A 236,563-nucleotide genomic window follows, 5' to 3' on the forward strand; every position below is an offset into this window, starting at 1 on the left:
GAACAGGATAACTTACTCAAAGATGGAGCCTCCTCCCTTAATATAAACTTGCCCTCCTGAACCAAACAAAGTTTTGTAGCTTCTGCTTCAAATGTCCCAGCTCAGCTCATAGACATTACATTGGGAAGATGATGTCAATCATATACTTTTTTCTCTTGTACTACTGATACTACAGTTTTTTTGTTATTGTTGTTGTCTTTTTTGTTGTTGTTGTTTTAGTCCATGGGAAATGTATATCATGAAACTTCTTTGTTTTTAATTTAATTCTAGAAAGAGTACAAACCAATGCTGTGAGGAACCAGTGCAGCTCACCAGGTTGAGCAGGCAACTCCTGTACCATACTACCACTGCAGATGCTTGGATTCAAATCTGCCCTGAGACCATTTGCTGCACATCTTTCCAGTCTTCATTACAATGTCCTAACTCAATAAAGGCTAAATAGCCCAAAATAAAAAAGAAACATCTGTGTTTCTGTCAAAAATTTTGGATCACTGCAAAAGAAAACAATGTAGAATCAAGGTCCCATCTTCAGCTTTCTTACTAAAACCCCTTATGTACTGCTACAGTATTGTGGACACAACAGCCATAAACTGGCCCACACCATGTATTGAAGAACTCATCGTTATTTGCTACTAAGCCATGTGTTATTCCAGTTACCAATGCTGATGTCTCATCACACCTGACTGTGCTGTGCAATGTGCAGAAGCACTGTGCTAATGCTGTCGATTTTCTCCTCTCTGTCCCTGAGCCTTGTTCTGCCAGAGGTCTCTTCCTGTTAAAAGGGAGTTCTTCCTCCCTACTGTCACCAAATGTTGCACATAGGGGATCTTGTTATGATACTGTCTTAATACAGTCTTTAATATAAAATATAAAGGATCTTAATACAGCTGTATGAATAAATTTCAGTTAAAGTGAATTAGTTTGCAGCAAGCTTCAAAAGAAAATTAGAGGAACTGCAGATTTTGACACTTCTGTGTTGGCTTCATTTTTTCAGCATTTGCTGGCCCACAAAGGTATTTTACCTACATGCAAATACTGGAAAAGAAGTACCTGTGAATATATATTATTACCATTACAAACTGTGCTAAAAGGGTCCCTTTTTTTAGAGAGTTTTTTGGAAAGTGTAGCAGAGCCATATTATTGCTTCCTTCAAGCACATTGTTGTGTGCTGGGAATCAGGTCAGCCAGCAGCTTGCTCAGCACGTTGTCACAGGAAGATACTGAAAAATGCAACTTAAAACTTTAAGACTAATAGTCAGTCATATTTTAGCTCTGTTTAGTGGCATTAAACCCTAGGAAAAAATTCTAATCCTTAACACGAAGAGTTGTCTTTGCCAAGTTGCCTCTGACTTTGTCTCCCAGTCACTTCATGGGTTGGTGCCAGATTTGGTCACTTAAAACAGGTAGCTGCTACTGCCAGAGACAAGGCAGTGCAGAGAAAAATGGCTTTTTCCAGTCTGTAGTTAGGGCATTGGTAAAATTGTCACTTTTGCAATTATTTTTTTTATTTTAATTCATTTTTTTCTAGTCACATACCCAGCATAGTAACCCCAAAAGACTGATATGAACATGGACATATGAACATGAACTCAGGATGATTGAACACTTTTTATCTGGCCCTGCACCTCCACTTACTCTTTCAGCTCACTTTGGTGGGAATTTAACTTGTTTTATGAATTCAGAGCAGTTGGGAATAAAAAAATGAGCTCAGTGTTATTCTCCGTTTTACAGCTTTACTGCCTCAAGCCTGACAGTCACCACAAGGAAAAATTGGGAGAAAAAAAAAAATGAAGCCAGATATTTGCACATTTGTTCTTTTTTTTGTTTTAACCGTGCTGTTGCCGTTACAGGTTTAGCGCATTTAGCGTGTATAAAAATTAATGCTGCTCATTTTCATAGAATTTTTTTCACAGGTAGAGGAAAATTAAAATGTTAATACTGTTACCTTTCAAAAGACCTTCTTTGCATGAAATACAAGTATAAACTCAGCGGGCTCTGGTGATAGACAGACATTTGGAGGATTTGAATAATGTCTCAGTTTCTTCACGTGCTTTATGTCAAGCTGAAGCTTTGCTCATTTTCCCACTTAGTAGTCACTCTGTGTAAACTAGTATTAGACATGCTTTGGAGTGTCCTATATTTAGAAAGCATCTTTCTAAATTCCCAATTCACACAGCAATAATTCGTTCAATTAAACAGATTGTTTGAGAGCACGGGCATGGCTAATCAAAACACCAAATATAATCAATTGAGCATATTTATTAATTTTTGAGGCTCTGCCAATCACAACCTTGCAAGTTTTATTTAATATATGACATGATTATTATTCGAAATACTTCTACAGTATGTGAAGTGAAAAAGTGAAGACCTCTCATTGGATTTCATACTCCTACAGTTTTCTTCATATATAACCAGCCAGGGACAGCACACTTGCTTCCTGTGTTGCATCAGAGTTGTGGCTAAAATCTAATGAGAGCACTGGAGCAGATCTGCCTCTGCAGGCTGTTTGGAGCAATAACAGCTTCTGAAAATTCATGAGGAAGTTGCTTTTGAAACAAAAGATTATTCAGTGCTTTGGCGATATATTGGTTACAGTCCAAGTGATGTTTTTAAGGTTATAACTGAAAGCTCTGAGACTTGTCTTATCACAAATCATGCAAATAAACATTCATGTAAATTTAGTTTTTTGTTTTTTGTTTTTTTTTCATTAAGCATCAAAATCCACAGAGAATACAAACAGAGCCTTTCGTACGCTGCAACACTGTTTCAGTTTTTTTCAGGCTTGCATACGCTGAGCTTATGATCATGATGGAGACTTGACTAAGTGTGGAGTCCCCAGTTACTACTAACAAGATACATTTAAAAAGAAAGGCTGCAAAACAAATGAGAAAATGTAAATTCTTCTAAATGCACTTAGTAGCATTTCCCTCCCTGAGCTTTCTAGATTTTCCCATGGCCTTACTGAGGTGAGATCAGGACTTCAGTCATACGTTAATAATAGATTGTGCTTGGAAAGTAATTTGCATGATACTACGTGGTTCACCACTTATTATTAAGTGAGCACAAGTTAATATGATGACCTAAGTAAAATCCATGATCCAGTCACTAAAGAATACTGTGTAGGAAAGGTTCAAAGTTCTGGGAAATAACATGAATTTAGAATATTTTACCAGATTCATTATGTATAGATGTACAGTGCTGTGCAAAAGTTACCTCTCAGTTCTTTGTATTTGGTTAGGAAAATGGGAAATAGGTGTCACACTTTATTGAAGCATGTGCAAATATACATGGAAATACAGCATATGAGGCACAAACAGATTTTGTACAATTCTAGTGAGTTTGAAAGACAATATTTGGTGTGACCACCTTTATTCAACCTGAAGTCTCTGAGGCAGCTTTCTTGTCATTTCTTTAAGTACTCTTCAGGAATAGTTCTGCAGGCTTCTTGAAGGACAACCAGAGCTCTTCTTTGCCTTTTGTTCTGTTCTCTGTCAACATGATCCCACACGGCTTCAGTAATGTTGAGGTCCAGGCTCTGGGGAGGCCAGTTCATGACTGATAGTGTTACACTGTGTGTTTCCATCCAGGTATGATTTTACTGCACTGGCAGTGTGTTTGAGATCATTGACATGCTGACAGTTAAATGCTGGATTTTTTGCTATTTGTTAAGGACATGACTTCCAGATACTTTTTATCTGCTGTAGATAAGTTTTTTAGGCCTACCACTTCTTCTTTTTTCCTCAACTCATCTAGTTTCCTCATATTTTTTAAGGACACACTGCACACGGTGCAGAGATAAGGCTAATAGCTCTTTGGGAATCACCTTGTTGGTATGCTGGCATTTTTTTTTGTAGTATCAGATAAAGAAATGGAAACAAATTACGTGTTTTTGTGACAGGTTGTTAGTAACAAAGTGCCTAAAAATACCATTTAAAATTAGTTCTTTGTTAAGTTGTCTGTTACGTGCAGATACAACAATGCTTCATCCCTTGATTTAGGTGCTATTTTTTATGCTTGAATGATTGATTGAATGAATGAATGAATGAATGAATGAACATTCCTCTGAAAATGGTCAGTTACAAGGACTGGACTGAAAATGAGATGTAAAAGCAGCCGATGTCCCTCCAAAAAACTGGAGAACTATTGCTCAAGTCTGGCTCCTTGGGAGCAAAATATAAAGAAATGAATTGTGACTCAAGAGTTTTATACAGTACTGCATACGTGTATGAAAATTATTCACCTTTCACTGGTCATTAGCAGAGCTCCTTACTTTATTTTATGAAAGTATTCACAGTTATCACTTAACCATTTGACCATAAATATGAATGGTGACAAACTGCTATAGGAAGGCATTCATTGTGTAAGAAAGTTATTATTTATGCTCGCATAATGTGACCAGAAGTGACAGTCCATGTAAATGTATAATAATGTTTAGGCACACTTTCAAAACAGCCACATTTTAAAAATGCCGGCTGAGTTTGAAACCCTGCTGTTCAGTCGTATGGAAATAAGCACAGTCTGCATTTCTGAACAGCTGCCTGACAGCGTGGCAGCTCCAACTCTGCTCTAATGTTTGTTTCATGACGGGAGGTCAATGTTTTTTTTTTTTTTTCTTCACTCAAACAACTCAGCTAACTGTAAGAACTGAGGGAGAAACAGTTATCTCAGCTCTCACAGTCATTTCAAATATGCAGTGTATTCTGTATGTAATCATTTATCAGGTTAACTGGTTTGAGTTCGTTGAAGGTGGCTACATAAATTATGATTGAAGAAAAGCTGTTGGTCTCATCATGCGCAGAAGGCTGAATGTTCACCTCTTATATAATACCAAATATCCACTGTGTTTGGGCCGCACAAGCGGGGGAGTTGGAAGTAATCTGCAATGCTCCATAAGATATTCTGATGCACTTATCACATCCTTGAAGTCTTATCTACAACAGAAAGCAGTATTTGGAAAACAATTTTCTGCACAACTATACTATAGGATGCACTTCAAACAGCTTTTTTTTTTTTTTTTTTTCCTTTCAACTGGAGAGTTTGTGGAATCTTGGAAGGGAAAAGTTGGAAATTTTAAGAAAAGCCTTCAGCCTCTGCTTTTCCAGGATTCCTATCCATCCCTGCCCTGGAAGCTATTCCTCCAAATGTGAATAAGACGCCATTTCTGTTTTCTTACACAACATGCCCCCTTCTGTTGTGTGAGCCAACACTCCCCCGTGTGTTTGCATTACTTTAACCTGACAATCTGACACTGGGATTTCCTACAAGCAAGCGTAGTGTGTGGGCTGCTTTGTTGAGCGGAGATGTGCAGGGTCATGTGTGGATGCGTGGGAAGCAAATGTACAGTATATGGTTCTAAGTATAGTCCCTGATGCACATGATGAAGTGAAGGATGAAGTGGTGGTGAGTTAAATTAGAAAGAAACATTCCGCTTACAAACATGTCTGCATGTCTTTCAACAGCATTTCTTTTCTTTAATCTTGGAATCTGGGTTCCTCATAAGAAGGCAATCCAGTGCAAAAAAGAAAAAAGGCCTGGGACAGTTTGTGTGATCTGTCCATGCCATCTAGTGGAGAATGACTGCGGCCCACAGAACTGAGGAGCCAGCTTGAAACCTCTTTCCTATAATGTTCCCTACAGTGTTTTATAATAACAAGGACCTGTTCTTTTTTGACAAGTGTTTTTAAACTTATGTTTCATTGCATCCCGTTACTAAACTAGCAATGCAAATGAAGACATCCTCCGTGTATAAAAATCGTAAACTAGGAATTCACCGGGAAAATTACGAGGAGGCCTTGAAGGCAACATTTACCATGACAACGGTACACAGAGCCAGCGGGGCGGTTCATGCACAGCATTATAAGACGGTAAGTTAACGTTATCATAAATACTAATAAAGAAGTGTTTAAAACTGTCTTCTGTGGCAGCCTGACCTTTGTTTATAATCCGGGGAACTCGCTTAATTTATTCATTTGTGGTTTAGCAGCATTTGCCTACTGCCTGTGTAGTTGAAGGGCGCTTAAACTTTCCTGAAGTCTATGGGAAAAATCCCGCAGCAGCAAAGATGAGCTGTTATTTTGGGGCAAAGCTGGAAAATTTTTCAACCGTTGTGGTCAAATTGGACTGAAAAAACAAAACAAACAAACAAAAAACAGCCAAATAAAAAAAATAAGTTTTTTTGTTTTTTGTTTTTAAAGCAGATTAAGGCGAAATTTAGAATGTCCGCACTGAGGTTTACTACCTGTGTTGGCCTTATTAATACCTGTTCTTGTCTCCGCTTCAAGGTTTGCTATAGTAGTAATTTTGTGGCACTTCAGATCCAATGTTTATTTACCTGGATTATCTTTGTAAAATGGAAGCCGACATCAGAAGATTTCTAATCTCCTTTAGTTCAACTTTGGTGAGTTTGTGGGATTTGTAGCCTCAGTTTCCTGTTCGTAGCTGACAGGAGTGGCAGCCCAGTGTGGTCTTCTGCGACTGCAGCCCGTCTGCTTCAAAGTCTGACGTGTTGTGCGTTCAGAGATGCTCTTCTGCGTACTTTGGGTGTAACGAGTGGTTGTTTGAGTTACTGTTGCCTTTCTCTCAATTCAAAGCAGTCTAGCCATTCTCCTCTGACCTCTGGGTGAAAATGCCAGAGGTCAGAGGAGATTGGCTACGGTAGTTTCTATTTTTCAGACCAAACTCTCTGTAAAGTCTAGAGAGGGTTATGTGTGAAAATCCCAACAGATCAGCAGTTTTCTTCCTCATTCTGATGCTCAGTTTGAACTTCAGCAGGTCATCCTGACCAGGTCTACATGCCTGAATTTCTGCCATGTGATTGGCTGATTAGATATTTGCATCAGCAAGCAGTTGAACAGGTGTACCTAATGATGTGGCTGCTAAGAGTAGTTTCCAAAAGAGGGAGACATCAAAGAACCCCAAATTGATATTTATGAGAGAACTTCCAGGGAGAAAAGTAATTTAAAGAATTTATTTGGCAAATTAAACAGCTGTATACAGAAAAACCAGAACAATATTCTTTAACTATTCATCTAAATCAAAAGCTCTAAACATGCGTGCCCCCACCCACATACAGGTGTTTTCACTTTTGTTTGATTGGGCCTCTTCTCATAGCCTTTATATTTGTATTATTATTGTATTATAATAATACTATTATTATTGTATTATTATTATTTGTATTATTACACAGAGCCTGAAGACATTGCAGAGATTACAGCATTTTTCCACCCAAAATAGATCCAATTAGCATGAAAAAAATACCCACAGTGCCTTTAATGATAGTAAATACATTTTAAACATGAAATTGTCCATGTTATAATGTACATGTTATGGCTTAGGAAAGAATGTTTAAGCCTAAAAATGAAGCCTTAACATCAGTGGTTTGGTTCCTGGCTTGTAGGAATAGCCAGGACACTCCTGTGGCCTTTAAGATTTTAAATGTTCCTTTCTGTTTCACCTCAAATAACTTTGTTTTCCTCCCCCAACCCGCAGCCACATTCAGAGCTAAGCTAGTTCAGCCCCTGATGTCAGAAGCAACTCAGAAATGTCATCACCACAGCCTAGTAAGCTTCTTTTATAACATCACGCTTCACGCACAACAGAGTGAGTACTGTCAGCGCCTGATGATTGATATGTACTACTATTACTGATGTGTTTTCATCAGAGAGGACAGAGATTTCTTCAGGCAGCCTTGCTGTTTCAGAGATGGTTAGCGCTGCCAGATCACAAAAAACAGGTACAGCAGGCAGCGTGACAGATTTGGACAATAGAAAGAAATAACAGAAAAGTTGTAACTTGTGCTGTTTTTAATTGTTTATTCCAATATGTGTAGGGATGAGGAGGAAGAGAGGGACTCAGCTGAGCCCATTCAAAGTGCCAGACGGCAACAGCATTTTTCTACTGAGCGTAAACGAAAGAGAGGATCGAAAAGAGGTCGGTGTGCGCGCTTGAGCACATTTATGTACGTCTAAATGGCAGATTTTCTCTCCACTGCATTCTGCTTGCATGGCAGCATTTTGCTAAAACTGAAGAATGGATCTTTGTTGTCTTAAAGTCATGCTGCTGTTCGTTCTTTGTGCTCAGGAGATGCGTAAATTCCTGGCTCTGCCAATTGATGAGAAGACAACCCACACTGCAAGAATGATGGCCAAGCTGAAGAATGAGCTGGTGGGAGAACTGGAGGAGGAGGGGGAGAATGAGAAGATGAAGAATCTAAAACAAATCAAGAGTAAGACAGCTCTCCCTAAGCAAACCTCCGGCAGAGCTGCGCTGAAGATGGCTACGATGAAACGACGTAAGTGGGAGAGGAGTAGAGAAGTCAAACTATATCAGATCAGATATGATCGATTTCATGTGTTGTTTTCTTGCTCTGTCCCCAGAAAATGTAACAAAAGACAATAAGCATGCTTTGATCTCCCTGGAACGGCAGAAAGCAGTGTTGGAGGTAAATGATTTGAGGTTGCTAATATCTTAAAAGGCATGGAGCCATGAAAACAATCGAGCCCCGTAGTCACATTGTCGCTGTAGTGTAGCTGTGATGCTTTTTTTTGCTTTCTGTCTCCTATTAAAGCAGGATAACCATCATCTAAGCTCACCTTGTGACCTAAAGCAAGGCCCGTTTTCCCACTATATTAAATTAAAGTCTTCTTGTGCATAACCATCACTGACTGGATCACATCTGTTCTAGTTACATTAGACTGCTCCTGTGATGTAACGTTGTAGATCCAACTGATCGAGGGTGCACAAGAGGAAGCTTATTACCCATCAGATAAAGTCAAAATTAATCCAGAAGAGGTCACGATATCCTGATGTTTAGCTCTTCATTTGGGTCAGGCCTACTGTTCTCTCCTCACCTGGTGAATGTCCACATCATTTAGACTCAGCACCTCTGGTTTTTAAAGCAGTTTTTCTCTGGAAAGGTCCGAGTCTGAAGCCAAAGTTGGGAAAATGGTGATTATATAGTTAAACAGAGCCTGTTTATTTTCCATGACATTTATAAAAGTGAAATGTAGCATTTGGCCCAACCAGGAGGACTGCAGCTACACTTATTATACACTTATCTGTATAATCCTTTTGAATATGTATATATGTTTAATATATATATATATATATATTTATGTGTATATGCTTTTGAATGTTTACCATGCGTTAGAACAAGCAGATGAGTCCTGTTAAAAGTAATGATTCATCTCTACTCTTTTACTAAAGCCAAACTGTTCAGTGCATGGATTTGTGAAGTTATCCCAGGTACACTACATTCTAAAAAGTATTCACTCGTCTGCCTTCACTTGAACTTGAGTGACATCCTGTTCTTAATCCATAGAGTTTAATATGATGTTGGCCCACCCTTTGCAGCTATAACAGCTTCATCTCTTCTGGGAAGGCTTTCTACAAGGTTTAGGAGTGTTTATGGGAATTTTTGACCATTCTTCCAGAAGCACATTTGTGAGGTCAGACACTGATGTTGGATGAGAATGCCTGGCTCACAGTCTCCACTCTAATTCATCCCAAAGGTGTTCTATCAGGTTGAGGTCAGGACTCTGTGCAGCCCAGTCAAGTTCTTCCACACCAAACTGGCTCATCCATGTCTTTATGGACCTGCTTTGTGCCCTGGTGTGCAGTCATGTTGGAACAGGAAGGGACCATCCCCAAACTGTTCCCACAAAGTTGGGAGCATGAAATTGTCCAAAATGTCTTGATATGCTGAAGCGTTAAGAGTTTCTTTCACGGGAACTAGGGGGTCGAGCCCAGCTCCTGAAAAACACCCCCACACCATAATCACCCCCCTCCCTCAAACTTTACACTTGGCACAGTGCAGTCAGACAAGTACCGTTCTGGCAACCACCAAACCCAGACTTGCCCATCAGATTTCCAGACAGAGAAGCATGATTCATCACTCCAGAGAACAAGTCTCCACTGCTCTAGAGTCCAGTGGTGACATGCTTTACACAACTGCATCCAATGCTTTGGATTGCACTTGGTGATGTAATGTTTGGATGGAAACCATGGAAACCCATTCCATGAAGATGTCATGCACTGTTCTTGAGCAAATTTGAAGGCCAGTTGGTGACCTCTGTGCACTATGCTCCTCAGCATCCGCTGACTCCACTCTATGATTTTCATGGCCTACCACTTCATGGCTGCATTCCTTTCATTCCCAATTGCTTTCACTTTGTACACATAATACCAATAATAGTTGACTGTGTAATATTTAGTAGCGAGGAAATTTCCCGACTGGACTTGTTACAGATGGCATCCTGTCACAGTACCACACTGGAATTCACGGAGCTCCTGAGAGCGACCCATTCTTTCACAAATGTTTGTAGAAGCAGTCTGCATGGCTAGGTGCTTGGTTTATACACCTGTGGCCATGGAAGTGACTGGAACACCTGAATTCAATGATTTAGATGGGTGAGTGAATACCTTTGGCAATATAGTGTAGCAGACACATCAGACCTTATATGGGATACTTTTGCCATGAGTGGCAAAAGTATCCCATATAAGGGAAAATAATAAAATAAAATAATAAAAGTTTGCTGATGCTTTTGCACTAATTATGCAAAATTCAAGGTGGATCCTTTTTTTTTATTGTTAAGCGGTGATTTAAAAAACTGTGGGCAGTGAGGCATGAACTTTTTTCAGCTTATCAAGTCAGGTGCACCAGTGAGTCAAATGTGGCCCACAGAAAATTGTGAGCGTGGGCCAGACTTGGGCCAAACATTCATTGCTGTCAGGGGCTGTTCAGCAACAGATTCTTCAAAAGTCAAACTAAAGAAGAATCAGGAAATCAGACCAGGAATATTAAAATAATACATGTTCTTCTCATACTTGTTTCCTCAGTTATCTGTGATGTCAAAGCGGGCAGAGATTTTGAGGATGGACGAGGCCACTGCAAAAGAGGAGAGGCTGCTGAAACAGCTTGAGAAGACCATTGAGAGAGACAACCTCAAATTTGAAGAATTTCTCAGGGAGAATGAGAAGAAGTCTGTGGAGGCCAGAACACTGTAAGAGGCACACAGATATAAAATAGGTGCTGCCTTGTTAGTGTCTCTACAAATTAAATTTAAAATGACATTTTCAGGAAATTGTGCTTCAGTCGTGAATTACCACTGGATGCAGACGAGGTTGATATTGGTGTTGATCAATATAAATCGTGTTGACTGATGCCGACATTTATATCAAAAAAAGTGTCAAGAAGAGCTTTAAAATAAGTCAGCTATTGTTTATTATTATTATTATTACCTCCGCCAAGGAGGTTATGTTTTTGGTCACGTTGGTTTGTCTGTTTGTTTGTTTGTCAGCAGGATTACTCCAAAAGTGGTTGGAAATGACAAGAGGAAGAAGTGATTAAATTTTGGTGGTGATCCGGATCATGATCTGGATCTAGGAATTTTTTTAAGGATTCTTCACTATTGCGGGATAGGGGGTTATTGTTGTCTGGGAAAGATGAAAGATTATTTCACAGTATTTAGATACACGTATTACAGCGTCAGTGACCCTATGGCCTTGGCAGAGGTTTGTGCTCTCTGAGTGCTTCTAGTAATAATATATGTTTGTTGTTTCGCAGCACATAAAGTGGGAATAAACAACAATATGTAGCAGAACAAAATAAATAATGGCATTGACTGTTATTTTAATTGTCGCGTCACTAACACAAGCTTATTTTTGCCTTACGTGGACAACATTTGCATGATGTTTAAAAGGTTCCTTTGCAGATGGTTGTGTTGTCTTTGCTGTCAGTTTTGAACAGGAGGCCAAGTCTACACAGGAGAAGAACACTGAGATCAGGAGGCTAACTTCTGAAATACTGACCATAAAAAGGTAGCATTCAGATCATCTTGAACAGATTTAAATGTATGTGTGCATTCCCCCTGTTTCAGTCCATTAAACTGTTTATCAGAGGAGCTATAGGTAATGTGACTGCATATTGGTTTTGTGTTGTGTAGATTTGAATGTAGTCTTTCTTCTGCATAGTGAACTTGCCAGGTTTGAAGAAATCCTGGTAGACTACAAGAGTTACAGTGACCTTCTATTCAAGCTGTCTCCACCTGAGTGGCAGGAGGTTCAGAGGTCAAAGGGTTCATCTGGTAAAGACTCAAAGGATGATCAGAACAGGGAGCCTAAAGAGACTGCAATTACGAATGGCAAGTAAAGCCAAGTAAATCACCATAAAACAGATAACAGAGGCCAGGATGGTGGTACTCTGCTTAATGTCCTGATATTGTTTTAAATGATTCTTTAATTTATCAACATGTGCACAGGTGTGCAGAGCAAAGTGTCCAGTCCAGGTAGAGAGCTGCCCTGCATCCAGGAGACCAGGCTGTCCTCACCCCACAGCAACAATCTGTATGGGAGCACCAGCAGTTTCATTTCACACGTGACTCATTATTTTTTATTTTGCTGTAGATCCAGTATTTATCTTGTAGGTGCAAACATTTTGATGTTATGCTGAATGTGGTGTATTAATCTTTCCAAGTGTTAAGCAGAAGGAACCCTCAGTCTGAAAGAACTCATTTTGGCTCCTTCCCCCTCCCTTCAAGCCATCTTTCTCTTGACTGGACACCCTTTATGAAAGTCATTTTTACCTGTTGAAGATAGAATCTTCATCTGTATTTTAGCAGTGAAATAATGCATTCAGACACAGCTTATAAAAGCAAAAGTAAGAATAAAAACCAACCATATTTAAAATCATCTCCAGTATTTCTATAACTTCTCTCTATCCATCCATTTTCTTTCGCTTATCTGGAGCCAGATGCAGGGGCAGCAGCCTAAACAGAGAAACCCAAACCTCCCTCTCCCTAGCCACCTCCTTCAGCTTATCTGGGGAAACACTGAGGCGTTCCCAAGCAAGCCAAGCGATATAATTTCTCCAGCGTGTCCTGGATCTTCTCCAGGGCCTCTTCCCAATAGGACATGCCCTGAACCACCTCAGCTGGCACCTTTTGATGTGGAGGAGTAGCGGCTCTACTCTGAACCCCTTCCATGTGACTGCACTCCTCACCCTATCTCTAAGGGCGAGGAAGCTTATGTCCGCCGCTTGTAACCGTAATCTCATTCTTTTGGTCCTTACCCAAAGCTTGTGACCAGAGGTAAGGTTAGAAACGTGGAGCTGCTAATTCTCATACCTGATGCTTCACACTTGGCTGTGAACCACTCTGTTGTGAGCTGTAGGCCACCACCTGATCAAGCCAACAGGACCACATCGTCTGCAAAAAGCAGAGGTGAAATTCTGAGGCCACCAAGGTGGAAGCATTTTGTCACTTAGCTACGCCTAGAAATTCTGTCCATAAAAGTTATGAACGGAATCCGTGACAAAGGGCAGCCCTGGCAGAGTCCAACACCCACTGGGCCAGCAATGTGGATCAAGTTCTCGCTGCAGTTGTACAGGGACAGTAACAATGGGCCATATACATCATACTCCCGCAGCACCCCCACAGGATACCCTGAGGGATGCAGCTGAATGCCTTCTCCAGGTCCACAAAGCACATGTAGACTGGATGTGGAAACTCTTACACACACTCAAATGTCCATGACAGGATGAAGAGCTGATCCAGCGTTCCAAAACCAGGACAAAAAAATGCATTGTTCCACTTAAATCAGAGGTTCAACTAACAGATGAACTGTCCTTTCCAGCATAAACCTTCACAGGGAGGCTGAGGAATATGATTCCCCCGATAGTTGGAGCACACCCTCCAGTCCCCCTTCTTGAAGATGCTGACCACCACCCCAGTCTGCCAATCCAGAGCCACCGTCTCAGAAACTCAGGAACTGAGGGTGAATCTCATCCACACCAGAGGCCCTGCCACCAAGGAGTTGTTTAACTGCCTCTGTGACCTGGAGGTCCTTGAAGTATTCTTCCAAAGCCCGACAATATCCACAGTTGTAGTCAGCAGTGCCCCACCTGCACTATACACCGTGTGAGAAGAGCACTGCTTTCCCCTCCCGAGTCGCCTGACGGCTTTGCCAGAATTGCTTTGAAGCAGTCTGAAAGTCTTCTTTCACGGCCTCGCCAGATTTCTCCCACTCCCAAGTTTTTGCTTCATTCACCGCCCAAGCCATGTTCCGCTTGGCATGACGGTACCCATCAGCTGCCTCCAAAGTCCCACAGGCTAGCCAATCCTGATAGGGCTCCTTCTTCAGCTTGCTGGCTCCCTTCACCTCCAGTGTCCACCATATGGTTTGGGGATTACCACCATGACAGACACCAACCACCTTGCAGCTGCAGTTTGGTGCAGAAGCCTCAACAATGGAGTTGCGGACTAAGTATCATCAGCCTCCCTCAGATATGCTGTTGAAGTTCTTCCAGAGGTGGAAGTTGAAGATCTCATGGACTGGGACCTCTCCCACGCGTTCCCAGTGTACCCTCACTATATGTTGTATAATATCCCCGACCACCTGATCCAACTGACCACCAGGTGGTGATCAATTGGCAGCTTAGCTCTTCTCTTCACTCATGTGTCCAGAACATATAGCCGGATATCTGATGATACGATTACAAAATCAATCATCAACCTCCAATCTAGGGTGTCCCGGTGCCACATGCACTTATGGACATCCTTATGTTTGAACATGGTGTTTGTTATGGACAAACTGTGGTTTGCATAGAAACCCAATAACAGAACACCACTCAGGTTCAGATCAGGCAGGTCATTCCCCCCAATCAGTGAGACCCATCCAGGTCTCACTGATGTTGCTCAAGTGGCCCCCTCTCACTGAGAGGGGATAGACTGCAACAGAGTTTATCCCCTCTCAAGGAGACTGGTTCCAGAGCCCAGGTTGTGCGTTGACACACACTAGCTCAGGCTCCTTCTCCACCAGAGAGGTGACATTCCACGTCACAATAGCCAGCCTCAATAGCTGGGGATCAAGCTGCCAGGGCCTCCAACACATACTGTATCTGACGCATACGGTCCCTCCTGTAGGTGGTGTGCCTACAGGAGGGTGGGCCCATGCCTCTTTTTGGGCTGTGCCCAGCAGGACCCCACAGGCTAAGGCCCAGCCAACAGGCTCTCTCCCTCAAGCACCATCCCCAGGCCCCACGATAAGGTGGCAATTCACAGAGGGGTATAACTTCTCTCATAAGTCTAAAACTTTTACTTTGTCATTTCAGAGTCACAAATTCTAAATTGGACAGCAACAGCTCAGAATATGAGGTCAGTTTTTCCCAATTGTATATTAAGTTAACTAAAGCAGCAGCTTGAGTATTTATCCTCAGTACTGACAGTGTTCTATCTCGCCCACCTCGATGTAGGATGAGCCAGAGCTGTATTTCACTGATCCCCAGCAGCTGCTGGATCTGATGACAGAGCTGACGGAGCAGAACTTGTCCCTGATTCAGAACTCTACAAGGGTGGAGGAGACACTGGAGGAGCTCAAACACTCCTTGGAGACAACCAGGAAGAAGCAGTAAGCCTGATGTTGTGTGTTGAGTGTTGAGGCTCTGTGAATGAAGGACCTGATATTTTCCCCACTTGCTAATTTTTTTTTTTGCCTGGAATTTCAGACCTCTTATTACACTCAAAGTTTTACAGTTTTATGATTTATTCCAGCCCCCCTTTTCTCACATCCATGCCCTGTTGGTTTCTTTCTGTCTCAAGTGAAAAGGATGAAGAAGAAATTACAGTGCAGATAAATGAAATGAAGAAGAGAATCGAGAAGGAGAGGGCAAGAGGTGCCAAGCTTGAACAGAAGGTTCTTCTCCATGTGTCACTGAATACAGAGGACCAGGTAAGAACACAGAATATTCTGTGTTTGACCAGATTTAAATCTCAAAGCTCTGTGGTTTCAGCTAGCAGAAATCACTTCACTTGCTTACAGGATATGCTGCTGGATGCGCTAAGTGAGAAGGTAGCAGAGGTGTACTGCAGCTGTGTGGATGACAGGATAACCAACCAAACCACTTTGGAGAAGCTGGCCAACATTGAGAAGCGACTTTCTTTACTACTGCAGAGCCTTGAGAGCATCCCTGAAGAAAAACTGGAGTTAATGAAGAAGATCAAGGACAGCGAGAGGAGGACCAGGTACTGTATGTCTCAGTGACTATGTTCTGCTTTCTTGCCCTAAAGCCCTTGGCTATTATTGAATTTTTCACCTCTAAAAAAACATCATGAAATATTGTCAGTAACAGCAGCAAAACTATGAGGCTCTATGGGTAAGAGACACTTTGGAGTTAACTATAAGGAAAAAAAATCAAGAATCTCAATGGTCAAAGTTTAAGTTCTGGATTACACACCAGGTTGTTTGTTTTTTTTTCCCTTGAATTTGCTATTTCCAGTCTTAGCAAAAATTACAGTACAGTGTTACATAAACCCCCTCCCACTCTCCCTACAACATGTTGCAGGGAGCGTGAAGAAAAGCTGAGAGAGCAGAGTGAAAAGCAGAAAGAAAGAATGAGGAGGTACTTGGAGAGATCCCTGGCTGACTCCAAGAAAATCGTGGGTCTTTTGCCTTTGATACTCTTCTCCAAATCTTTTACTTTTTATGACTTAGAACTTTTAAAGAAGAAACTGATTCATTTGCACTCCTTTCATGATTTTCTTTCAGACTGGGAAAAAGCTCATGCCCAGATGTATGCCTGTTGCCCAGAGAGTCAAAGTCAGCAACACGGACAGCGCCCCCGCTGAAGATGAGCTCCATGAATATCTCTTTGGCCCTGAGAACACAGACTGAAAAAGGAAGAGCAAATGGTAAAATGAGTGTAATGTATAAAATAATAATAATAATACACATTATGTGTTATCCCATAAAAGCCACATTCATGACATATTGTATAATCACTAAATCAATATCAGCTAATTGTGGTAAATGACTGGTTGTATAGCTGATTAATATTAGAATTGTCCAAAGTGATATTGTAATTTGGTTTAAGCATCTCCACTTATGGGTGTCTCACTCTTTGTATGGAGGACCAAAAATGTCAAAATGCAAAATAAATGAATGGATGAAATTTATATTCTATGAAATGTATAAAAAAAGATGAGTAGTAAATGTAGGCATTTAAATAAAATATGATACATACTGATATTTCAGTTTTGATTTGGTTCTGCATTTGTTATTTATTGTTGTTTACCATTCCCATTGAGTTTGATATTAACCAACAATAGGCTAAAAATGTAATCTCATGATACACACTGAATGACAGTCCCTGGTCTTTCATAATGAATCAAAAATGTATATAGACATGTAAAAATAAAACATGGAAATAGATTTCTGAAAATAATAGGTGGAATTGCAAATGATAAATCATGAATCTATTTTCTTTGTATAGTTGTCTCAAGGAGAGCAGCACAGTGGCACAGTGGTTAGCACTGCTGCCTCAGTTAGAATACCATCTTGGGAGGCCTGGGTAAGATTCTGCCCGGGCCTCTCTCTCTGTGTGTGGAGCTTGCAGGTTCTCTCCGTGTCTGTGTGGGTTTTCTCCGGGTTTTGTCCTCCCACACTCCAAAGACATGCACTTACTGGGGTTAGGTTAATCGGCCACTCTAAATTGCCCATAGGTGTGAATGAGAGCACAAATGTGAGTATGGATGGTTGGTTGTCTGTTTTTGTGTGTTGGCCCTGCAACAGGCTGGTGACCTGTACAAGGTGTACCCTGCCTCTCGCCCTATGTCAGCTGGGATAGGCTCCAGCCCCCCCACAACCCTGAACAGGATAAGTGGATGGATAGTTGTCACAAGGTGCTTTATTTTGTGAAGTCCAGATGATATTTGAGTGAACCCCACCAATATATATATATATATATATATATATATATATATATATATATATATATATATATATATACACACACACATTTTTTTTAAATAATACTACTTTCCGTGCTTCAAACGATACCTTTTGTCAGAACCTGGTCGCATTTATAAGAACTTCATGTAGAGGACAGTAGGTGGTGGTGTTTCATTTTCATCTGTGCTCTGTCATCAACCGGAGAGGAAGGAGGATGAGGAAGTGGCTGGAGCAGAGGAGTGCGCTTGGAGATGTAGCTACCTACACCAATGCTCCAGCAGCTGTCAGGCGATAGGCAGCTAGATCATAGGAACATTTGACAATGCGATGGGTAACTGCTGGGCCTACTGTGTGGGGCTCTTCAGGAGAGAAGCCAACAGGATCCAGCGAGGAGGCGGGTGAGTCTACTGTGAGCTTTAGCAGCCTGAGCTACCTAGCATGCAAGTATCATCTGAAGCGGCGTTATCTGTTTCCTGCTAACGCTGGCCAACAGTTTGACACCGCAGTCAGTCTGCGAAGACTTGGTCAGCTTCCTAGAGATGTTATTACCACAGGCGTTGTGGCTGTCAACCAGAGATAAAGGCCAGCTAGTAAGCCTTTGGCTGTACGCTCTGTAAACTGCAGTCAGCCAATGCCAGTGGGAATCAAGACCCCACCCCTAGTCTCAAGAGCCTGGACAGGTGGTGTAGTTAAGGGCTAATAATGACAGCAGAGCTGAGAGAGCTTCTGAAGAGCTCCTTGGCAATGAGGTAGACTAACATGTGGACACTTTGGCTCAGTCTGTCTTGAATCTCATGCCTGATGCAGCTGCTGGGATCAGTGACTGGTTTCTTGCCTCGGTTGCAGGCTGTTGTGTCACCCAGCTGAAGTAAATAATTTATGTTTTTTAGTCTGACTTTACCTTGTGCTTTGTTTAGGTCTCTTCCAGCAGCAAGGCTTTCCACACTTTTATTCATAGGTTCATATAATGTAGCTGACAGTAGTACTAATACATATACTTGTAATATTAACAGTACTACACTGGTAGTTTTTTGTCCTACCCTGAAGTGGCATTACAAAGGTGTCTGCAGACATTAGGTCATGCTTTCATGTGAAACTGGCAGTCAGTAAAATGGGGGAAAAAAACAGCTTTTTTCTGATCATTGTAAATCCAAAATCAATGTCACAGCATGGAGGTCACAGCTCTCATCAATAATAATTAATTGATTGATTGGCAGTATTTGATTAAGTGGGGGCCTATCAAGCTTACTGGTTAGTAGGCCACTTAAATAGAAGTTAGAGCTGTGCTTTTCTTGCAGTTTACACGTCTTACTTTACTAGTCATGGCATATTGGTCAGTTTACCAGCTTTGATACACCAGAGGTGTTAAGAGCAAAGCCTGTGAAGGTTTTTTTTGTTTGTTTTTAGCTTTAGTAGGCTACACACTTCATGTTAACACTAGTAAATCTTGTCACTGCATTTTTGTAAGCCATTTTAAAGTCTCTGTGTGTTTGTTTGAATGTGTGTGTGTGTTGTTTTTTTAAATTGATTACACATATCATTTTTATTTAAATGTATGGGGTTTTTTTATTTTATTTTTTTACATATTTTGATTTTATGTCAATTAAATCTTAAGTCTTAGGATTTTAAATCCTAAGTTTAACCTTAAGATATTTGTTGTGTTGTATTTTACTTTGTTGAGCTGTTTTCTATTCTACATATTTAAGCCATTTCTTTCATGTTTGATGTGTTTAACTTTTAGCTACTGTGAGAGCTAATAGTTAAGAAACTTCTACACATGTGGAACAGCATATCTTTTATCTTATTAAATGGCAGGGGTGTCAAATTCATTTCTACTGAGGGCCAAACTGGAAAATAACAATGCCATCAAAGGCAAGATGTACTCAATCATGTGACAAAGAAAGTTTTCACAGGACTCTATGCAGTCCTGTGCAAAACCAAGTACATCCTTACAGATTCCATTGGAATTAAGTGGCTAAGTACTTTAGCAGACAGTGCTAATCAAATGCACTTGATTACTTGATCATCAAGTGTGAGCATCTCTACAAAATCAGAAGTTTTGGCAGTTTGCTGGTCTGGAGCATTCAGGTGTGTGTTAACACAATCCCAGGAATAAAGTCCCTGCAAAATCACCACCAGGTCAGACCGTTCACTGCTCAGAGTAACTGCAAAACTTACAGACTCTGCAGGCCTTGGTTAGCATGTTACATGTTAAAGTTCATGATAGTACAGTTAGAAAAAGACTGAACAAGTATGGCTTGTTTGGAAGGGTTACCAAGAGAGAGCGTCTTCTCTCTAAAAAGAACATGGCAGCACAGCTTAGTTTTGGATCTGAACAAACCACAAGGCTCCTGGAACAATGTCCTTTGGACAGACAAGACCAAAGAGGGAAGGTTTGGCCATAATGCACAGCACCATGTTTCACAACACTTCATACCAGCTGTCAAACATGATGGTCAAGGGGTGATGATTTGGGCTTGTTTTGTAGCCACAGGAAAAAAGCTCAAAACAACCCAGCTTTGCAGTACTGAGTCGAACATGAACTTCTCTGTGTACCAAAGTATTCTAGAGTCAAATGTAAGACCATCTGTCTGACAGCTAAAGCTTGACTGAAATTGCTGCAACGGCCCAGTCAAAGTCCAGACCTCATCCAAATGAAATGCTGTGGCAGGACTTTAAGAGAGCTGTGCACGAGCAAAGACAGCAAACCTAAATGAAGTGAAGCTACTTTGTAAAGAAGAGTGGGCCAAAAGTCTTCCAACACGATGTGAGACCCTGACAAAGTCGTACAGAAAAAGATTACTTGAAATCATTGCTGCTAAAGGCAGTTCTACAAGCTACTGAATCATGGGGTGTACTTCGTTTTTCACAGGAATTTTTCTTTTTCAAAACCAATTTATAACATTTAGTCAAGCAAAATAATAAATGCCTCCAATGGTGTCGTGGTTAACACATTTGCTTAGTAAGTGGAAGGTTGCTGGTCCACTTCCTGCCGAGCAAATACCCTTTGGGGTTGCGTCAGAAAGAGCAATCCGGCTCTGCCAAATCAAACATGTGGAGCTATCCACCGTGTCAGGGGGAAAGCTGAAAGGCAAGCAAAATAATGCATTCTGATTACAGCTGTACACAAACTGTACAGCCAACTCACTACAGCCTGTTTCCTGTTTCACAGCCCTGACAGTGACAGATCAGTATTTATGTGAGATGTCTTCACAATACAAAGTAGTCAAAGACTTTTGATGATATCAGTTTAGGTAAACTGAAATCTCTTCTTCCATGAAACTGAACAGAACAATTTCTAGGCTGCCCCTGGGAATTAAGTGGGTGCATGGCTATGACACTGTGTCCCGTACATGATTTTTCTAGTCATTCACAAGGCTTCACATCGCACAAAGAGTGTTTCAGCAGAGGAGTGTTTAGTTTACACTGGGTCTTTTATTTTGAAAATTTAAATTGAAGAACAGACTTGGTGTGTGTGTGTGTGTGTGTGTGTGTAAAATTTTAGCAATGTGAAGCAGAGATAGGAATGTGAAAACTGCTGAAACTACTTTTGATTATTATGTAAACACCAGTGGTTGGTGGGCGGGCGTCTGGGTGGCGTCCACTCAATAACTCCAGAACCGCGTGGTCTACACTTACCAAACTTCATGGGTAGATAGCTTATGGCCAAAGCAACGTTGGGATTGTATATGGGGTCATTGGAGTCAAGATCAAGGTCACTGTTAAAATAGATAACATAGAAAGACGGTGTCCACTCAATAACTGGGTGACAACAAACAGGGTTAATACAGTGCGACGGGCATAGTTTGCCCCAGTAGATGGTCAACAGGCTCAGTAAAGCAAATCTTCCTCTATGGATTTGGTCTTCACTCTAGCTATAACCCCATGAACACTTTTAACATAACTGACACAATGTTGTAGTTATTTACTTATAATAAATTAGCTCTTATAGGGTGTATATAATATATATGAGGCAGATGGGCCAGTTTAATTATACATAATTTTGTGCTTTTAATTTCAGAAAACAGTTTTCATCAGCAAATCAGTCAGTAATAATGTTGGCAAAGAGATCAATGTTTTCATATCCAGCAGTGGGTATATGTTTGTCTGAAATGGAAATTTTTTTTCACATTGCCTTCATTATTCTTACAGGTCAAAATACTTCCGCAGCAGCACCACAGGGGAGCATTATACAATCGAGGTGTGTGCATTATTTGCCTTTTTTTTTTTTTCTTAATAATGACTGTTTAATGTAATGTTACAAGTCTAATTAAGCTTTTTTAATTTTGCAGTTTGAAAATCTGGTAGAAAGTGATGAGGTAAGTTTCTATTTCAAGAGCTTTCAGTATCTGAATAAGTCTATGAAAAATGCTGCTCTGCTGATTTGGACACAAATCCAACTGTCTTCTAATTAAAACCTGGATTATACTCAAAGTCCCCGGATACTTTTTATGCTCATACTGCCATCAGGCTGTCCCCACTTACCATCCTCAGCTCTGGATAGAAAAAGATGGGATGCGGCCATCCCTGTGATATGGCAGCCTTCCATTTTCTTTCCTCCGGGGGGGATAACTCGATTACTTTCCATGCAGTCCTAGAGTAGCAGGTCTTGAGTCAGTCAGTCATTTCATACTGGATTTCAGAGCTATTTGCTAAAATGTTGTGTATGTTGCATTGCAGGCTGAGAGCCCACAGCCCTGCCCGAGGTAAGAGTCAAATCTTTAAAAAAAAGAAAGCTAATAACCTCTGGCATTAAAAAAACAGAAACAAAAACACAGTAACCTGTGTCCTCTTGTTATTCCACCAGGCCCATCAGTGAAGATGAGATCAAGCACCTCAGAGATCACCGCTATGCTGCAATCTCAGACGAACAGCTCCTGATAGACCAAAAGCTGCAGGCTGAGGTTAGCGCATCTGTCTCTGTCAGATTTAACAGCCCTCATTATTTCATTTTGTGTTTGAACACTTAATTTTGGCTTCTCTTTAATTTGCTGCATTGTTTTTTCTGTTTTTGTAATTTTCTGTTCTGTTTTGTGTGTTTTTGTTATGTTTGTTTCATTTTGTTATTTCTGCTCAGTTAGAGGCACAAGAGGAGAAGTTGAGGCTAGAAGAGGAGGCTAGAAATGCTGCCCAGCGTGAGGCCGCCAGGCTGGCACGTGAACGAAAATTGAAGGAGGTGAGGCAGCACTGAGCGCTCCCTTCTGCCACTTTACCTTACTGCTTGGCTAAAGCAGCTCCTCCTCCTCCTCCTCTAAGCTACTGGCGTCTCTGTGCAGGCGCTTCCCAGGAGTTCAACTCCCCAACTTTCTGTTTTCTAAAGGGGATCTGTGATGCTTATTTCCAGCTCAGTTTTTCTTCTTGGATGGAAATAGAGTAGCTTTGCATAATTCACAGTTCAAAATAATCTGTATTTATCTGTCTGGGCCTTGTGCAGCCCCTCAGTTTATGCACTGTCTGGCTCTCTTCCTCCTCCATTTAAGCCAGTTGTCTTCTTCTTGGTGACCAGTGGGTGGGGCTTCTGTGCTCAGTATAATCATATTAGGGACGCAGACAACACTGGGATCTGTAGTGAGGGTAGAGGGAGCAGGTGGAGGTATGCTGGAGAGAAGAGGAATCAAAGTCAGTAGAAGAAAGACAGAATACATGTTTGGGAATGAGAGGGAGACAGGTGTAACAGTGAAGGTGGAGAAGGTTGAATACCTGGGGTCAACCATCCAAAGCAACAGACAGCGCACAAGACAGGTGAAGAAGAGAGCACAGGCAGGGTGGTGACGAGTGTCAGGGGTGATTTGCGACAGAATGATAGCAGCAAGAGTGAAAGAGAAGGTTTACAAGATGGTAGTGAAACCTGCTATGATGTATGGTTTGGAGACAGTGGCACTGATTAAAAAGACAGGAGGCAGAGCTGAAGATGTTAAGCTCTTCACTGGGAGTGACCAGAATGGGCAAGATTAGAAACGAGGACATTAGAGGAACAGTTAAGATTTGAGACAAAGTTAAAAAGGCAAGGCTGAGATGGTTTGGACATGTGCAGAGGAGGAAGAGTGGATATATTTGACAAAGGATGTAGAAGATGGAGCTGCCAGGCAGGAGGAAACGAGGAAGACCACAGAGAAGATTCATGGATGTAGTGAACTAAGACATGCAGAGGGTTGGTGTGACAGAGGAGGATGCAAGAGGTAGTGTTAGATGGTGGCAGATGATCTGCTGTGGAGACCCCTAAAAGGGAGCAGCTGAAAGAAGAAGAAGTTCTCTATGGTATCATACAAAGCCAAGACTAGAAAAAAAAAAACACTTTGAAACAGAGCATTTAGAGCAGCCTTAAAGATGAACTTTTAGCTCACAGTGATGATCTCAGTATTTGACACCAGGTTCATCTTTCTCTGTTCAGCCTTCATCTTTGTCCTCTGCTCACAGAAGTATATTGTTTGTCTTTGCTTGAGACTCTTGACCAGACATCCCATGGATCATTAACATGTCTTAAAGTCTGATGTTAAAATCAAGGAAATTTAGGTCTTTAAAACATATTAGATTTCCTCCAGCTTTGCTGTGGGTCAGGTATTAAATTTGGAGATGGTATGTTTAAGACATATTTAAAAAAAAAAAAAAAAAAATCATAGACAATAAGTGTAGTTGGCATTTTTTGTCTTTTTGCTATTGCGAACATTTACAAGGGTGAAACACTAGGGGGCACTAAAGTCACAAAATATTGTGTTCATAATCTACTTTTTAGCACAAGTAGCAACCAGATACACTGGAACAGAGAAAGTTGAAAAATGTAAAAAAACTAAAAGTCTGATGTTTTTGCATAGTAGATCTCAACTAAAGTAACATAGCAGCAAGATGACTGAACCTAAAATGACAAAGAACAACAAATAAATGAGCTTCATATAGTTGGTATATGGTAAAATTAAAATTGAAGTATCTCAATGCTTATTCATGTAGGGGGGGGGGGGGCTTGCTGTCGGACTGCAGAAGCTCCGAGCAAAATAAACTAACAGTAGTTTGGTTACTTTACAGTAGAGAGGCAAAGGTGTCCATAGGCATAAAACTGGAGGCGATCTTTATTTCTTAAGTACAAGCAGTGAAATAATTTTTTAGAGAAAGTGGACAAGTACTAGTAATGAAGCAGGACTTTTGGTCACCATTGTGGTTTCAAATGTGCTTTTCTGCTCATGTGATATAAAGAAAAATACCAGGACTGATATTTGTCTGTTGCCACATTCTGCTGCTTCTCTGGTGTTGCTTTTTTTGTTGTTGTTCCTGTTTAAAAAAACTGTCTGCTCACATTTTTCCTTGATAATGCCAAAATTGTTAAATGTTTTCAAACGAATCCGGTCTGTAATTCAATCCTGTGAAAATGATTTTTTTTTTTCGTTGATGTGTGCTGTTTGTGTCAGCAGCTGTCTGCCCAGAGGACACGGGGGAAAGCAGATGGCTCTGGCGGCGAAGGCCAGCAAAGAAAGTGAGCCATTTAAGTTCATTAGACAACGGCGTAGTTGTTGAGCTGAGGACAAATTTGGGTCATGAGACCCTGCAAGAGGATTTAAGTGATGGTGTGTTTATTGAAGAACAATTAGAAAACCAGAACTTGCAGCCTCTGGCAAATCAACTGTTTATTCATTAGCATTTATGGCTGAATTTGCCTGAAAAAGTCTTAAACCGTGTCACTTTTTTTTTTTTTTTTTTTAATTTTAAATAAGTTCTCAGCACACGTGTGGATCTAGTGATGTGCACACTGAATTTGCCAGGCGGTGTGTAGATTGCAGAGCAGATTTTAAAGAGCCGCAAGCTGTCCAGTCTCTGTCGTCAATACCTAACTAATTGACTGTACCATGAAAGCAGAAGAAAACATGAAAGTAGAGCTGGACTGGTGGGATTCCTGTGCTGTGCTATGGGTAAATATCTCAATCTCTTGGGTTTCAGACAAACCTCTGGGGAGGATTTTGACGTCTACCTCCAAAATGTTAAAGCCCAGTCTGAAGCTTTCAGGAGCAACAGTGAGTGAACCGTTTATATAGAATCTACTCGACATTTGTGCCCCTAATGAGTTGTACGTTCAGAGTTTCATCTTCATAAGAGAGCGATCAGATTTACACGTTTTCTGTTTGTTCCCAGGACTTCCGTCTGACACAAATGTGGTGACTCCCAACACAGAGTGCAGCTGGGATTTCACCACCAAGACCCGCTCCACTAATGATGATGGTACGTCACTGGATCTGGAGTGGGACGATGAGGAAGGTAAGAGGTTAGGTCTTTGCTTTACAGGAGTGGCACCGCAGTGCCTGCGACATTCTGACTGAGCTTGTTCAGCCAAGTCTGAAGCCAAAAGTGATTTAACAATTAGTGAAGAGAAAAGAAAGCAGGATATTTGTCCATAATGGAATCAGGATTTTTACTTTACACAAAAGATGTAAAACAACAGTCCTCCTCATGTGTAAGGCTGCAGCCAATGATTGGTGTTACTGTCAATTCATCTGTTTTCTTTGAAATGTTATCAAATGTCTTAGAGCAAAGATGTTCTCAGTGTCATATTGGAACCTGCAAATGTTTGGCATCTTTATTCAAAAATTATCAAAAGAGCGGTATATTGTATTTCTGTCAGTCAGCTAATCAATTATTTGACACATTTTTGCAGATCTAAAAATGGGGGCACATTTGTTTTATTTTTATTTAAATTCCTGATTCATGGATGTTTCCTCTTAATGGTATTACACAGATGAATTGTGACATCGAAAAACATAACTAATATTGTAAAGGTGCTCCCCAAAACGGCTCTGACCCATCAGGGCGTGGGCATTCAGGGGGTGTCCTGTGGTGTCTGACACCAGGATGTTGGCAACGTGTCCTTTGAGTCTTGTAGATTACACAGTGGGGCTCAGATTAGGATTGTTCTGATGCATCTCATGGATGCTAGATTAAAATTTGGGAGTTTGGAGGTCAATGCAGCTTTCTGGTGTGGCTGGGGCCACTGTCATGCTGGAGGTTGCTCCCTTTAGGAAGTGTCTTCTTTGTTGTTTAAACAAATAGACTGTATATACAGATGGATGTAGTTCCTGGCATTAAACTGGGTTTCTTTATAATGGCCAGCATGGAGCAACTGCTCTGGTTTCAAGGACATAAAGTTAATAGAAGTCTATGGGAAACTGACCCTTTGGTTCCCTTATCCGTGACTTGAGTAAACACTTCCTTGATGAGTTTATGGTGTTACAGTGTCATTTTGTAAGTTATGGTCTCCATCAGAGTTAAAAAAAAAAGCAGAACTAAGACGGCTGTAAGTCACTACTGTATGAGAAAGCAGCTTCTCTTGGTTTACCGGTCAGATCGAGCCCTAAGATAGCAATGGTAAAAACACTGAGCTCGAGGCTTCCCAACAAGACCACTAACTGACCACCCCATGATACGATATTATCACAATACTATATTATTGCAATTTTTAACATTTTGTGATATGCTGAGTATTGCAGTAACATATATTGCAAATTACGTCCTCGAAGTTCCACTTTGTCAGTATCTGTTTTATTCAATAAGATAAAGTTATCTCACTTGGTTATTTGGGGCTTTTTTGGGCTGCAAAATAAGATTGTCAGCATACCAACACTGTCACTAAAACCTGCCATAAATGTTGCCAAGGTGGAGTCAGTCTGCTGTCAGTCTGCAATTGAATGGGGTCAAGTTGGCAATTACATGCAATCTGTTTCTGATAATGCAGCAATTAGCTATGATAAATCATCCAAAAAAAAAAAAATCACAAATCTGTTGCTGTCGACACAGAAATTCACATTTAAGTGTTACATTTGCACTCAGCAGCCTTCCTATGACCATGCAAAATCTCAATACTATACCGTATTGATTTTACACTCAGTCACACACTAACCAGTGAAGTCAGTTTATATATAGTCTTTGCCCATAAATATTATATATGTTTTAAGACAACACACTTGTAATATCTAAGTTTTCTCACCATGAGCCTGTCAGGTCACGGCCTGCAGCTGTTTTTGACTTCAGTGACATTGTTACTGCTCTTCTGTTAGAATAAAACCTCATGTCCCTGCATTGTAGGAATCAATCGTGCGCTTCCAGTGTGGGAGAGGTCTCGAACAGAGGAAGACATCTTGCGTGCAGCCCTGAGGCCTGGCGGCAAGCAAATGAACAGCGGGCCGACCTCAGCCTCCGAGGACTCCACCGCACTGGAGTGGGAGAATGATTTTGTGAGCACCCACCCAGAGGACAATGCAGAATTTGAAGGGTTTGTCAATCCCGTCCTAGACACTCCCTCTGAGGACTCCTCGGACTGTGGCCTCAGGTCAGACAACCAAGACAGATAGTGTCCAGCACCAAAGGAGACATTTGTGGCCCTCCTCCTCATGTCAAGGCTCACCAGCTTTTTGCCTCATGAAATGGAAATGTCCTCACGTGCTCTTCATACTCTGTAACGAAACTGTGACGCTGCAGGAATATGTATGTATCTCTGCACTACAGCACAGTGTGGTGAAATTTTTATCAGATACTCATTTTTTCAGTGCCTTCATTTGCTAAACTAGACAACCATTGAATGAATTGTAACTGATCAGTTGTATCATGACCATTTTACACATTGTTCAAAAAGTGCTTTTATCCAATGCACCCAAGTGATCATACACAAACCAATGTATTGCCAACAGTGTCAGGAGTGAAACTTTATTGCATTAGACTGATGCTGCAGCATACTAACTGATGTAATTGGATACATTTCAGTGCTTGTGAGTAAAGTAGTCATACAGAATCATTTATAAAGGTACTTTCAAAATCCCAGTGGGGAAATTTGTGCTAACTATTCAGCAGTAGTGTACAACCACAGAGCAGTGCCTGGGGACCAAGTGCAGTACTGAGGCCAGCACCTCATTCAGCACCTCGGGGTATTCCTGCATGTCTTTATGCATATGGAGAAAACCACAGAAGCACAAAAGCAAATCTAAATTATATTTTAAAAGTCCACACTTACCCCTGCATCTCATCTTTACTTTGATGCATGATCATGAGCTGAATTCCAGTGGAAAGTTGCTGAAGGAAAACTAAACCATCTCTTGGTGAATCACTAAAGTAGGCTGTATGACGCAGCATCTGTGAACACTGCATGTCAGCCGTCAGCGCTCGCCAAAAAAAAAAAAATAGAATGCATTTCACAATATGCGGTCAGTGCATGCTCTCTGACGAGAAAGCTGAGCTCATTGCAGTGACCCAAGGCTAACGTCATAAGGCTCATTTCTTGGAATTGAAGGCCCCAGTTGAAACAGTGTAATATTGGCAGTCAAATAAAAAAATGTCCTCAAGCTGTAACTTTTAATGAGCGTGGATGAGAAATTATTTGAAGCCTGTTCAGGCTTTTACAAGTATCGTGTGACTATTCGCTTTGAACCTTCACCTAAACAGAAGTCTACTAAAGAAGACACTGCTGGATTCTGGGTTTTGTTCAGGAGACGAATCAGTTTGGTAAATATGCATTGAATCTCCTATGAAATCCAAACCTTTTAATGAAATAAGTGCAAATCATGAAAGCAATATTTTGAAATTGAACTAAAAAGCTCAAACCTGCAGATGTGACTCTGTGGTGATCCAGTGCTGCTCTGACTAAGGAATGGGCTGTGTACATTTTTTTTTTTTTTTTTTTTAATTCTTGTGTATTACTTTTTTATATATATATATATCTTAACCTGTCACACGCTGTTGAGCCTAAGTTGGAACACAGCTTTTCACATGAATCAGTTTAATTTGTTTGAATCATTGTACTGGCTGCACCTCCAATGTGTAGATTTTTGTTGAGTCAGATCTTAGGTGATGTTTACTGAAATGAACCCGATCCACCGACTTGCACTACTGTCTAAGTGTGTAGATGAGACACAGGCTAATTTTTCCTTCCTAATACTTGAGTGTGGACTTTAGAAATGATGTTTCTTTTTGTTTTTAATCTCATGTTCTGTTGTGAGTTTAGCATCTCTGACTCGTCACTGTAAATTTCTGTTTAAGAAGAACAAAACTTGATTCCTTGTCACGCTGAGTATAAAGGGAAAAAATAAAATCTAGGGGGAAAAAGCGCCATGCTTCAGGTACGTTAACTGCAGACAAATTGAGTGTGTAAACTGTCATTTTTAAAGTGATCTTGACACTGGCAGAATATTTTAATGTTTGTGGTAAAACATTCCTAAAGTACAAACCAAAGTAGTACTTGAGACGTTAGCTAGGTTAGATTCATTCTCATACTTACAGGAACTTTGTATGATTTAACAATTCAAAAATAATCCTTGTTCGTCTTTATACTGGGCCTTAGTGCTCCCTCACACTTGATCCTCTGTCTGAAACAAGCAGTTTTAGCTCCTCCCCCTTTCAGTCCAATTTCTCATTAAGCACACTTTCTTCTGATTGGCTGACCCTCATAAACAGAAGGTTTGAACAGCAGGTAGGTGGGGCTTCAATGGTCACAGCCAGAGCTGTTTGCCTGAGATGACCATATTAGGGATGTCCACTCCCTGACTTCATACATAACCAGGAGTAAAGAGCAGCCTGGCGCCTCAGCTTGTGGCTCGCAGGGATTACTTGTGCATTATGTTGGCCTCCCTATTTGCAACTTTGGCCATGTTTAATATTGCATCCACCACTGTAACAGTACGTAAGGAAACACATAAAGATCCCTGTTAACTTAGACGTATTTGGGGGCTGAATAGATGTATTATAAGACAGAGTGGGGCTACGTCTCTCTTTTACACTGCACTGTGTAGCCAGTACTATCGGTGGCTTCATTGATACCTAAATTCAACCAGCAAACCTCACTCACTGTACAGAAAATCATTTTATAAAACCTGGTTCCCAGTCCAGAACAAACAACCAATAAACCTCTTCATTTGATGGCAAATGCATTTATATCTCCTTATTGCACAACTGAGTTTTAGATACTTTTTTAAAATTAAAAGTAGATTGAAAAAGAGCCAATGAAAGTAACTGGCTGAAGCATAACTAACATAATGGATGGCAAGAAACTGATGGTAGTGACGGCTTCGCACGGGTCACCGTTCATTCAGCACAGCATGTTTTTTTTTTAAATTCTTGAATGGTTGTTTCCAGCCATCAGCAGGCAGCATTCAGATTTCTTTTTAAAGCTTTAATGTTCCAGGGAACCGCTCTTATTGTCACAGTCATCCTCCATATGACTCACTTTAGGACAGGCTGATGCTATCTAAGATCACCGTGTTTTCTCAAGACTGACAAGTCATATTTACAGCTGCGTGTTTTCAGATGCAGCTGTGATTCAGCTTCCTGTCAGTTCATGAATGTGTTACTCATTGGCCGTTCTGAACATGATGTGGCTGATGTAGGGTTGCTGTTTAAAAAAAAAAAAACCTTTAGTTTAACAGGAAGTGGTGCATTGTGCATTTTTATTGTTGAAGGAGGTGGAAGAGGATTTGTGTCGTTCGCTGGCTGTGACGGACACAATAGGCGGACAGTCAAAGAACAGTGTGACGCAAAAGCATCCAACTCCAACTATGTCAACTCTACATAGTTTTTTAATTCCAAAGTCCAGCTCATCACTCAGATATTGTACAAATGCAAACTACCTGAATACTTATTACTTAACCTGTTCGATCACCTGTCAATCAAAGTGCTTACAGTAACAGCTGACCTCTGGAACTTGCACTGAGTAAACCACACTGATGATGACTTAGTCAAACCTACAGAGGTTTTTATTACTCTAAGAGTTGGAAAGTGTATAAAAATATTCAGTGGAGTAACTTCATGCCTTTTTTTTTTACCAATAACATGAGCGAGTTAATGTAGCAATGATTTATCTTGTGACAGCAGCAACACAAAACTTTCTATTGATAAAGAAAATAGGACCGGCGTATCTGCGATCTCTTGCCTGCTCATGAAATGGATGTATTGTTCTCATACAGCTCCACTTTGTTTTAATTCAATGTTGGACACTACTAGAGTAGCTTTGTATTCACAGTTTCAAAATAATCCTTATTTGACTTGCTGCAGCCCATCAGTTCGTCCACCATCACAAGCCAGTGAAGCCAGTTTAGCTCCCTTTCCCCTCCCTTCAAGCCAGCTTTCTTCTGATTGGCTGCTCCTCGTGAAAAGAAGGTTTGAGGTGGGCGGGGCTTCTGTGCTCACAGCCAGAGTTTAATGCCTTCTGGTGCGCTCAGACCAAAAGCAAAGTGTAGTTTAGCCTTTGTTACTCAGGTGAAGTTGGTTGTGTTGGAAACCTGTAAATATTTGCACCTAATAGCCACAGAGACAAGAAGGAGCACAACTGATAACTCTCAAGTTACAGTGACACATTTTCACAACTTCTGTGTTCTAATAGTTACATGGATTCACTCACTTCTCTCTAGACCAGGGGTGGGCAACTCCAGGCCTCGAGGGCCGGTGTCCTGCATGTTTTAGATGTGTTCCTGATCAAACACACCTGAATCACATATAGAAGTCATTAGCAGGACTCTGGAGAATTTGACTGCATACTGAGGAGGTAATTCAGCCATTTGATTCAGGTGTGTTGGATGAGGGACACATCTAAAACCTGCAGGACACCGGCCCTCGAGGCCTGGACTTGCCCACCCCTGCTCTAGACCCTCTATTTTTCCTCTCTGTCTCAAAGCAGAGTTACACCATACAGCTGCCCTCAAACACCACCAAGAAGTACCACTGACAGCTGGAACAAATGTTTGCAGAAGCAGTCTGCATGCCTAGGTGCTTGGTTTTATACACCTGTGGCCATGGAAAGAACACATCAGATCTCAGTGGGGAAAAAAAAATTCCTGCTGGTTATCGATACTGATGTGGACTGGGTAATGCATTAGGAAGGAAAGGATGCCACATCACTGGATGGAAATGAAAATTATCAACATACAGAAGGCTGAATTAAAAGACACGCCGAAAATCAAAGTTAAAAATGAAGCAGGCTAGTCCACTTTGCTGAAATTTCATTGCAGCAACTCAAAATGGTACTCAGTAATTTGTATGCACCCCCCCCCCCCCCCCAATGTGCTTGTATGCATGCATGACAACATTGGGGCACGCTCCTAATGAGACAACGGATGGCGGGGATCTCCTCCCAGATCTGGACCAGGCCATCTCTGATCTCCTGGACAGTCTGAGGTCCAACCTGGCAGCATCAGCTGAACCGAAACATAATGTCCCAGAGATGTTCTATTTGATTTCATTTAGACAAGTGTGGGGGCCAATCAATGGTATCACTTCCTTCACCATCTGGAAACTCCCTGCATACTCTCGCCACAAGGCTGGGCATTGTCGTGCAACAGGACGAACCCAGGACCCACTGGACCAGCGTAGGCTCTGATGCTGTTGCCTGCCCTGTACAGGTCTGTGTGTACCTCCATGGATGTGCCTCCCCAGACCATCACTGACCCACCACTAGACTGATCATGCTGAACAGGCATAATGTTCTCCATGGCTTCTCCAGACCCTTTCACACCTGTCACATGTACTCAGGGTGAACCTGCTCTAATCTGTGAAAAGCACAGGACACCACCTGCCAACTCTGGTATTCTATGGCAAATGCCAGTCGGGCTCCACAGTGCCGGGCAGCGAGCCAGAATCTCCTCCATGCTCTTGAAACTGTGCTAGGAGACACAGCAAACCTTCTGGCAATGGCACATATTGATGTGCCATCCTGGAGGAGCTGGACTACCTGTACAACCTCTGTAGGGTCCAGGTGTCACATGTGACCATGACCCTAGCCAAATGCAAAATTAGTGAAACAACAGTCAGAAAAGATGAAGATGGGAAAAAATGTCAGCAGCCTCCACCTGTAAAACCATTCTTGTTTTGGGGGTTGTCTCGTTGTTGCCCCTCTAGTGCACCTGTTGTTAAGTTTACTAACACCAAAGCAGCTGAAAATAATTAACAACCACCTCTGCTACTTAAGTGACCACATCAATATCCCAGAAGTTTAAATGACTTAATGCTGTACTCTGATTAAACAGTGTTGCTTTAATTTTTTTTGAGCAGTGTATATATACACACACACACACACACACATTTGAATCTTGTATTTTGAAACACAAGCATATATGTGAGTGTAATTTCCAGACTTGGCTCACGTCACTGTCCACTGTGAATATTTAATTAGACCAATGTAAACTCCAGGCTGCATTGCGGCAACCCTTCGTCAGTGGGGTTGTCACATCCTACTGTTACATTATAAAGATACAATACTTCTACTGGTTACATTTGAACACATCATAACTGCCAGCTGTCAGAAGGGAGACATTTAAAGAGTCCGAACCACTGAAGTGGAAGGAATGTATCATTTTCCTCATGGATTATAGAGTTAATGCATGATAGATTCCTGTAATCTTGTCTGGTGACATGCAGCATGTTGTGATTTGTTTGAGTGCAATCAAGTCAGTAACAGAATAAAGTGGTCCCCAAATCTACTGCTACAGTATTTCCTGTAGCACCTTATATCTTTGATATGACCCATAGACAGGTGACTTGTTGGCCCAGTAAAGGTCACTGATGCTCACTGTTCAATCCTATGAAAAATCTCAGAAGTAGTGATTTTTTTTCTTGGGGGGCATCAGTAAAAGTTTGTAAACTGCATGAAAAGCTGTCACTGAGATTCTGATAAATGGTGGCGGTCTGGTTCAGTCACTTGAACGCTTCCATGTTTAAGCTATCCCAACGGGATGGGAGATGCAGGCATGCAGAGGAAGGAAACGAGGGAATACCGCTTCCTAAAGCAAACCAGGAGGCTCTGCGATATTCTCCATAAGGTAGTCGGCTGCCCGCTAGTGGCAGAACACGCTCACTGCAGTTCATTCGGAGTCCGCAGACTGAATGAAGAATCCGCAGCTTCAACGCTATCCTGTGAGAAAGCAGCGGTTCTTCTGTGGGAATTGTCGTGGAATATTAAGTTCTAGTTTGATAAATTAAAGTTCAAAGTGTTAACAACGCGAGGAGTGGTGAAGTGTCGAACAAGCGACTACAAAGGACAACAATACACAACAAACCGCAGCCCTCCAGACTGAGTGGAGCCAGCAACTTGTGAGACGTTCCAGAGCCGCAGCACGACGACCGTAAGACTTCCAGCTTCAAACACCCAAACATTAACACAACAAAGGGACGTGTTCTGCTGTTATTTCTTACATGTTTAGCTGCTGATCTAATATTTGACTTTGTCTTTTCGGTATTATAGCCGTAAATGTCAAGCTAGAGAAAAGTTGGTTCACTTGGAACAATCTGACCTACACTCGAGAAAAGTGACGTGATTTTTTTTTCCCCCCGAAAAGTAAACAATTGTGTGTTACGCTCTTGGAGTAGTATATTAAACGATGATTGATTATTGCTAATGTAAATGGTTTGTGCTTTTGCCAGTAAGTAACTAAAATCCTCATCAATTGAAACACCAAAGCGGGCACTAGTTTGTCAGGACGGCGGAGGGATATGCACGCCACCTTCCCAGACTATTTCACTCCAGGATCTGGAGGACATAGCATGGAGAAACAGATCGAAGGGTTTCCGAAAACCAGAGAAATTTCTGCAAAAGTTGGGATTACAGCCTAAACGTTTGCAAGAAAAGTCATTATCATGACTCGTACGCATTGTTGAAAGGTACGTGTTTGTTTAACGGCTGAAATAAAAGAATAGACTTGAACTCCACGGAGCTACATCTGCAGGACGCAGAGGCTCGGCTCCCCTCGGAGGGCTGGGCTAACGGCTAACATAGCTTAGCTTCAGTTGTGAGAAGTTCAAAAAGTTTCTGGAATGGAGGAAGAGGAGGAAGGGTGAAGTAACTTTGACTACTGTATAATACTGTGGTTCCTTCTAAGTAATACCTGATGAGAAACGATCATCCTAAACAGTACGTAGATGGTTGTTTTGAGGCGTTTAATTAAAACTAAACAAGATGTGTTGTGTGAAAGTTAGCTAAGCTAGTTAGCAAAATCTCGAGGTTACTGACATCAACTTGCTACATACCAGAGTTGAGTAATCCCAGGAGAATATTGTTATATTGTGACTGTGTGTATTTTCGTGGGGCACATGGAGCAGAACTAAAAGCTATTTTAATGACTGTTGTAGGGGTCTGTGTCTCTCTGAATCCCTTTTCTCTCTTTCGGTGGTGGCGTTGGGGGTGCTCGTTCACTGACTCGTCCTTCCATGTTGTCTGTCCCGTATTACTTCATGTTTGACAAGCACTAAGGATGGACTCCACGCTGTGAAACAAAGCAGTGTTGTCAGGTTTTGCTTTTATTTTTTATTTATTTATTTTTTTTTTTTAAGGGGGTGTTAGACATCGCTTAAACGGGAATGACGGAATTTCTCAGAGTAATCCAGAAGAGGCCAGACTAATGATACGAGCTCATCTATCAGCGATCAGAGGAGCCACCTGTAGTTAGCTTCTGGGCCTCTGTCTCCTTTTTTTGTTTTTTGTTTTTTTGTTTGTTTTTATTTTGTTTTGTTTGTTTTTGCCATGTTTGAACTTTAAAAATATAAAGTTTCAATGCTGGAAAAAGTAGTCAAAATTTTTGGATTTTTTTTTTTATTATTTTTTTTTATTTAAATGCTTGCTTATGACAAAGGGGGGATTCTTGGGACTTCATACCATCTATATATGTAATATAAAATGCGTCTTTGTTTTGTTTTGTGTGTATGTGCAGGAAACATCCCAGTCATACTTAATCAGTTTCACTCAAAATGGTGAATTTATAGTCAGTTATAGTCTTGTAAGAACTCGTGTAATCTTTACTCTGGGTTAACAGTTAATCACTTGTCAAAATGTGATGTTGTAAAGTGTATGGCATGGCCAACATTGGATTTTTTTTTTTTTTTTTAATGGAAAATTAATATTTGCGTGGATGCATTTGTTGCCATTTATCTTACACTGATGGTGTCATTAGTAACATGCCAGTACTGTAAACTACAGATGTATCTGTGATAGGCCAATATCAGCCCATTGATATCTGTCTGGATCTAGTTAAACATACTTTAGTCAAGACTGATTTGACACACACAGTAAGCTATCAGTGTGAACTTTTCATTTGTCATGATCAGCTTTATCTGAAAGATTAGCATTTCAAACCTTATTTAATTCAGTCAACATATCTACAGTTTATCCAGCAGGTTGGTAAATTTGTTGTCTTTGCCAACTAAACCATGGACTGCTGTAACGTGGCCTAGTGAATGCCAGAAAAACTCCCAACATTTACAGTTCGATATTTTTTGTTTGTCATGCTTTAGGATGTTTCTCTCTGCTTTCGTGTGTGTGTTGTGTGTGTGTGTGTGTGTGTGTGTGTGTGTGTGTGTGTGTGTGTGTGTGTGTGGAGAACAATGAGCAGTGGGAGTGGGTGCAGTGCTGTTGGACAGCTGTTTGCTGGAAGGGAGGGATCGGGCAGAGATGGGATGAGGGAGGAAGCAGCTCTTTGTGGTTACATCCTTTTTGACTAAGGCCATTTTCACAGGCCCCCAAACAGCTGCTGCTACTGGCTGCATGTGTTGACCCTGAACCTGCTCTGACTGTATGAAGTGAATTGAAGCGTTATATGTCATAATTGCCTGAAATGCTCAGTATCTCAACAGTAGTGTGTTGACAGTAATTAAAGACATCTTGGTGCAGTACAGCATTAGTGTGGATAATCAGCGTGGTAAGCCTGTGACCCTTAGTTTGACTTTTTTTTTTTTTTTTCCTTTCTCTGTGCACATGCTAAAAAGCATGCCAGCATTTTGTCTTGTCATATTATTTATTTGAAACATAGTTAAGCCATATGCTGATATTTCAGTATGCAAATGTCAGAATTTTTAAAAAGGCCAAATGTCATGTAGATCCTTTACATGCTACTGTAAGAGTTTTGACCTGTCATGGCATAGCTTGTACCACTCAGTTCACTAATCACAGTTTGAGAGTCTGAATGTAGCATCTGTTCTGCTATTTCCTCTGCCAGTGTGATCATTGCAGTTTGTCAGCTTGTCAGCGTGAGTCCACAAAAAGCAGACAGTCTGGAAACTTGAAGAGATGGCATATTTAAAATAAATAAATAAAATAACTCATTAAAGTTTGGAGCAGATCCAAACCACTTTCCTTATCTTGGTGAAATGGGGAATTGAGCCATGAGCACTCTTTGCTGCAGTATTGCTTGTTGTGTGACAAATGATCATGTCAGATGCATTTTAGGCTGATTTTATATTTTTTTTTCTGTTTGTGTTTCCATGTGCATCATTGTCCTCAAGTTTGAGATGGAACACCTTTCACATAACTGATTAATCTAAGCCTCAGAGAGACAGTGGCTCCTCTATGGAACTGTGTCAGATCAAAAATGGGACAAAGGGCTTCTTGGTCATTCTGTGGATTGAGAATAGTGCTTCTGAGTGGGTTGGCATTAAGACTGCTTTGCATCTTTCTTTCTTTCTTTCAAAGCTGTTGAGTGTCACATTAGTTACAAATGTTTAGAAAGGCTTGCTTGTTCTAGATAGAAGTCAATTCAAACTTTCAATGTGTTTTTGATCTTTTGTGTTTTGCAGAAGGGTGGCAGAGGAAACGCTGACTGTATGCTGCTAGAAAGAAGTTAGAGAAGAGTAGTTGGGAGTTCTTGAGAAATGATCACTTCCTTATAAGACGTGTGTCGGACTTGCACCGGTGAGATCTGCTACAGCGTATCAGTTCAACAGAAGTCCTGATTTCAGCTCCTGCAGACTGCACCCCCTTTCTCCATCAGTGGTAGTGACCCAACTCCGGACAGCTTGCTGGAGGGCCCTTCCTGAGCAGCAGCAGCTGCGTCCTGCTTGCTCACTCCTGTCCCTCCCCTGCTTCCTGTCCTTGGTCAGACAAGGCTAAAGTCTCCTCTCCCCTCACCCCACCCCTCATCTGTGTAGGCTTTTCTTACTCACACACTTACATTTCATGCTCAAGCAGCTTCTTTTGTTAATCACACACTCACAGATCGTGTTAGGCTACTAACTGTCTTTGGCGATTGTCCGCCAGCTGACTTTTAACCCCCTTGCTCAGACCTAGAGTGACCATCCAGCACAGAGTACCTCCCTTTTACCTACACTACAGCTTGCAGAATGACCTCCATGTCCAGTTTGTTTTCCTTCACGAGTCCGACAGTCAGACGCCTGCTCGGCTGGAAGCAGGGAGATGAGGAGGAGAAATGGGCTGAAAAGGCAGTGGATGCGCTTGTGAAAAAGTTGAAGAAGAAGAAAGGTGCTATGGAGGACCTGGAGAAAGCGCTGAGCTGCCCTGGGCAGCCCAGCAAGTGTGTTACCATTCCAAGATCACTGGACGGCCGGCTTCAGGTTTCCCACAGGAAGGGTCTTCCTCATGTTATCTACTGCAGAGTGTGGCGTTGGCCAGATCTACAGTCCCACCATGAGCTGAAGCCCCTGGACATTTGCGAGTACCCATTTGGCTCCAAACAGAAGGAGGTCTGCATCAACCCATATCACTACAAGAGAGTGGAGAGCCCTGGTACGTAATTTGTTTCACCTAAATGAAGATGAATGAAGATTAGGTGGTCATTTAAACAGACATGTAATGTTAATGGTTGATGATCTCATTTAGACTAGAAAATTTGCCTCTTGATGTTTACATAATTAAACCTTTGTAATGTGAGACACAGTTATGAGCCAATTAGTTTATTTGCAGTGTTTCTAATATTTCTAGTCTGTTTTTTGTTTGTTTTTTTTAATTTGAATTCAAGACAGATTAAAGCAATTTAGAATTGTGCACATCCCTGAGAGCTCTCAGCAAACTGTAGAGCTGGTAAACAAATCTACAAAGGTCAGGAGGCTGTCATCATCATCATAGGCCTGTTCTGCCCGCCCCCTCCATTTCACAGAAAATCAATATCACTAGCTCTGGGAGTCTTATTAGATTATATGCCTCGGGCATTTCAGATTGGGTGTGGCATCAGAAAGCAGCTTACTAAACGCATAAACCACTCAGACTAAACTCCCAGCACTTTCACATCACTTACCCCCCCCCCCCCCCCCCCCCCCCCCTCCCCTCTCCCACACCCCATCACATACACTCAGGGATAACCCTAAAGGGACAGGCTTTCTGACATTGCAAGGTCTGTATTGACCGGTTCAATGATGCAGATCACTTGTCGGTCAGTCTTGAGCCAGAATTCTGAAAATCAGTAGAGTAATCTCTAGGTAGGGGAAACCTTCAGTCCTTTGTTTTAAAGGTAAAGGGTAAAATGTGAAAGGTGTCTTGCTCTACATATCAAGGTCTAAAATAGCTTTTCAGGAATAATTGTAGATTAATGAAGTTTATTTCAATATGAAGGTTGGAATTCTTTCAGATTTATTTTTGATTAAATTTTACATCTGCTGTCATCAAGAATCCCATTATATCAAAAGATTTTATGTAAATTTTAATTGGCTCTGGACTTTTTCCTACTTTATAAAAATTTGAATAATTTTTAAATAATAGAGAATTCCACAGAAAAATCATGTGTGCGCAGCTATTTTTGGTCAGTTTCCAAAATTGTAAGGAATCACATTTTTGTTCCTTTAATTTTCCACTTCCGTCCAGTGCTTCCTCCTGTCCTGGTACCACGGCACAGCGAGTTCAACCCACAGCACAGCTTGCTGGTACAGTTCCGTAACCTCACCCACAACGAGCCACACATGCCCCTGAACGCCACCTTTCCAGAGTCCTTCCAACAGCCGCACAATGGGGGCGGCAGCAGTGGAGGAGGCGGAGGTGGCGGCGGCTCTTTTTCCATTTCTCCCAACTCTCCGTATCCTCCTTCTCCAGCCAGCTCTGGTACTTATCCAAACTCTCCTGCCAGTTCGGGGCCCTCCAGTCCATTCCAACTCCCAGGTACACCAACTACACTCCTTCACCTGACCCTGGGAAAGATGCCAGACCATTGTTTTTCTGAATTTTCACTGTCATGTAGCCAACAAATGTCTGACTTTTTATAAACACTGGCCTCTCAGGATTTCTGTTTTTGAAGTTGCATAATGCAAGAAGAAAACTTGTTTACAGTTGTATAGAAAAAATAATTTAGCCAGGTGAATCCAGTTTCATCCACTAGCATTGGTGCTTTTAGTCTAGAGACATAGTGAAATTGTTTACAAAAACCTATCCTTACTATTGGTGAGAAGCCCATTTGTGACAACCTTGATCACTGTTATAAAACCAATTTTCAAGGTTTGTAACAGCACTTTAACCAGGTCATGTTACTATAGTCATACTAATCAAGCTACTCCCCTAAATGAGAACAAAGAAAATGCCAGCTAAGCAGTGTCCACCAGAGCCAGGTCTGCTGGTTCCTGTCAAGGCAAACAGCTTTCTGTTTCACTCTTAACTGAGACAGAACATGGATGATGCCACTGAGATGCTCCTTTCTGCCTAGTTGTCTTCTTTTTAAAGTTATATTTTAGAAATGCACTTGACTGCTTGAACGATAATTGTGTTTCAGTGGGTGTCTGGATGTTAATGCTGCACTGTGTGTTGACTCCTGCTCAGTTCAGACCAGATCTGCTGACACATCCAGTGGCTGCAGGCAGTCAGGCAAAAAGGGTTTTTAATGGCAATTTAGGACTTAGCTTATTTGTCTTGCTAAGCTTCGGTCAACATTGTGAATACTCACAAACATCATAAGTCATTGAAATTTCCTTGTTGCAGTTTTAAGTAGATGTTTTGTTTTCTGTGTGCTTCAATAAGGGCCTGAAAAGCTCATATTGCATCTGTTGGGAATGGGTTAGCATGTGGCTTAGCAAATGAAGGATATGTGTAATCTGACACCATTTCCGAGGGTACAGATCTTGTCAGGATTGTTCTAAGGAGTGTGTGTGTGTGTGTGTGTGTGTGTGTGTGTGTGTGTGTGTGTGTGTGTGTGTGTGTGTGTGTGTGAGAGAGCATTTGTCAGCAGCAACAACTGGTCTCATCCTCACTAACTTGTCTCTTAACGTCTCAGCTGACACCCCACCCCCGGCCTACATGCCCCCTGATGAGCAGCTGGGCCAGGAGAGCCAGTCCATGGAAACGAGCAGCAGCCTGGTGCCGCAGAGCATTGCCAGAGGAGGTGCGATGTGCAGTTATTCTGACCGCAGCAAAAATATACAAATACAATAAAGGGTGATCACTGATTAAATTCTAATCAGGCATTCAAGTTTGAATGCTACTTTGAAAAATAGTGGCTGTTGAAAATTGATATCACTTTCAGTTTGAATACCATATTTGCACATTTACAGTGGGAGGACAAACCAGTTGGTTCAGCTCACCTGCAAGTATGCAGTTCCTTTTGCTGTCAACTGGCTGTCAGATTTGTGAACATGCATACAGTTTGATTTTTCTCACATACTTCTATTATACCTGGTTCTAAATTTGTTATAATGGTTAACACATTTGCCTAATATGCAAAAGTTCCCCAGTTTGAGACCAGGAGGAGACTCAAATCTTTAAGAGGGTTACGTCAGGAAGGGGATCCAGCATACAGATTTACCAAATCAAACTTCAGTTCCTTTAGTGACTCATTTAAACTGATAGCATAATTGTTTTACTTTATCACATGACATGAAATTATATTTGAGATGGTTTGATGCCTTAAATCTCATACTGTTGCAGCCCTGCTTAATGTCTTTACGTTGTGTGTAACTGAATACTCCTGGATATGCGAGGCACTAATATTCATGGTCTTATTAAGGAAGATGTTTTAATATCGCTTGGACTATTGACTTTGTCAGTATTTTGCGATCCCTATGTTTTCAGAGTTCACACAATACTGAGATTTAAATGATACTCATAAATCTCTGTGTAACAACATTTTACTGGAGCACAAGTATCAGTACACTTGACGTCTACCAGCAGTAATTGGTTTACGAGGGCTGAAGAGGGGCGTAACTGAGGCTACAGAGATGGACTAAATTAGACCCTCCAGGGAGTGTCATAGAAACCTTAGGTGTTTCTTATGCTTCAAATAACAAAAGAAATGAGGAAGGATTATAGTCTTTAAAAAGAATACATCATAAGCACATGTAAGTGTTTGTATTACTACATGCATTGGCAGGAGTGAGAGGAAAAAAAAATTCTGCTGGCTTTTAATATACAATATTCCATATGTATTTTATTTTTAGTTTGCTGCAAAGTAAATGTAAAACAAAATTTGCAGCGTGTTTGACAATCATGTATCTGCATTCGGATTCAGATTTCTACCCAGACTGTGGTGTAGACTCTGTATATGTTAGGAATGGAAAATACAGTTGGGGTTTTTTTTTATTATTAATATTATTATTATTATTAGACCCACTTGAGGTAATCACATTTTATGCAGTTTAACATGAGTGAGGTTAACAGCTTTGCTATTTAGTTACATTCTTCCTCTTTCACCCTGTTAATGAATAAATCTTGTAGTTTATACAACTGTTCAGTCCTGTGCTGTCTGAATGGATTCTCACTCAGAATGTTTTGCTTTGTAAAAATTAATTTTAATCAGTGTTTGACCTGTGTTCATCTGACCAATTGTTTCCAGATGTGCAGCCAGTGGAGTATCAGGAGCCCAGTCACTGGTGCTCTATTGTCTACTATGAACTTAACAATCGTGTAGGAGAGGCTTACCATGCTTCATCAACCAGTGTGCTCGTGGACGGCTTCACTGACCCCTCAAACAACAAAAACCGCTTCTGCCTCGGACTGCTGTCCAACGTCAACCGCAACTCCACAATCGAGAACACCCGCAGACACATTGGCAAAGGTATGACTAATAATCCCACAGAGTGAGAGGAGGAAACAGTTGTGCTTTAATGTTCTTACAGTTGCATTTGTTTGTTGAACAGGAGTGCACCTGTACTATGTGGGAGGGGAGGTGTACGCAGAATGCCTCAGTGACACCAGCATTTTTGTTCAGAGTCGTAACTGTAATTACCACCATGGCTTCCACCCCACCACTGTGTGCAAGATCCCAAGTGGATGTAGCCTGAAGATTTTCAACAACCAGGAGTTTGCTCAACTTTTGGCTCAGTCGGTTAACCATGGCTTTGAGGCCGTCTATGAGCTTACCAAGATGTGTACCATTAGGATGAGCTTTGTCAAGGTAAGGGCTTCATGGTGAACACAAGTTAAATGAGGATATTCCTCAACATGTTGGTGTTACAGCCCGTGGATTCTCAGTAGTTATTTCTACATTATTTCATGAGTATTCATTAATTGTGGGTCAGACCACGAGCACCTCAAACTTGACTTTTGTTTTAATATGAAGAAAATCTGTCCAGAGATGAAAAAAACTACCAACGTACTTAGTTTCAGTTAGAGTAGGTTTCTCCAGGACTGCATTCTGTCATGACACACACACACACACACACACACACACACACACACACGGTCAAAACGATACCAGCTATGCTTTAGCTTAATTTATCAAGTGCAAACATTGTTAGTCACTGTCATTGTCTAATATGTTGCACTTTTTCATAGGGCTGGGGAGCAGAATATCATCGACAGGATGTCACCAGCACCCCCTGCTGGATCGAGGTGCACCTGCATGGGCCCCTTCAGTGGCTAGATAAAGTGCTAACACAAATGGGGTCTCCCCTCAACCCAATCTCCTCTGTGTCCTAATATTGGACTTTGGAAAGCTTGGGGACCCTTAGAAAAATATAAACCCCACCCCCACCCCACCCCTCAATGATTTATAATTTAAAACTGTCTTAATGGCTGAACTGTTTACACTTACTCTGGGAAGGGACTGGCTGGATATTCAACAACACCCACAGCCAGAATCCAGTTGTTGAAACGGCAAAATGTTGCAAGCAAATACCTGGAGAAAGATGAGAAATGCCCAAGTGGCAGTAACAAGGACACTACTGCTTGACAATATTACAATACCTCCAAGAACTGAGGGCTCTATTGTCAAGCTTGAATCTGACAAATTTTTAATTTTTGCATCAAGTTTTGTTTGACAATTTAACTTTTGTTTCTCTCTATAGTTTTTAACGAAGCAGAACTGTTTCACTACTTTGCCTTGTATCTGACAGACAATAGAAATTTTACGGAACACTTTTTCTTACATTGTTGTCTCAATGTCAGATATTTACAATAAAGATATAGAAACAACTATGTTTACCATTAGACTCAGATATAACAAATGCTTTCTTTTTATAGTCTCTACTGCTAGAATTGAACACTGAGCTACTGCCTTTTAAGAAAGTTATGTATGCCAACCTGATAGTTTTTGATATGGGAGATCAATCACTGAACAAGTTTAACATGCCATAAGCTAACAACATTGTGAATGTTACATCTATTGTAATAGAAGTAGTCATATATGATATAATCAGAAAATGGACACCATCATTATTGATTCTTCTTTGTACTCGTGTTCAAGTAAGAGTGGCTGTATTTTCCATACTTACTGTATTAACAATATTGTGCACTCGTGAATTTTGTGGAGGCATGTTGGATGAGTTTGGTGTGGGTACCAAGGCATTATGTTGATAAATAATTGACCTCCTTTGCTCAGTGAAATAAAGGGGTTATTTGGTAACGTAATAATTTTAGTTTTGTACTTCAAATGTTTTTTGATTTTTGGCTCAGTTGTGTAGAAACCCTAACCTCAGTGTGCAACAAAGTCTCCTGCTCGTGTTGGTAAACAGACTGGCAAAGGCATTTCCTGTGTATTTTTGTTTTATTTTCTTTTTTTTTTTTTTTTTTTTTTAAGTACAGAATATTCTTCCAGTATTTTTTTTTTCTAAAGTCTAGTTTTTATTTTTACTTTGGGTAACCAAGATGTTTTTTTTGTTAACAGTGGTGACTTATTTTTCTGTGCTTCCTTCTGGTTTTGGCAAGTTGTGGACAACAGCATGTAAACACACAGCGGTTTGTTCTGATAATGGAAAAACTGATGACACACCATTCAGGTTTCTCCGCTGAACCGTTCTACTTATGGCTGATTGTTTTCTATGCTCTGATTAGATGTAAGGGTTGTGAAAATATGCCAATCCTGTCACCATGGTAAACTCATAAAGGCACCACAGAAAATAAAGGACAGTGAATTTTAATGACTGAAATATTAAGTACACAAAGCCCACAGCTTATTTCTATTCACAGCAAATCTCCTGTTATACAAGAATAGCATTGTTTTTGGTTTCCACATAATTAAATAAAGCACATTTGTTGTCTGAAATGGAGAAGTCATAAAAGGCAAATTGGTGAAATTCTTTGATGTTTCTGTGTGGAGTATTTTTGTTGCTGCATGCAAGATTTCTTCATTTAATGAGGTGGGTACACTCAGAACCTTCTTATACAGTCTAAGTTAAAGAAGTTAAATTATAAGTTTATTCACAAAGAGTACAACAGGTAACAGCATCATAAGTTTGTCCTGTTCCAGGATCTCGCTGCTGGACGTGAAGCTTAAACTGACGTTTCAGTCAGTCAACTTCCAATTGGTCCACGTTTGTATTTACCGTAAATATCCTAAAAGGTACTTAGCTTAGCAATACAGTACAGCACTACAAACAATACTATGCGACAAAGGGGTTAAACACTAAAATTAAGTCGTGACTAAATACTGTACATAAAGCGTGTCTCTAGCTGCCTTTTAAACCAATTATAGGGCATAAAAACACTAGCACTAGTCGGACACACAAAAATTGCTCTTGCGTCAATATAACTTACCAACCGGATGTGAGGTGGCTTCCAGAGAGCAAGCCAAAGATAAACACGTATACAGGAGAAAAGGGGGGTGAGGATAATAAATATTACAGGGAGGGTGTTGTGAAAGAGCTGAAATGGAGTAGCTGGTGAGAATATACAGTTCTAGTAAGCAGGGATACATCCGTCAAATGAACTAAGGAGAAAGTCTGCCGCAGACATCGAGTGGGTGAGTCCCGCAGAGGAGTGACAGCTGCAACGATAGCAGCTAGCTGGCTAACGCTAGCTAACGCTGGCTAACTAACCCAATTATCTGACAGTCTGTGCAGCAAATAACATTACTAACGCACATAGTTGTAGCTTTAGATATTTGGATAGTGTATAGTTACCTCTTGTTTGTGGTTTTAACTTTTAATATTTCTTGAAAAGCTGACGGGTCAGTCGGCTTTCTGAGACTTCATTGGTCCATTAGCTTTAAAATAAGAAGCTACTTAGCATCTGTATACGTGGTAGTGTTTGATTTTCTGACGGCAGGTGGTAGCTGCTGTTCAGCTACCTTTACTGCAGGTTAATTGTGATAATGATTAACTTCAAAACTTGGGATGCCAAAAGAAGCATCATGGATGATTGGATAAAATGACCTTTTTGCTGTTTAGTTTTCTAACAGCACATCTGTATTTCAAATGTCAAAGCTTTTTGACCACATACTCCTCATGAAGTCTACCTAATATCTTTATTATAAAATAATTTCTCTAGGTAACATGAACATAGCCTAAAGATGCCTCCCCAGCGTGCTCCCATTATTTGCATGCTGCTGTACTGCATTGCTCAGCTTTCACATGCAGCAACGTGTTCTTCATCCGTCCTTCATCTGTTTCCCCTCCAGAGTATCCAAGTCCAAAATGGTGCGAGCAGCCTTAGTGACTGTCACCAGTCTGGCGTTGACTGGGGCGGTTGTGGCACATGCTTACTTCCTCAAACACCAGTTTTACCCGACTGTGGTCTACCTCACTAAGAGCAGTCCCAGCATGGCGGTAAGATTGGGGTGAAAATGAAGTCACGTTTTATTTTTCCGCATAATTTTAATCCTTAAATTTTCCTTTCGGTTCTGGTATCAGGTGTTGTACATTCAAGCATTTGTGCTGGTGTTTCTGCTGGGAAAGTTCATGAGGAAGGTTTTTTTTGGTCAGTTAAGAGCTGCAGAAATGGAGGTAAAGTTACCTTTATGTTCAGTTGATTCATTGTGACATATCTGATTTAGAATTTAATGCACAGTGTTAGTAATACTGCTCAGACTCATTTGTTGATATGCATTTGCATGTTCTTTCCTGGCTACCCTCAGCATCTCATCGAACGCTCGTGGTACGCTGTGACCGAGACGTGCCTGGCTTTCACTGTGTTCAGGGATGATTTCTCCCCTCGCTTCGTCGCCCTCTTCACCCTCCTGCTCTTCCTTAAGTGCTTCCACTGGCTGGCTGAGGACCGGGTGGACTTTGTGAGTGATGAACGAGAAATCGCTTCCTCATCTTACACAGTGCACATAAAACATACTCCACTGCATCCTGTACAGTACATTGCTTAAAGGTAGAAAGGAAGTGTGAGGCAGAGGGTGGAACAGATGGGGTGTGTGGTTAAGGGGGTTTAGCACAGTTAATTTTGTTATTAGAGATTTTAAAGCTGATCATTTTGGTACAAATTAAACGTAAAGAGCCTTTAGGTGTTGTGAACTGCAGAATCGAGAGCAAAGTAGAATACAGATTCAAGTAATAATTTTCAATCTTCTTTTTTCTGTCAGATGGAGCGGAGTCCAAACATATCGTGGGTTTTTCACTTGAGAGTTTTATGTAAGTAGATATTACCAGTGCAGCTGGATTTCATTCATACCACACTGCTGTGCTAGCTCTCCTTTTACCTTTCATTTCTCCTTTTGTGTTTCTCCGTTTGTGACGTAGATCTTTAGCTAAATGAAACTATATGCAAATCTTTCTTATTTGCGCTAGAGGCCAGCTGCTCCAGTTTATGTATAAGCCCTGAACACTAGAGTGGCTAAGACTAACAGACTATACTATACTAACAGTTTTCTGAACACTGCAGGAGAAGCTGTTCTGTTAAAAAGAGACCCATTGCTCACATTCCAGCTCCATATTCTTATTCTCAGACTATACTAGAGTAGCTTTGAATGATACACAGTTCAGAATTTTTATCATATCCTGGCCTTTCTGTAGCCCCATAATTGAACCTCTTTCTCAAACTGTTTTAGCTCCGTCCCCCTCATCCCTAATTCAACTTTCTTATTGGCTGGGTAGAGCTGCTGTGCTTTACAGCCAGAGTTAGCCAGAGCCTTGTGCCTCAGATGCCATAAGGATTTTTACTCTTTGTGACATCATGCAGAGTCAAGAGTTGGGAAAAAAAACTGAATAAATGAATGTTTGGAGCCATCTGAAGTTTGAGCTTTTAGTTCAAAGGAATTATTTATACTTACTCTGAACTCTTTTTTTTTTTTTTAATATGTTGACAGGTGTAATATGTGCTTTCACCATTATAACAGCATATACACTGTATGTGCAAAAGTATTGGGCTGCACCTCTAAATCTTTGAATTATGGTGTTTTAGTCCCATTGCCACAGGTTAGAAAACCAAGCACCTAGCCATCCAGTCTGCCTTTACAGACATTTGTGAAAGAGCTCAGTGGATTAGAGCATGGTACAGTAATAGGATGCCACAGATGCAAGATAACATGACATTTTTTCTCTCCTAGATATTCCACCATCAACTGTAAATGGTATGGTAAATGGCAAAGTGGAAGCCTTTAGGAATCACAGCTCAGCCATGAAGTGGCAGACCACATGAAGGTTGCTGAGTGCTGAGGTGCATAGTGTGTAAAAGTTACCAACATTCTGCTGACTCACTAACTACATAGTTCCAAACCTCCTCTGGTGTTAACATCAGCACAAAAACTGGGAGCATCATGGTATGGGTTTCCGTGGCCAAGCAGCTCCTGTAGGTGTAATGTATAGGCAGCCTACTATGTGACAGAAAATAAGGAAAAGAGTCCCTTTAAATTATTTTTAATGCCCATTATTGACTAAAGCTAATGACTTGTTGTTACAAACTTCTGTAAGTGAATACCAGGCAGTTTGTAGCTCTGTCAGGGTGATAGGTTTCCTGAAGCAAATCCAGCAAACGCTTATCATTTTTCTTTCATCTTTACTAACCTTTGGCAAACCCCAAGCAGAAAAGCTGGTTAGGAAAACACTGATACATGATGCTTTACTTTCTGCAGCTCTCATGGGACTGCTGGGTGTCATGGACTTCCTGTTTGTCAACCATGCCTGTCACAGCATCATCACCCGAGGAGCTTCAGTCCAGCTCGTGTTTGGATTTGAGGTTTGTCGTGCTCGACTGGAGCTGAATTTGAACTGTGTAAACATAAAGTCAGTTTAACACATCTTTGGTTTGGTTGAATCAGATTCCCTTCTCGACCTTTTTTCACATCAGCCATTTTAATATGAAATAGTGGGTAGACACAGGTTCTGTTCAGTTTAGGACCAGAGCTTTAATGAACAGGATCATCAACATCTGTGCTTTCTCTCTGTTTATGTAGTAATGGTTGTTGAGAAATGAGTCTGTTGACTCTGAGGTATTTTTACACTGTTCAGATTTGAACCAAGTGCTGCCAGCCTCTCACTTTCCTTCTGTTGCGCCATGATAGAAATAATAGATCTCTTTACCTGATATATACACACAGCAATAGAAACAAAAGTATGCATTGTTCTTATTTTATGTTCTCTTCAGTATGCCATCCTGCTGACCATGGTCCTGACAACCTTCATCAAGTATATTCTGCACACTATTGACCTGCAGAGTGAAAACCCCTGGGATAACAAGGCTGTCTATATGCTCTACACGGACCTCTTCACAGGTGCTGTGTTCAGTTGAGGTTCAAAATGTGGAATGCTGGAATTATTCTGGAATTATGGCCTTTTTTTCTTGCTGTGGTGGCAGGTATACTGAAATGTTATTTTGGGATGTATTCCAGGTGTGGTCAAAGTGTTCTTGTACATTGCCTTCATGACCATCATGATAAAAGTCCACACTTTCCCTCTGTTTGCAATCCGGCCCATGTATTTGGCTATGAGGTGAGCGACTCTTTTGCTTCTATGTTTGAATTATGATCAGAATCTTAATTTTGTTTTGTTTTTTTAACTGTTGGTCTCTGATGTTGGGTTTTATACACAGCCTTTTTTTTTTTTTAAGGAGTACTTTCTTAAGTCATTTTGAACAAACCTGCATGAGACCCAGTTATTGAATTACAGTGTGTGTGTGTGTGTGTGTGTGTGTGTGTGTGTATATTATATATATATATATATATATATATATATATATATATATATATATATATATATATATATTATATTATATATATATATATATATATATATATATATAATATTATATATTATATATATATACTCTATCTATATAATATATATATATATACGATCTCTCCTATCTATAATCTCTCTCTCTCTCTCTCTATCTCTCTCATCTCACTCTATCTATCTAATCTATCTCATCTCTATCTATATATATCTATCTCTATTATATAAGGTAGAATTACGTTGGACTCATTTGAAAACCTTTAACAGTTTTGGTGTTACCAGGAACAGGGGCGACACCAGAGAGGCAGTGGAAATAACAAAGTCAAGTTACCATGACAATGACCAAATTCCTGCTTGAGTAGTTTTACGTGTCAGGGGTCCAATTATCTTTGTAAAAAATTGGACTATGGGGACTGCAGCCACTAATTTTCAGCCCATTTCCAGTTTTATGCCTATTGCCTCTTAACTGACTACCAGTAACATTCCTACTAATTATTAGAATTGTGCCAAACTGTAATTTCCCCTGAGTGTACAACGAAATAAATTCTGAAAAGAGAGGAAAAATCATGATGCTCTTTTTAAAAGTGAGCTATTATGCTTTCTTTATTTTGCCATATTTATATACTGTTATACTGGCAAATGTTCATATTAAACATGGCCAAAGTTTCAATCCCAAAATAATCCCTGTGAGCAGAAACTCGGGCTTCATGCAGTTTTGTTTTGTTTTGTTTGTTTTTTCCCTACTCTTGGGTCAGTGTCAGTGGGAGCAGTATCCAAGTCAGGGTAGAGGATATGCTCACAGGCACACAGCTCTGGCTGTGAGCACAGCAGCCCCAGCCGCCTGCTGTTCAAAAGTTCTGCTTGTGAGGGGCGGACAAGAAGAAAGTTGGTGTAAAAGGAGGGGAGCATGTTTTAGACAGTGGATGAACTGAGGTGCTGCGCCAAGGCCCAGTATAAGAAAAAAAAAGTATTATTTTAAACTGTGACTCATTCAAAGCTCTAGGGAGAGTACAAAAACAAAAAGTAGAGTCCAAGAATAGAAATTCTCTTTCATCTTTATCTAAACCAATTAGATAACTAGTAAAAAAAAGAGAACTAGACAATCAAATGATCTAATAAAGGAGACTTGCTGCTTTGCCCTCAATTAAAATGTTGTTTCACATTCTAACCTTTATTGCACTACATGATATCACTGAATATTATACATGTGTTCTGATTTTTTTTTTTTTTTTTTTTTTTTTTTGTCTTTGCAGGCAGTTCAAAAAAGCTGTAACAGATGCTGTAATGTCCCGGAGAGCCATCCGCAACATGAATACACTGTATGTACACCTCTGCTTTGTATATGTGAAATCAATCCATCCAACACTTCTTTTCTTTTTTTTCCCCGTATTCACAAAATATTCACTGGAGTCATCAAATTCTCATTTGATGGAAAGGGATGACTACTGTCTGGATGCAAATTAATGTCCATACTTACTATAATAATAAACACAGTAACCTCATCAGAATTGGGAGCTAGAGTTGATGTAGATGTTTAATCTTTAGCTTGGGATATTTGTAAGCAGACAGACAGTATGAGCCAAAATGATGGCATGACTAATGTCCTCCTGCCAGAAACACTGTTCACCTCTCCTTTCTGTCTGCGATCAGATACCCTGATGCTACTCCTGAAGATCTGCAGGCCTCAGACAACGTCTGCATCATCTGTCGAGAGGAAATGGTCACTGGAGCCAAGAAATTACCTTGTAATCACATTTTTCACTCCAGGTAAGTTCTGTGGTAAAAGGTCTGAATCAGCAGGAAAGATTGTAGCCTGTGCAGAAAAACAAACAGATGTCAGCCATGGTCAGCGTTAAACACAACACCTGTATTTAAACAGAAAAAGGGTTGATGTGGCAGATTGAACGTGACTTAAAAGCAGATCCTGTGCTACTGCTTTGTGTTTTAAAGGCTCCCTTTTGTTTTTGTACTCTCCACCTCCCAGCTGCCTGCGCTCTTGGTTCCAGAGGCAGCAGACTTGTCCTACCTGCCGCATGGACGTCCTCCGAGCTACGAATAACAACCAGGCTCCGGCTCCACCCCAAGCACCGCCTCCTGCCCCGGCAGCACCTGCCAACGCCCCTGCGGCCCAGCCACCTAATGGTGAGAGTAAACATAAGACCATGTGATCACAGGCCCCCACTTGCTTTTAGTGGTAGATGAGGGTTACCCACAGCCAAGTTGTCATCAGTGCAGAGCATCTGTAATGTGGGTGCCCTCAGCTTGAAAGGAGCCACTGGATAAAATTAAACTCGAGTGCAAAATTGGATTTAAAGCAACTTATCCAACGTGGCACATGAGAGTTTAAACTGAGAGTTTAGTTTTATTTCACCAAGGCACATTTAGCTTTTTTTTTTTATTGGTACCTTCATACCAATGCTATCAGGGACTGTTCATTGTCTTTACGTACCTAAGTGGCTATAACATTTTATTCGAATGACAGATCTTCTTTCTAGAAAAATTAGTTACCACATGCTTTTCAATTTGGAGTAACTAGTTCAGAAATCTTTGTTCTCTGTGCTAATTACATGGCACTCAGACCTTAGTTGGACCTCTTTCCAGGCTTGGTGAGGAATTCTTTTGTTCTTGTCTTTTCTCCAGTGGCTCCAGGCATGTTACCAGGGTTTCCTCCTGGAATCTTCCCCTTCTGGGGTCCCTTCCCTGCAGTGCCTCCTCCTGCCGCAGCAGCTCCAGCTCCTGGTGCTACTGATGCTCCACAAAGCAGCACAGAGGCAACTCAGACACCTAGTAAGGATACCTCGCACCACCTCCATAACTGCATACAGCTATAGCTGTGTAGCTCCTGAATATGAAATAAAAGAGACACCCCTGGGTGACTGGAATTATATTGCATTTTCTTTTTCTTTTTTTAATCAGATAATGAGTGTGATTATTTGTGGTTATTTCCTCCAGGCACCACCCAGCCCACAGCATCTACTGCAGATGCTGCTGCAGCAGCAGCAGCTCCAGGATCAGCAGTCCCAGGCTTCCCATTCTCTTTCCCCCCTCCTCCCTTCCCTGCTGCACCATGGCTCCCCATGCCACCACCTCCTCCATTTGGTAAGCTTTAGCCGGTCTACAAATGTTGTGGTATATCCTAATAGTCACATTACACTGTTGGCAGAAGATCACCTTATACTTTAACAGCATAAGGTTAAAGTATAAGGTGATCTAAAAAGACAAAGTGATGAAGCAGAGTGTTCATTTTAGAGCTTTTGACTGAGCTGGCTGCTGTTAAAGGATAGCAATAGAAATGAGAAAAAGGTCATACTGATAATATCTTTATGAGCCCTTTTTTACTGCACAAATACATCTTTTCTGTTCCTGATGATCAAAAGTGATAATCATGTTTGAATCTAAACCTTGGGGTTAGGTCAATATTTATTGGTTCATTTCTCACACTAAGGACTCTCAGTGCTGTCAGACCTCTGAGACTGACTGCTTTGTCTTTTGAATGTGTTTTTTCGTTGTTGTATTTTTATTGGATTGGTTCAGTTTTACGAGGCTCAGATGGTGTGAAACATCGTTATTGTGACCGCTCTTAATTTCAAATTAATGGGTAAATTAGTGAAGCAAACTGCATACAGACCCACTCTTACACTGCACTTGTAATATCTTGAATTTAACTGATTGTCTGCAAATGAATCCTAAAGCCCTGGCAGCTCTTAGTGAAGCCCGTTTGTTAGCATGTCAGTGCTGTTTATTGTGCCCTCTCCTTCTCTCCTACAGTGTCCTCAATGCCTCCTCCCCCTCCCTCCCTGTCCCGACTGTCAGAAGAGGAGCTGCGGGAGCTGGAGGCAGAGGGCCGGCGGGGCCTCGAGGCCAGACTCCAGTGTCTCCAAAACATCCACACTTTGCTAGATGCTGCCATGCTCAACATCCACCACTACCTCAGCACCGTCGCCACACTCACGTAATGGACAGATTCTCTTACCTTTGAGGAAATAAATATGAGCTAAATCTGTAACTTTTTATCTCAGTTCAGCGCTTCTAAGAGATGCAGTGATGTGCAAGATTTGCTCCTCTATGCCATTTTCGCAATATAATTGTCCTCATTTGACCGTGCGTGCCACTGCCCTTTTCTCCACAGTCCTCCTCGGACTGAGGGCAGCACTGGAGAAGCCAGTGGGACAAACCAAACTGCCTCGTCTTCTACAGCTGGCAGCAACACTGGGAGTCACAGCACAGAGAAAGACTCATCCGTCTGTAAGAAACTGATCATTTCCTATCAACACTTGAATCATTAATTTAGAAAATATGGTTTTAATAAGTTGGGAATATACTGAACAGTGGAGAGAAGTTAAAACACCCTGAGAATAGGAGATCTTCAGTAACCATGACAATTCTGTTTCCAGCCAATCAGGGGAGTGGAGCCACGGTTTCCTCTCAGCCAGCTGACTCCACTTCTAGTGCTTCAGGGGCTGAAAGAAAAGAGAAGATGGACGAAGGAGCGGAGGACGGAGAGGATGGAGAGCCGAATGCTGCTGAGCTGAGGCGCCGCCGCCTTCGTAAGCTAGAGACGGCAGCATCATCTTCACCCCCCCCTCCTCCAGACAACTGAACCACGCGTCCTGACTCAGACATATCACTCTGGACAAACAGGAACTCTGAGTTGACTTTCAGTTGCTTTGGTTCTCCATTAGCTTTCCTCCACAGGTTCAGATCTCTGTGTTAAGTTGGACTGTCAAAAGATGCTTCTGGGCTGTTTCTCTGTCGGGAAGTGATAGCACCTCTTTTTGTTTGTTTTGATTACACCATCAAGGACTGCTGCAGTAGTAGTGCTGCAGGCGATTGTCAGTTTAATGAGACAGAAGAAGAAATCTCTTTTAAAACCCAGTTGTGGTTGATTGATGTGGGAGAGGTCGTGCCCGGGTTTGCGTAGTTTTACTGTCAGTGACGTCTTTGCTTGAATTTGTTGAATTCATCTGACGTTAGGTCCGGCTCTCAACATTGATATGTTACAGAGGACATGGATCATTAACAGATCCGGTGAGTTCAAATCAAAGGAAACCCAATCAGCTTCCTCTGCTGTCTTTTCATTTACCATGTATCACTCTTCTGTTTCCTGCGTTCTCAACACGTTACCACTGCGGACACTGTAACATACTGATTTATTTGAATGTGTACATACTGTATAAAGAGTTTTAATAGGATGATCTGTACATAATGCAGAATAAACTGACTGAAATGGCAGTGGTGCAGAAGTTGTTTGCAAACTGGTGCCACAGAGGTGGAATGTGTTACAGTAAAACTCATTAACTGTGAGCTGTTGTCTTTAACGAGAGATTGGGGTGTTAAATTAAAACTCACTGCTGACCTAAAATCCCATCACGTCATGAGTGACCACATTTAGCATTTAATTCCAGTATCTTTTAATTGATATACACCGACATAATAGAGATTAATAGAACTACACTTTTTTATGCTTAGTTTGGTTGTGTTAAAATGTTTGAACAAAATCTGACAGAAATTTGCTTTCATGTTTCTAGTGTCTCAGACTCGTACTTTAGCCAGAATTGTTGGGAAAAGCAGGTCACATCTCAGTGCTGCATCTTAGGGTACTCTTATTTGGCATGTTGTAAAACTGCAAACTCTTCTCAGTCATTTATACTTTTTCCACCACATAATCACGAATCAGCTGTAACAGTGACTGACAGTTGTGAACAACACTGATATAGCATGTGTCCAGGGATTAGCCATATGCGCTAGGCATAGACTGTATCCAAAAGATGGACAGCCACCTGCCTAAAGCAGGATATTTGGGATTATCCAGTTACATTTAGGGTTAACCCTGGAGCAGGTTAAACAATCATTTCATTTGTTAAGGGAAAAAAAGCTGTCCAAACTTGGATCAGTGATGAACCTTCCCAGGAGTGGCCAGCTGGCCAAAATTACTCCCAAGAGCACATCGATGACTCAATCCAGGAGGTCACAAAAGAACCCAGACCAACAGGCCTGACTCAGTTAAGGTTAGTGTTCATGATTCAACAATAAGAAAAGAGACTGGGCAAAAACGGCATCCATGAGAGAGCTCCAAGGAGAAAACCATTGCTGACCAAAAAGAATGCACAGGCTCGTCTCACATTTGCCAAAAAAAAGGCATCTTGATGATCCACAAAACTTTTGGGAAAATATTCTGTAGACTGACAAAAATGGAACTATTTGGAAGGTTTGAGTCCAGTTACATCTGGTGTAAAACTAACACATCATTTCATAAAAAGAACATCATACCAACAGTCAAACCATCACACTACCACCACCATGGTAGTGTGATTGGAGCTGTTGGGGCAGTTACGACTTGCTGTAACTGATGGAACCATGAAATTCGCTCTGTACCAGAAAATCCTGAAGGAGAATGTCTGAAGCACACTTGGGTTATACAGGAGGACAATGATCCAAAGCACACCAGCAAGTCCAACTCTGAATGCCTCAAAAAAGAAGGTTTTGGAGTGATCTAGTCAAAGTTTGGACTTCAATCTGATTAAGATGCTTTGGCATGACTTTAAACAGGCCGTTCATGCTTGACAACCCTCCAATGTGGCTGAATTAAAATAACCATGCAAAGAAGAGTGGGCCAAAATAACTACGCAGTGATGTGAAAGACTCGGTGCCAGTTATCACAAACACTTGATTGCAGTTCAAGGGTGGCAAAACCAGTTATTGGTTTTAGGGGGCAATTAATTTTTCACACTAGGCCAAGTAGGTTTGGTTAACTTTTTTCATTTAATAAATAAAATTATCATTTAAAAACTACATTTTTTTTAATCTACTCAGGTTACCGTCTAATATTAAAATTTGTTTGATGATCTGAAACATTTAAGTGTGACAAATATACAAAAAACTAAGAAATCAGGAAGGGAGCAAATATTTTTTTTCACAGCACTGTAGATAGAGCTGTGTTATGATTTATAGTCAGCATTTTTACTGGCTTTCTTTCCTGACTTCAGATAAGCTTAAACCAAATGAATATAGTAGTGCTTTTCCAGTCTTACTGACCAAAAGACTGCAGCAGCTGTGCTGCTTTCTGTCTGTATTACAGTGTATCACAAAAGTGAGTACACCCCTCACCTTTCTGCAGATATTTAAGTATATCTTTTCATGGGACAACACTGACAAAATGACACTTTGACACAATGAAAAGTAGTCTGTGTGCAGCTTATATAACAGTGTAAATTTATTCTTCCCTCAAAATAACTCAATATACAGCCATTAATGTCTAAACCAGCAGCAACAAAAGTGAGTACACCCCTAAGAGACTACACCCATAAATGTCCAAATTGAGCACTGCTTGTCATTTCCCCTCCAAAATGTCATGTGACTCGTTAGTGTTACTAGGTCTCAGGTGTGCATAGAGAGCAGGTGTGTTCAATTTTGTAGTCCAGCTCTCACACTCTCTCATACTGTTCACTGAAAGTTCCAGCATAGCACCTCATGGCAAAGAACTCTCTGAGGATCTTAAAAGACGAATTGTTGCTCTACATGAAGACTGTTATATAAGCTGCACACAGACTACTTTTCATTGTGTCAAAGTGTCATTTTGTCAGTGTTGTCCCATGAAAAGATGTACTTAAATATATGCAGACATGTGAGGGGTGTACTCACTTTTGTGATACACTGCATGTGTTTAGGCGCTTCATGTTTTTATCCTCCTTGATAAAATCAGCCACTTTGCTGCCAGTATGCTTATCCTTAACTGTGATTGGTCAGATGTGAACATGCACGTGTAACTCTGGGTTAACTTAGCAAGCTGATAGCCAGCTTCATGTGACCGCTTATCCTGACTGCAGATGTTAGGATAAGAGAATCCAGATCATGGAAAGATAACCTGGGCATGCTAAACTCGCTATGCAGTACAGGCCCAGACAAGTGCAGAGTGATTGAAAATTGAAAATGTGGCAAACACCCAATGTTTTTTGTGCACTTGATATATGTAATGAAAACCACTCAGAAAGTTTGGGAAATTACAAAGCAGCTGCAGACCCTTAACATAAAGCAAAAGTAATGCAGACGACAGTGAATGTTTTTGGACGGTTCTTTATCATCATTCAACAATAACAAAAGACAAAAAAAGTAGAACTGAATTTCAAAGAGTGGGTCACACGCCTCACTTGATTCTAATCAGTTTTTTTGTAGTAACAGGCCTAAAATGCATAATGCATCTCCCACATGTACTGTATTTCCTGCTTGGCAACAGGCTCGGCAGGTTTCTTCTGATGTTTTTGTATTAGTTTGCAGCCTGCACAGCAACACGCCTGTAACGTGGATACGTCTAAACCACAGGTGAGTGACAGACTATGAGTTAGTTCCTTTGCATAAAAGGCATAAAAGCAGAGTAGCATTTGATTTTCAGCTACAATTAAAGGTAGGACCACAGTTATAAAATAAGTTAAACTCACAGAGAGATGCAATAAAAACCTGAATCAACTTAAAAATGTTAAAATTATACTTATAACTATTTACAAATATGGGAAACAAACCAAACAGCAGACACTGACCTTTAGAAAAGAAAAAAAAAAAAAAACTATACTGGGAGATCACAGATCTGAGATCAGAAAATACAAGTATATTAAATCTGTCAAAAGACATTACTGGTCTTAAAACAGTACTTTGTTACAGACACCAAATTCCAAAAAAGTCAGACTAAATACAAATGATCACGATGTGATCCTGTCTAAAAGAAAAGTTACAGTTCAACTGCACGTTAGTATCAGTCAGCTTATGATTGTAGCATCGTAGACAGGAATGCAAATGAAGCTACATGTGCCGTTTTTTTTAAGGAATGTAAGAGTCTCTCCACATTGTGTGTGAAGGGTAAAAGCTCAGTTTAACCTTCATGAGAGAACAACACTGGCCAGTTAAATCAGGTAGATCTTTTTCTACAGTTTGTTCCCTTTAAACTAGGAAAATAATTTTAAATATAGTCCCTTTAGAAAACTGCAAGGTGCATATTCACTGGTGGTGATTTCCTGAGGTTTTTCAGTGCAAATTTGCTCACACGGGGAGGGACTACCAGCTGTGTGTATGTGTGCATGAGTGTGTGTGTGTGTGTGCGTGTGCTTGTCCTTGAGATGGATGTCAAAGCCACAACAGCTCAGGGTGGGCTGAGAGATGGAGTCAGTTTTGAGGAGTGGAATAGAAAGTGTGGTGCTGGTGATTCTGGTCTGGAAGATTGTTGGCAAATAGGAGCGGAGCGGTCTCTGATCCGTACCAGCTGGAAAAAGCAAGAAAAGCAGGAGATGAGAGCTCTTCCGGTTTTCACACTCTTGAAACCCTGTGATCAGCTTCAAGGTAATGAACTGAGTGTGAGGTGTTTTTGTGGTACCTTATGTTTGAATTTGAACTGTTCGCCCATGGAGCGGGTATGTCCTCATCGCTGCCTTCAGGGTCATCAAAGAAATATGGCCGAGGTAGGACCCTGTTGTTGATGGCCATGATGCTGTTCTGTGAGAACGAGACATAACACTCCTTATGAAGATTCCTGTTATAATAAAGTAGTAAATAATCCTAATAGTCTCAGGTTTCATTATTAGACTTTCAGTTCAGTCCGTGACTTTCAGATCCTCGAGTTACCTCCTGAGCAGGCCGGCGAACTCTGAAGATAAGGATGAGGAGGCCAGTTGGGAGCAGCTCCCATATGAAGAGAATGGCACCAAAGGCCAGGTAGCCCCTGTCGCCGATTTCACTCTCCAAGTCAGCCTTGAAACAAATAAATGCAGGACGTTTTCTTTAGGGGGACTTTTATTGGCCAACGTTGTTAGCTGGTTTAACCCCAGCCTAACATGAAAGTTAAGACCGTCTGTAATATCGGATCCCTACCTGGTCAGAGACATTGTACCAATCATAGTTAAAGGACTCCACCCGATACTTCTGGGACAGAAAGAGGACTGTCAGGTTGTAGCAGGCTCTGCTAATAAAAAGGAAGATCACTGCTGCTCCCAGTGCTGCTGTACGCCACACTGGGGTTCCCTGGTTAAGTAAAAAAAATGTTAAAAAATGAACGCTGCTTTTAGTCCATAGTATCAGTCAAATAATGCTGCATCTCAATACTCTGACACTTCCAGGTTAATCACAGATCTTTTACCATCTGTGTACTCTCCGTGATCCAGGTAATGGTAGTTTTTAGTGCTTGAGTTGAAGGTAACTGGACTTCTTTGTAAGTTCACGTAGGTCACCTCTCATCTGAGAGGCTTCTTCAGTTATAAAAGCTGCTGAAACGTCTTTGTGTACAATATATTGCCAAAATATTCACTCACCCATCCAGATTATTGAATTCAGGTATTCCAATCTCTTCCACAGCCACAGGTGTATAAACCAAGCACCTAGGCATGCAGACTGCTTCTACAAACATTTGTGAAAGAATGGGTCGCTCTCAGGAGCTCAGTGAATTCCAGCGTGGTACTGTGATAGGATGCCACCTGTGCAATAAGTCCAGTCATGAAATTTAACCGCTACTTAATATTCCACAGTCAGGTGTTAGTGGTATATTAAAAAAGTGGAAGCGATTGGGAACGACAGCAACTCAACCATGAATGGTAGGCCACGTAAAAATCACAGAGCGGGGTCAGCAGACGCTGAGGTGTATAGTAAACAGAGGTCACCAACAGAGGTCACAAATGCACTTCTGGAAGAATGGTCAAAAATTCCCATATATACACAGTCCTAAACATTGTGGAAAGCCTTCACAGAAGAGTTGAAGCTGTTATAGCTGCAAAGGGTGGGCCGACATATTAAACCCTGTGGATTAAGTAGAAGTCACTCAAGTTCATATGCGTGTGAAGGCAGATGAGTGAATACTTTTGGCAATATGGTTGGTGTACCTAAAAAGGAGTCCAGCTGCCATCAACTCATCACTTAAAATAATCTGTATACATATATACTCTACCAACTCAAGCTGAGATAACCCTGATAATGTCACAGTGATGTCACTGGGCTGATTTTCTCAGACTGGTCAAAGCTCCTCCACAGCCACAGGAGACGTGACACACCTGTTTTCGCTGGCTGCTCAGGACTAATCATAAGTTTCATCAGTGGAGTACTCCTTTTAGACTTGGGCTGGTTCACTGCTGGATTTTCAGGTGTGGCTCAATACCACTTTTTCATGTTTTGATCCTGATAATGATATTGCACCTTGAGTACACACCAGTCAGATACCATCCTTTTCCCTTTCTTAAACAACAAATTTGTCTGGACACACATCAGCTGGCATCTGCAGCTCAGACAACAAGCATCAATCTGTGCTTTTTTATGACACAGTAGGAGTTTTCTTTGGACATACAAACCAGTGATGTGAAGCCAATAGAGAGTGTAAGATTAGCATATCCCTATTTTCAACTCGGGGGAACAATGCTTGACGCACCTTGCTGATTAGGTGGATGCTGGCAGAACGCGAGTGTCGGGTCAGGAGAGACAGAGAAACAGCCAGCAGCACCGCTTCCAGGATGAAGAGCAAGTCATTGACCACGACTCGAACCAGGACTAGATTCCAGGTTCGCTCTCCCCTCTCGCCATCGCTGGTTCGTTCCCCAAGAGCCGCACACACCAAGTTGACACAAAGGAAGATGGTGCTCAGTCCACCATACAAACACCGCGATGCCCAGCTGAAGAAGGCACGGAGGGAGTGACATGTGAATCAGTGGGAACAGTTAGTGTCTAAAAAAGGGTTCATAACAATAACCGAATGAAGCACTTTTCCAGATTTAGCACAAATAATGTAAAACTTACAGTCCTTTGTCCACTTGTCTCACTTTCACTAACACCTGTGGTACAGAAACAGAAAGAGACCTGAGTTAACAAAGACACAAAGAGCTCTTGATGCTTTTAAGGTTTAAAGGTGACTCATTCTGCATTTACTTTTATCTTTCATATATATGACGCTCCAAGTTTCAAATTATGAGGTCAGTATACTCACACTCACCCATTCATATGAATGGGTAAGTGTGTCCAAATGTTTGACTGGTACTGTAAGTAAAAGCTCAAGTTGCATCCTGCTCTAAACACTAAAGGCTTGATTATAATCTGGTGCGGACACATAACACAGCCGAGCAGTCATTCCTGTTATACTTCTAGTTAATCTGTGGCGCATGCGTAGTTGGTGCATTGTAATATAAAGTCTCCACAAACGAGTTTGTGCGGACCCTTGCGCTCTTGGCTTTGTACGCTGAAGGTGAGCGTATGACTTAATATGGCCATACGTCCTCCCCCACCTACCTGTTGTTCAAACCTTCTGTTTATAAATCAATCAGAAGAACGTTGCCTTAAAGGGAGAGCAGCTAAAACAGCTTGTTTCAAACCAGAGGAACTGAACAGCTGCACCAAGGCCCGGTGTTATTTTGAATTTTGAATCATGCAAAGCTGCTCTAGTAGAAACCAAGAATTAAAAAGTGGAAATGAACATAAAAGATCAACTTTAAGGGGATCTTGTGCTTTCCTCTGAGTAGTTTTATCATCATGGCTGCATCAGACCAGTTCCTTTTGGATTTTTGATGTCAGTTTCTATCAATGTTTTTCTAATTTACACAAGATTTGTAAGAATAATTCTCCCCTTTAGCCTTACCTGAGTGAAATAGAGGTTAATGAGGTTGAGAGTGAAAAACTGCAGGCACACAGGGAAGCAATAAAGGAGCCAAAACACTGCAACGGGTAGGTGGTTGGCTTCCAGAGCATTATAGAAGTAAAAGGAGAACAAGGTGGTGCGAAGGGCAGCCCACAGCAGGCAGAGGTACAGAAAGCCACTCTGGTAACTCCATCGCTTGTGTCCATAGATGTAGAGAAGCCACAGCTGTACGTACACCACCACGAAGAGGCTGGCGTACAAAGTGGTGTAGAGGATAGTAAAACCTAACTGGACCGAGGGGGCAACAGCTGGATCCAGGGGGATCGGCGAAGGCGGAGTGGAGGAGTTGGGAGGAGTGGGGGTTGTGTCTTGAGCTTCCATTGAAGTACTGATGGGATTAAACAACTGTCATCATCATGATCATCATCATCAGAGAACCTCAGCTTATCTTCTTCGTCTCGTGGGATTAGATGAGTGACCTGAATGAAGAAACTAGAGGTTATGAAGAGAAGCCTGGGAACAAAATGGGCAGTGCAGGGGTGGGGGGTGGAGGGGCAACCTCTTGATAACACCAGTATGATAAGAGGACATATTCTCAGAGTAACCACTGTCTGTCTTGATCATATCCTTTTCAGACTGCAAGACAGTGACCTAAAATAACCTCCAGCCTTTGTAAGGTCTGTTTGATCAAGGAGAGTGATAAGAGTGCTGTGTGATGCCCTCAGCAATCACAATTACCTCAGCTGAGTTGAAGGCAAGTTTACAATTGCTGTGGTTCTTACACAAATCACTCTGTGGTTTGGAAAGTGATAAATAAATAAATAAATAATGCAAACACCATCAATCAGTAGGTATGTTCATACCTTTGAGCCCTCTCTCTTACATTATATATCTATATATTAAAAAAAAAAAAATCAGTCGTGTAGCTGTTATTAATTATGACAGTAGCACAGACAATGGTTAACAAAACAAATGAGAAATGCAGTTTTTCTCTTCGTAACACAGTAACAGCAACATTATTCTGTCACACTCCCCGGCAACTTCCACAATATATTGCAAAAATACTGCCTGTGCTTTTATTGCACTGTAAAAGCAGACACCTTCTGCACTCAGTAAGCCAGCTCGTTAGCCTCTCGGATTTTCTTGAGGTTACTTTGAGCTTTGCAGGCGCATAAACAACCGGCTGTTCCGCTCAGGGTCTCTAACCGCAGCCGGGCTAACTGAAAATAACTGTCAGCAAGCGCTAATATGACGCGTTTGTACTGCTGCCTCCCGCCGTCTGCGTCCTCACTGGAACCATGAAACATGTATAGTGTCAGCATTAAATTAATACCAGTAAAACTGGACCTTACCTTTTGCGAGCACGAACATCCAGGATGCGTAGCCGAACAGCAATCCCTCTTTGTTTCCGCATGTGTGACGTAAGAAAAGTGTTGTGGGCGCGGCCTCTGGTTTGAGTTCAACCACCAATCAGCGAAGACAGGAAATCGCGGTTTGTTCAATTTGTTGTTTACGTATCTCGTGGAGGTAGGTGCATTCAAAACCAATTTCAAGATTAAAAGGTTTAAAGATAAAGAAAGTTGTTTTTAATAAATGCGAGTTTCTCCAACTCACAGCTTTTAACAGGTTGCCGCGTTGCTCTCGTCGGGACTCCGGGACAGACGCCCCGCTGTATACGCTCCGCCGCGTCCGTTAAGCCTCGCAAAGCTGCTGCATTCATTATTAAAAGTGCTCCAAGATGCCCGTGGTACTGCGATCCAGAAAGTCCCTCCACCCCAGTGAGGTGAGAGAGGTAGAGTTACTCGTGTCATTACCGGTATCAGGGAAGAGAAGGTCCAGGCGGAGGCTGGGGAGACCTACGACTTACGAGGTGGGGATTTCTATTACTCAGCCTTTCCTTTCCGCCTCCTCTTCCTCCGCTGCTGCAAACTTCACAGTGGGCCACGTAGCTCGCTCTCCAGCGTCAACGGCGGAGACGTTAGTTGGTTAATCCGAGAAATATACTTAAGGGAGGATTATAAAGAGACCGTAGCGCTTTCAGGTGCCGCACCTTTTACTGCTGTAGCATTTTTACCGCAGTAAGTATTTGCTTAACCGGCTAGCATTGCTTTAGCTAACCTGAAACTGCACCGCGTGTGAGCCCAAAACTTATTAAAGGTGCTTATCATGGTAAGTTTATTTTACTAGCTGAGAATGTTTATATATTGAAAATAACCAAGAACCGCTCGGCATTCATATTCTGTCCTTTTTTCTGTCATTGGCACGGTTAACATACTTCATGCAGAATGCATACAGCATCTAGTGCTTTAGTACACCGCTGCTCCCGTGTTGTTAACGGACGTTTTTACCGGTATCCACTGTAGGACTCAGACGAGTCAGACTCTGAGTCTGTCCAGCGTCAGGAGATGGAGAGACATGAGGCTGACCTGGAGGAGGAAGCTGCCGAGGAGGCAGATCAGAAGGTAGGCTATAATTCACCCCCCAACACCCCTCTTTCTTTCAGCTTCTGATGTTGTTCTGTGCAGGCAGGGAGGGAAAAAGCCACCTACGAGCCCCGCTGGGTGTGGCAGAGCTCTTATTTACACAGCCCTGCATTATAAATATACTGCTTTTGTGAGTGTGTCATTGCAGCTGCATGCAACCGTTACCAGAAAATATTGGCAGGCCAGTGCGGAAATGTGTTAACCTCCTTTACCCTGCTGGCAGAGAACCAAGCTATGGCTTATTTACTAATAAACATCAGATGAAAAAGTATAAATTAATACTTGTGGTCAAATATACTGGTTTATTTTGATTTTAATTTCTGTCACAGAATATAAAAGTAGAACATTTCTTTAAAAGGTCATTTTAAAACATGAAACTTTTATATAGGAATGCAACACTGTTTCCTAAATAGTTGAGATAATGTCAAAATGTAAATCAAAGTAAAAATGCAATCATGAAAATTATACCAAGGGCACATACTGAATGTTGAAACTAACAAAAAAAAAAAAAAGTTTCCCTTTTGGAAAATACAGGTATTGGTCATAAAATTAGAATATCATGAAGAAGTTGATGTATTTCAGTAATTCCATTCAAAAAGTGAAACTTGTATATTATATTAATTTATTACACACAGACTGATATATTTCAAATGTTTATTTCTTTTAATTTTGATGATTATAACTGACAACTAATGAAAACCCCAAATTCAGTGTCTCATAAAACTAGAATATTGTGAAAAGGTTCAATATTGAAGACGCCTGGTGCCACACTCTAATCAGCTAATTAACTCAAAACACCTGCAAAGGCCTTTAAATGGTCTCAGTCTAGTTCTGTAGGCTACACAATCAAGGGGAAGACTGCTGACTTGACAGTTGTCCAAAAGATGACCTTTGACACCTTGTACAAGGCAGGCAAGACACACAAGGTCATTGCTAAAGAGGCTGGCTGTTCAGAGCTCTGTGTCCAAGCACATTAATAGAGCGGCGAAGGGAAGGAAAAGATGTGGTAGAAAAAAGTGTACAAGCAATAGGGATAACTGCACCCTGGAGAGGACTGTGGAACAAATACATTCAAAAATGTGGGTGGAGATTCACAGAGAGTGGACTGCAGCTGGAGTCAGTGCTTCAAGAACCACCACACACAGACGTATGCAGACCTGGGTTTCAGCTGTCGCAGTCCTCGTGTCAAGCCACTCTTGAACAAGAGACGGCGTCAGAAGCGTCTCCCCTGGGCTAAAGACAGAAAGGACTGGACTGCTGCTGAGTGCTCCAAAGTTATGTCCTCTGATCAAAGTCAATTTTGCATTTCCTTTGGAAATCAAGGTCCCAGAGTCTGGAGGAAGCGAGGAGAGGCACAGAATCCATGTTGCTTGAGGTCCAGTGTAAAGTTTCCACAGTCAGTGGTGGTTTGGGGTGCCATGTCATCTGCTGGTGTTGGTCCACTGTTTTCTGAGGCCCAAGGTCAACGCAGCCGTCTACCAGGAAGTTTTAGAACGCTTCATGCTTCCTGCTGCTGACCAACTTTATGGAGATGCAGATTTCATTTTCCAACAGGACTTGGCAGCTGCACACAGTGCCAAAGCTTTAAGGACTATGGTATCCCTGTTCTTAATTGGCCAGCAAACTCACCTGACCTTAACCCCATAGAAAATCTGGGTATTGGGGTATTGTGAAGAGGAAGATGTGATACGCCAGACCCAACAATTCAGGCCACTATCAGAGCAACCTGGGCTCTCATAACACCTGAGCAGTGCCACATACTGATCGACTCCATGCCACGCCGCATTGCTGCAGTAATCCAGGCAAAAGGAGCCCCACCTAAGTACTGAGTGCTGTACATGCTCATACTTTTCTTGTTCATACTTTTCAGTTGGCCAACATTTCTAAAAATCCTTTTTTTTTGCACTGGTCTTAAGTAATATTCTAACTTTCTGACATACTGAATTTGGGGTTTTCATTAGTTGTCAGTTATAATCATCAAAATTAAAAGAAACAAACATTTGAAATATATCAGTCTGTGTGTAATGAATGAATATAATATACAAGTTTCACTTTTTGAATGGAATCACTGAAATAAATCAACTTTTTCATGATATTCTAATTTTATGACCAGCACCTGTATGTGCTTATTTTGGATTTGGTGTCAGGTGGAACAGTGGTTAGCAGTGTCCCTTCACAGCAAGAGGGTCCTGGGTTAGAATTTGTCTCCAGAAGCTGAAGCCTTTCTGTGTGGCAGTTTGCATGTTTTGCGTGGGTTCTCTGAATACTCAGACATGTATGTTAGGTTAATTGGAGATTCCAAATTGGCTGCAGGTGCGAATGTGAGCATGAATGATTGTCTGTCTCTTGTGCGGGCTATGTCACAGACTGGTGACCTATCCAGGCTGTACCTTGCCTCTCCCCCTATCAACTGGTCTCTTTCTTGTTAACCAAAGAGACCAGTTGCTGTGTGTTTAATAATGAAATGTTCTTCCAATATTGCTTGTTATACAGTTACTGTGGTTAACAGTTAGAGTTCTGTTTGTTTCATAATATGCCAATTTTCTTAAAGGTGACATTGATTATTTACAGCCAGGCCAGTTTAGCACCAAGACTCTCTTAGTCCACGGGAGTGCTCGTGTAATGCATGAAGAATGTGGTTTGGTATTGTCTTGCTTTAATAAGTAAGGATCTTGCAGAAAAGAAAAAACATGTCTGAATAGCAGCATTTGGCTAAATAAAAAAGAGTGTGTGTGTATATATATATATATATATATATATATAAAAATTATTCAGCATGCATGATATACTTACTCTGTGGTGCCACAGCGTTTGTTATCTCCAAACAGAATTCAAATTTCACTGGCCACACCACAGGACAGGTTCCCCAGTTGGTTCAGAGAAGGACATGCTTCTGACTCATTCAGTAGATGCACCAGTTGAGTTCTGGGGAGGCTGTTCCTGAGCAGTTTTTGCAGTGCTAAGAGGATGCGTTTGGTTTCCAACAGTATATCACAGTAACATTCATGTGTAAGAAATTAGAAACATTCTGTCTCAGAGTTATGCTGAAAGCTAATTCGTGGATTTATCACTTCTAGGCTGGACTATTGTAATTCATTATTATCAGGCTGTCATAAGAACTCCCTGAAAAGCCTTCAGCTGATCCAGGCACCAGGCTCCCTGTTAAATCCAGAATTGAATTTAAAATTCTTCTCCTCACATGCAAGATCTTGAATAATCAAGCCCCATTTTATCTTAAAGACCTCATAGTACCATATCACCCCAATAGAGCACTTTGCTCTCTGACTGCTGGCTTACTTGTGGTTCCTTGGGTATTTAAAAGTAGAGGCAGAACCTTCAGTTTTTAGGCCCCTCTTCTGTGGAACCAGCTCCCTGTTAGGATTCGGGAGACACACGCCTCTCTACTTTCAAGATTAGACATACAACTTTCCTTTTTGATCAAGCTTATAGTTAGGGCTGGATCAGGTGACCCTGAACCCTCCCATAGTAAGGTCTTTAGTAAGCTACTTTGGGGGGGGGGTTCCCATGATGCACTGAGTGTTTCTTCTTCATTCACCTCTTTTCACTCTGTGTTTATGCACCACACTGCATTTAATCACTAGTTACTATTTATCTCTGGCTCTCTTCCGTAGCATATCTTTTGTCTTGTCTCCCTCCCCTCTGCCCCAACCGGTTGTGGCAGATGGCTGCCCCTCCCTGAGCCTGGTTGTCTGCATTATTGTAGGGTTTTACCTTATAATATAAAGCACCTTGAAGCGACTGTTTATGATTTGGCACTATATAAATAAAATTAAATTGAAATTGAATTGAATAAATGCAAGGACCCAGTGTTTCCCAGCAGATTGTTCCCATTGTAATGACATGATACATTAAAATCAGTGCAGTGATTTTTAATCTTGTGGCTGATGGGTGTAATATGAAATTAGTTTGGAAATGCAGGTACATGCAATACATCTTGCTGGAAATTAATGTAGCATCCAAAAGGTGTGACCAGTAGACTGGTCACACCTTTTGGAATGCTGAGTTATCAGTGTATTTATGAAAATGAGCATGCAGAGGTGGAGTAGAGCAAGGTGAATGTTGAGCACTGACTGCCATCAGAATATGAAGTCAAATGATTCTGCAGTCATGTGCATAAACAAATATTGACAGTCAACAGGAGCCGTGCAGCAGTCTGGAGAGCTGTTTTAAAAAGGTGTGGCTAATCAGTGAGGAAGCTTTGATGTTCACAGGAATCAAAGGCAAGGAGCAGGAAGATTTGTGGACACTAAAACTGGAAATGTCTCTGTGTATCACTGCTAGCTTTTATGTAGCCTTAGGTGTTATGATTAAATTAGTGTATGCCACGAGGCCTGGTTCAAATGTGTGTGTGCTTCATAGACAGATTACAGAGACTTTAAACATGTATTTCATCTTCCTCAGGGCCTGAAGGATTGTAGTGTTGTGCTGGACCGTCTCCACGCTGATGACAAGAGTTTGAAAAAAGACCTCGAAGAGAAAGAAGACATGAACCGCAAAGGTGGGAAACCAGTCTCCAGAATCCCAACTTTCCAGAAACGACCCGCTGGCGCCGGTCAGAACATTGAGCTGCCTGTTCCCAAAAAAGATACTCCAGTCCATGTAGCTCAGCCTCCTGAGAAACTTGGAAGTGTGGAAGCTTCAAAATCCAAACTACCTGATGTCAGAGAAACAGTGCTTCCCTCGCTATTGGTCCGCACACCCAAAATTGGTTTTGAGGCCCCTTCTGCATTCGGCAGGCCAGAACTAGCTGCTGCAACAGCTCATGGCCCTCTGATTGCTGCCCGACCTGGGCATTCCCCTCTTCTGACTGCAAGTCCCAGGCCTGCTCTCAGATCAGAGCAAGACAAGAACGAAACCTCAGAAACCGTCCCAGATGGCTCTGTAGGCCCTCTTCCACATGAGAGCTTCCCCAGCAAGACGTTCCAGGAGGAAACAGCAGAGACGTATGATGCTGCAGTTAAAGACAGGATTCCCCTCACTCTGTCTGAACACACCAAAGACCAGTCTGCAGAGATCTCTCATGAATCTGAAGACAGTCAAGTGGAGGCTATTATGGATGAAGAGCCTCCGTGGGAGACAGAGGCGCTGAACACAGCTGGTTTAAAGGATAGTATATCTTCATCAGAAGCTGAATGTGAGGATGATTTGGCTGGTGAAAGATCAGAGTACGTGAAGGAGCATCATGAGCCGCTGATAAGCCTGTCGAAGTTTCCAAAGCTCGAAGAGGAAAAAGCGAATATTGCTGAGTCAGCCTCTACTGTAGCACCAAAGACGCCTGCTAAAGCAAGAGCAACCAAGTCAGCCAAGGTGAGTTATGTCACTGTTTGTGACTGAGTGGCACACTGGCACCTGTTTTCTTGATGGTCTCAGCTGACTCATATACATGTTATATGTGTACCTTTTTAAAAGAATTCCACCACTCCCTGCAGTAGCAGCTTTGGTATGCATCACAGTCCTAAGCTGTGCTAAAGCTGTGAGAGTGGTTTAACCTTCTGGTGTGTAAATTCTGTCCTTATCATTTTGTAGAGGTCTGGATGCCCCAGTTGTACCGCCTTCTGCTTCCTGACCACCACCTTGCTGCTTCTCGGAGGGTTCTCTCAGCATGTGTGGCACTATGGGCTTCCCACGTCCTTGTCCCAGCTCACGGCTCAGCTGGAGTTGCACTGGCTGGAGGGCTTTGGATTAGTACCAAAGCCCTGTAGCACTGACTGTCGGTAAATGATATCAACAATTTTATATCTTTCTGACTTGTTTGGTTCTTTGAGTTATTTATGAAAAAAAAGAAAAAAGAATTTGCGATATTCATCTGTAAGGATTCAATAACTCATGTGCTGCTGAATGTGGTCTCTGTTGTTCAGAGCGCATCTGGTGGAAAGCATCCCTGTCGGTCTCTACCTGTCTTCCCCCTCCTCGAGACAGAGCATCACAGACAGCTGGCTGCACCTGCTGGACAAAGCCAACAGCTCAGTCCATATCGCCGCTTTTTATTTCACACTGCGGGGCGATGATTTGGGGTTGCATGAACCCTTGGACTCTGAGGTGAGCACAACCAGCAGCACACTCAGGTCTCATGAGGCAGTACATCAGGTGGTTGTACCTGAAGCTTTAAGCCATTAAGTTAATGGCCTCTACATGGTTCTCAGGGAAGAAAGGTCTTCGAGCACCTGATGAAACTTGAATCCAGAGGTGTAAAACTCCAAGTTGCCGTCAATGCCCCCCAGGATTCAACTCGAGACACAGCCGACCTGGCTGCGACAGGTGAGGATGTCACATTTGTGTTTTAGAATAGGACGCGTAAGGAATCTCTGGATTAATTTTCCATGTGTACGTTGCAGGTGCCGAGCTCAGAGAGGTGGATCTTAAAGCTGTAACTGGAGGCATTGTCCACACCAAGCTGTGGGTGGTTGACCAAAAGCACCTCTATCTGGGTAGTGCTAACATGGACTGGCGCTCTCTAAGTCAGGTATGACAGAAATGGGAAAACTCTGAAACTAAATATATCCTCACAGATGCCCTTCTGTCTTTAGTCAGGCACTTAGCAGTAATAATGTTTAGCAAGAAGTCTCCACATTTTTAAGTGGAACACAGAGATAGATAACTCCCAGCTTAAAATATATTACTTTCCAGTACACTGATGTCTCATTCCATTAATAAGAATAAGAATAACTTTATTGATCCCAGAGGGAAATTGATTTTCTGTATCTCTCTGTTTTAAAACAGAGAGAGGAGTCTTCCAGTACTGATTTTTTTGTTCCATAAAGATGTTATAAAGTGGGTGATCAGAATTGTTCAGGATGGTGTCCAATGTCTTTAGTGTGCATTTTTCCACCACCTCTTCCAGTGTATCCATTCTGTTTCCAGTAGTTTGTCCAGTCTCCTTGCATCCTTTTTTCTGATGCTGCCTCCAGGAGACTGCAGCAGAGAACATCACCACAGACTGATAGAACATCTTCAGCATTTTACTGCAGATGTCATGAGAGCTTAGTTTTCTTTAACAAAAAGGGATGCTCTGCCCCTTTTTTGTATAGTTCATCTGCATCCAGGGACCAGTCTAGTTTATCTCGGTGTAAACTCAGCAAAGCAAGCAACCTGTCTGTCAGTGTCCATACTGGTCCCATCTGTTTCCAGCAGCACATTCCAATCTGTGCATTCAAAGCAGTCCCTCAGAGCCTCAGTAGCATCAGGTGTTCATTTCTTGACTGTGAGTTTAGTTGCAGGTTGTCTCTGCACACAGGGTTTGTAACATGTCTGCAAAAAACAAACAAACTGTGGTCTGATCTGCCAAGTGGTGGTAAGACAGTAGCTCTTGGCGTACAGCTGATCAAGGGTTTTATTTTCTCTGGTAGGACAGTCAACAAATTGTGTGAATCCAATCACGTGTGCGGAGAGAGAATCATGATTCCTAGCAACAGTTTCATGGAAAACGTTACATGGAACTTCAGCTGTTGCTTTGGGTGGAGTGTACACAAGTATTGTTACGATATGACTGAATTCTCTTGGTACATAATATCATAGCAGCTGATAATAATTCAATATCAGGACAACACGTCTTCTCCTTGACAGTGACATGCAGGATTACATCATCTCTGGTTCACAAACAAAGCCAGACCCCCACCTTTTTTCTTGCCACTGGCTTTTGCATCTCTGTCTGACCGCATGAGGGTGAAACCAGGTTGATCCACATCAGAGTCTGAGATGTTTTGGTTCAACCATGTTTCAGTAAAACACATGAGACTGCACACATGGTATACTTTCAGAGTCCTCGCCAATATCTCCAGCTTATCATTTTTGTTGGGCAGAGTTGACATTTCCCATAATAATTGTTGGCAAAAAGGACTTTTATCTCCACTTCCAAGCCTTCATCTTTGCACCAACACGACAACCATGAAAATGCCTCTTTATCTCAGCTGGAATATTTCAATGGGGAAAATAAAAAAAGCTCTTCTCTTGAGTAAACGCTTGATGAAAACAAAAAATTTTAAAAAAGGAAATCAGAGCTACCAGACTTTGCTACCAGTTGAAGCGCATGTTCTAGAATTGTAATAAGTCATAATAGCTTGGGCTATTAGAAGAAAACTGGGAGAGGTGCTAAAAGATGAGCTTATTGTTAGGTTTTATTCTTCTGTGCAGGTTCATTTTTGAAAGTTTGAATATAAAATATGTGCACATGATAAATTTTCCTTTACAACACATTGTGCATACTAATGCAGTCCTAATTGTGGCTATGCTGTAGCGGAAGTAAAGCAGTCTGAATACTCTTTTTGAACAAAGGTGAAGGAGGTGGGTCTGTCAGTGGAGGACTGCAGCTGTCTGGCTCAGGATGCCTTTCGGATCTTTGGAGTGTACTGGAGCATTGGTGGTGTGAAAAATGGTTCCCTGCCTCCATACTGGCCCGCTCGCCTCTCTGCCCTGTCCAGCTCCCAGAACCCCCTGCATCTGAAGTTCAATGGCATCCCTGCTCGTGTCTACCTCTCTGTAAGTGACTCCGTAACCTTTCAGCAGGAATTCCTTTTGGAATCTGCTTTCATTTTAAATGAGGCTTGTAGCGTTGATGGCTATGCATTTTATAGGCACAGGCAGATACTGTATGTAAATGCCCGCTGACAAGCTGATTTATTCCCACCACTGAACATATGGACAGTCCAGGGCTTTACTGCAGTTGTTTGGTTGTTATTTGTTTGAAGTTTTTCTGACTTTAGTGTTTTATTCAGCAAGAGAAACACGTGTTAAAATCAGCATCTTGGTTCGTTGTCCTTCTGTATTGTGAAGTGCCACAGCTAAAATAACAATTTGTATGTTTGTCTGAAAATATATGGCCCTAACTGTATTTATACCATTCCAATCTAGATAAGGACATTCATTGTTCAGCTGTTACAGGCTCCTCTTCCTTGATCCTCATTGCTTCTGCCGTGTCTGTTTTTTGCAGAGTGCCCCTCCACAAATCTCAGCTCGTGGCCGCTCTGACGACCTTTCCACTATTCTGTCTGTCATCAACGACGCTCAGAAGTTCATTTACATCTCTGTCATGGACTACCTTCCACTGTCTCAGTTCACAGAGCCACTCCGGTACACTCCACTCTCTCAGCTGCACTGTTCAAGTCCTTTTATCACATGCAGATAAATTCTTTGTACAAGAAATGATTAGACGCTACTGTATTATGCTGGGTGGACTGGCCCGTGATTGGCTGACAAAGCAGCCTCTTTTATTAAGATGGTGTGCGTTGTGCTGACTGGTGATGTTCTGTTTGAAATATTGGACACTTGGCTGACTCTGAGAGAGCATTTCAGGGGAAAATATTGCTTTCCTGCTTCTTCCCTGCACTGCTCTTTTGTCTCCTGGAAGCTGAAGAGCTCTTAAATTTGTCCTGGTCTCCCATTCTCAGGTTCTGGCCCACCATTGACTCGGCCCTGCGCGCTGCAGCGTGCACCAGAGGGGTGCAGGTCCGACTGATGGTCAGCTGCTGGCAGCATTCGTATCCTGACATGTTCATCTTCCTGCAATCACTGCAGGTGCTCAGCAGACCTCCGCTGACGTGTGACATTGATGTGGTATGTTTGGAGATTTGATTTTCTTTTCACGGCTACTCACTGATGATGTGACGGATTCTAAAGCGCTGCTTTTGTTTGTTTTTTTATCTGTTTGTAGAAAATCTTTACAGTGCCTTCAACAGCAGAGCAGAAGAAGATTCCATATGCACGAGTCAATCATGCCAAATACATGGTTACAGACAGAGTGGTCTATATAGGTATGCTGCCAACACTGGCTACATTTTTAAAGACTCTTGGATCCTTTGAATTGTGAAAGGGGAAACATAACAGGCTAGGGTGTCTGGCTTTTAGAATTTGGCAGATAATGTCTTTAAAGTGGGCCGGTTATGCTCCTTTTTAGCTCCATATATTTGTTCTTGGACTCTGTGGAGTAGCGTTGCACGATTTAGTTCAAAATAATTTCTTATACTTAGCCTTGGTGCAGCCCCTCGTCCTCTGACTCCAACTGTTTTAGCTCCTCTCCATTTAGAGCAGTCCTCCCTTTAAGCCAAACAGATATACCCAGAGCTGGGTACCTGAAATGACACTATTAGGGATGTCCCAGCTTCATGACATCATAAGAGTAGGGAAAAAAAAAAACTATATGACACTATGTGAACCTGAATATCCGTTTTAAACTTATATATCAGAAAACGTATGACAGAAAATATAGAAAAGCATAATAGGTCCCCTTTAACCATTTTACTACCACAGGGGTCAAGTCCACCAGTGACCCCTGTGGTAATAGATTACCTTTCACTACCACAGGGATCACCGGTGACCCCTGTGGTAAAAGGGTTAATAAGTGCAGACTGTAGCTCTCACCAAAAAAAAAAAATCAGTGCTTTCAATTCTCCAGCAGTCCAACTAGTTAAACTGTTCTTGATGTTCACAGGGACGTCCAACTGGTCAGAAAACTACTTCACTTTTACCGCTGGTGTGGGTTTGGTGGTGAACCAGACGGGCTCTGCAGTTGATCCCGGCCAGCAGACTCTACAGCGCCAGGCAGAGGACCTCTTCCTCAGAGACTGGGAGTCTGAGTATGCCACCACACTCTCTGTTGATGATGTGGACGTGTGTCCGCGTCACTGAGGGAATCAATAAAGAGCGCTGCATTAAGATGAGCAGCGTGCTTGCTTGTTTTTCCCACTTGAAGTTCATTGCACCTATGCAGAATCCGCTTGCTGTTTGTTTTTACTGCTGTTTACCGACTGGCTGCCTTTTTTCTGTATATAATTGATTTTCAGAGGTTTTTTTTTTTTAAATATTCTGCAATGTTTTTACAATTTTCTCATCAGCTGAGGTGCCGGGGAACTCCATCTGTATGTTTATTTTATTTCATTATGTATGTTTTCCTTGAAAATGTTGGTGCCAAACTTGAACGATCTCCAAAGAAGCGCATCAGCTGCTAATGAAACCCTCTGAGATATCAGAGCTGCCGTTCCTGTAAATACTGAGTTTTCCATTTTTAGCAGTTTGAATGTGTGGAAGAGGATCACTCGCTCCGATGAGAGCGAGCACATTTTGTTTTCCTTTGCTGGTTTTACTGTATTGTCTTTCCCATTTCCGTCTGTTGTGTGTTTGCCTTCCTCCTTCTGGATGAAACAAATGATTTCACCTGGTTCCTGAGAAAAGCATTTCAGTATAAATAAAATGTGCTTCCTAACTGGTGGCCTTTAAGACCTTTTTGAGTTATTTGTCTTCTTTTTTTGTGGATCATTTTTCTTACAGAATATGAACTTTTACAACAGAAAAACTTTTTAATACATTTATTAACATGTTATTTTATAAACAAAGATCAAAGGTCAGTGCAGCAGTGATATTCCAACTCATTCCAGACTTTAATTCATCAACAAATAATTATTTTATTATAGTGATGACTGTGAAATTTTGCTGCCACAAAATTATAATGGTGAACTCAACTTCAAAATAGTTAAAGGGGACCTATTACACTTTTTGTTTTAGGATGCTCATATTAAAAAGTTTCAAATAATTAGCTTGGCATATGTACTAGCTGTCACTTTGAGCTAAAAGGCTTCAGACTGCTTTAAACCCTCTGTGTCAGAGCACATATTCCTAATGTAGTCATATTAGGCTTCTTCAGGATTCCTTGAATGCCATTTCTTTCTTATGATGTCTCGGTCTCAGGCACACAATATCTGGCTGCGTACCAAAGCTCTACCCACCAGCTACTTTTAGTTTGTGAGGGGCAGCCAATCAGAAGAAAGCTGGCTTAAACTTATTTCACTGGATGAACTAAGGAGCAGCACCAACAACCTGTTTAAGATAAATACGTTTGTTTTTTTTTAACCTGAGAATAACACAAACAGACTATAGTAGAGTCCAAAGTTCATAATAGGTCCCCTTCAAAATGTAAAATTTTTTACAAGACCAGGACTTTAACAGGTGCTGTGAATCTGCAGAGTGCTGCCTTAAGCTCAGTGCTAGAAAGGAAAACTCTTCTACATACTGGGACTAAAGTAGCCATTTAAAATCAAAGCCCACAAAGACTTAGATGATGCATTCATAAATAATCTATCTACGGTCTAACTTCATATTTATGTGCCTTCATCTTCACATTTAGGAATTTTTTCTCTTGCAGTAAGCCCTCATCTTTACACATCTAACAAAATAATGGAATAAAACACCCACAGCCTGTGTTAGAAATAAAAGATTTGTTCTAAAGCCAAGATTTTTATTCCCCTTGTGCCATAATGAAAATCATTTTGTGACAAATGCTGCATTTCCAGCTTTAGCTCTCTGCACCAGGTTAGTGTCACTTGCTGTGTGAGACAGCACACCTGCTAGCTGCCAGCTTTAGAAAAGCATCCTTTTCCCACCTACCCATCCAGCTGCGTATCTGCTCAAATATCACAAATGAGAGATGGTGGATGAAGCAGCAAGGATGGGTGCAGATTCTTTTGCACAAACTGATCATTACAGCCATACAAGTCCATTCATATCCATGGGCAGAAGAAGCTTGAAGTTGGGGCCTCCTGTTCTCATTCCATGGAGAGCTGCACACTGTCTGATTGGCCCTGTTGTTGCTGCTGCTGCTGCTGTTGCTGTTGTTCAAACTTCCTGGCTAGAAGGTGAGACAGGAGACAGCCGGAGGGTTTGTTTAAGCGACTTAACACTGACCTATGAATAATTCATGCATAAAAAAAGATACCTAACTCAAGGGACGAACCAGTGTTCTGCCAATGCATAAGAGACAACTTAGTAAAGAACCAGTTTTAAATGGCATCTTTAGGTATCTTTGTTACTAGTAGCCTGTCACAAAAAAAAAGAAAAAAAGCTGATCCATTTACTATCTACCAAACATTCACTTTCAAGTTCGTTAGTCTTGTACAAACTCTGTTTTTTGTTTGTCTGTTTTGCTTTATATACTGTATTTCCACTCATGTTTGCACGTTTCAACATCCTGTCGCACTTATTTCCCATTTTCCTAGCAAAAATAAAAGGAAATGAGGAGTGGCTCATGACTTTTGCTCAGTACTGTAAATCCAGAGCAGCCCACATGCGGGCTTTGCTTTCTCTCCGGAGCTAATCTCGTTTCATCCTCACCCAGAGAGTACATCTCCAGCTGCTGCCTCAGGCGGACCTTCTGCAGGCTGTCGTAGAAGTTGGGCTCCGGGCTGGTACCCGCAGTAGGAGGCAGAGCGAAGATGCGCATGATCTTCCTCTTATTTCTGAAGCGTACATAAACAAACAGCGTCAGTTTGTGCCCATTTTCCGCATACGATTAAGAGAACATGAGCACTAAGCATACAGTAACACGCTACGTTTGAAGGATTTGACACTAAACTAATTATTTTCTTTAATTATTTGCGTGTGACTTGAGCCACACAGCGGTGTGTTCTAATCTCGGTAACAGAGTGAGGAGTAGATACACAGTGTCCTTACTTTCTGGCGTACATGAGCAGGCCGAAGCTGACCAGGATCACCAGCAGGTAGACATTAGTGGCCTCGTTCCACGCTTCGTGCACCGAGTAGTCTATAGAGTCGGGCTCGTTCCCTAAAACCCCGGGAGCACCCATGAAAATTGCGTAAACTACCACCAAACTATGCGTATAAACATCTAATTACAAACCAAAGTCCCATAAATTAGCTTCGTTAACGGACACTTCCTTGCTAGTCAACGGTATAGTGTAAACACTATTACGTCACATCCGCTCTGTTCTTCTTTGTTGTGATTTTTTTCCCCGCTCCTGCGCATACTGCTGCCCCCTACAGTCCCAAATCTCAACCAACTCAACTGCTTGTTGTTGTTGTTTGTTTTTTCTGTTATTTGTTCTTGTGTGTTTTAATTGAATACCTCAGTTTTAAAAACCGTAGGTCAATTATCCTCATTATACTTAAAGTATAATGAATTGACAATGCTCAAAGACTCAGCTCCATACTCAGCATATCCATCCATCCATTCTCTTCCGCTTATCATTTTCAGGGTTGCGGCGGGGTTGGGAGTATATATGTAGGCATATTAATCGAGGGATGCAGAATGACTAAAACCCAAAGACGATTATTAGCAGCAGCTGTGACAGAAAAAGGGAATACACAAGTGCACAAAGACTATTGCATAAGATCATAAAGATGGACTTTAGCCTTAGCTTAACCTGCAGAGGGGTTAAAGGTTTAGTGGCTGTGGCTCAGGTAGTAGAGCAGGTCATCTGATAATTGGAAGGTTGGTGGTTTGATCCCTGGCTGTTCCATTCTGCATGCCAAAGTATCCTTGGGCAAGATGCTGAAGTTGCTCTCTGATGCGTGTGAATGTTAGACAGAAAGCACTTAGGTTTAGAAAAAAGTGCTTGGGTGAATGAAGACCTGTTATATAATGTGCATTGAGTGTTCAGGTATAAGAACCAGTCCATTCAAGTTTATTTATATATATATATATATATATATATATATATATATATACACATATATATACACACACACACACAGGGGTTGGACAATGAAACTGAAACAGCTGTCAGTTTAGTGTGGGAGGTTTCATGGCTAAATTGGACCAGCCTGGTGGCCAATCTTCATTAATTGCACATTGCACCAGTAAGAGCAGAGTGTGAAGGTTCAATTAGCAGGGTAAGAGCACAGTTTTGCTCAAAATATTGCAATGCACACAACATTATGGGTGACATACCAGAGTTCAAAAGAGGACAAATTGTTGGTGCATGTCTTGCTGGCACATTTGTGACCAAGACAGCAAGTCTTTCTGATGTATCAAGAGCCACGGTATCCAGGGTAATGTCAGCATACCACCAAGAAGGACGAACCACATCCAACAGGATTAACTGTGGACGCAAGAGGAAGCTGTCTGAAAGGGATGTTCGGGTGCTAACCCGGATTGTATCCAAAAAACATAAAACCCAAATCACGGCAGAATTAAATGTGCACCTCAACTCTCCTGTTTCCACCAAAACTGTCCATCGGGAGCTCCACAGGGTCAATATACACGGCCGGGCTGCTATAGCCAAACCTTTGGTCACTCGTGCCAATGCCAAACGTCGGTTTCAATGGTGCAAGGAGCGCAAATCTTGGGCTGTGGACAATGTGAAACATGTATTGTTCTCTGATGAGTCCACCTTTACTGTTTTCCCCACATCCGGGAGAGTTACGGTGTGGAGAAGCCCCAAAGAAGCGTACCACCCAGACTGTTGCATGCCCAGAGTGAAGCATGGGGGTGGATCAGTGATGGTTTGGGCTGCCATATCATGGCATTCCCTTGGCCCAATACTTGTGCAATTGGCCCAACTGCAATTTCCCCATTTGTGGGACTAATAAAGGCATTCTTGATTCTTGATTCTTGTGCTAGATGGGCGCGTCACTGCCACGGACTACCAAACCATTCTGGAGGACCATGTGCATCCAATGGTTCAAACATTGTATCCTGAAGGCGGTGCCGTGTATCAGGATGACAATGCACCAATACACACAGCAAGACTGGTGAAAGATTGGTTTGATGAACATGAAAGTGAAGTTGAATATCTCCCATGGCCTGCACAGTCACCAGATCTAAATATTATTGAGCCACTTTGGGGTGTTTTGGAGGAGCGAGTCAGGAAACGTTTTCCTCCACCAGCATCACGTCGTGACCTGGCCACTATCCTGCAAGAAGAATGGCTTAAAATCCCTCTGACCACTGTGCAGGACTTGTATATGTCATTCCCAAGACGAATTGACGCTGTATTGGCCGCAAAAGGAGGCCCTACACCATACTAATAAATTATTGTGGTCTAAAACCAGGTGTTTCAGTTTCATTGTCCAATCCCTGTATGTGTATATGTGTGTGTGTGTGTATATATATATATATATATATATATATATATATATATATATATATATATATATATATATATATATATAAAATCAAAATTTCAGACATCCTCTCAGCATTAGTGTCTGCCTCACATTTGGTATGTTGGAAATTGCACATGCACCTCAGAAGTGAACAGACACCTGCTCTTGGTAAAACGATGTCCAAACCACCAGGCTGAATACTTGACATTCAGCATATTGTTTAGAAAAAACAAAACAGAAATCATTAAAGTTTTATATTTGTGGATTTTATGACCCTTCTTTTAGACTCCAAATCATGTGACACTTGGGTGGGTTGTGTTTAAATGGTGAGTGGAGCTTTAAGTTTGGACAGTGCATTAGCATTATGTAAGGATATGTGCAGAGCTGCTGCAACAGTCAAACTGCTCTTGCATTTGTGTGACAGTGTGTATAGTAGGGATTATCCTTCTTGTCGTCATTACACAACAGTTTGTGTGCAGTCACGACACACTGAAACCAGGTTGGAGAAAAGGATTTCTACTCTGCAGCTCTGGCTCACACTAAAGTGGAGCTGTATAAAAAAAAAAAAAAATCACGGAGGTCTGACCTGTTTGAGTTGTGAACAGTTACTAGCAGCTGACTGACTGACAAATGCCAGATGGGCAAAATACAAGTGTAATACATCAGGTGTTTGCAAGTATTCATACTTTAACATCACTGCACAGGTGACTTCTACTCAGGTGACTTTTAAACTTTGTCATCTTGTAGTCTATCAAGTCAAAAATAATCACACATGTAGAAAAACCTTTAGGATGCAACACTTAATGTTTATTTCCCAAGTTCACAAGGTACAGGAACCACTGAGTGGACTTGCACAGTCTCCCTGCAGCCCTTCCTGTCACTCAGCAACAAGGCCAGGCAACACTGCTTTCATAATCCTCTGTAAGGAGTTAATGCATGTAACACCACTGTTTGTTTTTACCTCAATAACACTGCAGTGGGATTCCCTTTCAAAACATCCTTTGTACACAGACCCAGCTTTTATAAAAGTATGTTTAACACCGTGCATTTTCAGCACTTTACGGCATCTTACCTGCAGACGTCTCTGTTGCATCACACTTATTTTTTTTCAAAATTATGTCATTTTTCAAAATAGAGTTTTACTAATTAATTGCTACAGAATACACAAAGCTGTTCCCCCCCCCAACATAACTGCTGTAAATAATTATTTTATACACTAGACTGAAACAAGAGCTACAGCTCAGTCCACATGAAGTATTAGAAACGACAGTCAGCTCTGAGGCCAATAACTGTAGTGGTTCATCACGTTACAGCCGAGAAGCTGTGGAAAAAAAGTGTTTCCTAAAGTTAAAAAGAAAAGAAAAAAAAACCAAAACAAAACAAGAAAAACACCACAAAAAAAACCCACAAAGAAAGAAAGTGAGCAAATAAGAAAACATCACGGCAGCTCCGCAGAAAGCTGTCCTGTTTCATCAGCACTTTGTTGTGGATCTGAATCATCTTCAGAGCCAAGTGAGCCCATCTCTGGAAACTGAGCTGATGATTCAAATAAGAAGCTGAAGTATAGAAGTGTATAGTGCCGAAAGCCACTGAGCAAAGTGTGATCTTTAAAAACCTATAAAACGTCCACAATGCTCAAATCACTGAAACCTATGATGGGGCGTCAAATCATTCAAGCAGGAGTTCAAGACAAAAAAAAAAAAAAAAAAAAAAGACCAAATACAAGTGATGAAAACACAACTGAACACATCAAAATATGATTCAAAATATTAGAAGGAAACGCATTTAAGCTACAATGACCGGTTAGTTTGCTATGTTCATCATTTATATACACACCCAAAAGAAAAAAAAACAAAAAAAAACAAAAAACCCTTAAACCTTTATCACCAAGAAAATTTTGAAAACAAGCAGTAAATATGATGGTATTGATCGCTTATTTACAACACACATAAGCTATTTTAACAAGTGTCTGCAAACAGTGATGCAAGTTGTTAGTTACTGGTCCACACAGGGATTCAGTGTGGGTGACGAGTGAAACATGCAGTGTTTCAGTGCTCCCTCTAAGCCTTAAAAGTGAAATGGGACCACAAAGCTCAGCAGAGAGGAGGACAGACCAGCTCGCGCCAGGTATCACACTGACATCATCGTTTTCTCCTGAAGTTAACACAATCAGCTTATCGATGTGCAGTTTCAGTATGAGTGTGACTATATTTACAGTAAACTTACAGTCACGTTGAAGTGCCCAGATTATCGAAGGGTTTCTCTGTATCCTTTAGCCTGTTATCTGTCTTGGTGTGCATGTAGAATGTAAGCAAACTTAGGAAGCCCAAAGTCCACAAAAAATTTAGATACTCTGTCACAGAGACGCTGCTGCTCGGTTTACAGTCCAAGCTTTACTCCAGTTACATATCTGGTTCACTATGTAATGCCAAACTTTCCATCCACCCATTTTCTTACACTTATCCTTTTCAGGGTCACAGGGGGGCTAGAGCCTATCAGAGTCATAGGGTGAGAAGTGGGGTACACCCTGGACAGGTCGCCAGCCTGTCGACCTTCAGTCTAAATGGTAATGTGAGAAATGCCACAGGGGGCGCCTTAAAGAGTCAGGATCTAAAAACAGCATTTCAGAGGGTGAGAGGTGCTGCTGTATGAGGAAAATCGTGTTTTTGAACATTAAAGCTTTTTCTAGTTGAAAATCAAACTAAAATTAGGAGTCTGTAAAAGACTACAGTGTGAGCACTTTAAATTTGATGAGGCTAATTCATCCTGCAGATTATCAAATCACTGCCAAACCATCAGCTTGTACCTAGTTCCCTCTGTGGTGGTATAAGCAATAAAGCCTTTGCCATCTCTCCCAGTGACACAGAATGTAACCAAACTCCGCCTCCCTCGTCTGATCTGTCCTTCTGTCTGTGGCGGTTATATTAGTAGTAATGAACATATGCTCTTACAGCATCTATAAGCAAACCTCTTATTAACTGCATTAAGATGCCATAAACATCATTAGTAGTGTGTATTCATTTGTATCAGCAAACTTCTACGGGGCTGCAGCATTAGCCTCTGGCTGTTAGCAGGCTAGACTGAAGCTATTAAAGCATTAGCAGCGTTTTATCATTACTACCTTTGACTGGAGCAGCAGTGATTGCAGCACGTAGCAATTTACACACTGGCAAGTCACACGAGTATAAGCAAACAATATGTCAAGCTAAGTTAAACGCTGCAAGAAGCTATTACTGGCCATCGCACTGCCCTCACAAAAAGCATTCTAAGCATATTAGCATATGCAGAGCTAACGCATGCGGTGATGTGGATTAGCGCAGTCTATAAGCTCTATGCTAGTTGCTAGGTGGAGTGAAAGCAGGCGTAGAGGGAGCACTGATTGATTCACTGGTGTCACATCAGTATGTCCAGGTCGTCTCCGTGATCGTCCTCCTCAGTCACCCGTAGCGACAGCACCTCCTCATTCAGAAACAGGCCGCTCAGCCGCTCCTTGCGGGCCTGCCGCTGCTCTTTGAGCTGTCGCTTGCGGAGGGCTTTCTGCTGAAGCTTCCGCTGCTTCGAACGTTTCTGGAAGAGACCGTACGTAAGGAGAGAGCGCTTAGTAATGATACTCTGAAAAAAATCTGCCTCCGAGTCCACGGTTTGGTCTATATCTATATCTGACCAGACGGCACCAGTGTGGCAGCATTTTGCTGAACCACGCAGTCGAGTTTAAACTTTGCAGCAGTTTGCATTTCACAGCTCAACAACCAACAATATAATCAAGTACCAGTGAGCCAAACTGTGGTAGGACATTCTGACAACTGTTGTGTTTAACACTAAGTGTGAACATCCAGCTGCTGCTTCACCAGCTCCAGCATCTGTCAGCTACAAGCAGACTGAGCTGGATGTGAAGCCTCCTCTCTCACATATGCCAAAAAAAGGGCTCAAGATCTGTTGTTATGATTGCAGTTTAAAATAAAAAAAGGTTCAGTTATTTAATATGCTACAAATAACTGTATAATTCAATTAGTCTGAAAAGGCTCAAGTGTACTCCATACACAGTGGCAGATATACTTAATCTAGAGATAAAGCTCATTCCGGTCCTCCTCACCCTACCCTTTCACTTCTGGGCAGTGTGAGAATCTCTAAGGCAGGGGTGGGCAATTCATTTTTCAAAGGGGCCATATGAGAAACAGGGACTGTTGTGGAGGGCTGCATCAATAAGCCTATAAAGAGATCAAATTAATATTAACCAGAATTGTGTTCAGTTTATCTGCATAGTCCTCCACAACAGCCCCAGTTTCTCACGTAGCCCCTTGGGAAAATTAATTGCCCACCTCTAATCTATGGTCACAATAATTTTCACACAGTTTGTCTCCTCTGCTGCCATACTGTGTGTGTGAGGGGTGGAGCACTGCATGCAGCACAGCAGGAGAGGCAGACAGGGGAAAGAGAAATGGTGCCTAGAGCTGATAACAATGTGGTAGCCTATTATAAGAACAAGAAAGGCTTCCAAACAAGTGTTCATTTGTGGGAAACTCTCACTCAGTTCCAAGGGCAGAGAAGGTGTAACACTTATTAACACATTGCCAAATGTTCTTCTGTAGAGAATAAGAAAAATAAAAACTGCAACTGTTGACCCCCGTGTCAGAGATATTTTAGGTAATACTACTTTACAGCGCAATACTGACCACGAAAATAGAGCGTTTCCATTTTCACATACACACGCTCATCTTTCTTACTTTAGAGTCTCGTATGCGTTCCGCAGCACTGGAAAGATTGCCATCGCTGTGAGCTCTGCTAATGTTGGCTACACTGCTCCCACTACAGGCGGAGGCTGTACCCCCTGGAACACAAGACGGAGACACTGTGAGAAACATTAAGTTCAAAAAGCAACTGAAGGTAAGCTGAGCAATTTTATCTTGTCAAAACTGAAACTTTCTGTTACTGTTTAAACAACTGGAGCCGGAAATAACATCACTGCAGACTCCTCTGGTGGTGCTATGTTACTGTCCATCCAGGCAGCATCTTACCTGCTACAGAGTTGGAAGCTGTAGACCCAGTAGAGGAGCTGGCAGAGCTGACCATGCTGGCATTACTGCTGCTGGCTCCACTGACACCGCCTGTACTGGCGCTGCTGTGGCTGCTCCTCTTCCAGCCCTCCCTGATGCTACTGGCTCGTTGTCTGGGGCTGTGCTCCCTGATGTAGTTACGCACCTGATGACATCACACAGATCCATTAAAGAGAAGTTTCTGAACAACTCTCCACAGCACTGCTCCTCAATATGCAACAACTACAAAGATAACAGTTGCCGCTTACCTGTTTGAGCTTCTCATCAGTGAGGCAGTTGAGCTCGATGATGAACTCGCTGTCAGTGGGAGAGATCTGAGCACAGGGATCAATGATCTTGATGATATCGAGCTGCTCTCTCAGGCCCATCTCAGTGCTGACCTTCCGGCTCAGGTACTCAATGTACTCTACCTAGAAGTGGAAAACACACAGAAGTTTAATTGCATGTACAGCAAAATTTATTACGGGTAAGAAAAGAAAATAAGACCCCCCACGACACACACACACAAAAAAACCCCAAAAACAGAACAAAATAACAAAAACAAAACAAAAGAAACACATGGCTAAGTAGCTTTACTGCTGGTAATTCTGAGCACTCTGCACAGAAAGATGTTTTGTTTACTTGTTCATCGTTGGTCATGGCACTCCAAGGCAGTTCATCCAGGTTGCGATGAGGGTGGGGCTTTGGCTTCCTCTTGGAAAACAAACACGGTGAACTTGGCACACTTGGAATTATGTCAGAGAGAACATCACTGCCACTGGCAATGTCACTTCCTGGTAACTGGAAAACAGCAATGGAAACAATTACATTAGGAAACAACAACAAAGCATTCTTTAGAAACACCATTATCCAGTCCCACAGATAAAGGAACCAAGTGACTAACAGTACCTATTAAACATAAACACTTAGTATTTAAAAAAAAAAAAAAAAAAATCAGACCAGTTAACAACCTACCTGCCACTCAAATTCACTGTCAGACCAGTCCCAATATGTGCTGATAGAGGAGGAGACGTCGCTGCAAACGCTGCCTTCAGGAAACAAATCCAGTGATGTTAGTTCTTGGTCATCCAGAAGAGAGTAGCAGTCATCCTGATCCCCCACAGACACAGAGGAAAAGAGCTCCTCGCTGCACTCTGAGCTGGCAACACTGGTCCCACAGGAAGTAAGGTTCCACCTGGGGAGAACAGAGAAAGGATGACAAAATACAATTTACAAGTGATTTCTGGAAGTTTTTCTCTTTCTAAGTATACAAAAGGAAAGTATGCTTAAGCACAGATGTAGGATTTGGGGAGGATTACAGAACATTTGGACTTTTTCTGTGCCTTCAAATTAAGAGAATAAAATACTGCTACTACACATTTTTGAATCTCTGGCATCTTAGAGCCAGTGCTATGTGATAATTAAATAATCTTGCAGTTTCAAGCCGTGGATTCAGAAATGGCCAATGACCTGTCTAATGTATAACGGCAAGAAATTCCACTATTTGGGAGCCACCACAGCAAAAGCCCCACCCCCATCCACAGTCCTGTCCCCTTGCTGCTCATTTCTCCCTGGGTCAGTGCTAAGCAGAGCATCAAATGCCAAATGTAATACTGTGGACTGTCAGCAGCAAAATGCAATCTGCCCAACAAAAGTCACAGTGAACCTGTAGGCTCGATTTAAACTGTTTCAGCACTTAAGCTGCTGTCAGATAGCTCTTGGGTTAAGGAACTGAATCTGCTGTCTTGGTCAAACACTTCAAATAAGAATGTCACCACAGGAATAGGACAACCATATTGGCACCTAGCATGGCTAACGTTCTTATTAGCTTTGATCATATGGACACAGGTCAGAGCTCTGGGAAAATATAATCCTAAGGGATAACTATGAACTGTGTAACCTTTAAGGGACAATTTACAGCCTAACAGAGAAGCACTGGGCGTGTGTTAGTCTCTGCTTCAGCGCAGCTTAACTAGGCTGCCTTTCTGCTAGCTGTTTATATCAATTTGATTCTCTCCTACTCTCTACACTCAATCTGCATTTTGAGCCAAATTCACAATAAATCTGTTCTTGTGTACATACTATAAAATATACATTCTCGGGACATGTGACACAAACACTGACATGATTATAGGTAGTTTTTGATCAGCAACTGTAGATCAACAATTATGTTGCATAACTCTGGAATACTAACACAGTACAGATATATTTATTTGCAACCTTCACCCTGGATATTTTACTACAAAAAATTGTTCCATTTTGAATAAATGTGCAATTATTAAAATAAAGAAAATTATCTTGGAAAATCCCTTCTGAAAATCAGCTTACCGCACAAACAGTTGACATGCACATACAAATACACACTCACTCTGTACTTGCCTGTTACTGTGAAAGCGGTGCAGAGGATCCGTCCTGTGACACGATGATAGCTGACAGCCAAAATCGCTGACATCCAGGGTTCCCACATCACTCAGGTTGGCTCTTTGGGAGAGGAGAGGGAAAGGCTCCTCCGGGGCCAAAAACTTCTCATACAGAGATTCAGACATGGCAAATCTGTACCTGAAATTAAGGAGGAGAGTAATAAATAGGCAAGACTATTTTTCAACACACCTTTCTACAGGTTTAAATAAATACCTATGGTGTGTGTATAATTTCCAAGATTATTATACTGGACTGTACAGTCTATACATGTGTTAACCTTAATAAGGTTTGAACACAAAAGCTGATGCTTCTGTTTACACAACAAACAAGATGCTGGCCAAAAGCCCAAAGTTAAAACACTTCTTTGCTATATGGTTTACAGGAGAAAAAAAAAAATCTGTGTTCCACAAAAAATACAGGGACACACAAATGTTTGAACACATCAGGCAAGATAGAGACCATGTTTGCAATTTTTAGGCCAATTTTACAGATATTTAGTTTATGACCAGTGTTGTGCAAAAGTCTTGAGACAGCCATCATTTCTTTATATTCTGCCAAGGAAAATGGAAAATAGGTGCAGCGATTTACTGAAACATATGCAAACAAGAGCATCGCCTGTCGCACTGTATTAACCCTGTTTGTTGTCACATGAAAAACTTCACATAATAGTATGCGAAGTTTGGTAAGGGTAGGCTACACTTACCACACTTTATACACCGGTATAGCAGAACAATTAAACCACAAGTTGAAGGAAAACGATTTTCTGCACTTTTGTTCGTCTTTGTTGAGATGCTAAATAAGTCGCACACAGTCACTGACAGCGAAAATCTGCAGTCATCCAAACACCACTAAGCAGTAATATCTACCATGTGACTTCAACTACTAAAAGTAGTTAGGCCATCTACTATGATTGTTTATATTCGTCATGCGTGTTAAACACGCAGCTCCTAATTGTAGGCTGTTATTTGGCATCGGTTCGACGCAGAGCAACTCAACGACACATGTTAAAAGTCAGTGCACACACACTTATAAAGGCTTTAATGAAGCTGGCTGCATGTTTGAGTACCACTTACATAAACAGCATCGTGTTTGGAAAACGCAAACATAAACCTCTGACATCACAAGCTAACATCCTTAGCTCGTCGCTAATCCTCCGAAACATCCACGTAGCGTTTACCAACATACAAAACGACCGTAAACTTACGTTTTCCAACATGTGACATGTGTAAACGGTATATGAATCAGGCTAAGCTATAATTAGGAAGCTATCAATATTAAAAGCCCACCTTTTAGTCGTTCAAAAAGAGACTACTCCTGCCACCTCCATTTGCAAATCCTTTTTCTCTTAAACGACGAGCTCTCATCGCGAGACTCCACGGAACGAGAGTCATGTGACATGAAGGCGGAAGCTGTGGCATAAACACAAAGCTAGCAGCACAAACGTCTCTCTGACATAAATTTATTGTCTTTCTATCTGTTATTTCTGCATGTTAGTAAACACTAAGACATGTCTTCCAGCCATATAAAGGACTCTAGCTTTCTGGGAGGCAGAATACCACCGGAAGTCGAATCACTGTCAAAAAACTTGAAGGATGTGGACCAAGAGCTGTTCCGAAAAATACTGAAAGGTAAATAACACAGAACCCTGTTCTGTGGGAAGAGCTCAGTATTCGTAATATAGCATGTCTATTCAAATACATAGACATAAAACTGAAGTTTAGTGTGGACACAGGACCAATAACTGTGTGCAGGAGACTGGTGACCTCGGCGTCCCGGGGTGTCGCGATAGGATACTTCTGTAGACATTCAGACCAGGTGTTGGCAGTTGAAGCCAGTGCGTAAGTGAATTTAACGTGCCTGTGAATGATTCCCTGTGCAGCTGTGGTCGGTGCCCTGGAGGGAAAGGACTGCACAGAGGTGATGAAGTCCATAGCAGAGAGCAGTGTCATCCCGCAGGAGAAGCTCTGTCACATCGTAGCTGGGATGCACAGATTGCTGTCTGAGGCCATCCGCATCCCCACAGCGATACTTAAACAGGAGGTGAGCTTATGTTAAACCACTGGGAGTGATATATCCTTAAACATTCAGCCTAACTAACGTCTCCATTCTTCTTCTGTTGTGCCTAACGGGGGCATTGATTAGACCTTTAAGGATGATCTGAGGGACCTAAGGTGAGAGAAATTATCATTTCCCCACACCTCTCACTGTTTTCATTCATTATTATTCCTCCTTATAACTGATCCTGCTTTCCTCCCAGATCCTGAAATGGTTATCTTTATGTTTTTTCATTAGAATACCAGAAGACTTCATCACAGATTTTTCCAGTGTGGTTTTTGGAAATCGGTATGTTGATCAAAATGTATACATTTGACATTTACACCCCCCCCCCCCAAAAAAAAAACAAAAAACAAAAAAACAAAAAAAAAACCCCAAAGCATCTATCCATTCTCTTCCGCTTATCCGGGGCCGGGTCGCGGGGGCAGGAGCCTAAGCAGAGAAGCCCAGGCTTCCCTCTCCCCAGCCACCTCCTCCAACTCATCCGGAGGGACCCCAAGGCGTTCCCAGGCCAGCCGAGAGATATAATCTCTCCAGCGTGTCCTGGGTCTACCACGGGGCCTCCTCCCGGTGGGACATGCCCGGAACACCTCACCCAAGAGGCGGCCAGGAGGCATCCTAATCAGATGGCCGAGCCACTGGCTCCTTTCGATGTGGAGGAGCAGCGGCTCTACTCTGAGCCCCTCCCGGATGGCTGCACTCCTCACCTTATCTCTAAGGGAGAGGCCAGCCACCCTTCAAAGGAAACTCATTTCTGCCGCTTGTATTCGCGATCTTATTCTTTCGGTTCCAAAGCAAAATAAACAAACCTACAAAGGCATGTCCAGAATCTGTATATCAAAGCAGTGCTACACTCAGGTACTGGTTTCTGTGCTGTTTGTGTTCTCAGCCGTGCAGCTCTAGAAGCGACCGCCTCTCAGAATGATCCTCATCTTCCCACACTACAAGAACTGAAATGGAGAGTGGATGTTGCCATTTCTACAAGGTAAGATACTGATGGCCAGAAGGATTGCCAATGCTGTTTACATCTGTAAGCTGTCCAAAGAATCTATATTAAATTGTAACTACTGCTAACATAGTGTTTTAAAGCTTTCCCGGAACAATATCTCTTCAAACTATAGTATATCAGTCCAGAGATCTTCTGAGCCATCATCTCTTGCTTGCAATACAGAAATAGCTCAGGAAGAAGCTTTTAGTGAAAGATTACCAAAAAACAAAATACTACTGCACCCATTTTGAATTCTTAGTTTTCAAAATGGTTAAGGAGTGTAATTTTAGACTTTATGTAATACTGAAGTCTTTGTCCTTTTGTATCTAAACAGCTCTTTAGCCCGAGCCCTGCAGCCTTCTGTTCTCATGCAGATGAAACTTTCAGATGGGAGGTTTCACCGCTTTGAGGTATTTAAACAAGTTACTTGTTCCTGATTGTACGCACATTACATCCTCAGTTTAGTTTTTTAATGCTTCTATTTTGCTACCAGTACCAAAGTATAGATTAACAGGCCAAATTTTGTACATAAAACCACAGTTTAGCATTTTTTGCCCCAACCAGCAATGCAATGCCTTTAAAATGCATGTAAATGTTTCTATACTAGTAAATCTGCAACAGAATGGCTGAAAAATAAAAGAATCAAGGTGTTGCAATGACCCAGTCAGAGTCCAGACCTCAACCTGATTGAAATGCTGTGACGAGACCTTAAGAGAGCTGCACGTAAACGAATGCCTGCAAACCTCAGTGAATTGAAGCAATGCTGTAAAGAAGAATGGGCCAAAATCCTAACAATGTGATAAAGTCAGACTGTTATTACTTCAGGTTATTGCTCCTAAAGGTGATTCTACAAGCTACTGAATCATGGGATGTATTTAGTTTTACAAGGCACTGCAGAGAGCCCTGTGAAACCTTTTGTCTCTTAATGATTTCAGTGAGAGAGGATATCCTTAATATGGTCATCTCAGCTACACGGTTCTGGCTGTGCGCACGGGAGCCCCATCCACCTGCTGCTGAAACCTTGTGTATCAGAGGGGCAGCCAGCCAGAAGATTATTGGCTTAAAGAGAGGGTGGCCTGAAAGGGGAGCACTAATTACTGAAGACGAGACCAGGGAAGTAGAACTAAATACAAAATAGAAGAGACTAGAGACTTTCAAAGTAAGACAGGAAGTAACAAACACAGAGACCAGGACTAAGACACGTGAACTTGACAGAGACAGAAGATGAACAATATGGAGGAGAGACTTAACGCAGGGAACATCAAGGATAAAATACAGAGACAAAGAAAGAAACCAGGAATCACAATACAAAGATGTCTCAAAACCCAGGGACCATGACGAGTAGAGTTCATGTATAAAACTATTACCTGGAAATCAGCTTAGAAGCTCCCCTTTAATGATTTTCTTTTTAAAAACCTGTAAATATCGTATGGATTAGTTGTACTGATGATAGTTGTCCACTGTAGTAGTTATTCGTGGATTATCATAGCCTGAGTGTTAAACAAGTGGGTTGTAAGCTAGTAGGTTAATCCATCCAGTGGGCTAATGTAGGTCTGTTTCAGTTGTTGCGTAATAAGATTAAAGAGGAAGTAACATTTATTAACTGCAGTCTAACCTACAACCCATCCTTGACCAAGTGCCCTTGATACATTTTGAGTGCTGGTTCCATGTTAATCAGCATGTTTGTCCTTGTTACAAATGTTGTGTTGTTAGATACAGGAGAACTGTTGTGTTTGTATTTTGTATTATTTTGTTTTTTTTAATCAGTTCACACGAAGTTATTACATAAAACTACAGTAGAAATAAGTCTGATCTCCTTTCATAGAACTGTAAAAGTGTGACTTTTGAAATTTAAAAATAAAATTATAAGAGTTGTATTTTATAGTAGCCTCACTGCCACTGTACAATGCAATAATACATCTTATTCAGCAGGGGGCGCCATGCTCCAAAAACTCTTTTCAAAGTAGACTACCAATGCGGACGGATGGAAGCAGGGACAAGGACACCTATGACGGATGTGCCGTGTACTCAGTGCAGCGGTTACATAATCAGATTACAGCAGAATTAGAAGATTAGCAGCAACAATATTCGATGTGCAGATTCTCTCGATAGATGTACTTCATCTCCACCTGTCATGCGCTTCTCAGGAAGTGAAGAGAAGATAAATAACAAACAGAAGAGATGGCTTCTTCCTCCTTCAGCCCTCTCTTTTAATTAGCACTTGTTTCTTCTTCCAGTGCAGCTGCAAACAGATGGTGACTCACACACAGCTTGAAACTTTAACATAGGGATGACAAGGACAGAAAATAGGAAGGCAGCAAATGAAACTCTGGGCTTAAGTATTAGTTTACAACACAGTGTTTTTGAAAGGAGTCTATCTACACCATGTAGGTAGAAATCTGTGTTCTTAAGAGCTCTTAGAGTTAACATATTTTTTTTTAATATTAGAGGCACACCCAGTAAACAGCTGTGGAAGCTGGTGTGGTTATATGTTGTGGGTGTGCCACATGATCTGTTGTCTTTTCCAGGTACCTGTGTCTAAATTCCAGGAGCTTCGCTACAACGTTGCTTTGATTCTCAAAGAGATGAACGATTTGGAGAAGAGGAGCATTCTCAAGATCCAAAACTGATGTGCCATCCAGAGCTGGTGCTTAAGCCGACTGTCATCTCTGCTCAGATTTTGACTCAGTGAAGTTTTTGTACATTTTTCATTTGATGTTATGTGAGAAAATTATCTGCTCATCATGACTTTATGCTCTGATGGTGTTGGCATCCAACATATTTGAGGGCAAAAAGACAGGCACTTCACCTCCTACTGTGTGTTTAAAAGCAAATGGAGAAGGTCAGACTGTAGGTTTTTTTTTTTCTTGATGTGCATTAAATTTCTGTCACATTTTAAACACCTGCAATTCCACACAAAATACAAATAAAGTGGCCACATTCATCGGTGTCACGTGACACACCTTCTTTGAAACAGAACTTTTTGTTCTCTTGCCACTGGGATCCTATTTGACAAGAGGCAGAACAAATGATTTACAAGTCTTTTGGTTTATCCTCCAAACATTGTAAAAAGTAGCTTCCTTTTAACTAAATGTTTGTCGTATGTGTTTGTTTTCCAAAAGAGCTTTGAATTTTTTTTTTTGTCTCTGTTGAACCACATTTCTGTAATAAAATCTGTCCATTATTATATTTGCAAGGAGTGTTTGATTTGTTCAGATTCAGATGTGCCACAGAGGGAAGGGTTAGATGATAACAGGTCACTGTAGCCCCAAATGCTTAAAGTATTTAAATCCAAAAAACCATCTAATGGGTTCTTGTAAAATCTTTTTGTTTATTAAATTGATGTTCTTTTTGATGAACTTTTTTGTTAAATAAACACCACTCTGTATAATTTCTTTTGACTTACATTCATGTTGAAACAACAGAAATAAGTGTGACATGATCAGATTAATTAGTGCTTATGGTGAGGGAATAACAGGATAGCATCAATGTGAAAGTATGTGCGCAATCATTAAGACTGCACCAAGTATGATTGAGAAAGAGAAGTAAAAGTGAAGACTAGCTGATTCCTAGTTGTGAACGTTAGTCTGCACTTGTCTGTGAAGTTTGCAGCACTCAGCAAATCATACAGATGCAGACTAAAATATTATGCATGTTGTCCCATATGAAGTTGCTCTGGCTTTATAAGCTTCTCGAGTTTTGTCATTTAACTTCATACTAGATTAGCAAAGGTATGAGCTGCAGGCTTGATCGGGATCACAGTGTTAGCGCAACAAAGTTCAGCAGATACTCTGCTCAGTGTAAAAGTACAGACCTACAAAGTGAACATCACAATGTGATCCTTATTTAAAGACTAAGTAACAAAGAAAATTTGTTTTATAATGTACTATTTTTAAGTTGTGATAAACTGATCCCACTGGAGCGCTTAATGAAAACTTCATCTTCCTGCGTGTGTCTGCATCATTTTCACTGGAAGTCCTGATGGGTTCCCCTGTACTTCTTGCCTCTGCTATCCCTGCTGGATCTCATCCAGTCTATGAAATAGAAAGCAGACAAAGTTGCATGGTGGCAAATATGCTGAGTGGTGGAATGTGTGAAGATTATATTGGTGCTGGCTAAATAAATAAATAATTTTGAATGCACTCTGAGCCAGTACTGAAAATGAAATTCACATTGTTTCCTCTGAATGTCTTCTCTCAGATTCATCAACACATTATAACTCCATACAGACACTTGCAGCCTGTGGAATGAATTCATGAATAACTCACAGGGAGAAGATGAACTCTTAAACAAGTCTCTTAAAAGTGAATCTAATGTGTTTTTCCTTATTTATTTTTTTCCATATATGTATATACTGTTAAAATGGTGGATGCTCATATTGAAACAAAGTTTCAAATAATGATGTCAACATGTCCACAAGTAATCCCTGTGAGCTGAAAGCTGAGGCTTCAGACTGCTTTAAACACTCAGACTGAGACAATTTCTTAATCTTGGGTCTGTATGATGTCAGTGGGGGAAGATATCCCTAATATGCTAATGTCAGCCCCATCAAGCTGTTGTATTCAAACCTTCTGTTTTTGCGGAGCTGCCAATCAGAAGAGAGTTAGCTCAAACTGTAAGGAGCTAAAGCGGCTTATTTCAGACAGTGGATGAACTGAGGGGCCTTCACTGTGATTCATGCATAGCTGCTCTAGAATAAAAATGTGGAGCTGGTGGTGACCTTCCTGTGAAGAGCAGGTCACAGGAAGATCACATGGAAGGAAAATTTTGTGCCATCATACAAAAAAAAAAATATATATATATATATATATATATATATATATATATATATATATATATATATATATATATATATATATATATATATTTGTAGCAGGAGGTTGTGGGTTTGAATCCTGACCAGGGCGTACTTCCAGTAAGGGTCCCCAGGCAACCTCTGAGTACCTGCAGAGAGTAAGGCAAGTCCTGAAGAGTCAGCTGAATGGGAAGAACAAGTTCCGGGCTATCAACACCTATGCCCTGCCAGTTGTCAGATACCCTGCTGGGATAATAAGCTGGCCAAAGGAGGAGATGGAAGCCACTGATGTTAAGACAAGAAAGCCCCTTACCATGCATGGAGGGTTTCACCCCCAAATCCAGCACCCTGAGACTGTACACTAAGTGGGAGGAAGGTGGCCGAGGACTAGTGAGTGTCAGAACCACTATCCTAGATGAAACAACGAAGATCCATGAATACTTCAGGAAGATGGCCACAAAGGATCATGTGCTTAGTGAGTACCTCAGGCAGCAGAAACCCGAGAAAGAAGAGGAGGAAGAACAGGAACCATCATGGAAGCACAGGCCTCTGCAGGGCATGTACCACCGGCAGATAGAAGAAGTGGCTGATATAGAGAAATCCTACCAATGGCTGGACAAGGCTGGACTGACAGACAGCACAGAGGCACTAATCATGGCAGCACAAGAGCAAGCTCTAAGTACAAGATCAATAGAGGCTGGAGTGTACCACACCAGGCAATACCCCAGGTGCAGGCTGTGCAGAGATGCCCCTGAGACAATCCAGCACATAACAACAGGGTGCAAGATGCTAGCAGGCAGGGCATACATGGAACATCATAACCAAATGGCCGGCATAGTATACAGGAACATCTGTGCCGAGTATGACCTGGAAGTCCAGAGGTCAAAATGGGACACGCCCCCCAAGGGTGGCTGAGAACAACACAGCTAAGATCCTATGGGACTTCCAGATGCAGACAGACAAACTTGTGGTGGCTAACCAACCGGACATCGTAGTGGTGGACAAACAAAGGAAGAAGTTTGTGATGATAGACGTTGCAATACCAAGTGACGGGAACATCAGGAAGAAGGAACACGAGAAGCTTGACAAATACCAAGGGCTCAGAGAGGAGCTGGAAAGGATGTGGAAGATGAAGGTAGCAGTGGTCCCCGTGGTAATCGGAACACTCGGGGCAGTGACCCCCAAACTGCGAGAGTGGCTCCAGCAGATTCCTGGAACAACATCCGAGATCTCTGTCCAGAAGAGGGCAATCCTGGGAACAGCTAAGATACTGCTCCCAGGCCTCTGGTAGAGGACCCGAGCTTGGAGGGCAAAATAGACCACCCATAGGGGCGAGCTGGGATTTTTATATATATATATATATATATCCACACAGAGCATACTAATACTATACAGATTTTTGTGTAGTACTTTGATGTGAAAGCTGGGAATAGTCTTTATAACATGGCAGTTCCATCAGCCCCATCTGACTTTCCTACAGATAAAAGGCTGCATTTTAAAAAAAATATATGTGATCTTTGTAGACCAGATTCTATCTTTAACCAACAAACAGACCAACTAAAAACTCATTTCCTTTGTTTGCAAAAACATTAAAAAACTATTTCGCAAAGAAGCCAAAAAGTTATTTTCATGGTCGCAAGTCTCAGTACATCAAACACCTGAACCTCATATTTTTAAGTTCAAATCAGATTAAAGACATTTGTTACAAATGGTCCTGTCATGCCTATCATTAGGCTGCGTTTATGCATTCTTTCCTAAATGAGCGGATACCTTATAAACAAATGAACTGTGACTGCTTTAGAAACTCAAAGTGCAGGCTTGGCAGCCATCACACAAATATCCATCTATCTCTCCAACCAAGTAAGATGTTTAAAAGTCTGGAGAGGTGAGTTAGAGGAGAACTGTGCAACATCCAGACAGTCTGTGCCAGACTTAATTATTGACCTATTTAGAAGCACACAATGATATTTCAAGGTGTCAAGGGGCAAGAGAATCTTTGTCTATTGTGTGTGTGTGTCAGGGCAAGTCAGCGTATGTTCATGTGCTTGCATAATATTCTGCCGGTGTCCTCATTTGCATATATGTCAGAACGTCTGATTCTACATGTGTGTCAGTCTGTCTGTGTCTGCTGCGGTGCGCTGCGGCCGATGTCGGTCTGCACTTCTGTCTGTGTGCAGGATTGAGTTCACAGGCTAGACTGGCCGACCTATATTGCCAGCAACCGCTACTACTGAGATCGCCACCGACTGACTGGCTCGCCTCTAATCCCCACTCACATACTCTAAACTCCTTTTAGCAAACAGGTTTTATTTCAGTTCTACAGGAAATACTGCTTATAGGCTTCAGGTGAGGTTAATAATATCATGTAGGCTAATATCCAAACCATACGGAGGGCAATCCCTTAACCACAGTCTTTAAACTCTAACCTTAATCTACTTCTAATTCTAGCCATAAGGATAACTTTGAACACCACCCACACTGGTCTTGGTTACAGGATGATGGTAAATGCCCCTGAGTCGACTGAAATAGCCAAAGCTGTGTTTTATTCCTCCATCAGAAGTTGTATATTCTGTCTTTAACAGCAAACTTAAATAACGTTACAACCATGCAGTGCACCTGCAGTCAGAAAAAACCTCTAGTAAACCTAACGCACTCTTTTTAGATGCATACGGTGTAATATGATCAACAGCTGTTAACAGTGTAATCAGTACAGTAGGTAACAGAATACACTATGATACGAAAACGCTTTAAGGTGCCACTCAGCCTCATTTTTTTGTCCTTATGCAAACACTTTTATGCAACAATCACTGGCTGATCTTCAAAGCTCTGGTGAGCTGTCACGGTTATCAAACCAACCCATCTTGGCCATGTCACAGTCTGAGTCATGCTTTTATGGCTTGTGTTGTAATCTGAAGGGCAAAACAAAAGGTGACAGCCTTCAGTGGTTGTAAGAATAATTAAAACCATTGTAATAAATAGAGCACTGTGAGCTCCATATCTGTGCCGACAGTCAAACTGCTCCTAAGCAAAAGCATTCAATCCCCAGCCCCCCCGAGAGCCACACATAGGAGGAGTAATGTAAAGCCTTCATATTCCTCAGACTGCCAGAACTCTTTGCATAGAGTCAAATTACTCCAACTCATTAATAACAGAAGTAACGCACATCCTGATTTTACAATAGCATATTATGCAAATAACACATATCAGCAAATAAAAACACTGTAAACAGTTGCCTAAGAAATTGGATACACCTATCAAACAATGCTCAACAAAGAGTCAAGTCAGAGGGCACACAAGGAGTCCAATTTCCAGTCTGCACAGAGCACGATCAAGTTTGAGATAAGAGAATTTAGAAGAGGACATGGAATTACAACTTGGTAGAGCTTCAAATAAAATCTTCAATGGAAACAGTTTCAGTGGAAAATAGTCAGTTGATTCTTTACAGCCCCTCACTCGCTCCAGAACGGACCCCAGACAAACAAATGCATGCTGGAGAAAATGTGGTGAGCAGTCTGCAAACCATATTGGAAGTGCACTCCTCTGGATAATGTTCGGAGGGAGATAGAAAGCAATAGTACAGAGATGGCTTTAAAAAGACCCCCCCCCCCAACTCTCAACATATAGAGGTGAGTACTTTTTTATTTAGAGACTTTTTTAGTTAGAGACGAGACAATTCCCTGATGGTTACCTTGGTTAGAAGTCACTGGAACTGTTTATAGGTGGAAACCTTCTTATCTTATCAGCTGTTCATGGTGGCAGCTTAAAAGTAATAAGATGAGTAATTGCAACCACTGAAATCACGCTGTAAAGAGGTTGTGATATTATCCTGGTGTGTGCTATCTTTTGTCCTTTGCTTTATATTTTGGATGTTTTTTCCTCTTTTATTGTTCTGTTTGTTAACTGGCAGAAAAAAAAAACTGGATTTGTGGCAGTTCTTTTATTTGTGATAACTGGAAAATGTGTATTTCATTATTTTTTATTGTTGGTTGGGGTTCAGTCAACAGCATGGAGATCCTCCTGGTCAAATGAGACTGATTACATGTACCACTAAATTGTGTCATTCTTTGGGAACCCTGCAGCTTTGACCGCTGTTTACAAGAAACCTGCATGCAGGTCAGACAGACTCCCGCCCCATGCCCCAGCACTGAAACTGTTACATGGCAGATTGTTTTGTAATAGTTTTCCAAACTCGTCCAATGAGAACAGCTGGCCGGCATCACGTGACACAACTTTTACATAACAGTTTTTTTTCTCCTTGCCATGCTCCATTGAGAATAATATCGGTCCTTTCTGGACTAGGGCATGAACGTGCAGAGTTGTCAGTCGTTTCCAGCAGAGGAGACAGACCTGAATGGCAGCTGGGGTACAGACATGCACCGCATGGATGAGGTGATGCACTTCAGACAACCTGCTCTGCATGGGGACGGAGAGTGAGAGCATGCTGCATCTCGCGGCACAGGCTTTCCAATCGAAAAACTTCGACCTGGCGGCGGATATCTACGAGTGCCAGCTGGCGTGTCTTGGAGAACCAGAGAGCCGACAGGAGGTGATGGTAAAGCGGGCTGACGCGCTAGCGTTCGGGGGTAAATTCACGGAAGCTTTCGATGTGTACCGGCAAGCCTCGGAGATAGAGAGGCTGAGACCGTCTCACCTGGACAACCTCATAGAGTACCTGTCTGGTACTATCCGGAGGCAAGACTGGGGTGAGAGGCAGCGGGGCAGCCCGTGCAGGGGAGAGGAGGCAGGTGCGGCGGCTTTATGCCCGGGAGTGGGTGCCACAGGTTGCGGGTATGAAGACTTGTCCTGCCGGATATGCCTGAGCTTTTTGTTCGAGCCTGTGACTCTGACGTGCGGACACTGCTTTTGTAAAAAGTGTCTGGAGAGGGAGAGGAAAGAGAAGGAGCGACCGGTTGTGTGCAAGGAGTGCAAGGACATCTCCAGAGTGAACGACGTCCAAACTTACAGGGTCAATGTGGTCCTCAGCAACCTGCTGGCCAAGTGGTTCCCCACCCTGTACCAGGCCGGCCAGCTGAGGCGGGAGGGCAACGCGTTGTACGCCGAGAAGAAGGTGGAAGCTGCGTTGGAGAAATATAACCAAGCAATACTCATGGGTAGGACACCGAAGTACTTCCTCTTATTTTTATAATAAGCAAAAAGGGAGTGTGTATGTGTGTGTGGCTACTGTAGCCTACTTTTGGAACTTTGTTCGTAATACCATAACAGCGTGTCAGTTGTCTTTATATGAAAGCACAGTAAAATAATAAGGTCGAGTTGTTAGACATTTATTGGTGTCATAAGTGTGTCATATACAGTGTGGTAGTGACACAGTAGCTGAGTGCCTCTCTGCTGGCATCTAAGCGTTACATCGCCATGTGTTGGATAACAGGGTTATGTGGGCTGGGCTAGTGGACCAAACATTGCGTAAGCACGTAATGCTCCTCCCCCAGCTCCCTCATTGTGTAACGTCAAACAATGGATCAGGCAAATGTAGGTCAAGGGTATCAGTGCGGGTCACCACTGGGTACACTGGTGTTATTTTTAATTGGGCAGAGGTTGTGTGGTGATAAAATAGGTGAACTGTGACCTTCAGACAGGGACTATGAGCTGTGAAATCTGCCCCAATATGAATTTTGCAGAATTTTTAATTTGAATAACATTGACTTAATAAATGATAAAAGATATGTGTTTCTTTGCTCTTTTCTGTTTTATCAAATTAATATCAGTGATGGACACAGTGATTAAACTATAATAGAGAAGTTTCCTCTGGCACAGGCAGTGTCTTGAATACTTGGCCTGTCCTCATTTAACTCTACAGCAGTGTGCAGCTGCAGCTCAGTCACTTAATAGGCTGGTTGTGTAAGTTTGGAGCTGCGTGTTTCACCTTTGCAAAGTGTGCCATATTTTCCATTGCTGACTATTTGATAGCTGACATGCATACTGTTTTGCATTGCATAAGGACCGAACATTTCTGACTGTGGGTTCCCACTTGTAGAGTGTTTATCTCAAAGCGGCAGCACTGGAGCTGCTCCCACAGTGATAGACTGGGCTTTATCCTGGGCTGTTTTCATGATATCATTCAAGGTGATTCTACATGTTTCCTAGAGGTGTTCTGATTGGTCAAAACAGAATTTCACTGAGTAAAGATTTTGTGTAAGAAAGTGAGGTTTTGAATTGTCATAGTTGCAGAACCAAATTGAACATCTCTCTATCCTTTATGATATATTCACTTATCTGTGTTCCAGTAGCCCACTTACCATCAGATTGTGCCGGTTCCCCAACATCTGGTGCAGGCCTTGTTAATGTGAGCCAGCTTGACTCTGTATTACTCATATCCAAAGTTAGGCAGGTAGCGTTAGGATCCCTACTGGATGTAGGCCACAGCCAGGTTCAAACCCCACTCTCCCATGTGGGGAACCAAGGGCTGAGAGAAGAGCTAGAGAGGCTGTGGAAGGTGGAAAGCCAAAACCTTTTTGGTGGGTGTCTACATTTTTTAATATACAGGAAAAATCCTGCATGCAGGCATACAATTAGTGGGGTTAGGTAAATTGATGATTCTAAAGTGCCCATAAGTGTGAATGTTAGTGCGAATGGTTATCTGTCTTTTTGTGTTGGCTCTGCGACCAGCTGGCAACCTGTCCAGGGTGGACCCTGCCTCTCACCCTGTGGCAGCTGGGATAGCCCCCCATCCCATGACCCTGAATTTGATAAGTGGAAGAAAATGCATGGATGGATGGATGCCTTTAAAAATGTCTTCTGACTAGCATAGTATTTGCCACACACACTCTGTGTGTGTGTATGTGTATGTGTGTGTGTTTGGGGGGGTATTTATACATCATTATTTAAAAGGAGTGGGGGGGGGGGGGGGGGGGGCATCCATTTCTACTGGTAAAAATAATCCATTTCCCACAGGGTTGACCTCTGGTTTTAGGGTTATAATTTCAGAGTAATGTTGGCTTTATATGAGGGTCAAACATAAAGTTGCATTTAGGCATGCTGCAGTTAAACTTGAGTAAAGTCTCCAAAGATTTAATGCAAGTCTGTACAATGGCCTCGGAGTTATAATTAGAACGGGGGTGTGTGGTATGTATCTTTGTGTGTGTGTGTGCATTTATGTGTGATAAGGCTGCCTGCAGTTAACCACAATGCTAATCAGTCTTCCTTCTGTCCTGCTTGTGCAGATATTGGGCCTGATACCTGTGCAGTTACAGCCCTCAGTTTGACTCATTTTGCCTTGTTTGGGGCTCTTCCTGTGCACCCATTTCTGCTTTTAGTTCTGTAAGCTATTTACTGCCTGTGCCCGTAGTGAAGCTGGGAAAATATTTCCTTCTGATTCCCATAAGGCTATCTGTGACATTTGCATAAGTTTCTCAAGTTATGAAACCTAGAATCTGGGTGACCTTGATAGTACTGCATGGTTTTGTAAGGCAGCAGTTTTTTTTTTTTTTTCTTTTTTCATAACACGTTTTGTAACGTGAAATCGGACCCATTTTAAACATTCCCTCTGTGTTATAACGTGAGTATTTAACATACCAGCAAATCCAGATATTTGAAAAGGGAAAAGATAGTGGCCATTAATTTTTTTTTAATTCCACAGAAAGCTGCAAAACATTTGCTTGTATATACAGGGGTTAGGACTTTTACAGGGAAGATAGTATTTTAATAATAAATAAATAGTTCAAGTCTTTTTATTAAACAAGAAATTCCACAAAATTTGCTGTGATTAGTTGCTCAAATATTTCCATGTTCTACCTCAGTATAAATGAAAACCTGTAGACAAGGAGTCTGAAGATGCCACATGGACATTTTTCATTTTTTCATTCTTTGGCATTTTTTTTTTGACAAGTACTTACCAATGTAAAAAATATTGACTGTTTATTCAATAAGTCTTCCCATATTTCATATTAACAGAATAATTGGTGTATAAAATGTTTGAAAATAAACAAAATATCCAGACTTCAGTTGTCCAAGACTATATCTTAAAAGATTCAAAAGTCCACAAATATTCTACCTGTAAATGTATTTATCAGCAGGTCAATATTATCAGCTGATATTAGTTATATGCCCATCTATCGGTACAGCTTTTAAAAGAAGATTAAAAAGTAAAGAAGGGGCAGAAGAAACAGCCTTCAACCATATTATGAGCGTTGATGTTCCACAGATTGTCCACCAGAGGTCACTCTGTATTTTCCCTGTTGGCAAGCAATAACAACCAGTTAATCATAAACGAATAAATAAATAACTACACATAACAAATGTTATGTTGTCATTTATGTTTCCTGTGTCTGAAAGAAAAAAATATCGGCTGATATATCGGAATAACATTATTTATTTTATCATTGATTGATAGTCCTATTAAGTGATCTGTTCATTAAATGATAGAAAAGAAGTGTGCATGTGTATACACACACACACACACACACACACACACACACACACACACACAAGTGACAAATAGTTGACAAACAGTGGAAAATAAAGTATCTCTACAACTAACGGTCCCTCTGGTTCTTCTCTCCAGCACCCACAGACCACATACTGTTTAGTAACCGCTCTCAGATCCACTCGAGTCTGAAACAACATGAAAAGGCTCTGAGGGACGCTGAGATGGCCTGCAGACTGATGCCTCACTGGTCCAAGGTACAGCAGAGAAACTGCAGTTTTTAGTTCATTATATTAAACACATACGCTCCTGTATTAGCTAAGTAAATGTGATAAGCTACCATTTGGGATATGAATTAACAGATTGTATCTTTCTTCTTCATACAGGGTCACGTTCGTAAGGCCCAGGCGCTGGTGTCATTGGGCAGGACTGAGGAGGCTCTAAGAGAGTACCTAGTGTGTCTGTCCATAGAGCCTGACTGCAGACTCGCTAAGACTGAGGCTCACAAGGTAAATATGACAGCTGTTATCTTTTGACCTACCCAATGTAACACTGCACTTAATGTTTTACTGAAAAAGTGTGCATTTGCAGTACCATCAAATGAATTACATCATTGCTTATTTTCTTCTCTCAGCTCTTGAGTGATCTCCTGGCTCCAGTCAAAGATCAGGTCCCTGAACACATCTCTGACTACTCCAATATACTGTCTTCCAGAACATACATCAAAAACAGTATCAAAGCTTCCTTCCAGGTATGAGATGTTCCACCTCTGGCAGTCAGCCAATCTAAATCAAATAAAGTCCACATAAGGCTTCTCTTTACTTCTTTTTCTCATCTTCTCTGCATCTTTTTCTGTTCCAGAACCTCACTCCCAGATCGCTGTCTTCAGAGTCCTGTCTTGCCAAAGCTCTCCCTGCACCTGAGCGGTCACCAAAGGGGAGTCAAAGCAAAAGCCAGGGAAGGACAGAGGTCCAGGGGCTCGACCAGTTCTTCCTCACCAAACGTAAACGGAGGAGTTCAGAGGAGGAGGTGAAGGAGGAGCTTCAAGAGAAGAATGACAATCACAAGAGATCCAAATCTGGTGAGCTTACAACTATGCACAATCATACACTCCCTATTAGCAACTTCAGTGTTGTATTTACTGTCAATTACCTCTCCATTTAGAGCCAACAGAGGGGCCTGATTCTTCGAGTTCTGTGGCCGATGACCTCTTTGACCCTGCAGATCTGGATTGTCCTCTATGTATGAGGTAAGAGCAATTTGATTTACAGCTTGGTTTACACAACTGACAACTCATGCAGGCTGTGAAGGGCCAGACTGCACACACTAAATCTTACAATATAAATCAGGCGTTTTATTGCTGTTGTAGTGTAGCTTGCACTTCTTTTTTCAATGTTTGTGTGTTTCCATCTAGACTGTTCTATGAGCCTGTGACGACACCGTGCGGTCACACTTTCTGTCTTCAGTGTCTGGAGCGATGCCTGGACCACAATCCTAAATGTCCCCTGTGTAAAGAGGATATGTCTGAGGTATGTGGCGCAATAATACAATAAACTGTTCAAACTAACGTTCCACGAGGCATCATTCAATAAGGCCTAAAGCATTAATTCCCAACCACGGGTACAACTAACCTTCTGCAGTAGCCAGAGGCTGTGGGGAAAGATTAGATTAACTAATGTGAAGAAAAAACCTGAAATTGTATTTTAGGAGAAGGTTTAAGCAAACGTTAAACCAATTAAAACCAGATAAGCAATAACCAATAAGGTAAAAAGCTTATTAAAAGTATTGCTAGCAGTTAAAGTTTGCTAAAAGTTATTATGTTGATTTTCTTCTTTTTTTTTTAACAGCAGGTATAAAGAAAAATTACTCGCTACATGTAAAATGGTTTTAAGTGAATCCTGAGTTACTAGATTCGGAGCCCACCCCATTAATGAATGTAACTTGTTGTAAAAGTGTTGAGTCTTATAATGATATTGAAATATGTGTTTGGTTCATGTCATGGCTGACTTTTGGTCCCATAATAATATCAGTATCTGGGCTGATTTAGCATATTTGGTTTGTGTGTCCCCTGAATCCAGGCAGACTAACACAATGTTGTGGGACAAATATACACACAGACACACAGTCTCTGTCATTCTGCTGCTGGTAACATATTCACTGTGTCTGTCTCTAGTACCTGGTCCAGAGGAAATACTGTAAGACAGTAATAATGGAGAACCTGATATCGAAGTATCTTCCCTCTGAGCTCATGGAAAGACAGAAAATCCACCTGGAGGAGATGGCTGAGCTCTCAAAGTAAGTTTGTATGTCCCGCTCGTTTCTTCTGTCTGATCAGGTTCTGCATTTATTTCTGTCTAGTTTCCCCCAGAAAAAACTTTTGATGGATTATAGCTCGTGTCTGACATTAACACTGAGAATATTCTCCGCTGTTTGACCCACTGACCTAAAAATAGATGGCACACACGTCTGACACAGTGACCTCTTAGAGTACGTCATTCAGGCATCAAGTTCCACTTTCCTGCAGGCCAATGCAGACCTGTATTTCCAGTAAATACATTTATTCACTCTCACAGTAGCCAGTGTCTTTTACATTTGGCCTAAAGGTCAGCTGCAGTTTTAGTAGGAACTTGTAAGGAAGTGAAAAGATTTCCATTCATTGGTTCAATTACAAATGGATTTATGTATGAAAGTTTATTTATGGCATTAAAATTTAGGAAAAGACACATTTTCTTCTTAATGAAAATAAACATGTTCTTTTTTTTTTGTGTGTATCTCTTTTTAGTCTTAACAAGAATGTGCCTATATTTGTGTGCACCATGGCCTTCCCCACTGTGCCGTGTCCTCTCCATATCTTCGAGCCCTGCTACCGACTGATGATTCGCCGATGCATGGAGACGGGCACCAACTGCTTCGGCATGTGTCTGGGAGATGACCTCAAAGGGTTGGTACTATAACAGGAGCTGTGTGTACGCAGTTGGTGTCAGATTATGGATCTACAAAATGTAAAATTGCTCCTGATTCTTCCTCTCTCGGCCTCCAGTTTTGCTGACTACGGGTGCCTGTTGGAGATCCGTGATGTGAAGTTCTTCTCCGACGGCCGTTCGGTTGTGGATACAATCGGCAAGCGGAGGTTTAAAGTTGTTCAGCACAGCGAGAGGGATGGATACAACACAGCTGATATAGAGTACCTGGAAGATGCTAAGGTATGAGCTGGGGGGGGGCAGAGGATGACTGTAGGCTTTATAATGCAGGAATAACTAAAACGTGAAGTTGATGCAGAAGTTGGCAATCTTTCTAATGACCAGAAACTCCTGCAACTGTGGATGCAAAACAACCGTATGGATATGTGAAGCAACGGTGAACTTATGCCACCTGGAGAGTTATTTAGAGAAAGATGGTGAGATGCTGCTTGATGTAATATCTCAGAGGTGTTTTTATGTGCAGGTGGAGGGCGTAGCAGAGCGTGAGCTCCAGTCTCTGCATGACGCAGTGTACGAGCAGGCCGTGTACTGGGTCAACTCTCTGAAGGCTGAGCAGAAGGCGCGCATTGAAGGACACTTTGGACCTATGCCTGAGAAAGACTCTGAACTTCAGGTACGTACTCACAGACACTTTTTTCCGCCATTAAGTTTATCTTTTAAATCTTTGTATTTTGGATTTATAGGTTATATTTTCATACAATGTATCTAAAATATCAGAATTTTTCTTCCGCTTTATTTTGCCCTTTCAACGCTCTCACTTATATGTTCTTGCTGTTTGTGTCCCTGCAGGCCAGTCCTAACGGCCCCTCGTGGTGTTGGTGGTTGCTAGCCGTTCTTCCTTTAGAGGGCCGGGCCCAGCTACCTTTCCTCGCCCTCACGTCTCTGAGAGACCGTCTTAGCGGCATCCGCAAGGTGCTGCTCTTTATGTTGCATAACAGGAGCCGGTGACATGCAAAATGCATTAACCGACTTGCCTGCACACACCCTCCCCGAAGCAGCAGTTGACCTGTTGTTCTTCCTTTCTGATGCACAAAGGACTGATGCTGATGCTGTCACACCTTTCCTGTCGTAGCGCTGACATCATCTAAACATCAACAGCAAACTTTAAGTCAAAAAAAGCAAACAACTAAGACGATGTAGAGCTGAATGAATAAATAGACATCCTCCATCATCACATTTGCAGCAAAACATCCTGGCAGACCCACAGACTTCAGCTATGTTCAGACAGAAGGGGAATCTGGCATTTTACAGTTGTCTGTTCAAACTCATCAGAATCATCACACTGTTACAGCTCTGTATTTCATTGATAATGTGCACATGCTGAGTTTACTTTCTGTACAGCAAAAAGCTGCTGTGCTGCGATGTCCTCGTCTGCCCAGGTTGCACTCTCACCTTTCTGGCTTGCAGTTCTCTGCTCTTTGCTGTTTGATCAGAGCGGTTAGACGTCTTTAAAAAGATTTGAGTTTTGCCAAAAAATATGAGCATCTTAAATGTGCTTCCTGTTTGAAAGTAGCCCGCAAAGCAAAGGCAAAGGAAATCCTCCCAAATTAATGAGCTGAAAATGGCAATAATAATTATAATAATTTAACCAATCATGTCTGCATTTTGTTGTCTTTAATTGTACATATGAATATGACAAAAGACCAAACCATAGTATAAATCTGAAAAATTTACCCCTCCTGTGATCGGAATCCCATTCACAGATAATTTACTTTATTTCCTCCATTTACTCAATCGCCACCTTTAGTGTATTTTTCAATAATTAGTTTCACCAGCTATTCTGCCTTTCCTTCCCATCCTTCCTTCCATTATCTTCTTTCTCATTCAAATGAATAACAAGAGAATGAGCTTTTGCAGTGGTGTGCTTTAAGGCTTTTGTTTTTTTGTTTCGTTCACAGTGTTTGTATATTTTGACATTGATTTCCATTATTTATTCATTGTTTTTTATTTATGCATGCAGTGACATTGTTTACATTTCACAAAAAGAGAGATGCCGAGCTGCTGACGTTCCAAAGTGTTTTTTTTTTTTTCTCCGTTCTTCTGACCCCAACTGTGCGCAGCTTTTAACAATCAAAATGTGGCACCAGCATGAACCTGACACACCTGCACCAGGAGGAATCTGTGTTGAAGGCAGGTTGCCCTCCAAACCATCTGTTTTTAGATGATCACCGGTGACCCAAATTGATTTACTGTGTTGACGTTAACACGTTTGGATCCTCATGCTGTGAGAAGCCTCTCTGATGCACAAGCTTCATTCAGCATCATGGAGTCATTACCACCAATATTTGGATTTCTGATGCCATTATCTGCTAAGTTTAATTTATTCAGTATTTATTCTGATTTACTTTGCACTTGCACATCAAGGGAAATGAACAGGGCAGGCAGGCCTCAGTATGCTGCAGTCAGAATAGTAAAGTTCTTGAATGACCACAAAAGAAAGCAAAGGTATCTGGTGTTTGGAATTACCATTTTTTTTTTAAACATGGTCCCTAAAGTGTGATGCAACAAAAGATCTCCATTCATTTGAGGGTGACTGATGTTTTGTAAAGGCCAGTGCCTTCCAGCCACACACTAAGGTGGTGTGGATCTATTTGTATACCATTTAAACCCCTTTTATGGAAATTTATTGCTTCCAAATGAATATTTCACAGCAGCATAAAAGAGAAAGAAAACAAACAAACCTGCGAGCATATTTTCAAGAAAAAAAAATATGTTTTAAAAAAAAAACAAAACCAACATTGAGGCCTTGCTGATGTCTGTGACGTGACTGTTTTACACGGCAAAAGCCGATCTCTGAAAAACACCAGAGATTGCTGAGTTTTGCCTTCATTTGTTTTCTATACATGTGTTTGATTTTTACATGTTTCTGCATCAGTCAGGTTTATTATTCGATGATTTTCTTCACTTACTGGTGTTTTTGTGTCTCTTTATTATTATTATTGTTTTAGAGCACTGGGAAGGTCATGTCAATGCAGCCACACTTACTATATCATAAAAAGCCTAAGCCATGTAATGTTTAAAAAAATAATAAGATGTACTGATAATATGTTGATATGGTATTGATACACTTGACCAGTTTTTCACTGGAGTCAGATTTTTGCAACGTGACGCGAGTCAAACAGCAACATTGGACAATGTACTTTAAATGACATTACAAAATGTTGTGTGTCGACCTTTTATGTTCAGTTCCTACAGGAGAAGGCTGTCTAAACAGATATTCATACAAACAAATATTCTTCCATATTATATGACTGACCCTCTGAGGTTTAGTGATGTTACAAATAGTAGCTAATGAACACTTATGACTGGCGAGCTCAAACGGGACAGTCAGTCACACTATAATCAAGCCTCTAGTGTAAAGGTGTCATACTTAAACCTTTTTACATTTATTAGTATGAAATATTTAAGTAAAGGGAAATTTCACCTAAAAACAAACTACATATTCTATTTCTGGTCAAAGTTAAAACAGCATTTGGAACCAGTGCTTAAAAAAAAAAAGTCACCTCAGCAAAGGCTTTGTTTTGAAAGCTGTGAATTATTTTTCATTTCTGGCAGCAGTTCTAGTGCCTTAAGTTTGAGTTCTTCCATTTTCACTTAAACTGCAGTGGCAACTATGGTAATATATTGTGTAATAAGTTTCTCGTGATAGCATAAATGTTTTTGTAAACCTCATGCTGAACACTGAAGTATCACTTTGCAGTATCACCTCCAACAACTGGTGCATTTAACTTGAAAGAATGCTATCCATTATAATTTGCAATGACTTAAAATTGTGAACAATGAACAGTGGAGGAGCCGGGTCAGACCATCACCCTGGGGTGGTACACTGAGCGTGGCAAATCTCTGTTGGTTAAGCAGTCAGTGTTTTTGGTCTCTCACTGTTATCCTTTAAAAATGTTTCTGTGTAGAAACAACAATCTGCCCCTTCAACAGGCTCCCCCACAGGTGGTGTTGGGGGGTTAGAAGGTCACCAGACCAACTACTGGCTCCCCAACTGACTTTTAACATCTAATAAGATTGAGTGTGAAGTACCACTGTAATTTCTGTCCTATTGTTAAGTGTCCGTCCAGCGTGTGTTAAAACACACATTTTACCAAATTCTGAGCAGACCTGGATTCATATCCCCCCTTTTCACTTTTTATTCACAGCTGACCTGCTGCTAACTTTAACTTTTAGTGCACAAATAGAATATTTGACTCAAGTCTTGCCAAGAAAGTAAATACATTTCCTCAAATAACAAAAATTGTTTTAATGGGACTAACTGGACATTAGCGGACTAAAGTGAACAAGAATACAAAAAAGATAGATTATCGCTGTCATATTTTTAATGCCAGTGAGCCAAAATGTAGTTAAGTGTTATAGTTTTCTTTTCAAAAGCACGCAGCCTGCTCGTGGCAGAGTCACATTAACTACAGCTACTCAAATTCACTGACATTTATGTCATGGTGGGGATTCAATACGCTCAGTCACAAATGAAGTCCAAAAAACAAGATGTTAATTAGGGAACAGCACGTTACAGGTTACATCTGTCTCAAAGTCGGGGGTTGAATTCTTAAAGGTCGAAATGAGTTAAATTGTATCACTTTGATATATTGTAGCAACCCAGTCTTACAACTGTGATCATGGCAGTCAACTCACAAGAACATTTCTTTACTGTTCTTAGTATTGGCTTCACAGAGCACACAGACTCATCCTGTAGAAGAAATTAAAAATTTGATTCATCCAGCTATGCAACAACAACAGGATGAGTGTTTAGTGCTCACTGACATCTTGACCTTTCAGAATTCAAACACGGTTTTTTTTAAGGAAGTGTAACTGACATCCTGTTTGAGCACTTCCAAAAAGGGAGAAAAAATGCTTCCTAATTGTGTCGTTTTCCTATCGGTGTTGTTTCTTCCATGTACATTATTGTGAGAGTTTAATCAGTGGTCTCTTTTTCTTTTTTTTAAAAATCTGTGCTCATCAGTCTTCAGATCATGAAACATGTTCGCTGTATGGATTATGTCACTTCAAAGCTATAATATCAAAGGTTTCTGTGTGATGTATTTGAAAAGTGATCCTAAATGTTTGAACTGCGTTAAGTAGCACTTAATTGGTCTTCCCTAATAGACTGAAAGCTTCTTGGAAAAGTAAATGGCCGATTGAGACTGCTTTTAAACTAAAACAAAGCAGGAAGCAGACAATTGTCTCAGTATCCCTGTCTAACCTGTCTCTTGCTAACCTCAAGAAATTTTCATGCCTGCAAACAGGAAGCACCAAACAAATACATGAACAGACTTCAGTTTCTTCATGGCCTCCTTCTTTCAAAAGTTGCAAAACTAGAACGTCATAACCTCTAAATTTGTCCAGGTGAATTCAAACATGATGAATGTATGTATGACTTGATGCTTCTTTGACATTTTCTGTTCATGTCTGTTACTAATAGTAAAAATTTAGCATGCAATAATTTGCAGAGGTACAGTCTGAGGTACAGCAGCAATTTGTGAATAAACTGAAAGGTTTTGTTCTGGGATTCTGAACAAACCAGAGAGGACAAAGAGTCTGATGTGTTTTTTTTTTTTGGTTTTTTTTGGTGTGTGTGTGATTCTTTGACAGCAGCAATTTAGATTACTTGCTACACCTGTTTTGTCTAAATTACCATACATACCAATTTATTTATAAAGCACCTTAAAAACAACAACAGGGCTGACCAAAGTGCTGTACAACACATCAATCACAGCAACAAGCACAGACATAGGACAGAACAATATAAAAGACACACCAAAAATGAACACAGTATTAAAAAAGTTTAAAAAATGAGGAACTACAAAACAGAAAAATTAACACCAATTCCTACCAACTTCTGGCTTTAACTTCATACAGAATGTAACTTCAAATGTTGGCACTGTGTTGGTAATTTGGAATCTGCACTCATGAACCTGTTAAGCAGCAGAATGAGAAAATGTTAAAATTTTACTTATCAAAATAGAAGCACAGACTTGGACAGGCTGTGCCTCACAGCAGACCATATTTGTCACACAGTTCTATTAAAAAAACTCCAGAAGTCACCAGCAGTGTAAACCCAGTGGAGAGCTCCAATTCAGTGAGTCCAGTTAGCGGAGTTAAAGCCTGCAAAATGGCTGTTAGAAGGATTGTACATCTATATTCTTTATACTGAAGTCAAAAAACAGAATTTCTTGGTTTTTCATAATCATCTGTGTCTCCGTATGTACCCGTTATTTATTTCCGTATTCAAGTAAATGTATTTCTTTTTATAGCCTACTACTTGGCTTAAGCAAAGCCTCTGTGTGCATAAAGTAACTCCCAACCTGATTTTAAAGTTCTTGCTGTTCTTTTGTTCCAAAATTTGATTTTCCAGTGGCAAAATCTGGAATGACACGTGGGAGCCTGCCAGCAGAGCCTGTTCGAAGAGCTGCCTCCTTCAGCCAGTGAGCAGCTCTTTGCATGATATTATGCTGATAGTTTTTAAAAATGTTACAAATAAGATTGAAGATGTGTACTGTCCCTTGGGAACATTGTTAAAAATATGTGGAACCAAAGATCCATCCATGGTAACAATATTTTACAGTTCTTCAGCCATAAATGATTTAGCAGCCAATACACATAATAAAATGCAAACTGAAAAAATGTTGGAATAATGAAAAACACAACTGTGAGGGCCACTGGGCTGGCCTTGTTTTCTTATTGCTGGTGTCTACCTTTTTCAGGTACCTACTGGGTGGAGCCCACCTGCCTGAACCTACGAGAGACTCCTTTTTGATCCTCTTGGAGGCTGCTTGGCTGACAAAGTGTTTTGGTACATTCTCACTCATACATCCTCTATGCATTCAGACATGAGATGCACACTGATGTGCTGACAATCATTCTTTATCTGTTTTCTTTTTTAATTGGAAAATTGATGTTTCCATAAGCTGTAATTGTTCAAATAATATTTTGTTTTGTTTTAGCACAGCAGCAAATTGTACCTTTAAAGTCTTATTCAAATGTAACATTTGTGTAAAGGCTATGGACTAGGGTTTAATATTTTTCCCGAAAATGACATGGATCAAATCCCGGGAAATGAAGAGCCATTTCCCGGGAATCCCGGGAAAAAGTTTATTTATTTTTTTATTTTAATTAGGCCTTCTGTAGCCTGTGTCGGCCTTAACCTATTGTGATATTGTAGAGGTAGCTTTCCAGCTATGTCCTGTTATGCCCAGTAGGGGGTAACGTCGGCTTGATTAACGCAATAAAACCTACATCTCGACATTCGAGTGCTCGAGCTATGCGGTGTTGTATCGTTCCTCAACACTCCCTTAACAAATATAATTCGAATATTCCTGCATTGTACATGGAATTATACCAAGATATTTTACAACTGCTGGTGCAAAACAATACGGTTCATCTCCACAGCATTGATAAAGGCTCAGCCACTTGCGCTGTCGTGGCGACATCTGTTGGGCTATATCTCCACCAGTGGAACGCTGTAATAGTCATTGAAAAGTTAACTACCGTACTACACTATAATATGGCATAACACAGGGCCTTGAGTAATGCACTACGACTTGGTCATTGCCATTCTGGCAACAGCAAATTTATAACACCGTGTCTGAGGGTTAAAGTAGGTTCGCTGTGAATCGTCTATTGAAAAACTGGCCAATCCTTATAGCCTAAAAAAATATACATTTTACTCAACTCCATTTTAAAAGCGAAATATGTTAAAGCAATCTATTTCATGATAATTTCTTCACACATTAGGCCCGTATCCTAATTCATGATTGTTAGTAAGCGGCTGCAAACGAGGAAAAGAAACACTCGAAGTTAAACAGATATTTCTTTATTGTTCAGGGCAGGCATATTTTATAGGCTATATAATGCAATATAACAATATATAATAATATAAAATTATATAATACAAAATACCTTAGGGTAAACACATTGCCTACGATTTCAACAAATTAAAGAGGAAAAAAGCACAACTGTGTAATACCTCTATTAAAACGCTTGAGATGAAGCTGAAGCCTTAAACGGAGGCTGAACATGCCTGAAATGAAGAGTAATGCTTTTCGCATTAAACGAACCCTTCTCTCAACATTTCCTTAAATTTAACATTCTGAAGCTTTCTTTTCTTTCTGAAAGTCAAATCGACGCGCGCGACTTTTTTCCCGGTTTCCCGTCTAACGTTTCCCGGGAAACGGGAAATGGTTCTGATCGCATTTCCCGGGAATCCCGGATCTCGGGATTAAACCCTACTATGGACAGAAAACCTGACTTTTCCATGGAGTGACTCTTAAAACTATTTATCTGAAAATACAGTTTTTTGGAACTTGAGTTTCTTTCCTGATACACACAGTTCTGCATATTTTCAAATATCTGCAACTACCCAAGTGGTTACTCTTTCTGATTTGAAGACTTTGAACTCCAAATGACATTGTGACTTCATAACGGGCATCTGTTTCACACATGCTGTACTATAAGTAACAATTAAGGAGTGAAACGTTGAAGTCATACAACAAGGGTCTTTATCTAAATGGGCATTTTTCCATGCATCCCTTCATGCTGATAGTTTTATGTTAGACTGATACAGCTCTGTTCCTAAATAAACCACTGTAAAACACACATCTGGAAATGCTGGAAGATGCTGATGGTTCTTACACTCTTTGCAGAGTGTAAATGCTGCTTTTACTCATGTTCCCGAGTCCTGATAAATATACTGATGTCCTGCTATGGACAGGATTTAATTCTGGACACTAACTAAGCAAATAATTTCCAATGTAGGCGATGTAGAGTAATAGTCAACATTCAATTCAATACAATTCAATTCACTACAATTCAATTTAATTCAATCCAATTATAATCAGTCAGTTGCTGTGTGACTGACACAACAACAACACAGAGTTCTCAGGAATTTACGGAAAAATCCCATTTTTTTCTTCTTTTTCTTATGTTGAAGTTCAGCAGTGGGTTCCTCACTGGGCAGAGCCTCAGATGAGGAAGGAGGTTCAACAGTGGGTTCCTCACTGGGCAGAGCCTCAGATGAGGAAGGAGGTTCAGCAGTGGGTTCCTCACTGGGCAGAGCCTCAGATGAGGAAGGAGGTTCAGCACTGGGTTCCACACTGAGACGACCCTTACATGAGGAAGGAGGTTCAACAGTGGGTTCCTCACTGAGACGACCCTTACATGAGGAAGGAGGTTCAACAGTGGGTTCCACACTGAGACGACCCTTACATGAGGAAGGAGGTTCAACAGTGGGTTCCTCACTGGGCAGAGCCTCAGATGAGGAAGGAGGTTCAGCAGTGGGTTCCACACTGAGACGACCCTTACATGAGGAAGGAGGTTCAGCAGTGGGTTCCACACTGAGACGACCCTTACATGAGGAAGGAGGTTCAACAGTGGGTTCCACACTGAGACGACCCTTACATGAGGAAGGAGGTTCAACAGTGGGTTCCTCACTGGGCAGAGCCTCAGATGAGGTAGGAGGTTCAGCAGTGGGTTCCTCACTGGGCAGAGCCTCAGATGAGGAAGGAGGTTCAGCAGTGGGTTCCTCACTGGGCAGAGCCTCAGATGAGGAAGGAGGTTCAGCAGTGGGTTCCACACTGGGCAGAGCCTCAGATGAGGAAGGAGGTTCAGCAGTGGGTTCCTCACTGGGCAGAGCCTCAGATGAGGAAGGAGGTTCAGCAGTGGGTTCCTCACTGGGCAGAGCCTCAGACGAGGAAGGAGGTTCAGCAAGGGGTTCCTCACTGGGCAGAGCCTCAGATGAGGAAGGAGGTTCAGCAGTGGGTTCCTCACTGGGCAGAGCCTCAGATGAGGAAGGAGGTTCAGCAGTGGGTTCCTCACTGGGCAGAACCTCAGACGTCGGCAGACTTTGGAAAGGTGTTTCTTTAAAGAGAGTGCAAATGTGTTTCTGTGCTACAACAGCAATTGTACTGAGCAGCTTTGGTGCAACGTTTGAAATGCTGTTCAGAAGAATGTCAAGTGGCATTTGCTCTCTAATTTCTTTCAAGATGGTCTGGACCAGGCCATCTCTGATGGAGCTGGAGAAGATGGCCTGGCTTTCCATTGTTGTGACAGTCTTGGAGACCTTATCCAAAGTTGCCTTTGTAACACTGGTGCAGAGTACACTCAGACTCTTGGATGCCATGTTCAAGAGGGGTTTTGGAGGAAGCTGCCAGAAGCCCTGCAGGACTCGTGGAACCACCTCTATCACCACGTCCTCTGCGGTGAGCAGTCTGGAGGTCTGGGTTTCCTGCTGCATCTCTATGAGCATCTCAATGTACTTTTTGGCCATGCTGAGGAGTTTAGGATTTCTGTAGATTAAGGTTATATGTGTTGTTTTAAAGCCAGAAATAGTGAAACACGGTAGTTGAACTGTTAATGAATGTTTGTCAAGTGGGACTCACTGAAATGTAGGAGGTGTGGCCTTCGGAAATTTCAGGAGCATCTGGGCTTGAAACTCAACATCCCTCATTCTGTTGTTAACATTTACTGCCCACACCTGGAACAAAAACATAGAGAATGCACTTTTGTTTTGAGCTTTTGTGAACATAGTGAAAAAAAACAAAAACAAAACTCCAGATCAATACAAGCCTCATCAGCTTCCTAGTCTTACCAGTTTCAGAAGAGGTTTGGCCTCTTTTTCTTCAAAATCCTCCATTTTAAACTCCCAGAGCCTTGAAAGGAAACAAAACAGGTTTGATGTCAGCATTTACACTTCATTACAAACAGACTTTCAGCTGAGAGCTGGATGCTCTGTAGGTGTCTCAGTAACTCACTGCTCTCTCACTGTCTTTTTGCTCTCCTGCACCAGTAAGTTGCTCATATCTTCAGCAGTGATCTGAGGTGGAATATGATCTTCCTGCTGAAGCCTGAGGAACTCCCTCATCACTGCAATCTAAAAATAAAAGCAGATATTTCATCAAGACCAAACTGTTTTGCAGACTTCAACATATTTGATGTCAGTTTGGGCTTGGATGGATAGTGGATCTTACCTGGGTCTTGTAGCCCTGAAGATGCCAACAAGTGTCCACAGTTGTTTCATAAATGGGTGTGCCAAACAACACCTGACAGAGAAATAAGAAGTTACTCATCATTAGTTCATTTGATTCTCAGTTTCTTAGCTTTTAAAAAATACATCAACCTCTTTAAATGGTTTAAATGCAGTACAAAGAAAAACGCTCTCATACCCTGATGGGTTTGTAGATTCCTCTACTACTTTCCATCGAAATGCCGCTGTTGTGTATCGCAACAGGGGGAAAAAAAACCAGCCAAATATACTCCGAAAACTTTGAGAACTCAAAGACACAAACCAAAACACTCCAAACACGATCGCCTCTCTTCCACAACTGAATTGTTTTTGAGCTCTGAAGCAGAATTCTAGAAGAGTCACCGTGGAAACACTTCATGCAAGTCTCATGTTGTTACATTCAAAATTCTTTATTCATTCTACACTACATTACACTACATTTGATTGATTTATTTCATAAAAATACTTTTATTGTATAAATAAATAAAGTGTAGACTACAGCTGTATTTAGGTCACTAGTGTGAAAAGATGCATAAAAATGGCAGCTGCTCAGCTCCATTTTCTTATTGTAGATGTAAGCATGAGCAGTAAAACAACGGCTTACAAGATCTCATTGAAACACTGGGCCATGGACTGTGGAGGGGAATGATGTATATATCTGAAGCCTGACAGCACCTGCTGTATATGCAGCTTTGGTCATTTGGATAAACTGGATCTTTAAGCAGCCCAGAGGTAGAGACCTCTGTGTATTCTGTCAACCCTAAAGCCCCACAGCACAATAATAATACCTCAAATAATTCATTCTGTAATTACCAGGCTTCCTGTTGCCACATTCATTATGGTAAACACACGTTTATAATGATACCATAATCGTGCAGCACATACAGACTCTAGGCGGGAAACAGGACACATAAACCTCACAAGAAATCTATTTGTGGGTTTAGTTTAGGGATCAGCTTTTTAAACAAAAAAAGTATTGTGCATTTTGCCCGATACCTGGGACAGGAGCCAGCCCCCCTGCAACCCTGAAGTGAAAAAGTGGTTAAGAAAATGTATGAAGATGGTGGCACTGACAAAAAGACAGGAGGCCGATGTTGTGTGTGTAATGCTAAGCACAGAGAACCAGAAAGTGAGCATTGGCATAGCTGTTTAATGAACGCTGCAACACGGCAAAGACCCATACAACAACGGGGCTGTACTTTCTTAGGTACGTCTTTTCCAAATACCCCCAAGCCACCACAGGGTGGCACAGTTTACCCCATAACATCTCGCCTTTTAACACTTTCATTAAACACTTAATATTACTGCGATTACTTTTAACATAACTAGTAAAAGATGCATGCTTATCTGTTACTGTTCCCCTTTCTCATGTCCAATATGACCCCTAACTGGTCATTATCTCAACATCAGGACATATCTGAGATATTAACATTGAAGCAGTGACAACATATATCACTTACTGTTTTTTTTTTTGTTTTTTTTGTAATGTGTGTATGTTTGATTTCACAAGTTCAGTCTTTCTGGGGGCTTGGTGAGCCTGCCACTCCTTGTGTGGCGCACAGGCTGTACTGGAGTCCGTGCTAGGGTCCGTCTTGCATGATCCGTGGGGGGCTGGCGAGTTGTAGAGGGACTCACCGGCCTGCTGATGAGCTCCCGTGGATCCTCCTGAATGGATGAGCTGCTCTCGCTGGACATGCCGTGAGTGGCCGAGTTTTCGGGCCGTGCACTGACCTCAGGTGGAACAAGTTCTGCTGGCCGCAAATCTACTCGTTGCCATCTTTAGCAAGCCCCTCCTCAGTGCTCCTAAACGACTGCAAAGCATGCTGCTCACTCTTCAGGGCTACTGCCTGAACGTGGTCTAGAAACCTGGCCCAGAGATGTACTTGAGTGATACACTGAGCAGAGCCACGACACCCCCTCTCAGTTCGGACCAGCCCTTCATACGGCAGTCGGTTTGCTCAGTAGCTCAACATGCAGAGTTGGAAGCTGAACAGGTAAACCAAGCTGACTACCTCAATGTTACAAGTCAGCGTTTGACCCAAATCAGACAATACACAGAGACGGATGAACACCTTCAGGCCCTAAAATCAGCAGTACTGGAGGGCTGGCCAGACCAGAGAGGTGACACACAGATCGCCATCAGAGAATATTGGGCCTTCAGGGATGAGATTAGTGTGCAGAATGGGGTCCTCTTCAAAAGTGACAGGGCCATCATTCCCAAGAAGCTGCGTCCTGAAATGCTCCGCCGTATCCATTGGAGCCATGTGGGAGCAGAGGCTTGCTACAGGCAGGCTCGGCAGACACTCTTCTGGCCCAACATGCAGGGAGAAATTAAGGCTTTTGTGGGACAATGTGCCACATGCAATGAGTATGCACATGACCAACAAAAAGAGACTATGATGTCGCATCCCCTTGCTAAGCGGCCGTGGCAAATCTTAAGCATGGATTTGTTTAATTATGCAGGGAAGGATTTTCTGCTGATGATAGACCACTACTCAGACTTCTGGGAAATAGAACACCTTACTGACCTATCTGCTGAAACGACAATCAGAAACTGCAAGGCCCAATTTGCCAGGTATGGGCAGCCTGATCGTGTAATCACAGACTGTGGCTCACAGTTCGATTGTGCTCTTTTCAGACAGTTTGCTCGGGACTGGGGATTTGAACACATTACCTCATCCCCACGCCACCCAAAGGCCAATGGTAAGGCCGAATCAGCGGTGAAGATAGCTAAGAACATCTGGAAACGGGCTTCACGAGCAGGTGAGGACCCATGGAGAGCTATCCCACTTCTGACACCATGTTGTGTGCGTAATGCTAAGCACAGAGAACCAGAAAGTGAGCATTGGCATAGCTGTTTAATGAACGCTGCAACACGGCAAAGACCCATACAACAACGGGGCTGTACTTTCTTAGGAAATGTATGAAGATGGTGGCACTGACAAAAAGACAGGAGGCCGAGCTGGAGGTGACAGAGTTTAAGACGTTAAAATCTGTTTAAATCAGTGGGGCAGCTCAGGTTGAGCATTTTGGACACAAATTTGGAGAGGCGAGGCTGAGACGATTTGGACATGTGGACATGAGGAATGATAGTGGATATACTGGACAAAAGATGTTGAATATGGAGCTGCCAGGTGGTCGGAAAAGAGGAAGACCACAAAGAAGATTCAGCAGATAATTACAGACTGTAAATTTTGCATCTGTTATTTGGTTGATGGGAGGAGGTGATGCATGCTGGGTAATGTGAGAGGATGGCTGCCTTTATTTTTCAATAGTAGCTATAAAATGTGCTGCCATGTCTTTCACGGTTGGCATATTTGTGAATTCCTAACACTTTCATTCATTCCACTTCAATTTGAACATATTTCATCTTCAGAAAATTAGGCATGTCTTGGCTGTTTGAGAGCTTACAAACCAGTACACAGTATTTTTTTCACTAGTTTTTCATCTGTATTTTGGTGGCCTCTCTAAAATGGTTAATGTCAATCCCTCACTTAAGTTAAGAGGACTTTGTACAGCCACTGGATTTGATTGAGAGAAGTAAAAACTTACTTTGAGAAAAATGCTCAAATACGCACCTCACATATTGTCATATGTCTTTGTCATAATTCTTATTGGGTGTATACAGAAATCATGGCTCTCTAAGTTTGTTCAACTTTTCTTTTTTCATTTCTGAAGGTTGTTGAAAATGTAGCAGGCAGAAGATGTTCAAGTTTGAAGCAATCACTGGGAGCAGAATAAATGAGGTAACATGTAGAGCTGTCTTCAGTTTGTTTTGTCATAGGCTGTTTACAATACTTTTGTATTAAGCAGTGGTTAAGCAGTGCAAGTGTTCAGATTCTTTATAAGAGCAGTACTAATATCACACTGAAAGTTTTCAGTGCTTTACATTCTGTTTGTAGCATTATTATAGTGTAAGAACAGTAGTAATAGGTAGGTGGCTCTGCACCCCTGTATACCTGCTGCCCTTTCTGCCCCCCACCGCCCCCATGGTGCGTGTTCATGTTCGTGCATGCGTGCGTGTGTTGCCCTCAAATTTGGTGGCACTGCGGGTTCACGGCAAAACGTGTCCTAACATGTCCTACTAAACCTAATTTAATGAAAATAAAATATCTATTACTAACGTGATTTCTAATTAAAGTATTTGTTTAAAATGCAGTGCATACAATCCCAAATCTGTGATGTGTTTGAAACAATCCTTTGTCTCGAAGTTTCCCCTTCTTGTGCTGAGACAGTAGGGTTTGCTTTTAGCGTGTTTCTCTCTATTTCATTGTTACAAACCTGGCTAGTAAGAAAATGGCTTATATGTGGCAGTTTAGTGGTGGATTACTAACGTGATTTTTTTTTTTTATAATGTAGTGCATACAATGAGGAGTAGTACAATGTTTTTCCATGTTAAAACATGGAATGTGGGCCGTGTGATCAGCTGACACTGATTTTTTTGTTGTTGTTTGGATCAGATGAACGTGGAAAAAACTGATGGGAGTGTTCATGTCGGTGTTTATGTGTTAGTTACAGAGTTGTCAGCTATGTTGTGCTGCTCTCTCATTGTTATTATTGTTTTGAGATGTGAATTACACACGTTGTCTGGTGTTAAGGTTTGACCACCGTGACTGTGATGGCTGTAGCAGATAATGGCCACATCTGTCTGATGTGGTGGTTAGCAATACTGGGGCACCACAGGGGACACTTCTATCTCCATTCCTGTTTACCTTGTACACCTCAGATTTCCAGTACAACAGTGAAACATGACACCTGCACAAGTTCTTTGATGACACTGCAATGATAGGATGTATTAAGTGTGGGCAGGAGTCGGACTAAAACGAGCTGGTGAGGAGTTTTGTGGAGTGGTCCAGCAGAAATCACCTCCTTCTCAATTACTTCAAGACAAAAGAGAGGACGGTTGACTTCCGTAGGAATAAAACTGCGGCTAAGCCCATTAACATCCTGGGCGAGGACGTGGAAATGGTGGACAGCTACAGGCACCTGGGCGTTCACCTGAATGACTGGATTGGAGGACTAACAGTGATGCTGTGTATAGGAAGGGGATGAGAAGTACTTTCTAAGGAAGCTCAGATCCTTTAATGTATGCAGAAAGATGTTGGAGATCTTCTACCAGTCTGTGATATCTACTTTGTTGTTGTCTGCTGGGGGAGCAGCATCAGTGCCAGGGATGCCAGCAGGATCAACAAACTGATTCACAAGCCTGGAACCATCAGAGGTCAGAATTTGTTGTTGTTTGAGTCAGTGAGGGACAGGAGGTCACTGAACAAACTGCTCTCTATTATGGACAATCCATCTCACCCACTCCACCCCACACTAATGATGCAGCAGTGTCCCTTCTCCTTCAGACTGATTTAACCTCGCTGCCATAAAGAACGCTTCAGGAAATCACTCCTACCGTTCTCCGTAAAACTGTGTAAGAACTCTTCTTTCTGTGACAGGTGAACACACCTGTCAGGACATTAGATCCCACACACAAACTTTTGTATTATATCCTCTTGCTGCTGTCTTCTGGATTCTTTGTGTACATATTCTGATTTATAGTGTAAACATTATTTATTAATGCAATTTGCTGTACTCTCTTGCACAATGTCAGGCTTAATATAACTCTTCCTTACCTATGGTTTTATATGTTATCTATGTTTGTTTCTATATGTATCGTTTCATTCATTGTTGGCACTCTCACTTTGATGTTTAATAACTGTGTATTGTATTTTTTCTTTCTGCTGTTAAACACAGTAATGGGGTCAAAGTATCTAATATTCAATGGGCAAAAATGAATGAAAGTCAAACAAATTTGCTGTCTTAATGTGGATCTACTTTGGGAAAAGAATGCCAAAAGTAAAGCAAGTATGATACAGAAAACAGTAAGTTAGTGAGGCATGATAAGATAAAACCCATCACCAGTTCATATTGTGTAATGATGAGATTAGATTAGATTGTACTAACGACTGGATTAAATATTTGGTCAGCAAAGTTTTTCCAAAACTAAACTCATTGATGACAATGAAACCTGCTGGAGGGAGAGTGTCTTTGTTACATATATGTTAATATGTTACAGCTGTAATGAAAATGAAGTCATAGAGGACACGGTGTTCATTAAAAAAGTGCCTGTTTTATGGAAAGCTTTTCTGAATTGTTGAAGCACTAAGTTACATTCTCCAAACTAAACTCTCCTAAACTGATTTATTGAATCAAGAAATGCTGAAACAGTCCTTACCTTTTTAGACACAATCATCTTTTTTTTTAAAACTGTTGGTAACATTTTTAAGGGTCTCCATGTTCCTTTTGGCTGAAAATTCCAAACCCATTAAATCCAAAGTTTCCAATAAATCACTGAGATGAACAGATTCCAGTGCAGGCTGTTTATTAGACATCTTAGTTACACAAAACACAGGCAAAGACCAAAACACAGAGAGTAACATAGTTGAGACTGAGAAATACAGAGACAGAGAAAGATGCAGGAACAAAAAGAGTAGAAGGAGAGGAAAGGACTGTAAGTGAGCAAAGTTAAAAAGTAAGAAGGGAGAAGTAAAGTACAAAAGAGTGGAAGAAAGTAATGAGTGAAAAAAGTCAGTAAAATGGGGTGAAAAAAGAAGTAGAAGTCCAGAGTTAAACAGAGTACAAGAAAGCAAAAAGCCCTCCCGGGAGGGAGTGCCTTGGAGCCGTTGCAAAGGTAACAGAGGAAGAGCAAACAAGAGCGCTCCCTCCCAACTTTGCCACTGCCTTTTATTGCCCAAACTCACACCTCCCCCTGCTGTTATCAGGACCAGTGGGCATAGAAGGATGCTCCCAATCCACTATGAACCGTACTAGCTTGATCCTCATGCAATGGCTCCAAGACTGTTCTCCGGGCTGTCAAAACAAACAACTTTCCCACGTGAAAACACCTCCCACCAGAGCACTAACCCGCCCTTCTATCCATATTTTCACTAACTTGAAACACTTTTAGGCCGGTCTTATCTCAATACACAAATTTACTCCCTTATATTATTACAGTAGCTCAGGTGGGACTTCAACTCCCCTTTTCAGGACACACACTCCCTGCTACTTGACCTTCACACTGGCAATACTGTGTCAAAAGTGCACTGTGTACAAAGGTGAGCCTCTAAATATGAATGAGTGCAGTACTAACCAAGGCCCTGGGCTGGGCAGGCCTCAGTCCTTTCCACTCACCTAAAGCATGCAGTGTTCCAGTGCGTGAGTGACAATATAGGTGACAAATAATATATAATGTGACCATTAATTCAGATTAATATATGTACTAATAAATGATATAGTAAAATACCAATATCAGAGTGATAAAAATGTTCAACAAAACCTCTAAACATGTTCTAGGCAGAAGTGAAGCATAGATGTCATTTCTCAAACACTGTGAGGGCACAGAGGGCACAGCCTGCAAGGCTGAGTTGAAGGTTGACACCAACAATGGAAGGAAGCAATGTGAGAGGCAGAGGAGGAAGATGACGAAGAGCAACACCAACAACAGTTCAGACAACATTTGAGCGCCTGTGTCAGATTCTGTTTTTATATGAAATAAAATAGAAGAAAGAGTTTACTCACAACAGCATTTCCTTTCACAGTTTTCTTATGCAACATAAAGCTTGTTTGACTCATTGTGGAAAAAGTTAAACTGTGCACTTTCATCAATAATTGCAGTGTGAGACATGGAAGTCTTATGACATATGCTATCAAACAGCAACATTTACTATATATTTAATATTTTTTACTGTGATTGGAGGAAGTAGGACAACTTGAACAACCCAGTCTCAGCAGATCCTCTTTTTTCATCTTGATGTCAGCAGGTGTCGGCATTTCACTATGGAGATGTAAGGAAAGCTGGGGGGGGACAGGGGTGTGTGTGTGTGTGTGTGTGTGGTGGGGGGGGGGGGGGCATTTTTGTTTTTCCTGTTTGTAATTTTTGTAGAAATTAGACCTATAAAATTGGAAAGACTCGAGTCACGTGTTCTAAATAATTTTTTCTTTTTTTGTTTTTTTTATGTAGTGTGATGAATGCTTCATATTATTATTATTTTGGTTATTTGGATATTGGATTTGGATATTTAGAAAAGGTCTCTGCTAACCTTTAGACGGAGATCTCCTGGTCACTGATAGTGTCTGGAAGTCGGCACTGTCGGCACTTCACTCCTTATTCCCAAGAAACTCAAAAAACACAAATAATAATTTTTAATCAGTTTATTTTCTAGTCTAAGACAAAGTTCCTCAGGCAAATAAATGTGTGATGTAAGGGCAAACATTTACCATGAACGTACTTGAAGCTTCATAAAAACTCATGTCCTTCAGTAGCTAGTGAAACTTTTCTGAAGTGTTGGAATTGGCCACTTAGCTAATAAACTCATACAATGTGAGAATATAATCATGCTGTTTATCAGAGGGAAAGTGTGATTTTTCAGAAACTCACGCCTAGCATCAGCTGGCATGTTAGCTTATAAACAGCTGTTGTTGTTGAGCTGGATCACTGACAGCTGTCCAGAGACAGGAGAGTCTAACCTGCTGACAATAAGTTATTGCAACAATATTGGGAATAAATACATTTTTATGCAAGCTTTCATGTATTAGAGCCCTGACTTCAGCTCAGGATATGAGGTGAGGAGGAAGAGGATAAGGTGGAAATGAGGGAGGAGAGAGCAGGTGTGGAGGAGGAAGATGAAGAGGAGGATGAGAAACATGATGAGAAAGAGATGATGAAAATATACATGTACGAAGGTTAAATGGTCATATATCAAAAGAAAGAGTTATTTGTGAGCTTTAAATTAAAAGTAACTTATAAGGTGTACAACATACGTGACTGGTCTTTAGCCACATTAGTTTAAACAGTGATGTCCAACATGGCGGCTTCCACAAACCGGCACCTACTCCTATGTTTTCCATCCATCCATCCATCCATCCATCCATCCATCCATTTTCTTCCGCTTATCCAGGGCTGGGTCATGGGAGCAGCAGTTGCCTTGGAACTTACGGCCACAGGTGTATAAATCAAGCACTTAGGCATGCAGACTGCTTCCACAAACATTTGTGAAAGAATGGGTCGCTCTCAGGAGCTCAGTGAATTCCAGCGTGGTACCGTGATAGGATGCCACCTGTGCCACAAGTCCAGTCATGAAATTTCTTCATTACTAAATATTCAACAGTCAACTGTTAGCAGTATTATAACAAGGTGGACGTGATTGGGAATGACAGCGACTGAGCCATGAAGTGGTAGGCCATGTGAAATAATGGAGTATAAAGAGCTTAATGGAATTGGTTTTGATGGCCGAGCAGCTGCATCCAAGCCTCACATCACCAAGTGCAATGCAGTGGTGTAAAGCACGCTGCTGCTGGACTCCAGAGCAGCGGAGACGTGTTCTCCGGAGTGACAAAGTGTGTGTGGAGTTGTTTTTCAGGAGTTGGGCTCGGCCCCTTAGTTCCAGTGAAAGGAACCCTTAATGCTTCAGCATACCAAGACATTTTGGACAATTTCATGCTCCCAACTTTGTGGGAACAGTTTCCTGTTCCAACATGACTGCACACCAGTGCATAAAGCAGGTCCATAAAGATACGGATGTGGAAGTTTGGTGTGGAAGAACTTGACCTCAACCCAATAGAAAATGGGATGAATTAGAACAGAGACTGTAGCTCAGGCCTTCTCATCCAAAGTCAGTGTGACCTCACAAATGCACTTCTGGAAGAATGGTCAAAAATTCCCATAAACACACTCCTAAACCATGTGGAAAGCCTTCCCAGAAGAGTTGAAACTATTGTAGCTGCAAAGGGTGGGCCAGCTTCATATTAAACATTATGGATTAACAATGGGATGTCACTCAATTTCATGTGTGTGAAGGCAGAATACTCTTGACAATATATTGTGTGTAATTTATTTATATTAATATTTCATTAAATTGCAACAAACACAATTGAATTAATCATATGTATTATTCTGTGTGTTATAATCTTGTTCTTTTTTCTGTTTTTGTGATATGTGACTAAACTGGTTTTGTTTTTGATGATTTTCCAATACCGATTTTAAAAACTGTCAAGTCAATAAAATGTGTTTGAATTGAATTGTATTGATCTGATACCAAACAACACTTTCAGATGCTGCATCATCAGAAGCTGAGGCTGAACTGGGATACAGCTGCCATGTGGGCAGCTAGAAATGATTTAACAATAAGATAGTATTGATTACTTTTAAGACCTTTCATGGCTACAAGCTACATCCCTGTCCTCTTAGTACTGCATGCACCTATACCTTGGCACTCCTGGACAGAGGTCATTTTTGTCTGTTCTAAACTAAAGGGGCTAGACTATTTGCAGTCAGCTCCCCGAGGCTATGACCTCCCATCAGTGACATCAGTCCATAAGAGGAAGTGCTTGATGTGCGACATGCCACTAACTTTCACCTCAGTGAAGTTAACTTCAGTGCATTCTTCATCCTCTGGGCTTCATTCAAATCATTTTACATCCTTTTCAGATTTTTGGCTTCATTGCTCATAAAGAGGGCGTTTTGGCAAGGAGGTGGTCTGTCATCAGATCATTTGCCTGATCTGCATCACTTTGCTTATTATGTCGATTGTTTTCATGAGGGGCCGGATGGTTCATCAGAATGAATGATGGGACAGTCCTTTCTTCTCTCCTTTCATAAAGGATGCTCCCAGTGTATCCTGTGCTAAAGAAAGTGCTGAAGCTCCTTTCTGTAGTTTTTGGTGAACTGGAACAGCTCTTATTATGCAATTAAGTTGCCTTAATTGCTGTTAGGATTGCTTTTACTACTCAATGGGGTAATATGGATGCAAAAGTAAATTCACTTCAAAAGGAAATAGAAAGGACTGCTATATATGGTAAATTGATCCTAAAAAAAAAATCTGTTTTCAAGATCTATTCTCAAATTGTGAAAGTGTATTTTTTTATATATATTTTTTCTTTTAATTTTCTCCAGAGCTAAAAATAACAACACACCGGAGCCTATCCCAGCTGACATAGTGCGAGAGGCAGGGTACACCCTGCACAGGTCGCCAGCCTGTCGCAGGGCAAACATAGAGAGACAGACAACATCCACACTCACACCTATGGGCAATTTAGAGTTGCCAATGAACCTAACCCCAGTAAGTGCATGTCTTTGGACTGTGGAAAGAAACCGGAGCCCCTGGAGGAAACCCACGCAGACACGGGGAGAACATGTAAACTCCACACAGAGAGAGGGAGAGACCTGGGCCACGGTGGAATCAAACCCACACCTTCTAGATGTTATTACCGTGAGGCAGCAGTGCTAACCACCACGCCACCGCGGTTATTATTTAATATGTATAGTCTCATCTAAAATCAGCCTTCACTGACAGCCACAGCAGAGTTACTATTAATTTAAACCTCCTTTACTCTTTAACATTTAACTAAAACCAAACGACCGGTATGTTCCTGCTGCTGTTTGTGTAAAGCAATTAGAAGAACAAAACAGGGCAGGTTATATCAGGTAGGAAAAACAGGATCAACCCCTCAAAGGCCCTTGTTTTTTCTGAGTGGCAATCTTTTGTTTTATAATTTGTATTTGGAGCACTCTATTCTATGTTGAGCATATAAAGAAACATTTCACATAATGTATGTTTTTACATTAGTACTTCATTTTACACATTTTTTAAAGTAAAATCTGAGGAGTCACTTGGGAGCCAAAAGAGCCAGCTCTTCTTTGGGAGCCGAGCCTAAAGAGCCAGCTCTCTGAAAAGAGCCGGAATTGCCATCACTAGTCAGATGCCCGAGCCACCTCAACTGGCTCCTCTGCATGTGGAGGAACAGCGGCTCTACTCTGAGCCCCTCCCGAATGGCCGCACTCCTCACCCTCTCTCTAAGAGAGAGGCCAGTCACACTGTTCGCAGTCGAATGCCTTCTACAAGTCCACAAAGCACATGTAGACTGGTTGGGCAAACTCCCACGCACATTCGGATATCCTGGAGAGGATAAAGAGCTGGTCCATGTTGAATTTCTAAAATGAAACTCGTGCATTCTTTTAATGAAAATTGCAGGAGGCGCTCAATTCATTTTCAATTGTGTTTATTTTTCCATAAAAAAAGAATGAAGGAAACTTAACAACTAAAAAATATGTAAAACTTAGCAAATAAACAAGGAACTTATCAACTAGAAATATGGAAATTTAACAACTAAAAATATGGAAAACTTAGCAACAAAGAAAGGAAACTTAACAACTAAAAATATGGAAATTTAACAACTAAAATATGGAAAACTTAGCAACAAAGAAAGGAAACATAACAACTAAAAATATGGAAATTTAACAACTAAAATATGGAAAACTTAGCAACTAAACAAGGAACTTAACAACTAGAAATATGGAAATTTCACAACTAAAAATATGCAAAACTTAGCAACTAAACAAGGAACTTAACAACTAGAAATATGGAAATTTAACAACTAAAAATATGCAAAACTTAGCAACTAAACAAGGTACTGTCATAACCCAGGGAGGGCCGGTCTGTGTTTTTGTGTTTGTGAGTCATTGGTTGTCCAGCAGAGATGGAGAGGGGTTTCAGGCGTCTCCACCTCTGGGCAGATACGTGGGCGTGGCTCCACCACACCTGTTATGGATCAAGGCATCAGGTGGAACTACTTAAGCTGCCAGCGGACATTCACTCGTCGCTGGATCATTGACTACTTCCAAGTTAGTGTCGGCTCCTTCGGTGACTTCCTGTCGTGTGTTCCCAGACTTACCTGTTTTTTCGCTTTTCGTCTTCCCCAGATCTCCGTGTCGGCTCCTGCCTTCGCTCCCTGGAAATCCTGCTCTCCGCTCGCCACGCCGTCCCACGCCGTGCCACCGCTGATCCTCGGGACCTTTCCCCCTGCCTGCTCACTCACCTGCCTGGCCTCTCCTCCTCCCCTTGGCCTCTCTGCTCGCCGCTCGCCACCCCATTCCACGCCGTGCCACCGCTGGTTCCAGGATTCACCCGTTCGCTCCCTCATCTGACTGGCCTCCCCTCATCCCCTCGGAGTCTCCCCCCCCACCTCATTCCACATCCACCGCTGCCACCAGCTTTTTTTTCCCACAAATTCCCCGGACCTGCTTCCCTTCACACATTCTCACTACCACTGTAAATAAACTTGCACTCTGCTCTCATCAGTTACCGCCTGTGTGTCTTCTCCTTCTCAGTCGTGACAGAATGATCCAGCCACAATCGGACACCGCGGAGGCTGATCCCATCAGCAGGACTTTGGCCAACCAGGAAGAGACCCTCCAGCGCCATGACCACATGCTTCGCCTGATCACAAGCCAACTTAGTGCTACCACTCAACACCTGGCTGACTTACGAGGTATGTTGGAACCCACTGTGTTATCTGCCATGCCTCGCCAGCCCGATTCATCTGCGCCGCCGCCGGCACCGTCGGTAGTGTCAGCCTCCGCATCCGAAGCCACCGGAACACCAGAGAAAGCCCTGCCCACTCCTGAGGTATTCCATGGTGAGCTAGGGAAGTGTGGAGGATTTCTAACCCAGTGTTCACTAGTTTTCAGACAGCAAAGACTCGCCTACGCTTCAGACTGCGCAAAAATTGGATTTATGGTCAACCTGTTCCGGGGAAGGGCGTTGGAGTGGGGGCACGCTGTTTTACGAGGTAACCCCGACCTGTCTTTCCCCACTTTCCTGTCTCGCTTTAAAGAAGTTTTTGACAAGGGATCCTGCCCTGAGGCTGCGGCTCAGAGATTGGTCAGTCTGCGGCAGGGCAGACAGCGTATGGCGGATTTTTCCGTGGACTTCCGCATTCTCGCTGAGGAAGCCGGCTGGGAGGAGAGAGCGCTCAGAGGAGTATTTTTGAATAGCATTAGTGACGACCTCAAATATGAACTTGCAACCCGCGATTTACCTCTTTCTCTGGAGGCGGTAATTTCACTGTGTATTCGTCTAGACGATCGCCTGAGAGCACGGCGGACCCCGGGCAACTACGACTCCCAGCATGCCTTTCACCGCGCTGCTTCCGGTGACCGGAGAGGATCCCCGGAGGATGACACCAGGCGCACGGCGACTCCTGGTGGCGCGGAGGAGCAACCTATGCAGCTTGGACGGGCCAGATTGTCTGCTTTGGAACGCCGACGGAGATGGGAGGCGGGGGAATGCATGTATTGTGGCAAGATGGGTCACTTCATCGCTTCCTGTCCTGTTCGCCCAAAAGGTCGTGTCCGTCAGTAAAGGTGGGGGTACTGGCGGGCCAACTTAACTCTTGTTCCTCCCTGCTGAGATTCACGGTCCAGGCAAAGCTTGAGCTTCCCTCCGGTTCCCACACGGCGTTGGCATTAATAGATTCTGGGGCTGAGCAAAATCTTATGGATTCCGCCCTCGCCCAGCAGTGGGACGTTCCATCCATAGCCTTGCCCACTCCGCTCCGGGTCTCGGCACTTGACGGCGCTGCTCTCTCTGTTATCACTCACAAGACCCGGCCGCTCTCCCTCACCCTGTCGGGTAACCATTCAGAACATTTGTCATTTTTTCTTTTTGATTCACAACAGACTCCCATCGTCCTTGGCTTTCCGTGGTTACAGTTGCATAACCCCCATATCAATTGGACAACTCGAAGCATCGCAGGGTGGAACGAGCGGTGCCACCAGCATTGTCTCCGGTCCGCCACGCCCTCTGTTAACCGCTCTTCCACGCCCAGGGGGGAGACGAAATCCGATCTGTCTGGGGTGTCCTCAGCCTATCACGATCTGGCTGAGGTGTTCAGTAAGGACCGGGCCGTCTCTTTGCCTCCTCACAGACCCTACGATTGCGCCAGCAATCTCGTGCCTGGGGCTCCCTATCCATCCAGCAGACTCTACAGCCTTTCTCAGCATGAACGGGACGCCATGGAACGGTATATTACCAAAGCCCAGGCAGCTGGCCTCATTCGGCCGTCCACTTCTCCCATGGCCGCTGGATTCTTCTTCGTGTCAAAGAAAGACAAGTCTCTCCGCCCCTGTATTGACTACCGGGGCCTCAATGCTATCACTGTTCGTAATAAGTATCCACTGCCACTCCTCACCTCCGCTTTTGAGCTCCTACAGAGGGCGACCGTCTACACTAAACTGGACCTCCGGAACGCCTATCATCTCGTTCGCATACGAGAAGGAGATGAATGGAAAACAGCTTTCAACACCCATCTCGGTCACTTCGAGTACCTTGTGATGCCCTTCGGGTTGACCAATGCCCCGGCAGTGTTCCAGGCCCTCGTTAACGACGTCCTTAGGGACTTCATTAACCACTTTGTGTTTGTTTACTTAGATGACATCCTGATTTTCTCTCCCTCGTTGCAGGAGCACAGGAAGCACGTTCGGCTGGTGTTGCAGCGGCTGTTGGAGAACCGGTTGTTTGTGAAAGGAGAGAAGTGCGAATTTCACGTTGAGTCTGTCTCCTTTTTGGGTTACATCATTGAAAAGGGGCAAATGAAAGCTGACCCGGTTAAGGTACAGGCGGTTCTGGATTGGCCCGAGCCATCGGATCGGAAACAGCTACAGCGTTTTCTCGGATTCGCTAATTTCTATCGCCGCTTCATTAAGGACTATAGCACCATCACCCATGCTCTTACTTCTCTCACCTCTCCCAAGTTGCCTTTCAGGTGGACCTCGGCTGCGGCTGGTGCTTTCTCCTTTCTGAAGAATCGGTTTGCCTCCGCTCCGGTTCTCATCCAGCCTGACCTGTCCAGGGCCTTCGTGGTGGAGGTGGATGCATCCGACGTGGGAGTGGGGGCAGTCCTTTCTCAACAGGCCACAGGTGGCCTTCGACCCTGTGCTTTTTTTTCCCGTCGCCTCTCGCCAGCTGAGCAGAACTACGACGTGGGGGATCGGGAACTGTTGGCCATCAAGTTGGCTTTGGAGGAATGGCGGCACTGGCTGGAGGGCGCGACCCATCCATTCCTGGTGTGGACGGACCACAAGAATCTGGCATATCTCCGGTCCGCTAAGCGCCTTAATGCGCGACAAGCCAGGTGGGCCTTGTTTTTACTCGGTTCAACTTCACCATCTCCTACAGGCCTGGGTCACGGAATGTGAAGCCCGACGCCTTATCTCGACAATTCTGCTCCTCGGACCACTCTGTCCAGCCGGAGTTTATCGTGCCTCCCTCCTGCGTTGTCGGCACCCTCACCTGGGAGATCGAGTCCGCCGTTCGAGCGGCTCTCCAGGCCGAACCAGACCCTGGCACCGGACCCCCCAATCGCCTCTATGTGCCCTCCCAGGTTTGGGCCCGGGTTCTGCAGTGGGCACATACAGCTAGATTCACCTGTCATCCCGGAGCTAATCGCATGGTCTCCTTTCTCCAGCGCTATTTCTGGTGGCCCACGCTGATCAAGGAGACCCGTGAGTACGTGGCAGCATGCAGTGTCTGTGCACAGAATAAACCATCGTTGTCTTCTCCCTCTGGTCTCCTTAGGCCGCTACCTACTCCCAAGCGACCATGGTCCCACATAGCGCTGGACTTTATCACTGGCCTCCCTCCTTCAGAAGGGAATACCGTTGTCTTGACCATCATAGACCGTTTTTCCAAGGCAGCTCACTTCATCGCCTTGCCCAAGCTTCCTTCCGCCCTGGAAACAGCACAACTCCTGACCAACCATGTCTTCCGACTACATGGAATTCCTGAAGATATAGTGTCCGATCGGGGGCCCCAATTCACATCCCGGGTGTGGAAGGCGTTCTGCGAATCCCTCGGAGCTAAGGTGAGCCTCTCCTCTGGTTACCATCCACAGACCAACGGCCAGACCGAACGTGCCAACCAGGAGTTAGAGGCGGCTTTGCGGTGCGTGGCATCTTCCAATCAGGCCACCTGGAGCTCTCATCTACCTTGGATTGAGTACGCGCACAACTCTCTCTCTTCCACCGCCACGGGCATGTCCCCGTTCGAAGCTGCCCAGGGTTTTCAACCACCTCTTCTTCCTGCCATCGAAGAGGACCTCACCATTCCCTCGGTCCAACATCACCTTCGTCGCTGTCGTCGGGTATGGAAGGCCACCCACGCTGCTCTTCTCCGGACCAAAGAGCGGAACAAGCGGATTGCTGATCGCCACCGGACCCCTGCACCAGACTACCAGCCGGTGTCAGCAGGTATGGCTGTCCACTAAGAATGTTCCAGTACGTGTGGAGTCTCGGAAGCTCGCTCCAACCTTCCTTGGGCCGTTCGAGATTGAGTCTATTGTCAATCCGGTGTCTGTCCGTCTGAAGTTGCCTCGTAACATGCGCATCCACAACGTCTTTCATGTTTCGCAACTCAAACCTGTCTCCTCCAGTCCTTTGTGCCCCCCGTCTGTTTCTCCTCCCCCCGCTCGGATTATTGACGGCCAGCAGGTCTACACTATCCATCGCCTTATGGACGCACGTCGCCGTGGGCGCGGTTACCAGTTTTTGGTGGACTGGGAGGGCTACGGTCCTGAGGAATGGTCCTGGGTGTCCCAGGCTAACATCTTGGAAAAAGGCATGGTGCGGGACTTCCGGAGACGGTGTCCAGAGAAGTTTCGGTCGCCGGGAGGCTCCCGTTGAGGGGGGGGTACTGTCATAACCCAGGGAGGGCCGGTCTGTGTTTTTTTTTTTTTTTTTTTTTTAGCCTGTCATGTCTGGTAGATCTTGCAAGCAGAACTGTGATCTGAATGCGTTGTTGTGCCAGACATATTTGCTATTTCAAGATGAGCTCTATAGGTTCTCAATAGGCTCTTCTTGTTGTTGTTTTAACCCTTTATTTTATTTATCTGAGTTATTTTTCCACATACTATGTAACAGCCAGAGCTGACAGGCTGAAGAAGAGGAAAATAAAGAGAAGAAAAAGGGAGAGAGAAAGGGAGCAAAAAAAAAAAAAAAAAAGGGGAAAGAGCACAAGTCTATTAATCAGATAGTTCATCACTTTAACATATAAAAAAATACTATCAATACTTGCAAAAATAAATTTGTGTGTGAAAAACAAAACTAACAAAGCATGTTACGCACACCAACAATTTTGTTGAGTTGTGATTGAGTGGGCGTTTGTGTCTGTGTCATGTTTGTGTCTGTGTCATGGAACGTACTTACCAATGAGGGCAAAACGCTGCAGCTCCACCCATCAGAAGCCAGAGGCAGGTACGGAAAGCCCCCGGAACCCCAGGCCACCAGCAGCCCACCAAGAGCCAGGAAGACCCCCGGCCACTCAGTCCAAAGACAACCGCACACCTACCCCAGCAGACGGGAGAGGGTGGTCTCAGACGGAGCCCCCCCAGTCGAGGAGCGAGGGCTCCAGGGAACCCAAGGCGATGAGAAGCCAGCCCCCCCCCAGCGGCCAGCCCCCTGCACTGGCCGGCGGCAGGGCTCCCGGGCCCACGGCACCCAAGGACCGCCCGACCCTCCACAGAGCCCCCCCCCACGCCGAAGAAGCCAACGCAGCCCCGCACCGCACCCCCAAGGGGGGCAGGCCAGTACCCACGCCAGAACACCCAGCCCCACCCAGGAACCCCGAGGCACCCCCATCCCAGGGGGGTAGGGGGGAGGAGGCAACCAGCAAGGAGTGGCCAGGAGGCAAGGCACAAGGCCCAGACCCAGGTCCAGCCATACATACAAACCAGGGTTATAATAGTTTTGGATTTTACATTATAGTTTAGTTTTAGTTAGTTTTTACTTTTTTTTCTCTAATTCAGTTAGTTTTAATTAGTTTTCAGAGTGGTTTTGCTCGTTTTTATTAGTTTTTATTTTTGGTTTCATGCTTAGTTTTAGTTAGTTTCAGTTAGTTTCAGTATTAGTTTTAGTATTTTCATACCTAATCAGGTGCAAGATTCAAGGCGCAAAAGTGACTATTGTGTAATGAAAACTTGACAAAAGATACAGTTTAAAGAAATATAGTCAACAACCAACTGTTCACAAGACATGCTAAATGTGTGTAATATTAAGGACACACATGAGCATAACCAGGGAGAAACAAAGAAAAACATGAACTCCCAAACTCAATAAATTCTACAATAAACTCCACAATAAACTTCAGCATCAGTGCAGCAGATTAATAACGCCTACATGTGGTGTTAAACAAAAACAAACTCTTTGAAGGAGTCAAAGCTCAAATCCAGCTGCATCCTGATGTTCTCACCACCTGAAGCTGCTTCTGTTTTGGAGCTAGCTTGGTTAGATGCTCGCTAATTAAACCTGCAGGGTCTTTGCGGCCTCTGTACACAACCTACAGAAGTTGCCGACCTCATGTCCGCATTTATGCTTGTGTAGCTGGATTGTGTGTGTTAATTACCTTGTGGTCGTGTGCAGGTGTTTGTACTCAAAGAACCTCCATACGGGACTCGGCAGACCGCAGCCATTACTTTGCGGACCAGCGCGGTGAGCGCACGCACATGCGCACTCACACAGTTGTCCTGTGGCGCTCCCAGCTTAAACTCGGAGAGCGGAAACAATGATTTCATATCAATCCACAAGGCTTAAAAAACCCCCCAAAAAAACAAGTAAATGAAAGTAAGTTTATCGATTATTTCAGTTAGTTTTAGTTAGTTTTGTAAACTCACAATTCAGTTTTAATTAGTTATCGTTTTTTCCTTTTAATTATAGTTTTTATTTATTTCAGTTAACGACAATGTTTTTTCAATTTCAGTTTTCGTTATTTCGTTCGTTTTCGTTAACTATAATAACCCTGATACAAACACACCCAGACACCCGTGTACACATTTATACACAGATACTCATACATGCCCATACATACTTACCCACACACAGATATGCCATACATACACATTCACTCACCCACCCATACTCACGGAGACGGTGACAAATACACAAAGACACACATTCATCCATAGCTACCCACCCTCTGAAGGCGGGGCAAGTGGAAACCACCCCAGGGCCAACAGCGACCCCAGGACGCCACCAGCCCGGTCCCCAAGGAACCACCCGACCCCTACCCCGGGCGAGACGCAAGAAATCGGGGTGTAAGATGACCCATCCACCCCTCCTCCTCCCCAACTTGTAGGTCTATGTGTTAATGTTTGTGAGTGAATGAGGTGTATAGGGTGCAGTTAAAATTGAGGGGACAGTTATGCCACAAGCGCCAACTGTTGGTCGTCAGCGCTTGCCCACACTGCCCCCCCAAAACCCTCCATGTCTAAAGTGCAAATAAAATTTGGAGACAGACAGTGACGAGGATCCGAGTGGGGCCACCTCAGCGGCCCATCTCATCAACCTCTGAGTAACATGCCTGCCCCAAAGGTCCTATGTGTATCAGGGTGTAAGTGTGTATGTGTTGTGAGTTATAATGACTAAAGTGCAATTAAAACGGAGAGGCAAGTGGTGGTGCAGCTCTCCACGTGGCCTCTCCATCCTACATCTGTGAGTGATGTGTATTCTGTGTGTGTGTGTGTGTGTGTTTGTGTATGGGGAGGGGGAGGAGGGGGGGGCATATGACCAGGAAAAATCCTGGAAGAAGAGAGCCAGCTGGCCGCTGGCTCAATAGGCACCCCGACCTCCCACACCCCAGCACAGGGCAGGGGGAGGTGAGCCCGGGGCCGCGGTGACAGCATCCCGGAGCACTGCAGCACCCGAGGTTGGCGCCCTCGCCCCCACCGCAGAGGGCGGCCCGCTCCTCCTAGATGCCCATTCACTCAACAATAGACACAAACAGGCGACAGGACATACTGGCCTGGGCATGGAAATGCAGTGCCCAGTCCCCCCCAACCACCCCACCGCGGCCCCATCCCCCACCCCACCCCCCTGCAATGCAGGCACCCCAGGGCCCCAAAAGCGTAGACCGGACATCCCGACGTCAGGCCAACCCACCCCACCCGGCGGCGCGGCCGGGACAGCAGAGGCCCCCCCCGCGCCTGGGGGGGCCCACCGGGAGCCGGCGCGGCCCCAGTGCCGGGGCCCCAGACCCCAGCCCCCAAGCCACACAGGGAAGACCAGCCAACCGACCGAGGGCCGGCACCACCCCCCCAAGCACCCCGCCCACACCCCAGGACCGAAGGCAGCACCATCCAAGCCCCCACCACCATCAACCAGGACAGGCACACAGACATCACCAGAAGGTCGCCCCAGGACCCCAGCCTCAGGAGGCTACCAGCTACCCAGGCCCCCGGAGTCCCCCCCCACCCCCCCACAAAGCACATCAGGAGCAGAGCCCGCAGCCCACCACCCCCACTAAGTAATGGAGCTGAGCAGTGGGAACCAAAGAGAGTCAAATTCCTCCAATTTGTTTTTAGAAGAAGCAGACATTCTCTCTAAACTAACATGATCTACTAATAAATTTCTGTACTGAGTAATACATAGTTTATTTTTTGTCTTCCAGTTCATGAGGATCATCTTCTTAGCGATGCACAAGGCAGTAAGAACTATGTGTGATATATTTAACTCCATAATTAATTCACTGACATCACCTAAGATGCATAGTCTGGGGGAAGTTGGGATATGACAGCTAAACCATGTGGATAGATCTTCACAAATCCTCTGCCAAAATCTCTGAACTGGTACACAAGACCACAGAGCGTGTAGATGATTATCCTCTGAATTGCTTGTACAGTGGGTGCATATGTTTGAGTGTGTAAGGCCCATTTGGAACATCCTTTGTCCAGTGTAGTATGTTCTATGGAGAATCTTATATTGTACAAGTTGTATTTGGGGTCTTTTAGTCATTTTGAAGATATTTAAACATATTTCTGTCCATAAATTTTGATCCAGGTTGACAGAAAGATCACGCTCCCATTTTGTAATTGGGAGGGAAACTGAATCATCAGTTTTTATTAATAATTTATATAATTTTGATAACAATTTTGGGGTACAGAGGTTAAGAAATTCTGTTACCCAAGTAGGCATTTCTAGATTCAATTGATTAAGGTTAAATCTTCCCTGTAGGACGGACTTAACTTGTTGATATTCCAGAAATCTACCGTTGCCAATTCTATATTTTGATATAAGTTCTTGGAACGTGATAAAATTTCCATCTTGGATAATATGTTCTAAGTTATTTATACCCTTATCACGCCATAACGGAAAATTCAGCATTTTCTTTTTCTGACAAATATCTGGATTGTTCCAAATGGGTGTTAGTTTACAGGGGATGAGTGAAGACTTAGTTATTTTTAAAAATTCCCACCAGGCTGTCAGAGAGGTATTTATACTAAGGACTTTATAGCAGTTATGATGTTTAATACTGGAACTAATGAAAGGTAAATCTGAGATTTTTATTTTTCCACAAAACGCCTGTTCTAGATCCAGCCATGGGTTGTCTAATGAATTGGATTTGATCCACTTTGAAATATACTGCAATCTACTGCTTAAGAAATAGTAATAAAAGTTTGGTAATTCTAGACCTCCACTGTGTTTTGGCTTTTGTAAAGTTTTTAAGCTTATTCTTGACGGTTTGTTTTTCCATAAAAATTTTGAGATGTTTGAATCTAGTGACTTGAACCAAGGAATAGAAGGTTTATTAGGGATCAATGAAAATAGATAATTAATTTTTGGTAAAACCATCATTTTAATGGCAGCAACTCTCCCCATGAGTGATATAGGTAAACTGTTCCAACGTGTGAGATCATCCTCTATTGTTTTTAATAAGGGGATATGATTTAATCGTACCAAGTCTGAGAGCCTGGCGGAAAAATTTATGCCTAAATATCTAATATTTCCTGACTTTAGTGGGGTCCTAGAGGTTCTCTGGAAATTCCAATTCAGAGGCAAAACTGTTGATTTACTCCAATTGATAGAGTAATCAGATATAGATGAGAACTTATCTATCAGTGTGATAGTCTTCAAAAGAGAGCCTTGTGAATTCCCAAGGAAAAGTAATACATCATCAGCATAAAGGCTAAGTTTATGGTCCATATTTTCAGTTTGAATCCCTTTAATATTTGCATTTTGACGGATTGCTGCTGCTAGCGGCTCAATGAAAATTACAAAAAGAGAGGGAGAGAGTGGGCAGCCCTGCCTAGTGCCCCTCTGCAGACTGAAACTTTGTGAAATGAGATCATTTGTCCTAACACGCGCATTCGGAGAGCTGTGTAGTGTTCTGATCCAGTTTATAAAGGATGAACCGAATCCAAATTTTTGCAGAACTGCTAGTAAGAATTTCCAATTTACCCGATCAAATGCCTTCTCTGCATCTAAAGACACGATTGTCGTCTCTAATTTGTTAATAGAACAATAGTCTATTATATTTATCAGTCGACGTGTATTATTGGCTGAGTGCCGACCCTTGATAAAGCCTGTTTGATCTGGATGTACAATAAATGGAGTAATATTTTCTAATCTTTTGGCAAGGGCTTTGCAAATTATTTTAAGATCTACATTAATGAGAGAGATTGGCCTGTAGCTGGATGGGAGTGTGGGGTCTTTGCCTGGTTTAAGAAGCAGGCTAATGTTAGCAGAGTTTAAGGCTGGAGATAAGATGTGGTCATTCTGAATCTGAGTTACCATTCTGAAAAAAATGGGAGCTAGCTCAGACCAAAATTCTTTATAAAACTCGGCTGGAAAACCATCTGGGCCTGGGGCTTTATTATTTGGGAGATGCTGTAGGGCTTCACTAAGTTCAGACAATGAAAGAGGTAAATCCAGAGCTGCAGCCTGGCTGTCATTTAGTTTTGGTAGATTTATATTATTAAGAAATTCTTCAATTTCAGTATCAGATGGGTTAATCTGTGGTGAATATAAGGCTTCATAGAAGTCTCTGAAAGAGTTATTTATTTGTTGTGGGTCATGAGTAATAATACCAGTCGAGTCTTTAATAGAAAAAATAGCTGTTTTTTCTTTATTCAGTTTTAATTGCTTGGGCAGGAATTTTCCAGATTTATTTCCATGCTCAAAGTTTTCCAAACGCAGCCTCTGCAACATAAATTGTGTCCTTTTATCAATTATTTCATTTAGCTCCAGTTTCAGTTTCCTCAGGCTGATAATTGTATGTTCTTGTGGTGAAGCGGCATAAGCAGTTTCTAAAGATTTAATTTTTTGTTCTAATTCTAACACAAGTGCTTTTTCTTTATTTTTCCTATGCGAGCAGTAAGATATTATTTTGCCCCGCATTACTGCCTTTCCTGCTTCCCAAAGAACACATGGTGATATTCCTGGAATATCATTATATTCTAAGTATGCTGACCATTCCTTTTTGAAATAATTAATAAAATCTTCTTCTTTAAGTAGTCTGTGTTTTTGTGTTTGTGAGTCGTTGGTTGTCCAGCAGAGATGGAGAGGGGTTTCAGGCGTCTCCACCTCTGGGCAGATACGTGGGCGTGGCTCCACCACACCTGTGATGGATCAAGGCATCAGGTGGAACTACTTAAGCTGCCAGCGGACATTCACTCGTCGCTGGATCATTGACTACTTCCAAGTTAGTGTCGGCTCCTTCGGTGACTTCCTGTCGTGTGTTCCCAGACTTACCTGTTTTTTCGCTTTTCGTCTTCCCCAGATCTCCGTGTCGGCTCCTGCCTTCGCTCCCTGGAAATCCTGCTCTCCGCTCGCCACGCCGTCCCACGCCGTGCCACCGCTGATCCTCGGGACCTTTCCCCCTGCCTGCTCACTCACCTGCCTGGCCTCTCCTCCTCCCCTTGGCCTCTCTGCTCGCCGCTCGCCACCCCATTCCACGCCGTGCCACCGCTGGTTCCAGGATTCACCCGTTCGCTCCCTCATCTGACTGGCCTCCCCTCATCCCCTCGGAGTCCCCCCCCCCCCCCCCCCCCCACCTCATTCCACATCCACCGCTGCCACCAGCTTTTTTTTCCCACAAATTCCCTGGACCTGCTTCCCTTCACACATTCTCACTACCACTGTAAATAAACTTGCACTCTGCTCTCATCAGTTACCGCCTGTGTGTCTTCTCCTTCTCAGTCGTGACAGGAACTTAACAACTAGAAATATTGAAATTTAACAACTAGAAATATGGAAACTTAACAACTAAAAATATGGAAATTTAACAATGAAAATTTATGTAATAGGCTGGAGTGGAGGTACAATAAACATAAAGATAGAATAGAGAGAAAGGAGTCAAGAATAGCAGGGATCTGTCTTCAGGAAACATAGCTAACACCAAAGAAACTTGTATAGTGCAGAGAGATTGTGGAAAGTAGTTGAAGTTGAATTGACTTTCCTTTAGAAAGCCAAAAGCCATAAGTGACTAAAGTCTAGAGTAGAGAAAGTCTACTTCAGTCTGGCTCAGAAATGATAAGAGATCTTCTTCAGGGTTGCTGAACAAGGTGGCCGTGGGTTCAACTGGTGCAGCCTCAGAGGATGGTAATGTGGATAGAAAGGCATCCACAAGAGTACTGGAGCTGATCTCATGCTCAGTGCAGCAGTCAGAGGGAAGAAAGAAAGGCTCCTGAGTCTGCATGGCAGGAAGGCAGGCATCAAGGTCTTCATGGAGAGACAATAGTTCTACTCCTGTCTTGCTGAGTGAGGTTGCCTCACTTTCAGGTTCAATGGGTTCAGCAGAGGCAGCCGATGATGTAGATGAAGGGGCTGAGCTCAAACCCATTGCAGGAGTCTCAGTGATGTAGGAAGGACTCCTGAGCTGCTGTGGCGGGGAGGAAGCCTGAGAAGCAGGGAGGTTCTGATTTTCTTGTGGCACGTGGAGCGTGCCACACACAGACACACTGGCCTGTTGAATCTCCTGCACAGGTGTCGGTGCAGATGCTGCAACACAAACAAAAATGCAGTGAGTCTTCTGAGACTTTTAAATACACTTCCAAGACAAAATTTTGATTCCTAAACCTGCAGTAAAAAGCATTTAATGGAAATATTGAATAAATTGACATTTGATATGAAAGTCACAGTGACTTCAGGTCTTCTGGACATCAGGCGGTTCTGGTAGTAAAATTTAGTGTTCTGAACATCTGTAATAACCCTGACCTTCACCTGAAGGTCTGAGTGAGCAGGTTTCTCTTGTTTTAATTTGAATGTTCAGTAGTATTCAAACTGCTCAACAAGTTTCAGTAAGGCTTACAAATATTTCACAAATATATTGTCATCTGTTGCAATGCACAGAATTTACTGTCTTTGATCTGATCCAGTGAGATTCCATTTTTGACTGGTTTTCATCACATTTCACATGAAAAAAAAAAATCACTGAAATCTTCTCTTACCTGTGCTGCAGGCGGACCTTCGGATTCTCCTCCTCTTTTTGCCCTGAAAACAAACACATTAGACATGTGAGCCATGAGCTGATTCAAACTGTGCAGTGACAGTGCTTCAATGCAGTGATGTGGACATGTGTGACTTGTATGCTTTCACTTTGGACTTACGTAGTTGTCTTTGCTGGACCACTGTGGATGTTGTTGGGTGTGGAGCAGCCTTTCCTCCTCTGCCTGCTCGTAATATTTTGCCTGTTGGGCCTTTGACAGCGACTTCCACTGTGGACAGAAGAACACACTGTCAGCATCCACACTGCTACTACACATATCTACAGGACAGCTGGTACACATGCACAACCATGAGCATCAAACATTAACGGATGCATAAATCTATGCAGAGTTACACACTTACCCTCTCTCCCACGACGGCATTCACTGCTGCACTTGCACTGTTGGTCAGTTCAGCCTTGACCTTTGGCCTCTGCTCCTTCAAAAACAGCATGAAGGCATTGGGTGGCTTCTTCACATACACCCGGTCCTCATCATCCTGATGCTCATGACGCTTCCTCTTTCTACAGGAGTAAAACACAGAGTAAGAGCAGAAGTTACCACTGTGTACAACTGTGAAGAAAGTATTTTAAAAACACAAGTAACGCTGTAAAGCTGAATCTAAGCTCCATTAAAGGAGGCTGATTACAATAATTCATGCAGGCATCTGCAGATAAATGACAGATACTGCAAATCATGATCCAGTCCCACTCAAAAAAAGTCTGAAAGCAGCAGAGCAAACTTACTTTGAAGAGGGTGTGTTGATTGGAGGAGCGGAAGTGGCAAAATCACACACTAACACACCGTTCCTAAACAGATACAGAGAGACAGATATGAGATAATGATGATACAGATGTTCAGCAGCTGTGTTTACGTGTGTGTTTTACTTACAGTACTCCGATAGGACGCAGGTACGGGGTCATGGAATCAGGAATCTGGAGGACACTGGAACACTGGAAACACAAAGCACAGAACAGGTGATGAGACAAGCTGCAATAGTATCATTTATCCACAAGGTGGCAGAATTTATCCTCTCTTTAAGACTTAAACACTGAAACTGAACATGTGAGATGAAAACACATCTGGAGGATTGAAATATGCAGGCGAATAACCATAATGTGCCTGAATGTCTGTGCTGAGGCTCACAGAGGTCAGTAATATGTGGAAGAGCACAGTGTGAGAACAGGAGCTTACTGGGTTTGAAGGAGCAGAAGGAGGAACAGCGGCTGCTGTGAGGACGCCGTTTGCAGGCCACTGATTCAGCAGGTTCTGTGGAGGGAAGGAGAAAGTTCAAAATCCATATTCCTGACACTAAGTACAGCATTTCAAAGACCACATGATGAACACCACAGAAACAAGCAGCCTGTGCAGAGAGACTGAACCTTTGGTAATCTAATCCTCACCAGATTCAGAGAAGATTGCATGAACAACACAAAGTACAGAGATCAGTGGGAGGAGAACATCTGCATAAAACTACATTCGTCTATAGTTTTTATTGTTCTTGAAAGCTTCACTTTGCTCTCCTGAATTATTCCTTCTGAATTGTGACTCACTGGCAGTGATTACATTTAATGATCAGCAAAGCTTCACACCACAGTTATACACCAGTAAAATACAAGGAAGGTGACAGCAGACTTTTTTCTTTTATCCGGCCTGAAGCATCCAACACTTTTAAATACCTCTATCAATAAAACTCTAATCACACCTGTCTCTACCTCTGCATGTCTTACCTGTCCCTGGCTAACTGTCCCTGGCTGAGTGCTTAGGTGAGCTGGCACCATGGTGAAGGGAGCAGCCATTGGGGGAACTTGCTGCTCAGTTACTGGAGGGCCTACTCCCAGGATGGTCCAACCACCAAATCCTCCAGGCAGACTGACTGCTGCTGGCTGAGGTGGCCCAGCAGGGGAAGAAGGTGCAGGTGGAGGATTTGGTGATTGCTCCAACAGGTTGAGTAAAATATCCTCGAGGTTGGAGTGACACCCTTCCCTCTCCATCCACTCCACATGCTGTTCAATTTCTTGTCTGATGTGCATCTTAGCAACAGGGGGGGGGACTCTGTGCTGTTTGTGTAGAAAAATACAGTCTGTCTGGGATCCTGTGGCACACATTCATAGGATGTTTTGATCCTCTTAAAATGGGACTGACATCTTGTACATCACACAGACTAAACTACAGACTAGTATTATGTAGGAACGAGGTGCTCGATCACACAACATCTCAGTGACTCAAACTGAACTTTCTACACTTTGTGTTCAGGTTGAAGGACACAGCAAACAGCCAGCCACAAGATTTTGGGTTAATATTTATGCACAAACACAAATTGTGGCTTAAACAAGTCGTGTATTATTTAGAAGTTCCACTGTATTAAACCAAAATGACCTTAAACCATCCATGTAAGTACTTACCAGAGATGTTCAGTGAAAATTTCTTCTTTCTTGTAAAGATTTGTTTGAAAAATGTTGGCGTCTGGTGCTCCAAGAAGTTTGTGCTCACACAGTGAAGTTCATTGGAGAAATGAATCTTGTCAGTTTAAAGATTCTGTGTTTACGTTTCAGGTTCTAGAACACTGCAGAGCAGCTATGGTAACATCACTTCTGAACATTCCATTCCACTCCTGTCTGTTTCCAGCATCTCCTCATCCACTATCTTCATCATGGCCGGATCAACCACCTACTATAATAAAGCCTATTTATTTCAAATGCGTAATCCTCAGGTTTATGTATTTACTATTATTAAAGTATAATTAAATTAGATTAATAATAACAAGTGTATTTATTTCAAAGAGATAAAGTACATTGCTTGAATTGCATAATAATCAGGTTACAAAATAAATAGTATATATTTCATTGAATTACATGTCATTTATGCTTAAGTAATAAACCAAATTAAAATAAATCACATTAATGCAATTCCTTTCCATGCAGTACAATCTTAATGATGCATAAGAACAGTCAGACCACCTTGTTGATTCAACAGCTTTATTAACATTAAACATTAAAGACATGAAATTACACCATCTGAAGCACTTTGTGTAGATTAAATATCTTTTAAACACATAACTAGCAACTAACTAGTTATGATCTCTTTCTAAACATGGCCTCTTTTAAAATGTCCATCAGGGGCAACAAAATTACTTCAACTTATAATATCAGTTATCACTGAGGTTGAAATATTAAAAAATACCAAGGAACTGTCTTTTCAAATAAAAATGAAAATGCCTTTATACTCATGGCACAGTAAAGTTTAACCTAAAAAAAACACATTTCAGCACACAAGCCTTCATCAGGGACTGAAACAGAGTCCATGAACACACTGGATCTTTTCTAGTGGTGTTACAACAATAGCAAGCTTCCACCTACAGTAGGGTGCACCCTGAATAGGAAGGATGTTCAAAAAACAGGCAGATGCAAAACAATAAAAGGGTAACAATACCAAGCCAAAAAATGATCTGTTTCAATATTCAAATTCAGTCCAGATAAGATAAGAAAAACAGAGCAGCATCAACCGACAGCATGAATGAATCTTCAAAATGGAAAAATTATTTAATAATGGAATTATGGGAATTGATTTTATTCAGAAGATATTTACATTAATTTTACATGTTCCTGGCATGTTTTCATCTATGCTGGCCCATACATTTGTGTTGTATCTGGTGATTAGCAGCCAGCTAATCAGATGGTGAATTGCTCTGTTGCCACTGTGTAGAGTGCGGCGGCATGTACATCTTGCTTACATGCATTGCAGCTCCATGGAGTCCTGTGCTGTGGTCTACCACACACATTCAAATTCAAATCACCTTATTGTAACCAATAAAATTTACATAATAGGCTGGAGTGGAGGTACAATACACATAAAGATTCGATGCTTTTTCCTGATATGTAAAAGTTCCCAGTTACCTGTCCAATCTGTGGCAATCATCAGCCACAGTCCTCTCATCCTGTTACTCCTTCCAATAATTTTCCCTCATATGAAACTCTTAATTTCAGTGACTTTCTCATGTAATGAATACATACACATCCTACATGAAAACTTTCTAACAGGAGAAACCTCATTAAAATCTCGTTTTTTTTTAAAGATTGAACCAGTGGCAAAGAGTGACTGTCATGGTTCCCTGGACCAACTCTCTCTCTCTGTGCGTGTGTGTGTGTGTGTGTGTGTGTGTGTGTGTGTGTGTGTACAGAGTCCAGAGGCGGGATCAGATGATTGGTCTCCGCCCCCTGTAATTGCACACCTGTGGTCCTTTACTCACCTGTTATGCTGATTAAGATCCTGGCAATAAAAGATGGAAACTGCCGTCAAGCCAGTGCCAGATTGTAGCGTCACCAGTGGTAATACTAAGCTCTGCTCCCTCTACAAACCTTCACCCACTCAGATTGTTGTTGCTTCCACTGCAAAGCTGCAGGCCCGGATCGCATCAGTCCCAGTATCTCTTCAACCTGAGTGTGGTGCAGGAAAAGGTACTGTGCTATATCATGTTTAGTGCCGGTACCAATGAAAGTCACTCCTTCTGGCCTTAATGATTTCAGGCCAGTTGCCTTGACATTGCATGTCATGAAGGTGCTGGAGAGACTGGTCCTGGCCTGGCTAAGCTTGCAGGTACAGTAAAACATGCTCTCGACCCTCTTCAGGTTACTTACCAGCTTCGTGTTGGGGTGGATGATGCAGTTAGTTACCTGTTGCAGCGTGCTCACTCTCACCTGGATAGTGCTAGTGGCAATAGTGGTGAGAATCATGTTTTTTTCTTTCTTTCTAGTGCCTTTAATACCATCCAAAAACCACTGCTGCTCAGGATGGGTGTCACCACTTCTGCTGTCTCCTGGATTGCTGACTATCTATCAGAGAGGCTTCAGTTTGTACAGCTGGGGGGGGACTCCGTCTGATGTGGTGGTTAACAATACTGGGGCACCACAGGGGACAGTTCTATCTCCATTCCTGTTTACCTTGTACACCTCAGATTTCCAGTACAACAGTGAAACATGACACCTGGCTGGTGCTGGAGGCAGGTGTGCAGAGGAGATGGAGGTAATCTTGGTTATGGTGGATGGTTGTTTTGTTGCATGCAGATTGAGAATCCTTTCTTGCTGACGGATGAAGTCCCGCACAGTCTTGATGTTAATTTTAGGGAGAGGAATGCCTGCTTTACTGACAACTGGATCTTCCATCAGAATTTGGTGCTGGATTCGCTCGTAGGCCTTTAAAATCGAGTTTTTCTCAGGACTGATGCGAGAGCCCTGAGGTGAGTGCAACCACAAAAGTTTAACCAGAGTGTACATTAAACTGTTGTTCTGAGCACTGATGTCATGTTGTGCTGGTGCATAATGTTTGGCCATCTTTACCTTCTGTATTAGAGCAGCATCAATGAGGTCATCCCTTTTTACTGTGGCAACAGAGGGTGTTTCCCCAGTGGTTCCCGTATAGCTGCTTAAACTTTTGTGGCTTTTTGTCATGCTCCTCCACTGTATTCCAGGCTTTGAGGACCTTGTTCCTCTGCTCCGTGGTAAGTGATAGCTTGTCCTCTATATGGCCAATCTCCACAAGCACAGCAAGACATCCTCAGCAATGACGTTCAATGCAGAGAATTGCAGAATGTTATCTTCCCCCATATGAGAGCCTGATGTCAGTCAGTTCTGAGCAACCCAGTTCAAGACTGGAAACTGTGCTAGAAACAACTGCACACCTGCCTCAGCTGAGACCACACTGTTGGCTGAACCTGGCCTCCATTTGATTTCAACTACAAACCTGTAAGGCTTTGTGGTTGTATATACAAGGTTCTGATTTTACTGAGACCATCAATCTGACTACAAACACAAAAACCAGCTCAAGAAGTTAAATGCCTCCCTATGGATCCCGCTACACTTCCTGTTTTTGTTTTAAATTTTTAAATGGGGTGGAACAGGAAGAGAGAACAGCAGCAGCAGCAACAGGGGGGAAAAAGTCAGGAATAAAAAAAAAAAAAAAAAATCAGAAATAAATACCAAACTACATGAAAACTGGCTAAAAATTCTAATCTTAATTATGAAGACGTCTCCTTCCATAAACATTAAGAGACATGGCTGAACCATAATATGGCTGCCATACTGAAACACAACCAAAATTATGATTAATTCTACTGGAAGTAAAGAACAATGTCTCACACATCCTTTAAGATCAACTCTGCAAAGTAAAAGGGTTAGTTTTGAGGTGAAAACACAACCAGGCTGAAAAAAAAGAGGAAGGAATCCTGATATCACCGAGTCCAGGAAATAAAAATGCCATTCTTAGACATTAAATATGTGCATGCTGGAGTTTTCCTGTGAGAGTTTTCCCACAATAAAAATATTCCACGTCTGAGGCAAAAATAAACACAAAAATTTTTATCCTTTGTTCTTTACTGCACATTTTATGTACAACACAAATTCTCAAAAGGCAATACAAAGTGAATATCGCAGTATATCTGCATATACTTACTGATACAGAGAAACACTTTCCTTTAGTGATACATCCTGCAGCAAACCCAACGCTAAGTGACTAAGTAGCTTGATACTTATTTATGGTTCATTTACAATGGAATATGATTCATGATTGACAACATTCTGCAACATAGTGATGCATTAAAAAGCATTTCAAACAGAAGACCGTGAACCCAGTGACAGTTCTTATTCTTTATCAGCTTTTTGGAGATGTCAGATTTCTGTCGGACACTTGCAGTTAATCAAAATATCAAAAGAATTCAAAAATATCAAAAGTGAAAATTAAAAAATATAATTTACATGGACAGCCTGAAACACATGGGGGCACTCTAACACGACAAACATGAGTGTCTGTGGAGCTGATTGAATGTGCTTCTCTAAAAGCACCGAAACTGGAGTCTGAGGAAAATCCTGGATGTAGCATTCTACTCAAACATGAGTATGTGTACCTGCCTTGTAACACACACACACACACACACACACACACACACACACACACACACACACACACACACACACACACACACACACTTTTAAGATAGACCAGAAGATTTATTCTGTTTCTTTAGAAGTCTTTTTTTTTTATATAAAATAACATCTTGGCGTTCCCTTTCCTGAAATGTTTAGTGATATGAAGCGCATTCATCCGAGTTAAAGTTAAAATGTACTTTTGTGAGCCTGCAGGCAACATTCTCTCATTCAGGCACCTCCTCACAAACTACAAATGCTCGGGGAAAAAGAAAGAATCCTCTTCAAGTAAGAGGTGTCAACTTTCAGGGTCCTACCCTGTCATTTAGAAAACAAAGAAAAAGAGTAAAAGAGAACCTGTCCTCAGCTATGGAGCTGGACATTTTACACCAATGTAAAGTCTGAAGCCAGAATAAGATGATATCTGTGTGCAAACGGGTTCTGCTCCATCCAGACCCTTTCAGATCAGACCGACCAGGGCATGGATTCAGACAACCAGACCTTACCTAAAGTCTGGCCTGTCACTGGACTATCTGGGGCATCTCGCTCCAGGCTTTGGCCTTCTTCTTGGCCAGCGCCATCCAGGGGGGTTCATCCTGGGCCAAAGCTGGGGGAGGCAGGTTTCGCTGGGAGGATGCGGTCTGTCCAGAAACCCCTGGTGCTCTCAAACTGGGCTTTTCTGAGGTGGTCCTCGAAAATGGAGAGCAGGTGACTGGGAGTGGAGTTTTAGAGGGAGATGGTGGAGTAACAGGAGATTTTGGAGTGTCGGAGGTTGACAGGGATCTCTGGAGTGGGTGAGGTTGTGGTGGATACTTTGCTTGGGGTGGGGGGACGTAGGGTTTGGGGGAAATAGGGCAGGGGAGGGGATGGGATTTTAAAGGCTGAGGTGGCACTGGAGTTGGAGGAGAGAAAGGCCTTCTGGCCTCCTTGTCTGGAGACACCGATGGTTTAGTCATCTCCAAATGACTCACTACAAGAAAAAAAAATCATACACACACACACACACACACACACACACACACACACACACACACACACACACACACACGTCAAAGAAACAATAAAACCCTAGGTAAGACTTTGAGGGAACATTATGTGAGTCTAAATATTTTCCAACTGTGCAAAAAACATCTTCAATACAAAACAAATTTGAAGCTCTTGTGCAGAACCACTTTTCTCCTAACACCATCTGCATGAGTGCACAGTGCTGCACATGAGCCTGAGAATTGTGCCCAGTGCTTTCTGCACGATTTATCCTACACTGCACTGAATCCTGAGCAAATATTCTGTTTTCCTGCTTTTGCTAGCCCTACTCTTCTATATTCATTTGGGATTATTTGTGAATTTCTGCTAAAATGTTATGTTTAGTTAACAAACATCTTCTACCACAAAGTACTTCGAGTGGGGTTATTATAATTTTTTTGTTGTAGTACCAGAAGTTGACCAGATGAGGGCATTAGTGTCTAGTGAAATGGCACAGAGAAAAGACCTGAAGTCCCCACAGAAGTCCGAATCTTGAGCTGAAAAATTTTACAACCAAATGTTGTTTCAACTCAACCAAAGAAAGCTTGGCTGTGACTGATGATGCGTTTTGACCATTCAACACACTTTTTTTTTTTATAGAGCTCTGTGTGTGTGTGTGTGTGTGTGTGTGGGTTGATCCTTGCCTTTGGATTCAGCTGTTTTGGTGCCTTGCTCCTTGCTTGCAGCTGAGCTGACATATGCTGGAAGTGAAGACTTTCTCTCTTGTTCCTCCTAAAAGAACAGCGGTAGAACGGTCACATGTAGATCATGCTGTGAGAAAGTTGTGGCAGTGATTTACTGTACACGTGTGCATCCTGTTCTTGTATTTTTTTTTGGCATACTGGGGAATCGAAAGAACCACAGCTATTACTATATGCTGAACAACTGTGTTTGCATGCCATGTGACACACCTAAAGCTCCACCAGAGCCACAAAACGCTGCGCACACACACATAAGAGTACCTTCTTGACAGTAATCTCCTCCAGAGAGTTTTCTTTATAGATCTTCTGTTTCTGTTTGGCCACAGAAATCCAGCTGGGAGGAACAGAGCCAGCAGAAACACCACGGCCTGCAGCTGGGTCTGAATGAATAACACAGCAGACACACTGTTACACCACAGGCTGCATCACAAGCGGCTTTCTTACACGTTTCAAGTTTAGGGATTGTTACACTTGAGCAGATTTATACAGAAAAGCTGTACAATCGCACATATGATCACTTCTATCTCCATATTTCTACACTTGGATGACCACATGAGGGATGTCTTCAGCATTTGAAGCAGTCTGAAGCCTGAGTTTTTGATTGTACATAGACTGACCTCATTATTTAAAACTATGGCCATATTTAATACGAGCATCCACCACAGACACAGAAACATAGGAAAATCAGAATCATTCATCTTTAAATAAAGGGCCAGCATGTGATATGTGAATGTGGATACACACCTGATACACGCTTCAGTTTCCCTCCACTGTCTCCATGCACCTCAGGTTTCTTAGGCAGGGCAGGTTTGTTGCTGACTGGCGGACAAATGGAGGGCTTAACGCTGACTGGCTGAGGGGAGTCATCTTTGGAGCTGGTTGGCTGAGTTTGTGACTCAACAGGAGGCTGAAGGACAATAAATAATACATTCACATTAACCGCATTATGTTTCAGAACTTCAGACTGTCGCAGAAACCCTTAAAAATCAGCTCATCTGCACTGCCTTTAATCACCTCTGTGTTTTCCTCCTCTGAGCTGAAGCGCAGCAGAGCTGACGTCTTCCTCAGCCGAACTCCGAAAGGATTTTCTGGATTTCCTTCTGCAATCACTGAGCTCTCTGCAGGTGGGAGGTTGGGGAAAAGATTGGTTGGTGATTTATTTAAACTCCAACAGCAATTTCACCTCCTGTGATGCAGATTAGGACACTTAAGCCGTTTTCACACATGCACTGCAGCCCTGAACATTTCTAGCCGTTATCCAGCAAAGCTGCATGTGAGTGCGCAAATATCCAGCCTTTGTGATGGGCCTAGACAGCAGTGCCAATACTAGTCCAGTAAATTCAGCCTCACTCAAACACAACCAAAGCGGACTATCTCCTATTGAGTGCTACATGTGAAAAAGGGCAACTGCAGATCTGGTTCTGATGCTGTTGGAGGTTTGTGTGTGAAAACGTCTTCATAATCTACCGTTCAACACGTTTAGCACGCTTACCTTCTGTGCTCGCACTAGTTGAGATCTTGGGTGTAACCGGGGCCGGTGTGACACCACTTTGTGGTTTGGCAGTTGAGCTCCCTGCATTTCTCACTCTAATGGGGCTCAACACCAACTCAACCTTTGGTGAAGTTGCTGGTTCTGCTTTCATAACCGAATCTTCAGTTGCAGCCTCCAGCTCCTCGCCACAGGGTGGGGCGACAGCAGAAGAGGAAGAGACTGAGGCAGGTGGGGAAGGAGGAGGGTTCAGACTTTGCGATCTCTGCCAGGCGGGGGCGATGGTGAAGCGGACTTTACTCTGATCGGTACTGCAGGGCGGCTGGTTAACCTTTTCCTCGATAGATGCAGGAGGTGTAGCTTCTTGACCTAGGTTGGACTGTTTTTCTTCTCCCACAGCATCAGCTTCCTCTTTATCTACAGATGTGGACTCTATATCATATGAAGGTGCCTCAGTAGCACTTTGACTGAGATCTGCAGCAGCTGGAGGCAGTTGGAATAAAGATGTGGCTTTCTCTGAGCTGGGAGAGACTAGATTTATATGTATGGTAGTTGTGCTGGTCTTACTGGGAGTGCTGGCCTCGCTTTCTTGTGACTGGGGCTCGTGAGGTGGAAGAGACAAAGGAGGAGGCTTGGAGGAAATATCATCTTGTTCTGTGGCTTGACTTGGATCCTTTTCCACCTGTTTTGTGTCTGAATGAGGGGTTACTTCTACACTCTCCTGCTCCAGCTCCTGTTCACTTTGATCTGCATCACTTTGGCTTGCTTCCACATTTTCCTCTTGGTCAGATTTTTGTTCCACAATGTTGAGGTCTACACCTTCCTCTATTATCTCTTCGCCCTCTTCAGTCTTATCTCCAGAGTTCTGGTTGAAATGTTCTTGTTCTGTGGTGAGCACTTGATCAGCCATCTCTGTAGGGATTTGATCATCATTTGTGTGTTTTACAGTGTGGACACTGTCATCTTCAAGCACCACGCCTTCATCTGCCTCGTGCACTGGTGCCTGAACTTCTTCACCTTGGGTATCAGGAAGCATCTCGGGCATCTCTTCTGCACCATCGTCCTCTCCCTCCATTGCTTCCTCTGCCTCCTCCACTCCTGTCCTTTCAGTCGCCTCCACTTCCACTTCCTCATCTTCTTCCCTCTTCTCCCACCCTACCTCCTCCACATCTGGCTTCTTCTCCAGCTCTATCGCCTCCTCCTCTCCATCACTCTCCTCATCTTCTTCTTCTACACTGTCACCTGCCTGGCTGATAGTTTGGCTTGAAAGCACATTGCTTTCTTCCTCGGTCTTGACTTCCACTGCCTGCTCGTCTGCTTCCTCCTCATCCTGGAAAGTGGAAGAAAAAGGGGAGCGAGAATGTGACTAAATGGCATGAAAGAGATTTAAGAAAACTTTTAGAATGTTCAAGCTATTTTCTTGTTCTAGAGAAGTTTAGGATAAGTCAGGAAGTCACAAGGCCTTTTGTGTTCCCCACAAAATCAATTCATGTCAAATAATTTTTAAAAACTACATACATCAGATCGAATAAATCTCTCCACAACTGGATCTTCCTCATCGTCCTCTGTTTCTTCTTCTCCTCCACCTTTTATTTCTTCTTTAGCAGCCACTTCTCCTCCTTCTTCTTCCTGCCAGAAAGAAGTATTAACCTGCTCCTCTTCCATTGTGGTCTGATCTGACAGCATGGAGCATGAGGGAGCAGCCTGAGAACTGAGAGACTCATCCTCCTCTTCCTCCATCTCTTCTCCTTCTTCCATCTCAGCCTCTTCTTTTTCCTTTTCTTCTGCCTCATCCTCCTTCATCTCCAGGACGACACCCTCAGTTTTCACGTCCAGCGAGGAAGACATGAGGGGCTCCTTCAAAGAGCTCAGCACCTCCTGTAAGAAGGAGTTCTCCTCCTCCCTGTGTTCCTGGACTCCATCTTCTTCACCTTCTGATGCAGAGTGACTTACATCCTTATTCTCCTCTGCACCAGAGGCAATGCTTATGTCTGTCAGCCCAGCAGGTGGCTCTGGTGTGGCCCTAGAAGCAGAAATCAAGAGATAAGATTAACAGGAGGTAAAAAAAAAAACAAACAAATCAAGCGACACTGCTGGGAGGAGAAAACCAAGAGGAAATAATATCTAATCACCTGGGACTATCCAGAGAGGAGGTGCTCGAGCTGAGCTTGGAGGAGGGCAGGGGCTGGGTGTCTGAGTCTTCTTCCTCTGAGTGACTCGGCTCAGGAGGACAGGAAGTGTCCGGGCCCTGAGAAACATCCTGCTCTGCTTCTGACTCGTCCTCTCCCTCCTCCCACTCTTCCTTCTCTCCCAGCAGGGATTCTTCGGAATGTTGTGGTTGCTCTTCCTCCTCACTCTCCTCCTCCTCCTCTTCTTCTTCACTCTCAACTTTTGGTTTCAGCAGATCATCAGTCGCATCTGAATCACAGATAAAACCACAGGTCTCACGCAACAAACTTATACAATACAGGTGCAATAAGTTTACGGCAGCAAATATAAAAAGCAACTAAGATGTTTACATTGTAACTTAATTATTCATTTGTGAATTAACTGAAAAAAAATATTGAGTGCACTTATAAACACATCACACTTGTTATGTAATATGATGTGGATTCTATTTTGAACTGGTGCCTAGATTTGATGATTAAATCATGTTTTCACACTTTCATACTGGCAGGATTCCCCTGGCTACTATTTGAAGTTTCTCAAAAACATACAAATTAATATTTGCCTGGTTTTCAGTTATTCTTTCCACTATATTTTCTTATTATAAAATCTGGACATTGTTAAATTACTACAGTTACACTGCAAGTTTTAACATTTCACTATCATTATAGAAATAGTCACTGGTAAACTGGTTAAGTATGTGTCTGTCTACTTTTACATTTGACACGTGATCACCTTTTAACCCACAAGAATTGTTTGAAATAACTTTTAAAATTATATATATAAAATGTGGCCGTACATTTTGCACACTCCAGTGGAATATAACCTTGTTATTTGATTAAACACTTTCATTTTAATATTGGCATTCACAGGCTTCCATACGTGCAGACTAAAGGCTTTGTGCTCACACCTTCTGCCTTCTGCAGGTCTTGCTGCTGTGCAGTTTCTGCTTCTGGTATGGAGGTTGTCAGCAGCTCCTCCACCACAGAGTCGCTCCCCGCTTTCCCCTCGGGCCGCTGCACAGAAACGAGTCATTTGTGATGACATCAGCATCATGATTTGCCACTCGAGAGGCCATGGTTATGCATCAGCTGAGCAGTTCTTTAACTAGAAAATAGAGACTGTAGCCACACAAGTACCACTATGAAGTGGTACGAGAGGTCATAACCACATTGCTCATATTTAGCTTGGTAACTGAATATGTTCATAGAAGCACTCAGTGTGAGGACAACGCTGACAGTGGCTTTTGTGAGGAAACAGCAGCTGTAGTAGCATAATCGTGATAAAATGTATTACAGCAACAGCGGTCATGAATCTTGTAAAGATTATGGTTATTTTTACACAGCTAGCGTATTTATTTTGCACTGGTAATGTTAGTTCTATATGCTCATTGTGACTTCTGCTTACAAGTTTGAAAAACTCAGAAGGACAAAAGCCAGTACAAATAATATGAGCTGAACCATTCTTCCTCCCGTACTCGTTTGCACTCGCTTTCAGTTTAACCTCCATATAAAAGGTTTTTAGATAATCTGGAGAAACTATTGACTAATCGCTTTGTTTGTCCCACTGCTTGTGTTTCTTTCTTAACGGTCAGGCGATTACCTTGTTGGGTCCAATTTTATCACAAAACACAGAATCTATACAATAGGACCCACACCGTGCTAAGCCATAAAGATCGATTTAAAGTAATGGGAGTATTAGTGTGTATTCGTAGTCGTGCTTTTTGACTTACACTGGCAGGTCTCCTCTTGGCTTTTTGTCTCAGGGCCAGCTTGTGCTTGGCTGCAGAGTTATTCAGACAGACAAAAGGACTGGCTGGTTGACTGAAGTCCCCTGGAACCACCAGGGGGCTCACTGCTCTGCTGGAGGCTGCACAGGACAGCTGGGAAGGGAAGGAGACAGAGGGTTTCACAGATAACTTGTTAACACAGGGAACATTTCTTGAGGATTTCTGAACACCTCAAATTAGGAGAGATCTCTGGGGAAGCCCCACTGACAGAATTGGACTTATTCACCCAGTTGTCCTGGGGAAGTTATATCCACATGCCACAGTATCCACCAAGTCTGCCCTCAGTTTTTCCCAAGTGGGACAGCTTCAAATAGTGATGGTCAACTCACAGACTGGAGTCACTTCCCTCCATCTTGTAAGAAGCTTAAAAGACCAAATATTAAGGAAGGAATAAAAATAAATGTTTGCTGATTTGGATTTCCACACAGCAGTCAAGTCAGCTTGATACAGACCAGTAGCCAGAGAGTAAGCAAGAGAGGGGGAGTCCAGCTGAGTAAATATTAGCAGTCCTTATCTGCAGGACTAACACTTAGTCTGTTATCACAGAGGTGTCCCTCTCTCACCTCTCACAAATTCACATCTTCGGAAAGTCACAAATAATGCTGATCTTCTGTTCCACTAAAAAACACACAACACTGAAACACACACGGCATTAATGTCTGTACTTGATACAGACATAATCTAAAAGATGCAGAGTACCACTTTTAAAGCTCTCATTCTGCACAAGCATATGAAACCAAAACTATGCTGGACTTTTGTGCCGTATGAACTTGAACTTACAGTACGGCGTGTTTTTATGATCTGAAACTACTCATGAAAATATCAAATGACATACAGGTCTGTGTGTGTGTGTGTGTGTGTGTGTGTGTGTGTGTGTGTGTGTGTGTGTGTGTGTGTGTATGTGTGTGGGAGACAGAAGAGGCAGGCTGAGGCAGACTCTCAATGCTTTAACTACAAGCAGACATGCTGACTGCCAAAGAAAACCATTGGAATGCACTCTACACACACACACACACACACACACACACACACACACACACACACACACACACACACACACACACACACACAGTAGGTCAGTGGAATAACATGTACTGTACTGTGGCTGGAGAGAAGAAAAAGAAGGTCAGAAAAACAGAGAGAAGGAACGAGGGAAAGCGACACAGAGGAAGACAAGGTCACGCTGCAGACTTCCATTTAAGGTTGGAAGAGCAGCTAGAGGGCTGGTCATGACCACACCCACCAATAAACACACACATGCTCACACAGACGCCCATCTTCCAGTATCACACACAGCACATGACAACAATTTCCTGTGCTGCAGATGTGTCTTGAACACAAACTACTTCATTTATACCTGCACAGGACTTATAAACACGGTTCCAGTCTCCATGACGACAAAGGATGCTGAATGAATGTTATGTCTGAAGGACTGCTTCATTATTTAGTCTCAAACAATGACTCATAATTAAACACCGTCACCTCCTGGTTCTTATATAGTGCTCTCTGATTTCTGTAAGCAACCAGTAGAGTCACACCCTGCTGGTAACTGGAAGGAAAGTGGGTTATAGGTGTTTTTCATTCTCAAATTTTATGGTGATCCATCGCTAATATAAAAATGCTGACTAGTGCAAACTCAGCCTTTAAATCACCACTTCATAGCCACAAAGCTAAAGACAGGTATGTGTCAACAGGTGGCAGAGTCTGCACTCTTTACTGCATTTACAGGAAATATAAACACTGACTGAGCTAGACTCAAGTTTTCAGAATTACTGTATGTGACTCAAAGCTTGAAGTGTTGCAAATAAATCAGATTAATTTTCTAAATACAGTCTAGGAAAAATCCCCTAAAACAAATGTTGGATGGAAAACAGAAAGTGCCACTGTAACTGTAGTTCATAAGTTCTCCTTGACCACATTCCTGAGTGCAGAATGTACTTAAAGGGAATATTTTCAGGGTTGTGTGTGCCTGTCTTTGCAGCTGGCCATTTGTGGCTCTTTCCAGTGGGGAAATGACCAAAACCCGCCTGAAATTGCTAAAACTGCACTATCATTAAAGGCTCATTTGTCATACTTTGCTGACTGTGCTTTTAGGCCATATTATAGCCAGTGAGACTAATTGGATAGCTGATGTTTTCGGGACATTTGTCTTATTGTGAATTGGCACTCTGATTCTCTGGATCCAAAAAGTACTCATTTGAAATTATTGTTAGGGAGAATACAGGACATTTTGGGTAACATTGGTTAAACCACAGATTTATACACTAGGTCAGGAGAATAACAATTTAAGGATACAAATGGAGAAAAAACACACACACAGAGAAAACAACAGATGGGAAGAGAGAGCGATAAAGGGGGAGAGCATAGGGAAAGATGTCACTTTGCATGAAGGGGCTCTTATTTAGAACCAACAGCGGTGTTTTAGTGATTAGACAGGATCATGAGATTTGTTCTCAGTCATAGTCACATGAGGAGCACTCACACAGAGCTCCACACATTCCTCCTGGCTTTCAGAAATCACCTATCGTACCAATTTATTACTTGAACTGCTGTTTTGGGTGTAATGTTGCATGCATGGAAGTTCATTTGTCGGCTAATGTGTCAACTGTAACAAAACATCAGATTCTTTCAGTCAGTAATGAAGACAAAGCTGAAAGTGCTTCTGCTGCATAATTTCCTGTTGGTGATTGTTGTGTTGTGAATGACATTTGAATCTGTCTTCTTAAACACACCATGTAAAAGTATCCATTCAGCAGGGTGCTGGAGCCTATCCGAGCTGCCATAGGGCCAGAGACAGTGTACATCCTGGGCAGGTCAGCAGTCTATTGCATGGCTAACATGTAAACGGATGAATGTTACCAATGGTAAAATGTGGACAAGTGGAACCGGGTGAAACGAATCCAATTTCTTTGGAGATGCTCAGTTAAAAGATGACATGTAAAAATCAAACTCTGTAGTTCTGCTGAGCTGTTTTAAATTGGGGTCATTCCATTTCAAATCATCATGGGCCTTCTGCTTCACCATCTCTATATTTCCCTCTGAAGCTGGTGGAGCCCAAAACAGAGTTAGAAGTAGATTAGCCGCATTTGAGTTTGGTGTTCAGGAGCACCATATTAATGCTCGTACCGCTCTGTAACTGTAGAGAATTTACCTATGTACTTATCACTGGAGTCTGAGCATGTGTGTGAACATTAGAAACGCACTTCAGCTTAGATTAAAGTGCTGTATGAACGTGTGTGTGACTGGATGAATGAGACTTGAAACTGCTTTGAATCATTTTGTGATTCAATCCATCAACTCCAAAAGGTTAATAATAATAATTTTTTTAAAAAAGGGAGTTGAATCAAAGTAAAGGTGAGCTTACACAGATATGTTGCCTGCTCAACTCTCCATGAGGTTTGTCCCTAACGGCTACATTAATTCTTACTCCGTAAGTCAGCGACAACATTTTTGCATGCAGTTAAATAACCAGTGTGGAGAACAACCACCTGCTATCATCTGATGATGCTTTGGCTATTTATTTATTTGTCTATGTTTTTGCACTGTAAACAACAGTCATTTTCTCTCTCACACACACACACACACGCACATGTCTGAATAAAGCCAGTCAAGTGGTGTGTTACACTGAGAGCTATGGAGGTGTCAGATTTCCAGATGGAAATTGAAGAATGCACGAAATAAACAACACAATCTCTTTGTTTTTGGTTACACTGATGCTCACCTGGTCCTCATCACTGTCTATTCCCTCCAGACTGATGGAGCTGTTCCCCTGAGCCTGATTTATGGAGGTCCAGAGAGAACAAGGAGAAGAACATTAGCAGTCAAACTCAGGGGGGACTACAGAAGGAAGACATCATTAAATGCACGTCTTACCAAGGCTGTGTGAAGTGTTGTGTATTCTGGTGGGCTGCAGGGAAGGCCATCATCCTCGGACATGGTCCCAGCATCTTCTGTCCTCTTCACACACATCAGAGATGGAGGAGAGCCCAGTTTGATGGCCTGCTTCAGCTGAAGCTGCAGAGAACAAAAAAAAGAACATATTTATGAAAGCAGGGTTAGTATATGTATAGCTCATGTATGTGTTCACCTACTTATACACTTAATCCCACCCCAAAAAAATGTAGATTTTTGTGCGTGTGTGTGTGTGTCATTACTTGGAGTTGGGGAAATGCCAAATCTGATGACCTGCTTGATAAACTACAGTTCTGTATAAAAGGCTAACAAAGGCGTGTTTGAGTACACATTTACTGAGTACTGCTGTTACAGGGAAGAAATCCTTACTGTGGCGTAACACGATTAACAAAGAACGACTGCTGAAAACCAGCTGGGCACAGAGAGAAAGTCCCTTTAAGCGAGTGTGTTTGTGTAGTTGGTATCACAGAAACTCAAACAGCCTTTATCTGCGTGCTTCCCTGTAATAGTCAGTCAAGGACTCATTTACTCAGTTTCAAAGCATGGACAATACAGCTTTTCTGTAGCAGGGCTGGACACTGACACACACAAACAGAAACAGACAGACACACTAGTTGCTCGACACAGAATCTGCTGTTCTAAATGTTAATATTTAAATACTGTCATCATGACTTAAGGAGCTTCTACTATGATCGAAACAGCGATATACCAGAAGCTGTTGTGGGTGGAAGCCAAAAATCACATGTATCTGTTTTTCCTCCACTCCGCACCGGTTTGGAGACATCAGCTGCAGAGATATCTGTGTTCCCTTGAATATAATGGAACTAGCTGACACATGCATTGTCTCATTCCAGAAAAAATGGCCCCGTCACTGAATTTAAAAAAGAAAAATCCACAAAAGCTTCTTGTGAGCAGGTTCCTATGGGAACTATTTCCTCTTTTACAGAACTATGCCTGTCAATCACACTCCTCTGTCCATGATGAGAGTCAGCTACTGTCAGTGCTTCACAGTTTATTTCACTCCTCTTCATCTTCAGCCAATTGGCTCATCTACCTCTGCATGGTCTCATCATTTGTTGGGCCACAGGCAGTATAAAAGATGGACATACTGCAGCTGGAAAGTTAAGCCAACATGAAAGTGCCTTAAAGCTGCATTCTTTTTCATGGCCAGCAGGCAGTGATAGCTGTGGTTGTGGTTGGTCCTGCAGATGTCTTTGGGAAAAACGTCCCTCAGCCCTGATCACAGTAAATGCTTTCCTGATGAGTTTATGGACCTGGTCGCTAGTTTGGGTCATACTGAATAACATTTCAAGTCCATTTTTTAAATTATCGATCATCCTAAGTGTCAGAAAGGAGGATTATCCAAGACATGCTCATTGGCTACAACATGTGATTGACATGTTGCTAGTCAATGAGCTTCCGGGTCAGACCTACTCCTCGATTGTCACGTCAAGCTTCAAAATGCATTGAAAACTGTTGTTTCATCTGTGACATCACAGCAGCAACACCCATCTTTTATGCTGTCTGTGTTGGGTGATGTGCTGCTGGGGTTTTTTTTTGGAGTGTCTCAGTAGTCTCAGCATTGGATGAATTCCCATAAAACGTTTCTCTGCATAGCTAAAGAACTATGCTAATGGACAATTAACACAGGGCCATGAATCCTGCATTAGTGAGCAGCATGTTTAATAGAAAGGAAACTGCTTACAAAGTTTACAGATTTTTTGGGGTCATGATTTGTGGGAAGAGACATTTTCAGACTTTATCAAATTTACTTTTTTCCTTTCTGGGACTTTTTTTTTTTTTTTAGGAAAAGGGATTTTGACCCCTTACAGGGGCACCGCCCTTGTTCAGTGAGTTACTATATGAAAGCCAATCTCATTGTCATGCGCATCATGTTAATAACTATGCACCTCGTAACATATTGATCCTTGCATAATGTGTTTATTTTGGGCTCTGGGATGACCTCGTTCTGCTTATCAAACAGGCAGCCCAGCTCAGGGTGAGGATTAAAATCAGAAAATCTCCATCAAATTGATTTTCCACAATAAATTCACTTTATGCAAATCGATTTATTCACAGCTTCTATCTAGCCAACATATCTGCACTGTTTTGCCTGAAAACTGCTAGATTGGATTATTAAGCATGCTGTTATGCTGTTATGCACCGTCTGATCTACAAAGAGGATCAAATCAAAACACTTCCACTTTTTTTTTTGTTTTTTTTTAAACTTACAGGAGAAAGTGTTTCTTTTTAGCAAATCCCGGTAAGGAGCGGTTTAATTCTCACTCCACTGTAGCTTAGTGGGGCAGTTTCACTGGAGGTCAGTGTGTCCATCTGGGTCTCATGTCTTCCCCTTTTAGCCCACTGTTGTGACAGATACTTGTTCTATCTGTCCGCTTCTCTTATCATCACGCCGTCCTTTCATTCTGCTTTGACAGAACTTTAATCTCTATATGTGAAACGCATCAGTTACGCCTGTCTGAACTGCTGCGTTTATCACAGTACACTTAAGCTTTTTTTTCCACAAAAGTTTCGATCCATGCTTATTTAATGCCCCTTTTTATCCATAATCCCACAGGCTAAATATAAAGTAGATCAGCTGGCAGGGCTTTGTCCACAGAGTCATAGAAGCGCTCACTCCTAAACACACCTAAATGTGTCAGATTGTGAATCTTTGTTCATGATTTCTTAATAACCCCTCTAGTCAAGGGTCAGGGTCAGTATGGTACACTAGACCTGAGAGGAATTTAGCATCAGCCTGGCTCATCGTTGAGCCTGTAACTGAATCTCAGAAGTCCTGCGTTTGTGTTTTTATACCTGCAGTGATTTCACTTTCCCATGAATGCTGTCCTGAGATGCCCCCAGTGCCTCGTTGGCCTCCGATGAGTCAGAAACAAACACGGAGTCATGTGACAAGGCCTTGCCTCCCAGACTGATCTTCGACCTTTGGTAAACAGGAAGACAAAGAAATAAACACAACACAGAGTGATGTTTCACAGCTTCTATAACCAGACGGGCAGAACAAGAAGAACCATTTGACAGGTTAAATAAATACTAACAATATCAATGCAGACAGTTTAGAATTTGTTTGCCTTTAATCCAGAAAAAAAAAACATAAATTGAAGCAATATTTTTTTTTTTTTAAATCATGGTGTGTTGTCTCCCAGTGATTAGAAAGAAGAGCCGAAGTAAAATTTAACTAGACATATCCTGTGACAAGACAAAGAGTAGAGAAAGCAGGAAGTGGCACAGCTTAGGACAACAAAGAAATTCAGGAATGGTGCACAGGAAATCATTCCTCTAATTGTTCCAAAAACAGGAAACCCCGAGGCTTTGCTGAGGTGAGTTTGACAGAACAGGAGATGGATGTTGAAACACCACCTTCCTTTCTTAAATGAACTGGTGCGTTAAACTCATGTCATCAGTTGACAAGAGAAGTTGTTTATCTGAATGGAGGAATGAACTCCAAAAAAATGGGTAGAAGTTTAATATTTGGCTACAGATTCAGTGGCTACAGTTTGTGGATGAATCCCTTAAACATTGCAGCACAGAGTAAATGGAGGCTGAATAAAATCGTGAAGGAGCGAGAGTAATATTCCAGATTCACATTTTGGCTTGATGAGAGCTACCACCAACCCAACAATGTAGTCAACTTCAGGCTTCACTGTCTCACATTCTGAGTACCACTTTAGATGCTTTACCACCTTCATGGAAATACATTTGAAAGGGAAACACAGAAATAGATTTGTATTAAAGTCAAATGTGACACCATTTATGTATGGGTTTAGTTCCCTTCCTCTTCCTTTAAACCAATTTGCTTCTTATTGGCTCGTCACTCACAAACAGAAGGTTCGAGCAGCAGGTGGGTGGCCTACTCGCAGCCAGAGCGGTGCGCTTGATATGACCATATCCCCTCTCTCTGACATCATACAGAGCATCATACAGAGTGTTTAGAGCAGTCTGAAACCTGAGCTTTTGGCTTGCATGGATTACTTAGACATACACAGACCTGATTATTTGAAATGTTGCCCTATGTTGGTTTTCTTTAGTTACGTGCATGTAAATTTGCGTGATTTAAATAAATAAATAAAAGCGTTTCTGTCACAGTTAACGTGTGAGATCTTACCCGGAGCCCTTATCCTTCTCCGCTCGAGTGAGTGTCTCTGATGCTTTGCTGACATTGTCACTCGACTGGCTGGCTTTAAGGCCCGTGTCCGCTCCTGCAGCTGATGGATCCTTTCTCTTCTTCCTGGCGAAGAATTTTTTAAACGTTTGGAACTTGGACTTCTTCTTTCCTGAGAAGACAGAATAATGACTCACTGCACCGTGGTGCACAATAACGTATTCATGAGAAAATTACACACACAGCATCTTTACACATTGCCCTAATGTGAACTCCAGTTATAGAGTAATTAGCCCTGTGCTGGCTGTAAAGACACAGGTAGGTAGCCCAGAAGGAACTCCACAGATAGACTGGTGTGTGTGTGTGTGTGTGTGTGTGTGGGTGTGTGTGCGCGCGTGCGCGTGTGTGTGCGTGTGTGCGCGCGCGCACACACACTCGCAGAGACGGACATGAAAACAGAAACACATGTATGCATAAACACACACAAACTCAAGCTTGTAAACCCACACCACAGTGAGTCTATGTCCATTAGCACCACAGTGGAAAAACTCAACAGCTCTTTTATAATTTCTTAAACAGCTACCAGAGCACTCATCAAGAACTTGAAATGGTCCTCTCCCTCTCTCACATGCAACAGAGCTGTGGGGTAGCTCAGCATTTATGCACTATGTGTTTCTATTAAATGGAAGCACTTTTTACTACAAGCCTCATTCACCCAATCACACACTCTCTCTACACCCAATCACCTTGTCTAACATCCGTGCACACACTCTGATGGATGCAACTCAGGGTTCAGTGTCTGGCCCAAGGATTCTGGAGTAGCCAGAGATTGAACCACTGACCTTCCGATTGGTAGACAACCCCCCCCCCCCCCCCCCCCCCCACACACACACACACCTCGTGCGAAACAAGAATAGTGCAATGTTTTTATTTTGATCTGCACAGTAACAATACTAACATACTAATAATGAAAACATGATGTTTATTATTTTCTTAGTTGACATTTACTGGCTAAAACCATAGACTGTATATAAAAGATGGACATAGCCTTTTGGGTTTGCAAAATGAAGCCATTATAGAAGTGTATTAAACCTACACTGTTTCTAATGACCAGCAGGGGGCAGCTCCTCTTGTTTCAAAAAGAAGTGAATATTGTGAAGTGTTAGAAAATTACCCCATTTCTCACTAGAGTTATTGCCTCATTAAAACATTTACATTGTGACTTAATGGTCTCAAACATTACATTCAAGTCTTATTTAATACCATGTGTCTCTTTTTTTTTTTTTTTAATTATAATCCAAACATGGTCACATCTGGTTTTACAAAAAAAAAAAAAGACAAAGTCAAAGTCAAGGGTGTAAAACAGTAGTTCAAAAACCAGGGTGGAATGTATCGGTCGCTGTGCTCATCTTTTATATAACGTCTGTGGTTGGAACCGTAACCAAAGTGCAGCTGAGGATGGCGAGAAAAGCAAAATCTGAATGTAGCCAAACAAGCCAGACTCCCCAAACGACATCAGCAGTTGAACATCGCGAGTGGGTTTTCTAAGGTGCAAAAAAACAAATAAAATAAAAAGAAGCATGTTATGTTGCTGTAAATTTGGAGTATTCTGAAGTGACTATCAAGAACACACATTTCTATTTAAATGAAAGTCAAAGATGCTCATCGTAGACTACGACATCTTCACAGTCTATGATGTTATTACAGCTTGACCAAATTTTTTAACAACAGTAACAATATTTGATGATTTCGATATTCCAATATATTGGCCGATCTTTCTTTTCCTTTCAGACACACTAAACATAAACAGATTTCCCTAACATTTATTATGAGCAGTTTACTTAATTTACTCACTCACACTCTGCCTGACTCTGCTAGGATCAGCTGGTTGTTGTGTTTGTAGTGTTCCAAACACATCAGCTGATATTATCGGCTGATATTAGCTATCGGGCTGAGCAGGCTCCAATTGGTACATGGATCCAAAGAATCCCAGGAGATTGACACAACATCCCCAGGGAGTGATCAGAAACAGGCTGAGTTGCGAGAATGATGGAAACAACAAGGACAAAGTAGAAGCCGGGAGCGAAACACAACAACTGTGATTGAACTATTTTGAGAACTCCTATCCCTGAGCCATCCACAGAAATTCTTTGGAAGAGATTTCAAAATAAGATGTTATACGAGCTGTGTCATTTTTGTCCTTCACCCTGTCAGGAAATCTTGAGCATTCCTTTTCTAAAAATACACTTTCTGGTTGGAGCTAAATCCCAAATGAAAAATGTTTGGCGTCTAAACCTGGTGCTGGGGCCAAGATGCTTTACGTTTCTGGGTCACCCACTTAAGAACATGTTAAGAATTTACAGTATATTTTCTTTTGGATTGTGTGTGTGTGTGTGTGTGTGTGTATAACACAGAAACCCAAAGACATCCCAAAACTAAAAGTCACATTCGTACTGCAGACCAGACTCAAACTAAAAACCAAATTTAGCATCTTAATGAGATGCCATTAAACCACACAGAATTTTTCATCCAGTTTCTGCAAAGTTATGTTGGATGCTAATGCTCCCCTCTTTGTCTGACACCACAAAGTGGGCTGCTGTCTTTACTTGAAGAGGTTCCAGCATGCTTTTTGATGAAGCTTCAGAGGCCGTTCTGCATGGCCAAGATGAAATATCAGGGGGAAGCACCACCCAACAGCACCATTTATTGTGCTATTTTAGGCACAATACTCTATTAAAGCTAAAAGGTCTGCCTTGAAAAAGGCATTTAATTCAGTGTAAGGTCAGTGTAGCTCTATGGTCACTGTAGAGCTAAGATATTATATTTTCTCCATATGCATTCTGTCAGTCACTAACAGGACTCAGGCACAGAATAGAAGCATGAAATTTCAATGCAGTCTGAGGTCAATATTGGGGCAACTCGGCTGAACTCGTGCAGTGACAGGATGGTGACCTTTGAGAGGGAAACAATGTCCTGGGTGGGATTAGGAGGTCAAACATTACACCTTTTTTTTTTTTTCTTTTCCTGCATTAGAAATGAAAACATAATGAAGGGGCTAGTGGGCATTAGTGCAGTAGTCAAAACTGAGAACTTCCTGAAAACAAATGACTGACTGTCATTCACTTTAATTATCGTGGACCTCAAGCCTGGGCATGAAAGGCTGCATCCATCATGTCTGCTGAGCCCACAAAAAGCCAAGAACTTAAACACTCCACATCCACACACTTCAAACCTTCACAGCGAGTCTTCCTGGTTCCCGTTCTGTTTGTTGTTCATCTGTACACACCACACAAGTTTGTGTGTGTGTGTGTGTGTGTGTGTGTGTGTGTGAGTGAGATTGCAATAGCCTTGTGTTTTCCTCCATTTCCTGCCACAACCTGCAAGGAGATTTTTGTTTGCGATTGCTCAAGCTGTCCTGATCTTCTTTTGCTGGGAGCGTGTATAAAATCTCAGTGCTGATATGACTGATGAGTAACACCATCCAGCCATCTCTGAAACAATATTATTTTCATCCTAGACTGAAACACTCTGAGCTGATAGCACCAGCACAGGTTTTGTGTGTGTTCTACTAAATGAGACCCCAGAGATTAGCAAAACATGCACTAATAAGCTCCTCCTGATACGGAAGCCTAAGCAGATTTATAGTATATAGATTAAAAAAAATAAATAAATAACCATGCTTAATATATTTCATAAAAATGCATACATGCTAGTTTTCTCTCTTAATTTATACATCTTTAGGTCACTTGTAATTGTAAATTGTATTTATAAAAATACAAAATAAAAAAAAGTTTTTTTTTCTGATTATTTTATTTTAAAAGGTTGAAACAAAGCAAACAAAGAGTACACTTTTTGTGTTTGTAGTCTTTTTATACAGAAGACTTTTATATAGAAAACTACTATTTCCACATACATCGATTAGGTAACATTATGACCACCTGTCTAATATTGTGTTAGTCCCCCCATTGCTGCCCAAACAGCCCTGACCCATCGAGGCATGGACTCCACTAGACCCTTGAAGGTGTGCTGTGGTATCTCCACCAAGATGTTAGCAACAGATCCTTTAAGTCCTGTAAATTGTGAGGTGGAGCCTCCCAGCAGACTTGTTTGTCCAGCACATCCTACAGATGCTTGATTGGAGTGGGATCTGGGGAATTTGGAGGCCAAGTCATCATCTCAAACTCGTTGTTGTGCTCCTCAAACCGTTCCTGAACCATGTTTGTTTTGTGGCTGGGAGAATTATCCTGCTGAAAGAGGCCACAGCCATCAGGGAATAGTGTTTCCATGAAAGGGTGTACATTTCTGCAACAATGCTTAGGTAGGTGGTGCATGTCAAAGTAACATCCTCATGGATGGCAGAACCCAAGCATCACCACTGCCTCTGCCGGCTTGCCTTCTTTCCATAGTGTATCCTGGTGCCAGGTGTTCCCCAGGGAAGTGACGCACATGCACCCAGCCATTCATGTGAAGTAAAAGAAAACATGATTCATCAGACCAGGCCACCTTCTTCCGTTGCTCTGTGGTCGAGTTCTGATGCTCATGTGCCCATTGTTGATGCTTTCAGTGGGTGACAGGGGTCAGCATGGGCACCCTGACTGCTCTGCAGCCCCAGACACAACAAACTGTGATGCTCTGTGTATTCTGACACCTTTCTATCAGAACCAGCATCAACATTTTCAGCAATTTGAGCTACAGTAACTCGTCTGTTGGATCAGACCACACGAGCCAGCCTTCACTCCCCATGCATATTAGTGAGCCGTGGCTGCTCATGACCCTGTCACTGGTTCACCACTGTTCCTTCCTTGAACCACTTTTGATAAATACTGACCACTGCAGACTGGGTACACCCTACAAGAGCAACAGTTTTGGAGACGCTCTGACCCAGTCCTCTAGCCCTCACAATTCGGTCTTTGTCAGACTCACTCAGATCCTCAAGCTTCCCATTTTTCCTGTTTCTAACACATCAACTCTGAGGAGAAAATGTTCACTTGCTCCCTGATATATCCTACCCACTAACAGGTGACATGATGAAGAGATAAGAGACAATCAGCGCCATTCACTTCATCTATCAGTGGTCATAATGTTATGCTTGAGTGGTGTATGCTTGAATGTACAAAATTGCCTGGACTGCCTATTCTTCACTGCTCCAAACTGTAAAATGCAAGCATTATTAAACTTTACTTTCATCGTGGAAGCCTCATTAACCACAGCATGAAAGACTGGACAGAAACTCCTTAACTCCACAACCTGTAAATAGTTTTACATACTTGCAATCTGCAGAGTAGAAACAGTTAACATAAAAACTATAAAAGGCCACTTTCACACTCTGGATGTCAATGCCCTTGCAAACGCCTGATTCAAAAGAAAAGGTTGAAACCATACAAACCAGAGACATGACCTTTTTATGTGATTACAGTGATTACTCTGCATATATTAACACTGAGTATGCCCAGATTCCCAATCAAACATTAACAGAAAATATTCAAATTGTTACCTGAGCACTCTTCCTGGACCTCAGCAGGCTCCTGATTGGTCATCACATCCGGAGTTCCTGATGCCATGGCAGCACCGTCACTGCTGTGAGGGAGATATAGATGATGAGCACAACTGTTCTTCATCGTTTGATGGTGATAAAGTCTCTGATACGTTTCAAGAAAAAGATCAAGGCTGGATGCCATTTTTTTAAAATAAAAGATCAAAATGTCTATTTTGCCTCCTGTGTCTGTATTTATCTAAATCTGCTTCTACCTTCTTATTTTACTTATATGGCAGCCACCTAGTTGCAATGTGATCAGATTAGAAAGTGATTAAAGTCCTACTTAGAAGTGTCGTGACTTCTGGTAAAAGTGGCTTGGCATGGTTGGACTGAATGAACAGGGAACTTAACGTGGATGATTACATCCGCAACAAATCACCACATTACAGAATCCCTCCAAAGCCCATTATGCAACTCCTGAACGCATTGATGGGGTTCTAGTCCTTCATTCATTAAAAAGGTCAAAACGTGAGAAAAGCACTTCTCCTTAACCTCCACTCCGATCTGTCTCTACAACCCAAACAGTCCTAGCAGAGGCATGTCAGCTATCTTTCCAGTGTTCTGCTCCGCCGTGCGTTTCCGTTAACTCACATGTTCATCATGTCAGCAGCAGGTGCCCAGCAACCATCGAACACAAGCTCAAACAGATATGAAATCACATTATAAACTGGTGTCTTGTTGGCTGCCTCTGTCTGTGCAGCAGCACTGAGCGTTCATTTTACAAGTCATTTTATTTTATTTATTTTTGGTACTTTTAATCACTCATTTCACCAGTCGGAGCTTGAGGCCATGTGAGCATGCAGCTCCAGAATGCTGAACCAGTTAGATAATCATGCATACAGAGGGACCATTAATTCACCAAGTTTTACACGACTCCCTATTTTGGTCTCCAATCTAATTAGCTATGCACTGTGCTGCATGCACAGGATTTCCTGAGCAGTTTGCCAGGAAGCAGAGTCATTACTGATATGGTTTTCAGTAAAGTGATATCTAATTGTAGCTGTGCCACCAGTTATTTTGTGGCAGTCATGTCTGCAGAATCTGTGGAGAACAGTTTGTCGATTCATCACTGCACCGAACCTCAACAGAAACCGGATGGATCAGCATGAAATGTTATAGGGATGTTCAGAGTTTCTGGAGGGTAAATTCCACGGATTCTGGAGATCCCCCACCCCACCCCACCCCAGCTTTCCCTCGAGCACCATCACAAAGTTTATTTTAAAGTTTCGATTCACGTTTATATTATAAGTTACCCAGGGAAATTTATGTGCCCCCCCCCCCCCAAGATGCACTTTAGCAATTTTCTGACTTTGAGCATCAAGCTCCATCACCCACTCAAGATTTTGTGATTGAATAAAGAAAAAATGGCATCCCAGCAGCATGCTAACATTTTCACTGTGAGTATATATTAACATGCTGAAGTAAGTCAGTGCTGAATAAGAGGAAACAAATGTCCAGATCATGAGGAACTTCACAAAACACAAAATGTAATTGCTTATAGTTTTCCCCAAGTCAACATTTCTGAAACTTTTTCCACGTTAGAAGCTCAAAGTCCATGGATCACACCAATATTTTTTAAAATCAGTAATTAACAATAAAAAAAAGGGTTCAAGCTCAATGTTAAATAATAAATAAAATAAAAGTCAGCATTCACCTTATTTTCATTCATTATTAAAACCTGCTTATACTTTTCAAATAGTCCTTTTTTAGCTTTGCCAAAGCATAAGGTTTGCTTTGGGATTAGGGCTACTGCTAGACCTCACAGTGTGAATGAAATACACCCATTAAATACTTGTTGCACATAGTAGAAAATGAAGCCAAAATAACAGAAAACTTTAAAAGAAAATTGAAATTTTGACATGCAGGATAACATCTCTGAATGCACAACATGTTGCTCCTTGAAGCAGAAAAGCTACAACATGCTAAGAACAAGAAACCGAGGCTACATTCTGCACGGGCTCTCCAAAACTGGAAAATAGAAGACTGGGGGAAAAAAAAAGAGTTGATTTCTGCTGCAACATCAGGATGGTAGGGTCAAAATTTTGCATAAACAACCTGATAGCATGAATCCATCCTGACTTGATGTGTAATGGTGTGGGGGATATTTCTTTGGTGCACTTTGGGCTCCTTAGCTTCAATTCAGCACCATTTACACATCACAGCCTGAGTATTGTTGCACACCATGTCCATCACTTTATGACCACATATATCCATCTTCTGATGGCTGCTTCCAGCAGGATAACACATCATGTAACAAAACTCAAATCATCTCAAGCTAGTTTCTTAAACATGATGAGTTCACTGTACTCAGATAGCCTGATCAACAGGCTAGGTCAACAAAGCAAACTCCATCTGCTTTTAGAGGATGTGGATGCGTGCTAATAGCTTAACGCTGTGTTGGAGTCGTTTTTATGAAAACTCTAAAATGCAGATTTTTTTTGTTAAAGTGGAGAAATCACCACTGATTTCTTTTCAGCAGATCCAGTTGTGCTGTCAGTGTGAACAGACTCCCTCTGTCCATTAAGGAGGCAGCTGGAGAACTTCTTGTCAACTATGTTTACAGTGAGCTGTGTGTTAGAGAAACAGACAAAATTCCAGAGGGTCTGCTGACGTGCTTGTTAGTCATGTGCATCATCATCATCATCACCAACTTCTATTATGAGAATTGGCATCAAAGCCAGAACCAACTGACTCCGACTGATTTGTATTAAACTCAGTGGTACCACTTCTTTGATTGCCCATAAACGATGGTATCTACATTATTTTTATATTTAAATTATTGCATTTCAATTTCATCGCCACAAACAGGCACATGCTGATCACTGATCCATTTCCTGTCTAATGATGCAGGTGCACAGTACAGCCACGAGTTAACTGCATACACACTTACACAGGCGCTAGAGCCTAACATCTCTAGGAAAATAGCTATACAGGCAGAAACAAGCACAGACACTCATACAATATTGTGATATGAATGAATCAGATTATGAACTATCAGGGAGAGGTGGGAAACAACACTATAATTATTATTACTCACACTATTAGTAGGTGGGAAAGGGAACATGGAACAAGGCTAAAGTATTAATGTTAACCTTACATTTAGGAATTACAATTTGTATACATGATGCACTCTCAAACACTGGACTGTTTTATGCTAAAGTTCCTGTGCACGAGAAATGCTAAATGACACAGCTTTCCAGTGTTTGTTGGAAATGTACAACAGCACATACTGCAATTAAAAAAAACATTAAATTGGGCAAATATTCTATTTCTATTTGCTGTTTTTTCCCCCCTCCTTCGTTAGATGAAAAAAAACACTGATGCCACTCGCGTGTCTGGGTATTAATAGAACTAATGCTAGCACGTGGTTAGCATAGATACATATCGTATCCCATTTTACTATTTCAAAACATACACAGAAATGTAAAAAGCATTTCAAATTTGTGTTTTACATACTGTGCCCACAGTTATCGCTTTCCTGATGAGTTTATGGGCTCAATCATTAAATAAAGTTCATTTTATAACTCGTGGTCAGCATCAGTATCAAAGTTACGTTTCAATTGGCAACGAGTTGTGACTGAAGAGTCGTGTTGATCCATTGCACGTTATGTCCGATTTCAAAACACCAAAATGGCAAAGGCAAAAGGCAGCCAGCTCAATGTTTCATAACAGGACTTCACTAACTAATGGGGGATATCATGGTGGCTACATCCATCTTTTTTTTTAACAGTCTATGTACTTAACACATAGACATGAATATGGGATCTTCTGATTCCTGGCAGGAGAGTAAAAAAAATTCCAAAACAGTAAATCTTGTCATGTTAAAGCTCAACTGTCATTTTAAAGAGCAACAGAGCTTCCTTCCTGTACCTCCAATGATTTTTTTTTTTTTTTTGGAGTGTGTGCATGGGGGGGCAGGGCTGTTTTAGAGTCAAGTATATGTGTTAGGTTGAAGGTCAGATGGTCAGGAGTCACAGCGACTGACCTGTGCCCATTTCCAAAGCTGGCTCCCCAAGGCGACATCCTCCGCTTCATCTATGAGAAGTGTGGCGAGATGACGAAGAAAGGCGAGAAAGGAGGGAAAACAGAGACAGAAGGATGGATTTGGAAAGATAAAGAAAAGTGCGGATGAGATGAACACAGAGCAAGAAGGAGTGAGAGAAAAGAGTGAGAAAAGCAGAGGAAGGGACGAACACAAGACAGAGGGAGGGAAGGGGTCAGAGAGAGGGGTTGTGGGAAAGAGCAGCATGAAAAGAAAGAAGAGTCGGTTAGATAAACAGAAGATATTGGGATGAAGAGAGACAAAAGGGACAACAGACTTACAGTAAACAGAGGCCTTGCAGTGGAAAGCAGCATTGAGATTTGCAGCCAAAGATGGTCAGAAGAGCCTGGTTGAAGTATTTTCCCCTCAGTTTAGTAAACAAACAAATGCCCTAAAATATCTAGTAGATCTTGACTTTAATGAAAAAAAAATATTATCCAACTGTGCTATGAACAAACAATGACATTTTCAAGTAATTAGAAACCATGTCACACCTTTCTTCATTAGCCATCTCTGCTAGCTACCACTTGATTTCAGACACTGCAGTCAGTCCACTGTAATCACAAATTAGATGTGGGAAACTGTTTCCACTCTAAAGTTTGCCTGTGTTGTTCATGTACACTTAACCAGGGTTTAATATGATGGAAACTGACTTTTTTTGACAGTCTATGTCAAAGAGCTGCCAGTTTAATTAGTCAGTTTGGGGTTATAGTACAAGCACACAATTATAACTGAGTGTTCTGGTGCTGCACTTTGAAATCTAGTTTGTGGCACAAAGAGCCAAGTTGGCAATGCATACAGTGCAGGTAACATTATCTGTGGGGGTTCAACCAGTTGGCAGTGGGTTAGATTCAGCTGCAAGATTCAACTCAAAATACCTCTGAGATCATTCATTATGCCATGCCTTCACCACCCCTGGCTTTAGTACGGCTCCAAAAACAGTCAGTTTCACTGTTCATAGCATTAAATGAAGAGAGCTGCTTCTGCCCACTCCCTCTTCACAAAGAGTGCTGCGGCTTTCCAAGTGTTGCCATGGATATCCCAGCAAAAATAAGGAAGGAGCATGGAGGTACCTCCGGTCACTATCCTATTCTTTAAGTAAAAAAAGGATCTTGTTCAGGAAGAAGAAAAAAAAAAGACTCCTGCTAAAGTTTTCACAGTGTTTTCACTGAATAATTGCTGAACTGTGACCATTTATTTTTCATAGGCACCATCAGAAAATACAAACAAAAAAGCCCACCAGACATGAAAATAAAAACACAGCAACCCACACCCTGTCCTTGTTTATTACTATCAAAGTCTGTGTTAAAGTTTCCACAAGTTCTGACTCTCCCCTGATTATTACAGTTACTACATAGTTCTGTGCTGTGGGAACAAGAGCCAAGCTAATCATAATGTTAGCCACCTTACCACACAGAATGCTAACACTAAAGATTTTCCTATTGTTGTGGGAGTATTGGCATTGAAGAAAAAAAAAAAAAAATGAAAGCGCTCCACTGGGTCTTCAGATCCTTAGATGCCAGGAGAGCATCGGGACTCCTGTGCTCACAGCCAGAACCAAGCAGGCTCATAGCCGAGACATTTAGAGCCAAGCAGGCTCTAGCGAGGAGCTAATGGTGGCCTGTTAGGCAGGTGCTTATTTGGAAGAAGAGGGCCATGCTGGAGGTGGTAACTGCGTAGCTGTTATGCTAAAGAGGGCATAAAGACCATTATAAATCTAAGCAGAGTGTAATCTCATAACAGAAAAAGGGTATTTCACAGCAGTATTTACCCAGCAATCCCACAACAGCCATCATAAGGCCAGCAATTACTACTTTTGGTTTACTGAATTATAGGCTTTGTTTTCTTTCAGACTAGTTAGATGTTACACGCTTTTTCCCAGGTTGCATTGCTTCATGAGAGTCTTCTGGCAGCTGTTTATTAACTTATTCTTATTTCAGATACTTATCCTTCAGCAGGCTTACTTTCATGCAGTGTAAACACTCAAACATGTAATTAGCTTTATTTGGAAGTGCAGGACTCTGTGGATGGTTTACAGTGTGTGTGTGTGTGTGTGTGTGTGTGTGTGTGTATAAACCTTATTACATAACAATGGATTAGCACGAAGAGGTATTCAGACCAGTAGGGGGTTTGCCTTTATTAGACACCTGAAATAACCTTATTAACACCCACCTAGAGGAAGCACACACACAGTAAACATGTCCACATTTGTCTGTCATTAAATTGGTTCCAAAAAAAAGAGCACTTTCAAACTTCAGCGCCATACTGTCCTCTGTCAGTTAAGTTGTGTCCAGCTGGTGCAGACAGAACACCATCCAAATCCATCCATCATGACGGGACTGAACAGAGTCCAGATTAGCACAGCAAAAGCGACCTGCCTCGAGAAACTCTGCAGAGAGTGTAGTGTCAGCGTATTGTAAGCTATAGAGAAGTGTCTAAATTTAGATAAACGTGGAGAGCGGTGAATGGTGGCTGTGGCGTTAAACGGTAAGCTCTGATGACTCCAACTCGGCGTTGCCCATGTGGCTTCTGTCCTTCTGACGTAAAGTAAATCCAATCTTGTTCAGCCTTAATCTCTCAAAGGAACCAGTGTACCCAGACTCATTTCACTCCAGGCTTATGGTGCTGACTAATTGGCCACTGTCAACAATGACATCCAATGGCACAACTCAGAAAATAAGCTTCCAATGTGATTAATAACCCAGTAATGATTCTGAAGTTGTTCTGTCTGTTTGCAGCCTCTCATTTATCTGAAAGGACTAATCTAATCTGTAACATATTGTAGGTCTTACATAAAACAAATCCACTCTGCTCCAGTCCTAATTGTTGTGCATCAGCAGCTAAACTGGCTAATATCAGCCTGATTCCATAACAAACAGCAATTAGGCTCTGCAGAGTAAAGGGTTTGCAATGGCTCAGTAGCAGAGACAGAGCCCGAGAGCTTAGCAGAGTATAGTGTAAGGCAAGTAAAACACTACTGAAACCAAGCTTTGATCACTGCAACTGTGTCTGGTTAAACGACTCTTGTGATGGTCCCTCTCCACATAATTAAAGCAGAGATTTCCATTAGGCTCAAACAGAACAAACCTCTTAGCTGTGTGGTCGTATACAGCAAAAGCAGAGCTAAACCAGAGTCATGCGAGGGCTGTTAGAGCTGAATGAGTTCACAGTGTTTATGAATGAAAATTTGTTTTCTTCTGTCTTACATTCCATCCCCTGAAGTAGACGCGCTCATTCACAGACCATCAGCAGGGGGTTGGTATTTCCTCTTGAATTTAGCTACTCTGACAACGTAGCCTAACACTTGAAGTGACAAAGATATAACTCCCCAATGAGGAGGTTACAGATGATCACAGAGATTTTTGGATGAGTTTCAGTATCTGGGATTGACTGATCTGGACTGTAAGTACAATATTTAGGCCTCTCGTTTCAGTGGGATCACCGCCGACCTAACACCGCATGGAATCCGTGATGAAAACCTAAAATAGCTATTTTTAGGTGCTTAGCGAGCAAATCTAAAAAGGGCATTCCCTATACTGGATGGGAGACACAAAGCAAGCCTTAGGAGAAGATGAAAGGCTGAGCGGAGGAAGCTGGCCAGGGGAATAAGACGTTAGTGGGTCTATGACAAACCGAAAGCCTTCAATTTTCTACAGAGAGAAAAGAGACAGATGCAGAAATGAATCAAGGCAGAACAGTGAGGGAGGAGAAGAATTTTTTCCAGGCAGTTGAAATGATAAACTTAGCTGACTGGAATGAACCACTCTGTGCAGATAAGCTGCCGACAGCCATGTTGTATATACAGATAGAAACAGCATGGGAACTTCACTGTGTTTGCACAAAATAAAGTATGCAATCTGTGGTGGTGTGCATTTACAGACACCCCCCACACACACCTTTTTTTTTTAAAAGCTAGAATTACCACCTTGTGGTTGTATGCCAGCCAGTCAAGATTCAGTGTACTTACATGTCTGCCCTGACTTGACCCTTCTTAGTCATGTTATCCTGTTTCATCATAATTTGCATACAGATATTTGATTTATAGCCACAGTGACCTTAACCTTTGACCACCAAAATCTAATTAGTTCATTCTTGAGTCCAGGTGAACATTTGAAAGCAAATTTGAATAAATTCCCTTAAAGCACTTAAAGAGATTCATGAAAATGAGCCATGATTGTCACTAGGATGAAGGTATAGAAACCTGTGATCATGTTGACGTGATTTAGCCAGACACACACACACACACACACACGTACGTATAGAGGAGAATTAAAATAACTGAGGTTCAAATCAGACTAATGACCTTGGCTCTACTCCTCCTCATTTTCCTCTGCTGTGCACATGCAATAGGAATCATGCTGGATTAGCCTTTCGCTTTAAATGAAAAGTAATTATGAGGTCAAATTACAATAAAATAACACTGTGCATTACATCTGTAACAGTTGGAGAGGGTTCCAGCATTGTGGATAAAATACACGTATTCCATAGAACTCAGTATTTAAAAAATAGATACAACCATTATCTGTACCTGAGATAATGCATAAAACACACACTAGATACTAATTAAGCCTTTTAGCCTAATCCAAAGATCTGATGAGGTAAAAACCAAAGTCAAGTCCACTGCTTACATGAACTGTCAGATCGCTTTAATGTAAGTGCTAAAGCAACATATTTACGTAGACTCAGCCAATCTGCTTACCAAACAGTGAATTTTTATAACATTTTGGGAAATATTCTGCTCTGAGTTTAATGTAAGATACCACTTGCACATCTATACAGTAAATATGAAGCAAGAGCCAGCACGTGATAGCTCAGCTTTGCATGAAGTCTAGAAACAGGGGTGAACTGCTTAAAAAGAAAAAAAAAGGTTAGTAAATGAGCCTAACCATCTCTAAAGGCCAGGAAACATACTATAGCTTGTCTTTCAGCAGTCATGTTGTCAGTCTAGTCTTCATGCTTAAAATAAGCTCCCTGCCTGCAGGTTGTACAGTTATAAGTTTTGAAATTTATCTCACAAATTAGCAAATTTCTAAAGTATCTGAAGCCCTGGTGAGCTTGTGTTGCTCAGACTTTTTAATATCTTTACAGGATAGATAAAGGAATAGTTCTTCCTCGGTCTGGTGGCCCATCCAACACTACACAAGGTCCAGACCCGGCTGTTTAATCTGCCATCTTGTCACATGCCTTTGTCTGAGTTATTTAATAAAACATTAATGGGGAACAGCACGGAAAAAGGGCAATGTCCTCGCAAGATAAACATCTTTCATTCTCCCACTGCTCTCTTCCCAGATGTTAAAAAGCTTTTACATGACTTTTGTTATTGTCCAACCCATCTCTGTTACACGAAGGAGCTCAATGTGAGCCAAAGGGCCATAAAAGGACATGAGAAATATATAAAGAATGCAGCCAGATAACAGCTCCACACCATCAATGCATTGCCCCTCCTTTCTCCTCATTCTTTTTACCTCCTGTCTCATTATCTCACCATCCCTCTTTTCTCCCTCTTTGTGTGTTTTTCGGTCTCGTGTCCAGCTGCACATACCTAACTGGGAACATGGCCTTTAAAACTCTGGTATTTCCTCTTGACCCAGCCAGCCACTCCACGCCTGCATGATCAGCAGGAGAAGGTGACCAAGAAGGAAATTAGTCATAAAATTTCATTCCTGAAATCCAAAGAATGTGACTGTGACCGACCCTTGCAATGCAATGCAAAATAATCCAATTTATTTTAGAATCTTTTGAGAGCTGTGCCGAGCAGTATTATTTGAATTTCTGATTTAAACATGTTGGATGGCAAATATTAACACAATTTTGGCAAAACCAGTGAGAACAACTGTCACTGATACCTGCAACACACTATGCAATTTTTTAAAAAGAGCACAATACTGTGCAAACTGTACACACACCTGTTATGGAGATGCTAGCATCAGTTCAAATGCTTGGTATGCTGTGAAAAGTGGCGAAACAGAAAGCAACAAGTCCAATTAAAAACTCCTCAGCAGTTTGCCTGCCTCCAGCCAAAGAGCACCTGTAACTCACTCTAACTTGGCAGGGCTGCTGTGGGAAGAGACTCCAGGAGTAGAGGCAGCCGCTGCAGAACACATTAGTCGTTAAGTGTACAGATTCCTTCCACGCTGATGAATCGGAAGAGAACCACGATACACACCTCTATGCATATGATCTCTGGCTAGCATGCTGTTTCCTGCAGGAGCCAGCAACAACAGGCTGATACTGGCATGTAGCAGTCTGTCAGCTACTAAAATTTATAGCTTTAAATGGTATTTTGAATGGTCTCCACCACTAAATACAGAAAAAATATTACTCCTGGTTGTCTGTCAGAGGGAAACCCGACTACAGATAAAACAGTCTGTCCAACTTTCTTTGCCCTGATGCATAAACCTTGAAATTCCTGGCATTGCATTAAACATTCAGGCAGTTGTGATTTAATCCCATCAAGCATTATAACAACCCAGCGAACTACAATGACCTTTAACACGCAATATGATGCTGCACATCCCTGCTTGCTCAAATCACAGAGGAGCACCAACAAAATCTCTGATATACCCAGGCCTTTAGTTTATGCAGACCTAGTGTGTGAGAAAAATGACTTACAATTGCAGATGAAGTATGAAGTGATGGTTATAAAATGTAGTTTCATTCAAAACAACTGAAATAGAACAAGAGACTGCTTGTTGCAAGGCAATCCAGAGTCCCAGATAAGTGAGAATAGACAGATTAGCTTCTCATTGCATTCATCTGAAACGTAGTGATCCAGCAGGAGATAAACCACTGTGGTGAGTAACCGGCCCTGAAATATAAGTGTTGTGATAGTCATGGAAAAATTACTCATGCATAAGAATGTGTTTGTTCAGATCATGCCAGATCACAGAAAGACTTTTCCTGGGTGGGTCATCCAGGTACCTGCCATGATTTATTTGTATTTTTTAATCTGAGACAACTGCATGGTCAGTTTACTACTGTACAGTCCACTCTGGCTTATTTAGTAGTAAACAGCTAGCTTCAGTCCTTAGCATCCAGTGTTTCTCTTTAGGCAAGCTGGTCAGGTTGCTGTTGTGGCAGTCCTTGATGCCTTTCATCTGTCTCAAGTCTCTCGTCCTGTGAAAGACTTCAACTTCAGTGTTGGGTACTGCAGCTGACCACAGCCCACCTGATTCTGCTTTTGAGACCCATTTCAAGCTGGATTGCAGTACTTCCAGTAGCTGAAGAGCTGTTAATGCCATGTTGTAGCTCACTGTGGCTGCAGACTAGAAAAAGGACTACCGTCGCTTACAGCAGTCCTAGACATTGGAGTTGAAGTCCATTCACCAGTTCATGGAAAGGCAGCTGAATGTTGCTCAGTTATTTACTGCCACAGAACATATGCTCACCCCTGCGTCACTGCTGCCACAACTACAATATCACTCTTTGTTAAAAAAATAAACAAATAGATCTACTAGATGGAACTGTGATCCCATCCACATCGCTTCATAAATAACCCTTTAACTACAAAATGATTTTCACACTCAGGTTTGGTTAAAACTGAGAAACCATTCTTTTGGGTTTGGGGGTTCCTCACATCATCCAGCTGTCTTTTCTTTGCCATGTTCGCTCCCTCATCTCTTTTTCCCTTCTGCAGGTGCCCTCAGCAGCAAGCCTTACATGGACTCAAGACAGCAACTGACCAAACACTTTCAGTCACTCTGCACAGTCTACATTCATTTACAGCTGCATCACCATTTCTTGTATACAAACTCTACCTACTGTAGTTAGATAATCACTCTTGGACCAAAAAAACATAGTGGGACCTGGTGAGAAAGTAAGAATACACACTTCTCCTCAGCTTTGATACATATACTGAGTTTTGCAAAAAACAATTTTAGATTTGAATAATAGTGGGGTTTTTTGTTTTTTTAAATAAACAACCTATTTGGGTTGGGGGTTCAAGGTTAGCTTCACTTCACTTACTGTTGTGTATATTTACGAGCTAGCTTAAATGTAAGCTAGCACCCATCAATTTTAACGACTCTGGGAGTTAACAGTTCACGAGTTAAAAACCAGTCTGAGCTGCTTGGTTTTTAAATGTAGTGTTACATTTGTGTTTCATTGTTTATATTTTATAATGGTTTGCTCCTATTTTTAACATAATGATAAATAACAGTACCAATTTTTTGGAAAACATAAAGCCATCTTGTGCACTGACTGCACTCGTTTGAGTGTAAATTTAAATCCACTAAAGAGCAGAACATACTTGCTACTGTTAAAGTTTCCAAACAGTAGAACTACGCATGCTTCAGCCCCTCAAAATACCCTACTTAATCAGGTTCTACGTGAACTTACAGGTTGATGTATAAAGTTAGTAAGCTAGTTAGCGAAGCATGCTAAGATTGGCAGCTTATAGTTCACCAGAAAAAATAAATAAAAGATTCATTTTCTTACACATTTGCTAATGTTTTTAGTTTTGGAAAGTTTGAATGAAAGATACCAGCCCTGCCTTTGTAAACGAATGAATCATTTAAGGCATTTGAAAATATACAGGGCAAGTAATAATATTTAACTATAATGCTCTAAAATAAAACCACTTAAATACCAAAAGTTTCAAATACTCTTCTTCCCCAATTGAAATCATTATCTCATGACTTCAATTTAAATGCAGGCCCAGCATGGATTTAGTGCATTCTGCCAATTTGTAGTAAGAGCTGAATGAAGCTAGTTTTTGATTTCTATATACCTCAACAAAGTTGTTTCTTTACTTGAATACAATACTGTGCAAAGATCTTGAGCCACTCATCATTCCTTTATATTTTACTTTCAAGGGGCCAGACTTTCAAAGTTTGTCTTTTGACATTGGCTGCTTTTTCATTTATTTTCAGTCCGGTCCTTATACCCAACCATTTTCAGAGGAATGTTATTTTGTTTATTAAGCCACTTAACACTGATTTATGAATCATTCAAGCATAAAAAAGGCATCAAACTCCAGGGATGAACCAGTGTGGTGTTTATGCATAACAGAGAACTTAGCCAAGCACCAATTTCAAACTTTATCTTTAGACACTCAAATCTCTGAAAAATGATAACGATAACAGGCATAAAATAATACTGTTTTGCACCAACAAGGTGTTTCCCAAATAGCTATGAACCCAAAATTTGAATGATATCTGAAAGTAATATCCACAAAGACCTGACATGAGACCTTGCCAATTTGTCTTCCCCTGTATCTTCCCCCTGTTTCCTGTCTCCCTCAACTATCAGTGAAAGCCGCTGTGGCCAAAAATGCAAAAAAAAAAAAAAAAAAAAAAAGGTTTCAGTGGAAGGGTGGCTATCAAGAAGCCATTCTTAAAGGAGGGAGGAAATGTTGAGGTATGCCACAATACACAATAACTGGACTGAAAAATCAGTGGCAACAGATCTGATGGCACGATGAATCCAAATTTGAGTTTTTTGGTTAGAAAAAATTATGTATGGAGGAGGTCAGACATCTGTAAAATATGATGGAGGCGCTGTCATGAGTTGCGGCCGCATTTCAGACAGCTGTGTTTGAGATCTCGTCAAAATTGATGGAATTATAAACACAGAAAATATATCCACCGTGCGATACCATCGAGAAAGTGTCTGATTGGCACCAGTTTCATTCTTCAAACACACTGCCAGTACAGTAAAAACATACCTGCCTAGCAAAAACACAGTGGAACACAGACATAGATTAGATTAGCCTCCCCAGAGCCTGGACCTCAACATTACTGAAGTAGTGTGGGATCATCTTGACAGAGAACAGAACAAACGGCAACAACATCCAAAGAAGAGCTTTGAATGTCCTTCAAGAAGCCTGCTGAAAGAAATGACAAGAAAGCTGCCTCAGAGTTCAGGCTGTGCTGAAGAATAAAGGTGGTCCTACTAAATATATTGACTTTAAAGCCTGTTAGAATTGCACAGACTCCATTTTTGCATTATTTACTGTATATCCATGTATGTTTGCACATTTTCAATAAACTGGCTCTACCAATTTCCCAAGCACTATATCACTCCCCACAAAAAAGGTGGTTCAAGACTTTTGCACAGTATTGTATGTGTGTGGCTGTCATTCAACTCATCTCCACTTCTTCTAGTTCACCTTCTGTCTGTCTCTCTCCCTCTCTCTCTCACACACACACACACACACACACACACACACACACACACACAAAAACGAAATATTTGTCCAACCGAATTCCTCTCAGAGGACCGTAAAAGCTTTCACTGTTGGACTGTTGTGAGGCTGGAAGGACAAAGACAAAGAAAGTTGAAGGGGGTATCAGTGTAACCAACACCACATCTACACAGCTCTGTTACAAAAAAAGACTCTTTACTGTAGTCAAAAAGCTAAAGGCACTCATTATGCTAAGCCTCTGTGGTCCAATCACACTGCCAAGCTCAGAGTCCTATATTTAGCCAATTCAAAGCATTAAAATCACAGAGGACTTCAATCAGCAAGAACAGAAACATGCACCCAAGTTTGACTGAGGAAAAACTCTTATCATAGCCACAGCTATTCAGTATCACACCATACTGAGCAACAACATGAATTGATCCTGTTCCAGGAAAACTTACAGGAAATCATGCACATCCATCCGATTCCAGTGTACAACACAAAACAAAATCCCCATTGGTTCCAGGATTTACTGACTAATCATTCACTTCCAGTCAAAACCCACCTCAGGAGTCACAGTTGACAGTTATTCCCAAGCAAGTCATTAATTGTCTTGATAAACAAAGAGAAAGAGGGTTTTGATTTGACCACTGCATTAAAAGACAGTGTTCAAGACACAAATAAAGGTCAGTGAACTCTAACATTCTTTTATTCCTGCGCATACTTGAAGCCATATTGTGGAAAGCAGGTCACAAAAATCAGTAGAGTGCAATAATGAGAACACGTGGTACCAGTAGCAGTCAGTGGTCTGCATTATGAAGGAATTCTACACTGAAAATGACAAATCCCACAAAAAGGACCAACAGCACCGACATCCTCTGACAGGGTTGTAGAGACTGTGTTGATGACATGAACGAGCAGATGAAGCAACGTAGGTGAGTAAACCTGTTTTTTTCCAGGTGTGATGCAAGAACAAGATGTTGCAATCTTCAGCTAATATTCTTTGAGACTTACTTGCGACCCTTAAAGCATCCATACATCCCAGCCATGGCGCATCGATGAAATGAAGCCAAAATATGACTTTTTTTTTCTTCTCCCCTTTAAAAACAGAAGATGTCCCCCTGGGCTACGAGTTTGAAATCTTGCTTTGCCCCCCTGGATACCGAAGGTTTCTTGCTCTTCGCAGTAGAAAAGATGCCACTCCACAAGAGAAGAGCCCTCTCTTCCAAGTCAAACCATCCTCTGAGGTTCCTCCTACTTTTGAGCTCCACTAAAGTCAGATTTCATACAGACCTCTCTTCTTTCATAAATCTGGCAGGAAAGGCACAACAGCAAGCCAGCCTAAACCACTCCAGGACTCGCATTCAGCAGCAGCCAAAGTGGGACAATCAGAATATCATGCAAGAAGCACAAAAATGTAGTTAGAAAAACTGAATCTCCCTTTAAAATGAGAGGAAAACGTATTTCCTTGAGTAAATACGTCCCACAAAAGAAGTACAAATTCTTTGAGTGGCACAATGCAGTGATGAAAACAATGAACTATAAATGACTGACTAGTGGCTGCATGCTTCGCTCCTCTCCTCCCAGTCACCACGACTGGTAATGCTGCCAAAGCAGGGAGGGAGGAAAGATAAAGAGGGAGGAGAGAGGGAGGGAGGAGGCATGTGTGAACAAGATACCCCCCCACAACCTTATCCTTCACCATCTCTTTCTACCGTTAAATGGGATGGAAACCAATGAGTACCAAGTGTTTTTTTTTTGTTTGTTTTTTTTTTAACCTTTACTTTTACTAATTTAATGTCAGATGTTTCAGTAAAAAGACAGTGAGCAAAAAAGTAAAGTGTCGCATTATTTGCAGTGAAATCTGCAATAAAATGTACAGTTTTCACAATTAACCCTAAAGACAAATGATTAAACTCCACAACTGTTGTATTGATGGAGCCAGATAAACCTAATGAGATATCTTGATTGAAAATGGGAATGCCAACATGAAGTTGGAGCCAGCTAGCTCTCTTCAAAAGATCAGAACGTCCACCTGCCTTCAACACTGAACCTTTTTAGTTAACATGTAAAGTCCAAGCAGGAACATCCAGGGATGAAAAAAAAAAGAGGAAACTGTGGTTTGGTTAATGTCCGACTGATTGACACACTGACTCCTTTGTTAAAATACCCAACTTTAACATTTAACAGTTTTTACACTTATAGACCCTCAGGCTTGACCTCAGTAAACAGGTTCCTGGTGAGTTTATAGCCTCAGTCATTCAATTTTGGGTCATATTGAATAAAAAAAAATTAAGTCCATTTTGTGAATTTTAGTCATCCCGTGTTCCTGAAAGGTGGATTATTCAGGGTGTTCTCCTTGGCCAGATTGTGAAACTAAATGTTAGCCAGTGAGCATTCAGTTTCACAGACTCTCATTAAGCTAGCAATGGTGAAAATGCTTATCTTCAAAACAGGGCTTCACAAACCAATGGGGCAAGTCACAGTAGCTGGAGTTTTATACTGTCTATTGGCTCAGAGTTTTAAATTACTAGGGGTGTGCCCACATAAGCAGCGACAGTAGCTGCTAGCTCTCTACTAGCAATGTTGCCAAATCTGCTTATTATAAGCGACTTTGGGCTTGTTTTTTTTCTAAAGTCGCTTGCAAATCTCGCGAGTCGCGGTTTTTTGGGCTTGTTTTTGAACGTGGAGTTGCTTATTTGGGCTTGACTTTCTTTCCGAGTTAAACTCATTGATTATCTCTCGGCGCGCTATAATAAAGCAAAAGACGGGTGGTAGGTAGTTTGTCCCTTTCAAGCCCCCGTTTCCTGTTTATCGCTCCTGCACAAGTTGACCGGGCGCAGACTCAAACAAACACTCATAACAGCCCAGAGTGAGGAGGGAGCGCAAGAATGAGCTCAAGTAAGCGGGGAAAATATAGAAAAAAATATAATAAAGAGTGGCAGAAAGAGAGCGCACTTAAAGAATGGATCCGCCGCACAAGAGGGCTGCGCCAAAACGATGCCACGAAATTATTTCTCTAGTCGCATTTTCTGTATTTAACAGCTGTGCGTTAGAAATGATCAATAACAGAGGAAAGGCGCTGATTAGGCACCCCCTGTGCTCCTTCACCTCCCCTCCTCCTCTCACCCCCCCCCCCCCCCAAAAAAAAAAATAAATAAAAAATAAATTGTGTCCGCATACACCTCTGAAAGTAGCTGCGGTCCTAATGGGAGACGTACCAAAGGCATTCCCCAGATTTTGCAAGTGTGAAATATGTGCTCACCATGCTGATTTAGTTCAACATGCTGATACAGACAAGCACACACACAAAAACTGTGCACCCTTCTCTTCTATGAGGCTAAGAGCCATGGGTTTTACTGCTCCAAAACACAATGAGACAAAACAAAGTGAGCTATACTACTATAGAGATATACTGTTTAAAAGCGGCCTCAGGTTTACACAGTGTTGTGGGTTGCCAGTTGGGCTTCTTTTCATAGAGCTGGTTGCTTGTTTCTGTCGCAAGATCTGGCAACACTGTCTACTAGGCTTCACCTCTGCTAACCTGTATCACCGAGCAGGATTTTTCAACCAGGTTTGGAGCCTTTGGAGCATTTTAAATACAATTATCTGGCAAACAACAAAACTTGGAGTACAATTAATTATACTAAACAACCAACCGATAAATCCTTGTTTTCGTTTTAGTGAGTGAAAACATAATTCTGGATTTTATTTGTGTGTTCCTAACCATGCTTGGTAGCGTTCGTACTTTAAATCCTGGACAATTTATTTTTTCCTCAGCTGGTGACCAACAATTCAAAAAAGCCCAGTCAAGAAATCCTAACATTCTTCATATTTCCTTTTTTAAATAATTTAAAATAACTAGAAACTGTTTAATGTACTCAGCTTTTGGTGGTGCTGGTATGTCTTACAGAGCCAGCTAGGTTGCTTCTAGTTTTTATGCTGTCTGCCACCACCTCGAATTAAAGTGAAAACACCATCTACTATAAACTCTCCCTTATAATAAATTTTTCCATCTATCAAGCTTTAAAAATGAGCTGCTTGTTTAAGTTGTTGCATTTCAGCATCCTTCAAATGCAAAAGCGTGGAGCCTCATGCTCTCCCCATCTCAGGAGGAGGCCTAGTGGCGCACAACAGCCTGTGGCAGCTAATCACGGTAAGTAGGAAGCTTAACTAAACAGCCACTACAGCTCGGAGCGCTAAAGCTGTGTGAGACTAGAGGTTGATCCTGAGATTTCTTGTTGCTACAGTGAGTCCGTTTGTAAGATAAGCGGCAAAATTATTTAAATGATCACTATAGATCAAAATAGCCAGAGATTTTATGTTATCTGTAACGGGGCATGTCTTTACATGTTTTAACAGTTAATGTCAGAGTTAAAAGAGTGAAAGTGTAAAGTTTTGCTTTTGTCACAGTACAGACAGTATTATCTCAGTTCTTAAGTGACACAAACACACAAATCACATGAATCATCAAAGTGCTGACGGAATAACGTGGAACGCATTTCTCAATCCCAACATGCCCAGACTGAATGCTGTCTGTGATTCAGTTTTCATTTCAGACATGTTGGAGCTTTAAGTGTGTGTGTGTGTGTGTGTGTGTGTGTGTGTGTGTGTGCGCGCGCGCGCGCGCGTGTGTGTGTGCGCGTGTGTGTGTGTGTGTGTGTGTGTGTGAGAGAAAGAGAGAATGTAAACAAAGACAGTCTGTATCAGTTCCAGAGCTCAGCAGCTCCATTTCAACACAATAATATGCAAACACAGTCACTAAGATCAGTTATGGCATGCTGGGATTAATAAATTTCTTCACTCATGCATACACACTCAGTCTTCCACATCACAATGCCAATAAACTGTCAGGCAGGGCCCTCTCAGGCTGAGGTTGTATAGACGGAGGATTTCCACCAATTTAATCTATGGGTTAATCGGCATTTCCACCAATAAATTCAGTGCTGAATTGGCTTTGCTTGAGATTAATACCAGAAGCCAGGCTCTTGGGATTTCCCACCCTGAGTCTCCTGAATCTCTTTCCTTGCTGCTGCCTGGATTTCCAGCCACTTGGGCTAGCGACTAAAGATGTAACATAGATCTAGCCTGTGCATTTGATCATCTCTTTTGTAGTTTTCTTGGAGCTGTGCGACTCACGTTCATTTGTGCAAAAATAATTAATTGTGATTTCCTTATTTTGCTAGAAAATTCAAATAAAGTCTTTACTTTACTGCCCTTGGATGATTCAGTAGTGCAATAGTGTTTCTAAACTCAAAGAAATGTAAAGTCTGCATCATCTCCCAAAAAACTGGGTCAAATCAATTAGACAAGTTGGTGCTCGGCTGTCAGGCAGCAGGGAAGGAAGTGATGTACAATCTTGATTAGGCAATACACCAAACAGACAGCACTGTTGCACTGTAGTAATTAGGGGGCAATCAAGCTGTGTAGGGATTCATAATGTTTCTGCATTCTCTTATTCATCTTCTCTTTTTCGGGCCATTCACAGTCTGTGGCAAACTGTACAGTAAGTTTTGACAATTGCACGCTGCTTGGTGATATCCTCCTGATGCTTTTCACCTATTTTCATGTCTGCATTTTGAGTCTCGCACCAGTGAAAGGTCAGATTTAGAGATGCCACCATTAGGGTCAGGCACCGGACTCGGAGCTTTTTAGGGTACCAACCAAATTGTTTCGATACTACTGAGATGATTTGATCTGTACCTTTTTTTTTTAAAAAAAAAAAGGGTACACATGAAATCAATCTATAAATTAGATTAATACAAACAAAACAGAACTGAATTACAGCGATTAAAGGGATCAGAGTCCCCAAGCCACAAAATCAAAATATTAATTAGAGCAGCTTTAACTCTGCAGGTGGAGTCTGTCTCTTTTCAGGTATCAGTAACACAGCCAGTCAAGGCAGGTTTCTTTTTACTTGCTAAAATGAACTCAACTCAGGAAGTCTCTAAAGTATATAGACTCCCGCTGAAGGAGATTAATAACATCCATTTGAGTGTAGGAACCTCCACAGCTTTCCAGAGTCCCTGTGTATATGAATTTCTCAGTGCACAAACAATTCATCACAGCATGGCGCGTGTGCGGCTGTGCATGTTCGTATGTGAAAACGCATGCATTAATCAGACAGCTTTCTGTTTATAGAGGCACAAGGAATGTTGGCCAGTTTCTGGGGAAAAAAATGGAAGTTGGTATTTCCTGAAACGACCCCGAGTCTGGACCTGCTGAGAGAGACGGAGGGAAAGAGTATGAGGGTGACGGGGAGAGGGGACGTTTCATAAAGCAAAACTGAAAGAAATGGACACGAGACCTAAAACATTTAATCTGGAACCGTCACGGACGAAACCCATTCATAGGAGTTAGCAAGTTGTGTGTTTTCAAAGTCAATGAAAAATCAGAATTTAATGGAATTTTATTTCACCAAATGATGGCTCAGGCCAATAAATTTAACCAAAAGAAAAGCCAAATATTTGCTAATTACAGAATCAGTGTGAGGGTTTTGTGCCTTTAATCTGCTTCATACAATTATAAATCACATCTTTGTTCTAGTTTGATGATGTGGACTCAGGAACTTGAGCCATACATCCTCCCTTCATTTTGCGGCGCCCTCATTGAAATGACTGATGTTTTTTTCATGCAGTGCTCGTCCCCCTTACCGTGGTGCCAGAAAAGCCTCCAGTCGGCTGTAATGCCTCGAGTTAGATCTCTGGACTTGTGGTCAACCCGCAGGCCCTGCTTCTCTTCTTTATTCTTTCCATCCCCTTCCTCATCTCCACCACTCCTTTCCCCTCTGCTGGCTCTGGTTCCTCTCACTCACCCACAGCACAATGCATTCTCCGTCCCCTCTGTTTTGCGGTTTCTGTGTGTCTCCTATTCTCTCCAAAACAACACACACAGGCTGATCTAGATATCTTTCCCTGTATAGAGGAAGAGGAGGGGAAATCACACTGCTCTGAATTCCACCTCACATCTGGAAACCATCTTCTTCCTCGCCCTCTTTTTTTTTTGCCCCTTCTCCGTTGCTCTATGCTGTAATGTAAATAGGCCTGTAATCATACTCCTGCCCTTAGCCTGCCGAGCTGGGTGGTGGTGCTGTGTGTGAGGGAAATGTTACACAGGACACACTTTACCAACAAGCTGAAATCTCCTCTTCTCTCTCTCCCCATCTCAGGCCCCAGCTGAGCTTTATGGAGATGATTAAAAACAAAAGTGTTCTTCAACTCTATTTGCATCTATTGCCCATGCATCTTTGTGAGCACTAAAGCAACAGGAGGGCCCTGAGCAGCTCATACAAACTGTATAACTGAATGCTGATGACCTAATGACCTGAAAGTGAAGCTTTTACAGGGCGTCAGTATCTCATTGCTCCACTCTGGCATCCATAAAATCAAACTGCATGGCCTTAAAGGATGATTAACTGACCTAAAGAAGCAGCAAATGCATCTTTATTTAATTGAAGTGGTGAGGGAGGTTCTCAGCATGTGTACTTTTTTCCTAAAACTGTTAAAGAAGGTTTTGTTTGGATGTGGCTGTCATGGTAAACTGAAGCGCTTCTTTGTTTCCCAGCACAAGCGTTTCAAAACCTGGCGAGGCCATCATTAAGACTCCATGTTCACCTGGTTTAAGAAGGCTGCAGAAACAAAGCACAGCAGCATGAAATCTGTTATACAAAAGAAAGCAAAGCTGACCAGAACTGGATTATTTTATCTTTGCTGAACTGCATAATCAACACAATTAGACAGAGACTGAAATGCTGACTGAAAAATGCTTTTTAACCTCTTAAAAGGATAATCAAACCAAAGCTTACTTATGATCGCCTGTGTGTAGTCAACTCTTTAATTAACACAAACACTACTAAATGATGATTAAAGATGCACTCATCAGCTAAAATAGAAGATATACTATAGAAGTCTATGCGAAAACGGCCCCCAGCTGGGAGCTTTGTGAACACTCTCCTGAAGAGTTTGTTCAAGTTTTATTGTCATATGAACAGTAAAGAAACATGTTTCCCTGTACAATGAAATTCTATTTTTGTTGTCCACACACAGTGACACCAGGTTGGCAACCTCCCACCTGTAGGCAGCTTCGTCCCCGCCAGTGATACGTCCTATCACTGCGGTATCGTCTGTGAACTTTATGATAGTGTTATCCTTGTGGTAGGCGGCACAGTCGTGGGTGAACAGGGTGTGTAGAGGATAAGGCTGAGGACACATCCCTGTGGAGTGCCCACATTAGTGATGATGCTGGCTGAAGTTTTGTTACCAATCCTGACAGACTGGGGTCTGCCAGTCAGGAAGTCCAGGAGCCAGTCGCACAGGGTGGAGTGCAGGCCAAATGTAGAATGACCGTGTTAAAGGTAGAACTGTAGTCAACAAAGAGCATCCTGACATAGGAGTCTTTATTCTTTATTTCATTATATGTTTACATATATATGACAATAAAGTCTTCTTGATCTTGATCTTGATTCTCCAAGTAAGAGAAAGAAAATATAGTGCAATGACAACAGCATCTGAGGTGGACCTGTTGGGTTGGCTGGCATGCTGCAGGGAGTCCAGAGTGTCCAGTATGCTGCACTGAATGTGGCCCAGCACCATTGTCTAAAAACACTTCATGATGATTGAAGTGAGTGCTACTGGCCTACAATCATTCAGGCAGGTGGGTGGGCTCTTTTTGAGAAGGGGGACAATGATTGTAGTTTAGAAGCAGGAGGGAACAGTGCTCTGGCTGAGGGAAAGTTTGAAGATGGAGGTGAGGACATCAGCCAGCTCGCTGGCACATGCTCTGAGAGCTCGCTCAGGGATGTTGTCTGGTCCGGTTGTTTTACGGGGGTTGATCCTCGTCAGTGCTTTTTGCACCTGACCTGGTGAGACCATTAGGGGAAGGAAGGAAGGGCAGGTAGAACGGGTGTGTGCGAGTTCTCTCTTTGTGCTTCAGCTGGAGGACTCAAAGTGAGTGTAGAAGATGTTGAGATCATCTGGGAGACTGCCTTTGGAGCTGATGATGCTCCTGGTGGTCCTGTAGTCTGCAGTGTACTGTAGCCCTCGCCACATCCACCTGGAGTTAGCAGTAGAATAGACCCATCCAGCTTCTCTCTGTACCACCTCTTGGCTGCTCCGATGACTTTCCTCAGTCCATACCTCACAGCTTTGTACTCCGTCTCATTGCCTGATCTAAATGCAAGAGAGTGAGCACGCAGCATGTGGTAGACATGACTGTTTATCCAGGGCTTCTGGTTGGGGAACTTCCTGAGCCATGTGGTGGGTACGATGTTATTGACACAAGTGCTAATGTACCCAGTCACATACTCAGCATAGTCCTGTATGCTGACAGAAGAGTCCTGAGTGGCTGCAGCCTTAAACACATCCCCGTCTGTCCGAGCAAAGCAGTCCTGCAAGGTGCTCTCAGTCTCTGGGGTCCAGAGTTTAACTTGTTTGGTAACAGGGTTTATTTGTTTCAGTCTTTGTCTATAGGCCGGGTACAGGAACAGAGAGATATGAGCCGAGTGTCCGAAGTGGGGGCGGGGTACAGCCCTGTATGCGCCGCGTATGTTAATGTAGGCACGATCCAGGGTATTCTTATCACGGGTGGGAATGTTCACATGTTGATAATATTTAGGAAATACAGTCCGTAAATTGCACTGGTTAAAGTCGCCGGTGGCAATAAAAGCAGCATCAGATTAGCCGTCTCTAACACACACTAATGACGTCGTGGAGTTTGCTTGCGGGGGGGGGGGGGCTATGTAAACAGCAGCCAAAACCACAGCAGTGAACTCCCTCAGTAGATAATAGGGACGACTTTTTAGCAGGAAAAACTCCACATCTGGCAATCGATGCTTATAAACAGTTCGTATATCTCCACACTATAAGTTGTCGATAAACCCACACACTTTAGCCTTACCAGAGGCTGCAGTCCAGTCTCATCGATGTACAGAGTGAGTCTGTAGTCAAATGGCTCATTCTGGGACTTTGTCTGAAAGCAAGGTCTCGGTGAAAGTTTATGGTCTCAGACACTCATGTCAGGTCACATTGAATAAAACATCAAGTTCATTTTGTATATTTTGGTCACTCTAGGGTTCAGAAAGGAGGATTTTCCTGGATATGTTCACTGGCTAACAACTTCTGACTGACAAGTCATTTGCCAATGAGAGCACCGTTTAATAGTCCACCCCCCATTCAATACGGCCGAATTCAAAACACTGAGACGGCGACAATGAACATGCTCATCTCGAGGCTTCAAAACAAGACTTCACAAAACAATGGCTCACATGGTAGTTAGGTCCATCCCCAGAGATCACCTCCATGTTTGAATGGCAAACTTACAGGGAAAAAAAAAATAAAATCATGCTCATAGCCTCTTAACTGTATGCAGTCTGATTGATGTACAACTCCACCTTTTAGGCGGCTCAGCTGGTTGTTGTGTTTGTAGTTTATGTATCAGTAAGGGTATGGCTACTTTGTGAAAGGTGAGTGCTATCAGTCTTTCTAGAAGCATCAAAATACCTGTCCATCTAGAAAGGAATGGTTATTTTGAAGCATTATGAATTATTATGAAGCAACTGCATGGGGGGGGGGTGCACCAGTTAAATCTGCTTAAAAAGTTTGCCAACTGCCCAAAATAAAGTTTTACAAAGCTTCTTTAGTAGTTTTACCACCATCGTTGTATTTTCCCCACACATTTCTGAAGTCTCAATATATCTCTGGTACTCTTTTGCCTCATAAATCTTTAAGACTGTTTTTCACTAAGCAAAAACATCTCCTTTAAATAGCACACAGCAGATAACACACTCTGACAAAAGTGTGTTACCTGTGGCAGTACGATCGCTTCAGTCCCAGCAGACCTTCGGTTCAGAATTCGCCTCTGAACCCGATCATCACTTACACAAACTGCCAGGCCGCAGACGACACAAATGAAACCCTGCTGAATTCAGCTGGCTTGGTAATTACTGATAACAGGCTAAAAAAGGTGAAAACTGAAACATATTATTAGCATTACCAGAGTGCTTCATCAGTGTTTAGCACCACATACCACACTAGAATCAAACTGCTTTAATAGAGTTTTAACAGCTTCTGATGACTTTAATTTGTTTTACATAACACATTAATCCAAAACCACTAACTGTCAGAGCTGTGTTCGGCCATGAGGACATGTGCAGCTTCTCTCTACAACTGTATCAACTACAGCTACACGCAACATGATATCTCTTGGTGGTAAACAGGTTCTCCAGCACTTTAGTATCCACTGCTGTAAACTATGGATACATCTGAAAAAAATCAGAACAGGATAAGATTTTCAGTTTTTTAATCTTAAGCATGAGTCAAATCACTGGATTTTACATTTACTGCAGCACTTTTATGAATCTGCATTTATTTTATAGTTCATTTCTGACTGCATTTTGTTTTGCAGTTGAATTGACACAGGCTTGTTTTTCCTGACTAACTACAGGGTGGCAGGTGAACCCCCCCCATCCCACCGACCCCCAAAAAAAGGGTGTCTCCAAAGGACAATCAATAAAGACATTCACCCAGGCTGCACAGATGTTAAGCTTTAAAGACCACCCAGTTATGCTCTGAACTGGACACATGGGAGTGTGTTTTTGTCACATTATGAATGACTGAATTGTCGTGAGAGCATTTCCTTACGAGGACAAACAGGACATTAGGTAAACCCTGTTTTTTAAAAAATGACCTAGTGATAGATGACCTAATCACACCTTTAATCGGAAAGACTTTGACAGCTGACAGCTCTCTCTCTCACACACACGCACACACACACACACACACACACACACAGAAGCCTATTTAACAAGCTTCTCAGACAGCGAGCAGACAAGCTCACGGATCTTCATCCAGTGTGATAATGCTAACTGGATTTACTGCCTAGTACAACGTCATTACTCAATCAAGTATAGTAGCGCTTTAAAGTGGAACAGAGTTCGCTTTGGCGTCATCTCTAGAACAAAGAAACACTGCAGTCAGAAGTCAGCATCATTTTTGCAGCAGGTGGATTTCATCAGCTGATCCCTGATCAATAGTGTCTTTCATTCAGTCACAGTGACAGACAGCATGACTTTGTTCTGAATCAGTCAGTGTTTTTGTTCAGGATTACTGTGGTGAAATGCAGTGAAAGATAACTGTTTAATCTGGACTGTCCTTGACCTGCCTCCACCAAACACTGAGCTCACACACATGCACCGAGAGTGTGCGTGTGTGTTGGTGTGATCTCACTAAGTCTACAAAGTTGTAGAGAATGACTGACTCATCAGGACACTAGGGGAAATATGCCTTTAAATGCTACAATGAATGAACAATGAATGGAAACCTTGCATGAGAGGTGGTGCATGGATGAATCACGGACACTGAGCTACTCAAGGAGAAACGATCAGCTGGGGCTTATAACCAGGATCCCTTTGACAGATTAACCAATTAAAGCTAGTTTACGGTAGACCTACTTGTAGAATGATCTTAATGGCCCCAAATCATGTAGAATAAATTACCAAAAGGAGCAATCTCTAAAATAAGCCAGGACACTTATGCTGGTGTTGAATTGTGTGATGGGAAAGTGCCATTTGCCTGAGAGGAAAGTTGATTATTTTGCTAGCAAACTTTTGGGATTACCACCAACTTACTTCCAGTTTAGCCACCGTTTCACACCAGTGCATAAAAGAGTGTTTTGGAAACACCAGCAGAAAATAAAGTCCATAAAGACTCACTAACAGATTTCAAAAACTCCAGAGAATAATTACAGCCCACCTACACGGCCTCAGCGCTGTCAGCAAATCACAGCCCAAAGAGGAACACACACACACACATATATACAAACACGTTTTCTCCCTCAACTAATTCAGTTCACACACACAAACAAGCACTGCACTGTATCCCGCACACTGTAACAAGCATATGTATCGATTACTACCAATCAAAGATCACCATCTCCGTTCAAAACAAAGCTCAAGTCCCAGAGATGACGCACAGTTGGCCGGGGAAGCTTCAGACCGTTGCGGGGATACTCACTGTGTCTGCTGAATCTCAAACGGCCTCAGGGTGAAGTCATCCCTCAGAGACTGAAACCAAGACATCAGCGCCGTTACTGGACTAATGATTGGATTATTTGTCTCAGTCGTGCGCTGGCGTCCTCGGCTCCGTGTGCTGCGTTCAGGGGAAACTCCTCCATCCCGTGTCATAAAACAAATAGACGAGTTTAGGTTCACACTCCAGTCATATCCTACTTTTATATCATGTCTAATGGTGGCATATACTGTAAGAGTATCTTCCTACTAATCTTACTTCCAGGATAGGTATTCAGTCAACAAAACAAAATGACACACAGGAGTCCACCATGCCTGTGGTTAACAAAGTTAAAATCAACTCAAGCATATAGCCCATGAATCATGGTATCCTCTTCAGCAACCCGTGGCAAAACTTCCGAAATAGACAAAAATGTGTTTACTTAATAAGTTTTAATCAGAGGTTGCATTGGGTGACATTAAACAGCTTCCTTTTCAAGTTTCTTTTATGAGCAGGTTGTAACTTATCAACAAACCACTAAACAAACCACTCAGAACCCGTGTCTTTGACACGGGTTCTGAGTAGATTAGTTACTAGGCTAAGGAACTAATTGTAATACACTGTAGTATCTTTTCTGTTGATAAGTTTACATTTTTACGATGGACACCGAACGCACCTCGAGCTCAAACGGAGCGCCGCCCAGCTGACTTTAGGTCAGTTAAGAAAATTATGTCTGCTGCAAGAAATGATCTTAATGACAAAGAGGTTGGGCCTCTATCAGGTCACAGCAACTCGAAAAGGTGAACAGAGTTCTGCTCGGTGTGCGGACGCTTGTCATACAACTGTCACGTGGTTCCTCATCATTTACTGTCTGTCTCAAACGAACATCACACCTGAACATCATACAAGTGGAGTTCAGTTAAAGAGGACGTGCTATGCTTATTTTTTTTAAATGATTATTCTTGGACCACTACTGCAGCTTTGCAGGATTCACAGTTCAAAATAATCCGAATTTGTCTTATACTGGGCTTCCATGCAGCTACTCAGTCCATCCAACCTTCGCCTGATTGGCTGCTCCTCTCAAACAGATTTGCCTGAATTGACCTTATTAGGGATATCCGCGGTCTTTGACGTTATACAGAGACAAGAGTGAAAAAAACTGCCTGAAACTGAGAGTTCAGAGCAGTCTGAAGCCTGAGCTTTTGGTTCATGAAGGATTACTTGTTCAAACACTGACCTCACTGTTCTTGTTTATTTTGAGCGTGAACCAATATTAAAGTGTATATATGACGGAAAATAAGAGAAGGTATAATAGGTCCTCTTTAACCCTGGGATTCATGGGGTATTTAGGTTAAAAGTGTTAGTCTTGTGTTTACATGCAAAAAGAGAGTTTCACAGTTGGCTTTGAAGAGAAGTGAGTGTTGGACTCAGCATATCGCTCAGAGACTGGAAATTTTGTTTTGCAGTCTAAAAGTCTTATTATTTTAGGATTTGTACTCCCATCTAGTGCTGCAGCTGAGGAACTGCAGCTCTGGCTTTAAGTGACTTTATTGTATATGGACTGTGATAGTTAGGAAGTGCTTTTAACGACATTTCTTTGAAGGGTGTCGTGTCATCCTCTCTCTGCGATTCTATTTTAATGCCATAATAAAAAATTTTAAAAATAAATAAATAGAGAAAATTTTCTGTTTGAGGTTAAAAGAAAATGCAGATAAACTGTCCAACTAAAACACAAAACTGTGTGTACACTGATAAATCAGGATCTATGCATCTGAACCAGTTTCAGGCTTTACACGCGAAGCAGAAAAACTTTTACAAGTTGCACCAAACTAAAAACTTATAACATGGCTGAAAAGTGTTTCTTCCACCTCGACTTTACTTTTTTTTTCATTTTCATTTATCAGTTGTTATAAATGTGGATATATCAGCAAGCAGCTAATATTGGTTGGGCTCTAATTGTGCTCAATTTCAGCTCCACAGTTTTATTCTTGGACTCTACTAGTGTAGCTTTGTTTAAATATCTCCATATTTCTCTTATCCTGGGGTTTGGTGCAGCCCCTCAGTTCATTATGTCAGAAAATAAGGAAACGCATAATAAGCCCGCTTCAAGAGCTTATTGAAATCAACATTTCAAACTCAAATTTAAATTAAGAGTCAGAAATAAATGACTTTAATTTAGTTGGCAATATTCTGTCAAAAAGTACAAACACACACTAAAATCAGACTGATTAAAAAATTCCTTATAAACTGTTGTTTCTTTTCGTGAAAAGAGTAATAATAATTTCTAACGTGGCTACAAAAGCATATTAGACATATAAAAATTACTTTTCCAAAACTGTTTAAAAAAGAACAAAAGCTGCCAGCAAAACAGATAAGATGGGAACAGACCATCCAGATCAATAATATTGTTGTTCTGAACAGAGCTGTGAATTGCCATTAAACTCCAATCTTGTTTATAGACACAATATTTGTAGAAAGTCAATTTGAAGATGGGTACGGGCAGGTGCACTGTAAAGCTCACAGTTTGGATGGAAAGCGAGAAGCAGTGGATGGTGTTGAAAGTTTACAGTCCATTACAGCCTCCCTGCCTCCTTGAACTTGCTGAGCAGTCCATCATCTGCCGTCAGGGGGAAGTACAGTGTCCGGGTTTTGTAATAGTGGGGGTCTGACTGGAGGTTCTGGATGACGTCTGTGATGAGATGTGCCCGCTCCACGCCACAGCCCGGCACCTTGTAGCCCAGGTTGGTGAAGTGGACGTGTAGGTGGTAATAAGAGGGCTGGTAGTGCAGGTAGACTCTCAGCTTAGTGGCTGGAAGATTGTAGCGCTGGAAAATGGCCTCCTAATTTACACAGATATCATTGAGAATGAATGAAGCCACACTGAGTAAAGATGATTGATATGCATACAGATGTCTTTAATAGAGACCCAAAGATCACATGAAGCTCACCTTTCCTTTCTGGAAGATGTTCTGCAGCAGCAGGATATGCTCTGATGTCAGATCTCGAAGACTCTTGATGTTACTCTGATGTACTATTGCAATGAGGTACAAATCATCCACCTGAAAGAAGACAGATGTAGTGAGGCTGTTAAGTGGCCTAACAATCCAAGAACCCAGCATCCAGTAAATCTTTGAGTAAGTAGAAAACTCCAGGGGCTGAGAAATGAAGCCTATAATTCCTCAAATGGCACCTGAGGCTGGCACGCAAAAGTGTTGATCCAAAAGAGTCGATCCAAGAGTATTCAACTTCAGAGCAAGGGAAGGAATTTTTATATAAATAATGAGTTTAAACTGCACTAAGGCTCGTATTAAGTTACACTATATTGCCAAAAGTATTTGCTTGTCTGCCTTCACGCACATATGAACTTGAATAACATCCCATTCTGATACGGTTTAATATGATGGCGGGCCACTCTTTGCAGCTATAACAGCTTCAACTCTTCTGGGAAGGTTTTCCACAGATTTAGGAGTGTTTATGGGAATTTTTGACCATTGTTCCAGAAGCACATTTGTGAGGTCAGACACTGATGTTGGATGAGAAGGCCTGGCTCGCAGTCTCCACTCTAATTCATCCCAAAGGTGTTTTATCAGGTTGAGGTCAGGACTCTGTGCAGCCCAGTCAAGTTCTTCCACACCAAACCCGTTCCCAGGTTGGGGATATTACCATTTATCACAATCATTGAGGAAAACTGTGGATCAATCAAGATTCAAGATTGCTGTAAACATACAAATGATTTGGTGAAACTTGTGAGTAATGCTGCGGGATGGCCGCACTGCTGCTGCCAGAGGGCAACACACCACCACTGGAAGCACCACCGATCAGAGGCTCCATAATATTCGTGAGAATGTATGTGTGCATTTAGAGGGTGGGATATGAGGCTGATCCACATGAGTGTTTTGTGAGGCAGACTGAGATTTATATTTCTTTTTTCTTTTTTTTTTTAATAAAGGAAACACTGCATGGTGTTGCATAAGCACACTTTACACATCCCAGTTTTGGTGCACTCCAGTTTTGGCTTTTGTGCTTACATTCATTATCTTTTGAGAATCTTGCTCCAAATACAGTTACAGTGGGCTTTAATTAATAAATGAATTAGTCAAAATTGCTGAATTAAAAACTGCAAACTAAAGTCATCAAACCAGTGAGGGAATTGCAGCGTTTTGGATAGAAGCTGAAACACTAAATCTCATGTGTATTATACTGTTAATATCACATGCTCAAGCTTGGAGTTGTCATGCACTGCCAAATGAGATCTTGTGGTACAGAAGAACAATGTGTCACCATAAAAACATTATATGATTATATGTAATAAAAATGAGATCTAACTTTTGGATATGTAAAAAAATGCCGGGTTTCAAAGTCAGCGAAGCTGCTTAATAACAATATTCGTGATCTCTGACCTGGTTTTGGTCCCACTTGAAATCTGGGAGGAGGACAAAGCCAGCGTCGGGATCTGGATCTTCATAAACTATCCGTTCAGCCTCCGCCTTCTTCTCTAGGATGTTGTAAACCCACTGAAAGGTACAAATCAAGGAAAAGTGAACAGCGTGCATCCCAAAGTGCATCCTGGAACATAGGAGCTAATCTGAGGACACCGACCTGCACACTAAAACTCTGCTTCTGAATGTAGGGCAGAGTGATGTTCTTATAGTCTTCCTCGGTTTCCTCGACCAGGAAGCTTTCCTTACGCTGGTATTTCTTTACATGTTTCTCCGTGGCTGGACACACCACTGTGGTCTTAATCTCTGTATAACAGAAACACACAGGTAATCTGACTGAATGCACACAATAGTCAGACAGTTTATCTAGTGAGGGACCATACCATTAAGGTGAGGGGGAGCCTGGAGCCGATACGTGCTGTAGATGTCGTTTCTCATCTCCAGTTTGAGTGTGGATCCACTAAAGAGCTCAGCCAGAGCGTCTTCTCTGATCGGAGTCTTCTCCAAGATAACCACAGCATCCTGATCTGCAACCTGAAGACGACAGATTCATAAATATCCGGGTTTTGCGTTTTGTGTCATTTCTTAAGCTGAATAAAAATCTTTAACACGGGCTATTATTTTGAAATTCCAAACCGGAAGCTGGTGTTTTGCATTTCCTTTAAAAACTACTCAAACTACTGTCAATGAATGCTCACTATAATAAAACCGTTTCCCTTTTCAAGCATTATTTTCAGCTCCACAGCCACAGTCACACAGTTAAAGCTGCACTCTCAGTGCAGGCAGCGCTACCTTTCCGTGGATAAAGATGCTTTTCTCTCGGGCCGAATCACTCAACACACTTGAGGTTTTAAACCCAGACAGGACATGTTCACGGTCAAAGTCCTCTCCATCTTCTCGTCTATTCTCACTCTCAGTTTTCGTCCTCTTGGCTTCTGGTTCTGATTCAGCGGTTACAGCGCCGCCGAGCTGCCGTTTGTCCGCCATGTTCACCGTTGCTGCCTCGCTGTTCAGAGATCGTGTGTGTTTGAAACGACGTCTCACTCTGTCACCACAACGGGGACACACAAAAAAACCCAACAATACTGAATAACAAATGAGCGCAAAGGTAAATGAATATGCAAAAAGTTCAAAAATAATTTTAGGAGCAAATATAAACATTTATTTTCTTTTATTGTTTGATATTTTTGTTTGTTTATATACTTTCCTATTTATTTGCCAGGTTTTATTTATTTTATTCTAATTTAATTTTTACACTAGATATGTCTTTAGGTGATTCCAGAAGTAATAACTAATATATTCCAAAATAAGTACCATAAGTAAAGAAAGAAAGAAAGAAATAACAGATCTAGCTATTTTTACAAAAATCTGTTGTCTTTTATATATATATATATATATATATATATATATATATATATATATATATATATATATATATATATATATATAACAACAAAACAATGACTTTGGACTTTGTAGTCAATATTTAGTATTTGAAATAGAGGTCTTATTAAGAACAACGATTAGGCTGTATACAGAACGGAGGTGGAGTAGCTGATGTGGTGGTGCAGGTCCCCCAACCTATTCCTTAATATACTGTAGAACAAACAATGAAGACGGTGATGGATTTCAGAAAACCCAGCAGACAGGCCTACAGTCCTCTGACCATCAATGCTGTGGAGAGGGTCAGCAGTGTCAAGTTTCTCTGAGTCCACCTGGCAGAGGACTTGACCTTCACCACTAATACTGCAGCCATCGTCAAGAAGGTCCAACAGCAGCTCTACCCACTTAGGAGACTCAGGAAGGCAGGTCTCCCCACTCTGCACTTGGCTACCTTCTACAGGGGCATCATTGAGAGCATTATGACCTACAGCCTCATCTCCGGGTTGAATAACAGCTGTAAGAACTATGAGAAACATAAGCTGAATAGGTTGGAGTAGACAGCCAGAGGGATCATAGGTGCCCCCGCCCCTCACTGCTGGACCTCTACAGCAAGCGCTGCATCCATAGGGTGTCAGATATCCTAAAAGACCCTTACCACCCATCTCACAGCCTGTTCTTCCTGCTGCCATCTGGGAGAAGGTTCAGGAGCATCAGCTGTAGATCCAGGAGACTTTTCAACAGCTTCTTCCCACAGCCTGTGAGAGCACTAAACAAACTGTGACCAGGGACCTTCCTTGAATATTGCACAATTCTTGTTTTGCACAATCTTTATTACACAGTACTGCATATGCACTTCAACACTTAAGCCAGGGATCCTCAAATCCAGGCCTCGAGGTCTGGTGTCCTGCAGGTTTTAGATGTGTCTCTGCTTCAACACACCTGAGTCAAATATAGAAGTCAATAGCAGGACTCTGGAGAACGTAACTGCATACTGAGGAGGTAATTCAGCCATTTGATTCAGGTGTGTTGGATCAGGGACACATCTAAAACCTGCAGGACACCGGACCTCGAGGCCTGGATTTGAGGATCCCTGACTTAGGCTCTCACTGGCTGCTGGCCTTATTGCTGTTTTTATATCTTAGTATATTTATATTTTAGTTAGATTGTTTTTAACTATATTTGCACTGCCTCGTTCCAGGTGAAACACCATTTTGTTTCTGTTGTACCTGCAACTGCAGAAATGACAAAGAATCTTGGAATGATTTCCCCCACGACACTACAAACACTTCAGCTTTCTTTCTTTTCTTGGGATGGGAAAAGTCAATACAGCATAGTACTGAGATATTTTGCATGGCAATATTGTATTGATACAGGGACACCTAATATGAATATATTATGAAATACATGAAACTACTCTGGGAATACTATGAACAAGAGGGCTCATCTCATGCACCATCATTCCGAGGAAGCATTAGCCAAACAAACTTACATTAAATCATCTCAACTGAAAAACCATCCAACACTGGACACACTGAGCTTGACAAATCTGCCTCCTGATTTAGAGCAAGCTAATGGCTCAGACACATGAGTGAAAACAGGACACCAACCTCCTTTTTATCTGCAAAATGGCTGCCTGGTGATTACAGTGAATTTTTTCTCATTCTGTGATCGATTGATAATGTTAATGACTAAATGGTTGCCCAGGGTTTGAGGGTGTTGCACACTCACAACCACTTTTGATCACAAGGCGATTGCACAGGTCGCCTAATAGGAGGCAACCTTTCTGCAAACAGTTGCAGCCTGACTCAGACTGACTGCAATCACTTTCAGAGAAATTTATAAATTCAGACAGATTGCCAACATGTTGTCGTCAGTCTGAATGAGTCTTTGTCAATCAGTGCAACTCAAGGGAACTCGACTCAACTGGCTGCCAGCTGGTTGTATCTTGGTAATATTCCTGTAGAACAGGAAGGCTGCTGAGTGGAAATCTAACAGTTAAATGTGAATTTCTGTTGCCAACTTGACTCCATTCGATTGCAGAATGACTCCATCTTGGCAACATTTATGGCAGGTTTTAGGGACAGCATTGGTATGATGATAATCTTATTTTGCAGCCAAAAAAACAAAACAAAAAAAACAAAACAAATAACTTTATCTTATTGGATAAAACAGATACTGACAAAGTTGAACTTTGAGGAGATAATTTGCAGTTGAAAAAGAGGTGATAAATCACAATATATGTCACTGCAATACTCAGCATATCGCAAAATGTTAAAAATTGCAATAATATAGTATTGTGAGTGAAGTATTGTGATAATATCCTATCATGGGGTGTCTGATGACTTCCTCTTCTAGCACACAAATCTTTTCTTTGGCCCTGCTGTCATCTGAAACAGTCCCTTAAATTTGCAGAAGCCAATAATGTGCAGGGTAATAATATAATATAAAGAAATTACCTGTTTTGCAAGTATCTTATATGACTCATTCAGACAATGACAACTCTATTGGGGAAGATGATTCTGCATTATTGTACCTACAGTATAATCAATAAAATCCTTTTTGACCACTTCAAATGCCTTTATAGAGTGTGAAGATATATTTGTTGCAGCTTCTGCTGCTCTCTTGGCCAGATCTGTCTTAAAAAGACATTTTTAATGCCAATGGCACTTTTAACCCAAAGAGATAAAGAATATATAAAAGTCACTTTGGCAAAAACTGATCACAGCTTCTGCCTTGTGACAGGAAAGCTTTATCAGGCTCAGTGCTAATAGAGGTCTTCCAATGTCAAAAACCTGCCAGTGTGATTTCAGTCCATGTTTAAATAAATCCAGCAGGACACGAGACATTTGTTAAAACTGCTGCAGTGTTTTCAAAAGATGGGACAGTGATTGTGTTTATGAATACTGGTGACTTTATTCATTTTTATTAAGATACAATATTTTTTCCCCCGTGCTTGGACTCAGTTTCTCTTTTTGGAAATAACCTCTGTGGGTTTTGAGAAAATCCTTTAACATGGTACTGACGAGGCAGGGCTGCACAAGTATCCCACAGCAAGCCTGTATATGTCTTTATATATGCACCTCTGCCTATATGATACCTTTTAGGTGTTGCTGTTCTACCCCAGTTGCAAACACTTCACCTTGGAATGAAAAAAAGACTTGTGAATATTATAGTAGTAACACATTTAATTATTTATAGGTATGTGTAATACCTTACTGGGAGAGATCAGCTCAAAGTGTTACAGTGGAAACAGTTCTCCTGTTAGCAGCTACATTGAAACCAGCTCCCTCTGTGTCACAGAAAACTGGCGAAACTCCCAACAGAACACCAATACATTTTGTGGGGATCTGTTGCGTTTTCATAAATCACACCAACACTCGAACCACTACCTGAACCGACGAGGCTTAAGACGTCACCAGTGACGTCACTCCCCCTGAATGGAGCAAGCCTCGATACGCTTCGTAAAAGACTTCCTGGATTTCACGACACACTCAAGTCCGCACTTTTCAAGTACATACTAGCAAGTACGCAACTATGAACTTGCGTACTTAAGCACTGAGAAATGGCCACGCTCCAAAGCCTCGGCACAGCTGTCCCATCACTACTTACGAGCATCTCATATGATTGACAGGTCACTGAACAAATGAAACGAGCTGTACCGGGGCCGCTGCTCAGCTGACCAATGAAGAGTGACAGCTGCTTAATCAGGAAGTTATTAAATCACCAAACCGGGCACGCCGCCTTGTTTTGACGGGAGAGGGCGGCCGGTGAGGAGGTTTGAACCTTACGCGAGGGCAACCGCTTAATAGCCGTATGGACCACTCTAAAATGGGCATTTTTGTCCTGGTGTGGCTTTTCCTGCTGGTCCTTCACTACTCGACATGTGCTGCTGACGCGATAAGCGGTAGGCAGAATTTAGATTAGGTTAATTTAATTTCCGGCAAGACTTTAAAGGCTTTCTAATGAATTTCGCGTTTGTTTGTGTCAGACTATAACTAGGTTAGCTTACATTAGCCTTGATGAGTGCTTAATGTTTAGTTTACTTAGTGGCTGAATTAAATTTACCAGCTGAACAGTGCTTTGTTTTGCGCGCAGGCTCAGCGTTGGTTGAAAGTAAACCTGCTGGGTTTTCCTTCAGTTTATTTTCAGGTTCCTTTTTAATGTTGCTCTACTTGGATGTTTAACTGTGCTTACTTCAACTTACCTGTGAACTCGCTCCTCGGCTGGTTTGAGGGTGTTGAAAGAAAGTGTCTAATCTGTGGTGCGTGTGCTTTCAGAGAGGAAAAATGTCCTCTTCATCATAGCAGATGACTTGCGGACATCCCTGGGGTGCTATGGGGACTCCCTGGCTAAATCACCCAACATTGACCAGCTGGCATCCAAAAGCCAAGTTTTTCTCAACACTTTTGCACAGGTCATTTGCTTTGTTCATGTTTTGTTCTGCAAACTGTCAAAGAACCTGGATATGAGGCTAACATCTCCTGACTGAGTGCGTTTTCCTCTCTCAGCAAGCTGTGTGCGCTCCCAGTCGGACATCCATGTTAACCAGTCGCAGACCGGACACAACCAGGCTCTATGACTTTAACTCCTACTGGAGAGTCCACTCTGGCAACTACACAACCCTGCCGCAGTACTTTAAATCTCAAGGGTACTTCACTATGTCTGTGGGCAAGGTATTTCACCCAGGCAAGTTCAACCAGATGCATTTTGAATAGAAATCCATGCACCAAGAACCACACATGCATCACTTTTTAGTAGAATAGCAGTGCAAATGTTTATTTTCACTTTGCAGGCATTGCCTCTAACATGACTGATGACTACCCTTACAGCTGGTCCATCCCAGCCTATCACCCACCGTCATTCAGATATGAGAAAAAAAAGGTATGACTCCCGACGTGTTGTGATAAAAAGAGCAATGTTTCACAATGTTAATGATCCTTTAGTACATCTGACTCATCACTTCTAGAGAGGTACCCCTTCAGGGAATAATTCATAGGTCAGTGGGTCCACCCGTCTTCTCCCTCTGATATTATCTGATTAATATTTTCATTGTATTACAGAAATCTACTAATCCGTTTTTAGGCTTTTGTCCTGATTCTGCCCTCTCAGTTGCTCTGAAAGGAAAGAGCACTCCTTTCTAATGGTTCCACTGGAAACTATGAGAAAGTAGAAAGCAGGTTAAATAGTTTTCCTTTTCTTCGTATTTTAGTTTTTGCTCTCATGGGCTGGATTTTTCTCTGTTAAAGAGTAAATGGTGTGATTGATGCAGTGGACAAAGAGGTTACACCCTTTAACAGCTTTTCATTTATTTCTGCTTTTCAATCCTCCACCGTTTCTCTTCTGTGCTTCTCATTTTTATCTTTTACATTATTATATTTTCCTTCATTTCAATCTTTCTTTCTTACCTTTATGCTGAAGTCTGCTGTGTTATCGTAGAGTTGTTGATTTGGTTCTTTTCTCCTGCTTTATCTGTTAATGGCTGTAATTTCATCAGTGGGGGGATTGCTTGTGCATCTGATTTGATTGTGGCCTCTCCTTGTTTTTTTTTGAGTATGGGTCATCTCTGTGAACCCCTTCCCCCCCAAGCAGGAGCTCTTGCTTGGACTTTGTGCCCTCCCGTTTGATATTCCTCACCGATCCTGGTTTTTAGAATCAATGTTTCACCTGGTCAGCGACCATGAAAGCATTAAGCCATCTCCTATGATTGAATCCAGCTTAGCTAATCAGTCTCTTGTGGTTTTGAAGAACCAAGCTAATCGGATTAGCCTAGCCAGAGTTGGCTGATCGTGGGTCACACAGTCGGTCTTGGATCTTTTTAAAGTGCTGTATGGCGAACACACCCCTAGTAGCATACGTAAGTTTCAAAACCCAGAAGAGACCAATTCGGGTTTTAAAAAAACAAAGCTGGTCAGGTTGGAGCAATGCAGGCTACCAAACAACCTGTGGTTCTTGATTTAAACATAAAGTAGACATCTTGGTTAGCTTTACCTGCATACATGCTAAAATATTTTTGAATCAACTCATCAATGATTGAACACATTTGCAATTTTTTAAATATTTCTTTAACTTCTTTTTTGACCCTTTTGACACTGGTAGACAGTCTTTTTCCTGTTGCTTGGGGGAATCCTTTGGCACCGGTTCTTTATCCAGAGGTCCATTAGCAGCTGCAGTGCCATCATTTGTCATGGCTACGTCTGTCAGCTGAGCCAGCAGCAGCTGAAACTCTGCCACAACATGGAGCGCTGGCATCGGGCCAACAGTGGCTGCATTATCATTGAAACTGGAAATGGTGGCAGCACCTGACTCTTCATGGGTGGAGGCAGCAGTGTCCAACTTGATCATGAAAACCAGTGGCTGCTTAAGGGCTGGCATCATAAGTAATGTGGAAATTTGGCATTCAGTGTCAAAAATGGAAGCAGCAGATGCATCTGATTCTTCATGGGTGACTCTGTAGTGGGGCACTGCCACACCTTCATCAACCTTCATCAGTGTTTAAGGTTGGGAGCAGCTGATCACCAGTCAGCATTTTGGTCATCATCATTGGATTTCTTAAATTCAGATCTTCATTGGTCGAAATCTCTGCGTGTCTATTTGTGATGCTGAAACTCTTGCCTGCGTCTTCCCAGCGCAGTCGTCGTCGTCTCAGTAAATCGATCTTTTTGGTACAGCTGGATCTTTTGAGCCAGTCTCGAGCTGCCTTTGGTTCTTCAGAGCTCAGTCAGCTGCCCGTTCTCATTAAGAAGATGGCTGGGGAAGTGGTTTCTTGGATACACATGGTTCTGTGCATTTTTGGAGAGAGTGCATTAGACCCTCAACTTTGAGTGCCCTTGTGACAGATTTAGCTGATTCACTCAGAATTTTGTTTTATTTGAATTATACAGGGCTGAGTGGCTCATGAAATAATGCACAGCCTCTATATGTGAGCTGACATCTGTGTGCTCTTCCAACCGAGCCAGTGAAATGAAACTTTTTAGAAGGTCTGAAAAATCGTTCCTTTGGGACTGAAGTCTCTCTTGTCTTTGCATATGACTTTGCAGCCATACACAGAATCTGTTTTCAACACACATTGTACTCGATCTGCTCTGTATGAAACCGCTTCTAGCAACTACAGAACTTAAACAGCTAAAGACGATGTTTCTTGTGAAATGGTAGAAAACATGGCAGAGCCCAAAGACGTGCGTAGGTAAGACGATCAATACTGGAATATTTATGCAGCCACAACTTAAGAAGTAGCATCATTTTCACATAAACCTTGTTTCCAGGTGTGTAAAGGGGAGGATGGTAAACTCCACGTCAACTTGCTATGTGCAGTGAATGTGGCCGAGCAGCCTGGGGGAACCCTCCCTGACCTGGAGAGCGTAGACGAGGCGGTGAGGTTACTGAAGACTCGACCCAACGATGGCACTCCTTTCTTCTTGGCTGTGGGCTTTCATAAGCCACACATACCTTTTAGGATACCACAGGTATTTGACCCACTGGATTACTTGTACTATAATGTACATATTAGTTAAATAGATCAGTGCAGTTACGGTATTTTAAGTATTGATATTAGCTGCAGGCGATTCTTTTCAGTCCAGTCAGTCGGTGTTTGCAGGGTTCACGTGGCTTAAAGGTTCTGACTTCCTGCAGGCATCTCAGTGACTACCTGAAGTGCCAAATAAGCACAAATGTTTCAACCAAGAATTTATAATTCAGATATGAATCCTCTTATTGAGTACTGAGGTGTAGGGCTGCATGATTATGGCCATAATAATTTTGCTGATAATTTTGATCTGCACCGAGATCCCGATTGATTTATTACGATTATTTATTTTGCTGTGCTACATTCCTGCTAATGTAGAAAGCCTGAATTCAGAGCATCTCTGGAGGAAAATATAAAGAAACTGCATTAAACCTGAGCACAGTTAAATCAACAGAACGTTGCTGTTAAAACATCTTTGTATATATATAAGCTGTTTATTCACCTGACCTAAGTGAATCTCCATGTACCTGCATGATTGGTGTGAATAAAACTCATAACAAAGTACTCGACAGCTGTGAGATTCCTCCACGTTTCCCGTGCAGTGTTTAGCATACAGTGCAGGTTTTGCCATGTTTTTGCAAATAATTGTGCAGCAGGATAACCTGTCTTTGGTCCAGTAAGTTGACCATTCTCCTGAAGCCTTTGGTACTCGCTGTGATTAGTGGACACAGCTTTGGCCCAATGGAATGTAATTGATTGGTGATATCAGTTTGTGAGCTGGATGGACGTGCTGACGAGCTGCGCAGGCTCAGTTTTATGTCTGAGTTGATGTTGGATGATACATGTTCGCAACCACTGGACTGTTTTTTCTCTCTTGGCCTTCCTTATACTGCAGTTGGTGTGTTTTAGGTGGTTTAATGGTTGCAGACCGATCTCTGCAGCACATTCAGCATGTGATTTGTTCTTGGTCAATGTCACGTGCCCGAAATCCAAAGTATTTCCAAACAACTGCTGACAATCTGCTTCTAGGAACACGCTCTTTGCCTCCTACTGTGGCAGACATTTGATTATTTGGGTGTCAGCAGTCTGTTATCTGTCTTTTAATGTACTGTTAACTCATCAAGCTGCGCAGTTCAGAGAAACAGTCAGTGATCAGCACATGGTCAGGCAGTGATTTTTTTTTTTTTTTTTTTTTTGTGAGAGAAGAGTCCCTATCAATAAAGTTAGTGAATGATCTGGTTTGATTGAAAGGCTCTGCTATTGTTGCCATTAAAAACTCAGTCATGTCAACTTTAATGTCAAGGATCAGATTTGAGTCTTGGGCTACAATCCAGGGATACAGCTGCAGTCCACTGAGGCCGAAGGTGATGCCTCAGCTCAGGAGCAGCATGAAGCATGTGTTTTGACATTCACGTGGTTGTTGCAGCATGAATTCACCCTTGAGGGTCGGAATTTTGCTGTAATCTCCTGAATTGTCGAAGGGAAAACAATTGGGACAAATGACCTGAACTGTAGCACGTGCTGTTAAAACAAAGGATTTTTTTTTTTTTTTAAAGTAACCTCAATGCAGCCTTGGTTCTCCACCTGCCCTGCTGCGACATTTGCAACAAGCTAATGTTGCACAGTCGTGTTCTGAGTGCTACAAGCTTGCAGACACCACATTTCTGATTGTCTGCACTGAACTCAAGTGCAACTACTGCTGATGGAATCTGTCATTCACAGCACAGTCACTCTGTGATGGTATGCTCTATACAACTCAGTTAGTCCTCAGCCACAAAATGAACAGCTTGTCTTTAGCACAAATATGGCTCAGTATGTGAAGTGGGGAAAGTGGAAGTTATTGTCCTGCTGCAAAAGCCTGTTTTGCTCAGTGGGATTGTTCATTTGGATAAAAGAAGCAGGAACTGAGTAAAAGCTGCCAAGAAAAGAGGATGTATAACATGAAGGAGCAAACATGTGGAGAGCAGAATACAAGAGGAAAAAGTGAGGAAGGGCTGAAATGGGGAAATGATGCTGAGCTTAGCTGAAGAGAACGAGAAAGTTAGGAAGGAAGTGAAATTAAGTGTGTTTGAGATGGGACAGTGAATTCCTGGAGCTAATACTTTGCAATGTTAGTTGGAAAAATGCATGCACAAGGAATTCATTATCTAGACTGGAATTGGAAATAATTCCAGTATTTTTCTCAGGAGTACCTGAGCCTTTATCCTCTAGCTCAGATGACTCTGGCCACTGACCCAGATGTTCCTGAACGCCTTCCTCCTGTGGCCTACAACCCCTGGGTGGATTTAAGGAAGAGAGAGGATGTTCAAAAACTCAACATTAGCTTCCCCTATGGACCTATACCTAAAGACTTCCAGGTATGAACAAGCTGCTCTCAACACCTTTAAACCTGCAACTATTTGGTTGCCATGTTCCTTAAAAAAAAAATAGTAATACAGTAGTATTCTGTACCATGTGTTCCAGCTGCGTATCCGTCAGCACTATTATGCTGCAGTGTCTTATATGGACGCACAAGTTGGGCGGCTGCTCAGTGCACTGGGAGATCTGGGGCTGGCTAACAACACTATGGTGGTGTTCACCTCTGATCATGGTTAGTAAACACTCATCGGATGAACTGTAGGCAGTCAATATTCATGTTTTTTTTTTTTTCTGTTTCTCTTTTCAGCATTTAGTAAAATAAGTGGCTAAAATATCTTTAATCAGGCCTTCTGTGCACATCAAAGGATGTATTGTTTATTGAGTGTGCCCTTTTTTTTGTCTTGAACCACCAGATGGCAGTGTTGTAACAGCAAACTGTGCCATGATTTGTTTTCACAGGTTTTCTCTAGTCTAAAACTCCCAGCTCTTATTCTGCACCACCTCCCTTTTTAAAAAAAAAAAAAAAGGGAAAAAAAGAAACTTTGACTGGAAAACTCAGTTTTCTTTTAATGTCTCATTCAGTGGAGAATGTTAGACTGAATCCTCTGTGACTGTTTGATGTAGCACTGAGTAAAGCCCAGTCAAATGCTATAATTTTCATGACTGGAGCAAACATCAGTTAAATGTAAGACTTTATTTGTATGACAGACTAATTAATTTCTCCTGTTTGCCTGAGTCTTATATATATATTTTTTTTTAGGTCAACCTATGATCTATGGTGTTTCTCTCGTTGCAGGTTGGTCGCTGGGTGAACACGGCGAATGGGCTAAGTACTCAAATTTTGATGTCACAACACGCGTACCTCTGATCCTCTTTGTGCCGCGTGGCACTGAAGTCAGTAACTCAGCCTTCCCCTTTATAGATGTCTTAAGCCAACCAGAGCAGAGATTCAAAAGTAAGCCCCCCTCCAGTGCCACCAAAATTAGTTGGCACTGATAACATGAAATGGACAGCTCTGCAGTTAAAGCCCCACACATGTGAAGTCACAAAGGAAACTTGGTTTGATTAAAATGATTGTTTTGGGTTTTTTTTTTTTTTTTTCTGTTAACTGGTGTCATGAACATTTGTAAATACAAGTTATTAATATGCCAGCATGACATTAATAAGTCTTTGATTTCCATATAGAGCTGCCAAATGATTTAGACAGGGATACACTTTGATATTTTGCCTCCGGACAGCTTTTACTTCAAATACAAGTGATGCAATAATCATGAAAGTTAAGTGGAGGATATTTAGTAAATGTTAGTGGATATCTTGACTGGCTTCAATTTTTGAGAAGTCTGTAATTGGATGACTTTTCTCTTAGATGGCAAAGTTAGAAGCAGCCTGGTGGAGCTGGTGGATGTCTTTCCTACTGTGGCCTACCTGGCTGGCCTCAAAGTACCGATGTATTGTCCAGACATTTCTTTCCAGGTATCAAGACATGAAAATTAATCCATGTATATAACCACAAAAACAAATTTGTGTAATTTATCCACAGCTTTTGACCTGGTACCTGCAAAACCATCAGCCTTGAAGACCATTGTTCTCAGGACCAAGACAGCCTTTATGTCCTGCCATTCAGACTTTAGTCAGCCTGTCGCAGGGCTAACACAGACAACCTGTTCACACTCACACCTATGGGCAATTTAGAATCACCATTTAACCTAACTCTTTGGACTGTTGGGAGGGGGGGGGGGGGGTCAGTGTACCTGGAGAAAACCCACATAAATACAGGAAGAACATGAAGACTCCACACTGGAAGGCCCCAGCCTACCAGGCAGCAGAGCTAACCACCTCACCACCGTGTGAGCATGTGTGCTGAGGGCATGGATGTAATCAGACAAAACCATTGTTGTGTTGCCAATTGTAAAAGTGATGTCATCACTGCCAGCACACTGTCCAGTTTGTTTTATGGCTCGTCGGCACAGATGCAAAATGGATTAAATGGACGCACGAGTCCACTGGCAGGGTCTGTCACCACGGACCAGGCTGGACCACACCAGTCAGCTCCCACTGATCTTAAAATCATGTTCATCACCATCTTCGTACTACAGTCTCTACCTCATTAGACCAGAAAATAACTCAGTTAAGAAAATGGATGGACTGCTTATCCACGCAGAGTTGCAGAAGGCGGGAGCCTCTTGGAGCTGACAGGGTGTGCCCGATCATTGGAATAGGTCGCCACTCCATCTGGACTCTTAACACAAAGAGACAGATTATCAGACAGCCAATTAAGAACCATCAGTGGGCCTAACATGCTTGTCTGTGGACTGTGAGGGAAGCAGAGCACCTTCTAAGGACCTTCTAGCTGTGAAGCTATTGCACCCCACCCTCCCACCCACCCTGTACCTGAACTAATATTTGCCATTTCTTCTCGTTGCCATCTGAGTTCAAATGACATTGCATTAATATGGCTAAGTAAACCGAATGAAGCCCAAACATAGCAGGCATGAATCTGACATCCATTCCCTTTACTCTTTGGTCTGTTTTCTTGCTTTCAGGTGGAGTTGTGTACAGAAGGAGAAAACCGGGCCTATACCTCTCTACAAGCGCAAATGGAAAGGAGCTCAGAAGATATAGCTTTCAGCCAATATCCTCGGCCTGCTGATACACCACAGGTAGCTTGTTTAAAAAAAGGCACATCCAAAAGCGTTTGTGAGGTGGCTAAAGGTTAACGCATAGTTTTGTATCAGTCTTGAAGTAATTGCAGAGTAGAAGGTGGGCATGTTTTTAATACAGACACGTCTTAATGGTATTTTTAATATGGTGATTGTGAACTTGCGCTTACATGAGTGTCTGTTGCTTGTACTAGAGCTGTTAGCATCAAGCACACGGTCTTTGTATTAAAATATCCAGGCCGGTGCTGCTCCTGCTGTAGGTTAATCTCCGTATGCACCATTTTGGCAGTCTGACCGCAGCTCATCAGCTGGCTCGCAGTGTGAGCTGGCAGCTGCAGATTTGACTGCACTGCATGAGATTTTTGCAGTTTGAAGATGCTTTATAATTCCAAGTTTTTCCTCTTAGGAGAACTCTGACCTTCCCAACCTTGAAGACATAAAGATCATGGGTTACTCTCTGCGCACCTGGGACTATAGGTACACTCTGTGGCTGGGCTTTAATCCTAAAACCTTTCAGGTAGGTGTATCGCATACCTGCACAGCATAACGGTCATCTTTCTTTCATCAGCCTCGGTCTGCTATTCTCCCCTGTGTGAGTGTGTTAGGCTCAGGCTAGGGAGTTGAATGTGATGGATCCATCCATCTTGTCTCACAATATGTTGAAGATGGAAGCGTATTAAATTTGTCTGCATCATCCATCTGTCTCTCCATCCAGGTGAATGTGTCTGATGTCCACGCCGGGGAGTTGTACCTGTTAGCGGACGACCCCGATCAGGACAAGAACGTCTACGAGGACTACATGAGGAAGACTGCCAACCTTCCTCATGTAAGCTGGAATTCATTTTAGAGGCTTTCCGCTCTGTCATGCATTCATTTGCTGTCTTGTTTATTCATTTGCTGTCTTGTGTTTGCGGTCCAGACTGTGAGTTTACAGATGAGACTGAAGCTGCAGTTCCAGTACCTCACAGCAGGGATGAAAACGCGCAGAGGGGAGAGATGAGGACGAGAACAAAACACAACAGATGGGGACGAGCAAAAAGGGAAGATGGATGGATGAGAGGGAGAAAAATGCTCGGATGCTGTGTTTACTGTAGTCAATACATGAATCATTATGTGATATCCATGTAATTTGTGTGAAATTGGCTCTTCAGGCTAATGTTTCCATTCAAGAACTCATTGATGGGCAGATTTAGTTTCTGGCTTTAAAAAAATATATTTCACTCATGCTTTGTTTCACCAAGTGGAGTTCATGATTTGCAAAGTATGTTGATGCTAACAAAAGGAAACATCTCTATGTGCAGAAACTTGTAATTCATTCATCTTCCTTCTGTTAAACACAGCTTCCAGTGTTTTCAGTGTCTGGTCTCTTCACATCAGCCATTCATGTCTGTGTAAACTGCAGCATCAGCCTGTTTGGAGGAAGAGTCGTGAGGAAGAGTTGAGGAAAGGAAAATTTTCTGCTTATCTACTGTAGTCAAAGGAACACTGGCCTGTTTTTAACAGTTAGCTGCCTTTTTGTTTGGAGGTTAGATGAGAACATTGGTACCCCCCCCCCCCCCCCCCCCCCCCCCCCCCCCATATAAATAGAGCAACTTTTTCCTAATTTGACTCAATCTCTACACAATTTAAACAAAGTTTATTTACGTGGTGAATGCTACATCCAGAGACTTTTCCATCTTAGCCAGGCTGACCACATTTGTACGAGAGCTAGGGTGTTAGGCGTTAACTCCAGCGCTGACTCGGTTAGGATGGTGCATCCATGATTCACTGAGATTAAATGGGTTGTCAGTTGCGGCTGGAGAAAAACAGGCTTGGGAGAAATTAACATTTGACTCAAAGCTGCAGTTTCAAGCCTTAATAAAATGTCAACATGTGAGTCATGTACAAATTTAACCTCCACACTGTGGGCATAAGCAGGGACATTGGTTAGAGACCAAACTTGCTTATTTTTGGCATTGGGGGCTGACTCACTTTTGGAGCCAGCCTCATATGGCAACTAGAGGAAGTGCAGTTTTTGGCACTTGCTTTTTTTTTTTTTTTCTTTGCTTCATTTTTTAACCCTTGGTGCTGCCACACAGTTCTGCAGAGTTGATAATTAAAATTAGACATGGTTTTTGTAAAGCTTTGGTGGTGGTGGTAGGATTTTAAACTTCCTCCTATGAACATCTTTGCACTGTGCAAACCTCCAGCTGACTTATGTTTACGATAAAGAAGACTTATCCAGGTTAACTTAAAAACAAAACAAATAAAAAAACAAAAAACCTTTTAACAAATCTCATTAAACCCACAGGTGTCTGTGCAGCTGCACTGCTGACAGTTTTTACTGACTAGATAGAAATGGCATGTAGAAGTCTTTTCATTAAAAGGAGTATTAAAGGAAACTTGAAGAACGAGGCCTTTTAATTAATGTTGACACATATTTCATATTTCTCATCGGTGTACCGTTAAACTGCTTTAGGGACACTTTTAAGGGGAAGTCTCTCACGATAGCAGCCGATGGGGACTTCCACAGTTCTTTACTGTAGTGTTAAACAATGTGACATTTCTATTTGCACTTGATGTTACTTGCAGCTATTTGCCCCCCCCCTCATAAACAGTCAGTTCAGATCAATTCAGAGACCTGGAATGAAGTGAGTAAAAGCCACCCATAATTAAATGCAAATGAAACAGACTGTAGCTACATTTACTGTGGTTCCAATGTGTGAACATCCTGTGCTGTGGTAATTTAGAAGAAAGCAATTTCAGCTTGAACTTCAGGTCCAACAGTGAATGGAAGGGATTTGCTCCGTCAACTTTTATTGTTGGCTGCACTGACTTCATGTTAATGAGATATAAATGAATCCTTTTTTTTTTTTAATCATCTGTTGGCTTCTGACGTGTCAGGATGAGGAAGAAATCTTAAGATGGAATTGAACTGGTTCATTTGTCCATGTTTCCTGTGTGCCAAAACAAAACATATTTTATATCTCAGGAACTGTGAGTTTAATCTGTAATAAACTGTCAATATAGACTCCGCTAGTAGAAAAATGAGTTTATTCTTGAGTTCAGTTGCATTAGAGCATCCCTAAAACTATAGTTCTCTTATGGGGGAGGGTGCTGCAGAAATAATTTAATAATTTAAATCTCAGGCCTGGCAAGGAAACGTGTGTGTGTGTGTGTGTGTGTGTGTGTGTGTGTATATTTGTTCTGATTGTTTAAAAAAAATGATTAAAAATGTTGGGCTTGAGCATCAAAAGTTTCCTTGTGATCACAGCTCCTGTTTGTTTTCTGTGTCCTGCAGAAACACTTTGCTGCCTGTGCACACGCCCCACTGCTCTGTTGTAATGCGTTTTGTGCTCAGCCACAGCAGAAGCGTATAAAGCTGCAGGGTAGTGAAGGAGCTCCTCAGGGACCTCGCCAGTCTATTCTGTGTGTTCTCCCCTCCCTCCCCTCACAGAAAGCACGCGCCCGCTCTGTGGCACGAGGAGGTTTTTTTGGCTTGGACCGAATATCTGCTAATTTGTGTGCGACTCCACCGAGTCGATCTGCCTGTGTGACACAAACGGTTAAAAGCCTTGTAATTGCGTTTTGAGATACAGTGTAAATTCGGTCTCAGGCCTTCTCTTTTTTTTTTTTTTTTCCCCACCATTTTCAATTTTCAAGCAATCATGCAGAACCATATGTAGAACTCAGCTTGAAGTGAAGTCTGTGTGCTACAAATGAAAAGTTAAAAAAATAAATAAATAAAAAAAACCAGCCAAGACCAGGGAGCACTTCTACATGGATCCCCTGCCAATTTCATGTCCTCTAATCATTTCCACTCTTTTCATTTCGTTTACCTCTCTTGGCCTTTGAACACATCAACACTCAGTTTAACTTTGAAGGCACTTTTTTTTTTTTAAATAATGTAACATGTTGAGCTGTTGTATGATACATGTGACACCTATCTGAAAGTTGCAGCAGAAACCAGGAAATGCTCCATTTTCCACTTTTCTTTGAGTTGTAGCCTCAGTGTCCCTGCGTTGCACCCAGTGTGGTCTTCTGCTGCTGTAGCCTGGATATTTTGAGTTGCTGCCATGTGATTGTTTGGTATACCTGTTCAGGTGCTTGTTAAAATATATCTAATCAGCCAAAACGGCCAGTGAGTGTGTGTATATATATTAGCATAGCTCTAATTACATGTATAATGGCTGTTTCCACATCCATCAATAATCATCTAGAAGTGCAAATCCGATCACCTGTTGAATGTTAATGTTTGTGGTTCTTTAAGCTGTTTTTGTTCTCCACCTACTGTTCCACCAGCAGCAGCTAATGTCCATCTGAAGTTTGCTGCTGGCCATCTTATTAAAAAAAATAAAAATCTATCTGGGGTTAGGTTAATTGGTGATTCTAAATTGCCCATAGGTTGTCTGTCTCTCTGTTAGCCCTGCAACAGGCTGGTGACCTGTACAGGGTGCACCCTATGGCAGGCCGTTTTAACATAAAATCCGTTTGACTATCCGTATTTACATTTCAGATATCTAAAACTGCATTTTGACTAGACAAAACTACATTTTGACTATCCAGAATGGTAATTTAAGATATCTGCAATTACATTCGGACTAGTAAGAATAATAATTCAAGATATCTTCAATTACATTTTGACGAGTCAAAATTCCTTTCAAGATATCTCAAATTACGTCACCGGATTCGTCATTTGACGGGTCACACATCTGTAATTACAATTCAAGATATCTCAAACGTCATTCTGACTAGTCATAATGTTAATTTAAGATATCTTAAATAGAAAAGCCGTCTAATTCAAGATATCTGTAATTCATTTGGAGATATCTTAAAAGGCATTTTGACTAGTCAAAATTACAGTTCTAGATATCTCTAATTTAGTTTTGCCTAGTCATTATTTGCTTTCAAGATATCTAGAATATAATTTGCACTAGTCAAAACTATATATCGCCTATCTAAAAATACATTTAAGATATCTTGAAATATGATGGCTTTAATTACAATTATGACTAGTCAGAATAAAAAACAAGATATCTTGAATTAACTTTATGACTAGTCATAATTTAATTGTAGATATCTGAAATGTGAGTTTCAGATAGTAATTCATTGAAGATATCTTGAATTGAAGTGAATGGTAAATCTGACGTCATTTCGACTAGTCAGAATGTAATTAGAGATATCTCAATTTGCTAATACATCTAGTCATAAATCAATTTCAGATATCTGGAATGTAAGTGTGGTGAATCGGATTTTATGTTAAAACGGGCTGCCATATGTACCCAGCCCCCAGCCCCCCCACCCCACCCCTCCGCTGCGACCCTGAACCAGATAAGTGGAAGAGAATGAATGGATAGATATCTGTTGTGGCAAAAAATTAAGGGGAAAATAAAAGTGAGTCCCAAAAAAATATGCTGTACAGTATATCCATGTAGTGACCGTGCAGTTAGGTAGTCATTCTCCAATGACTCCTACCTAAAGTCGTTTAATGGCTGCAACCAAAACAACTTAATCTTGGTTCCTGTCTCCTTGAATCAGTTTGTTGGTTGGCACCTTGTCCATGGCCTGCTAACTAGCCACTCTCTATGATGAGGCTCATGCTTAGAAAATGAGAATAAATTGTGAGTGCAGTTTCAGCTGCTCTCCTCTCCTCTTTTTATATTCACGACGGCTCATATTTCTGCCTCAGTGGTTTTATCAGATCAATATTTATCATCACAAGCAGTGATCTCTGACCACCATCAAATTGATCTAATGGCAATTACATTGCTGTTTACCTGGTGTTTTTTCTTCCCCTGATACCTCTCTCACTGCCCTCTTTTTTTTTTCCTCACTCCATCCCACCTGCACCTTCTCTCCAATCCACTGTCTCTCCCTCTCATCGTCTATCATTATGTTTCATACACTGGTAATCGCATTACCGCCACGGGCTTGTATTTTGGCAGGTCACACTGCCTTTCTGTTACCGGTGGCGACATACACAATTACATTAGAGAGAGGGTGTGTGTGTGTGTGTGTGTTCAGAAATCGCTTAGCTCAGCTGCATTAAGACAGGAGTTTGTCTCGAGGGTGTGTGAATGAATCCAGGAACAGTAAACAAACTGTACTGTACTCCATCTCCAATTACTTGATGAAATGGACCTGAAGAGTACTTTGTCAGAGGAGCTGCTTTTCAGAGCCGCCTGCTAGTTAGCTAATTAGCTGCTCAGCTGCTGCACGCTACACTGCATGCAAACGTAGCTGCAAAGTCACTCACATGTCGTCCCTTTAGTGGTCATTACCTACTAACGACACACTGTTCACCTGCGACCTGTGGAGGATTCACACTCGTTCTTAACCAGCAAAATGTTTTGACGCTATTCATGTGGATGAGTTCTTTTCAATAAATCACCTCTTGTACAGTTGACTATATACTGTAGGCCAAACCAGCTTTATGTGCCAGTCTTTAATGAGGAATAGTTTTGATGCTGTAGTGTTTTGTTATTTTACCACTTAAAGGTACAGTAAGTAATTTTTTGAGGTTATTTAATAGATTATTCAAATATACACTGATTAGTGTGTAATTATGTCTTCCAGCAAATTCACTGACTCATTGGACTCCTTTCACAAAGTTTTACAGCCTCCTCTAATAAATTAAATTAAATAGAGGTGGACATATATTGACAGCAGACTGACAGCCTACACTGGCTACAGATGAACGGCGGCCACAGTTGTGTGTCCTACAGCGGACACCATAAGGATTATACTGTACAATTGAATTGGAAGGGGTAAGAAAACAGAATTCAGTTGTCTGCAATCTACTGCCATCTAGTGGTGAGATTTTGCATAATGTACCTTTAAATTGAGTGGCCATTAGAGGAACTGCAGTTTTTGGCCCTTTTGTGTTAACCTCATTTTTTTTTTAGCCCTGTAAGTTCAGGGTGTTGAGCATCAACACACAGCACATTAAAAAAAAAAAAAATGGGTTGGTGTGTTGAACACTGTGTTATGTTAGTCAAACCAATGACAGCTAAATCTGTCGATGCTACCTTTTCAATGTGGTGGAGTTTATATTGATGTCAGTGCTGATTGGGTAAGGCTTCCAACACACCCATCAAACCTCACGTGTTGCACACAGTTTCAGTAAAACATCCTCCATCCTGAAAAATCTTCCACACTGCTAGTCTGCAACTGTGGGTCAGATCTGCTGACACCAACTCAAGTGGAATCACCTGAGGAAGGTAATTAGAGTTTACAAAGCACCCTCTGGGAGAATTAGGGGCTTTTTATATACATGGTGAGTTCACCAACACCAGAAACATATGTACAGTATTTGGCATATTGTACCCCTTTGTGAGGCAGTAAGCAGGTGCTACATCTCTTGACAAAGAATCAAGTCATTGTTCACTCAAGTTTGTGCATAAAGCATGAAGCCAAAATTGTGAGTGGATAATTCTGCTCAAACCCAAAAATCATCCATTAACCTTTCAGCAGGTTGTAATTCAAGTCGACTGAGGGAGAACTAGATCACTTCACCTTCTCTATTTGTATTTCATGGTTTAGAAAATTGAACTTGTGATCGGGAAACTTTAACAGGTCTTTTCAGAACATAGTAGGTAAATACACTGCTCAAAAAAATAAAGGGAACGCTCAAATAACACATCCTAGATCTGAATGAATGAAATATTCTCATTGAATACTTTGTTCTGTACAAAATCACACAAAAATTTGGAGTCACACAAAATTAAAATGGAAAAACACACTACAGGCTGATCCAACTTTGCTGTAATGTCCTTAAAACAAGTCTAAATGAGGCTCAGTATTGTGTGTGGCCTCCACGTGCCTGTATGACCTCCCTACAACGCCTGGGCATGCTCCTGATGAGGTGGCGGATGGTCTCCTGAGGGATCTCCTCCCAGACCTGGACTAAAGCATCCGCCAACTCCTTGACAGTCTATGGTGCAACGTGACGTTGGTGGATGGAGCGAGACATGATGTCCCAGATGTGCTCAATCGGATTCAGGTCTGGGGAACGGGCGGGCCAGTCCATAGCTTCAATGCCTTCATCTTGGAGGAACTGCTGACACACTCCAGCCACATGAGGTCTAGCATTGTCCTGCATTAGGAGGAACCCAGGGCCAACCGCACCAGCATATGGTCTCACAAGGGGTCTGAGGATCTCATCTCTGTACCTAATGGCAGTCATGCTACCTCTGGCGAGCACACGGAGGGCTGTGCGGCCCTCCAAAGAAATGCCACCCCACACCATTACTGACCCACTGCCAAACCGGTCACGCTGAAGGATGTTGCAGGCAGCAGATCGCTCTCCACGGCGTCTCCAGACTCTGTCATGTCTGTCACATGGGTTCAGTGTGAACCTGCTTTCATCTGTGAAGAGCACAGGGCGCCAGTGGTGAATTTGCCAATCCTGGTGTTCTCCGGCAAATGCAGAGAGCACGGTGTTGGGCTGTGAGCACAACCCCCATCTGTGGACGTCAGGCCCTCATACCATCCTCATGGAGTCGGTTTCTAACCGTTTGTGCAGACACATGCACATTTGTGGCCTGCTGGAGGTCATTTTGCAGGGCTCTGCCAGTGCTCTTCCTGTTCCTCCTTGCACAAAGGTGGAGGTAGCAGTCCTGCTGCTGGGTTGTTGCCCTCCTACAGCCTCCTCCATGTCTCCTGGTGTACTGGCCTGTCTCCTGGTAGCGCCTCCATCCTCTGGACACTACGCTGACAGGATGGCACTGATGTGCCATCCTGGTTGAGCTGCACTACCTGAGCCACTTGTGTGGGTTGTAGAGTCCGTCTCATGCTACCACGAGTATGAAAGCACCACCAACATTCAAAAGTGACCAAAACATCAGCCAGAAAACATAGGTACTGAGAAGTACTGTAAACCACTCCTCTATTGAGTGTGTCTTGCTAATTGCCAATAATTTCTATTCCATTTGCACAACAGCATGTGAAGTTGATTGTCAATCAGTGTTGCTTCCTAAGTGGACAGTTTGATTTCACAGAAGTTTGATCTACTTGGAGTTATATTGTGTTGTTTAAGTGTTCCCTTTTTTTTTTTTTTTTAGCAGTGTAGTTGCCATGTAAAGAACAAAACAGGTTCAGCAGAGGACTTTCACCAAGGAAAGTGGGGTCTGAGTCCTGCACGAGGCTCAAAGTCAGCGCCGATGTCTGCAGGAGGACCACTTTCAAATCTGGCTTCTTGATAACCTTTTCTTCTAAGACAGTCAGGAGGTAAGTCCTGAGCTTTCCACTAAACCTTAAGAAATTATATTTCCCAAAATGTTGCATTGTTCTCTTTAGACTCACAAAATGTTGTAGCTAGTGTAAAGTAAAAAAATTCTTCCTTGATATACCACTTATTGACAGAGGAGATGGAAATTCAGTATATTAAAATGCAAGATGTTGTCATCATCAGATTAGGCAGATATCGAGTGTTTCCACTTTAAAAAAAATATCTGAAAGCATTACTTTGCTTTCCTGTGCCACTGACTTTCCTGACCCTGAATGCAGACATCTGCATCTGAGGGAGCAGCCGATTAGAAGTTGGACAAGATGCAATATGTTGCCTGTCAGTGTGAAACTAGTTTAATCAGGAGTCATTCAATTAGAGCTGACGAGCTCTTACCTCGTTAGCGCCTCTGAAGCTGTGAACCACAGAGCTGAATAGAAAAACTCAGTTTTAACAAAATCACTTGGCAAAGAATTGGGGGGAGGGGCGCACTATTAAAACTGCCACTCTGCACATTGAGATGGAGAGAATGGATTTGTGAGTGGGTTTCTGTAATGAAACTGAATGGCTGTAATCACCTCTTTGGTGTTAGCTGGTGAGGGGCAACTGTGGTTTTAACAAAAAGGGAAAAATACATTTTGAGTGAGATGTTAGGTATAGCAAAACCGCTGCTTGGAGAATCATTAAAAAACTGGACTCTATATCAGCCGTGTGGTTCAGTAATCCTGCAAGAGTTTGTTCTTTCATGGTATTGGTAAAAAAGGTAAAATGTATGTTTAGATACCACAAAAATAAAAGGACTCAATGCAGTAGCATCCAGCCTCATTTAGTTTTCTTTTCACTCCAGTTTTTATTTTAACCCACTGCGAGTTAAAACTAGTAAAGTTACTGTGGTCTGGGTGTTAATCACACATTTTCTAGGCCACCATGTTCTGTGGGATTTAGTGACAGCCTTATAATAGTAATAATATAATAATAATATCAAGCAAGCTAAAGAGTCCCTTTTTAAACCAAGCATTCCTTCTGAGAGAAACTAGCACTGGATCTGAACCAAAGGCAGACACATGTGGTTTGCTGAATTGGGTGAAAGTGCTACAGTAGGTGACAGATACGTGCTAGTAGCGTGGCACCACTGTGTGTGTGCGTGTGTGTGTGTGTGTGCGTCCACATATAAAGCGATCTGCTTTTCATGCATAACTAGCTGATGGTTGGTCGCTTGTAAACATTCTAGGCTCCAGTTGGGTAGGTAACTGTTCATCTGACAGTAAAGACATACATACAGATACTCATGTTAAAATGTTTCCACAGGACTCCATACAATCCTGTGAAAAACTAGCAAAGTACATTTTCTGTATCCATCTTTCATTGTGGAGGAATTTTGGCTCACTCTCTTTTTTTCATTGTCGCTTAAGGTTTCCAGGCATTTGCTTATGCACAGCTCTCTCACAGTTCTGGTTGAGGTCTGGACTTTGACTGGGCTGTTGCAACATCTTTTCCTTCTTTTCCAGTCATTCTGTGGAAGATTTGATGCCGTGCTAGGGATCATTGTCCAGTTGCATGACCCAGTTTCAGCCAAGCTTTAGCTGTTGGACAGACGGCCTCACATTTGGCTCTAGAATGCTTTGGTACACAGAGGAGTTCATGGTTGACTCAAGGTCCTGTGTCAAAATCAAATCAATTCATCGCCCCTCCACCAGCATGCCTGTCAGTGGGATGAAGTGTTTGTGCTGATATGCTGTGTTTGGTTTTCACCAAACGTGACTCTGTGCATTATGGCCAAACATCTCTACTTTGGTCTTGTTTGTCCAAAGGACATTTCAGAAGTTCGGAGATTTGTTGTCCTTTGCAAACCTAAACTGTGCTGCCATGTTTTGTTTACAGAGAAGAAGCTTTCTCCTGGCAGCCCCTCCAAGCAAGCTTGTTCAGTCTTTCTGTAACTGTGCCGTCATGAACTTCAGTATTTAACACGCTAACTGAGGCTGATGGTCTGACCTTCAGGTGACCTTCTGTGCTAGTACAGAAGATTGTGGCATTGTGTTTATACACACCTGAATGCTCCAGAACAGCAAAACTGCCAAAATGTCTACTTTTACAGAGGTGCTCATGCTTGCTGGTGATCAATGAATCAAGCTCATTTGATTAGCAGAGCCTGGCTGGTACTTACCCCCTTAATCCCTATGGAAGCAGTAAGCTGTACTTAGCCTTTCACAGGACGGCACAGAGACCTGTGAAAACTTTCTTTCTGTAACTCTCTGTATGGATGTCTTTACCATCCTGTCATATGAATATCAGCATTATCCTTCAACTGGCCTATTATTGCTGTTAGAAACAGAAAAAAAAAGATTCATTTCAGAAACGTACACAGCTCCTCTTGGTGATATTTATTCTTATCCAAAAGAAGTGAAGTCAGAACTCTAAATCTAGGCATTCTATTAAAAAGCCTGGATTTGAATATACATTTAAAATGTGCCGTCTGCTTCTCAAAGTCAAGCCCGGCATGCTTTGATGCTGGACTTTTATTCACATAGTCTGTAAGAGTATAACATAGGAATGGATAATGAGCTTTCCTCAACTTGTCTGTGCTTTGGGACTGCTCACAAAGGGGGTGGAGTGAGGGGCTAGGAGGTGTTGCACATCAGCTATCTTGATCGCAGCGCCAGTCCACAAGTCGATAGCAGCAGCGTGCATCAGGGTTCCAGTGCTCATGCTCCATTAGCTGGGTTTCTAGCCAGGCGTCTCAGCGCCCTCCTGAAGCATCACAGAGAATAAATCCAAGTTGTTTTCAGTAAATATGGAGGTGGAATTATGCTGCCTTCCATTACTTAAAGTAATTATTAAATGATGTGTTGATTGTGCATCTTTGTGTTGTATTCAGATCGTTTTTTTTCCATCGGGGCTCGTGGATACTACTTAACTGAGGGTGTCTGTTTCTAAGCTAAACCATATCTGAGAGCTTATTTGACTGCATGGTTACCTATGGCAATTAAAGCTATAAATCTGAGCTGTCGATGTGTTGCCTCTGCACCAAGGACACACACACACATAAACTGAATGGGCTTTGCACCTCCTTATTCATTTATGGAAACACTGAATTAGATGGGATTTAAGCCTTGGAGAAAACAGACTTTTATTTTTTCCTTTAACACGAGACTTTTTGTCCTTCGTTCTTTTCATTTTTTTTCTCCTGCACTCTGAAGTCCAGCTCTCTTTTCCACCTTCACACACGGCCTGCTTATTCCCTCTCCAATTCTAACGCGCGGCTACATTCAATGAATTAATCATGCATAGTGAAGAAGGCTAATAGTTGCTATGATGTAGAGTAAGAGTTCATTAGTGCTAATAAGACGACTAGCTCGGCTCTTAAAATGTACGCCAGGGCCACTCTTTTATTCATAAAAGAATCTTCAGTGTTAAAATTGTTCATTAGGATATGTCTTAGCCTTCTGGTGTTGCCTTTCCTTGCAATGTCAGAGTGAAGTTCAGTGCATCCTTGTAGTCAACTTAAAAGACCTCATCCTGAGGACAATAAAAAATTTTTTAAAAACCCAAACAGAAAGAAGACAGTGAGCACAGCAGGACTGTTGCTTCAAACAGATTTTAATCCATACTTTAGAGACATTAAATATTTAAAAACAATGGAACTGCATCACAACTTTTGATCATCACATAGAACAACTTCATTTATAAAAAGAACCATAGAAAAGGCCAAAAGATAGCACTGATAGAAACAGAAAAAAACAAACTGTGCAACACATTTAAAAATACAATGCAATCCGTGTTGGACAGAAGTTTCATTTTTGTTCGAGTTCTTTACAATGTTTCGTTTTGCCAGTGATGCACATCAGATTCACAGACAGATTAGTCAGGCTGGATCAGAGGCACTGTGTCGCTGCGGTACCACCAGTGTCAGGCTTCAAATACACAGTCTTGCACTCATTTGGTTGCCTAACACTTCACAGTTAGGATTTAGCATTTTAACATCATTAAATGCCACGTGCGGCGTTCGCTGGGTTCACGTGGCGGGAATTCAGCTGCGTGCTTTATTGCACTAATCATGAAGATGGCGCTATTCCTCCACCATTGTCGAAGGAGGAGAAGGCTAGACAAGTTGATGGTAATTTTACCAATGAATCTTGAGCAATTACACTATTATAGTTTGATGCTTAAGAGCTGCTGCCCTTCTCAAGATTAATTTGGACATTATTAAGAGTCGCAGAGCAGAAACGAGCTTATTCAAGCAACCGTTTCTCACTGCAGGGAACAGAATGACTGAAAACCTTAAAGAAACTTCCCGTTAAATGGGTCGGTTACACTTGGACCGTTTTGATTTCCCACATGATTTAACACTGTTATGTTCCAGGAGGGAAGCAAAATAGCAATCACAGAAATGCTACACACAAGGCAGTGAAGGCTTCATGGTAGAAGGTAACGTGATTTCAGAAAGAATATCATTGACTGTTTGGAAATATGATCTGGCTTTTATGTTTTTCCTTTTTCCTTTTTTTTTTTCTCCTGCTTCTCCAGTTCACTGTAAAATAGAGAACCATGGTGTTTAATTTTACTGATACACAATACAAATAAGATGCTGATGAAATTATTAGATGAAATTTTACTTTAATAAATACAACTAATAAACCAACTGTCAATCTGCAGTAATAGTCAGGCATTATAGGAAATGGTCTTGTTGGTTTTCTTTCCAAAACACCACTTTCATGCCAGAATGTTAAATATGGACTTAGAACTGTGAGGTCATTAGTCTGGCCAAGCTTAGCAAAAAGACTAAAAGTGGGGTTAATCTTCAAAAATGAGCTAAAGCTACAGATACAGCCACTTAGAACTGCCATCCCCTGCTGGCTGCCAGCCGGCTGCAGGCCTGCTCATAGCTGGCAGCCAAACAGTTCCCAGCCACTGTGAGGTTCCGCCTCCTTCTCCTGGGGGACGTCAGCTTTCCACTATGAACACGCCCCTTTCACTCAATTGCAGAGTGTCACCAAGAGATGCCGCTTTCTTCACAAAAACTTTGACTTCTATAGTTTCCAAATATTTTGATATCAAAAGCAAGTGAAGGACAGCTTTAACGTTATCTTCAAGTATTGTGCTCCAGAAATATTATCTGCAGCTGCAATAGAGTGCATCAATGACTGGACACATTTTTTGTTAAGGGCTCTGGTTACAGAAATGTATTTCCCATTCATTTTCTCCATTGGCATTTCAGAAAATCTTTATATTAAAAGCCTTAAACAAACTTTTATTCAAGCCTTGAAAGAACTAACCATCCCATAACCCAAGGCAGATCCCAGATTCTACAGCAAAAAACTTCCAACCTTCTCAAATGTGATCCTTTTCATCATCATAGTGTTGTATAAAAATATTTTTGGAATATATGTTGCAATTTGTGTTGTATGTGTGTAGTAAAGTATAGCCTGTAGTAAAGTATAGCCTGTGGTACAGTGCTGCATTCCCAACTGTAATCGCTGCTCTCCATAGCTTGTAATAACTCTGCTTTGGATGGTTAGAATATTATGGCTCATAATCAAAGTCCTTATGAAGAAAATGAATGGGATTTTTATATCTGGAACTTCAATCAGCTCTACAGGGCCGGGCTGTATCCTGGTGTAGTACCATTGTGAACCATAAGACGGTGGAGAAAGTCAGTATTCATGTACAACTTAGAAAGCCTAACAAGATATGATTTTTGTTTTTGTTTTTTTTGTTTTTTTTTAGTTTTAGAGGCTGTTTGTGGAGTCTGAATAGAGATGGGAGTGTAGCTACCCACTGTTTTCTAGCTTAATGCCAAGCTAGGCTAACTGCCCCCTTTTTCTACACTGACATGAGGGTGCTGATGTAGTCATCACTTTGTAAAAAAAATCAGTACATTTCCAGAATTGCCAGGGTCTTTCTTTAACTTTTTATTTATCTGCATAATAAATAAATGCATTGATTTTACTGAGGAACAGTTAGAGAGGGGCTTGTTGGTTATCTCTTAATAATCAATCATATTTCTAGTTTTTCTAGAAGTGAAGAGCATAGTAATGCCTCCTTCTAGTGAGCTCGACAAATTCTTATTTACTGGATAATTCATAGTTCTAACACTGCTGCATGGCTCTGACAGTGCAACGAATGAGGACGAATACAAAAGAAAAGAAAACATCTCTCTGGTAGATTACAGGAATTTGAGAAGAAAAAATTCAAACCCTTTATTATCCCTGTAAATCCTGCTAGTTCATTTACTGTATGAGACAGTTTTGGCAATCAAAGTGAATCTGTGATTTTTGTGAAATGCAAACAAATATTAGAGACACTCGTCACTACTGGAGAGATTATCAGCGTATTATCGGCTTGCTACCATCTGCTGTCAAAAAATAAATCAGTGTGTTTAGCTCTATTGTAATCACAACAGCAGTGATGATGTTTCTGCCTTTGATAAACAAGTTGACAACTGTGATAATGCAACAGGAGCTAATGGGATATTTAATAAGACGCCAGCAGAATAAAAGGCCATGCTGAGAAAAGTCTGTCTTCAAAATGTTTCAGAATATACCCATATATTGACATTGCATATAAATAAACTGTTGCATGAATTCAACATTTACCATAGCTGTCATGTGACATGTAGCATAGTGGGATGAAACTGATATTTGCTATGTCACAAATGCAATGTTCTTGACTTTTTACAGCATATCATCGTATATTGTACCGCTGCATACAATAAAAATAAGGGACCATTAAGTGAAATTAACAATAACCATATAGTAACATCACAGTTTCACCATAAAACAAAACAACACCAAACATCATTGAATTGGACTGAGCAACACTGTGGACCAACTATTGACTTGAAACGACTGAGGTCAGAGAGAAACAGTTTGTGGGTTGTGTTTACGATTGTTGCAGAGGTTCAGTGGCTCATTGGGACTCTCCTAATTTGGCTTCAAGACCTCAAAATAAATCCAGAAAACAACTGTAAAAGGCGTTATTGTTAAGCAACAGGAAGTGGAGCTTGGATGGCTGTCTAGAATGGTGATTAGTAAGCATTTTAGTCTTTCAGATGAAGAACCACAAGTCCATTTTAAAGGAATAGCATGACATTTTGGGAAATAGTCTTATTTACCAATTGATATCGTTCTTGAGTCTAAACAGCAAAAATGTAGCTAGCATCAGCATGCATGGAAACAGTATAATGGACTGGATTGGAAAAACTAAGCCAGCATTCTCTCTGAAGGCCACCAGATGGCGATAGTTGCAGTTGCAAAAAGTTTTCCTGTCACATATAAGTCTGTGGGAAAACAGCTTCCTGCCTTATGCTCTGCACTTTCCTGCTGAGTTTATGCGTTCAGACACTCATTTTGGAGTCATACTGAATAAAACGAGTGGGTACCAATGCTCGGCTGTTTTGGATTAATAATGTGGGTGGGGGTGGTGAAAGTGCTGTTATAGAAAAGTTAGTTAACAAGTGTGTGAAGTTTGATGGGTCTAGCCTGAACAGTACCTCTACTACTAAATATTTTGTAAATTTCAGCTATGCTATGTTTCAAAATGAAGATTAACCATGGTATGCTCATTGGTTAACGACTTATGATTGACACGTAGTTCGCCAGTGAGCAAGCGGTTTGACAGTCAGACCCGCCCCTCCTCTTCAGATCTGGTGTCTTGAAACCAAGATGGAAAAAATGCTAATCTCAAGGCTTTTTTTTTTTACCTTCTAGGAGCATACATTTAGCTTAGAATTAACTAAAAAAAAAAACCCAAAACAGCTATCTTGATTCCCTTCATTTCATCTAAATATAAATAACTAATTTATAGTTGTATAAACCACTTCTCTCATTCAGCGTTGTACTAAAAGACATGGTTTAGCTTGCTTAGTTTTTTCAACAAGTATGTTTTGTTTGAAGCCTGTTTTTCACTAGCCAATATTAGCATCCAATTAAATAGCAGTGATTGGTGGATGCAACTCGCTAAACCAGCTAGCTTGTGAGTGTAGCGTTAGATGACAAAATCCCGGCTTTCCTCTTGTCCTAATATATTGTCACATCCAGTTTAAAAACAAAACAACATATAAAGCTTCAAAGCGGTCGTTTTTGAAGACTGTATGGCTGTTAGGTAGTTATGTCCATCTTTTATATACATTCAGTCTTTCTGCTAATCTACGTAAACTAGCTGCTGGCTCTAGCTTCCATCTTTAATGTGCAAACATGAGCTTTTACTCTCAGAGAGAAGCAAGTAAAAATGGTATAATTCCCAAAATGTCAACTTATTTCTTTAAGGTTTTATGTTCTTGAGGCTTCAGAGTGTTAGCTGTAGTGTTGCACATTTGATGTGGCTGTGATGTTGACCTTTAACCACTGCATGTGACTTATATAACAAGAAATAGACTTTTTTTTTTTTTTTTTTTTCTTTGTCAAAATGGACACAAGTAGTTCTTGGTCTGAAGCTATCATTTATTGCATGCGATGACTTAAAATTTTCAGGCATTTCAGACAAACCTATACTTGCTCAAACCATCAAAAAGAGAAAACACAGCAACTAATGCTAATTTGACATAGTATCGCACATTTGTTCCTTTCTTCTTCTTCTTTTTTTTTTTTTTAAAGCCAAACCCTGGTGTCTTCATAAACGCCAGTAAAAAGCTTAATGAAACATTTGATTTTACGAAAAACAATCTCATATTTATACCAATATGGTATGGAAAATCATTTAGATTCATTCTTTGTTTTTAAATAAATAGAGCAATTCCCACCGGACACAAATAGAGGCACTTGAGTTTCCTTTTTTTTTGTTGTTTTTTTTTGTTTTTGTCAAAGTGAAAATTACATTTCACATCCGCGTTGTCTTCCACACACATTCAGCGATGGTCAAATGATCCAAAACTTAAAAACTCATGCTTC

At 41.9% G+C, this 236,563-nt stretch overlaps 14 protein-coding genes across 24 annotated transcripts; 8 read left to right on the plus strand and 6 right to left on the minus strand.

The window, feature by feature from the left end:
• Nucleotides 1-5,796: 5,796 nt before the first annotated feature.
• Nucleotides 5,797-16,984, plus strand: cfap100 (cilia and flagella associated protein 100). Its single transcript, XM_030739732.1, has 16 exons — nt 5,797-5,864; nt 7,489-7,559; nt 7,661-7,732; nt 7,829-7,929; nt 8,080-8,290; nt 8,376-8,440; nt 10,837-11,000; nt 11,737-11,817; nt 11,971-12,140; nt 12,258-12,342; nt 15,107-15,149; nt 15,248-15,402; nt 15,594-15,723; nt 15,814-16,016; nt 16,337-16,430; nt 16,540-16,984. The coding sequence occupies exons 2-16, from the start codon at nt 7,541-7,543 to the stop codon at nt 16,663-16,665; spliced, it is 1,719 nt and encodes a 572-aa protein (XP_030595592.1). The 5' UTR covers nt 5,797-5,864; nt 7,489-7,540; the 3' UTR covers nt 16,666-16,984.
• A 948-nt stretch (nt 16,985-17,932) lies between these two features.
• On the plus strand, nt 17,933-30,561 carry ap1ar (adaptor related protein complex 1 associated regulatory protein). Its single transcript, XM_030740239.1, has 10 exons — nt 17,933-18,119; nt 21,874-21,922; nt 22,014-22,040; nt 22,402-22,427; nt 22,529-22,625; nt 22,799-22,897; nt 25,125-25,186; nt 25,648-25,721; nt 25,840-25,962; nt 27,784-30,561. Exons 1-10 carry the CDS (start codon nt 18,049-18,051, stop codon nt 28,047-28,049), a joined length of 894 nt encoding a protein of 297 aa, XP_030596099.1. The 5' UTR covers nt 17,933-18,048; the 3' UTR covers nt 28,050-30,561.
• A 3,973-nt stretch (nt 30,562-34,534) lies between these two features.
• smad5 (SMAD family member 5) lies at nt 34,535-45,852 on the plus strand. Of its 3 annotated transcripts, none has more exons than XM_030739477.1 (7): nt 34,535-34,796; nt 38,236-39,181; nt 40,253-40,543; nt 41,646-41,753; nt 43,200-43,421; nt 43,504-43,760; nt 44,141-45,852. In XM_030739477.1, the coding sequence occupies exons 2-7, from the start codon at nt 38,779-38,781 to the stop codon at nt 44,282-44,284; spliced, it is 1,425 nt and encodes a 474-aa protein (XP_030595337.1). In that variant the 5' UTR covers nt 34,535-34,796; nt 38,236-38,778; the 3' UTR covers nt 44,285-45,852. The 3 variants fall into 3 exon arrangements, with proteins under 3 accessions (XP_030595337.1, XP_030595335.1, XP_030595338.1); XM_030739475.1 differs by lacking the exon at nt 34,535-34,796 and adding an exon at nt 35,193-35,331; XM_030739478.1 differs by lacking the exon at nt 34,535-34,796 and adding an exon at nt 35,465-35,581.
• A 508-nt stretch (nt 45,853-46,360) lies between these two features.
• syvn1 (synovial apoptosis inhibitor 1, synoviolin) lies at nt 46,361-55,929 on the plus strand. Its single transcript, XM_030739074.1, has 16 exons — nt 46,361-46,544; nt 47,202-47,349; nt 47,434-47,526; nt 47,658-47,810; nt 48,111-48,159; nt 49,599-49,702; nt 50,111-50,237; nt 50,355-50,454; nt 51,951-52,016; nt 52,348-52,464; nt 52,682-52,839; nt 53,338-53,484; nt 53,650-53,796; nt 54,466-54,649; nt 54,827-54,942; nt 55,092-55,929. The coding sequence occupies exons 2-16, from the start codon at nt 47,218-47,220 to the stop codon at nt 55,295-55,297; spliced, it is 1,899 nt and encodes a 632-aa protein (XP_030594934.1). The 5' UTR covers nt 46,361-46,544; nt 47,202-47,217; the 3' UTR covers nt 55,298-55,929.
• A 2,840-nt stretch (nt 55,930-58,769) lies between these two features.
• Nucleotides 58,770-64,763, minus strand: gpr137 (G protein-coupled receptor 137). Its single transcript, XM_030739436.1, has 8 exons — nt 64,642-64,763; nt 63,290-63,768; nt 62,458-62,492; nt 62,093-62,333; nt 60,553-60,702; nt 60,307-60,432; nt 60,059-60,177; nt 58,770-59,947 (listed from the first exon to the last, which is right to left on the minus strand). The coding sequence occupies exons 2-8, from the start codon at nt 63,668-63,670 to the stop codon at nt 59,851-59,853; spliced, it is 1,149 nt and encodes a 382-aa protein (XP_030595296.1). The 5' UTR covers nt 63,671-63,768; nt 64,642-64,763; the 3' UTR covers nt 58,770-59,850.
• Nucleotides 64,551-77,005, plus strand: pld7 (phospholipase D family, member 7). Of its 6 annotated transcripts, XM_030739430.1 has the most exons (13): nt 64,551-64,816; nt 64,906-65,159; nt 65,653-65,751; nt 70,195-71,100; nt 71,320-71,507; nt 71,652-71,832; nt 71,937-72,051; nt 72,129-72,256; nt 74,065-74,268; nt 74,720-74,859; nt 75,177-75,342; nt 75,440-75,539; nt 76,217-77,005. In XM_030739430.1, the coding sequence occupies exons 2-13, from the start codon at nt 65,028-65,030 to the stop codon at nt 76,411-76,413; spliced, it is 2,556 nt and encodes an 851-aa protein (XP_030595290.1). In that variant the 5' UTR covers nt 64,551-64,816; nt 64,906-65,027; the 3' UTR covers nt 76,414-77,005. The 6 variants fall into 6 exon arrangements, with proteins under 6 accessions (XP_030595290.1, XP_030595295.1, XP_030595291.1 ...); XM_030739435.1 differs by lacking the exon at nt 64,906-65,159 and having other exon boundaries at nt 64,552-64,816; XM_030739431.1 differs by lacking the exon at nt 64,551-64,816 and having other exon boundaries at nt 64,834-65,159.
• A 96-nt stretch (nt 77,006-77,101) lies between these two features.
• Nucleotides 77,102-79,491, minus strand: smim19 (small integral membrane protein 19). Its single transcript, XM_030738687.1, has 3 exons — nt 79,228-79,491; nt 78,889-79,013; nt 77,102-78,406 (listed from the first exon to the last, which is right to left on the minus strand). Exons 1-3 carry the CDS (start codon nt 79,359-79,361, stop codon nt 78,324-78,326), a joined length of 342 nt encoding a protein of 113 aa, XP_030594547.1. The 5' UTR covers nt 79,362-79,491; the 3' UTR covers nt 77,102-78,323.
• On the minus strand, nt 78,889-90,473 carry fam199x (family with sequence similarity 199, X-linked). 2 transcript variants are annotated; one of them, XR_004020440.1, is made up of 9 exons: nt 90,362-90,473; nt 89,034-89,213; nt 87,630-87,849; nt 87,297-87,455; nt 86,924-87,085; nt 86,637-86,820; nt 86,346-86,449; nt 83,848-85,188; nt 78,889-79,013 (listed from the first exon to the last, which is right to left on the minus strand). XR_004020440.1 is itself a non-coding variant. In XM_030738685.1 (8 exons), the coding sequence occupies exons 2-8, from the start codon at nt 89,198-89,200 to the stop codon at nt 85,015-85,017; spliced, it is 1,170 nt and encodes a 389-aa protein (XP_030594545.1). In that variant the 5' UTR covers nt 89,201-89,213; nt 90,362-90,473; the 3' UTR covers nt 82,407-85,014. The 2 variants fall into 2 exon arrangements, 1 of the variants encoding a protein (XP_030594545.1); XM_030738685.1 differs by lacking the exon at nt 78,889-79,013 and having other exon boundaries at nt 82,407-85,188.
• Nucleotides 90,459-95,507, plus strand: commd5 (COMM domain containing 5). Its single transcript, XM_030738686.1, has 7 exons — nt 90,459-90,703; nt 90,955-91,115; nt 91,218-91,246; nt 91,368-91,418; nt 92,020-92,115; nt 92,453-92,528; nt 94,647-95,507. The coding sequence occupies exons 1-7, from the start codon at nt 90,583-90,585 to the stop codon at nt 94,746-94,748; spliced, it is 636 nt and encodes a 211-aa protein (XP_030594546.1). The 5' UTR covers nt 90,459-90,582; the 3' UTR covers nt 94,749-95,507.
• Nucleotides 95,508-101,168: 5,661 nt separating this feature from the next.
• Nucleotides 101,169-113,811, plus strand: LOC115787234 (LON peptidase N-terminal domain and RING finger protein 3). Its single transcript, XM_030739827.1, has 12 exons — nt 101,169-102,024; nt 105,432-105,550; nt 105,680-105,802; nt 105,928-106,044; nt 106,155-106,374; nt 106,458-106,542; nt 106,708-106,822; nt 107,467-107,588; nt 108,076-108,234; nt 108,334-108,496; nt 108,738-108,887; nt 109,064-113,811. The coding sequence occupies exons 1-12, from the start codon at nt 101,331-101,333 to the stop codon at nt 109,220-109,222; spliced, it is 2,226 nt and encodes a 741-aa protein (XP_030595687.1). The 5' UTR covers nt 101,169-101,330; the 3' UTR covers nt 109,223-113,811.
• Nucleotides 113,812-144,294: 30,483 nt separating this feature from the next.
• On the minus strand, nt 144,295-147,148 carry LOC115787222 (transcription factor 7-like 1). The gene is made up of 7 exons (XM_030739807.1): nt 147,055-147,148; nt 146,544-146,618; nt 146,096-146,213; nt 145,714-145,873; nt 145,473-145,580; nt 145,314-145,356; nt 144,295-144,864 (listed from the first exon to the last, which is right to left on the minus strand). Exons 1-7 carry the CDS (start codon nt 147,146-147,148, stop codon nt 144,350-144,352), a joined length of 1,113 nt encoding a protein of 370 aa, XP_030595667.1. The 3' UTR covers nt 144,295-144,349.
• Nucleotides 147,149-152,636: 5,488 nt separating this feature from the next.
• On the minus strand, nt 152,637-200,309 carry LOC115786677 (cancer-related regulator of actin dynamics). 2 transcript variants are annotated; one of them, XM_030739000.1, is made up of 17 exons: nt 177,329-177,390; nt 176,991-177,040; nt 172,964-173,046; nt 167,473-167,641; nt 166,164-166,290; nt 163,308-163,448; nt 163,156-163,209; nt 159,378-159,527; nt 158,556-158,661; nt 157,612-157,897; nt 156,998-157,502; nt 155,483-156,809; nt 155,005-155,108; nt 154,735-154,897; nt 154,252-154,370; nt 153,934-154,021; nt 152,637-153,236 (listed from the first exon to the last, which is right to left on the minus strand). In XM_030739000.1, the coding sequence occupies exons 1-17, from the start codon at nt 177,359-177,361 to the stop codon at nt 152,788-152,790; spliced, it is 3,954 nt and encodes a 1,317-aa protein (XP_030594860.1). In that variant the 5' UTR covers nt 177,362-177,390; the 3' UTR covers nt 152,637-152,787. The 2 variants fall into 2 exon arrangements, with proteins under 2 accessions (XP_030594860.1, XP_030594861.1); XM_030739001.1 differs by lacking the exons at nt 176,991-177,040; nt 177,329-177,390 and adding an exon at nt 200,178-200,309.
• A 2,009-nt stretch (nt 200,310-202,318) lies between these two features.
• dcps (decapping enzyme, scavenger) lies at nt 202,319-205,624 on the minus strand. The gene is made up of 6 exons (XM_030739615.1): nt 205,403-205,624; nt 204,994-205,144; nt 204,771-204,916; nt 204,572-204,685; nt 203,120-203,230; nt 202,319-203,011 (listed from the first exon to the last, which is right to left on the minus strand). Exons 1-6 carry the CDS (start codon nt 205,595-205,597, stop codon nt 202,745-202,747), a joined length of 984 nt encoding a protein of 327 aa, XP_030595475.1. The 5' UTR covers nt 205,598-205,624; the 3' UTR covers nt 202,319-202,744.
• A 4,103-nt stretch (nt 205,625-209,727) lies between these two features.
• Nucleotides 209,728-220,026, plus strand: ids (iduronate 2-sulfatase). Of its 2 annotated transcripts, XM_030740267.1 has the most exons (13): nt 209,728-209,897; nt 210,271-210,407; nt 210,502-210,679; nt 210,786-210,874; nt 213,256-213,456; nt 215,642-215,812; nt 215,919-216,045; nt 216,610-216,768; nt 217,180-217,286; nt 218,357-218,473; nt 218,880-218,990; nt 219,189-219,299; nt 219,393-220,026. In XM_030740267.1, exons 1-13 carry the CDS (start codon nt 209,807-209,809, stop codon nt 219,471-219,473), a joined length of 1,680 nt encoding a protein of 559 aa, XP_030596127.1. In that variant the 5' UTR covers nt 209,728-209,806; the 3' UTR covers nt 219,474-220,026. The 2 variants fall into 2 exon arrangements, with proteins under 2 accessions (XP_030596127.1, XP_030596128.1); XM_030740268.1 differs by lacking the exons at nt 216,610-216,768; nt 217,180-217,286; nt 218,357-218,473; ... (1 more) ...; nt 219,189-219,299; nt 219,393-220,026 and having other exon boundaries at nt 215,919-216,050.
• Nucleotides 220,027-236,563: the final 16,537 nt, after the last annotated feature.

This window comes from Archocentrus centrarchus, chromosome 10 (assembly GCF_007364275.1).
Source record: "Archocentrus centrarchus isolate MPI-CPG fArcCen1 chromosome 10, fArcCen1, whole genome shotgun sequence".
Classification (NCBI taxonomy): Eukaryota; Metazoa; Chordata; class Actinopteri; order Cichliformes; family Cichlidae; genus Archocentrus; species Archocentrus centrarchus.

What these genes read in the sequence shown, in the direction of transcription:
- cfap100 (XM_030739732.1), top strand. An exon ending in TGCCAGATCACAAAAAACAG is followed by an intron (nt 7,733 to 7,828) that starts GTACAGCAGGCA and finishes CAATATGTGTAG; the next exon opens with GGATGAGGAGGAAGAGAGGG. An exon ending in AGAGACTGCAATTACGAATG is followed by an intron (nt 12,141 to 12,257) that starts GCAAGTAAAGCC and finishes ACATGTGCACAG; the next exon opens with GTGTGCAGAGCAAAGTGTCC.
- ap1ar (XM_030740239.1), top strand. Translation starts at nt 18,049, where the DNA reads ATGGGTAACTGCTGGGCCTACTGTGTGGGGCTCTTCAGGAGAGAAGCC. An exon ending in ATCTGGTAGAAAGTGATGAG is followed by an intron (nt 22,041 to 22,401) that starts GTAAGTTTCTAT and finishes GTTGCATTGCAG; the next exon opens with GCTGAGAGCCCACAGCCCTG. An exon ending in ACCAAAAGCTGCAGGCTGAG is followed by an intron (nt 22,626 to 22,798) that starts GTTAGCGCATCT and finishes ATTTCTGCTCAG; the next exon opens with TTAGAGGCACAAGAGGAGAA.
- smad5 (XM_030739477.1), top strand. Translation starts at nt 38,779, where the DNA reads ATGACCTCCATGTCCAGTTTGTTTTCCTTCACGAGTCCGACAGTCAGA. An exon ending in GCAGAGCATTGCCAGAGGAG is followed by an intron (nt 41,754 to 43,199) that starts GTGCGATGTGCA and finishes AATTGTTTCCAG; the next exon opens with ATGTGCAGCCAGTGGAGTAT. An exon ending in CCGCAGACACATTGGCAAAG is followed by an intron (nt 43,422 to 43,503) that starts GTATGACTAATA and finishes TTTGTTGAACAG; the next exon opens with GAGTGCACCTGTACTATGTG.
- syvn1 (XM_030739074.1), top strand. Translation starts at nt 47,218, where the DNA reads ATGGTGCGAGCAGCCTTAGTGACTGTCACCAGTCTGGCGTTGACTGGG. An exon ending in AGAGGCAACTCAGACACCTA is followed by an intron (nt 53,485 to 53,649) that starts GTAAGGATACCT and finishes TATTTCCTCCAG; the next exon opens with GCACCACCCAGCCCACAGCA. An exon ending in GCCACCACCTCCTCCATTTG is followed by an intron (nt 53,797 to 54,465) that starts GTAAGCTTTAGC and finishes TCTCTCCTACAG; the next exon opens with TGTCCTCAATGCCTCCTCCC.
- gpr137 (XM_030739436.1), bottom strand. Translation starts at nt 63,670, where the DNA reads ATGGAAGCTCAAGACACAACCCCCACTCCTCCCAACTCCTCCACTCCG. An exon ending in GCATCCACCTAATCAGCAAG is followed by an intron (nt 60,703 to 62,092) that starts GTGCGTCAAGCA and finishes TTACTTAACCAG; the next exon opens with GGAACCCCAGTGTGGCGTAC. An exon ending in TTCGCCGGCCTGCTCAGGAG is followed by an intron (nt 60,178 to 60,306) that starts GTAACTCGAGGA and finishes TCGTTCTCACAG; the next exon opens with AACAGCATCATGGCCATCAA.
- pld7 (XM_030739430.1), top strand. Translation starts at nt 65,028, where the DNA reads ATGCCCGTGGTACTGCGATCCAGAAAGTCCCTCCACCCCAGTGAGGTG. An exon ending in GAGCAACCAAGTCAGCCAAG is followed by an intron (nt 71,101 to 71,319) that starts GTGAGTTATGTC and finishes ATCATTTTGTAG; the next exon opens with AGGTCTGGATGCCCCAGTTG. An exon ending in ACTGGCGCTCTCTAAGTCAG is followed by an intron (nt 72,257 to 74,064) that starts GTATGACAGAAA and finishes TTTTGAACAAAG; the next exon opens with GTGAAGGAGGTGGGTCTGTC.
- smim19 (XM_030738687.1), bottom strand. Translation starts at nt 79,361, where the DNA reads ATGGGTGCTCCCGGGGTTTTAGGGAACGAGCCCGACTCTATAGACTAC. An exon ending in CTGCTCATGTACGCCAGAAA is followed by an intron (nt 79,014 to 79,227) that starts GTAAGGACACTG and finishes TGTACGCTTCAG; the next exon opens with AAATAAGAGGAAGATCATGC. An exon ending in GCTGGAGATGTACTCTCTGG is followed by an intron (nt 78,407 to 78,888) that starts GTGAGGATGAAA and finishes CTCACCTTCTAG; the next exon opens with CCAGGAAGTTTGAACAACAG.
- fam199x (XM_030738685.1), bottom strand. Translation starts at nt 89,200, where the DNA reads ATGTCTGAATCTCTGTATGAGAAGTTTTTGGCCCCGGAGGAGCCTTTC. An exon ending in CTGATGAGAAGCTCAAACAG is followed by an intron (nt 86,821 to 86,923) that starts GTAAGCGGCAAC and finishes TGATGTCATCAG; the next exon opens with GTGCGTAACTACATCAGGGA. An exon ending in AGCTTCCAACTCTGTAGCAG is followed by an intron (nt 86,450 to 86,636) that starts GTAAGATGCTGC and finishes CTTGTGTTCCAG; the next exon opens with GGGGTACAGCCTCCGCCTGT.
- commd5 (XM_030738686.1), top strand. Translation starts at nt 90,583, where the DNA reads ATGTCTTCCAGCCATATAAAGGACTCTAGCTTTCTGGGAGGCAGAATA. An exon ending in AGTGTGGTTTTTGGAAATCG is followed by an intron (nt 91,419 to 92,019) that starts GTATGTTGATCA and finishes TTGTGTTCTCAG; the next exon opens with CCGTGCAGCTCTAGAAGCGA. An exon ending in GATGTTGCCATTTCTACAAG is followed by an intron (nt 92,116 to 92,452) that starts GTAAGATACTGA and finishes GTATCTAAACAG; the next exon opens with CTCTTTAGCCCGAGCCCTGC.
- LOC115787234 (XM_030739827.1), top strand. Translation starts at nt 101,331, where the DNA reads ATGGGGACGGAGAGTGAGAGCATGCTGCATCTCGCGGCACAGGCTTTC. An exon ending in TGATGCCTCACTGGTCCAAG is followed by an intron (nt 105,551 to 105,679) that starts GTACAGCAGAGA and finishes TTCTTCATACAG; the next exon opens with GGTCACGTTCGTAAGGCCCA. An exon ending in GATTGTCCTCTATGTATGAG is followed by an intron (nt 106,543 to 106,707) that starts GTAAGAGCAATT and finishes GTTTCCATCTAG; the next exon opens with ACTGTTCTATGAGCCTGTGA.
- LOC115787222 (XM_030739807.1), bottom strand. Translation starts at nt 147,148, where the DNA reads ATGGCTGCTCCCTTCACCATGGTGCCAGCTCACCTAAGCACTCAGCCA. An exon ending in ATCAACACACCCTCTTCAAA is followed by an intron (nt 145,874 to 146,095) that starts GTAAGTTTGCTC and finishes TTACTCCTGTAG; the next exon opens with AAAGAGGAAGCGTCATGAGC. An exon ending in ATGCCGTCGTGGGAGAGAGG is followed by an intron (nt 145,581 to 145,713) that starts GTAAGTGTGTAA and finishes TTCTGTCCACAG; the next exon opens with TGGAAGTCGCTGTCAAAGGC.
- LOC115786677 (XM_030739000.1), bottom strand. Translation starts at nt 177,361, where the DNA reads ATGCTGCTTTCCACTGCAAGGCCTCTGTTTACT. An exon ending in AGCTTTGGAAATGGGCACAG is followed by an intron (nt 173,047 to 176,990) that starts GTCAGTCGCTGT and finishes TCTCCCTCACAG; the next exon opens with CAGTGACGGTGCTGCCATGG. An exon ending in TAGACAGTGATGAGGACCAG is followed by an intron (nt 159,528 to 163,155) that starts GTGAGCATCAGT and finishes TTCCCTTCCCAG; the next exon opens with CTGTCCTGTGCAGCCTCCAG.
- dcps (XM_030739615.1), bottom strand. Translation starts at nt 205,597, where the DNA reads ATGGCGGACAAACGGCAGCTCGGCGGCGCTGTAACCGCTGAATCAGAA. An exon ending in GGCTCCCCCTCACCTTAATG is followed by an intron (nt 204,917 to 204,993) that starts GTATGGTCCCTC and finishes TCTGTTATACAG; the next exon opens with AGATTAAGACCACAGTGGTG. An exon ending in ACATCTTCCAGAAAGGAAAG is followed by an intron (nt 203,012 to 203,119) that starts GTGAGCTTCATG and finishes TGTGTAAATTAG; the next exon opens with GAGGCCATTTTCCAGCGCTA.
- ids (XM_030740267.1), top strand. Translation starts at nt 209,807, where the DNA reads ATGGACCACTCTAAAATGGGCATTTTTGTCCTGGTGTGGCTTTTCCTG. An exon ending in TTAATCCTAAAACCTTTCAG is followed by an intron (nt 218,991 to 219,188) that starts GTAGGTGTATCG and finishes CTCTCCATCCAG; the next exon opens with GTGAATGTGTCTGATGTCCA. An exon ending in AGACTGCCAACCTTCCTCAT is followed by an intron (nt 219,300 to 219,392) that starts GTAAGCTGGAAT and finishes TTTGCGGTCCAG; the next exon opens with ACTGTGAGTTTACAGATGAG.